This window comes from Eubalaena glacialis, chromosome 15, assembly GCF_028564815.1.
Source record: "Eubalaena glacialis isolate mEubGla1 chromosome 15, mEubGla1.1.hap2.+ XY, whole genome shotgun sequence".
NCBI lineage: Eukaryota > Metazoa > Chordata > Mammalia > Artiodactyla > Balaenidae > Eubalaena > Eubalaena glacialis.
Genome location: NC_083730.1, coordinates 50,899,093 through 51,187,450, shown reverse-complemented (window position 1 = coordinate 51,187,450; position 288,358 = coordinate 50,899,093). Strand labels below are relative to the sequence as shown.

At 36.8% G+C, this 288,358-nt stretch overlaps 3 protein-coding genes and 3 non-coding genes across 9 annotated transcripts; 4 read left to right on the top strand and 2 right to left on the bottom strand.

The window, feature by feature from the left end:
- Window positions 1-23,653: 23,653 nt before the first annotated feature.
- On the bottom strand, window positions 23,654-98,455 carry SS18 (SS18 subunit of BAF chromatin remodeling complex). 3 transcript variants are annotated; one of them, XM_061169352.1, is made up of 11 exons: window positions 98,234-98,455; window positions 95,029-95,105; window positions 86,673-86,757; window positions 61,687-61,840; window positions 57,705-57,926; window positions 45,303-45,470; window positions 44,534-44,638; window positions 41,579-41,671; window positions 40,745-40,867; window positions 38,311-38,444; window positions 23,654-25,402 (listed from the first exon to the last, which is right to left on the bottom strand). In XM_061169352.1, the coding sequence occupies exons 1-11, from the start codon at window positions 98,300-98,302 to the stop codon at window positions 25,376-25,378; spliced, it is 1,257 nt and encodes a 418-aa protein (XP_061025335.1). In that variant the 5' UTR covers window positions 98,303-98,455; the 3' UTR covers window positions 23,654-25,375. The 3 variants fall into 3 exon arrangements, with proteins under 3 accessions (XP_061025335.1, XP_061025336.1, XP_061025334.1); XM_061169353.1 differs by lacking the exon at window positions 41,579-41,671 and having other exon boundaries at window positions 98,234-98,451; XM_061169351.1 differs by lacking the exons at window positions 41,579-41,671; window positions 44,534-44,638 and having other exon boundaries at window positions 98,234-98,365.
- Window positions 98,456-109,591: 11,136 nt separating this feature from the next.
- Window positions 109,592-140,094, top strand: PSMA8 (proteasome 20S subunit alpha 8). The gene is made up of 7 exons (XM_061169354.1): window positions 109,592-109,693; window positions 124,276-124,402; window positions 128,838-128,962; window positions 132,330-132,452; window positions 137,693-137,812; window positions 137,924-137,986; window positions 140,002-140,094. Exons 1-7 carry the CDS (start codon window positions 109,592-109,594, stop codon window positions 140,092-140,094), a joined length of 753 nt encoding a protein of 250 aa, XP_061025337.1.
- LOC133076051 (U6 spliceosomal RNA) lies at window positions 115,830-115,934 on the top strand. The gene has a single exon (XR_009697469.1). It is a non-coding gene; the product is annotated as a U6 spliceosomal RNA (small nuclear RNA).
- On the bottom strand, window positions 119,696-119,768 carry TRNAW-CCA (transfer RNA tryptophan (anticodon CCA)). Its single transcript has one exon. It is a non-coding gene; the product is annotated as a tRNA-Trp (tRNA).
- A 12,855-nt stretch (window positions 140,095-152,949) lies between the features above and the next one.
- Window positions 152,950-153,021, top strand: TRNAT-AGU (transfer RNA threonine (anticodon AGU)). The gene has a single exon. It is a non-coding gene; the product is annotated as a tRNA-Thr (tRNA).
- Window positions 153,022-161,847: 8,826 nt separating this feature from the next.
- TAF4B (TATA-box binding protein associated factor 4b) lies at window positions 161,848-275,761 on the top strand. 2 transcript variants are annotated; one of them, XM_061169318.1, is made up of 15 exons: window positions 161,848-162,654; window positions 173,799-173,944; window positions 175,449-175,556; window positions 180,992-181,153; window positions 181,261-181,383; window positions 183,238-183,327; window positions 185,932-186,546; window positions 194,853-194,988; window positions 195,664-195,766; window positions 215,879-215,969; window positions 219,750-219,815; window positions 225,044-225,169; window positions 230,684-230,740; window positions 255,414-255,524; window positions 274,602-275,761. In XM_061169318.1, the coding sequence occupies exons 1-15, from the start codon at window positions 162,312-162,314 to the stop codon at window positions 274,767-274,769; spliced, it is 2,445 nt and encodes an 814-aa protein (XP_061025301.1). In that variant the 5' UTR covers window positions 161,848-162,311; the 3' UTR covers window positions 274,770-275,761. The 2 variants fall into 2 exon arrangements, with proteins under 2 accessions (XP_061025301.1, XP_061025300.1); XM_061169317.1 differs by having other exon boundaries at window positions 215,879-216,048; window positions 219,685-219,815.
- The last annotated feature ends 12,597 nt before the right edge of the window (window positions 275,762-288,358 follow it).

Below are 288,358 nucleotides of genomic sequence, written 5' to 3'. Positions count from 1 at the left end.
ATGAGAAAAGGCAAACAGAATTATAAAGTTGAGACAAATGCTGCCTGATTCTAAAACTAAAAACAAGATTCAGCCATCACTATCTAGAAAAACAGACCCTATTAATAATAATATGATGCTTCTGATACATCCCCTACTTTATACTTTGTAAATTAGTCTGCCATTCTCATCAGTCTCCCCTCAGGGTTGGCGAGAAGAGCACTGGCGCCCCAGGTAATATTTTTTTGGCAACCCCTCCCCAAAACAACAAAGCCAGTCCCCCACTGCTCTCTCCTCTCCAGTCCTCAGGTCGCCCCATCTCTCTAATTGGTATTCATCCAACGCAGAACAGTAGCTATCAGTACTTGATGATTAACAGCCTTGTGAGACCTTGTGGTAGCAGCAAGAGTTGGCTCTTGTATCCACCATTTAAAAGGGATGCTTGAATGTGAGATTCTTGTTTCAAAGAGTTACAGATGGATGGCATTGTGTTTCCACCACCTGAATGGGTCATGGGAACGAGGGATGTGTGGTGGAGGACGTACACCAAAATCCCTCTGTGCAGGGTCCCTCCCAACATCGCTATATTCTGGGGAACTTTGAAAGCTTGATCTGATTCTACAACGCTCAGACATTAATAAATCACTTGACTGTTTAGTCTTGAGACACCTGTTTGTATTTCAAAGGGCCTTCTGATCTTTATTCACTTTTCTCCTCCATATTTTTTTTAATATAAATTTATTTTATTTTATTTATTTATTTTTGGCTGCGTTGGGTCTTTGTTGCTGCGTGCGGGCTTCTCATTTCAGTGCCTTCTTTTGTTGTGGAGCACGGGCTCTAGGCACGCGGACTTCAGTAGTTGTGGCTAATGGGCTTAGTTGCTCCGCGGCATGTGGGATCTTCCCGGACCAGGTATCGAACCTGTGTCCCCTGCATTGGCAGGTGGATTCTTAACCACTGTGCCACCAGGGAAGTCCCCTCCATGTTGATTTTTGTGCAATCCAGACCTCTTGACGCCCGCCTCCCCCACCAACCCCAGATTTAGGATTCCTGACTCTCTGCATTTTGCACCAACTTCACTGAGTCATAGAAGATTGGATATTCATCTACATTTATGCTAGAGAGTAACCCAGAGTCACATATAGAATTAAACTTCTTTTCTGAATGATCCTAAAGGTCTCTAGTTACAAAGAATTTTGCATGTCAAAATGATGATCCCACCATGTGGGGCTCTTGGCTTTGCACTGGACTTGGGCACTGGATTTCAGAAACATGTTTTGGGTCTCATGGAACTACCAAGTATGTTTAGATGGCACCAGACTTTATAAGCCACAGAGCAAATTGTAAATACTTTTGGATACTGGTGCACATTTTATAAATAATTCTGGCAGAGTTTTAATTCTTTAGGACTTTGGGGGTTTGTTGTATTCCATTTTTCATTATTTGTTCATTTCCACGTGGCCTTATTTCTGCAAACACGATTTCTTGAGAAATGGAATTAGGTCCAGATTTAGCAAATACAAAAGGATGATTTGTAACATTTCTCTCATAAACTGGTTCTGAGCAAAATGAACTCATTTATACTTAGTGGAACATAATTGTAAATTTACACATAAAAGTTGAAGGGAAAATTGATATTTTGAATTTCACCGGTCTCTACAGTTGCTCTCCTAACCGCTTTAGGGTGATGAGGCCCCCCTCTTTCGGTCAGTCTTATGCCCAGAACCCCACAGGGCCTGTCTGCTGACCAGAGGAAGCAGTGACTAAGTGGCCCCAGAGACAAGTTCCTCTCAGTAGAACTATTTCTTTTTCGAATGCTTCAGACTCACCACTGTGCATTGGTTCTATAGAGTGACTCAAGGAGAAAGGAAATGGCTAATGTAAAAATAATTTTTTGAGCTATTCATATAATTATGTTCCCTCTGCCTAAAATACTCTTCAAGCAGATTACACGACACAATGGCTCACTCCCTCACCTCTTTCAGGTCACTCAATTGCCACCTTCTCAGGTAGGACCTCCCTGACCGCCTATTTTACATTGCAGCCCCTCCACCCCCAAACCCTTATCCCTCTCTGCTTTTTCTCCAGAGCCACTGTGCACGCACACAGACCATCAGACACACACACACACACACACACACACACACACACCCCCCACTAGGATGCAGGCGCCATGAGGAAAGGGATTTTTGGTTTTTTGGTCACTCCTCTATCCCCAGTTCCTAGAATAGTGCCTAGCGCAGGAGAAACGCTCTGTAAATATTTGTTGAATAAAAAAGGAATACAAATCCATAAACAACATACATATAAACACAATCTCAGCCACATTATCTGTGTAAAGTTCACACTATAATATTCACTTTTCCCCTAGACTTTTCCTCATTAGTACTGAGCCTGTACTTGATATGCCTTTTAACCTGTTTTCCTCTCTATAGAAAGGTTTGAAGTGAGAGAAAATGCATTTCCTAAACTCTACACTTTACTGGAAGTAATTAGTTGAGCTCCTTAAATGACTAGGCTATGCCTTTATTTCTTCAGCAGACTCCCTCTTCAACTCCTGAGTGCTGAATTCAGTCCCCACCACGCCACATAACAACCCTGAAATTCTTCTCACTCAATCACTAAATCCAAGTGGATGAGTTTTCACTTTTGTGTGTGTCTCTCTCTCATGGAGACTAAGTGGCCTCCCTCATGGAGGTTACATGCTGGTGGGTCTTACCTCACTTTAATTCATTCTCCACAATGATATCAGAAGGATGTTCCCAGCTCTTTACTCATCCTTCAGGTCTGAGCTGAAATGCCACGTGCTCAGGAGAGATTTTCCTCATCCTACAGACTGGGTTGGATGCCCAGGTCAGATGTCTTCCTGGTGTCCTGCCTTTCTTCATTATGGTCCTTACCACTCTTAAAACTGCTTAAGGATGAAGTTAAACCAAAGTATAATATGTGGCTTTTACTGCTCACTTCTGCCACTTTGCCATGTGCTCACAATTCATCCCTATCATGGCAACTTATCAAACCCCCCTCTCCCACCCAATGCACTGCATGCTCTCAGCTCTCTGGGCCTTTGCTCACAACAGGAACTGGCATTTCTTGAGGCCTGTTATGAATCAAACATGGTACCAGGTGCTTTTAATATATTATCTCATTCAGGACTTAAAACAATCTAAGAACTTTTGTTTTAATGGCAGTGGACAGAGACCCTCACAGAAATTGACTTATGCATAGGGAGATTTGATTCATAATAGAGTGCAGGAGCAAAACGGGGGTCAGGCCGGACCTCACTGGGGTGACAGTGAGGACCTTGGCACTCAGTTTCCCTTTTCTCACTTCTGAGATCTGCTTTCCTTATATTGGCATTTCTGTGGGATTCAGATGGCTGTAGAAGGTCTAGCCCAGTATAATTCTAGGTTCAAGCCTCCCCAGAAAAAGTAGCGAATCAAAAAAAGACTCAAAACTGAGTCTTGCTGGCCCTCAAGTGCCCATTCCTGGACCAACTATTGCCATCGGGAGAACACAAGGCATTGAGTGGCCCAGGCTGAAGACACATGCCTCCACTTGAAGCTGGGAGTGAACCCTGCCTCATGAGTCTCACCCAAAGATGAGAGATGGGTGGTTTCTCCAAAGCAAAATTAGCATACAGTTATAACAAGAAAAGGAGGTAAATAATAAATAACAAAAATAACTAACACCCTGTATACAACCCCATCATCATAAATAATGCTTCCCTCTTTTTTTTTTTTTTTTTTTTTTTTACAGTTTTGGCAATAAAGCTCACAAAGGTCAAGCCACTTGGCCAGGATCACAAAGGCCAGGTCTCTCTAGTATGACCAATGCTTCCTAACACCTCTCTTCTCCCTTTGCCTAGAAGGTTCTTACCCTATTTCTTCACCTGCCTAACTCCAAGATGTGCTTTGAAACTCAGCTCAAGTGTGACTCTCTTTTGGAAGCCTTTAGAGATGCACCTTCTCTCCTACCCAGGCTGATAAACTGAAACTCCACTGAGCAATCCCCCTCCTCCCATAATTTCCTCTCTATTCTCCTTAAGCCTTGACTTCTTATTTGTCTTCACCAGAAATCTGTAATTTATTCATCTGTAGAACCCAGTGCCTGGAGAAGTGCTAAGTTTGTTGAATAAAATTGAGCTATCAGGGTACTTTAAATGTCACAAAACCAAATGAGATAGGTTATCAGCTCCATTCTATAGGAAGAAACTTGAGGCTCTGACAAGTTTTGTGTAACTCGCATCCTCACAGGGTCTTGGGTGAGCCAGAGTGGGAACTAAGTCACCAAGGGTTGGTGCTAGGGCTAGATAACTTAGTTCAAAAAGGCTAAGATTAAAGTGAGTTTGAATCTACGTTCTAAAGAATGCTGGGAGTTAAGAGGGGAAAAAGAAAATTAGGATACTTGGAAGCACATGGACATAAACCTAGCAAGGAGGGGTCTGGATAATTGCCACAAAACAACAGAGCTGTTCACATTATCTCCAAGATTTATATTTACTGGCTGTTGGGTGGGATTGGTATGAAAATGTTGATGCAAGGACTCAAGTGGAGGTCCTCTTCCTCAAAGTCAAATGCCGTTAACATTGTTTTTTTATGTTATAAAGCTCTTGGTTTCCCTAATCCATTTTATGGATTGTAGATGTCATTCTCATCTAACAGCTTAATTAATAACTTCCTTGTGTAGCTCAATCTGGAAAGATGATTAGGAATTAGGAATATTTACTGAAGTAATTCATCTCCATGTTCATGCTAGTAGCAAAAGAGCAGGGGAGGAAGAAGAGAATTAGGAGGTATATGGCTTCAAATACCATGGCTAATGGGGGCACCCTGTGTTTTCTGGAATTCAACAGGGCCATCCCTTGCTGTCTAGTCTATTTCTGGAAGAGCAGCTGAAGAGCTAGCTGATAACGTCAGGTGCATTATTCTTACCAAGCTTTCCAAGAAGGCACTGATGCAGTGGGCAAGAAGACTGCCTTCCAGGAATGGTGAGTTACAGAGAGAGATGACCCTATGTTTCCTGGGAGAAGGTAAAAATGAGGGGAGACATGAGTAAATATGAAACAACAACAATATTTGGGCCCACTAATAATGTGACTTGGAGGACTTTTATATGATTCCTGTTTTGGGGAAACTGTTTTAAAATCTTTCACTGGCCAAGGCAGACCTGGTACTGTTAGCTAGACCGGTTAATTTTACATCTGTTCTAACACAAATAGCCAACAGGCATATTATTTCCAGATTCCTAAAAGCTGGTGAATAGCAGTGGAATTAATTCTTCAGTACACATGAGAACATGCTCTCCCCCTACTTAAATCCCATCGTGTTTTTCTCTTATAGATGGCACACAGCAGAGCTTCTTTCACAGTCCTTGATTTCTTACTAAGAAAACCGATCCTTTTGAAAACTTGAACTAAAAAGTTTTAGAGTTTCTATGATTGCTATAAAAATTGTGGAATTCACCAAAACTGTGATCCTGGATTTGATTTAGATAAGCTCCCAATAACAGAGCTAAAGTTATTAGCTCTGTTAAAGTTTGGTTTTCCTTATGGAGTTTACTCTGAGACTAGATTCTCTATCCAAGTCTAACCCAACTAGGGGAAGGGTATATATATATATATATATTTTTTTTTTTTAAGCATTTAATTTTGTTAGTTTAGCATTGAATTGAACACTGTTCAGATTGTAAGAATAGCAGAATATCACTGGAATTTAGGCCTTCAGAGTATATGAAGATGAATTAATTATAGTCCCTGCCCCCAAGATGTTTATAATCCAACAGGAGGATAAGACAGCAGGCTTACATAAGAGAGCTTCAAACAAAATATAATGTAGATTCAAAAGAAAAATATGGGTCGAGAGCTAGAGGTTGTTGCATTTGAGAAGGTTCTTGAAGGATTTTATCAGGAATATATTGAGGGGAGGGAGAGGAATGCAAAGTTGTGGAGGATATCTCAGGGAGCAGGAAAGCATGGATACTCCCGTCCCATTGCCCATGGTCCTGAACACTGATCTATAAGAACTGCATGACTTATTCCTCTCTGAAAAACCAAACTGAGTGTTAAAACTGCTCCACAGACTTTTAAAATTTTACCTGTTTTAATCATCACTGCTGTTGATCACCAATCAGTAAGCAAATTCTTAATGTGCTCTGGGCATAACAATCAAAAGAACCAGAATAAATCAAGCTAATTTAATGACTAATGTAAATATACTGGATCTTCTATTCATGATTCACTTTGTTATTTGCCAGTTGACTCCAAAATTGTGGTCCAGGAATAGACAACAGGTAAGGAAATCTCAAAGTCAGAACTTGGCTCTCAGGCCATGCAAAGGTACTGTTACATAAGGCCGCTGCCTCAACTTGACCAACAGATGATGCAGCAACCACTCCCTTAAGAAATATTTGGAGTGACCTTTTGTGAAGTTTTGTCACCTGATGTTCATCTTTCCTTTCCCACCGATATATCTTTCCGTCAGTAATGTGCAGAGTAAAAGCAAGCATAACATAATATACAAGATCGTAACCCAGCAGAACTAACTATAACCAAGGAGAGGGGCTTCATCTAGTACGAGAGATGCAAGGGATTTACACTTGAACTCTGAGATCCTCAAGTGACCGCCTCCTATATCTCTCTGTGTTGCCCTGCCTATAAAATGGGGCTAACTCAGCTCACCTAGATAACTCACAGACATGAAAGGAAGATTAATTATTCAGGGTTCATTGAGTGCTTTCAATATGAAAAGCACGATGTATGTCACAAACAGAGGGCTGTAACTTCAGGGGAGACAGTCAGCAGCAGGCACAGATGAACATTTAAAACACAAAGGCCTTATTCTCATGTAAATACTCAATAATAAAGGCTATGGAAAGAAAGCTGCAGGAAATATAAAATATAAACAATATTTTCCATGAGGAGTCAGCAGATTTTATCAAGTTAATAAATTATTACAATAGAGTATATAAAATCAAACTCATGCAGAATCAGACCAGAGAATACCATGTGTGGCTGCTGGGATTATCTGGTGGGAAAGATCTCATTGATTTTTGTAGAGCATTGGATCTGAGAGATTTTTAAATTAGGTAAGGATGATGACCCAGTTTGGGTGGGAAAAGCTTAGAGGTTCCCAAGGAAGAATACAGCCCAAGAAGAAGTCTCTGGAGGTACAGTTATTTTTAACCTTTCAGACCTGCATGACATGAAGAGAATTCTGAAAACTAAATGCAAAAAGGAAACATTTTAAGAATTTCTGTATCCATTTCTCACTGTCATGATCTGAGCAAAGATTTTAAAAGGACAAAGTTTATTTACAATTAAATAGGGATTTAAGGAAAATAAAATTCAGGTTGCTTTTTTTATATTTACCAGTATATGAGGGAACAAAGTTGGGTGAATTTTCTCTTGGCCTGTGATTTGACTAAGAAAGCCCTGTAGGAAATAAAGACTATAAGCATCGAATACAAAACGTATTAGAGGTAAGCATGCCAAATTAAAAAATCAGTGGAGACGTTACAGGAACACTAAAAACTTTAAAAAGACATTATGTATCAGTTAGCTGTTGCCAAAATAGTGCTGCATGACAGACAACCACAAAAACTAGTAGCATATAACAAGCACTTGCTCTCATGGTTCTTGGGCTGGTTCTATTTCACATATGAGGCTGGACTGTTCCACATGTGTCTCATTCTCCTTAAACCAGTGAGCTAGCCAGGGCATGTTCTCCTCATGGTTCCAGACTTCAGAACTGAAACTTCCACTCTATTCTGCCAGCCAAAGCGAGGAATATTGCCAAGCCCAAAGTCAAGGAGCAGGGAAGCACACTCTTTCTGTGTTATGAGGATCCAGGATGTGAATGCAAGGAAGGATGAAGAACTGAGCCCAAGAATTCAAGTAGAATTGTGTTCCAAAGTTATATATCAAAAAGCTCTGGAAAAAAAAAAGTCATCCAGAAACAGAGATCAAGGTGGACCTGAGATACAGAAATACAACTTTTAACAAAATATTTATGAAATGATGATGTGTTCAATTTCTTTTCCATCTATGTGTATATGTTCACTTGGGCATATAATTCTAATGGCTGACATTAATCAATTCTCTTCTTACTGATAAAAAGAAGTCTAAGGCATTTTTCTTTTTAAACTTACAGAACTTCATAATGGCTCTGTAATATGGAGAGCTTAGCTTCTTTGAGAAGCATTCGCCACGTACTGAAAGGTTTTGATAGTGTCATTTCTGTATATCACAAGTAAACTCTCAAAAAGTGTTCTACCAAGATACTGTCTTCAACCGTAGAGGTGAATTCCATCTCCACGAATTTTGGGAGAGTTTCAAACAAATGAGGAGTGGAGGTAGCAGCCCCAGAATTTCTAAACCATCTACATCAACTCAATAAAATGTACAACAGGCTCTCAGAAAAGTTAACTACTAAACACACTTTTAAACTCAACTACTGAGAGAATATTTTCCACCTGCAATATCAACTGTCATAATGTCAGTTTTCATCTTTTATCACCAGAATTAGTTTTTTAATCTTAAAATATAACTTTAACCCATCAGATAGAAATAGTGATAATGTTCTGCGTGGGTAAAGAAACAAGCACTCTTCTACACAGTTGACTGGGAAATAAATTTGTGCAGATTTTTGGAAGGCAGTCTGGCAGTGTGTATTAGTTAATTAACTGGTATGTAAAATTATCAGACCCTTTGACACAATAATTCTAGGAACTTATAGATAACTTTGATAACTTCTAGGAACTTATCTGAAGTAATTAACTAAGTAGAAAAAGGAGTATATATTGGATGTTCCTTATCGTATTGTTTATAGTAATAAAGAATCTACTTAAGTTCTTATCAATGGGGAATTTGTTCAATATCATGGAATATTAGGTAGCTATTAGGGCAAAACTAATCATGTTAAAATATCCAAGATATAGTATTGACTGAAAAGTAGTAGGTTAAAGACCAAAATATTATATATAATATTTTGCACATATTCATATATACATGTAAATTCCATATGTGCTTACATAGGCATGAAAACCTATATACCAAACATTTACCGGTGACTGTCTCTAGGAGGAAAGAGTTGCTTTGGTGCAATAGGAAAATGGTTACCTTTTGTTTTTCTTCACACACTCCTACGCTATTTGAATTAGTATAAAGAATATGTATTACTTTCATAGCCTTATTCAACAACAGAAAAACCTTTTCAACTATTTTCACTATCTCTGGCCTCAAAAATGCCTTTTCTAGTGGTTTTCACTTTTTCTGGCCTCCATACCACCTATATACAGTCCACCAAAATCCCCCATTTGCAGAAACCAAAATATTCACTTGAGCAAAATGTGTTACCATAAAGTTAATGAAAGGTCAGCGGAGCCCGCACAACTAACTAGCCACCAGTAGTTCTGGGTCAGGTGCTGGATCCATATGTGCTTTGGTTGAGGTCTGGTTTGTCTACTAGTCTAGGCAGTGTCTACTTTTGGTTTAAATATCAATAGCTACAATTCTGGATTCATGTCTGGCTAGGATTTCAAAGGCAGTGCCAATAACCCCAGTTATCTCCTACTTAATTGGTATCCATTTCACAGCCACAGAAATAAGTCTAAGACACTACTGGGATGTGGCAACACACTCTTTTTACCTCCCTGCTTCCAAAGATGAGGTTACCTGCCACTCCCCTGGCCAGGTCTCCATCCCAAACCATTGCCACCCTCTTGCCCCAGTACAAGAGACTTAGCCCTGCCCCTCTTTGAAAATGGGGCTGAGTGAGGACAAAAGCCAATGCCAACCACTCTACCTGGTTTTACTTATTGTGGGTACCTTGTTGCAGGCTTTACCATACTTCTAAATCACAGGTCTCTAACCAGATTGTGTTCATGCATTTTTTTCTCCATGCTTTTCCTACACTATCCCCTTTCATTTTCCTTCAGGGAGATTTTTCTCCCCACTGGCCCTTCAAGAGGCAGTTCAAATGCAGTCTCGTTCACGTGAAGTCTTTACGTGAAGTTGTAAAAATTTACATCCTTAACTCTAAGAAAATGCTTCACTCTCTTCTCTGATCTTGCCCATACTTTCTACTTCCGTCATTTCGTGAGAACACACTGTCTCGTCCTGTAATGTATTGTGTACATTTGTGCCTTCACAAAAGGTAGTAAGAGCCTTCAATAACTCTCACCATCATCCTCATGCCTCACCCTCTTCTGCTTGCATTACACTTACGCAGCAAAATCTCAACACTGGGTCAAGCCAACCACCTGCCTTTGTACTCCTACACTGAGACCGCTGAGGAATGGTTAAATAGCAATGCAAAGTGCTGTCAGGGTCCAGTGCTAGTCTCCAACAGTAACTGGACCCTGACACTGCCCAGGGCAGCCTCTCTCATACTGCCTACATGTAGTAGCTGCTCCAAAGCTTCCCACCCTAGTCAAGTTCTCTGCCCCCACCAGGATCCTGCCTACCCTCAGCAGTTAACTTGGATTGCTCTAAGAGAGAGAGCCCACTCACCAGGACCTGTCTCAATCTCTTCTCCCCTCCCATCTCTCCCCACCTTACACCTATGCATGGATCCACACTACAGTGGAGGCTGCGGTGCCCAGATCCCCTTACTGGCAGGTGCTTTTGTCCCTCAGCTGCTCTGAGAGCTGATTGTTTAAAATTCACAGCTACTGCCTTCCCTGGAGAACTGCCCTCGGACCAACAAGACACACCTAGTCTGGAAGGCTATGACCCACTCCCCTGGTGGGCAGACCTTAACCGATGAGTAACTGGCACAGGGAGAAAGGCCAGTCCCCTGCCTCAAGGTGGGTAACCTTGTGATGCAGCCCCTCCTTCCATGATCAGACTGACATTAGTTTCCAGTCAAGATCACACTCTTGCTTAGCTTTCTTCCCTACCCCATAGAGAAGATGCAGAGTAGTATCAGAAGAGGAAAAGATTTTAGGAGAAAAATGAGTTCTGTTTTTGACATGTTAAGTCTGAAATGCCTATGATATTAAACTTCAGATGTTTAGTAGGCAATTGATATTGAAGGTTTCAAGAAGTGATGTGCTGGTAAACATATAACTGGCTCTTGGTGGGGAAGGGGGAATACATGCACACATACGTACATAAGTTTTTATACATTTTCCTGATATGAAAGATGTGTGGTGCCTAATTTACAAATAATAATAAAGTATGTAACACTCTACCGTAAATTCCATACCACCAATCAATACTCACAAAATGTTTTTGTTGACTTTTACCAAGCGCTTGTATCATAGACAACCTATAAGTGCAATTGACAAATGACTGCAGTTATGGTCTATATTTATGTTTATTTTAAGAGAAAGTGGAACAATGAAGATATGGGTCAGAATTTCTCTTGTTCATCAATGAGAGGAGTAATTTCTTTGCTGAACTGGATAATAATTTTTGAATATTTCCTCAATTTTTTGGTGTTACAATGTTACAGCTATAGACATGACACACTATTAAGCTTAATCTGCATTATTAACATTTTCTCAATCACCTTCTTAAGTCTAGACAATCAACAAAACAATAAATTAAGCCCTGATTTGAAGTATTCCCCAATTTCCATGGCATAAATATTCTCACTGTGGCAGTTTTCAAGCTACCGAGATGACATCACTGAATGCGAGTTGGAAGAGATGTGCAGTGATACACCACTATCGAGTCCTTTCAATATACAAATACAACAGACATCCCAAATCTCAAGAGCATTAATAGTTTTAAAATGTAGAAAAATTGTTAGGAAGTAATGAGTTTTAAGTATTTACGACCTCTGTTTTTACTATAATTTATTTTATCGTAAATTTATAATAAAGGCTGGGTTTAGCAGCTGGCTCATAAGATTCCTGAAAATTGGTAGTTCCCTGGCAGTCCAGTGGTTAGGATTTGGCACTTTCACTGCCATGGCCCAGGTTCAGTCCCTGGGCGGGGAACTGAGATCCCGCAAGCCACACAGCTTGGAAAAAAAATAAAATAAAATAAAATCCTGAAAATTTAACAATCGGTTCTCCTGAGGTAGCACAAGCTGGCTGCCGCACACCACTGGTTTAAAGTAAAGTTGAGAGGTCCAGGCTGAGACATTAAGTGTATAGATAGTCGTCAAACCAGGGATATGGATGAAATTCCGCCAAGATGAATATATTTAATAAGAAGGTAAGACAAAGTAGTGAGGATGAAACCCTGGAGGAAACCAGCATTTAAAAGCAGGTAGTAAAAAGTGAGCATGGGGAGGAGATGAGAAACTATGGAGTAAAAAGGGTAGGAAGCAGAGGGCGGTAGGGGCAGGGCAAGGGCGAAGAGTGACAAAAGAAACGGGGTGGTCAACGGTATGAGATGATGCCAGCAGGTGATCACAAGGAATGAAAAGTATCCATTCATTCACGGGATCATTTGTTCACTCACGCAACACTGAGAATTCATTTTTGCTGAGCACTCTGGAGTGCTTGGAAATCTAATACATTAAAGTGGGACCTGTTAGCCTTACTTGAGGCTGAGGACCAAAACACACTCCAAATAAGGTGCTAGCCCCCTTAGACACAGTTGGGGGATGTAGCAGCCTGGCGGCTGACTCGCACCAGGAAAAAGAGCACACGTGAGAGGCGGGCTGAAGTGGTCTCCAGCCAGAGCAGGAGGCTAGGTTTGAGAAGTAGAACCTCAGAACCATTGAATGCATCCTAAGAAGGTTCTGCCAGAGGGCTAGGCGGTCTCCGCAGAAAGGCTGGAGGTGTATGTTTGGATGCAGAGATTACAGCTACCCATTTACTGTATAAAATTTTCTTTCCTTAGTTTCTGTGACATTTCTCACATTGTCTCACTAATGCTCCTTATCCACCCACTGCCCCCATCTGCTTACCTCTTTAGGAGTTCAGTCCTCCTTATATTACTGAGACTCCTCCATAAAATTATCTTCAGAAAGAAATACTACTTCCTAGTTTGAGCTGAATATACTATATTTCATCTAATCTAAGACTCATCTTAGATCTGAGTGTCCAAACTGAAGTGATATAATACGGCTTACCCTTTTCAGCCTGAATTTTCATACATCTTCCTTTCTCCACTGTGGCAAACTTATTGATGCGTCAGCCCAAATATGAGTGTACAGATCCCACACATGCTAACCGAGGTGCTCCAAGGAGCTCTTGCTATCTATTTTTCACAGAAGACAAATTATTAATAATAATAAAGCCACGTCAGAAGCCCATCACCCCTCATGTAAGGGAACTGTCTACTAGAGGAACTTGGAAATGCTTAGAAGCCAGAAAATGTTAATAAAGGAAACAGGTTTAACAGGCACCTGGACTGAACATGGTTGAGTGACTATTATGCAGTAAGGAAAGCCATTTGGAATGTAACAGTATGTTTGTGGAGGGTGATGTAGAGCGGGGGAGAAGCACTAGGAAATAGAAGGAGCATTGTTAAGGCAGAATGGCCATGCAGCCAAGGCTATAAGAGAGATGTGAAGTGGAGAGGCCGAAGGAACACATGATGGTAAGATCATTATATGTATCATATAGTCGGCTATATGGGTGAAGGAGCAAAATAGCACATATTTTCCTAGCAAGTTGTAGAATCCTAATGGTTTAGCTCTGGGCACAGAATAGAGGATAACAGAGACCAATGAGGAATGTTGTCATCAGTGTCATCATTCTTCCCACAAAAATAGACTCCCCTAAGGAGACTTTTTTTTCTTAACAAGGGGAAATAAGACAAAGTTAGCTTTGCTTACCATTTTATAACTACAAAATTATTGCAATACTATAATTCATTAATAAATCACCAGCATAACCAGGCAACGACCCCTAGCCTACTTAAAAATGAAATGTATCCTTCTGCTACACATCTTAAGTATAGACATTGAAACAGGTTCACAATCCCTTATCTGAAACTCCTAGGACAACATGTGGGCATATACAGTATCTTACATTGGCACCTCAAGCAGAATCTGAGTCGGATAAAGACAGACTATAAATAACCTCACCACAGGTCAGGCCAGGTTTTGCAGTCAGATGACCTCAGGATAGGTCAGGATGGGGGAATTGTGGAGAAGGCACTGTGGATCTGTTAAAAACCTGACTTTTATTTTAACCCATCTGTTTTATCACTTCATTTATAATATATGATTCCTTAATTTTTGCATACATCCTAATTCATAACCAAAATTCCTGATACTCTCTTTCAACTAATATTTATGGAACTCCCATTACATAATAAGTATTATTCCACGCACCGTGTGACCAGCAGTAGATAAAAGCAAAGTCTCTCACTTTGGGGAGCTGACAATTACTCCCTTTAGGCAATAGGAGAATTCATAGATGAGCTATAAGTGATGAAAGAATTCAGTTTGATTGTTACATCTTGTCATGGCTCCTAAAGGGGCCAGAGACCACATCCCACATCACGCCCATCATATTTTGTGATATTAATGCCAAATGTAAGAATTTTATGATTAGGCTTGCTATACAGCTTTTTTATAGTATAGTTTTAGCAAACTATTTGGAATATGCAGCACATTTGTAATCATACTCTCTAAAACTGCTTCTTGTGCCTTAGTATTTTTTCTTTGTCAGATTATAGCTTTATGTTGTTTATTTTCAAAAATGCAGATTTGGTTCTTTTTGATGATCCTCTATTTTTTGTCTTATGAATTTATGATCTTATCTTTATTATTCCCTTCAAAATCCTTCCTTATAGTTATATTGTTTTATCTGCATTTAGTTTTGGCTTCCCCATCCATATTCCTGAGTTGAATTTATTTTCCATTTTTTTTTTTGTTTTTACATGAAGGCACTTAAGGCTATCAATTTACTTCTAAGAACTGTTGTATCAACACCTCACGAGTTTTTGATATTGACAACTTTTATTATAGCTCAGTTCTAAATGTTTTAAATTTCCACTGCAATATTCTCTTTAACCACAGATGTTTATTAATAAAATTTGAAGGCTCCTGGCACATGTACTGTTGTCAGATAGTGACTTCTATAATATTGATTCTTTAAAATTTGATCAGACTTCTTTTGTAAATTAGCATAAGGTCAATTTTTGTAAATATTACATGTACTTGAAAAAAATGTATACTCTGTCAGGTATAGGATTTTATATTTACCTATTAGATTTTCTGCATCAAGACTATCCAGCATGGTAGCCACTAACCAGATGGGGCTACTGATCACTTGAAATGTGGCAGATGATGTACTGTAAGTATGAAATACAAACTAGATTTCTAAGACTCACTATGAAAAGAATGTAAAACATCTCATGAATTTTATATCTCTTGAAATAGCATTTGGGGCAGTTTGGGTTACATAAAATATATTATTAAGTTTTCCTGTTTCCATAATTTTAAATGTAGCTACTAGAAAAAATTTTAATTACATATGGAGCTGACATTACATTTCTATTAGACACAATCGTTCTCTATCCTTATTGTTGTCTGTTTGAGCCGAGTTTCTGCTAGAAATAGATTAAAATCGTTTCACTATGGTTTTGGAGTTTTACATTTTTGCTTGTAATTCTCGGTTTTTGCTTTATATATTCCAAAGTTATTAAATCTTAAGTGGTTTTCCTATTTAACTTAAGATCCTTTTTTATTCCTATTATTGCTTTTGCTTATAAAAATTCTACTTTGATATCAATATATCTGTTTATTTTCTACCTTTTTGTTATATTTTATTTTAGTAATATCTCAATAAGAAGAGTTTAGCTGGGTTTCCCAATGTCTTTTTTTTTAATGTCTTTATTGAATTTGTTACAACATTGCTTCTGTTTTATGTTTTGGTTTTTTGGCCACGAGGCATGTGGGATCTTAGCTCCCTGACCAGGGATCAAACCCGCACCCGCTGCATTGGAAGGCGAAGTCTTAACCATTGGACCACGAGGGAAGTCCCTAAAGTCTTTTAATAAATAAGCTTAATCTGTTTATACTTATCGTGATTGATGTATTTAGATCGAATTCTATGATATTCTTTTGTGACTTTTTGCCACTCCCCCCCCCCCGCCCTTTTTTCTTCCTTCATTCCTTCCTTCCACTGAATTAATACATTTTCTCTATTTCTCCTTCTCACTTTTTCCTCTTCCTCCTTCTTTCCTGGCTCTTAAATTTATAAATTATATTTGTCTTTTTAACATGATGACTCATATTTTTTATACTAACACTTTTAACATTACTCTTACAATTTCCCCTTAAAATTTTCCAACAAAGTCTAAAGTTTTTCAGTCTTTCTATTCCCCTGAACATGAAAACCCACTTGCTTCCTATCTTGTATCTTGTTATTGTATTAGCTACCTATTGTTACAACAATGCTGCAAAACAAAGAAACACACACACACAGTCAGTGGCATACAACAAAAAACATTTACATAGCTTAAGAGCCTGTGGGGTCTAGCTGGTCTGGACTAGACTTGCATCTGTGGTCAGCTGGCTGTTTGGCTGGGGGTTGGGGGTTGTTGGCTGGTGTTGTCTATGTTGATTTGGCTTTGCCTCTTATGTCTCTTACATTCCTGGGCAGGTTATCCTGGGCAGATTTCCATGGCAAAGGTAGAGGTATAGAGTGGAAGCAGAACTGCACCAATGCTTTTACAGGACTCTGTGTAAGTTACATCTGCTAACATCCCACTGACAAAATCAAGTAACATAGCCAAACTCAGAATCAAGGAGGAAGAAAATTAACTCTGCCTCTTTAGTGAGGAAGTGCAAAATCACATGGCAAAGGTGCATGAACTCAGAGAGGGGTAAAGAATTGAGATCATGACTGCAATCAACCTATCATATTGAACGTTACCTTTCCTTTCCATCCCAAAAAGAAGTGATCTGTTTCCTATGAATAAATACATTGGACAAATTTTATGTAATCTTTTCTTTTTTTCATGCCACACCTTCTTCTGAATTATTATTATTTTTTTGCTGAAGTACATCTTCCATGGATGATAAACTCTCTTGGTCTTCGTAAGTCTGAAAATGTTTCTATTTTGCCTTCAGTAAAGAATGCTAGTTTTAGCTGGGAGTAACATTTAGGCTGACTTATTTTCCCTCAGTATCTGACTCCTCTGTATCTTTTGATTGTTGCAGATAATTCTCTTGTCTAAATTTTATTTCCTTATAGGTAATGTGTCTTTTCTCTCAGGGAGTTTTTACATGTTTTTCTTTTTGAACACGATGATAATGTATCTAAATATGGATTCATTTTCCTTTGCCCTGATTGGACTTAGGGAAAATTAACAATCTGAGTATTAACAGACTGAATTGTGGAAAACTGTCAGCTTTTATTTATGTATAGCTTTTCCAGCAGTCCCTCCATTGTCTTCTTTTGGAGCTACCTTATTAAAACTCTGCATTCACTTCCATATCTTGCCAATGTTCCTTCATTCATATATATTTTAATGTCTTTGTTTCTTTGTGTTTTGGGTATGAGGCAGTTTCTCACACTATCATCTAATTCACAAACTTCCTCTTCAATTGTGTCCAGCCTACAGTTTACGCCAGTTGAGCTTGTTTCAATGATTATATTTTTTACTTGTAAGATTCCTCAATAGATTTTACATGTTTCATTTCTCCATGTTTTTGTTTTGTAATTTCATATCCATTTCATGATGTGACTGGATATATTTCCTTTAGCATCTTAAACATTCATATTTTAAAATGTCAGACTGGTCTACAAAATTTAATTTTATATGCTGGGAATACATGTTCTGCCAAGAGATTCTGACATATTTTGAAATTTTAGTTCATGGGCATAAAGTAGGTTTTACTTGTATTTTTTTCTCTCTTCCCCACCCTTCTTCCTTCTTTCTGTACTTACTCCTGGACCCTACAGGGAGTCCAGAACCAAATCTTTGAGAACTTCTTTCCCTTCAGCGATTATTTTAGGACTATTTTAGACCTAATTACCAAGCTTTGGAATACCTTGGTTCTGCTCCGTATTACGATGCTAAATATGTATTTTCTAGCATCATTATACTTAGCTTCCTCAAAAGGAGGCCCTAGGTAGTGGTCAGCAGCAGCAAGCTTTTACGTGTGCACAGTTGGGAAGAGTCACATTCTAGCTGCCTCTGATGTCAAGCAGTAAAACTTGGCTCCAGTATCCGATCCTGGGTAATATTTCTAGTTTCTACTACTTCATAGGAACCAATTTCTTAAGTACCACTATCTGCTTCTAGACTTAGAACCCAGGTGGTCCATGGTTTCAGCCTCACTCACCGATTTACATTTTTATTCTATTTTTGGTTCCACGAGATGCTTAGTTTGTTTGAGCCTGGCTATCTCTGCTTTGGTTCACTTTTTTGTTTTATCTAATAGTAGTACTAGTACTAGTATGTGTTAGGAGACAGTACATCAAAGCATGAACTATGCCTTCTTGATCAGAAGTCCACATGGAATGTTCAAACACAAACCCACATATACTCACACACCCCAGAACAAACCATAAAAAACCCCATACACATTCTTTCTGGCCTTGAGTGACTGATCTTCTTGTTCATTTTCTATTTCCGAAGAAACTTTTAAGTCAAATGACATATTTAGTGATACTAATGACTAAACATAAACTGTTACCTTCCAAAGACTACTGTAAATTATGGTTCAAAGCCATTTAATCATGGGAACGTTTAGGTAGACTTTATTTCAAAGAACCAAAGATTTAAGTGCCACTGATTTGCAGCTTGGAATTCAATTTCTTCTTACGAAAATCCAGTTATAACTTACTAAAACTCAAAATGCTTTTGGGGGGGCAAGGAGGATGAATGACTTTCAGAATAGCCTGAGAGTCGTGAATAAAGAAAAACATTGCTGTGTTTATTTAGAGAGTATTACCCCTTGGAGCCAGCGTTTGCACTAATGCATTTTACATTAGCGTGCTGCATCAGGAAATCCTGACTTTTTTTGGTGCCAAGGGGGTAATTAATATCAGTTCATGTTTTCAAAATAGTTGTGTTTATGTGGGAATGAGGACTGAGCACGAACATGTTGAGCTTGAAGTATGAAAGCTTGCTGTGAAGCAAAATCTTGGAAAAGAATGGAATACTGAAATTAATGAACAGGAAATAGGATTTCTATGGATAGAATAATAATAGGACCGAAAAGAAAGCCACAGCCACACTTCCTTGTTCTTAATTTACTAAGCATTAAGAGAAATAATTCCCTAGTATAGTCATATCAATAGAAGATAAAATCCTTGATAGCCATGAACAGTATTTTGATCCATGATATCAGGAGTCTTAAAAGTGAAAAAATTTGATGTGTTTGAAAAAGTATATGAAAAACGATCACTATTCCAAAATATCCTTCCATAGCTAATATAGTTACGCCTCCTGTAGATAGTAAATTCTTTATATTTGACCTAAAGCTGAATAATAAGAGCTACTATAGGTGTAAAATCAGAATGCTTTTACTATTATACATCTTTTTTTTTTTTCCCAAAAGAAAAGTTGGCAGGGAAATTAGAATCGATGTACACACTTCATATAGTGAAAATCAGAAAACTAAGGAAATATCAAGAAAACATTAGAGAAAAAAGTCCAAAGAACAAGTTAAAGCAGAAGCCAAAATAAAGTTAAAAACCCAAGAGATTTTATAAAGTCCTACCTAACATAATTCTCAAAATAAGTACTTAGAAAACATGCTATTTATAAAATTTATAACTATAAAGATGCCAAAAAAATAATAGTATATATTTTTTCCCAGTATTTTAAAATTAACTAAATCTATTGTTACTAAATATAGCATTCAGTTAATTCACATGATGGAAAGCAGAGGATGATCTTAAAGGAAATATAATGGATTCTGTCCTATTTCATTAGTCAAGAGTATGAACTGAATGACCATGAAGTACACTCCACACACAATACACTAATCTGTCATTCCTAAAAACTGTGACCCCAGACAGACTATGTCATAGGGTAGTATGAACTGGCCCTCTGCTACGTGACCCTACGTTAGAGTACAGGGTTTGCGGCTGTAACAAAGAGCCTAATGTGACAGAAGTGTTAACTTCTCTCATGTCAACATCCAAGCAGATAGGCAGTAGGGAGATTCATGAGGCAGGCCATTCAGGAGACTTTTCATTCTATCTAGCTGCACTGCCATTCTCTAGAGTATTTTTCTAATCTAGAAGGCCAAACCTCCCCACTAATATGTCATATGCCAGCCCTTGGGAAATGAAAAAAAGAATATGGAGCACACTTTTAAAAATGTAATCTAGAAGCTACACGTATCACTCCAGCTCACGTCCCACTGGCTGAACTTAAAGTCATATGACCACACCTAGCTGCAAAGGAGGCTGTAAAATGTAGTCACTGGGTAGGCAGCCATGTGCCCACCTAAAACTTGGGGATTATTTTTAAAAGGAGAGGAGAATTACTGGGGAATAATCAGTATTCCCTAATAGAGACCAAGTATATTTGATATCTCTCAGAATATTTCAGGGTTTTTCATTCAGCTATTTTAACATTAAATAATTATTAATAACGTACCGTCTCATGAAAAACCTCTCAGTAGGTTATCACAGTTAAAGATTATAGTCTAAACATAAATGCACTGATCACATATCTACGTTCTGAAACTAAACATCTCTATCAGGAAAAAGATAAAGATATATACACATTTATCTACATATATACAAGTATATAACACACACACATATATACATATGAATGTATATGTATGTGTGTGTATATGTATAATATCCCCCTTTCATTCTCAGAAGTTTCCCAGATTGAGCAATAAATTAAATGATCACCCTATTTATAGGTCTACTGAGTTAATGAAAACTATATTGCATTGTCTACTTCCAAGACATGAAGTTTTAAACAACAAGAAAGAGTTTACATTGATTAAAAAATTTTTTTTGTAATAGTAATCAAATTGAGATGCTTTGGGGTGGCCGTGGAGAAAATTAATTAGTAGGGTACCAAAAATTACGGAGCTTGAAAACATCAGCAAGCAAAAATCTTCAAGAGGTTCCAGTTCTCTGTAAATACACATTTCAGTAATTCTCTTACACATTCAGTAATTCTATTAAGAAGCCACTCATTGTTGATACCCTTGCAGTTAACTCTTAGTCAATAAAAAACCCCTTGTGAGGGGGAAAAAACTCATAACTTTATGCCAATTAAGTGATGTATACTTAAATAAATCTAACTAGTCTTTGAAATGACATAAATCAAACATGCCTTAACTATAATGAATGTTTTAAATAAACAAAATAAGGTGACAGATCAGTCGGTTTATTCAATAAATGATGTTGAAACAACTGGTTATCCATACAGGAAAAAAGTTAATGCTCTAAATCCTACCATGTAAAATAAATTTTAGAAAAATTAAAAAAGTATGGGGAATATTTTTATGGATGATTGTAAGAAGCTATGAAATTGAATGTGTAAAGTCTTAAAACTTTAATACAGCGAAAGGTAGTATAACTAAAGTTAAAAAATAGAGACTGAAGAGATGTGCAACATATAGAGGCAGAGAATTAACATTTGCATTTAGAGAGAACCATATATAATTTCATATATTTGCACATACGTCCTTACATTATTTCCTGTCTCTTACATCCCAAAAGAAAAACGGACAAAGAACATTAAAAGGCATTTCACAGCAAAAAATAATAAAGTGTCTTTAAGTATTTGAAAAGATGCTCAAACTTACAAATAAATCAAATGTAATTCAAATTAAATTCTGAGGTCGCATTTTTTTAAAGCATACTAGAATTGCAAAAATTAGCAAGGCTAATAATCTGGTGTTAGCAAGGATATGTCTTTTAGGAAGACAAAAATGTACATAGCCTTACACCTAACATATTAGAAATTTACTGTATAGGAATACCCCAACAATCATACAAAAACAAAACCAAAAACCTAGCCAGATAGTTTATGACAGCTTTGTTTTTGCAGTTGTAAAAAAAAAAAAAAATCTGGAACAATACAGGAATAAGGAGCATCCAAGATATTTTTAACCTTAAAAAAAAGTTACAGAAGTGTGGCTAGTATAATTCCATTTTTGTTTAAAAAGACAAAAGAATAATATGTTGGCTTATGTGTGTAAAATCAAGCTGGAAGAAATGTATCAAACCTTTTTAATAAGTGTTACCTTTAAGAGATGAAATTATGGAAAATGTTCACTTACTATATACTTTTGCTAACATCTTAATTATTTAACATAAATGACTTTTTAAAATGAAACAAAAGGCAGTGATTTAGTCGTACAAATTCTGGGATGGTTTCTCATTCATTGTTAACACTGAAAATACAAAATTTCAGGAGCAGGAAGCACCCTGGTATCAAGGTGTTACTTTAAAAAGTACTTATCCTTTAGAGATACTTACTGAAGCAATTAAAGGACATAGCGTTTCCTTCAATTTGTGGGTGAATGTACAGGCAACACAAGATTGGCCATGAGTTGCTAAGTGCATAAATTAGGTTTCTGGTACATGTGGATCTTTTTTTTTTTAAATTATTTATTTATTTATTTATTTATTTATGGCTGTGTTGGTTCTTCGTTTCTGTGCGAGGGCTTTCTCTAGTTGCGGCAAGTGGGGGCCACTCTTCATCGCGGTGCGCGGGCCTCTCATTATCGCGGCCTCTCTTGTTGTGGAGCACAGGCTCCAGACGTGCAGGCTCAGTAATTGTGGCTCACGGGCCTAGTTGCTCCGCGGCATGTGGGATCTTCCCAGACCAGGGCTCGAACCCGTGTCCCCTGCATTAGCAGGCAGATTCTCAACCACTGCGCCACCAGGGAAGCCCCCATGTGGATCTTTATACCATTCTCTCCACTTTGATGTATGTCTGAAAATTCCATTAAAAAATTAAAAACAACACCGAAAACAATTTGCCACCACAACTCTACAGAATAATGCTAACATCTTCTCAAACAACTAAACTAGCACAGTTAAATATTTTTAAATGTTGATCAATAATCACCCTGCTCTCTTCTTAGTAATATTTTGCTTCTGGAATTTCATGGGATGGTATGATATTTCTTCGTAATAATACATTTTGCTAAAATGAAACTTCCAGCTTTGGAATATAGATAGTCTATATGGCAATGTCAAACTTGGTAGAAAGCTATTGGTAAAGTTATTCTTCTTACGAGGTATCAAAGGAGTAAGGTAATTTTTGTCACCACCAATTAAAAACTTTTACGAAACAGGACTGTTATAAAACAATTAAACCTTGCAAATGCACTAGTCTCCAGGAAGAAAGTCCTGGAGGAAATTCTGCTTATTAAAATTGCAATTTTAGTTTCCATTAAAAGAGAATAAGACAACAGAAGATGGGCTGGCAAGACAAATTATTTCTTAATGTCAGTTGAGCTTATTTCAAATGAGATAGCATATCTACACCAGGTTGGGTTCAGTACAATTTTGTCTCCTCAACTCATTTATCTAATTCAGTCATCTTGATTATGGCCTCATGGACTTCATTTTCAGAGAAAGAATTCTGTAACAAACAGCCCACACACATGCTGATTACTGAACAGTTAATTCTAATTAACTTGGGCATGACAGGAGAATTTTGATAAAGTCCTAGAATACAAATAAAGTCTGCTTATACTAGGCTAACTTATATAAAAACCCACAGCATAGTCTCCAGACAAAACAAGAGAGTCAAAGAGATCTAATTTAAAAAAACAAATGAGAAAATTAAAATCACAAATAATTTATTCTTCCGTTAGAGTTGATACAGTTTTAAATAGCAACAAAGTACACAGTGGTGGAAAATTGGCACAGAACCTAAAAGCGTTTCCATCACAATAAGGCTGTCCATGCTTTATGTGTTCAAACTTGATGTCCATTTTCTACTGACCATGTTGGAAAAAACCCTATTCTGACCTTAAAACACACACACTCTCTTTCATACACACACAGAGACACATTAAAATTTCTCCTTTTGATTACAGTATGTTGAGAACAGTACATTTTGCTTATTCAGATTTATCGCACCCCTTCTGTTTTGTTTCCAGTTAGAAGTGGGGAAAAAACAATTCAATTATAAAGAATATACCTTATTCCCTGGGCACAGGCAACTGTGATGAAAATAGCAACTTACCTTTGGGCTAGATCTTTTCAGATTACGCTTAAGTAACTGTGGTTATAAACTTCTCAATGCATGATTTCCTGCCCAATGCAATATCCCTGAAATTAGCTAAAACAATCAGGCACAGGACAGTCTCAAATATGATTTAAGTATACCGTGCTAATAAACAAAGTGATCTGAAATGCAACCTCTATGCTTTTAATACAGATCAGAATAAACATCATCAATAAGTGTTTTCCTAAACATCTCTATGTTATATTGACCAACATAAAAAAGGGAAAAACTTAGAAGTGTTCCTTCCTTTATAAATGGCGTTATTTCCAGTCAATAAAGGTTTGTAAAGTCTCCTGAACTATTCTTATTATATAAACCAATTATCCTTCTAATGTTAAAAAATAAAATTACCGAATCAACGTTGACTCTTCTTTGACATCATTTATAAAATGTTTTGATGTTACTTACTAAGTTCCCTGATTACTCAAACAAGGTAAAATTAACACTTTCATTTTCAGTTATTGCTCTTTTAGGAGAGGATTACCACTTCATTTACATGAAACTGTTAGCAAGATTCTTCAGATCCAACATGAAGTAATTCTTATTGCCTCACATTTTAAAACTGTATTATAAATGATCTTTTATAAAAAGGTTTTAACCCACAAAACTGGAAAGCTTTTAAAAAATGTCTTTTTACTTAAAACTGTATCACAGTGCCCTTGATTATCTAACACATAAAAGGGATCTGAATTTTCTCTAAAGAACATAACAGTGGACATATGGTGTGCTTTGTCTTCTCCCTCACCTTCAGCTTCACAGAACACCACTTTGAGACCAACACAATCAAGCATCCACCATGCTCCAATCCCCATTAACAGAGGACTTCTGATTCTGTCCAGTGCGTAGTGTACCTCCTTGCATATTCACCACATGAAATAAACGTAATATACAAAATATTGCTGCTGTAAAAAGTGTACATTTCCCTCTTCCCCTTACAAAAGAATCTGTGGAAAAGTATTAAATTCCCTTAACCTTCATAAACATACAAAGCTGTTCACACCTTTCAGTCTGTAACAGTCCATTTGAAATACTGTTCCGAAATCATTGCAAATTGGTTATGTCATTCTATTTTCTGTCCAATGTTGCCATCTAGAGTAGACATGTGAAATCAAGAGTATTTTTGCGCTACTGAAGCCTTTTGTAACTAAGCCACAAAGGCTGTTTACTGATGAAACAGCCACTTATCCACAAGGTTTTTCCAAAAACTAGATGGAATGGAAGGGTCTCTTCACAGGGAGGTGTCCACAGTGCTGAGGCGACAATATGGCTGCTAACAGATTCTGGCTATTGGAATGTAAGTACTTTTCACTGCTGGTAATTCCCATACTGTCCCTAAAAGATAAATTTAAAAATATAATTAGATCATAGGTTGACCATAATAGTTTGGCACAGAAAATTACAGATCAATCTTAACACTGTCATACTACAAAAGCAACTACAATTACAACAAACAAAAATTGTTACATGTAATATTTAGGTACAGAGTATCTCTGTAATTTCTTCTGATATTACAGTCAACTGCAAATGGATTTCAAAGTCTATGAGCCTAGAACAGCACCTATCAGAGTGAGAACTCAGATGTTTGGTGAATTTTATTGAACTGAATCAAGAATGAGTGAGAAGTTCTGGTTCTAAATGCTGGCATAGCATATACTAGTGTGTCAATTATATTCTAGTACAACAAGTTTGTGACTGTTTAGATTATTATAGTGACTTATGAATTAACACCAAGGGTATTTGGGATAAGTAGCAAGGATGGAAAGATATTTGGGAGATAAAGGAAAAAGAACCTTCTAGCCACACTATGGAATTTGGGCCTCTGCCCGAGGCCAATGAGGTATTTGCAGAGGTATTCAGACAGGCAGCTGGTACATAAAATCAGAGAAAGATTGTTTTTGATTTTGTTGCTTTTAGTAAGGTAGACCTGAAGGGCCTGTAGGCTGACAGGAAAGAAAATGAAACACAGGTATAAAAGAGGTAATGAATGAAGTAACAAAATTCTACAAGGGAGGTAAACAGTGTCCAGTATACAACCGTTAAGGCTAGCTTTTGGAGAAAAGAAGGAACATCTTTTCCTTCAAAAGAGAAGGAAGGTAGAAGAAAAGAGGAATGTACTAGAAAAAATTTATTTTAATAACAAAAATATCTTAAATGTGTTTAAAATAGATGCTCATAAAAGCACTTGGGCACATAATCAGTTAACTGTTTCCTTTGGCTAAATATCCCCCTCCAAGTCAAATTAACTATTTTATATCAAGAAAGTATTCTTATAGTTGAAATGCTTCTGTACAATAAGAAATAGTACCCTAAAAGTTTACACTTCCACAGAAGTAAGATATACTTGAAAATCTGTTGAATACCACTGTATCTAATGGAATAATGCACTATAAATAGAATTAAGGTATTTTAAAAATATTGATTATACATAATTATATTCAGAAAAATTTAAAGTCAATGCTCATCCTGAAATATCTGTAGGTAAGATTTGCTTTAAAATACTCAATAAAATAGGGTGTGGGTATATAAAACAACATTGGTAAAATGCCAATAATTGTTGGATTTGGTTGGTGGGTACACAGGGATTCATGATGCTCCTCTTTTTGCTGTCTTTGTTGAAAAATTCCTATAATACCAAGTTTAAAATAAGAAATGGTTAGCATACAGGAACTTACTATTCAATTGTTACATTATCTAAATACTGAGTTTAAGTCCCAACTCTACTGTTGCCTTTTCATTTGAGCCTAAGGAAAGCTCTTTGAGATTCAGTTTCTTCACCTATAAGGTGGGACTGTAACATACCCATCCCTGGCTCTCAATTTTCTTTCTGTTTAAGGTTACACTAGTTCTACCTCATTTATTTGTTAGGACACTTAAATAAGAGAGGACATGAGAAAGAGCTTTCAAAAATTATAAAAAAGTATAAATAAGCAAGTTTCAATGCTGGAAGGAAACGCTCCCACAGTGAGTATGTGTGATGAGATATTAATGATGAAAGCGAGTTGCACATATTATGAATGATGTGAAAGCAGGAGAGGTTAAGAACTGGTGTGCTATATAAATAAAAGCTATAATGTATCTACTATAGCATGAATTACTTGATGATAGGGACTAGGTCTTATCCATTCTTAGGCCCCAAGTATTGAAGAGTGCCTGACACATAAGACTTCTTCAATAATGTACAGCAAATATGATATTCAAGCAATTGCAAACATTTATTGAGCAAATACTATATGCTCATCACCATAATAAATTTGAAAAACAGGAAAGGTAAGACTTACAAATAAAGGATAATTGCAGAACAAGGTCTACAAGAGTTCAGAAAGGAAAAGGCTATCTGGCTAAAATAATTTGAAAAATATTTCAGAGACTGTGAGAGCCTTAAGAAAATAGTAAAATTTGAATGGCAGAGAAAAGAAAAAGGGGCACTTCAAATAGAAGAAACAGCTAAAGCAAAAGAATGGAGAAAAAATAGGTAAAGAATGTTTAGGGGATTGGAGAGTAAAAAAGAATATACAAAAATCAGAACTAGAAGCTACTGATTATTTGTTAACACAGAGCTTGAAGTAATGGATACGAGAAGTCTGGCTAATATCAACAACAGCCGACTCTTAATATATCTCAATAACTTAATATATCAATAATATATCTCAATAACAATATATCTCAATAACTCGTACCATGTGTCAAACACTGTAATAAGTGCTTTGTGTCCATCTGTTACCTGTGCAGTAAATGTGATTTCCATTTTATGAAGAAATTGAAGCACTGATAATTTAAGTAACTTGACCCACACCGGATCACTTTGCTAGGACAAAATCAAATCACAAGCAAGCCTAAAAAAATACTGTATATCTGTGACCATTAGCAAATTCCAGGGTTAAAAGTATGGGTTTGGGAAGCAGAAATCAATGTCTAGTTTTAACTCTCCCACTTACCAGTTTCTTGTCCTTGAGGCAAGCTATCTACCTTCCCTTTCTTGACTGTCTCATCCAACAAGTGAGGATAATCATGATTTCTGCTTCAAACAGTTGCTCAAGAAGAAAAGCACGACAGCACTCTGCAAAGTGCTGGTGTGGCTGGAGGCAGGGGCGCCGTGAAGGGCCCAGTCCCTGGGTCTTAGCCACTCAGCACTGGCTGTCCAGCTTGGCCCTGCTTACCCGTCATCTTGGGTGGATCACTCCAACTCTCTAAGCCTCGGCTTCTCTCTCTCTCTGCTCCTTCAGTTTCTTTCTTTGTAAATTACAAAGTTCCTCTGACTGGAGTAAAGAATAAATGGGAAAGGAGGCAAGAAGACAGCATGGGAGGATCCTTCATCCCATCATGAACTTAGGAGATGTTAATGGTCTAAACAAAGATAAGGCAGTGGTCAGAGAGAAGTGGATGGATTCAAGAATATTGAAGGAAGTCAGGCTAACAAGATTTTGTCATTTATTAGATGGGGAGAGGGAGGAAGACTTAAGCATCAAGTGTGGCACATGGCATTCTAGCTTGGCTATAGTGCCCCTCTCTCTAAGAGAGAGCATAGAAAGGAGGAGTGTGTGGGTACAAAAACTATGAATTCGTTTTGGTTATGTGAAATTGACATGATATTTCCAAGTGCAGATGACTACTAGGCACCTGACTTTCAGAAGAGAAAGTCAGACTAGAAATAGAGATTTGAGAGTCAACAGCATGGTAAATTAAAACCATGTGCATAAATGAGATTTTCTAGGGAGTGTATGGAGTGAAGAGTCCCTAGACTGAGCAATAAATTTCTTTCTTTCTTAAAAGTATTCTGTCCCAGTACTTTGTAGGGGTTTCTTTCTCTATTCTTACAATCACCATTCAAATTTAGTAAGTGAAGGCCCTACATATTCACTCACCAATATTTATTGACTACTCAATGTGTTCTACTAGGTGATGGAGACTCAACAGTGATAAAAAACAGATGTGGTGATGTCTTTAAAGAACTGACATCTTCGGGGAAGAGGGTATGATAATAATAACTACATAATCTGTCACATGGAGATAAATGCTATGCTGAAAAATAAAAGCATCTAACACCATATTTCATGAAATTTTCCTGCTAAGATCAGGAACAAAAAGCAGGGATGTCCCCTCTCACCACTCTTTTTCTACACTGTACTGAAATTCCTAGTTTATGCAATAAGAAAAAGAAACAAAGGTAAACAGACTGGAAAAGAAGAAATAAAACTGTCTTTGTTCACAGATGACATGATTGTTTAGGTAGAAAATCCCAAAGAATCAACCAAAGAAACTCCTGAAACTAATGAGCAAGGTTGCAGCGTACAAGGTTAACACAGAAAATTCCCCTATACACTAGCAATGAAAAAGTGCAATTTGAAATTAAAAACAATACCATCTACATAAGCACCCCCCAAAATTAAATACTTAGGTATAAATCTAACAAAATATATAGAGAGAACTGTATGAAAAAAACTAAAAAATTAATGAAAGAAATCAAAGAACTAAATAAATGCAGAGATGTTCCATGTTCATGGATAGGAAAATCAATATTGTTGCGACATCAGGTCTTCCCAACTTGATCTAAAGATTCAACACAATCCCAATCAAAATCCCAGCAAGCAAGTTATTTCTGGATATTGAAAAAATAATTCTAAAATTTATATGGAGAGGCAGAAGACCCAGAATACCCATACAATATTGGAGGAGAAGAACAAAGTCAGAGGAGTGACAATATTCAACTGCAAGACTTAATATAAAGCTACAGCAATCAAGACAATGTGATATTGGTGAAAGAACAGAAAAATAGATCAATGGAACTGAACAGAGAGCCCAGAAATAGACCCACATAAGTATAGTCAACTGATCTTTGGCAAAGGAGCAAAGGTAATACAATAGTGCAGAGATAGCTTTGTCAACAAATGGTGCTAGAACTGGACATCCGTGTACAAAAAAATGAAATTTAGACACAAATCTTAACAATTAAGATTTTCTTCATTCAGAACATAAACTCAAATAGGACCTTTACCTAAATGTAAAACAGAAAACTATAAAACTCCTAGAAGATAACATGAAAAAAAATGTAGATGACCTTTAGTTTTGGAGTGACTTTATAGATACAACACCAAAGGCGTGATCCATGAAAGAAATAACTGATAAACTGGACTTCATTAAAATTAAAATCTTCTACTCTGAGAAAGACAATGTCAAAAAAATGAGAAGACGAGCCACGAAGACAAGGCAGTATTTGCAAAAGACACGACTGATAAGGACTGTTATCTAAACTATGCAAAGAACTCTTACAACTCAACAATAAGAAAATGAACAACCCTATCAAAAAATGGGCCAAAGACCTGAACAGACGCCTCACCAAAGAAGATATAAAGATGGCCAGTGAGCATACTGAAAAGATGTCTACATCACATGTCACTGGGGAAATGCAAAATAAAACAACAATGAGATACCCCATACACTTACTGGAATGGCCAAAATTCTGAACACTGATAACAGCAAATGAGGATGTGGAGTTAACAGGAACTCTCATTCATTGCTGGTGAGAATACAATATGGTATAGCCACTACGCAAGATAGTTTGGCAGTTTCTTACAAAACTAAATATACTATTACCATATAATCCAAAAATCATGCTGACTCCTTGGCATTTATCCAAATGAGTTGAAATTTTATGTTCACAAAAACCTGCTCATGGGAAGTTTATAGCAGTTTCATTCATAATTGCCAAAACTTGAAAGCAACCAAGATGTCTTTCAATAAATGAATGGTGTATCCAGACAATGGGCTACTATCCAGTGCTAAAAAGAAACACTTTATCAAGTCATGAGAAGACTTTAAATGCATATTATTAAGTGAAAAGCCAATCTGAAAAGGCTACATACTACATGATTCCAAGTGCATGACATTCTGGAAAAGGCAAACTATGTAGATCAGTAGGAAGGATAGAGGGATGAATAAGGGGAGCACAGAGGATTTTTAAGGAAATGAAACTCTTCTGTATGATATTATAATGGTGGATACAGGTGATTATATATTTGTCAAAATGCACAGACTGTACAACACCAAGAGTGAATCTAATGTAAGTTATGGACCTGGGGTGGTAGGTTTATTGATTATAACAGATGTACCACTAGGGTGTGGGATGTTGATAATGGAGTAGGCTATGTATGTGTAGGGGTAGGGAGTAAATGGAAACTCTCTGTACTTTCTTCTCAATTTTGCTGTGAATGTAAAACTGCTGAAAAAAAGGTCTATTTTTTAAAAATTAAGTAGGTTTCTGGTCAAGACAGATTTATACTCCAGCCTGAAAAAAACCCCAGGGCTTCCCTGGTGGCACAGTGGTTAAGAATCCGCCTGCCAATGCAGCGGACACGGGTTCGAGCCCTGGTCCGGGAAGATCCCACATGCCACCTTGCGCCTGTGCGCCACAACTCCTGAGCCTGTGCTCTAGAGCCCACGAGCTACAACTACTGAACCCGCGTGCTACAACTATGGAAGCCCATGCACCTAGAGCTCATGCTCTGCAACAAGAGAAGCCACCACAATGAGAAGCCTGCGCACCGCAACGAAGAGTAGCCCCCGCTCGCCACAACTAAAAGAAAGCCCACGTGCAGTAATGAAGACCCAACACGGCCAAAAAAACCCCCAAAACTACAAAAAATATACGAAATACTTCTATTCAGGACATAGGACAGAAGGTAACAAAGAACAGCAATCTGTGAGAAATGGGAAACAAATGAGGCAAGCACTCTGATTACTGCATCTTACTGCACTGAGAGTTTCCACACTGCAGCATATGGAGAGGAAGTGAGGCTGGGTCTGAGGTAAGGAGATAAAGCTTAGAGTCTGAAGAGAAAAAAAGGAGCTAGAGTTCACAGGCCATAGTACCAAAGAGGAAAGAAATGCACAGAGAAAAGAAATGCACTGTGGAGATCTGCGGAGGAAACCTCCTGAGTATCCAGCACAGCACTGATATGCAAATGCATGCAACGAAAATACCCAAGTCCCAGAAAAGAAACACCCCAACGCATTAGAGGAAACAATTCCTGCACTCACAGAGGAACGGAAATAGTGTTTATTCCCACCAGCCAGAGTGGGAAACCTCATAATTCCAGGGCATTGGGTTGAGTACCCAAAAGGGTCTTAACTTACTAGTGGGGATATTTAGCCCAGGACTAAACACTGTCTGGTCCTGCCTAACAAATCTTAAAAGCAATCCCCAAAAGATCAAGCTGTTTTCAAATTACTAAACTGCATCCCAAAACAAAACTCAAAAATGTTTGTAGGAATACAAATATATCCATCACTCAACAACGTAAAAGTAATATTTGCAATTTCTGGCATTTAATCAAAGATCACTGCACATGGAAAGGATGAGGAAAATATGACCCAAAGCACGGAGGGAAAAAAAACAGTAGATCAAAACTGGCCCAGATGTTAGAATTACCAGAAAAGGATATTAAAGCAGTTAACGTACTTATATTCCTCATGTTCAAAACTTTAGGCAGACATGGAAGATATGAAAAAGACCCGTATCAAACTCCTGGAGATGAGAAATACAATGTCTGCAATGAGACACATCTGGGAGTGGATTAAAAGCTGGTAAGACAATGAACAAGAAAAGATTAGTGGACTTCAAAACACAGCTACAGAAACTACCCAAAATGAAACAGAGAGGAAAAAAAAGAATTAAAAAATTAAATAAACAGAGGATCACTGAATTATGGCACAACTCTAAGCGGTCAAATACACATGTAACTGGAGTCTGGGGAAGAGAGAGAGGGGTACAGGTGTAGAGAAAGGAAAAATATTTGGTCAGAATTTTTCCAAATTTGATGAAAACCATAAAGTCACAAATTCAAGAAGCTATACAAACCCCAAGCATAAGAAAATACTCAAATAATTTGATAAGGGGAAAAATCTTAAGAACAGTCAGAAAAAAAAATACACTAACAGTTTATCACCAGAAGACCTGCATTACAAGAAATCTTAAAAGGAAATCCTTCTGGCAAAAGAAAATGATACCAGATGGAAATATGGATTTATCATAGGAATGAAAAGTACAAGAAACAGTAAATACATTAGTAAATATGTGACTCTTTTCTAATCATTTAAGTATCTTTAAAGGATAGTTGATATTTTAAACAAAACTAATTCCACATACTATGGGGTTTGTAACATACGTACAAGTGGAAATTATAACAACACAAAGGTTGAGAAGAAATGAAAGTAAACTATTATACTTTATATGAAGTGGTATAATATCACTTAAAGGTACTGATACATGATACAATATGGATGAACCCTGAAAACATTATACTAAGTGAAAGCAGCCAATCACAAACACCACATATGCATGACTCCACTTAGCCTAAATGCTCAGAATAGGAAAATCCATACAGACAAAAAGTAAATCAGCTATTTCCTAGGGCTGGGTGTTTGGAGGGAAATAAACATACTTAAAAAAAACAAACAAACAATGGTACATCTTAAAATGATGAATGGTATGTGAATTATGTCTTAATAAAAACGATTTTTTTAAAACAGAAAAAAATTCAAAATAAGATAGAAAATGAGGAAAAAGGACAAAGAACAGAAGGGACAAATAGGAAAAAATATCAAGATGACAGACTTAACCATTATCCATATTCACATTAAACATAATGTTCAAACCCCCTCCATTAAAAGGCAGAGATAGATTGGGTAAAAAAACAAAAAAACCCAAGTCCTAAGTATACACTGCCTTCATGAAACAATTTAAACATAAAAATACAAATATGTTAAAAATAAAGATTAAAAATATATTATCATTCTAGTACTAATCCAAAGAAAACGATATTACTATTAGACAAACAGATTTCAGAGCAAACAATATTACCAGGGATAAAGAAAGTTATTACATAATGATACAGGAGAAAATTAATCAAGACATAAAAATCCCCCAAACATATGCACCTTAAAAATGTAGCACTGGGACTTGCCCGGTGGTGCAGTGGTTAAGAATCCGCCTGCCAATGCAGGAGACAAGGGTTGGAGCCCTGGTCCGGGAAGATCCCACATGCCGCGGAGCAACTAAGCTTGTGCGCCACAACTACTGAGCCTGTGCTCTAAAGCCCGCGAGCCATAGCTACTGAGCCCATGTGCCACAACTGCTGAAGCCCTCACGCCTAGAGCCCGTGCTCTGCAACAAGAGAGGTCACCGCAATGAGAAGCCCGTGTACCGCAGCGAGGAGTGGCCCCCGCTCGCCGCAACTGGAGAGAGCCTGTGCGCAGCAACGAAGACCCAACGCAGCCAAATAAATAAATAAATAAATTTTTTTAAAAAAGTCACATTAAAATACATGAAGCAAAAATGAATAGAACTGCAAGAAAATATAGACAAACACACAGATATAGCCAGAGATTTAATATTTAATATCCCTTTCTCAATAACTAATAGAACAGAAAATCAGCTAAGTCACAGGAGACTTGAACACCACTATCAAGCAGCTTGATCTAACTGACATTTACAGAACATCCCCACAGACCATATTCTGAGCCATAAAAGAAGTCTCAATAAATGCAGAAGAATTCAAGTCATATCAAGTATGTTCTATCAAGATGATGAAATTAAATGGGAAACCAGTAACTGAAAACTATCTGGAAAATCCCCAAATATTCAAAAACTATACACTTCTAAATAACTCTTGGGTCAAAGATGAAATCAAAAGCGAAATCAGAAAGTATTTTGAACTGACTGCAAATAAAGACACAACAGAAGAGGGAGCGGTAAATACAAAGGTTCTGAGGGAGAAACATGCTGGAAACAGGCCAGTGTGACTGAAGCAGAATGAATGAGGGCGGCTATAAATGCAGAGGTGAGGTGGTAGGGTAGGTGCTGGGGACATGAGCGGAGCAGGGCCTTCTAGGCCATTATATTACTCTGGGTGGGAATGAAGTCGCCACACGGTTATGCGCAGAGGGGTGGCCTAATCTGACTGACATTTTTAAAAGATCACTCTAGGTCCTGTGAGGAGCACATCCTGTAGAGGAGCCAGGAGGAAAGCAGGAAGACCAGGAAGGAGGACAGTGCAACCGTCCAGATGAGTGAGAGTTATGACTGTGACTTGGGTAAGGGCAGGAAGTTGTGAAAAATGACTATAGATACGGCATGTATTTTGAAGGAAGAGGTGATGAGATTTGCTGGCTGACCAGACGTTTGATTTGCAAAAAGAAGGGAGTCAAGGATGACTCCGGGTTTTCCACCTGAGGAAGTGGAAAACTGAGCTGCTGTTCACGGAGATGGAAAGACTGACCCGGGGCGGGGGTGGGGGGGGAGAGGGGGGCCCGCAGCCCCTAACAGAGTTCTCTCCCAATGCCCCTCTTTTAATTCATCCTGCATACTGCTACAAGAGTCACCTGCCTAAACACCACTATAATTAGATTTCTTTTCCATTGCCTTAACCCTCTTGAAGAGTTGAACTACTTTCCCTAAAACGAAGAAACCAACAGGTGTTTGGGTTGGGGGGATCCATGAGATAGATGTGGGGAGGCTACTAACACTAGAGTAGCTAGAATGGTCCCCTCCTCATAGCCTTTTCCAATGGGGAAGAAGATGTGTCTGGCAACTACCCCAACATCATGGGTCTTTTTCTACTGTATAGTCCCAAAATTCCTGAGAACTTTAAAGGGTGGAATAATTATCATGATAAAAGAAGAAACATATTATATATCTATCATATATGCCAGCCACTGTTATATACTTTAGATACATCATTTAAAACACTTTAAAGGCTCCACATTGTTATCAGGATAAAGCCCAAGTTCCCCAACATGGTTTATAAGAGCCCTCCTAATCTGGCCCCAATTCATCTCTCCATCTTGCCTCTTCTTCCCCACACTCCTGCTTAACTGAGCCACACATCTTAACACGAGTCCTTTGTGAGTGCACTTCTTTCTGACCAGAATATCCTTCTCTCCTCCACAACCAGCTGGCTAATACCTACTCATCCTTGGGCTCTCGCACTTATATAATACTTCCCAAGGAACACATGTCTGGGTTAGGCGCTCCCTTCCACAAAAATCTTGCCTCTCCTCATCCAAGTACTTCTCACACTATATCGTATCATCTGCTTACTTGTCTGTTCCCACCTAGACTCAAGTTCACAAAGGCAGAGTCCATGTCGATCTTATTTCCCAATATAGCCCCATCTTAGGTACTTGGCATATAAATGTTGCTCAAGAAACATTTGCTTAAGGAATGATGTTAAGTTTGGGAGACTTAGAAATATGTTGATTTAGAGAGAAAGTGATGAAGCGGAGGAAAATGACAAGACATCCAAAGAGAGATGTTCTGCTCACAGTTGGAAAAATGGAGCTGAAGTTGGGTTGAGAAGAGTAGGCTAAGGATACTGAAAATGTAAGACAGGGTGAATATAGAGACTGGGAAAAACACTAAGCCAAGGATTGATATCTGGGGAAAAGAAAGATGAGAAACAAGTAAAAAATAAAGGAGGAATCACTGAAAATGTAAGAGGAACAAAATAGTACAGTAATATAGAAGCTAAAGAAGACCACTTAAGAATGAAGACAGGAACAGGTGTCAAATGCTAAAGTGAAGTCAAGGAAGATCCAGATAGTTGCTCCATGAGCCATAAGGACCAGGTCTGTTTTACTCATCTAGGACATAATATAGTATCCAGCACACACAGAAAATTAATAAATATTTGTTGAATTAGGGAGTAAAGGACCACTTTTCAACAGTTAACCTGTGGATGTGAAGGAGCCTACGTTTTATCTGCTCAGGGATCTTGTCCTTAGATACTCACTAGTCAACACTTATTTTACTTTTAAAATTTAGATAAAACTTCTGCCTAATCCTTTGATTTAGTTCTAGTGTATTTTTTTTAGTATTATCTGTCCATACGTTTTTTTTTTATTAAATTAATTAATTTATGTTTGGCTGCATTGGGTCTCCGTTGCTGTGCACGGGCCTTCTCTAGTTGCGGCGAGCGGGGGCTACTCTTCGTTATGGTGGGCAGGCTTCTCATTGCGGTGGCTTCTCTTGTTGCGGAGCACAGGCTCTAGGCGTGCAGGCTTCAGTAGTTGCAGTACAAGGGCTCAGCAACTGTGGTGCACGGGCTTAGCTGCTCCGCGGCATGTGTGATCTTCCCGGACCAGGGCTCAAACCCGTGTCCCCTGCACTGGCAGGCAGATTCTTAACCACTGCACCACCAGGGAAGTCCTGCCCATAATTTTAAGCCTCTTATATCTCTTTTATTTTTTCCACTTAACTAGAACGTGTCAGTACAGGGGGTTGTAGACTTAAGAGAGCGTCGATGAGTGAGCTGCTTATGCCTTAGAGTCTAATCAGCACTGCATACACGTTGTTTCTCAAACCAGATCATCCCCACTGGTCCTGGAACCCTAACATTAAAAAGTAACCTATTTTAGGTAGCTTAAGCGGTGAAGAGATCAGATTCTCCTCACTAGAAAGTCATCAGACAAACCTGAAATCAATTTAAAAAAACCTGCCAACATAATAAATCATTTTAATAATAATTTAGAGTATGTATGAGAAGATTCACAGAACAATGACTGTGGCACAGATTATTAAGTCTGAGAAATTTACTGATAAAAAGAAGGTAACACTAGGTTCAAGAGAATACAGTCATCTTAGGATGAGATACACTTATAGATATCTGAAGGTAGTAGAAGGGAAGATAACAGGGGAGAAAGAAAGATGATTAATATCTGAGATAATGGATATGTGTATGGAAGGAGGCAACAGAGACAGGTGGTGAGTATGAGCTTAAAGAGAAGGGATATCGTGCATGTGAGGGGAGTGGGGTGAACATGCTGGAGTGCAGACGAGAGCCAGGAAGAGCACTGCCTCAGATGGACTCCACATTTCAACAGGTCAAAGCAGAGTCTTGAACAGTAAACGTGAGGGATATCAGAGAAATTAAGGGCTTCAGAACACGGAATAATGTTTGGGATAGCGAAGGGGAAGTATGCCTGGGGGGTAAAGCCCAGGGAGAGACTACGAATGAACGAACATGAACGAATGCTGGCGCTCAGAGATACGCCATGTTTCGTAGGCCACAGCAACAATGATTAACTGTGTCAGCGTTCTATGAAGAAGACTCAAGAGTAAGTAACCACTTTTTTTCGGTTAACACTATAAACAAGAGGCGGGAAAAATGAATCTTCAGCTGAGAAACGTGCAACCTAATCGAGAATAAGCAAACAACAGGGCAGTCCCGGCTGCCCGGGTAACTCACCTGGTCATACCCGTAAGGCCTCTGCTGCGGGGGCTGGGGTGGCCCAGGCTGGGCTGGTCTGTAACCTCCGTACTGCTGCCCTTGCCCCTGCGGGTAGTTAGGGTACTGTGGACCTGGACCACCCTGCGAAGGACCTGTAAAATAATCAGCACACACAAGAGCCCAGAAGAAAAACAGTAAGTCCCTAGAATTCCAGAAGCAGTTTAAGATTAGGTGTTACCATATTCCCTTGCAGTCTGGTATCTCGATTTTTCTTGAATGTGTTTTGAAATACATTCCAAAAGTTATAAGAAGTAAAAATACTGTTAAGGACACTACCATGTACCAAGATGCTCTGATTCAGTATAACTTGTGCTATGTGTTAGCCATTAAGATTTTATATGTCAAAATGAGTAAAAGAGACTCAGGAGTTGTAAAGCAGGTTAACTCCATGATGTTAAGGAAATTCATCAATACCTCTACTAGGAAGTTAACCAGTATAATAAGCAAGCAGTGAAAAGAAAAGGCAAGGAGCAGACTCAAATTGAAATACTGAAGTAATTTCTGAATAAAGTTTGGAAATCAGTGATAGTTACAGCTGTATAACTCTAAGATTTATACTTGCAATAACTAAAAGAATCACAAAGAATGATTTTACATGTAAATTCTAGATTTGCATTTGCAATCACCAAAAGAAAGCTTTATGTTCTGCACTGACAAACTCATTATCACAATATTTTCAAACAGAAACTAAAGAAGACTTGAAAAGCCACAGGCTGTATGTGGAAAAAACATGATTCAAAAGTTACACTCTGTGTACCCATCACCTTTAATACTTAACCCATATAAATGAATGATTTCAACTTCCAGAGATGACAAGGGACTAATTTGGCTTGCCAAACAAATACGTCTATTTCATAAACTCTACGCCTGTCTATTGTAAAGAATGCTTTATAAAGCATAAGCTGAAAAGCTTTGATACTTAAATGTTTTCTATCACAGCCATTCAAATCCTGTCATAAAAAACACTGCAGAGAAAGATGTCAAAGAGAACAAGAAATTTTCAAGCTTAAATTCCACCAGTCTATTATTTTGTTTATTTAGTTATTATGCATCCAATTATTAAAACTCTGTATTTTTTATTAAAAGCAAGTCTGACAGCTGAAACCTATAGATAAGCAAAATGGGAATGTCTCCTTTAGGGTGCCCAACGATGTCTGACAAAACAGCATTTAACTACTTAAGCCAAAATCACTAAATTTCTTTTACTCTCTCTTTCCACTGAAAATAATATTTCTCTTAAATCAATAAACTTACCTGACTGATCCACATAATATTTGTTTTCATGCAAACACAATAAAACCAGAATACTCTATTTATTCAATGTATAAATATTTAATGGTCATGAAATGGAAATGCCATTTGAGAGGAGCAAGAAAGTCCCTTTGTAAAGACAAGAAATACATGGAATATTTCTAAAGTCATAGTTGGAATTTGGGAACCAGAACTGATCATTTTGGGGAAAATTTCTGACACCCAATACCTGGCTGAATTCCAGTGCTTCTGTCGAAGGTGCAAGAGAATTTCAGCCTGATCCTGGTTCTTAGATTTGCTATCACAGGTGGAAAGAGGTGCCCATAATAACAGCAGAGTTTAAACCAATGAATAAAAATAATAAGACATTACTAATGTTAAAAAAAGAGGCCATGTTAGCAAGAGATGATGTCAGATTAAGCAGCTACTTCTCCTATCGTAGGAATCATATTTTCCTATATCTAAAGTAGTTATTATAGAAGCCGAAAATTTAAGACTGAGATATCAGGTCTGTATTATTCCCCCCCTCCCTATCTAATAGATAGCCAACTAGTAGACATTATAGTGAGTATATAATAAGAAAAGATGGCTATACTTCTCCCAAAGTATAAGATACATACCTGCAATAAATATACTCCTATGAATGTGTATACTGCTATTTTAACAGAGAATGACAAAGACATTTTCTTTACGCATTCCAAATAGATCTCACTTGTAAACTAAAAGATCAATGTTACTTTTCATGGTAACAGTCATTAGTTTTAGAAACAAATTTGCCAAGCAGATTATGTAGATGTTGTTAATAATCACCCAACTCATCAGTTTTCCAAGCACATAGAAAGCTATTGGCTGGTTGTGGATGCCAAATAGGTTTAAGAATTCATTAAGGATTTCACTTTGAGTGACTATATACCGTACCTTTGGTCAATGAACCATCTCTAGTTTATGTTTCCTTTTAAATGGATTACTAGTTTAAGAACAACACTTTGAATATAAACACTCCAGTAACAGGCTAAGCTAAAACTGTGAATTTTCAAAAATAATTCTTAGAAAAATAAACATTAAATATCCATTTCCATATTATGAAAGAGTAATCATCACATTTTTTTGGTGACAAGAATAAATTGCAGTAAGCCATTACCGTAGCCCTGCTGCTGTCCTGGATAGCCCTGCTGCCCTGGGTACTGCTGCTGCTGGGGTGGATATCCCTGTTGGGGAGGTGGTCCTTGGTAAGCATCTTGCTGTTGGCCATACTGTGAATTCCCTACAGGATAATTGGAGAAGAGGAAAAAAAAAAAAACTGAGAAGTTTGCTTAATTAACTTTTTTCCTCTAAGATGCATAGCCAACAACACAAGAACAAAATAAAATGCCATATTGATTTTTAAAAGTTAACAAAACAAAGAAAAAACTCAAACCAAACAGAAGGATTTCGGCCAAACAAACTGCAGTTAAAGCCAATTGTGCAAGGTTGAACTGCAGCATTTTCAGCGTCTCTGCCATACGAGCATTACATTTACTGGAACATCACAGTCATAAGATCATGACTATGCTAAATAAAATAAAAAAGACAAAATTAAAGACAGCTACAAGAGCACACACTAGCTACACAAGATCAGCAAGCTGTTTCCTAAAGGCACTAAACTTATATGTAAAATTATACATATGTAAACACACACAAGAAAAAAAATTGGATTGATGGATTTATGTTCAAATAGAAAATTTCCACTGAGGAAAAAATTATTTTAAAATGTTTTAGTCTTTTTATTGTTGTTAGAAATGGCAAGTCATGGTTATACATTTTAAATATTTGTAAGGAAATTATTTTGATTGTTCTAGGCTCCCTGCAACTTTCAAGACAGCCAGCAACTAGTATTCTACAAGAGCTTTGCGTGGGTAGAAGTTGTCTTATGCAAGAATTTTTGTTCCTGTAGAAGGGGATATATATGTGTATGTGTGTGAAGGTATATAGATACCTCCTTCGTAGTAATGTTGTGAGGAATCCTCATAAGGCCTATCGTAGCCTTGTTCAGGATACGACGGTTGCTGATAACCGTAATCATTATGACCTACATCAATTCGACAAGAGACAGGAAGAAACGTTAATGGCCACTGAGTGAAAACCCTAAATATATTTAAACTTTCAGATAAAATTGAAAAAAAGAAAAAGAAATGGAAATACATAAAAAATAGTTTCAATTGCATTAGCCAAATATTTACCAAATGTTGATTGTTTTCATATTGAGATAACGTGCAAATTTTTTTAAAGCAAAAAACAGTTTTAGAAACATTACACTTAGTCTTAACTCTGATAATCCTCATCAAGGAGGGAAAAAAAAACTTTATCTTCAAATTAAAAAAAAAAAAGAAAATGAAAGTATTTAGGACTTTCACATGTAAATAACTTGAATTAAATTAGAACGAACAAAGGAAGCAATTATATTTTGTCAAACACCTGTTCTGCTGGTCGCCAATTCCACGGCATATGCTAAAACAATGCAAAATATAAAAGAGCTCCATAAGTTTTTTTCCCCTAAAAGAAACTGAAACAAATTTTTCACATTTTCTTTTAACTTCCTTAAAGTATATGTATCTCAAAGTATTTTCAGATGCAAAAATATATTGCTTAATCCTGCCATTCTAGGAGCCTTTAGAAAATATTTCTAGAGTATCATAAACATACACCTTCATAAAATTAATACTGTGTTAAGTGCTAGAGTACACCTTTAATTTTAAGGCACGATAAATTTACACCTGCAAGATGACTAGACTTTTAATGAAATCAATACTCTAGTCCTTTTAACTAAGCTGCTCAAAGAAATCGCAGGAAATAACTTTTCAGTTAGCTAAAATCTGAACTAAATTTTAGAAAAATACCTAATTAAGTAAGGAGGAATATAGTTATGAATAAATGTAATACTCATTGCTCTAGTATTCCAATGTTCCCAAACCACCTCATAAATATCTATATTATGGATTGGCAAACTATGGTCTGCAGTCTAAACACAGCCAGTGGCCTGTTTTTGTAAAGAAAGTTTCACTGGAACACAGTCATATCCATTCATATTTTCTATAGCTGTTTTCATGCTACCACAAGAGTTCAGTAGTTTAGACTACGACCACATGATTTGCAAAAACGAAAATATTTATTTCCTGGCCCTTTACAGAAAATAGTTTGCCAACCCCTAATCTACATATTTATTGACATAGTATCTGAACATAATAACAAAATATCCAATGCTGTTTAAGAAAATTAATTGTTGTTATAAATGGAATAAATACTCTATGTAAATGTCGGACAAATATATTAATACACAGCTATTCAGAAATGATACCACTGAAATTTTAAAATTCCATTATGTAATAAAATGAATTATTTATAGCAACCTTAAAGTTCTGCTATTTACAAAAATAACATCTCTATTTTGAATAGAAAGTTCATATTTATAACAATACAAATTTCACATTTCAGGAAATACTCAGGACCAAAATAACAGTGTTAAGTGCAACTCAATTACTTAAAATGTATTTTTAAAATTAAACAAAACAATCATTTATTTTCAGCAGACTTCCTAATGTATAATATTTAACAACCTAGAGTTCATTTCTTTAAAATATCTATAGTCTATAAATGTAACTAAAGTTTTTCATTAAAAAAAAAACTTAATATAATGTCTACATGTGAAAGGAAAAAGAAAAAAAACCCCAACATTCTAAATAGTTCAGGGCAAGTAAAACATTAAAAAAAAATGTTGTTTTCTAACCAGAATTATCCATACATATCACTGCCACTAACAAACATATATTTTGTGTGCAGAATTCTACAGGTGAGTGTTTGCTCTGCCTGTGTAAGCAGAATCTTTACAGGAAAAAACCAGCGTCCTTATACCACTTATGCTTTATACATTGATAAAAAGTGGTGGACAAAATTATTTTTTAAATACACCAAATTATATCTTCTTGCTAGCTTACATTAGCTTCTACTCAAATGGTCCCAACACTTTAGCTTGAAGTTCTTAGTTTGCCCAAGTTTTCTGTTAAGTAGTTTACCTTAAATACATCAAGGGAGCTTAATATAAATGAAGATTTTGGCAAGTCCTTCCAAACAAGAAAAATCTAACCACCTCTATTTGATCAATTTTATATGTTTGTATTATTTTTTCTTCACCATTGTATCATAAAGTTTTCAAACATACAGGAAAACAAAGAACTGTATGATGAAAGCCTGCTTGTATGCTTGTATTACTACTAAGCACAGTACATCTTTTACTGACCACTTTTTCACAAGCCACCTTCCCACTAAAAAATAAACATACCATTAAACTAAATAACTAAAGTTAAAATCTGGTTTCCAAATGCCTTTCTATTCTACTAACTCTATTATAAACAGCTATATTATGGATATGATTCAGTCTCTAAAATCTTTCTCAAGTACAAATGCTAATGTATATAAACATAGTTCTGTTCTTTGAGACACATGCAACATTAACTAACATGATGAAATTTGGAAGAATACTCAAAACTATATTCTCTTCGTATTTATACAATGCATAAAAGTAAACCAGTGGGTGAACTTTATGGTATATGAATTACCTCAATAAAGCTTTTATTTAAAAAAGTAAATCAGTAACACTTGCTTTGGTTCAAATGAACAATTCCAAATATAAAAGGATCCTCTTTCATATAAGAAAGGATTCCAATGACAGAACATGATTCCTGATGGTACTAATACGGAATAAACAAACAAAATATACTTTAAAATAGATTATAAACTAATGCTACCATTGATGCTTTAGATTACTGAAGTGTTTCTAAATTTGGAAGAAACACATTGTTAGTTTCTTCATTCTGATTAGAATGTTTTGAGTAGCTACCCACATTAATACTGGGCAGGGATAGAAAATGGGAAAGTTAACATTAGGAGAGATTACCATCAGGGTAATATTGCTGGTTCATGCCTTCTGGAGGACCTTGTCCACCATGACTGTACTGGTCCCCATAATAGTCTTCCTGGCCTGAGTACTGCTGTGGTGGGCCTGAAAAACCACAACCAGTCAAGATGTAAATAATTTGTTCTCCAGGTCATTCAAAGGCTTTCCGTCTAATCTGGTGTTATGAGAGATGATTTCTCAGCTGTAGGTTCCCCTCCCATGCTTTGGCATTTCAGATACTTTTGACTATTCGTATACACACACATACATAAACACACAGCAACACCATACACCACATTTCACAAAAATTAATGTTAAGACCATACATGCAGTATCAAACAATACCAACTCAAAAAAACAAACATTAACTTCCTAAAAAGAGATTCAAACTGGAAGAAAATTAATTTCCTTTTTATTTTGATATTAGAGCAGTTTGAAATAAATTAGGGTTTGTTTCTGACCATATATTTAGTAACTTCTCAAAAATAAAACAGTATTTTCTGCTGTAAATTAGTAAGCTTTTGATATAAAATTTTGACATAAACTTTTCCCAGAAAAGAGTAAGTAAAAGAAGGCTATAAACCAGGAAGTTCATGTCCACTTTCTGTGACCCTTTGTACCTGCTATACCCACTGCCTTTTAAGAAAAATAATAAAATATGATTTTTAAAAATCAAGAAACAAAAAGCTCTGACTTTGCCTGTATGAAAAGTTCATTAAAATTTAAAGCCTTTCGACTACTGTTAAAAACTTTCCAAATGGAATCGTACCCTGTTGCGGTGGCCTATAGGGAGGAATCTGTCTCTGTGCCATCATATGGTTGCCCTGGTTAACTTGACCCATCATTCCCATAGGCGGCTGCTGGCCTTGGTAATGCTGCCCACCTCCCTGAGGCATGTTGTACTGTTGAGAAGGAGGCTGCTGGTGCATCATTGGACCTGAAAACAGACAAAACATTATGCACGTAATTTTTTGCATATAATTTTAACATCTTAAGAGAAATACAAAAATCTTTTATCATATAATCCCTAAACTATATAATTTATTGCAAGATAAACTGACTTCAAGTAATAAAAACAAATCTTTGAACTACAGTTCACATGCCTAAAATAATCTGCAAACAAGGGAAAACAAGTAATCCATGGTAGCTGATTCGAATTCCACTGGAGGAATACTGTAACAATTTCTAAAAAAACAGAGTGGATACGATATATGAACATCCTGAATGTATATATTTTTTTATTATGTACTATATAGTATTTATCTATGCAGTTTTTCTAGGAAAGATAGAATCCTTATGCTACATAAGAAAATATGCCAAAACAAAGTAAACCACAAAATCACACAGCAAATCAGTAGTCGAACTAACGGAAAGAAATCTAATTTCAGCGTATCCATTTTTTTTTTCCTTTTGCAATGCCCAGTCATTATATAATGGTAGACAGGGAAACTACAAACACATTTATAAATATACTCCTTATATTGGTGGAATTTCATAAACAATTTTAAAACAAAAATTTAAGGGTCTTCTTTCCTTTTTCCAACTTTAAGATTTATAAACTAAAAAGGTCTTCCTGAAATCAAAAGGCTATACAATGCTTCTTAATAAGCTCTAACACACACATACACAATCAAAAACACCTAGGCAGAGAACTACAATAAGCCATAGACTTAGAAATCAGAACTATGCGGTTTCCAAAGTGAGTAATATCGAAGCAGCCCAACTACCACTGCTATAGTATCACATTGGCAACAGTAAAAATATATCACATGATATAATGAACAATGGCCATCAAGTTCTGTGTTGTCATGTAAACATGTAAGCAGCTCCTCAGAGGTTCACCAGGCTAAGTTATGGTATGGGGAGCTCATCATTCTACCATTATAACCATTACTGTCTGAGAAGTATATATGAGTCATCCCCCAGTTTACTGCCTAAATAGCTACATACTCCCCCCCTTTACTGACTTGTGGAAAATTTAAGAAGTACAAAAGGCAAAGAACTAGAAAACTTTTACAGGCAAAACTGCCCAGATGAGCCAAAAGCTCATTATTTATATAAAAATTCAAAACAAAACATGCCCACCTCTATAAATATGTTGCTGACCTACAACAGCAGCAACAATGTAAGCAGAAAGAACTCACTCTTTTCCAGTTTGAAGAACTGGTTATCTAAAGAAGCATTTTATCAGAGCTAACTTTTTCTCCTACTTGCCTTCTTCTGTTCTTCTACTTCTTTTCAAATTCCTTTTTCCTTCTAATTTTGTCATAAATATAAACCTTTCAAAGGTTACTCTGTGACTTTTTTTTTCAACAATAAACTCTTAATAGTAGGGATAAGGTGGCTCAGTGGACAGTGGAGGGGAAGAGAACCTGACACAGAATGCACTTAACACTACCAGACACGCTTTCACACTTATTTAATGTAAATCACTAACAACTACCAAAGGTAAGGATCCTAATTTTCAAGTTTTTAGCCAAAGAATCCAAAGATCAAGATCATATAAGCTAATAGATATCAACTGGGAATCAGGCAAAACTCAAGTTTGATTTCAAAAGCACATTTATTCTACTGTTCTTCACTGCCTCTACTGAAGCTATAGCAAATGTAGTAGTTCAGAAACAAATTATGCAATTTAAAAAGTTCCATAACACTAACTACTTTAACTGAGGTTACAATTTTTAAAATGTATTTTGTATATAATAAAATACTGAATACTAGCATTCATAATATAGTAGGCAGCATGATTGGCCATTTATAGAATTCATTTTTAGTAAATGAAGGTTTTGCCTTGTCTTTCTTCTCCATCACTGATTAAAGACCTCTTGTCTTAACAGAAGATAACTATAAAATTAAAGCATATAACATGCACTGGAAGCAAAATTAAAAATAAAGGAGAAAGAAAGCAAAAACACAATAGCTGGGGGAAAATCCAAAAGGATACAATAACAACAAAATTCCAAGCTCTGCTGTAAAGGAGAAAAGTAATTCTAGTTTAAGCCCTAGATAGAAAAGACCATGCCACTTGTGCTTTATCTTTGGGGACTGTCAGCACTTCCAATCCCAAAGAGCTCAATTACCACCCTTCTTTTATTCTCTGTCACTTCTCTCCCTCTAAGGATCCCTGACATCATTCAAGATCAAGCCTAAAACGGCAGAGAATGGAGGAGGAGAGCACTGCTAAAACATGGTACTTTTCATCTTTTCCCTTGAAGGCTTATCCATTAAAAAAAAATTACGACTTCAACTCTGATTGTTTAGGAAGCATATTATTTTTCTTATGATAATGAAATATGCTACACTGGCAAATAAATGTATGTTATCTCTTGAGATACTAATGGAAATAAGAGAGCTAAATCTCAAAAGGTTACCCCCAAAATAAGTTCTAAAAATTTGTGCTACAGAGTGAAGATTATAAAATAAGTCTATTAAAATCATTTTCTACAAACCGTGACCTCACACATTACTGTATGCTTAAAGGTTACTCTTTATCTTTTACATAAATCATTCTGATGCTAAGATGAACTAAAAAGTGTGATACAAAGATCCTACTAATGTCTTAATTATCTATAATATGCTTTTGTAAAAGTGTTTTAAAAGGACATGTAACAAATGTACATCACCACATTATTTCTTTCCATTTTGAGCTTCACACCCTAACAGATATTCTATGGAAACAATGTCCTATATCTTAAACACATGTAAAATAGTCCCAAATCACCATATTTTACATTACTGGAATTCTTTGCTCCAATGAGACAGTTAATACGTAGTTTTGTCTCAAGTTACTTGTTCAAAAAGAAGAATTTTTTTAAGACTCAACTATAAAGATAACAATAAGCTTTGCACAGCAACGGAGACCCAACGCAGCCAAAAATAAAATAAAATAAATTAATTAAAAAAAATAAGCTTTAAATAATCTGTGAAGAATTTAGAACTACATAATTCTTAAAATTCTATATACATATAAATATATACATACATGCATATATATTCATATATTGAGATGCAAACCAATACACTAAAACTCTGTAAATCATGCCATTAATCTATGAATTATTTTAAGTGAAGGTTAAAAATGACAGCTAACAGTTAATGAGCACTTATTACGGGCCAGGCATTAAGCTAAGAGCTTTTTTTTTTTCTTGTTGCGGAGCATGGGCTCTAGGTGCGCAGGCTTCAGTAGTTGTGGCACATGGGTTCAGTAGTTGTGGCTCACGGGCTCTAGAGCGCAGGCTCAGTAGTTGTGGCGCACGGGCTTAGTTGCTCCGCAGCATGTGGGATCTTCCCGGACCAGGGCTCGAACCCGTGTCCCCTGCACTGGCAGGCAGATTCTTAACCACTGTGCCACCAGGGAAGCCCAAGTTAAGAGTTTTATGTCTATTATTTATCCTCCTCAAACCCTATGAAACATGTAGTATTGTTATCAACTTCACTTTACAAGTAAGAAAACTTAAGGCATACAAGCATTAAGAACCTTACCTAAAGTTGCATAGCTAGGAAACGGTGGTGAGAACTCTAAAGCCATGCTCTTAACCATTATGTGTACCTCTTCTTCGAAGTCAAATCATACTTCTCCCATGTAATATCTCCCAGGAAAACAGTTCTATGTAACATCATCACTCTAATAATAAAATCCTAGAATACAAGAAGTTTCTTCACTTCATCTATTATCTCTGTTATAGTGACCACGAAACCACGTAGATAATACCTACTCCAAGCCTATTTTCTTGTTCATATTTCATCATCTACTGCTCACATTTTACTACTTGTTCCTTAACCATTCAGTCTCAAACTAAACCACTTACAGCTCTCATTTGAATGTATTACTAATGGTTTATTTGCAAGAAAAAAAATCCCTGTATTCCAGTAAATTCAATTAGCTCACCCACCTATTAAATAGCCACTTAAAGTGAATAGGATTCTTTACTTACCAAAAACGTACATCTGTCCTCATCAAGAGTTTTAAGCAGTTCATAATAAGACATTTAGATATAACACCAAGGATAAAAGAACATGAGCCAAGTAACTAAGAAAATCCCAGCAGCTTAGTAAAGTCACTGTTAACTAGTACAACACTTAGCTGAATTTCCTAGAAACCAACGAAGAATTAGAACCATGATAGATTTTATCTAGTAAAAAGAACAGTTCATTAAGAGAGACAAACTTTTCATAACATGAAGTTTTTAGAGAAATCTCATGAAAGTATTAAAAAGTACTGAAACATAATAGTATCAATCAATAACTTTTGTTATTGTTAGTTTCTTCAGTAGCACAGACCATCCTTACATGTACTTCCTTACAGTAATTATTTCTTAAGGCTGTGATTTTCAACTGTGGGTGATTTTGTCCCCAGGGGACATTCAGTAAAGTTTGGAGCCATTTTTGGTTGTCGCAAGTGGTGTAGGGGGTTGCTACTGTCACCTAGTGGGTACAGGACAGAAATACTGCTAAATATCTCACGAGGCACAGGACAGGCCCCGACAACAAAGAATTATGCGGCTCAAAATGTCAATAGTGCTGAGTTAAGAAGTCCTGGATTCTCAAGGGCATAATCCTAAATCACAGGCATCTCTACAAACTAGTCTGAGAATTAGATTATGTATTCAGTTTTCTGGTGATTGAAAATTGGGAAAGGGATGTGTTGTGGCTTAATAAATCCAGCAAAGTAAAAAGCTAGGCAATTTCTTAGCCAACTTCTCTTAATAGTTTCAACTATACTATACAATAATATTAATTCGAAAACAAAGTCACTGTTAAACATCTATTGTAGACTGAAAGGCATTCCAAAAGCTCTAGATTTATGGGACACAAGTGACAATCTGTTGTGAAAGTAAGGTCCTATCTTGTCCAAGTAGAAAGCCATGGAGATGGGCTATATTAGAACATATAGCTTTGTGTCACTTAGCATGAAAGCTGAAAAGTTATGACCATCAGGTACAGAAGAAATGATCCTGCCTAGAAAAAACTTCTGAGGGAATGGACTGTAAATAAGTATGAACTTGGAATGTTTGTAAAACGTAATTTCTAAAATTTACCCCTAGAGATTCTGATTTGGCAGGTATGGGGTGGAGCAGACAAATCTTGTTTTAACAACTACCCCAGATGATTCCGATCCCGGTAGTCTTAGGATCACACGTTGAGCCAGAGGTGTAATGCAAAAAAAGTAACCAATTGTCCCCTTTTACCATAAAAGCAGCCAGATTATAGTTCATGCAAAATGGTTAAACTGGATTAGAACTGCATCCCATAAGGACACCTAGGATGTTAGCTATAAAATGAATCCCAAGGAGTAAATGTTACAAATACGTCAAAACCCAGTGAATGATACACTTAAGATTGGTGCACTTCATTGCGTGTAAATATTACCTAAAGAAAAAACTATTAAAAGAAAAAAGAAAAATTTTTAAACGTTGAGCTCTAATGATACGCAGACTAAAGTATTCATGGGTAAAGTGTACTAATATCTTCAAGTTACTCTGAAATGCATTTTGAAAAAGAAGATGCTATTAATGGATGAGTAGATGGATGGGCAGATAGACAGTTAAAAAATAATTCAACTAGAAAACGGGCAAAAGACACGAAGAGACATTTCACTGAAGAGGATATAGAGATGGCAAATAAGCACATGAAAAGATGTTCAGTATCAGTAGCCATTGGGGAGATGCAAATTAGGACCACAAGGAGATGCAGTCTACTACACATGTTTAGAACAGCTAAGATAAAAAAGAAAAAAACTGACAATACCAAATGCTGGCAAGGACTTGGAGAAAGCAGATCTCTCACACATTGCTGGTGGGATGGTAAAATGGTAGTTACTTTGGTGATCACTTCGGCAGTTTCTAAAAAAACTGAATATATAACTTATCATATGACCCAGCAATAGCACTCCTGGTTATTTATCCCAGAGAAATGAAAACTAATGTCCAAACAAAAACATTAGCATGTACACGACTGTTCAGAGCATCTTTATTTGTAAAAGCCAAAAACTGGAAACTGAAATGTCCCTCAATAGATGAATGGTTAAACAAACTGTGGTACAGCCATAACATGGAATACTACTCAGCAACAAAAAGGAAGGAACAACAGATACATGCAACAAGTTGAATAAATATTAATCATGCTGAGTAAAAAAAGCCAATCTCAAAAGGCTGCACACTGCATGATACCATTTATGTAGCATTCTGAAAATGACAAAATAATAGAAATGGAGAGAAGAGCAACAGTGGTTGCCAGGGCTTAAAGATGACTGCAAGGAGGATACACAGGATCTCTCTGTATTACCTCTGCAACTTCCTGTAAACCTATAATTATTTCAAAATAAAAAATATTTAAGAATGAGTCATAATGAAACTAAGTTTATAATCTGTTGAATAGAAATTCATCTGGATTCTGTCTCCCAAACCTGAAAGGTTTTGGTATAACTGACAATCATCTGTTTTCTCTGACAGTACCTGACAGGTTCCTTTTTTGGTTCATTCGTGGAATGACAGCCAGTGGATGACAATACAACAGACAAGGATGCTAGTTTTCTAATTTGTTACAGCAGCAGGAAATCTAGCTCATCTATCAGTTAACAAATAGGATAAAACCATGAACAAAACATGACACAGTTCCTGAATTCATAGAACTTGAAGAGTCTAGGGAAAAATAATTAAACAGATATTTACAAATAATTATGTAATTACAGGTACTCAAACTGTTGCTACAAAGAGCCCAAGTACAGGTTACTTACTATCCGTAAGTGGACTGTACCCTGTCTGTGGAGTAATGTAAAACTTAGAGTGCAAGATTATACAGGTGATTTTATTTTATGCTCTATGCTTTTCCTTCTCTTCCAAATTTTTCATATTAAATATTTTATAACCAAAAAAATGTCATCAGTGGGGGAAAGATTACAATCTTGAAAAACCCATCCAATATAGGAATAATGATCAAATGTTTAAACAAAGCATCTAACCTGAACTACAATGTAGTGGTTGTGTATACCTAAACTGTAACAAAAAGAAACTTGCAATATTACCAATGTTGATTTACCAATTTTAACAGTGAAGAAAGATGAGTGTATGCACAATTCTTACTCATTCAAATCCACTATGGAGGTACACATGATATTTCTATGGAATAAAATATTTGAAATAATTCTTTTATTTGTAGATATTCTATGTTGTACTTGAAATTCAGTATAATATCACAGTGCTTTTTTATATTGAAGATTTACTAAATTTATTAAACTGAGGATTCCTAAAGCTCCTGAACCTGGTTGGCGGGAGCTTTGGATCATGCCCAGAGGGACCAGAGACTGGAGACTGAGATAGACACTGTGAGCAATCAATCAATCAATCAATCAATCAATCAATCAATCAAATCTACATAATGGAGCCCCAATATAAACTCTGAACATTGATGGAGGCTCGGGTGAATTCCCCTGGTTAGCAATACTCTGTGTGTACTGTCACACACTGGACCAGGAGAGCAAAGCATCCTGACTGCATGAGGAAAGAAACTCTGCATTCATACGTCTTTTGGATTTTTCCCTTGGCTGATGTTAATCTGTATCCTTTCACTGTAATAAATCATAACTCTAAGTATAACAACTTTTAGTGAGTTCTGTGAGTCTTTCCAGCAAATCACTGAACTTGAGAGTAGTTTTGGGAACCCTAGACTTGTAACTGGTGTCAGATATGAAGCCAGTCTTGGGGACTGTTCCCTGTAACTCTGCAGTTGGCTAGACTCAGAGGTGACGGAAGTCTTGGGGACTTTGACCTCAAACTCCTCCCAGCAGCTCAAATACATTGCTCCTGCAATTGTCCCTTTCCTCACTCTCTTGCAGCATCAATTCCCCTCTCTCCAATGGATCATTCCTATCAGTATACAAACATGATTTAGTATCTTCCCATCTTTAGTTCGAAAAGATGCTAGCTCCAGATTGCCATGATGTAACTGATGATTCGGAACTAGCGTCTTTTCTATAGCTTGGCAAATTGGCATATTCCTTTTTAAGTATAGACCAACTTCCAGGGCTTCCCTGGTGGCGCAGTGGTTAAGAATCCACCTGCCAATGCAGGGGACAAGGGTTCGATCCCTGGTCCAGGAAGATCCCACATGCTGCAGAACATCTAAGCCCGTACACCACAGCTACTGAGCCTGAGTTCTAGAGCCCGTGAGCCACAACTACTGAGCCCACGTGCTGCAACTACTGAAGGCCACGCGCCTAGAGCCTGTGCTCCGTAACCAGAGAAGCCACCGCAATGAGAAGCCTGTGCACCACAACGAAGAGTAGCCCCTGCCCACTGCAACTAGAGAAAGCCCACGTGCAGCAACGAAGACCCAACGCAGCCAAAAATAAATAAATTTTAAAAAAAGAGTACAGATCAACTTCCAACGTTTTATCCTTTGCGCTTTCAATGTTATGAAATGTCTCCAAGACTTTCCTTAATACAAAATATTTTGCTAGTCTTGCTTTCTCTGGGACATCTTTGTTCTTTCATCACAGCCAGTTTCCTCATTTACATCAGCAAGTTCACCTTCACTGAGGACCTGCAATGCAGATCTACAGTCTCTCAAATGGCAGCAGTGTCAACATTCCCAAGGTCAGCAGTTCCTTCTGTAATTCTACTTACAAAGGACTTGGATTTATTTCCCGCAGTATTACTTTTCATTTCTTTGTTAGCCTTTTATCTTTGTTGGCCAAGGCCCTCTTTGAATTATCTATTTTTATAAAATAATATGTATCTCTGGGAACCAAGGAAGCAACACAACTCCATGCCGTGCTGTTATGTGCATAACTGATGGATGCACAGTGATCAATCACCGACAGAATCTGAAAGTGACGTGAATGGTCATCGATCATGACACTCATAAATACAGTGATCTGTGGACTGAGGAGACAGCAGCCAAGTCTGTGCTTTATGCAACTACTCACGGTTAATACACCATGGTAAGTGAACTCTGAAGCATGTTGTTCGGCAACAGGTGTTATTTAACTAAATTGTGGTAACAGAAGTTCATGCATAGCAGAACTTCGCAACAGCAGGCCTGCCTGTATTTCCAAAGGATGTGTTTCCTCATGCACGGAATGAGGATAATAACAGTAGCTACTAACCCAAAGATGTGTACAGCTCTGATCAGATAATAAACCACTGTATAATAAGAGTAAATATAACAGTCCTGGCTATGGTAATACATACTTTTTGCCCTTCATATTTACAATAATAAAGGTACTGAAAGAAAAATTTCCCACTACTCTAATGCCAAGCCTCTATATCAGATCATTATCATTTGCAACTTATTAGCTAAATGAATCAAAACTCTCTTAATACTATTCAAACAAAATTAAAGCCAGAAATAAATTAGATCTTATGGTTAAAAAAGACAATAGCCAATAAACTGATCTCGAGTTTTTATTACAAAAAAAAAAAAAACACCTTGTTTATTCTAACTGATTTTATGTAAACTATACAATTACCGAATTAGGATTTTTAAATGCCATCATCTCACTTAATCTTACTTAAAGAAATTGAGTAAGTTAGTCAAAGATCCCACACACGGTAATCTATGGGGCCAAGACTTGGATCCAAGTCTGAAGAATTATATACCATACCCGGAACTTGTGAAATACATGCTTTAACACAAATATAACAATTTGTGAAAATCCTTATATTTGAATATGGAATAAGTAAGTAAAATGGTGTTAAATGTGGAAAGCTATAATCACTAATGCCTGGGAATGAAAACTATGCTGATTCTATCAAACATTAACTGTTGGTCCAGAAAGCCTTACTATTCCAATCTGACTTTTAAAGAAACATCTTTAAGGCACTAACTCTGTCTTTCCGGGTTATCATATAACATCTGGTTTCAATTCCTATTCACTTAAGAGACAGATTTGTATGCCTACCCTCAGGTTTTGTTCTAGGCACCAGAACAAAACAGTGTGAACAAAAGAGGCAAACTTCTCTCTTTTTGGAGCTTTTTGAATTCCAGTGGAGCTGACGCTCTCTCTACACGAGTGAGTAGATCCAGTACGTAAGAAGACAGTGATTCACTCTGAACACAGGTCTTACTCCTGAAGTTCAAAATGATCATCACTGAACTTTATCTGGATAACAGTGAAAATAACATGGAAAGTCTGTTGGATTGACTATTAACAACATTTTCCTAGAAATTTAAGAAAGAGATTAACATTAAAAACTTGCTAAACCTTTCACCTAAAAGCAGGAGTCCTCATAAGAGAACTTAGAGGGAAATATTCTGCTAAAATAATAAACCTAAATGCTGAATTAAAAAATATTTCAGTTTTCTCAATTCTTAGATATGTATAAAACCACAACTAAAAAAAAAAAAAAACTACAACTAAAAGTAGGCACCAATTACAATGCCACTGTCATATAAACTCATTTTTCTTTTAAAGCTAAAAAAATAGTAACTGTTGAAATTTTTATAATGACCATGAACATAGTAATATATAATCAGTAAATTTAATAGGGCCAACTTTTTGTGCAGCTTTTTGAAATGACATGTTTTGTGTGGTAGGTCTACATGTTTTTATTATATTAGCCTTTGCATTAATATGGTTTTTTAAAAAAATTTTCACATAGGGAATACAGTCAATAATATTTAACAATTTTGTTCAATGACAGTTGGTAACTGGACTTATCGTGGTGATCATTTCTTAATGTGTGAAAATATCGAATCATGATGTTGTACACCTGAAACTAATATTGTATGTTAATTATAACTCAATAAAAGAAAAATAATTTTAGTTAAAAAAAATAGAAAGAATAGTTGGTCCCTATGTTTTGAACAAAAAATTCCTATAAACACTTCAAGTCCTTTCTCCAAAAACAGTTAACTATTTTCTACATACACACTGCTGCATGCATTATTTTTTCTTCTTCAGATCTTATGATGTCTTATCAAACCACGCTGCAGCAACATCCATTTTTGCGAACATCCTACCTTTCCTTAACTATAGTTTCTAAGAAGTGTACCATAACTATGGTGGTTGCTGTAAAGAATCACTATCAATTTTTCTGCTTTTTCCTGGTAACCAAACTGTACAGAGAAACATCTGAACCCCCTTCTGATCTAGCACTGACTGGATCTTGCTGTTGTTTTGAAACTTTAATTGACAGAATAAAAAAAAAAAAAGAAAATACTCCACCATGGGCACTGAACAACTTTTGCGGGGAAAAATGGAGCAAGTGCCAGTTTTGTGAAGCTGCATTCATTGACAATTTGTTCTATTATCTCCCTTTGTTTCCGGTGTATTTTATCTAAATTACAGAAAATATCTGTATTAATATTTTAAAATTACAATATATTATTTCATCAAAAATCATGATCAACAGATTAACATTAACTTCCTTTTTCTGGGTGTACGTTGGTGATGTGGTTTTCATAAGCAAAATCTAGAAAATTTTATTGCAAATACATTTAATTCTTAGACTCTTAACCTCACCACATTTCATAATTGAAATAGCTTTAGGCTGGCAACAGGCCAAATGTTTTCCCAGGCAATTAGCAGAACAGAGCGCCACTTACTGGTTTTTAGTTATTATTCACAAGAATACTTAAAAGAGAAACATGATAACAATTTCATTCTCTGAGACTGGTAATAAACTTTAATAGACTTCACACCGCTCTAAGAATACAAGAATACAGCAGCACCTCCACTGAACATTGTAATAACAAATTATGTTAAAATTACCTTTAATGCTGAAACACAGCATCAGAAAACATTAAATCAAGGGAAGTTCATAGAAATTAATATATTCTTCACAAGTAAAATGAACCACAGAACAGATGTTTTTTAAGGAGTGTACTTATAAAGATAAAATTATATTTTCTCAGTTTTCTAGCTCTAACCAAATGTTTGGTTATTCATTGATTAGCTTAAAAATCCAAAAATATAAAATCTCAAATAAACTGTCCAAAAGACATAAAAATAAATAAGCTTAAAAAGCTAAATTGAGCATTTTAATTTCTAAATGTAAAAGGAAAAAATTATTTTAAGCTGGTTTCGAACTTGATGTTCCTTTTCTATGGGTATGATCGTTCCTCACTTCAAACCTGTAATTTTGCAAATCAGCTAACATTCTGAAAAACTTGTTTGATTTTCGAAGGCTAATGGAGCATCCTAGTCAAGAATTTTATAAAGCTTACTTACCTTGGTTTGGTTGAATATTCATATTTGGTCTGGGGCCATAGTTTCCCATCGGCTGCCCTTGACTCATGGTCATCTGGTTCTGTACCGGCATGCTCTGGGACGATGGCACGGAATGGCTGTAACCTCCCATGGACCCGTGGCTACTTGAAGGCATATTCATGGAACTGTTTGTCATATTCAGTTGATTGGGTCCAGGTCCCTGCATAGGCATATGGTTAGGCCCTTTGAAGAAAAGTGATCAGAACCAAAATATGAAAGTTAAACAGATGATCTATACAAAAGTACCTTAAAAAGCTTATTTATTTTTTTTGCATTAATGTAACAATAGCACAAACAATAACTTGAGTATTTAATCAGTAGCAAACAAAGTGAATGCTTTACATGAATGACAGCAAATACTGTGAGGTGGACATTATTATCATTTTACAGATTAAGAAATTGTTGCTTTTGAAAAGCCAGGAACATTCTGGAAAAAAAAAAGAGTAATGAAGGAGGACTTGCTTTATAAGAGACCAAAACATATAAAGCTGAATTAAAAGTATGTAGTATTAACACATAAATGAACTGATTAACCGATCAATAAACCTAGAGCACAGTCTGAAAGTGACCAAAATGCATAATTTGGTAAATGACAATGGTGCTGACATTAAGTATCAGTGAGCAAAAGAAAAAATAATTAAATAAATGATGTTTAACAACTGAGTAGATATCTGGAAAAATACAGGTTAGGTCCCTAACACATTCCTTCTACCAAAACTAAGTCCAGATGAATAAAAAAATTAAACATTAAAAAAGAAGAAAAAGCAAAGAAATCATAACAGAGTATTTCAAAATGGAGAATTTTAAAAATAATCTTGGACTGTAAGGGCCTTTTTAAGTATGCCAAAAAACCCAGAACCATAAAAGAGTTATAAAGTAGAGTACCTAAAAATAAAACATTTGCACATGACCAACAAAACAAAATTAAGTAATAAAAAGATAAACTGGGAAAAAATTATTTACAAGAACTATCACAGACCAAACTACTTACTTAACATATAAAGCAAGTAAAAGACCACCAGCAGCAAAAGGGCCAAGTATATGAATGATCACGTCACACGAAAACTACAAAAGGGGTCATAAAACATGAGAAAATTGCTTGCTTTATTTAATATAATAAAAAGCAAATTAAAACTATGAGATCCATTTTTCACCTTTTAGATTTGCAAAGATCAAAAGTTTTGTTCCAATTATATTATGAAGAAGCACTTTCATACTTCGTTGAGAGAATATAAATGTATAAATAAGTACTATTTTTATGTAGACCAATATGGCAATAACTACCATATTTTAAAATGCATATACCTTTAGGGCTTCCCTGGTGGCGCAGTGCAGGGGAAGTGGTGCTAATGCAGGGGACACGGGTTCGAGCCCTGGTCCAGGAAGATCCCACATGCCGCGGAGGAACTAAGCCCATGCACCACAACTACTGAGCCCGCGCACCTAAAGCCCATGCTCCGCAACAAGAGAAGCCACCACAATAACAAGCCCGCACACCAAAACAAAGAGTAGCCCCCCGAAACTAAAGAAAGCCCGCATGCAGCAACAAGGACCCAACGCAGCCATAAATGAATGAATGAATGAATGAATGAATGAATGAATGAGTGAATAAAAATAAAATGCATATACCTTTAACCTAGCAATTTCAGTTCTGGGAACTTATCCTATAAACATACAAGTTTTTGTGTGTGTACGTATATGGATGCAAAATTGTAAGTTTATCTGTTTACTTATTTATTTATATTTTACAGAGTCACAAGAGCATAATTTTTAACACCAAAAGACTAGAAATAACCTATATTTCTATCAGAAGGGAACTGTCCAAATAAATTAGAGGCATCCACAAAAAAGAATGTACTGTAGTCACCAAAAGGAATGAGGCAGCTCTTTATATAACGAGTGGTCTCCAAAATATATGTTTATATACTCATGGTCTCCAAGAGAAACCTTTAAGAGGTAAAAAAATGATATATAGTAATATCTACTGTATGCTACCATTTGTGTTTTTAAAAAAAAAATAAGAAAGAAAATAGATGTATACATGCATATGTTTTTCAAGGATAACTGGATACCAATGCCTGTCTGGAACAAAGAGTCTGGGTAGGTAGGGGCTGTATGCCTTTTTGTACCTTTTTTATTTTGGTGCCATAGATACATATTATCTAATTTTTTTTAATCAGTTAAATTTTTTTTAAAAGGAACCTAAGACTAAGAGGATATACGACCAAGATCAAACAGCATATAAGAAGCACTACAACTTACATTATAAAATAAAATATTAAAAACAAAACTAAAATCGGAAATTAAAAGCCTAGTTACAAATTTGTGTGCATAAAAAGGTTGGCTAAATACTAAACAAAACTTATTAAATAAAAACAATATAAGTAACTGGACTTCCAATTTCTCCTACACCTAACTGTAAACTCTCTAACTATAAATTGTTTTAGAAGCTCTACGGTATTCTGGACAATCTAGGTCATAAGTGGTTGAAAATCTCTGGCTCATAAAAAGTATATCTCACTCCAGACAGCCTTACACAAAAACGAAAATGTCACGTTAACAATAATTATATTGCTGCTCGCTTGCTTCCTCAGCCTTAGGCTTGAATTTTATCTGGAGAAGTTGAGTCAAAATCCTAATTAAAGGTACCACCATAAAAAGTCACAAAACTCCTCTAACTTGCTAACCTGCATTAGTACTACCCCACCAGTTTTAAAAGCAATGTGTCCTAATGAGCTAGATGTGGATTAAGCAAGAAGTTTGCTTCTGACCACAACCAGACAAGTAGTTACCTCTTTATTCCTACCTCCACATGGTGGAGGGCCACTGGGCCATGACCATGGAAGCCTTGGCAGGAAAGAGAAGGTTGCCACCAAGACACCACAGCCCTCCTACATGACCCATCACACATCAATCTCCTATAAGCCAGGCTATCTGGCCTCTTTTGCTCTGTGCTCTCTTTTGCTTCATTTTTTACACCCATAGTCCCTGGACACCAATGCTACCAATCAACATAATCAGTTAAGACAACACTATCCTAAGGATGCTAATATTACTAATTTTAAAAATAAATTGCTCTGTTATTTTAATTTACTCTCTTTATTGCTATTTGTTTAATACTTTCTTTTTGTTAATGAAAACAACCTTTGTCTTTAGAAAGTAAAAATATGCCCCACCAAGAATTATAGGTATGGGTGTGACTGATGATACAAAAACAAAATAGTTTAAAGACACTGATACTTTTCAGATTAAAAATTCAAACCAGCAAAAGGTAACTAAATAAGCATCCAGTGGTCTGAAAGATATTTTAAGTGGCTCTAAACTTAAAATGGATAAATAGTAAATGGTTCATTATATAAGAAAGCTGACACTTCTCAGCTTTTAATTTTGCTTCAGTATCAATTTCCATATTTCTATTATACTATAAACATATGTATTCATAAAAATGCATACTCAGTTTCAAAAGACCAATGAGGAAATACTAAATACATGTGCACTTTAGAGCCTGTTTTGTTTTTTCTCCCCATGTGTCTTTTCCAGCAATACTGTTGCTGAGACCAATAAATTTTTAAGTAAATACAAAACTCAGAGAAATGGTACACATTTTTATAAACAGATCTTAATTCTTAAGCCATGGCGCAATGCCTTTTTTCCCCCAAAAGCTTCTAAAGCCAGCTGTATTGCACAGTTTCAGACAGACTAAATTTAGCCAGTTCTGTTCATCAGAGGAATGCTGTGTGTCAGCTACATCAAAGCCCAAGGGCAGCCTGATAAACACTGAATACAGGTCACGTAGCTCTGTAGCTAACAAACTCTAAGAGAGCTTGGACTCGGGGGCATTCAAAGCAGTTTTGTCATCAACAATCTAGTATCCCTTGAGCGCCCACGTCGTTTCAGTTGCTAAGCAACTCTGGTGTTAATGTCTTAGAGGAGAAAAACTTACCAGGCATCTGGCCGTTCATCTGGTTCTGCATGTGTGGTGCAGGAGGACCCCCAGCTACCATTCCATCTGAAGGCATGTTGTGTGAGCGTGGAGGTGGGGGAGGGCCGCTCTGATTCATCCCTCCAGGACCCATAGGCATATTCTGTGTGGGTGGCTGAAAGAAGACAGTTTAGTAAAACAAGAAAAACAGTCAGACTAATATACTAAAGATGCATATGGTATAACAGTTGCCTATACTATTCAGCTGAATAGGGACAAAAACACAAATGCATTTCAACTTATTCTAATGCATTTTAATCATGGACTTATCAACATCATATTTAATATGCTCCAAAGACTTCACAAGATATTAGCATGAATATGTCATCCGACCACCTTAGACCATAAGAACACCACGATTCAAGTATATTCTACTTTACAGTGAAAATTAAAAATTATAACATTCTATACAAAAAGAATTCTTATTTATTTATATATAAGGATTTCTAATGTGCCCACTATTGTTATTTAAATTATGTTTTAAAAATTAAGTCTCCTTTCATTATTAATATATTTGGATATATTTACTGTTAATGATGAATTTTACCTGAAAAGATATAGTAACAAAAGACTAAGGACCAGAAGCTTCAAAATGTGATATATTTTATACTGTTTGAGGAGGGGGAGTGGTTTTGGAGGGGGAATGTTTTAAATTGCAAAGACTCAGCTCAGCCCAACATTTTTGTGCCGACTACTCCTATGGATTGGAAACATTACTGATGGCCTCCAAGGGTACAGAGACAGCTGCCTCAAAAGGATGCCTTTGGCAAATTTCCTAATGCAAGTGTGAAAAAAATCACTGACTAACCTTGAGAGTTCACAAAAGGGCGAAAGGAAAAACACAGATACAAGGTGCTCTATAACACCTGGCTCCCTTCTTGGGAATATTTGGGTAGAGAAAGCACACAGTTAGTTTCTTTCCAAACCCCAGTTTTTTAATCCTGCAAGAGGATAGGGAAGTACTGTTCTTTACAAATCTATTTCTGCCTTCTTTCTCTACTTGTCTACGTTTTAAACATAACGTCCATTCCTAGAACTTCAGTCATTCTCTTCCTCCAGTATGTTTACTGTGTCTGTACCACCCAGATTTTGCGAACACAATCCTCCCTGGCATACTTACCAGATATACATTGTTCTTTAGACATCACAGTAAACACTCAAATCTCCAACCACCTAATAACCACTAACATTTACAAAATGAACCAAGTACTACTCTAATAGCACTCGTGCCAAGCTCATAATTTCTTCACTACTAAATCCAATCCAATAATTGCTCATTAAATATTTTCTCTTCAATTCTTATCTTAAATTCTTCATCCAATTTGTATTCTTTAAACACTTTGTTCCGTTTTCAAAAAACTTACTAAATATCAACTTAGTGTCACGTATCTCACTTTAAATCATCCTTTATCATCCTTCAATATGGCTGACTTGGCCCTCTTGCTTGAAAATAAAATTCCTTTCTTCTACATCCTTGTCCAGATTTTCTCTTGAAAATTCATGCTCTCACTCTCAATAGGTATCAGTTTTTCATTTTCTTGTGATTCAATTCATGAAACATCAGTATGCGTGGTTCCCATCATAATAGAATAGCTTGTACCAAACCAACCCTCTTGGCTAATAAAAGTTATAAAATCTAGACAAATGTAGAAACCATTTGAAGGCACTGAAGAGTAATGTACACAGAGAGGAACAAGAGGGGATACAACTCTTGAAAGAAGGGAAAAACAGAAAATCAGCCCCATAATCAACTCGGCTTTTCCTTTACTTTGCTGTATAACAGGAAAATAGAGTCCAAGTAGAAAGTGGCAGTCCTACTAGACTGAGAGAAGGCAGAGTTTTTGGCTAACAGAGAGCTGGAAACTAAAGAACCAAGTTCCAGAGAGGAAGAAACACAAAGAGGGGTAAATTCAAGAAAACTAGCAGAAAACAGCAGTTAGGAGGCAAAAGAGCTGAGAAGAGATTTCAGCTTCTGCCCAGTTCGAGGGAGACAAAGATTGGAGTGTAGGCCCCACCAAATCAGAAGGGCCTTTATAAACAATTCAGTCTCTCGGTTGAGACTTCAAAAAAGCCTCTCTGGGGCTTCCCTGGTGGCGCAGTGGTTGAGAATCTGCCTGCCAATGCAGGGGACACGGGTTCGAGCCCTGGTCTGGGAAGATCCCACATGCTGCGGAGCAACTGGGCCCGTGAGCCACAATTACTGAGCCTGCGCGTCTGGAGCCTGTGCTCCGCAACAAGAGAGGCCACGATAGTGAGAGGCCCGCGCACCGCGATGAAGAGTGGCCCCCGCTCGCCGCAACTGGAGAAAGCCCTAGCACAGAAATGAAGACCCAACACAGCCAAAAATAAATAAATAAGTAAATAAAATTAAAAAAAAAAAAAAAAAGCCTCTCCTTGGACTAAGGTCAAAATTGAAATAGATCAGCCCTAACAAGTCTATTAAGTCCTCAATTAAAAGTTACAAGGCATTCTAAAAAAATAAGAATAAATGGCCAACACCCATTAGGATGGCTATAATAATTAAAAAAAAAAAAAAAAAACTACAGAAAGTAACGTGTTGGCAAGAATGCAGAGAAAAAACTCTCGTACATGCTGATGGGATTGTAAAAGGGTGCAACCATTGTGGAGAACGCTTTAGCAGTTTCTCAAAGAGTTAAACATAGAGTTATCATATGACCTAGCAATTCCACTCCTGGTACAGACCCAAGAGAACTGAAGACATACATTCACACAAAACTTACACGTGACTGTTCACAGCAGCACTATTCATAATAGCCAAACAGTAGAAAAAAACCTAAATGTCCTTCAGCTGATGAATTGATAAACAAAATGTCGTAAATATCCACACAATGCAATATTATTCAGCCACAAAATGGAATGAAGTACTGATACACACTACAACATGGATAAATCTTGAAAACACTATGCTAAGTGAAGAAGTCAGACTCAAAAGGCCATACATTGTATGATTCCATTTATATGAACTGTCCAGAATAGGCAAAGCCGGAGAGACAGAAAGTAGACTGATCAGTCTTTGCCAGGGGACGGGCAGAGGGGAGAATTGGGGCTGACTGTCAATGGTCATGAGTTTTCTTTTTTGGGGTGATGGTGTCCTAGAATTAGATAATGGTGATGGCTGCATAGGACTGTGAATATACTAACACCCACTGAATTGTACACAGGGATTCCTCATATTACTGTGCTTCACAGATACCATGTTTTTCTACAAATCAGAGGCCTGTGGCAACCCTGTACGGAACAAGTGCATCGGCACCATTTTTCCAACCGCATCTGCTCATTTCGTGTCTTTGTGCCACATTTTGGTAATTTTCACAATACTTCAAACTTTTTCATGATTATTATATATGTTATGGTGGTCTGTGAGCAGCGCTCGTTAATGTTACTATTGCAAAAAGATTATAACTCACTGAAGGTTCAGATTATGGTTAGCATTTTTTAGCAATAAAATATTTTTTAATTAAGGTATGCACATTGATTTTTAGACACAGTGCTACTGCATACTTCATAGACTACAGTACAGTCTAAACATAACTTTTATGTGCTCTGGGAAACTGAAAAATTTCTGTGACTAGCTTTATTGCCATATTCACTGTACTGTGGTGGTCTGGAACTGAATCCACAATATCTCTGAGGGGTGCCTGTACTCTAAAAGGTTAAAATGATGAACCTCATGTTATGCGAATTTCATCTCCATTAAAAAAAAAAAAAAAAAGAGTAGATGGACAACAAATAGAAATAATAGAAAACAGGAGAAGACACATAGGTCATTCACATTTTAGAGTTATCTGACAGACTTTAAAAATGACTGATTGATATATTCAAGGCAAAAAACAAACAGGACAAATGGAGAATTTCAGCAAAGCCTAGAATTCTTAAGTCAAAGGGAGCAACAAACGTACAGAAAAGACGACACATCAGAAAGATACAAAGGAGAGAAAATATGAACAGAAAGTGAAAAGACATGTACATCATGGTGAAAAGGCCTAAAACACATCTAACTGGAGTTACAAAAGTAGAAGAGAGGGAATTCCCTGGAGGTCCAGAGGTTAGGACTCCACGCTCTCACTGCCACGGGCATGGGTTTGATACCTGGTTGGGGAACTAAAATCCCACAAGCCATGCAGTGCGGCCAAAAAAAGAAAAAAAATGTAGAGAAGAGAAAATAACACATAAGCAATAAGAATACTGCTCAAGAATTTTCCAAAGCTAACAAAAGACATGAGTCTCTAGCAAACGTATGAAGCGCTACAAACCTCAGCAGGATATGAAGAAAACCATGGCTAGATACTTCAGAGTCAAAGTCCTAAAAACCAAAGTCAAAGTGAAAATCTTAAAAGTAGCCAGGGAAAATAAGACACATTACCTTCAGGTGAATGGCAATTAGACTAAAAACCTTTTTTTATCAGAAATAATGGAAATAGAATATTTTTAAAATGACATCTTTAAAGTGCTAAGACAGAAAAAGAAAATAATCAACAACCAACCTAGAATTCTATACTAAGAGAAAATAATCTCCAAACACAAAAATGAAACAATAATAGTATCAGATGAACAAAAGCTAAGATAACCTGTAACAAGTGAAGACAATTCATCCAGCTAAATGAAAATGGCACAGAACTAGAGGGATTAATAAGAATGGAAAGGTAATATGTAGATAAATAAAAACATTAACATTTAAAATAATAGTGGGACTTTCCTGGTGGCACAGTGGTTAAGAATCTGCCTGCCAGTGCAGGGGACATGGGTTCGAGCCCTGGTCTGGGAAGATCCCACATGCCGCAGAGCAACTAAGCCCGTGCGCCACAACTACTGAGCCTGCGCTCTAGAGCCCGTAAGCCACAACTACTGAGCCCATGTGCCACAACTACTGAAGCCCGTGTGCCGAGAGCCTGTGCTCTGCAACAAGAGAAGCCACCGCAGTGAGAAGCACGCGCATGTCAACAAAGAGTAGCCCCTGCTCGACACAACTAGAGAAAGCCCGCGTGCAGCAACAAAGACCCAACACAGCCAAAAATTAATTAATTAATTAATTAATTACATAATAGTAACAATGAATAGTATAGTTTAAACATATGTAGAAGTATAAAATATGACAAGACTAACATAAAGGACAGCAGAATACATGAAGTTATATTGTTGCAAATTTCCTGTATTTTTCAGCAACTGTTAAAAGTACAAATTTAGAGCGGAATCTAATAAACCAAGGATGCATATTGTAATCTGTTAGGCAACTACTTAAAAATGCATATGCACATATAAAAAAGGTGTAACTAAAAAACTAGTAGAGAGGAACAAATAATGCTTGATTAATTCAAAGAAGGACCAGAAAGAGACAAATAGGAAACTAGTATCAGGTTGATAGACGGAAAGCCTACTATATCATGTTCAACGTTAAATGTATATAGACCCCTCATTTCAATAAAATAACAAAATTATTAAATTTTTAAAATGCTCAACTATATTCTGTTCACAAGAGATCCACTTTAAACTTAAGGACACATATGTGTTAAAAGAAAAAGAATACTATGTAAACACTAATCAAAAGTATGGTGATGTCACTATATATTAGATAGTTGACTTAAATCAAGAAATATTACTGGGGGAATTCCCTGGCAGTCCAGTTAGGACTCTGTGCTTCCACTGCAGGGGGCACAGGTTCAATCCCTGGTCCCTGGTTGGGGAACTAAGATCCCACAAGCCATGTGGTGTGACCAGATAAACAAATAAATAAAATAAAAAGAAATACTACTAGAAATACTAAAGGGATAGTTTATTATAATAAAAGGATCAATTCAACAGAAATGTAACAATCATAAATTTGCATACAACTCATAATTGCAGTTTCAAAATCTATAACGTAAAAGGAAAAATGGAATAATCCATAATAATGGTTGGAGATTTTAATATACTCCTTCTAGTAACTGACAGAACAAGGAGACCAAAAAAACAACAAACAAATGGGAAAAAAACCCCTGAGAATATGAAAGATTTGACATCATTATTAACAACTCAATGTAATTAACATGCATAGACTACTATATGCAACAATTGCATAATACACATTCTTCTCAAGTACTCAAGGAATATAGACCAAACTAGGTCATATACAGGGCCACAGAGCAAGTCAACAAATAACAAATGATTGAAATCTTATGCTGTATGTTTTGAGTACAGTGAAATTAAACTAGAAATCAATAACAGGAAACCAATAACCTGTTATTTAATGAAGAAATAACAATGGAAATTAGAAAATACGTTTAACTGAATGGTAATGAAAATGCAACATCAAAATTTGTGAGACGCAGCTACAGCTATGCTAAAAGGAAAATTTATAGCTTTAAAAATGCATATTTAAAATTCATTTTTAAGAAAAGTTGAAAAATTAATGATATAAGCTTCTACCTGCAGTAGCTAGGAAAAGACATCAGTCAAACCCAAAGTAGTATAATGAAGGAAATAAAATAGACAAGTACTCAATGAACCATATGTAATCTTCCAGAGAACACAAAAATGCAGAACAATTCCCAATCCTTAATGAGGTCACCAAAACTCTGACACCAAAACCTCACAACGACATTACAAGAAAGAAATTTACAGGCCGATATTTCTCATGAACAGACGCAAAAATCCTAAACAAAATTTTGCAAATCAAATACAGGCTGTATTAAAAGACGATGCATTATATAACCAATGGAATTTATTCCAGGAGTGCAGGCTGATTTAACTTTTGGAAATTAATCATTGTAACTCACCAAATTACCAAAATAAAATTCATATAATCATCTCAATAAAGGAAAATTATCTGATAAAATTCAACACCCACTAAAGACTTTAAAAAATTAATAGGAGCATCCTTAATCTAACAAGTCTAGTTTACAAAAAAAATGTATACTCAATATCATCTTACTGATGAAATACTGGACTTTCAGGAAAGAAAACAAGAATTCAGGAACAAGACAAGAATATCCATTAACACCAAGTCTAGTCAACAAAATAAATAAACCAATAAACAAATCAGTAGTATAAAAAAAATATAAAGTAGGAAAAAAATAAGAAGGAATAAAAGATTGGAAAAGACATATAATTATTATTCAAAGATGACATGATTGAATGCATAGAAAACCCCAAGAAAATCTGTAACAAACTATGAGAATCACTAAGGTAACTAGAGACAAGGTCAATATATAAAAATCAACTGTATTTCTATATATTGCCAATAAACTAGAAAATTAAAATTTAAAAAATGATACCATGTATAACAGCATCCAAAAAAATTGAATAGCTAGGAACAAATCTAGCAAGAGATGTGCAATACTTCTACACTGCGACATTGCTGAGAGAAATTAAGGAGTTTACTAAACAGAGGGATATGCCATCTTCATTGACTGGAAGACTAAATATTGTGGAGGTATCAGTTTCTCCAATGTTGACTTAGAGATTCCATGTAATCTCAATCAAAATCCCAACAGGCATTCTGTAGAAATTAACAAGCTGACTGTAAAATTTATATGGAAATACAAAAGACAAAATAGCCAGGACACTCGAAGGACAACACTACCTGCTGTTATAATTAAGATATTGGTTGGTGCAAGGACAGATAAACAGACCAATAGAATAAAAAGACCAACAGAATAGAGTTGAGGAACAGTGTAACACATACAGTCACCTTACAACAAAATGACTTATATTCAATGGGTAAAAACTGATCTTTCCAATAAATGGTACTGGATAAGTTGAATATCATATGAACAAAAATGAACCCTGACTCCTAGCTCAGATCATAAACAAATTTAATTTGCAATGAATCATGGATAGACAAACTTTTAGAAGAATGCATAGGCATATCTTCATGACCCTGATACAAGAAAATATTTCTTAAACAAGATACAGAAAAGAAATAAAAAAGATTGATAAATTGGATTTCATTTAAATTAGAAACTCTGTTCATCCAAAGACATCATAAAGAGAATAAAAAAGCAACTTTTGAACTGGAGGAAGGTATCTGCAATATATATAGCCAATAAAAGATTTGTATCTAGAATAAAGAACCCCTACAAATCAATTTAAAAAAAGAAAACCCCATGGAAAATGGGCAAAAAACAGGCATCAGGAAACTTTTCTGGAATGGCAGCATTGTTCTATATCCTGATTGTAGTGGTGGTTACATGGATTTGTCAAAATTCATCCATCTATACAATTTAAATCAATGAATTTTATTCTCTGTAAATTATACCTCAAATGTCATTTCCTCAAGGAAGACCACCAGAATCATCAGCCCCCATTATCTGCTCCCTTAGTCCTAGATGCCCTTCCTTCATAGCATTTACAATTGGCACTTAAAATGTTTGTGTAATTAATTAATGTCTGCCGACCACACTATATGTTAACTCTGTTAGGACTGAGTCCATAATTATATTTGCCTATCACTGTAGCCCCCAATCATCTAGTGTCAAATATGGTACTCAATAAAGATTTGTTAAATGAAAACATGATTTTAAAATACAGCATTTCAAAATTAAATCAGGGGCCAGTATCTTTGTGGTAATTTTCATGTTTTTTAATTGTCCAAATTGCCTATTCTACCTCCACATCTCCATCTGGAAGTCTATCAGACATCTCAACTTAAAATCTACAACACTGACTCCCTGATATCTCTGCCTCAGCCTCAAATCCCTTTACCCAACAGTATCAGCTGATGGCAATTTCATCCTTCCAGTTGCTCTGAAAACCATGGGGTCATCTTTGACACTTCTCTTCTTCTTACACTCTGCCCCCTACGTCCAATTTTCAACATATCCTTTGAGCTCTACCTTTAACATATACTCACAGTTTGACCACTTCTACCACTACCTCTTCTGCTACCACCCTGCTACCAGCCACCATCACCACTCTCATGTTGATTACTGCAAGGGCCTCCTTACTCGATTTCCTGCTCCGACCCACACTTCTCCATAGAAAATTCTCCACACAGTAAGCAGAATGAGCTTATTAAAATATAACAATTCACTCTTCCGCTCAGAATCCTCCAAGGGCTTCCGATTTCAGAGTGAAAAAGTCCTTACAATAGCCTACACAATAGGTTCTGTTCATACAAACTCCTTATTCTGTCCCAGCCACAACAGCCTTCATGTTGTTACTTCAACAAGCCAGGCACAGTTTCACTTCAGGAGCTTTCCACTGCTTCTTTCCTCTGCCTAAAACACTCTTCCTCAAGTCCTAGCTCAGATGTCACCTTCTCAAAGAGGTCTACCCTGACCACTCTATTTCATATTGCAAATTCCATCCCCGGCCTCCAGTATTCCCAATACACCTCTCCCTCTATTTGTTTTCCTTTTCCTTAGCTCTTTCCATTGTCCAACAGACTACGTGATTTAATTATTTGTTATGCCTGCCTCATTTGCTAGAATATAAAACCCAAGAGAGCAGGAATATTTGTGTTTTGCTCACTGATGTTTCAAAAACTAACTATTGCCTGACACACAGTAGGCACTTAATACTTAGTAAATAAATGAAGAAACCATCAAATTTAAATGATTTACTATAAAACTAAAACTAATTCTGACTATAAAATTATCTTCAATATTTCTTTAAAATATAAAAAAACTGAAAAATACAAATTTTAGTTTAACAATTCTTCATCTGTTTAACTATCATTAGTATAGCTGTCATTAAAATAGTTCCCTGGGGCTTCCCTGGTGGCGCAGTGGTTGAGAGTCTGTCTGCTAATGCAGGGGACACGGGTTCGAGCCCTGGTCTGGGAAGATCCCACATGCCGCAGAGCAACTAGGCCCGTGAGCCACAACTACTGAGCCTGCGCGTCTGGAGCCTGTGCTCCGCAACAAGAGAGGCCGCGATAGTGAGAGGCCCGCGCACCGCGATGAAGAGTGGCCCCCGCTTGCCGCAACTAGAGAAAGCCCTCGCACAGAAACGAAGACCCAACACAGCCAAAAATTAATTAATTAATTAATTGATTAATTTTAAAAAGTTCCCCAAAGGAGGCACTAAAGTGACATGTAGAAACAGGAGATTTAAAAATAAATTATTCAAAACAGGCTATACATATTTTACATATATAGATACATATACACAGATAAAATACTTCCAAAAGTTGATAAAGAGATGATCCCTATACACACAAAAGATTCTTGATTAGTCAACCAAGACTGGATCCAAAAGCCCCATCTGTATCATATTTGCCTTACTTCCTAGTCCTAAAATCAGCCTCCCCAAAATGAATTTTACACATATCTGAAACAGTTTAGGAAGGTCTCCTCGATTCCTCATTCGTGCCTACAAGAAATTTCAGGATGCCACCATGGGTAGCCTTGAATTTATGCTGCCTTTCGACCTCACCAATTGATTTCTTCAATTTAACAATCTCATAAATTGTCATATGGCACCTTGTTCCAAAAAAGATAGCTAATATTCAGTCCTATTGTAAAATGTGATCAGTTTAACTTTCGTAACTAATAATATCTCCCAGTTATTTTCACAGCATGCTGATTCTCCAAATGTCCTAAAGGCTTAGGCCCCAGAATGACTGACCTACTAACAATATTCTCCCCAGTTTTAGTACTAGGTTCCCCACTAAATTCAACTTTATGAAACAGCAAACATTCCTACCATAACAAATCCAACATTACACTTTGTCTCAGCTCTGAAAAACCAAGTCTTCTGGACCCTGATGATGTTAACCACCAAACAATCACTCCAGAACCATATAATCTAAAGAACAAAAAGTAAATGTCTTTTTCTTCACAGACCAGAAGATTTCGCTAGAGTATTCTTTCAAAAGAAAAGAAAAAAATAAATAAACTAATCTACTCCTGAAACATTGGGAGACAGGACTCTAAGCCTTTCTTAAAGTTGTAATAATACCACCCATTAAGAAATATATATATGGCTTGGGACTTCCCTGGTGGCACAGTGCCAATGCAGGGGACACGGGTTCAAGCCCTGGACCGGGAAGATCCCACATGCTGCGGAGCAACTAAGCCCGTGTGCCACAACTACTGAGCCTGCGCTCTAGAGCCCGTGAGCCACAACTACTGAAGCCTGCGCACCTAGAGCCCATGCTCCGCAACAAGAGAAGCCACCGCAATGAGAAGCCCGCACACCGCAACGGAGAGTAACCCCCGCTCACCGCAACTAGAGAAGAAAGCCTGTGCGCAGCAATGAAGACCCAGCACAACCAAAACTAATAAATAAATAAATACATTTTAAAAAAAAAAAAAAAGAAGAAATATATATTTGCTTGATCTTGGATTTTTTAAATATTATTTTTGTATCTGTACCAGTCTGGCTAAATTACAAAAATAATGTGTAATCATTATAAAAATAGAAACAATACACACAGGAACCATTGCTAAAAGCTTGGTATGCACATCTCCAGAATCTTTTTCAAAATTCATATATATAAACATATATTTAGTTTTTAAAAGTAGGGTCACACTATCCTGTTATTAATTCTACTGTAGGTATTATTCTATATAATTCAATCTCATGCAAAAGTACAGAACTCAACTGAATAAGATATAACAGTTTTTAACCCATCCTCACTACTGACAGTTTTTCCTTGTATTGTTTTATTATTTTGCCAATAAAAATAAGGCTTAAACAACCTTGTACAAATACTTTTATGTACTTATTCTGTGCAAATAAGAGTAAATTACTTAATTTCCAACATTTAGGTTCTTTACTTTCTTAGCTATATGGCAAACAAATTCTGCTCTTTATAGAGGTGAGCTAGATACATCATTTTCAATTAATAACAAAGGGACAACCTTTAGGTTCTCTAGTACATTTATAAGCTTCATTCACTAATATAGTTCTGCAAGAAAATTACACACACATTTGCATTTCTCGCAGTAAGATATATCCAATTTCTTTACATATTTGGACTCAGTTAGACAGTCTTCTGAATTTTATATATGCTTTCCAGCAAATAGTTAACATGATTTTTCCTAGGATTCTAAAAAGACAAGATAGGCAACAATGTTGGCAAAATGCTCCCTATAATACATTAATGTAGAGAAATGTGCCCCCATAAATCAATTCTCTATGAAATACAGGGTTACCTCCTTTACGAAACCTTCCCTAATCCTCAACAGCAGAACTAATTACTTCTATGTTTCAAATGTACTTTAAATATACATAATTCTAAAATAGCATATAAGTATACTATAGAATTACTATGTTGTCTTTAATATCATTTATAGAACTTTTTGGCATATAAAATACACATACACATTTCAAAAGACCATTTCACCTGTAGTCTTGCTTCTGTTTTTAATACCAAAATGTCTTAATTAGACACCTTTTATTTTGCAGCACTTTATTAGGTAGAAGAGAAAGAAGACAGCTGTGGCTGGTGAAAGAAAGGGGAGTAGTCTGAGATGATCACTATGTTTCTGACTAAAAGAACTCAGTGTTTATACTACTCACTTGAGATAGGAAATAGCAAAATGGCTGTGCACTTTTTTTTCCTTTAACAGCAGGGAACAGAGGGGGAACTGAGACGGATGACTTTTGCCTACATTGTGTGGAGAGGCCTGTAAAATATCCAAACTGGTTATGTCAAGTGGAAGCTAGATTCATGGGGCACACTTGGGCAAGAAGATACATATTTGGGAGCCAAGAATATGGAGGGGAACATCAAGTCAAGAATATAAAAAACCAGGAGTGTGGGTGAAATCTCCCAGGAAGGGTGTGTATAGTAAAAAGTTGTTCAAGTACAGATCATCAACATTTGATAGGTAGGTAAAAGGCAGCTGAGCAGCTAGAAAGGTAAAAAAGAAAACTATCGCAGAAGTTAAAGAATACAAGTTTCAACATTATCACACTGACCAAATAAATATGATCATGTTCATCAAACACTTAAAACATTCTGAAAATGATCACAATATTGAAGAAAAGTTCTTTCCATACTTCTAAATAAGAACGTAAACGCTTTCATTAAAAAAACTGTAATAAAAAAACAAGGTACAGAACAGTGTGTATGGCAAGGTTCTACCTGCCTAGAAAAGAAGGGGAAAGTATGTATTTACACTGGCTTTTATTTGCATAAAAAGCAGGTATAAGACCGAGGTAGGAGTAGGCTTCTGTATGACTTTTTGTAGTTTTTAATGTTCTAACCACATCAAAGTATTACCTGTGCTAAAAATTAAGTTAAAATTTATAAATGAAATAAACTCTGCTAATCTTTAAAATGTTCCACAACTCTAACCACGTGTTCCCACGTGTTCCTTCACTTCACTTGGATCACACCTGTAAACAGTAAATCCTATAATATCAAATTTTAGTCAGTGAGATACCTTAACAGATGGATGCTCTGCCAGCACAGTCACTGAACGTGAAGACAAATATATTATCGTTTTTACTGACACTTGCGTAAGGAAAGGCTGATCAAGTGCCCAATGCTAACTCAAAACATCAAGTGTGGTATCACCAAAAAATGAAATTTAGGAAATAAAAAACAATATATAAAATGTAAGGCTACTTCCTCTAACCAATTTTCATTAATAATTAAGACTTTTATTTTTTGTACGGAACACCTATTAAACAAAAATGATCTTTAATACTTCTAAAATTCAAGTGTATCTGATTAAATTAGAGATTTCTTTAAACAATGCTCATAATGAATTAAGTGAAAAGCAAGACAAGTAATTCCAATTAACTTTCAGCCTTCTTTTAAAATTAAATGCATACCATAAAAAGAAACGAAATTGAGTTATTTGTAGTGAGGTGGATGGACCTAGAGACTGTCATACAGAGTGAAGTAAGTCAGAAAGAGAAAAACAAATACCGTATGCTAACACATATATATGGAACCTTAAAAAAAAAAAATGGTTCTGAAGAACCTTCGGGCAGGACAGGAATAAAGACACAGACATAGAGAATGGACTTGAGGACACGGGGAGGGGGAAGGGTAAGCTGGGACGAAGTGAGAGAGTGGCATGGACATACATACACTACCAAATGTAAAATAGATAGCTAGTGGGAAACAGCCGCATAGCACAGGGAGATCAGCTCGGTGCTTTGTGTCCACCTAGACAGGTGGGATAGGGAGGGTGGGAGGGAGACGCAAGAGGGAGGGGATATGAGGATATATGTATAAATATAGCTGATTCACTTTGTTATACAGCAGAAACTAACACACCATTGTAAAGCAATTATACTCCAATAACGATGTTAAAAAAAAAAACAACTTGATTCTACAAATATATGCTTTGCCTTCTTCCATACTGACAGAAGAAAATTAAATGCATATACACTCAATCTTAGGGAATGGCATTAATGTCAGTTGAGTCTCCAAACTCCTTCCCTTATCCTGCATATGTATTCAGTAACTGAATCCTGCTAATCTTCTTTCAAATTCTCCTTAATCTGACTTCTCTTTCCATTTACACGTTCCAATTGCGTACTACCTTCATCTTCATCACCATCAATATTTACTGAGTACCTCCTATATACTGGACACCATGAATTGTCTGAATTAATCCTTCATTTAATAGCATTAGAGAATAAGTATTATCTTTCTCATATTGTAAAAATGGCCATGGTACACATCAAATGAAGGTGATACTACAGAAATAGGAATCATATTTTTCCAAAGTTTTGCATATCCTCAAACATCACTGGATATTCCATTTAAAATGCATAGCAATATAAAATCCTCGATTCCTAGTTACACAATAGAATCACCTGAAAAGCTTTTAAAATGTGCAGCCAAGGTAAAGAAACACTAGACCATGTGATTATCGACGCTCCTTCCAGTTCTAAAACTTTTAATTCTGTAGAAATATTTCTAGACTGTATGCCTTCAAAATGAACTACCACAATAAAAAGACTATTTTCTCCCCAAGTTTTTCCCAAAGAAAAATTAAATCAATGGATAAAAGCTTTTTCTTAAATTTAAATTGTTCTCTCATAATTCTTTCTTAAATCAATGGTGCTTACTACTTCATAATACTAGCAGATGACAAAAATAAACTAACAATAACTAATACTAGCCTAAAACTTAGAAATGCAATTTCTTCAAAGTACATTTGTAGGAAGGACTTACATACACATAATATAGTCATATTTTCTACTGGTAAAATTGTTCCTAGTTCATATAACGAAAATAATTATGTCAATAGTTTATGTTGTTTCAGAAAGTAAATACCAACTCTGAAAATCAACATTCTAATGATGCCTCTAACAGTTACCAAGGTAGATAGGACCCTATATACCTCTACTAAATGGAGTCAGAATAGTGTAAATTTTGAATTATGTCAGTTTTGTACAAATATTTGGACTCTTTCAATGCCACCTCAGCTGTCAGGTACACCGCTTGTAAGTATGCCTGCCTATGGAATACACTCTCCAAGTTCTGATTTGTGATTTGCTGCTTTTTGGCTATGGGCTTAAAATTGAAAAAGCAAACTTGTTCAAATATGTGTAAGGCTAAGAATAGTTTCTGTTACAAACTTACAATGCCTTTGAAATAAGAAAAGAATACCCAGGGCCCAAACTAAGAAGCAAAATGCCTAAGTGTTAGTACACTGGCTTTATAAGTTGTTTTTCTCCTTTTAGGTCTTTTTCCATTTATTCCTGGTTTTTTAATTCTTGACTTTCTTTCAAAGAGGAGAAGTTTGCTAGATCTAGTCTTGTTCCAGGTACATGAAATATTACTATAAATACATAATTCCTCTTTTGGGAGGACATTAAAAAACTTAAAAGCTGAGCATACGTATAATTATGAGCACATTTCTAACCAGTTAAATAAAGTGAAAAACTCCGTTCTGGAAAACTTGAGTAAAATCACCCTAAAACATACAGTCCTTTTTCAGGGTCAAAATTTCTCAAACTACAGTTAGTAAGTAGTATATTCTATCCCTTTTGGCAGATTGGTTGTATGTATTCTACTATTCTAGTTTTCTCAAATTCACCTTTCTTCCTATTTCATCTCTAATCCAACTGCTTTCCTTCTTGCTGATTTTCCCCCTCTTTAGCCCCGCTTTTATTATTGGTCCAACTCTCTGTTGTTCCCCCTACTATGAGGATCTATTTATTTCTAGGCTTTCTAAAACCCCTCTTCCTTTGTTAATTTAGCTTCCCAAGCAACCTAACCTTCAAAATACCCTTTTTTTAAAATGAAAATTTGATCACATATTTTAAATAAAACTTTGACCAATATTAAGAGGGAAAAATTTTATTTCAAAATACACAAATGGCAATAACTATATTCTTTAGTAAAATATGATGTAAAATAGTGACTGTGTTAAATGAATCTGAAACAATGGTAGGTTTGTAATGAAATGTGTGTCTTTCCTTTGTGATGGTTCTTAACCAGGTGACAGTAAAATAACATAATACTTCCGCTGAATATAAATAGTAATAATTTTTACTGTCCTATGTGATTTGTAGGGAAAAATGTAAACTCTATAAAAAACAAATAAAAAAAATTCAATAACAGTGTATAACTTAGCAACAGATGAGAATGGAATAGTAAATTCTGAGTTAGAGATTTTGCAGTACCTTAATGAATATCTATGGGAATATTTATGTGGTAAATTTTACCACATTGGCTTCTCAATAATTACTACCTCCTTGAGGAAGGGCAAGAGAAATGAGTAACTAAATCTCAAGATGTGTGGTATGACCCAACATTTTTGTGTTCTGCATAAAAGCTAGAGAGAATATGGAACATATCTGAGAAACTGTAATGTTTAAGACTTTAAGACATTTCCATATTTTATGAAGACAATATTTCAAATCAAGACAAACTGACAAAATCCAGAATTGCACAGTATCATAAGTCACATAGAGACTCTCAACTGGTTGGGTAGAAGGGATATGGAAGGGTTAACAGAATCACCTGAGAACACTTTGCAAACTACCCTCATTCCCCAACCACCCACGAGACTCTAATAAGACTATCTGGGGGAGAATGACCCCTCTCCACACTCAATGCCCTGACTTGAGAACCTGTGCGCAATGCGTTACTGTTTTGATGAGAACATGTTCAGAACGTGTCACATCTTTCAGATGTACTAGAACAGGAGAAAAAAAAAGAAAAAAGAATCACTGAGTTATAGGCCACCACGGTGATGATAAGCTAAATTCTTCTTTTTTTTTTAACATCTTTATTGGAGTATAATTGTTTTACAATGGTGTGTTAGTTTCTGCTGTACAACAAAGTGAATCAGCTATACATATACATATATCCCCATATCTCCTCCTTCTTGTGTCTCCCTCCCGCCCTCCCCATCCCACCCCTCTAGGTGCACAAAAAGCACCGAGCTGATCTCCCTGTGCTATGCAGCTGCTTCCCACTAATAAGCTAAATTCTTAACCTGCCTCTTAAATCTATGGTATAGTCCCCAAACTATAAGCAGACTCATTCATTTAACTTTTTTTTTAAACTTAACACCTGAGTACAGGAATAATGCTAGACAAGAAAGAAACAAAAATGATCAAGGCATTCATTTCCATAACAACACAGTAGAACAATCAAGACACTGCAGGTTGTAAAATTTAGATTCAAGCTCTAGAAAAATCTAGCCACATCCTACCCTGATACACAAACTTAAGAGCAAATGGGTCAGACTTTAATTTCCATTCCATCCTAATAGCAACATGACTTGGTATCATAATGCATGAACTGCTTTCAGTAAGGCCTGGGTTCAAATGCCATGCTACCACTTACCAACTACAAGTCCCTAGACACATTAATCACCCTGAGACTCAGTTTCCTCAACCACAGAATGGGACTAATATCTTAAAAGACTCTGAGGATGAAATAAAGTACTGAAAGGATCCAATACTTAGTAGTCCTTCTGCAAGTGTTTGTTCTCTCTCCAGTGAAACAGTCATATCTAAGAAGCCTCAAAAATAACTAATATTCTATGGATAGCAAAACAGAATTCTATTCCAATACTTAGGAATCACATAGGTTATCAGCAAATTAGGTCATTCAAACCCTCCACTGCAGACAACAAAAAAAGCTGGAGAAAATACTTTTAAAATATGTTTAAAGATATGGAAGAGCACACAAAGTAGTTAAAAATGAACAGGCCAAGATCCAAAAGAAAAAAAATCCAGAGACATGGGCCCAAACTTGGGGGCTACATTTGCTGTGGGCATGTTAGCCAATATAGAAAGCCAGTTGAGAATTTTCCAAAACTGATAAAAGATATCAATCCACAGATTTCAGAAATCTCAACAAACACCAAGCAGGATAAATAAAAAGAAACACACACCTAGAGAGATCATAGTAAAACTGCAAAAAACTCTAGACAAAGCAAAAAATCTTCAACACAGTCAAAGAAAATAGTCAAACTGCCTTCAAAATAGTAACGTTTGCAACGACACTCAACTGTCAATAGATAAAAGCCAGAAAACAGTAGAATGATTAATTTAATGTGCTCACATGCCAACCTAAAATCTGTCCCTGCCAAAAACATCTTTTAAGAATGATAGTGAAAAGGCATTTTCAGATCACCAAAAAAACAAAAACAAACAAACAAAAAAAGACCTGAAGGTATTTGTCACCACCAAACCAATGCTAAAAGGAAATACTGAAATATGTTCTCTAGGGAGGAAAAAAGAAATGATCTGAGAGAAAAGGTTGTAAATGAAGGGAGGAATGAAAAGCATCAAAAACGGTAACAATGATAATCGTCTTCTAATGAAGACTAACTTTAAAAAAAAGTAAAAATCACTTGTGAGTAAACATCCACAGATTTAAAATGTGTAACACAATGGATAAGTCATTGAGGGAATGAATTGAAATAAAGTATCTGAGGGTCCTTGAATTGTTAACTATATAGTAACCTCTAAAATAATAGTAAGTATGTAAGTATATAATTTCCAAACTAGCAGAAAAAAAAAAAATTATCAAGACAAAAAGAACAGAAGAAAAGGAATATAAACAGATGAGACAAAAATAAAGTGCATTCTACGATGGTAGGTTTAAATTAAGATATATGAGCAATTACGTTCACTGTAAATGGATTTGATGTTTCAAGTAAATAACAAAGATTGCTGGATTGCATTTTTTTTAAAAAAACAACATGCTGTTCATAAGACACATATCTCTAACACAAAGAAATGGAAAGGTAGATACACCATGCAAATGATAAAGAAAGCTGACTCAGCCACACAAAAACCAGACAAGTAGACATTAACACCAAAAGCATAATTAGAGATAAGGAGGGATACTTCATAATGACACGTTACAAAGAACCAGAAAGCTGTAACATTTCTAAACATACATGCATCCACTACAGTGCCTCAAAATGTAATAAACTCGAAAGAGTTACAAGGAAAAACAGTCAATCCACAACTATACTTGGACATTTTAAACATACACCTCTCAGTAACTGATAGAACAAACACACAAATGAAACATCACGAAGATTAAAAAAAAAAAATCAGTAAGGCTATGCAGAAGATTCAAACAAGATTAACACACTTGAACTAGTGAACATACACAGGACTCTGCACTCAGGGGCTAAAGAATACACGGAACATTTGTAAAAACTGACCATATGCTGGACCATAAAACAAATCTCAAAGATTTCCCAAGAACTGAAATCATACAAAGTGTTACCTACCCACAATGCAATGAAGTCAGAAATCATTAAGAAAAAGAAAACAATAAAATCTCCCTATGTTTGCAAACTAAGAAATATATTTATCAACCCGTGTAAAAAGAAAAAAATAACAATGGAAATTATAAAATATTTGGAACTGAATAAATATGAATATACTACATAACAGAACTAATTAGACAGAAATTTACAGCCTTAAATGCATGTATTAGTATGGAAGGATTAAAACTGATGAAGCAGGCATTCATCTTAAAACTCAGAAAAAGGACAGCAAAATACACTGAAGGAAAATAAAATGAAATAATAAAGATAATATCAGAAATTAATCATATCCAAAAACATACAAAAGAGTAATGGTCACAAAGTCTGCTTCTCAAGATTCTTTTAGGGAATCCAAAAGGTCAAAACTATTTCCATAATAATACTAAGATGATGTTTGCCTTTTAGGCTATGTTGATATTTACAACATCATGGTACAAAAGCAAAAGTGGATGTAACTGATGGAGCCTTGGCATATATCAATGTATCAAACCCTACTGTAAATCATCGTACTACTGACTGCCCCAGACTAGCAGTTAAAGAGAAAAAAAGTCATTTTCACTTAAGACTGTCCTTGATGAAGCAGTAAAAATTATTCATTTATTAAATTCTCCATGTCAGTTAAATATTCTGTGTGACAAAATGTGAAAATAATAAACATATCTGCTGCAAATCAAAGTAAAATGAAAACACTTTGTGATTGTGCTGCTTGTTGATTTAGGCACTGTTTTCATGGAACACCAATTTTACTTAAAAGAACAATATCTAGACAAATTATACTTATCCAGGCTTGGGTATCTGGCAGACATTTCCTGAAAACTGAACACCGTGAGCCTGGAAAACAACTGATGGCATTTTCTGCGAATGATCAAATTTGACTTTTCAAGGAAGAATTGGGAATTTGGCAAACTTATATTTACTGTCTTCAGCTTGACAGCATCCCAGTACTTAAGAGACCTTTCTGATTAGATTGGTGGTGATTTCAACAAATCACCAATTTTTTGGTATCATATAATGAAATATATCAGTATTTGGAAAAGATGCATAACTAAGTGAACTTATTATTTTCCAAATGACCAAAGCATGATGTTATGAAATCACGCATGAGTAAAAGATCCATCCAGAATGCAAGACAGACCAATGAACTTTAATGTACCAGAATAAGAAAAATGTACTGATATAATTTCAGATTCCATACTGCAACTAACCTTTAAAAAACACTTGCTGAGATCTGCTATACCATCACAGATTATCCACAACCTAAAAAGGCTAAAAATATTCTTCCCTTTTCAAATTTCACATCTGTGGGGGACTGGATTTTCTTCTACTTCAACCAAAACATACGCTAGATTGAATTCAGAAGTAGATATGAGAATACAGATGTTTTCTATTAAGCCAGACATTTAAAAGAAATTTGCAAAATTATTAAACAGTGTCATTTACCTCACTAAATTTGTTTTCAAAGATACAGTTATTTTTCCTTTAAAGAATGTTATTTATATTAACATGCAATGGGTTTATTGTTGTTCATTTTAAATGAATATTAGCATAATAAGTAAAATACAATCAATAATATCAGTGTATAAAACTGACATGAAACTCCTCAGAGTGCTCAGTAATGTTTACGTATAATATAATGGGGTTCTGAGAACAAAAAGTTTGAGAAATGCTGCAACAGAGAAAGATCAAAGTCAAAAACTGATGCTTTAAAAAGACTAAAAGAAGAAAATACAATAATACTTGGCAACAGTGATCAAAAAAAATTTTTAACGAGGAGACACAAATAAACCACGTTAAGAATAAAATAAACTATCACTACAGATCCCACAGACATTAGAAAAAAGATTATTTCACAAACTTTATGTCAATAAATTTGAAAATTTGGATAAAATGCTAAAAAGCACAATTTACCAAAATAGCTATCTCATAAAATATAGAAATGTATAAAGTATCCTATAACCATAAAGAAATTGAGTCAGTAAATAAAAGCCTCACAAAGAAAACTTCAGATCCAGATGGCTTTTCTGAAGAATTAGACCAATCATTTAGGAAATGGCTATACTCTGCAAATTCTTCCAGATAAGAAAAAGTGGGAAAATTCTGCAGGTCATTTTATGAAGCCAGCATAACCTCAAAATAAAAACCAGACAAAGGCATTATAAGAAAAGAAAATTAAAAGTCAATGACACTCACGAACAGCCATAAAAATCTTGATCAAAATTTAACAAACTGAATACAGCAATTTTTTAAAAAAGACCATGACCAAGTGGGTCATGAAAAAGTAGGTTAATTACAAAAAATCCAAGACTGATTGAGCATTGAGAAGTAAATCAATGTAATTCACCACATTAACAGATTAAAGAAAAAACTATGATCACCTCATTAGATGTAATAAAAGTATTTAATAAAATTTAACATCCATTCAATATATAAACTATTAGCACAACAGAAACGAAAGGGAACTTCCTTAATCTGATAAAAGGTATCTACAAAAAAAACTACAGCAAGCATCATCCATAATGGTCAAACAGTGAAAGCTTTCCCTTTGTGATCAGGAACAAGATTAAGATGTCCTCTATCACCACTTCTATTCAGGAATGTACTGGAGGTCCTAGCCAGAGAAGTAAGGCAAGAGAAAGAAATAAAAGGTGTAAGGATTGGCAAGAAAAAACAAAACTCATTATTCACAAATATGTTCGTGAATATAGAAAACTGGAAGTATCTACAGAAAAATTGTTAGAAGTAAGAGTTGAACAAGGCTGTGAGATTCAAAATCAATTGCGTTTCTATGTAAACTGCAATCACAGTTACAAAATAAAACTTAAAAAACAACGATTCCATTTCAAATTGCCTCAAAAAATACGAGGTACTTAGCAATAAATCCAATGAGAGATGTGTAAATCTCTCTGCAGGAGAGAGATGTGTAAATTTCCTCTGCAGGAAAATCACAAAACTTTATTGACAGATAGTAAAGGACTAAATAAATCAAAATACATGCAATGATCATGATTTGAAAGACTCAGTATTGTAGAGACATCAATTCTCCCCAAATTGATTTATAGTCAAGTTCACCTCAATGAAAATCACAAGCGGATTATGTTGGACATGCTGATGTTTAAGTGTATATGGAAATGCAAAGGACCAGTACCCAAGATATTCTTGAAAAAAATAAGGAATATAAGGAATAAGTAAAGAACTTCTCTAATATACATCAAGACTTATTGGACTATGACAACTGTGACAAGATAGTGGAATTTATAAAAACTGGCCAATGGAACAGAATAGAGAGATTAGACACAGACCCGCACATATATGGACACTTGATATATAATATAGGTGGCATGACAAAATAGAGAAAAGATATTTTGTTTCATTTTTCCAACAGATAATGCTGGGAGAGAATTATCTACCTGGAAACAAATGAAATCAAATCTATTCCTCATCCTAGCTGGTAATGAAGTCCATGGCAAAAATCACATTAACATTCTTTCAGATTCAAAACTAAATTTATTCATTATATATCCCTAGTGAGGTATATCTAAGGACAAGCATATTATTGTTAGTGGCAATCTTGGTATTGTTATATTGAAATTATGTTACATATATAGTAGTATAAAGCAAACAAGTGACTATAATAATGTCATTGAGGTATCAAGATTTTTGGAGTAAGACAGAAGAGATACTAATACATAAAATCAAATCTGGGTAAAAAAACTTATCCTGAAGTGGCAATATCACTAATTTAATATTTTCTTTCTTTTTAAAAAGCGTGTTTCCTACCTCTGTCCGCTGAAAATGCCAAGAAAAAATGGAAACTCAGTAATAACGAATGCCCCAAACATCCAAATTGTGGTTTCTAAATACCAATTCCCATAGGAAAAAGGCTGGTTGGAAAAATAGTTGGGGCAGAAAATATAATTAGTCTGATCTCTCTCACAAATTCTGAAGCAAAGAAGCTATACAATACCGAAATCATGTCAGAAGGACACAGGAGCCAAATGAAGGGGTTCCCACTGACCAAAGGTGAGCAAACTTGAGTATCACAAAGAATGACTCAATGGACTTAAACACATTAAAAATATAAAAATGTATAAGTTCAGATAATAAAAACAAAGACAAAATCCTTGGTCATCTTTCGCCGGTTACTAGAGACCAACTTGTTATTCCAAAAATTGATAAAGGAATAGAATCAAGCCTTTATCATGACTTTCCTATAGGAACTCTCTATTTCAGGATAACCAAATATTTGATGAAAGGAAATTTTCCTTTTTGAAAGAAGTACAATCCAGGAGGAACTGTAAAATTAGAAACTCATTGTTCTTAGATCCCAAAATGAAACAACGAACCTGGTCAACAAGCACCAATGACTGCTAAAACCACTAACTGAAAGGTAGATGGGGAACTTTATAATGGACTGATCAGACCGATACCAACTGTGTGCACTGATCAATCAATCAATCACTAAAAACGGGGCAACAAAATATGTCCCTGCTAATAACATACAACAGGCAACACACACGGTGCCACCAATGAAATAACATAAAACTAAACCTAATTCTAATAGAGCCTCTCAATCTATAAATTATCAGTTTAGAGGAAACAGAGATGAGATGGAGGAACACATTAAAGAACCAAGAGGATACAATCAGCCAAATCCAAAATGTGAGAAATTCTGCAAAATATATGACCCCGTTTCTTCAACAAATGAATGGAGAATAAAAAAGATAAAGTGATACAGATTAAAAAAAACTTAAGACACAGATCAACCAATGCAACAGGTGGACCTTGTTTGGATTCTGCGGCAAACAATCATTAAAACATTCAAGTTTTTTTAGATAATTGGTGAAAATTGAAAACATCCTGGGTATCATAAGACATTAAGAGATTCTGGTTAATTTTGTGGCGTGGGATAATAGTCCTTATCTGCCAGAGATGCATATTAAATTACGTATATGATGGCTGGGGATCTGCTTTAAAATATTACAGATTTGTTCCTAAATAATCTGTGCAATTACACATTTAAATAAATAAATAAATAAATAGGTGGGCTAGTGAATAGATGGATGGATATAACTTCCTCAGTCAGGGGATCAATTCCAGGTGAATTAATTCAAATTAAATATGAAGGCAAAATAATAAAGCTTGTAGATCATATAGGAGAATATCTTCATGTTCTCAAAAGAGGGCAGGATTTGCTAAACAAAACTCAGAATCACCAAACAAAAATGTGTTATTCTGTAAAGAACTCTATAAAAATTATCTACTTCACACTATTTTAAAGGTACTTACTGCTGGTAAAAGAGACTGCATGTTTTGATTAGAATCTGCTATTGTAGCAAGGTAGACCAAGTTTGTATGCAGCATCTGTTGATACCTATTAAAACAAAACAAATATCAATATTAAAAAATAATTTTCTTCCTATCTGCTTACATATTATACAAACAGCATTTTATTTCTCAAGTTTAATGAGCGATTTCTGTTACCTGAACATCAACGGCACTGCAATTTTTCCTAGTTCCTCTGCAAAATAATTCCAAATAAGTATATTCAAAGACAATAATAAACACGGAGCTCTTACCATGTGCTAGATATTGCTATAGTTGTTTTACATACTTAAACATCTGATTTAATCCTCAAACCAACACTATGAGGTGAAGATTCTTATTTTCTCCATTTCACAGATGAAGAAATTGAGGTTCAGAAAGGTTAATAACTTGTACAAGATTGTACAGCGTAGTAAATGGAATAACTGAGACAGGTACTGGCTCCACACATATAACATACACAAAGAGACCTAGAATGAAGTAATCAACAAAACTGATACACTTATTCCCTTCCCTCTGCCATTTTCGTGTTGCCAAAAACCTCAAAGCCAAGTACAGTCAACACGCTCTGCTAAAATGTCAGAAAGGAGGTGGAAACCACACATTTTTTCCCTTCTCATTCCTGCAGCAGTGACCAACAATTTATACCTGCTGTGGTTATGCTGCCCATAGAGAGGACGATAAAGAGGCATCTCCAAATACAAAAAAAAGAAAAAAGTTATATGCTAAAGCACCGGGATGGAGGAAATAATAGGACACCAACACCAGCACCACTGCAAATTAACTTTAAAAAATAAAGCAAATTCTCATTATCGGAGTCAAGTGGTTAAACATGTTTATTGTAATCTTACTTACCTATTAGTTTTGCTAAGCCTCTCTTCATAATTTAAAAAATTAACTCAGATGAAACCAGATTGAAATTAGTAGTGATCCAGTTACTAGTGCTGGTAAACCCACAAAATAATACAAACGTAAAACGTGCATCAAATTAAGCTTTTAGAATTTCATTTACTAATAAATACTGTACAAATTAAAATAATGAAAATAAGTCAAAAGAACTTTATTCAGCTAAATAAAGTCTTCTAATACAGATCCCAAATGAAGTAATTTTCTAAAACAGACACTGTTAAGAGGAATCCTAGTAAATTCTTTGCTGCATTATTTTTTTTCCTGCTGGAAAAACTGGTTTCACTACTGTTTTCTTATTAGGGAGGAAAAAACTTATTTCTCACTGAACTTAAAGTTTCTTCACTAACAAGATCATACTTTTATAGTTTGCTTGTTTGTTTTTTTATAAATTTACTGAGATATAACTAATATATATAAAGAACTTCACGTATTTAATGTGTACAATTTGATGAGTTTGGACATACACGAACACCAATGAAAACATCACCACCATGGAGGTAACAGATATATCCAACACTTCCCAAGGTTTCCTTGTTTCTCTTTGTTCTTGTTTTTTTGTTGTTATTTAAAAACAAGTCTAAGTTCTTAATGCTCCTCCTCACATATACACTATGTTGCTCAATCAGACATGATATATTGTCATAGGGATCCTTAAACAAACAAGGACCAAAAATTATTATTTTGCACTGAATTATTCATAATGGTTAATTATGTCATTGAAATTCTTCAAACAGCACTAACAGGCACCACTAGCTGGAACTACTTCATTATTCCATAGACATCTTGAATGGAATTTAAGATACAGGATTCTACAATCTTGCCATTTTTAAAAAACCAACCAGCCATTTTTAATTAGAACATGTAACCCATTTCAAAGGCTGCTCTTTCAAGTTTTTCTTTTCTTCTGAATATTAGTATGGCTGTATCACATGTACTCAGATATGAGATTTGCTGACTGCCCTATCAAAAATAAAAATACCAACTTTACTCAGAGACTATGGCCTACTCATGACCCTTTAAGAAAAATTCTAGTCATGCTTATTGGTCCTCAGTAAGCCAGTGTTAAAATACTGTTTAATCTGCCACACGCTTGAGGCCTCATTTATAAAATAATGGCAGGGACTTCCCTGGTGGCACAGTGGTTAAGAATCCGCCTCCCAATTCAGGGAACACGGGTTCGAGCCCTGGCCCAGGAAGATCCCACATGCCATGGAGCAACTAAGCCCCTGCGCCACAACTACTGAGCCTGCACTCTAGAGCCCGCGAGCCACAACTACTGAGTCCGCGTGCTGCAACTACTGAAGCCTGCGCACCTAGAGCCCGTGCTCCACGACAAGAGAAGCCACCACAATGAGAAGCACGTGCACTGCAACAAAGAGTAGCCGCCGCTCACCGCAACTAGAGAAAGCCCACACACAGCAACGAAGACCCAACGCAGACAGAAACAAATAAATTTATTTAAAAAAATAACAAAATAAGATAAAATAATGGCAGTGAGGGTAGATCTCTAAAGTCCCTGTGGTTCTAAATATCTATAAATACAGCAACTTATATGAAATACTTTAAAGACATTTCCCCAACTATCAAATCTTAATTTTTAATCTTGAAATAATCTCAAACTTACAGTTTCAAGAATAGTATGAAGAACTCCCAAATATTTTTCTCCCACGCTCCCCAACTGTCAGCATCTTACATCTGTCTTATACTATCTCTAAACACCTACACCAACATACACATGCATGCAACGACACACTTTTTTCCAAAACCATCGAGAGTCAGTTACCAGCATAATACCCCATTACTCCTAACACTTCAGTGTCAGTTTCCCAAAAACAAGGACATTTCCCTATATAACTACAATACAACCATCATAACAAGGAAATGAATACTGATACAATATTACCATCGAATCCACAGAACCCAGTCAAATTTCTACAGTTGTCCCAATAGCCCCAAATCTTTTCACCTAATGTAAGGAGGTAAGTAAAAATGATCATTTTTAATGGGTCTTCTGTAACTTCAGTAGGTTTTCTTTTTGTAAAAACTGCATTCTTTTTACAGCACTCATCAAATAAGCTTATTCTAAGATTCTTCTACAAATATTAAAGAAACATTTTCCTGAGAAACTTTTTTTAAATTCTATAAATACTATTAATTTGTCACTGAAGCAGTTTTTAATGTATATGCTTATTATTTCTAAAATAGTATACGTTAATAAAAGAAAACAGAGTATGTAAGCAAAGGGAAGATATAAAATATATTCAACATTTTGTATTTGATGATGGTAACTTCCTCATAAATACTGGCAGATACTTCCAGATACCCTTAATTATTAACCTATTAAATGAGAGGCAGTTCACTTCCCAAAGATTCCACTAAGAGCCACTACATGAATTACCTTGAATAAAGTAAAATAACCACCATTAAATTTATTGATATAATTACAAAATGAATCCAAAAAAGTCAGATTTCATTTTGAAAAAGAAACTTTTACCTAGACGCTATGAACAGTGTATTTTTAGGTCAAAAGAAATACAATTTATAGAATAAAAGTTATCTTCCTAACTAGAGATTTAAAACCAAATTCATTTACACTATGATGAACAAAAATTTTTCACTTGACAACTGTTTATAACACACTCTGAAATAGGTGCACTCACCCTGAAATACAAAAAATAAGGGCTGATTTAAGCAAATACATGGGATGATTTAGAAAATGCTCAAACCAAACACCACAAGAGAGCAATAATATATTCTTACATATAAGTTGTCAGAATTTAAAGGGAAGAGGATCTGGGCATAGGAGCTCTACAAGTGATTCACTGACTTATATGAGTGTGTGTGTGTGTGTGTGTGTGTGCGCGTGTGTGTGTAGATAAGGGTAGAGTAATATATCCAAAGATGTTACCAGTGAAAAATCTTTGGGTGGTGAGAATATGGTGTTCGTTCTCTAAATTTTAAATATCTGTGTTTTCTAATTTTCTACAATGCCTATACTGCTTTCATAAAAACAAAGTTATTTTCGATTTTAAAAAACACTGCTTCAGGCAGTTATCACATCTTAAGGAACTGTTTAATTAAAATTGAACTATCAATTCCCAGATGGCTGTCACTGATGTTTCTCTTTATTTTCCTTTCACTTCTCCTATGAGAAACGAGAACATTTATTAATGTTGAGAGGAGAAATTTTTTTTTCTTCACTCACAAACCAATTCTGACAACTTGAGAAAGAAAGAGTATACAAAGAACTCTAAGAATGAAATTAAATACAACAGAAAGGACAGAATTTAAGATTCTACCTAAATCAATTTAAGCCCCATTTATACCAAATACATATATGTGAGCAAATGAGGTCTATGCCAATAGGCAGAGAAGGGGAAAATGATCACATACACAAAAAAGCTAAGACTATAAAGAATAAGACAGTATAAACTTTTGCCGACAAGTTGGAAAAGTGGCTTCTACACCTGAACATGTGTTATCCCTGTCACGTACTGCTAGGGCCTATAGGAAATTGAACCAGTCCTATGCCCGTGGCTTTACCTGGCATTTTAAAACACCAGAGGTGTAGTGATCATTTTGTAACATATAGAAATGTCAAATCACTATGTTGTGCACCAGGAACTAGCATAGTGATGTAGGTCAGTTATACTTCAAAAACAAACGGACAGGGACTTCCCTGGCTGTCCTGCAGTTAAGACTCAGCGCTTCCACCGCAGGGGCGTGGGTTCGATCCCTGGTCAGGAAACTAAGATCCCACATGCTGCACAGCGCAGCCCCAAAAAAAAGAATACCAAAAACAGACAGACAAACTCAAAAAGAGATCAGATTTGTGGTTACCAGAGGTGGGGGGGTGGGGGAGAGGAGGAGCTGGATGAAGGTAGTAAAAAGAAGAAAAAATAAACCGTAAGTGAAAATAATTATTCTAATCAGTGCCTCTCAGTTGTTATCATTCCATGGCTGACTTGAGGTAGTGATCTTCTAACCACTGATGATTATCCACAGTTGTAATTTCTTAAAAGAAATTTTCACATATAAACAGACAAGATTCATCAAAGAAAATATACATAAAAGAAGTGGCAATGGTCACATAAAATGCAAAATGCACAAGTGATTAGAAATTAAGATATCCTAGCATCCAGATCTTAATTTCTAAATATTATTCTCAAAAAAAAGAACTAGGGCTTGGAGAAATGATTCCAGACTGGGGCAGAAAAAAGTACAAGAGGAGCCTGGAACATTTTGTCATACAAGAAATTTTTTAAATGCTCAAAAAATAATAGAGACAAGTCAAGAAGCCAGCATGAGGGGCTCCCAGTGGCCAACATCTAGGACAATTTGAAAATGAAAATAAATAAATAATAGACTAACAAATTAAAACCCAGAGAATACAGTAAGAATCCATAAGTCCATTCAGATATAAATCAATGAATGAATGAATGGGACAGGGGCTGGGAAATTTGTTCCTTACAGTAGGATTCCAAATAACTGTAGAAGGAAAAATGGGTTCAGTCACCTTTTGGCAACTGCCACAGTAATAACTGTTTTAGTCAAGAATCACTGGTGGATGTTAAAACGAATGTGTGGAAATAGGCTAAGAAACAGGGTTATGTGTGTCTCAAGGTATCTCCCCAACACATACACAGAAATAACAAAGGAAGAAATAGTAACTTTACAGTAGAGATCCCGGCAGGCACCACCTTAACAAAGCAGCCAAAGTTACCATGAATATTGGGACAAACTGCTATCACACGGCTACTGAGGATGCACTGAGAAGGACGCAACATCATGTCTGTGGTACTCCTGCCAAAAGTGTATAACATGAGTCTAATCAAGGAGAAACACCAGTCAACCCAAAATGAGGGACATATCACACAACAACTGGTCTGTACTCTTCACCAATGTCAACATCATGAAAGATAACAGAAAAACTGAAGAACAGTTCCAGATTAAAGTATTCTGAAGACACAGACCTAAATATAACATCTGATCCTGCACTGGATCATGGAACTGAAAAAATACACTAACGGGACAATTGGCAAAATTTTTGAAAGGTCTGAAAATCTGATAACAGTATTTAATCACTGGAGCACCAGGGAAGTCCCTGAATTCTTGATTTTAACAATTAGACTCTAAGAATTTGTGCTTGTGTTTATGAAATACACATGGATGTTATAAAGGTAAGAGAGAACCATGCCTGCAACTTTTTTCTCAAATATTTCAGTAAAACAACATGGGGAAGAAGTGAATGACATAGTGGACTAATATGTTAACATTTGAGGCATTTCAGTGAAGGGCATACAGGAATTTCTCCTACTATCTTTGCAACTTTTTTATAAGAGTGAAATTATTTAAAAATAAAAAGTTTTAGAAAGAGATACCACTTTTCACCAACCAGATGTGTAAAAAAATTTTAAAAGATGGCCAGTATCCGTTGCTGGCAGATGTGGTTGAAAACCAGGACTCTGAAACCTAGTGGGAGGAAAGCAAACCAATACAATCTCTTTCCAGGGTAATTTGGAGATTTAGAACGGTCTGTGACCCAGCCATTCCATTTAGAAAACCCTAATCTATGAAAACTAAAATATCTGTCTAAATGTGTTTATATAAATGTGAGCAAATATTTGTAAATGCACAGAAAAATGTTTTGAAAGATAGGTACTAAACCATTGTAAGTAATTACCTCTGTGGAGAGAAGAGAGATGTAAGAGTGAGAAGTAAAAAAGCGACTTTTATCCCTACAAACTTTTATGGTTTATAATTTTCTTAATTCAAAAACAATTTTAAACAAAGGGGAAAGGGACAAAATCATGGAGAGGGACTCAAAACTAGGTAAAGAGTTAATCGGATGATAGCAGGCGACCAGCACAGCATGAAAGCCACGCAGAGAAAGAGCCAGGGTTGCTGAAAAAATCTTCCTGAGAGCAGACCAATGAGATGTCTAGGAAAGATAGATGTGTCCCAAAACAATGGTGAGAGTAAAATATTTAGAGCTGAATTGTCCAATACGGTAGCCACTAGACACACTGAACTTGTGGCTAGTACAAAATGACCTGTTAGTAGGGTAAGATGCACAATGGATTTCGAAGACTTATTATGAAACAAAAGAACGAAAATAACTCATTAGTATTTTTATACTGATTACATATTGAAGAGATATTATTTTAGAAATAGTAAGTTAAATAAAATATATTATAAAAATTAATTTCATATGTTTCTTTTTACTGGTTTAATGTGCCTACTAGCAAATGTAGAATTACTTATGTGGCTCCCAATATATTCCTACTGACAGTGTTGTTCTAGAGACTTTTGATAAAATATTCAATTTGTTCCACTATACCAGATTCTATTAGGGGATACTGTTTACTTCAGACACATCATCACTTCAAAGTAAGAAGTTCGGTTCTTATGAGTGGTAATCAATTCTCTACTAGACATAAACTTTGCATTCTCAATCACATACAGGTGACCTTTGAACACAGTGGTAGGAGGGACTGTGCCCGGCGCAGTTGAAAATCTGAGTATAACTCTACAGTCTGCCCCCAGTATCCATGGTTCCGCATCCACATATTCAACCAACCGCAGATCATGTAGCACTGCAGTACATCTTTACTGGAAAAAATCCACATGGAAGTGCACCTGTGTAGTTTAAACCCATGTTGTTCAAGAGTCAACTGTACATGGATGTAACTAAATACCTTATAAATGTGAAGATCTAACTTTTCCACAAATCAGACTATGCAAATTTGAAGTCATTATTTTATAATGCAGGATAAGAAGTATTAGAAAAACACTGATATCCACTCCATCCCAAAGAACAAATTTTTTTTATAAAAAATCAAGAAAAGTCACACAAAAAATTGTACACAAATGTTCACAGCAGCATTATTCATCATAGTCAAGAATTGGAACCAACCCAAACAACATCACTGATGAATAAATAAAATGTGGTATACCCATGGAAGATTATTTAGCAATAAAAAGGAAGGAAATACTGATACAAGCTTCAACATGGATGAATCTTGAAAACACTATGCTAAGGGAAAGAAGTCGGTCAAAAAAAACCCATGTATTAAATGAATCCATTAATATGAAGTGTCCACAATAAGCAAATCTACACAAACAGAAAACAAATTAGTGGTTAACAGGGGGTGTGGGACTGGGAGGTGAGAATGGGGAGTGACTGCTAATGGGATATGGTTTCTTTTGGGAATGATGAAAATGTTCTAAAATTGATTAAAGTAATAGTACAACTCTATGAATATACTAAAAACCACTGAATTGTACACTTTAAAACAGGTGAATTATATGGTATGTGAATTATATCTCAATAAAGCTGTTCTTAAAAAGAAAAGTAAAAAACTAACCAACACAGAAAAAGAAATACAAAAAAAATTCATATCAATCTTACTGAGAACACTCTGAGGTCTTTCCTTTATTCTGATAGTCCATTATACACTGAATAAGATGGTTATTTTCATCCAACATCTGAAATGAAATGAGAAAAAGTTTATTGTAAATCTAGTGCAACAAGTAAAATTAATAAAAAATTCAGATTTCTAGAAACATTTATCTCTACAGGAACCGAATCCACACAGGTCTTTTTTTATACATACTATATAGCTCAGCACAAAAGATCTTATTTTATACCTTTGGAATGTTAATCATGTTTAATCAACATTTTTTAATTTTTTTTTTTTTGGCAGTGCCGCCCGGCTTGCACGATCTTATTCCCTGACCAGGGATCGAACCCGCGCCCCCTGCAGTGGAAGCATGGAGTCTTAACCATTGGACCACCAGGGAATTCCCTAACATTTCTATTTCAATTATTCTCCCTCTGAATTATTACCTGAAGCTCAGCACAGAAAATTTGGAGTTTCTTTTCTGTTCAAACATTTAATTACCTCTACTATTTGAAATAGAAGTTTTAGCCTACTAAGACTAAAAGTTAAGAGGGAATTTCCTGATGTTCCAGTGGTTAGGACTCTGAGCTTCCACTGCAGAGAGCATGGGTTCAATCCCTGGCAGGGGAACTAAGAGCTCCCAAGCCGCGGGGTACAGCCAAAAAAAACAAACAAAAAAGACTAAAAGTTAAGAGTCCAAGTTGGCTTTGCATCATTGTAATGCTTTGTCTTAGTGAAAAAAAAATCTGTCTTTATCCAGAATAAGCTCATGAAAACTTCAGCTCAGGAGGCTTAAGGGGATAGCTGGCTAGTTTCCAAGTTTTATACAGCATGGTTTTGTGATTCTCCAAATATGCAATAATCAATTACAGTAATTTCTAGGTAAGTACTGTAATATTTATCGCAGACTCTATGAGCCTACCTTACAATTTAACTGTCCCAAAAGTTTAAAAATAAGAAGCATATCAATTTATCATACTATCATAACAATTCAAAGCAAAACTGGCTTTAAGGGTTAAATAATTCATCTAAGCAAAGTGGCACTGAGGAAAAAGCACTGATGTAGCAACTAAAAGGCCAGCTAGTTTTAGTGCCAGCTTTGCTATCCTGTGCAAACCACTTAAGATTTCAGGGTCTCAGATTTATCAAGTGACAGAAATAGATGTTCCTCCTAAAACTGCCCCACCCTTCCAGTATTCAATGAAAGCATGAAGTATAATACCATAACCACTCTTTCTCACTAATTTAGTTAATGTAATTCTTTTAATTAAACAGTGTGTTTCATGTTTGGTAATTGCAATCATTGTTGCTTTTGTTGTGGTCATCCATGTACAATGCTTGGTGTCAGTCTATTTATCTCTTGTAAAAATAAAATACAGTGTGTGTGAAAAAAAAGGTCAATCATAGAAATTTTGTAGGAAAATCATAATATCTTTTGCTTAAACAGAGAAACCTAGGAACAATGCCATAATAAATACAATAAAACAAGCAAAAAAAAAAAAATTAAACATGAAAACTCATTGATAACAGTATGACTTTTTTTCTGTATATGAATCATATGCAGAAAAAAATATTGTGCATATGATTCATATCGCTGGAAAAAAATATTAACATGCCCTTCTAAAAAAATGTAGTTTTCTTCTTAATCATCAGATGCCAAAAAATTTGTCTTTAAAATGTGTTAATACAATCTCCAATCTAACGATTTCACAACCTATCTTCTCGGATTCTTCAACCTAATAAACTTCACCATTAGAATATTTGTCTCATACCTAACATCAGTCCCTCACACTATAGAATGAGGCACTTAATTTGGAATTCTTTTTCTCTCCTCAGCTGAGGATGAAATCTTTAACTGATCAGCATCTCCTGAATTAATCACCCATGATAAATATCTTAAGATGTATGTAAGAAAAACTCTTTACAGAAAAAAAGAAAGAAAAACTCAACTTTTCTACAGCCCAAAAATAAAAAGCGAAGCCTTCCAGAAACACGTTTTGCCTATGTGTACTTGGAGCTGTTTGCCAGACCGCAGACTTAGCCCAGTACACTACACGAAAAGCACTGCATTTTCAGGCACTGCCAAGCCGGTTTGTTCATAAAAATAAAGCAACAGTTGGGCAAATGTCAAATGCCACACTACAAAGAACCTGAGAGTCAACAGAAGCCAATTAACATAATCTACCGGGCGTACAATGGTATCCTGAGTGGTACTAGAAGTTGACTTCTCTTCAATTTTCACCTTTGTTCCGGTGCATATAACAAAACCGAAATATTTAAGGTAAACTGCAAAAGTTTGCAAGTAACTTTTCAAAGTCTGGTTAACTAAAACTCAGAACGCTGCCTTGTTCATAGGCAACAAGGGGTACAGAATAAAGAACCTTTGTGTCCCCAACTGGCAAGTAACAGCAACGACAGCACAGCTCCCTGTGTATTTATCACTACTTCTGCAATTGGTCACGAGAATCAGACTGTCTCCACTACTCGACTGTAAGCTCCGTGAAGGCACAGACCATGCTCACCACTGCAGCCTCGGCGCCTGCAGTAGGCGCTCAATGAGTATTCGCTGCAGCTGTAAAGGGGTAAGGGGTGGATCCGGAAGGGAGGAGGGACTCCGAGAGAACCCCGAAATCCAGAGAGTTCTCCCTCGTCCGCCCCTGAGCCTCGACTAAGGTTCCCTGCCGCGTCCCCCAAGTTCTGGTGAGAGCTCCCCAACTCGGCCGGAGTTTGCAGCTCTGAGCGGGGAGAGAGTAACGCTCCGGCTTCCCCTCGGCCCGCCGGCGACCCTAGGTGGGGTCTGCACTGAGCCACCGCGGCGCGCGGGGCGGGGCGACGCCAAAGTAACTCCGGGGCAACGCGCGGGGCCGCGGGGGGCGCAAGCCGCGGAAAACAGCCCTTCCCCGCGCGGCCGCCACCACCGGGCGCACGCGCCCCGCCGCGCGAACGCCGCCCCATCCCTAGAGAAATCGGGCGCCAGTTGCTCGGGCTTTTGTGCCTGTAGGAAGGAGCCCAAACGCGCGCAGAACTCCGCGAGAGAACCGGTTCGCCCCCTTCCGCCACCCACTCGGGCGCAGCCCGCGGCTCGGGTTCCCACACCCACCCACCTCCCAGCAGGCCCGCCTCCGCCCCCAGCCCGGCCGACTCCCGGCCCGGCCCCCGGGTCCCTCCCAAACGCTGGCCGGGCCTGGCATCTCCGACCCCGCGCGGTTTCACCTTCTGAATCGCAGCGGGAGTGATCTCCCCCTTGCCGCGCTGCCTCGGGGCCGCGAACGCCACGGACATGTTGCCGCCGTCACCACTATCGGCAAGTCCCGAGCGCTCCGGGTGAACGGCAAACTGGGGGAAAGACGCCGGCCTCTCGGGCCGAACCACGTCGAGAACGCAGGGAGGGGGGATGCTCCAGCGCCCGACGGGCAGCCGGCCGGCCCAGCCTGGACGGGGAACTCTGGCCCGTATTAGTCCAGTTTCTGCGCGGTACTTTGGAACCACAGCCCCGGCAGAACTTCCCTGCTCTTGATCGCCCTCCCGTTCCTCCACCTTTCCTTCCCCGCCACCCCCCAGCCCTCTGCGCTTGTGGTAGGGCCGCGCCCCAGCCCTCCCTCCGTTTCAGCGATTCAGGAAATGGTCCCGCCGCCGCGGGAGAGGGAGCGGCTAGGGCAGCCCCTGTCACAGGAAATGCGAGCGCCCGAGCCGGCCCGCCCCTTTCGCGCGGGGCCGCTTTCCTCCCTCTCCGTGCACTGGAGCGTCCCTCCGGGTGCGTTTCGGCGCTCTGCTGTAGACCGCGTTCAGTTTTTCCAACTTCATCCTTACCCCCTCCGGGGAAGAAGTGGCCTCCCCGAGCTGTCCGGGTACCCCGGAGATGGGAGGAGGGAGGTCAGGACCCGGGAGTTCGTGCAAACCCGTGGGGCATCTGCCAAGATGAGACAGAGTTGGGAGGATGAGGGGAACGCGGATTCGCTGGTTTGAACGGCTCGGCTACGCCCCGAGTGCGCACCTCCGAGTCCACGGTCTCTCGCGCACACACAGTCGTTCTTTAACAATTGGAAAGTAAGCGCGACCCAAAATCGGGAAACGAAGGCTGTGTCCTGCACTTGGGGGCAGTCGGCCAAGTTGGCTGGAAAGGCCAGAGTTGAAGAGTTCACCTCTTAGGATAAACCCTTGGCAGAAATGTGGGTCGATTTCATTTGACTTGCATCTTCGGAATTAACTTTTGAAATAGGGCACCCTGGCTCTTTTCTTTTGCAATATTTAGTGGCTTGTAAGTTAGGCCCAAGCTACCAGGCTTCCAATCAGTGTGAGGCAAAAAGCCATAGCTTTCAAATTTTGTAAGGGACATGGGCAAATGTGTGTAATGTGTTGGTGTGGGGTTTACTATTATGGTGTAAATTTAGACTTCCATGTAACACAAAGGAAAAGTTTATATAAAGTGTCACCCAACATTAATGAGGCTCAAAAATCAATCCCTCAGTTTATGTATAAACTAAATCGGAAAAAGTAAACGAAAATTTAATATTTTAAAATTTATGTTTCAAATAAATGCTCTTCACAAAAAGGTTATGAGTTTCGTTCATTCAGCAAATTCGGGTGCATTTTATGTGCTAGGCTTTATGCTAGGCACCTAGGATACAGCTGTGATAGGGTTGAGAGACCAGAAACAAATAAATATGTACGTATGTAAAGTACTAAGAGGGACTTCCCTGGTGGTCCAGTAGTGAGGATTCTGCCCTTCCACTGCAAGGAGCACGGGTTCTATTCCTGGTTGGGGAAATAAGATCCCACATGCCACATGGCACAGCTAAAAAAAAAATTAAAGTACTAAGAAAGACTAGCAAACAGGGGACTGAGAGAGAGCGACAGAGGCACTCGTGTGGATTAGGGTGGGAAGTCCCCTCGGTTATATTTAAACTGAGGCCTAAAGGATGAAAAGGCTCAAGCCATCCTAAGAATAAAAGGAAGATGATTCATACTCCTACAAATAGTAGTTACTGTTAGGAATTTAATTGTCTTTCACTACCCTAAGCCTTGACAAAAATACTCTGGTATATTTGGACATAATGTAACATCAATTTAGAAAACCTATTGAATTCAGAACAGAAACAAAATCCATCACTAAGTCTTTCAAGATGAAAGCCTGGCTGCCATCATCTTGTCTTGATGTTTACACAAACGTGCCTTAGTAGTTAAGAACAATATTTCAGTAGGAGAAATAAATACTCTTACTGCTCCAGTTCTGTCTGTTAGGCAGATAGCACGGAAATTTTAGAAGAACAACATGAACCAGTAGGAACACTGTCTGAATTACTATATCCCAGAAAAAAAAAAAATGTGCCAAGGGGACTCCTATTCCAAGGAGGTACCCAGAGATGGGTACGTTTTTGGTCTAAATTACAGTTTCCCAACAGCAGGAAAGGAAATCAACTGCGAATAGGTAAGAGATCTGCTTAAGGTGTTTATTCCTTCCGAGTAGCACGGTAGAGCCTAGGGCACCCCGAGCCTCTAGGCATGGACCACAGTTTTCTCTGATACCATGTGTGCCATAAAAATACCAGTATTTTCTATGTGTCCATCACATGAAATCAGAGGGGTAGCACTGGTGTAAAGATCCATCCAAAAATACAAATGATCTCCCCAAGAGAAGACACTTTTTAAAAGGGACTTTATCTTACTCTTAAGCGTCCATTGTAAACCAATCAATCAGCTTGACCTGGAAAAGTGGAAAATTCAGAAAGTGACAAGGAACGTTGTAGCCTGGAGGAACTTTCTTAGAATTTTGGAGTCTTTGTACCTGTAAAAGCCCTGAGTTAGAAAAAAGATAGAAGCATCTAGTAAATCCTGTCTCACTTCGCCATTAAGAGAGAGGAATCCCAGGGTACAGATTGAGTGGTAGCAGAGCTGGAAAGAAAAGAATAGAGTCCCCAGCATTTAGTTAAGGAGAAAACAGAGAATGAATATGGGCAGTTGGCCCAAGTTTGAGAAATGACCCTGGGAACTTAAAAATGAGCTACCCAGGCAACCATCTCCCCAACCAGAAAAATCAGTCCCATTATTTAAATTGTTCTTGGATTGAGACATCTGAAAAAGGAATTGAGATCACATAATGAAGATATGAAAGGTTTTTTAGAATATACAATAGCTCAGAGTAAATAAAATAATCTGGATGAACAATTAAATGTTGATTATTCACACTAATGAATGTAGGTACACTTAAGCAAAAAAAGGTAATAAGGAAATTATCCATGCTTGATTTTCAAATATGCTTCAATTTTTTATTTGTTTTACATGAATCTGTATTCCTTAAATGTATTTCACTGAAGTGATAGCTTGAAGTGCTGTAGGAATACGCTCAATATTTAGTGAAACTATATAATCATGGCATTAAAATTACCTTAATCCACAAAAAAATCATGAATTTGCAGATAATTGAGATTACTTTCATACAAACATTTCTTTAATACTTACTGTTTTATAATTAGTAGAATCTCTGTACTATCAAATTAGCTGATATTTTAAGCCCCAGTGCTGCCATAAATTCTTATAATACATTGGGAAGGCACAGACCAAGCCTGTCTGCTTGTAATTGGGCTCAGAGCAAAACCCCTCAGGTAATATCTTTCAAAATATTTCTCTGCTCACTGTCACCATGGCATTTGATGAGTCATTTTGAGTTGTGGCTTCCACAGATTTCAAGACTATAAGGCGAAGAGCATACATCTATATATATAATCATTATTCCGGGCAAGAACAAATCATCTTTCCCAATTCTTCATAAAAGACTTTATTTTCAATACTCCAGAAGATTTCATTCAAAGTAGACTATAACTTAGCATCTCTGGCGCATTTCCATTTCTTCTTATAGTATCAAATATTTAATGAATTAAGAAGGAGCTGAATCAATTATATTTGGGGATTTAATGTTATAAGAAAGTATTGCTTCAAAAAAATTAGTTTCTATGGGAAGCTCTATGCAATCGTAACTCACTGTGATGGATGCCCAAGTTTGGAGTTCCCAGTTCGTCCACCTGTGGCATGATACTGGACAGGGCATTTCTGTATCTCATTCACCTTTCTGAAAAACAGCCGCCCTATTTAAAAGGCTATTAGAAATAATAAGTTGTTAATCATTTAGTTAGCATTTATTATGCACAGCCACTGTGCTAAGTGATAGTCTTACCTTAGATTCTTTAAGATTGTGTCAATTTTAACAGGTAAATTATGCAAAAACACGTGATATTGTAAATTACTAAACAAGGATAAAATTTGTACTTAATAACCTAATAAGAAGAAAAATACATACTTCAAGACTAGAAATGGTCCAAAATACTTGGTAGTGCAGTCTACCCTTGAGATAGTTTCTGGCAATAATTTAGAGATCATATGATTTTTTTTTCCTGTTTAACATGTTTCCTGACCTTGTGCATGATGTGCAGTTACTTTACCTTTAGTAAAAGAATATAATAACTGTTGAACTACTTCACAATTTATAGGATTTATAATTTCCCTATGAATTCATAGCTACTTTCCCTATGAATGGGTATGATAGGCACAATAATTTCATCCTCACAAAGATGACTACTTCCCAATCTTCAGAACCTGTGAATATGATAGGTTACATGGCAACATGGAATTAAGTTTCCAGATGGAATTAAAGTGGTTTACCAGCTGACCTTAAAATACAAAGATTAACCTGAATTATTTGAGTGAGCCCAGTGTAATCACAGATATCCCTAAAAGGAGAACAGTGAGGCTGAAGAGTCGTAATCAGACAGATGGCATCTTGAGAAAGAACTGACTGGACATTGCTGGCTTTGAAGATAGAAGGGGGTCATAAGCCAAGGAATGTGGGTGACCTCGAGATGTTGGAAAAGGCAAGGAAGCAGATTCTCCCCTAGAGGCTCCAGAAGTAACAAAACCCTGCTGACACCTTAATTATAGCCCAGTGAGACCCTTTTGGACATCTGACCTCTAAAACTGTAAAGTAATAAATTTGTGTTGTTTTAAGCTTTAAGTTTGTGATAATTTGTAGCAATAGGAAACTAATACAATGTTTATTCCCCATCTAACATTTATGGTTGAATTATGCAATGTGCACTAAAATATTGATGTTATTCAATATGTTACAAACTACTATCCTAATTATATACTAAGCTAACTTATCAATCACATTTATTGTATATTTTCTATAAAAGAAAAATAATAGCATAATATTATAGTGCAGTCCTATAGACACCATGATTTCAGCCTTCTGGCCTCCAGAATTGTGACAGAATAAATTTCTGTTTTAAGCCACCAGGTTTGTGGGAATTTATTATGGCAGCTATAGGAAACTAATACAGATGCCAAGGTAATTCAATAGAGAAAAGATTGTTTTGGAACAACAATCCATGTTTCATCCATGTTTTAAAAAATGAACTTTGACCTTTTCCTCACATAGACACAAAAGTTAACTTGAAAGAGATTGTGGACCTAAACGTAAAAAATAAAACTATAAAATTTCTGAAACAAAAAATTGGAGAAAATCTTCATGACCTTAGGTTAAATATTTCTTAGACATAACCAAAAGCAAGAAGCATAAAAGAAAGATTGATAAATTGGATTTCAATAAAATTAAAAAATCTGCTCTTCAAAGGATTATAAGAAAATGCAAAGGCAAGCTATACTCCATGAGAAAAATGTATGAAAACAAAGAACCTGTATCTAGAATATTTAAAGAACCCTTACAACTCAGTAAGAAGACAAACAACCCTATTAACAAAAATGGACAAAAGATTTAAAGACTTCACAGTAATGAAGTGGCCAATACATACATGCAGGTTTATTATGGGTTTTCTAAGCTGAATTTCTTTCATTTATCCTGCTTGTTGTTCATAGTTTTTCCTGAATCTGTTGCTTGATTCTTTTGTCAGTTTTGAAAATTTCTAAACAAACTATCTTTACATGTTTCTGCCCTATTTTTCTATCTGCTATTGTTCTGGTATTGAAACTATACAAACATTAGGTTTTTCAGCATATCCAAAATGTTTTAAATTCTTTTTCAGTGTTCTCTATCCTTTTACCTCTCTCTGCTTTGATATGGAGGGGTTTTTTTGTATTTTTTTTTTTTCGGTGCATCCATTAGTTTTTATTTTTAATCATTCTTACTAGTAATTCACAGAGAAAACTCTGAATTTCCAATATATGGAGATTTTATATACATATAAAACTATCTTCTAGTTCTCCACTTCTCTCTTCAACTATATCTACTCTGATTTTAAATCCATTTACTGAACTCTTAATCTCAATTAATGTAGTTAATTTAGTTTTCATTTCTACAATTTCCAATATGTGCTTTATTGATAGTTCTAGTCCCTGCTGAAAATCTTGATCCTGTCTTTAACCCCTTGAATATAATTATCTTATTTGTTTTAAAAATCTGCATCTGATAACTCCATTATCGAGATCCTATATTGTCTGCTGTTTCTCTTGTTCTTTGGTCACACCATTTTTTGTGTGTGCCCAGTTATTTTTGATTGAGTACATGATATTGCAAATGAGAAAGTGCAGTGATTATTTGAGCTTCTGCATGATCTTATCCTCCTCTACAAAGGATTTACTTTTGCTTCTGGCAGGTAGCTAATCATCTAGGGGCACTAGCAATGCTTTATCCCAGTGCTTCCCAACTTTTTGGCCTTGGGAACACTTTACCCTCTTAAAAATTATTGACGATCTCAAAGAGCTTTTGTTTATGTGGGTTATATCTACCAATATTGATCCTATAAGAAATTAAAACATTCTTATTAATTCATTTGAAATATTAAACTCATTACATATTGATATGTTTTATATACTTCTATTAAAAAAACTATATTTTCCCAAATTTGAAAAATTAGTGAGAAGAATGAGATTGTAAATCTCATTCATGTCTGCTTAATAAAATATAGTTGGATTCTTATATCTCTTTCTACATGCAAACTGTTGCAATATGTTATTTTGGTTGAAATATAGAGAAAAAACTCACAAAGATATGTATTAGAAAATAGAGGAGTATTTTTTATAGCCTTTTTAGATCACTGCACATCAATCATTCAGTGAATTTCAATCATTGGGTCTCCTTTGATACTAGACCAGTGCTCAAAAGGTGATAGTTTCTTAAAGTTGGTTGAAACACAATTTAGAATCCTATGAGTGAACTTTGATTATTACGTTAAAATCCATTGGTCTACAGCAATTTGAATGTCTTTTTTTTAAATAACTTTTATTTATTTATTTATTTATTTATGGCTGCATTGGGTCTTCGTTGCTGCGCGCAGGCTTTCTCTAGTTGTGGCAAGCGGGGACTACTCCTCATTGCGGTGCGTGGGCTTCTCCTTGCAGTGGTTTCTCTTGTTGTGGAGCGTGGGCTCTAGGCATGTGGGCTTCGGTAGTTGTGGTGCATGGGCTCAGTAGTTGTGGCTCGCAGGCTCTAGAGCACAGGCTCAGTAGCTGTGGTGCTGGGGCTTAGTTGCTCTGCGGCATGTGGGATCTTCCTGGACCAGGGTTCAAACCTGTATCCTCTGCATTGGCAGGCAGATTCTTAACCGCTGCGCCACCAGGGAAGTCCCGGTAACGTTTTTTTGTTTTTAATTTTTTAAAAATTTATTTTACTTACTTATTTTTGGCTCTGTTGGGTCTTCGCTGCTGCGCACGGGCTTTGTCTAGTTGTGGCGAGCAGGGGCTACTCTTTCATTGAGGTGCGCAGGCTTCTCATTGCGGTGGCTTCTCTTGTTGCAGAGCACGGGATCTAGGCACGCAGGCTTCAGTAGTTGTGGCACGCGGGCTCAGTAGTTGTGGCTCGTGGGCTCTAGAGCACAGGCTCAGTAGTTGTGGCGCACAGGCTTAGTTGCTCTGCGCCATGTGGGAATCCTCCCAGACCAGGGATCGAACCCGTGTCCCCTGAATTGGCAGGCGGATTCTTAACCACTGCGCCACCAGGGAAGTCCCGGTAAAGTTTTTAAGTATGGGAAAGTTGTCAAGTTCATGGTGATGTATACAAGTCTTCCAAAATTCTAATTTTTGCTTAAAAGCTGAATTTTATCTTTTGAAACACATACTGTTGTTTTTTTGAAATGACAGGCTAATTTTGTTCATTTTCAAGAAATGCCTGCCCAAATTATAACTCTGAATAACCACAGTGTGTCAGTCATTCTTTCAAGTATAAATGGTGTTCCACAAGAAAGGGGGCTGGTTCGGTTAGCAACTCAAATATTTTAAAAAGTGCTTTTTCTCAAGCTAACTATCTTACTTTGAAGGCAGCAGAGGTGCTTTATGAGTACTGCCCATTATGTCATTCTGAATATTAAAAAGACAGGTACTCAACAGACAAGATTTAATAAAATTAATAATTTACTGCTTATTCAATGATATTCTAAAATGAAATTGGCATTTTTTTCCATAGGTGCTTAGTGGTAAAATATACAATGTTTACTAGCACAGTTTGGTACTACTGCCTTGATTTATTCTAAGGCTCTAGCAGTTTTACCTATTTCTTTTGCACTGTGCATGTAAATATCCACACGGTGAAAGGGCAAATACTGTTTTAGTGTTATCACTATAGGCTTGACATTGTGAATCCCTCGAAAGGTTTCTGGGTACCTCCAAGATCTCTGAACCACAGTCTGAGAAACACTGCTTTATTCTAATCATGGATTGAGATGATTCAAAGCTCAGTGTTAGTCCCTGTGAGAACAGGTCTATTTTTGTTTCACTCTTACTCCGGGGCTGCGGCCCACTGAGTCCCAAACAAAAGCCTAGGTGTTTTTCATGACCTCTATACCCTGACAGACTTTGAACTCCAGTTTTTGTTTATCAAAGGTCTCCTTTACTTCTCATCTAGTGAGTGCTTTGGAAATAGGCAAATACCTCCAAGGGAAGATGCTAGGCTTACTCTCTACGAGTTTTCCTTCTCTGAATCTTGGCACCACAAACCCTAGTTGCAGTCAGCATACATATTTTTTAAAAAATATTTTGTTCAATATTTCTAATTGTTCTCAATAGGATATTTGGCTCAAACCATCAAGGCTGTCATTGCTGGAAGCCTCGAAGCATTAAACTTTCTCAATGTTGTTTTTATTGTTTAAGTATAAACTATACTTGCTGTAAAAATTTTTAAATAATACAGACATACATATAAAGTTTAGAACAGTAACTTCTCTTTCCTTACCATGTCTCCCCATTCTCTTTCCAATCCCTGGCCTCCTGCAAAGAAAACCACTTTTGTCAAATTGGTGTATGTTCTTTCACTCTTTTTTTTTTTTCTGTATATTTACAAATGTATATTTATACATATATACATGTTAAAAATATATAAATGGGTTCATGCTACATTTTTACTTTCCTAATTTCTCTCTTACAGAATAATCTTAACTTTTTAGTTAACTCAATGATTAATAACAATAGTTAACATTTGTCAAGTGCTTATCTGTGTCAGGCACTGCCCTATGTGCACTAACACATTATGTCATTTGCTCTTCACAACAAGCTTATGAAGTAAGTATTATTACCCTTGTTTTACAGATCAGGAAACTAGTTTTTTGTGAAGTGAAATATACCTGCCCAAAGACACACTGTTAAGCTGCAGTGTCAATGTGAATCCCAAATGTGTCAATTAATCCTTGTCAACATTTTAATGCTATCATATTTGTGAAATAAATGCTAAAATACATCATAACACTTTCAAAATGTCTTTCAATCAAAGCTATATACATATTTTCTACCAACGTCAATTTCCTGGTTCTGATATTGTACTATAGTCAATAAAATGTAACATATTGGGTAAACTAAGTGAAGGGTACAAGAGACCATTCTGTATTATCACTGTAACTTCCTGTGAATCTACAATTATCTTAAAACAAAAAGTCACAAAAAGTTACATACTGTATGATTTTATTTATAAAAATTTTTTGAAACGACAAAATTATAGAGATGAAGAACAGATTTGTGGTTTCCAGGGTTGGGGGAGGGGAGTAGGATGGGTATGACGGTAAGTGAACAGCACAAGGGACCTTTATGGTCACAGAACAGTTCTGTATTTGATTGTGGTAGTGCGTATACCCATCTACACATGATAAATTGCACAGAACTATGCACACATACACAAATGAGTACATGTAAAACTGGTAAAAGCTGAATAAGTTTGCATCAATGTCATTTTCCTGGTTTTGATATTGTACTATAGTTATGTTAAAATATTACCATTGGGGGAAGCTGGGTGAAAGGTACAGGGGACCTCTCTGCACTACTTTTGAAATTTCTTGTGATTTATAATCATGTAAAAAGAAAAAGAAAAAATCATATTATTCAACAAGGACACCAAGACACTTCTTAAATAACAGCTTCTTGCAAATGTTGGTTTACCATAACATTGTAAATTTCAGAAACTCTTGAAACCTTAGAGTGAATTGGTTTGGTTAGGAATTTTTTTCTTTTTTAGTAAAACCAGACTTTTCAAGAGTTTCTAATATTAAAGAAAAAGATGGGGGAGCATGAGGGGCTAAATACAAATTGCTTTTAGTAGTCAACTAAAACTCTGAATTAAGTATTTGGAATTGAGGGTATGGAGTTCTCCTCTTTTGTGGGTACCCTTTTTTCTTTTTTTAGTTAAGGTTGGTTTCACCAAGCTTAAGATCCTCCTCGATGGAAAACAACAAACATGGAAAGTAATAACAATACTTAAACTTACCTGGCTATTACTATCCACTAGACACCACTTTAAGTTATTTATACCTATAAATACATTAAACCTCAGACGAACACTTTTCTACCAATTTTTAAATATTCCCATTTTATTGATGAGGACAAAGAGACAAGAGTTGTTTCACAGGTAGTAATGTTGTACCAGATTATACAGACTTTCTAGAACAGTTAAATTTGCAGGTATCTTTCAAGTTAGCATAATTTGGGCTTTTAGAAAATTTCTTTGGTTAAAATAGTATTATCTTAATTCCTATCATTAGCATTAGTTTGATGGACTATTCGCTCATTTGCTGTATTTTGATCACAAGGCAGAAATGGACAAAAGAAATAAAAAGAGAGAAAGAGCGCGAGCAAGTGCAAGGACAAATGAAAATTCGAAAATTATAACTTATTTCTTTGGGTTAAAATAATGCAAGATAACGAAGTATGGAGGGGAAGAGTAAGAGAGAGAAGGACATTTTAGAATTTGAATCCAAAAATAAGAGGTTGAAAATTAACTTACCACTGGTTCTCTAATAGGTTTGCGAAAACAAAAATACCTGATCTTTGAAGTTCTCACTATTAAGCCCTAATCTTTGAGGGTCATTTTAATAGCCCCACTCCTGGAGCAACACCAAAGTAGGAAAATTGGGACACACGCGCCAGGCACTAAGGATAGCAGAGGAACACAGTCGACTCGCAGGCACAGCCTCGAACCAGCGGAAGGCCACGAGGACCCCTGAGCTGTCCCCGTGATCACTTCCGACGGCGTCTTGAGCATGCGCAAGCACTTCCGGGTAGCATGTGGCCACAGGTGTGACGCCTCTGCCCCCTCGACTGAGGCAGCGTGGAACTCACAGCGGATATTGCGGTAGCCCTGCGCCGATGGCGTCTCAGTATGACCGGGCAATCACTGTCTTCTCCCCGGACGGACACCTATTCCAAGTGGAATATGCCCAGGAAGCGGTAAAGAAAGGATCCACCGTGGTGAGCGAGCAACTCTTCTTGACCACCGGTCCCTGCCCTGTGTCAGGCCTTCCTTATCCCGCTGCCCCAGCGCATCACTCAGTGTAGGGGGACAAGAAAAGAGTCTCCCACGTGTGAAAATTGCCTCCTTCCTTTATTCAAGGAGATGCTGTTCTGACATGTGGGATGGAAGCGGTGGAGTTAAAAGTTGGTAGATTTCATAGGTTTCCGTTGTGCAACTGCCTTTAACAGTCGCTGTAAACGTTTAACTAGGGTGTGTGTACGTGTGTGTGTGTGTGTGTGTTGTAGCCTTGACTGTAGAAGAGATATTAATGCTGTGTCTGACAGTAAGGAAAGAAAAGACTTCTTTCAGCCTGTAACAGCCTGCCTGAATGCACACTGCCCACTTCCTCAGGATTTGGCAGACACATGGAAAAGTAATAATTACAGTAAAAATCAAAAATCAAACATGGCTGTCCCTGAAATGTGGCTTAAATCGATGTAAAATTAAATCTTTGTTGAGGGAACGGTTGAAAATGCTAATCTACTCCAACACTTTCACCTTTTAAAAATAATTGTCCAAAAATTTACTCCTGAATATTTAGCAGCCTTCTAGAGGCTTTAAGCCCAAGAATCTCTGCTCTTTTGCCATTTCCACTTCTTTTGGTTTGGTTTTTAAATAATACTGGAATTCCTTGAGAGATTATACCCTCCTTTAAATTGATATACCCACATTTCTGAAAAACTTTAAAATATTCAGGGCAGCAGTAATGCTCCTGCCAAGTTTTAATTATATTTAATAATCTTGGTGATTTATAAAAATTTTCTACCAAAGGACGAAAGTGCCCTGGTGACCAAAGATATATTACCCCAAATCGTTGAGATCCTAGCCTTTGAATTCAGGAGGATCCAATTTTTTAAAAATCTTTCAAATTTCATGAGCATGTTTGTTGTGTATCTTGGAAATTGAGACACTAGCTGTGACAATACGCAGTGCATTTCTAAGTCTAGTAGTATCTGTATTTTCTCTCACTTTCCATACCAACTTAGTTATGAAAGGAAGTAATTCACTTTTATCATAAATCTATCAAATGTAAAGTGGTAAAAAAAATAACACTAGAAAGAATCTAACCATTTTTAAAAGTATTTTTCTATTTGATTGGGCCCTCTAGTTTTACTTCTGTTTTGTAAGTAATTCTTTTGGAATTGTAAATTTAAGAAAAGCCTGATGTAGCTTAAACCAAAAGGGTACCATTTTGATAAAAACAAAAATTATATAATCCCCAGCATGCCATGAAGCATATGGTTAGAAAATAATGCCCGAGTTTTAGAACCTAAAATAAAGGGAGTAATGGGAGAAGACTGAGGCGTAATAAGAAACCGCATTGGCTATTTAAAATGTTTTAAGAATGCTATAGAACTGATTGATGGTTCCTTTGTAATGAACTGTAAAAGGGTAAGGATATAAAAATACCTATAGTGGGCATTTTTAAAGACACATTGGAAGGATGAGACAGTTTTGTCTCAGGATTCTGAAATTATAATTTGCATCTTTGTATGGAGTTATTCATTGTTTTTCTTTGAGGGCACTATGACCTTTTACGTGGGGTAAAGTTTATAATGGCATTGTTTATTAAAATATGTCACAAAATATTCCGTCTATAAATGACAGTTGATATGATGAGTTATAAATAAGCTGAGGTTGGCCAGTTGTGACCAGTATGTAGATACGATATTATTTGGTAGTACGAAAAGTTATATGGGCCACAATTAGAGTCCTTGGGTTCTGCTTCTTTCTTGATGATTATCTTACAGCATGAAGTGAGGCAAGAGGCCTGTTTTCTTTTTGCTTTAGTTCCCTATTATATAAATGAAAAATATGTTTGAATAACATTTCAAAGAGGTAATACTTTCTTTTTAGGGAAGAAAAAAATGAATCCTTCACAATATTCCCATGAAAAAGTTAAGATTTATTATCCTTCCTCATTCTGTCCTTTCCCTGACCCCGAACTGTTATTAGCTCCATATTTCCTACTTTATCAAATCTCACCTCCACAGTCTGGCCATGAAAGTCTTCCACGATCCACATCCACGCTCTTCAATTAAGGGAGCAGTTTCATGGTTTTACCAATATATGCTTCTGCCTTGTAGGTGGGGAGAGTGGAAAACACCTCTCTGTCACTCTCCATCTTACTTATCCTCTAAGAGTCTCTGCACATTTCTTTCCTTTGTGGCCCTGTCTCTGATCCAGTCCAGTCATCATGGATCTCTTTCTTCTTCTGAATTTATCCTCTGTACCACAGAGCAGTGTAGAGTATTTACTATTTAGCCTCATATTCTCTTTAACTTCAGGTATTCTTAATAGTCTTCTCATACCAACTGGTTAGTAAGATCTTTGAGAATCTAGATGGTGTAATTCCTTTTGTGCTTCTACTGCAAGATATATAGTGGATGAACTGGCAAGGAAGTAAACTACCATTTAAGTAATACCTATTTTATACCATGTATTTCATGTACATTGTCTAACGTCAGGAACAGTATTTAATCCCCTTTTTAATGTATGTGGAAATCATGATTAGGATGCTTTCATAGCTTGGTGAAGGTACCCAACTAGAAAGTGATAGAGCCCGTATTCTCACTTGTTTTTCTAGTTCCAAAGCCTCTGCTCTTTGCATTGCACCATACAATTTATTTCATAAATTTTGTATATTACTTATCTGTCAACATCATGAGTGTGGAAGCTAGATATGTATCATGTAAAGCAATTAACTTCTGTAAGCTTCAGGGTTTTTTTTAACAGTAAAATAGGCCTCGAAATAGTGCCTGCTTCATAGTGTTGATGTGATAAATGAATGAGGCAATAATACATGTTCAGCATCTTGCACAGTGTCTGGTTCACAGCAAGTACTTAATAAATGGTAGGTATTATTCTTTACTATCCCTTTGTTTTCTCCTTTTCCTTCAATTTGATCTGTAGTTCTTCTAGCACTTTCATTTATTATTTCAAGACATTTTTGTTGAACGCTTACATCTGCCAAATGTGGTGCTAGGTCCTAGGATTTCACAGTGGACAAAATAGACTCAGTCAATGGCCTCAGAGAGCTTACTCTCTAGCAGGAACGTTAGATGACTATGAGTAGATAGTCCTAACAAGGCCTATCTGAGTATTATAATGGGAGAATATGAGGCATTGTGGGAACTCTAAGTGTTAGGTCCCCATGAAGAAGTATGTAATATTTAAGTAGGCACCTGAAAGATGAAAGTTAGCCAGGTGAAAAAGTGGAAGGGGAAAGAGAAGAGTATTTTAGACAAAAGAAATAGCATATGGGAAGACCAAGCAGGAAAATATGACTATGGTTCACAAACTGGAAGGCATTCAGGATTGCTGAAGCAGTGGAAAAATGGGAAGAGATGAAGCTAGATACAGGAGCCAGATCACGGAATACTTTTAAAGGAATAAGAAGCCTTGAAGGGTTTTGATGTGGCTATTGCCGTTCTGTCTTTCTAATAACAGACTGCATTTGTCCCACCAAAGAGGTACTCACATGACCCGAGCAGAATCATTCATAGTTTCTGTCCCCCTGCGATGAGCAAGTGACAGAAATCTGGCCAATATAAGTCCATCCTCGGGACTTTTCTAGCTAGAGATAGTGGTAGCTTTTTTCCTCTGGGAAAACTGTTGGGATATGAGTCCAAGGTTGCTGGTGGCCATCTTTTTTTCTGTACAGATAAAGCCTCTCTGCATCAAGAGAGCAGGAAGGCTGATATGCAGAAGTAAATATTATAGTCCCTAGATCCTTTTGTCCCTAATCCATCTCTGTGTTGTCTTGGTTTGCCTAGTGAGAAATGTTCCCTACTAATACAGGTTTTAAGTAGAGGAATGCCACATTCAGATTTTCTTTTCTTTTTTCTTCATATTTTTATTTTTCAAAGACTTCTCAGACTGCATCGTGGTCAGTGGATTAGATGAAATTAAGACTGGAAGCAGGGAGACCACATAGGAGTCTATGGAAGTAGTCTAGATGAAAGATGATAATAGTTCTCACTAGGGTTGGGGCAAAAATGGAAATAAGGCAGATTCTGGAGAAACTTAAGCAGCATAGTTGATACATTTGATGATTATTTGGCTGGTACTGGGGGTGGGGGAAGGAGAAGAGGAGGTACTGAAGAGGGAGGAGTTAGAGAGGGTGCCTCCATTTCTGGATTTAGCCTCTTAGTATATGGCACTGCCATTTTTTTAGGGAATATGAAGCACTAAGTATGAGGAGAAGATAACTGAGGTTTGGACTTTTTGAGATTGAGATGCTTATAGAATCTGTAGTAGGCAGCCTCTAAAATGGCCTCTAATGATCCCCACCTTCTGGTGTTCATGCCCTTAAGTAACCCTCTCCCCTGGATGTAGGCTGAACCTAGTGACTTGCTTCTAAGGAATGGGATAGGCAAAAGTGATGGAACATCACTTCAGATATTAGGTTACAGATGGTGACTTGCGTCTTGTTCATCCTCACTCACTCTCTCATTTGTTTACTCTGGTGGAACACAGTTGGCATGTTGTGATTTGTCATTTGGAGGGTCCTATGCAGCAAGGAACTGAGGGAAGCTTCTGTTAAAAACCCAGTATGGAGCAAAGCCCAGTATGGAACTGAGGTCCTTAGTCCAACAATCCACAAGGAACTGAATCTTGTTAACAACCATGCGAGTGAACTTGTAAATGGATTCTCCCCCATGAACCTTGAGATGAGTGCAGTCCTGGGGGACAACTTGGTTGCAGCTTTGTGAGAGACCCTGAGCCAGAGAACTTTGCTAAACTGTGTCCAGATTCCTGATCCACAGAGACGGTGAGGCAGCTGAATATACACATTTGGAACTCAGGATATTGATCTGGGCTGGAGATAGTTATTGGTATGTTGAAGTGTATCCTTTCTCTCCCTTGCTTAAAACCTATGTTGAAGGTCAAGTAAATGAGTATTCTTGAGTACTCTTCTTCACTAGAGAAGACAAAATTTAGACTATAGACTATGTAGAATAGGGTAGACTGCAACCTTAAGGGACCTTAATGACCCTATGTGTAGTCTACCTTGGCTAAACACTGGGAGGAGTGGGGTAGAAAGCAGGTTACTATAAGCTAAGAGTTGATGACAGCATTTGGCCTTGAAGTTGACAGAGAGAGGCAGAATTGAAATGAAGTGGTCTTTAAGATTTTGTTTAAGATAAGAGAGACTTCAGCATACGTTTAAATGTTGGTGAGAAAAAGCCTGGAGAGAAAGTTGAGGTTGATTTGTTTTAACTTCAAAAGGTTATTTAAATGGCATCATACAATATGAAACCTTTTGGAATTTGGTTACTTCCCTTGAGATTCATCCAAGTTGTTGCATATTATTGCAAGTAGTGTTCCATGGTATGGATGTACCACAGTGTTTAACTATTCATGTATTGGAGAACATTTGAGTTGTTTCCAGTTTGGAGCTGTTATGAATAAAGCTGCATTCATAGCAGGCTTTTGTATGAACGTAAGTTTTTATTTCTCTGATATAAATCTCCCACGTGTACAATTACTAGATTGTATGGTAATTGCATGTTTTATAAGAAGCTGCCAAATTGTTTCCCAGAGTGGCTGTACCATTTTACATTCCTACCAGCAATATGTTAGTGATCCAGTTTCTACACATCCTTGCCAGCATTTGGTGTTACTGTCTTTCATTTTAGCCATTCTGATAAGTGCGTAGTGATACCTAAATGTGGTTTTAATTAAATTAGCCATTAATGGCTAATAATGTTGAACATATTTTCATGTGCTTATTTGCCATCTGTATATCTTCTTCAGTGAAATGTCTTTCACGTCTTTTGTCCATTTTCTAACTAGACTGTTTAGTTTTTTTACTGTTGAGTTTTGACAGTTCTTTATATATTCTAGATTCTGGTACTTTGTCAGTTAAGTGGTTTGCAAATATTTTCTCTCACTCTGTACCTTTCTTCACATGGACATCCACAGAGCAAGTCTGTAATTTTAATGAGGCCAAATTTATAATTTTTTTCCTTTTTATGGTTCATGCTTTTGGTGTCAAGTTGAAGAACTCTTTGCCTAGATCCCCAAAATTTTCTCCTTTTTTTTTTTAAGAGTTTATAGTTTTACATTTGAGTCTATGATCCATATTAAGTGCTCACTTTGGCAGCACATATACTAAAATTGGAACGATACAAAGAAGATTAGTGTGGCCCCTGCTCAAGGATGACATGCAAATTCATAGCATTCCATATTTTTCTAACAAAAATTAAATACAAAGAAAAATATTAAAAGCAACAAGGGAAAAGCAACAAATAATATACAAGGGAATCCCCATAAGGTTATCAGCTGATTTTTCAGCAAAAACTCTGCAGGCCAGAAGGGAGTGGCATGATATATTTAAAGTGATGAACGGGAAAAAACTGCAATGAAGAATATTCTACCCAGCAAGACTGTCATTCAGATTCGACGGAGAAATCAAAAGCTTTACAGACAAGCAAAAGCTAAGAGAATTCAGCACCACCACACCAGCTTTACAACAAATGCTAAAGGAACTTCTCTAGGAGGGAAACGCAAGAGAAGAGAACAAAAGAGGAAGGGAAGAAAAAAGACCTACAAAAACAAGCCCAAAACAATTAAGAAAATGGCAATAGGAACATACATATTGATGATTACCTTAAATGTAAATGGATTAAATGCTCCAACCAAAAGACATAGACTGGCTGAATGGATACAAAAACAAGACCCGTATATATGCTGTCTACAAGAGACCCACTTCAGACCTAGGGACACATACAGACTGAAAGTGAGGGGATGGAAAAATGATTTGCATTTCCATGCAAATGCAAATCAAAACAAAGCTGGAGTAGCAATACTCATATCAGACAAAATAAACTTTAAAATAAAGACTGATACAAGAGACAAGGAAGGACACTACATAATGATCAAGGGATCAATCCAAGAAGAAGATATAACAATTGTAAATGTATATATGCACTCAACACAGGAGCACCTCAATATATAAGGCAAATGCTAACAGCCATAAAAGGGGAAACACAATAACAGTGGGAGACTTTAACACCCCACTTATGCCAATGTGTAGATCATCCAGACAGAAAACTAATAAGGAAACACAAGCATTAAATGGCACATTAGACCAGATAGACTTAATTGATATTTATAGGAAATTCCATCCAAAAGCAGCAGAATACACTTTCTTCTCAAGTGCACACGGAACATTCTCCAGGATAGATCACATCTTGGGTCACAAATCAAGCTTCAATAAATTTAAGAAAATTGAAATCACGTCAAGCATCTTTTCCAACCACAATGCTCTGAGATTAGAAATCAATTACAGAAAAAAAACTGTAAAAACCACACACACGTGGAGGCTAAACAATGTTACTAGAGAACCAGTGCATCACTGAAGAAATCAAAGAGGAAATAAAAAAATCCCTAGAGATAAATGACAATGAAAACCTATGGGATGCAGCAAAAGCAGTTCTAAGAGGGAAGTTTATAGCAATACAATCCTACCTCAAGAAACAAGAAAAATCTCAAATAACCTAACCTTACACCTAAAGCAACTAGAGAAAGAAGAACAAACAAAACCCAAATTAGTAGAAGGAAAGAAATCATAAAGATCAGAGCAGAAATAAATGAAATAGAAACAAAGAAAACAATAGCAAAATCAATGAAACTAAAAGCTGGTTCTTTGAGAAGATAAACAAAATTGATAAACCTTTAGCCAGACTCAACAAGAAAAAAAGGGAGAGGACTCAAATTAATAAAATTAGAAATGAAAAAGAAGTTACAATGGATACCACAGAAATATAAAGGCTCATAAGAGACTGCTACAAGCAACTATATACCATTAAAATGGACAATCTAGAAGAAATGGACAAATTCTTAGAAGGTACAACCTTCCAAGAATGAACCAGGAAGAAATAGAAAATATGAACAGACCAATTACAAGTACTGAAATTGAAACTATGATTAAAAATCTTCCAACAAACGAAAGTTCAGGACGTGATGGCTTCACAGGCGAATTCTTTTTTTTTTTTTTAATAAATTTATTTAAACAAATGGGACCTAATGAAACTTAAAAGCTTTTGCACAGCAAAGGAAACCATAAACAAGACCAAAAGACAACCCTCAGAATGGGAGAAAATATTTGCAAATGAAGCAACTGACAAAGGATTAATCTCCAAGATTTACAAGCAGCTCGTGCAGCTCAATAACAAAAAACAAACAACCCAATCCAAAAATGGGCAGAAGACCTAAATAGACATTTCTCCAAAGAAGATATACAGATTGCCAACAGACACATGAAAGAATGCTCAACATCATTAATCATTAGAGAAATGCAGATCAAAACTACCATGAGATATCATCTCACACCGGTCAGAACGGCCATCATCAAAAAATCTATAAACAATAAATGCTGGAGAGGGTGTGGAGAAAAGGGAACACTCTTGCACTGTTGGTGGGAATGTAAATTGATACAGCCACTATGGAGAACAGTATGGAGGTTCCTTAAAAAACTAAAAATAGAACTACCATACGACCCAGCAATCCCACTACTGGGCATATACCCTGAGAAAACCATAATTCAAAAGAGTCATGTACCAAAATGTTCATTGCAGCTCTATTTACAATAGCCAGGACATGGAAGCAACCTAAGTGTCCATCATCGGATGAATGGATAAAGAAGATGTGGCACATATATACAATGGAATATTACTCAGCCATAAAAGGAAATGAAATGGAGGTATTTGTAGTGAGGTGGATGGAGTTAGAGTCTGTCATACAGAGTGAAGTAAGTCAGAAAGAAACAAATACAGTATGCTAACACATATATATGGAATCTAAGGGAAAAAAAAAGGTCATGAAGAACCTAGTGGCAAGACGGGAATAAAGACACAGACCTACTAGAGAATGGACTTGAGGATATGGGGAGGGGGAGGGGTGAGATGTGACAGGGTGAGAGAGTGGCATGGACATATATACACTACCAAATGTAAAATAGATTGCTAGTGGGAAGCAGCCGCATAGCACAGGGAGATCAGCTCGGTGCTTTGTGACCACCTAGAGGGGTGGGATAGGGAGGGTGGGAGGGAGGGAGATGCAAGAGGGAAGAGATATGGGAACATATGTATATGTGTAACTGATTCACTTTGTTATAAAGCAGAAACTAACACACCATTGTAAAGCAATTATACTCCAATAAAGATGTTTAAAAAGTTAAAAAAATTTTTAAAAATTTAAAAATAAATAAATAAATAAATTTATTTATTTATTTATTTATTTATTTATGGCTGTGTTGGGTCTTCGTTGCTGCGTGCGGGCTTTTCTCTAGTTGTGGTGAGCAGGGGCTACTCTTTGTTGCAGTGCGTGGACTTCTCATTGCAGTGGCTTCTCTTGTTGCGGAGCATGGGCTTTAGGTGTGAGGGCTTCAGTTTTTGTGACACATGGGCTCCGTAGTTGTGGGTTCTTGGGCTCTAGAGCGCAGGCTTAGTAGTTGTGGTGCACGGGCTTAGTTGTTCCACAGCATGTGGGATCTTCCCGGACCAGAGCTCGAACTCGTGTCCCCTGCATTGGCAGGCAGATTCTTAACCACTGCACCACCAGGGAAGTCCCCAGGCAAATTCTATGATCCATATTGAGTTAATTTTGTATATGGTGTGAGGCTGAAGTAGAAATTCATTTTTCAATGGAGTATTTTAAAATAAATCCCAGATATTATGATATTTCCCCTGTAAATATTTCAGTATTTACCTCGATTAAAAAGGATGTTTTTATTTTTATTTATTTATTTTAATATTTATTTATTATTTATTTATTTACTTTGGCTGTGCCGGATCTTAGTTGCAGCACAGGGGATCTTTGTTGCAGCATGCAGGATCTTTAGTTGCGGCATGTGGACTCCTTAGTAGCGGCATGCGGACTTCTTAGTTGTGGCATGCGAACTCTTCGTTGTGGCATGCGAACTCTTCATTGTGGCACGCATGAAGGTCTAGTTCCCCAGCCAGGGATCGAACCTGGGCCCCCTGCATTGGGAGCATGGAGTCCTACCCACTGGACCACCAGGGAAGTCCCAAAAAGGATATTTTTTTTAAACCATGATCACTCCCAACGAAATTAACAAAAACTCCTTAATATTTTGTAATAGTCTACATTCTAATTTTTCTTATTGCTTACAAAATATCTTTTTATAGTTCTTTTGTTTGAGTCTGAATCTAAAGTCCATGCATTGCAGTAAGCTGTTAGATATCTCTTTTATTCTTGAACAGCATCCCCCCCTTATTTTCATGCCTTGGACTTTTTGACGAGACTGGATTAATTGTTCAGTAGTATCCCCCATCTAGATTTGCCTGATTGTTTTTTTGGCCCTCATAGATTTAACGATTTGGAGAGATAAGTATAATGAATAAATAATTATAAATGTGTTGATTGCACGAACAGGTAGGTTGTTTAGAGAATAATACAGAAGGACTCCTTGAGGTGAGATTTAAATTGAGACCTGAAATAAGAGGAGAAGCATTCCAGACAGTGGGAATACCAGATGTGAAGGCTCAGAGGAGGGAAACAGAATTGTGTTTGAGAAGTCTTGAAAGAAGGTAGTGTAGCTGGTGCTTGGTTAACCACAGTGACGTACTATTGGAGAAGTAGGCAGGGGCCAGATCATGCCCAGCTCTATTGGCAAGACTAAGGAGTTTGAAAAATGTTCCTAAGGGCAGCGGAAGGATATTCAACTGGAGAGTAATCTGACCTTGTTGATGTTTTTAAATGCTTGTGCTGGCTGCTCTGTGGAGACTAGATGGGGGTACAGTGAAGGGGGAGGATGGAAGGAGGAAGGTGGGGAGCAAGAGAAGAAACTGGAAAACCTATTAGGATATGCAGTAGTATGTAGTCCAGGCAAGAAATGATGGTTGCTTTTACTAGAGTGGTGATAGGAAGAAGTGGATAGCTTTTGCAGGTAAAATGGACAGAAACTTGGTGATTGATTGGAAATGGATAGTGTGGAAGAAGGAATGATAAAGGATGTCAACCAGATTTTTGGCTTGAACAGTTGAATGGACGGTGATTCATATTCTGAGACGAACCTGGCTGCTGGTTTGTGATACTTTTAACAAGCTGTGAAATATTTTTCACAAATAATCTTCTTCCTGCTTTTCTAGTGTTATTTTTTTTTAATTTTTATTTATTTATTTTTATTTATTTATGGCTGTGTTGGGTCTTCGTTTCTGTGCGAGGGCTTTCTCTAGTTGCGGCAAGCGGGGGCCACTCTTCATTGCGGTGCGCGGGCCTCTCACTATCGCGGCCTCTCTTGTTGCGGAGCACAGGCTCCAGACGCGCAGGCTCAGTAATTGTGACTCACGGGCCTAGTTGCTCCGCGGCATGTGGGATCTTCCCAGACCAGGGCTCAAACCCATGTCCCCTGCATTGGCAGGCAGATTCTCAACCACTGCACCACCGGAAGCCCTCTAGTGTTATTTTTAATTTAGGTATGGATGTTGAATTTTATCACGTCTTTGTAGTTTTATCATTTACTTTTTATTTTTACTATTTGATTGTTTTAGTTTGTACTATTTCAGTTGCCGGTATCAGAAATTCAAATCAAACTAATTTAAGCAAAGAAAGTAAATCTATTGAGTCAAGTATCCAGAGGGAGCAGCGGTAAACCTTGCTTTCAGGTTCAACTATATGGCTGCTAGGGTATTAAACGATGTCAGCAGAACTGGTGTGTCTCTTCCTCCCTTTCTCTCCTTCTCTCTCCCCTTCTGTCTCTTGCTTCCTCTCCCTATTACTTTCACCCTCAGACATAACATCTCTACGTGGTGGCTCCCAGAGAGCCCTAGGCTTCAGGCTCCCAGCTCTAGGTACAGCAGAAGGAATTATCTTGTCTTCCAAACACTTCCAGTAAAACTTTAAGGATTTATCATTTGGCTAGGCTGGGTTACATTATAGCCCCACCTAAAGACTCAGTATTTTTTCAAGAAGAATTGAAGTTCTGTTCTTATCAGAAGGCCAAAAATAACAGATCTCCACTTACCCAGTGTAACAGTTATATTAAAAGATTTACTTTTATTGATGTTCCTAAAACTCCTGGAATGAACCATACTATTTATGGTATATTGTTATTTTTCTGTACCTCTAGATTCTATTTATGAATATCGTTTTGAATGGGCATCAGGTTTCCTAAGTGAAAATCATTAGTACTTTTTGCCAGATTTTAACATTGTTACGTAGCTTTCCCTAAAAGCATTAGGGGGACTTCCCTGGTGGAGCAGTGGTTAAGAATCCGCCTGACAATGCAGGGGACACGGGTTCGATCCCTGGTCCGGGAAGATCCCACATGCTGCGGAGCAACTAAGCCCGTGCGCCACAAATAATGAGCCCACGTGCTCCAACTGCTGAAGCCCGGGCGCCTAGAGCCCGTGCTCCGCAACAAAAGAAGCCACAGAAATAAGAAGCCCACGCACCACAATGAAGTGTAGCCCCTGCTCACCGCAACTAGAGAAAGCCCGCGCACAGCAACGAAGACCCAACGCAGCCAAAAATCAATCAATCAATAAAAATAATTTTTAAAAAGCATTAGGAATATTTCAATTTTGATCTGCACCGTAGAATAATTTAAATAGCATAGGAAGTACCTATAACAGAAGATTAGAAAGAATTTATCCATGAACGTTCTAGGTCTGACACTTGCTTTTGAGGAATAGTTCTTTCCTGACATTATCCCATGTTGGTTAGTGAGAGTGAGACTTCTATCTTCTTGAGTAAGTATTAGCAATTTTTAATTTTTCTAATCTGTCATCTTTTTTCAGTCAGGTTTTCAAATTTATTAACTTAGAATTTTTAAATTCCTACTTTTCACACTTGCATATATTTATTTTATCCTTTCCTCCTCTTGGCTGTATTAACTGAAATACTGCTTTTAATTATTTCTTTTAAAAAACGTATCTTGGGGAGTCCGCTGGTGGCCTATTGGTTAGGATTCTGGGCCTTCACTGCCGTGGTCCAGGTTCAATCCCTGGTCAGGGAACTGAGATCCTGCAAGCTGCTCAGCGCTGCCAAAAATTTAAAAAAAATTTTTTTTTAAATCTTAGCATTATTTATCAATTGTATTGTTTTCTCCCTAACCATTAATTTCTGCTTTTGCCTTACTTCGCCTCTTAAGTTTAGCTTAAGTATTTTTATTCCTTTTTGATCTTCTTGAATGAATTCTTAATTTTTATTTGATTTTATAAAGTGAGATTATGAATTTTCTTCTGAGCCTAATTTCATCCACAGAAGACTTTAATATTAGGATTTTCATTATAAACATTTTCTAAAGAGTCTGTTTTGACAGTTTTAATCACTTTATCAAGTCAAAAATTATTTAGGTGAGAGCTACATAAATTATTGTGTTCTCTTGTGATCAATGAATTGAATTTGATTTATTTCAATTTTGGGAAAATATTGAGATTTTTTTTGAGTCCTAATATATGTTAAAGTGTTATAATGTCCCATGGCTTGGTAGAAAGGCATATTCCCTGTAGGGTATAAAGTTCGACATGTGTGTATTAGGTGAGGGTGGGATGTGGGGGGAGGGTAGCTGATGTTGGATAGAATGGTAAGAGAAGGACTGTTGGATAAACTGACAGACTTAAGTAAGGGAACAATAAGAGCAAAAGCCTTGATAAATTGTCTGTGTTTTACTTAACTGGAAGATGTAGTCTCAGATCTAGTTCTATATATTTAACTTGTTCTATATTTTTACTTCAATAATACTAATTCAAGCACACCTTTTTGCATAATTATGTTGTATAAAACAGTACTAATACCACGTTTGGTCACAAGGCAATCATAAAACACAAATGCCTCTCAAAATATTTACATTACCATTGTAATACAGAATTAAAATTCTCATAGATTACTCTTGAACCCCTGAGAAAAGGGTCATGTTTCCCAGAAGTCCCTATCTGAGAGCTACTACCCTTATACATTATTCTTTAAACTTTTTCCCACTTCCTTCCCAAGTGAAGGAGTGGAGAGTGGAGCAATAGTGATTCTTCTTGTTATATTCATGTTTGCATTGAGGTTTTCCTTATCACTGATGTAGCGTGAGGGCATTTGGTCTTTCTCTTGGCTGCTTATGGCCTCTATTCCTTATCCCTCCAAATTGTGAGATTCATGGGAGAGCTTTCAGGATTTTTTCTGCTTGACTTTCTATACTACTTCTCCTACCACCAGCACTGGTACTACCCATTCTCTAATACATTCACATGTATTTCCAGCATCTTCTTTCATTTGGGTTAAAATTTTTCTTTATTGGGATAGTACTTCTTTAGGTGTACTGTAGGAGATTAGGACACTCATGTAGTTTCAGCATTGGTGGTATATTCTTCTAGTTTATACCTATTTGTCTTTGCTTTGAGTTTGGGAAATGAACTTCCAGTAAGCCTATACCTATGCATCTATTTTCTTAGAAGTCTCCTTTTCTCATTTTTATTGAAGGTTAAGGAAAAGCCTTTCTCCATAAGTCATATGTTAGAATAATTTGATTTTAGTGTTAAAACTGACAACTCGTTATGTTTCTTTAATGACTCAACAGGTTGGAATTCGAGGTACTGATATAGTTGTGCTTGGGGTCGAAAAAAAATCTGTTGCCAAGCTTCAAGATGAAAGAACTGTGAGGAAAATTTGTGCCCTTGATGACCATGTCTGCATGGCTTTTGCAGGTACTTAGGGACCTACAGTAATGATAGAGTATCTTGGTGTAGTAGGGTAACAGTTGGCCCCTCTGTAGCTGTTATGCAATATTTATACAACATATAGAGCTAAACTCCATTTCTTATTAAACATAAACAGTACACCTTATATTTTTTGGGAGATCACAACTCTAAACCAGCATTTCTGATAATGAACTTTAATAAAACATAAATGTTAAAAGAAATATATTACCTTAATTATAACTTTAGGTAGCTGTTTTCTTTTTAAACTTTTTACTTTGAAATAATTATACTTAGGAAGTTACAAAAAAACACAGGGAAGTCCCCTTTACCCAGTTTCCTCCAAAGGTAACATCTTTAAAAACCAGTAAATTGACATTGGTACAAGCCAAAGAGCTTATCGAGATTTCACCAGTTCTACGTGCATTCATTTGTGTGCATTTGTATGTGTATGTGTGTGTGTGTGTGTGTGTGTGTGTGTAGGTTTAATAGATTTAACATGTGTACATTCATGTAGCCATCACCAAAATCAAGATATACAACTCTTTGGTCATCACAGGGCTACATCATGCTATTCCTCCTTCTTGTCTCTGGCATCTGGCAACTACTAATCTATTCTCTATCTGTGTAATTTTGCATGAGAATGTTGTATGAATAAAATCATGTGGTATATAACCTTTTCATATTGGCTTTTCTTGTTCAGCATAATTCCCTTGCAGTTCATCCAAGTTATTGCATACGTCATTACTCCATTGCTTTTTATTGCCGAATAGTATTCCATGGTACGGGATATACCACACTTTGCTAACAACTCACCAATTAAAGGACATTTGGATTATTTCCAATTTTTGCCTATTACAAATAGAGCTGGTGTGAACATTCGTGTACAGGTTTTTGCGTGAACGTAGGTTTTCATTTTTCTGGGATAAATGCTTGAGCACAGTTTCTGGGTCATATAATAATGCATGTTTAGTTTAATAAAAGACCACCAAATTGTTTTCCAGAGAGGCTGTACTATTTTGCCGTCTTGCTAACAATGTATGAATGATTCATTTTCTCTGCCTCCTCATTAGCATTTGGTGTTGTTACTATTTTTTATTTTAGACATTTGTATAGGTGTGTCGTGAAATCTCTTGTTGGATTTAATTTGCATTTGCCTCATAGCTAATGATGTTGAACATATTTTCATGTGTTTATTTGCCACTGTATAGCAAACAAGACATATTTCTTGTCTTTTTTTTCTTTTTGCTCATTTTCTAATTGTGTTTTTTCAAAACCAAAATTTTGTATTTAAGTTTAAAAACTTTATTGAGCAAAAAATAGCCTTTACCTTACTGTCTTATAAAAGGAATCATCTTGCCACAGAACAAGTCTTAATAAATTTTAAAAGGTTGAAATCATACAAAGTATTTTTTCTGACCAAAATTGAATAAAACTAGAAATCAAGAGCAGAAGAAAAATTGAAAAATCCACAATATGTGGAAATTAAAGAGTACGCCTAAAAAAACCCCATGAATCAAAGAAGAAATCACAAGAGAAGTTAGAGAATATCTTGAGACAAATGAAGATGAAAACACAACATACAAAACTTACGGGATGCAGCAAAAGGATTGCTAAGAGGAAATTTTATAGCTATAAATGCTTACATTAAAAAAAAGAAAGATTTCAATTTAGCAATCTAACTTTACATTAAGAACTAGTAAAAGAACAAACTATAAACCCAAAGCCAGCAGAAGGAAGGAAATAATAAAGATTAGAGCAGAGATATGTAAAATAGAGAACAGAAAAACAATAGAGAAGAAGCAATGGACCCGAGATTTGGTTCTTTGAAAAGATCAACATTATGATAGTATTTTCAAGTTAAAGTTGTATAAATTTAAAAGCAACAGACTGAGGACTCATTTCTTCTATAAGTTGCCTATTTATAAATAAAGTGAAATTGCAATTTTCAATGTATCTTTAAATAGAAGTGGTTCTCTTTTTCCTAGCCATTTAGTATTGATTTGTATAATTGCTAGTTCTTATGTTAAAAACAGACACATATACACAACTGTGTTACTCATATGGTTTGACAAATTTATCACTTATTTTTTTCCTTGAAGTAGTTACATTACTACTTTCTAAGTATGATACTTTTATTTTTCTGTAGTTTTGGACCATATTTACATGTAAAGGGGAAAACTGTACTTCAAAATCTCCTTTCTGATCATATTCTTTTTAAGTTGAGTGAAGCTTTTAGTCTATAGGGTAGGCTAAGTCAATCTGTTCCCATTTCTTTCTCTCAGATAACCTTTGCAAAGAGAAGAGAATCAGTTTCTCTTCTTTAACTGAGTATCTGATTATAATTCACACCCTACTCATGAACGTTAGAGTGTTCTTAACAGCGGCATATTCTGACAACATCTTCATTGTTGGCTACTGTTAACTATCTTCAGGAGCTGACAGTTCTTCCAGGTTTGTAGAAACACGTTTTGAAATGGTGTGGAAGGGAAACAACAGTCTGTGACTGCAAAAGACTGATGGTTATGTGGGAAACGGCTGTTTCAGAGATTTTGTGAAAGAATTTTTTGGGCAATATGATATTAAGAGAGTGGAGAAAGAAAGAAAATGGTGATGGAAAGGTCAAATGCCAAAAAAGTCTTTAGTAGAAATGTTTGTAATTATTAGAATCCATTTAAGTTTTTGGTCAGTTTGTTTTTCTTTTGATAGAAACACCTTCTATCTCCTTATTAGAAGTGTTGAGAATTCATCCCATGATGTTTTGGTATGACAAAAGCAAGATGAAGTTTTTTCTTTCTTTCTTTCTCTTTCTCTCTTTCTCTTTTTTGGCCGCATGGCTTGTGGGATCTTAGTTCCCCGACCAGGGATTGAACCCGGGCCATCGGCAGTGGAAGCACAGAGTCCTAACCACTGGACCACCAGGGAATTCCCTTCTTTTTCTGTTTTAACATTCCTGATTTTCAAACCCCTAATCTTAGACAAAAAGCTGAGAAGTGACATGTCACAGTTATACTGAATGCAGATTGAATTCTGTTTGATAATGAAGTAATTCTCATTGTTTTCATAAGAAGAAATCCAGCTTACTTCATGGTAAGGTAATAAGGTTTAATAAGGTACGGTTTAGGTAATAAGTATCTTGGTTCTGGAATTAGGATAGACCATCAACCTTTGAACAATCTGCCACTGATATCTTCTCAAAAAAGTTTTTAAAAATATGACTACAGAGATTTTTTTTTTAATTTAATAAAACCTAATAATCAAACCAGCTACAGTAAGTCCCCTACATACAAACCTTCGAGTTGAGACCTTTCAAAGATGCAAACGGGTCTTCACATGTCCAATCGCATAAGTTAGTTCACGTGTCTGGCATACATTGTCATGTGCGTGCATCCTCTACAAGTGGTTGTGCTTTTATGTGCTTTACAGTACTGTATAGAGTACAGTAGTACAGTGTCTTTATTTCAAGCCCAGGATATCCGGAAGCAAGGATAAAAGCAGCAGTGATGTAGCTGGTACTGCTGAAGAACTGAAGAGATTCTCAACGCAGGAAATGACAAGGGGATTTTCTTTATTTGACGAGGCGCTGTTAGTTTTTGAGGACAGGACCTGAACATAGAATGGTACAAGAAGGTTGCAGCAGCCATTCAGAATGCAGTCCAGTGCTACCGTGTCATCTATGACGAGAAAAAAAGAGATACTGCCCAGACATCACTGGATCATTTTTTCAAGCATGTAGATAGAATTGAATCCAGCAAGGAGCCAGAACCTGTGCCATCAACATCAGGCGTGAGTGAAATTGCAGCTTGCTCTCCGTCTCCTATTGCTGAGGATCCTTCAGCTCTACCATCTCCCACCTCCTTTCCCTCCTCCAGTTGGTAACTCTTCTTGCCTGTTCACTTGATGCCAGCCCCTGGATGCCTGCTGTTGTACTGTACTACTGTACTTTTCAAGGTACTGTACTGTAAGATTAGAAATGTTTTATTTTTAGTATTTGTTTTTTATGTATTATTTGTGTGAAAAGTATTATAAACCTATTACAGTACAGTACTATATAGCCAATTGTGTTTGTTGGGTACCTAGGCTAACTTTGTTGGACTTAGGAACAAATTGGACTTATGAATGCACTTTCAGAACAGAACTCGTTCGTACATAGGGGACTTACTGTCCTGTGAATTAAACCGTTTTGATCTTTGGGAAATAGGTGACTTAACATTAGTGTTTAAACATTATTCTTTAAAACAATTTTCTTTAAAAAGTAAATAAGAATGGATCAAATGAAGGAAACTAATTTAGGATGAGTTACAGTCTATTTTATAAATCCTTTATTAAGAACATATATTGGAAAAAACAAAGGATGTTACAAGAAAAATATCATGGTGGCCAAAACCCTTTTGACAAGAAAAAATGTCATCCTTTTTTTGTAATGTATTGACTACTTTTATAGGACTGACTGCTGATGCAAGAGTAGTAATAAGCAGAGCTCGTGTGGAGTGCCAGAGTCATAAGCTTACAGTTGAGGACCCAGTCACTGTAGAATATATAACTCGCTTCATAGCAACCTTAAAGCAGGTAAGCCAGTATTCCAACAGATTTCTTCAAGTTTTCTTCTTTTCCATCATTATGGGTCCTGTCATGGGAATACTACAGTCACTCCAACCATTTAGTCTATTAAAATGTCCTAAATTCCTTATTATTTCTCACACTTAACTTCAAACTCACATTCTTATTCCAGTGGAGTGGATTGATTTGATCATCAGAAATCTCAATCAATGTCAACTCTGAGAATTATATTAAATTTTAAAAAACGAGTAACCTTTTAAGGAGATTTCTACAGTTTTACGGATTTCTACATCAGAGATGTAGCAGTAAAACACATGTTTTAAAGTTTTCCAAAGAAATACCCATGAGTCTTTCACCTACAAAGCTAAACACAACTGATCAGGTTTAGATATGACTTCTTCTGAGTCCATGTGTAGATACCTGATTTGACATTTAGTGTAATCATGATGCATACAAGTATTGTTTCATTTATTATCATTTTCTTTGTTCTTTAAATATGGCAACATCTCCTTATACTTACCATCCTTACAAACTATATAGTACTGTTTCTAGTTGCTATCTGGTAATTATTTAGGTTGTTTCCAGTTTCTTTCCTTTTCTCCTTCTCTCTCTCTCTCTCTCTGCCTTTCTCTCTGTCTCTCTCTCAATCTGCTGCTTTAATAACATTACTCTATCTTTGTCACAGCTTTTCTTTTTCTTTTTTGAATTATATTGTTAAATTAATTTTCAGTATGGAATTACTAGATTAGAGATTGTAATTAGTTTTAAGACTCTTCTTATATGTAGCTAAATTGCTTTCTAAAAAGATTGAACAAATCTTTATTGTACAACTAGCAATGCATAAATACATCCCTGAAGAATAATCAGCATTGGGTTTTTCATTTTTCTTTTATTTTGCAAATAAGTATAACACAGTACTGTAATAGTTGTTTTAATTTGTATTTTATAATTAATAGTAAGGTCAATTTTTTTCCACATGTTGGCTTGCCAGTGTAAACTATCTTTCCTTTTGACAGGCACTCTAGTAGTTAAGAATGTGCTCCCAGGAGCCAGAATTTTGGGATTTAAATCCTGGCTTTGCTACTTCCTAGTTAATGCCTTGGGCAAACTATTTAGCCTGTTTTGCCTCAATTTTCTTATTTATAAAATGAATGTTACAACAATGTTTGTTGAATTGCAGTATGGATTAAGTGATTTAGTATATTTTAAAGCATTTAGAATACTTCCTGGCATGGATTTTACCATTTGTCTACATAGAGATGTTTTAATAGGTTCTATATATTCTAGATATTAAAGTTTTAGATTACATACATGTTTTTTTAAAATTTAATTCATGTTTCAAGAAAGTTCAACATTTTTATATTGTTCTGTTTTTCTTTTTTCTTTGCTTTGATTTTCCCAGTAGTTAAAAGGTACTCACCAAAAAACAAGGTGTGGAACATTGTGTATACAAGGTTCCCAATTGTGGTTTTTAGGTTTTCTTTTGGAAATACAAAAGCTAATTATGCGTGGAACATTTATAGAAATATACATTGTGAATCTGTAACAGTGGGGTTGCTCCTGAGGAGGAGCCTGAGGCTCTGGGACAAAAGAGTTATCCCCATGTACACCTTTTGTCCTTTTAAATTATTTTAAGCTGTGCATGTGTTACTTTTTCATTAAAAAGTGGTTGATTAGGACTTCCCTTGAGGTCCAGTGGTTACGACTCCACGCTTCCAGTGCAGCGGGCGCGGGTTTGATCCTTGGTGGGGGAACTAAGATCCCACATGCAGCGCGCGCAGCCAAAACAAAACAAAAAAAGTGGTTAATTAAGCAAATAAAGTTTCTCTCCTCTAAAGTATATTTACAAAACATCTACTTCATACCTAGGTGTGAACTAGGAACATTAGGAAATACAGAGAAAAAAGACAAACCCTATTCTTTAAGAGTTTATATTGTGGACTTCCCTGGTGGTGCAGTGGTTAAGAATCCGCCTGCCAACGCAGGGGACATGGGTTCGATCCCTCATCCGGGAAGATCCCACATACTGCGGAGCAACTAAGCCCATGCGCCACAACTACTGAGCCTGTGCTCTAGAGTCCGTGAGCCACAACTACTAAGCCTGCGTACCACAACTACTAAAGCCCATGTGCCTACAGCCTGTGCTCTGCAACAAGAAAAGCCACTGTAATGAGAAGCCCACGCACCACAACAAAGAGTAGCCACTGCTCACCACAGCTAGAGAAAGACCGCGCAGCAACGAAGACCCAACGCAGCCAAAAATAAAAATAAATAAATTTATAAAAAATAAAAGTATGTTATTAAAAAAAAAGAGTTTGTTTTAACTCACTATTTGCATTCAAAATTTAAAGTGGTTTGGGATTCCCTGGCGGTCCAGTGGTTAGGGCTCAATGCTTCCACTGCAGCGGGCCTGGGTTCAATCCCTGGTCTGGGAACTAAGATCCCACAAGCCATGAAGCCAAAAAAAAAAAACCCAAACAAACAAAAAAACACAAAACTTAAAGTGGCCTATAAATATAGATATAATACAATTAAAATTTAAAAATAGATATGTAGACGAGTCCAAGAAGAAAGCTGGTATAAAGCTATCTCAAGCCATAGACTTATATACAGTTCCTACAGCTGCCTACAAATGTAGTCCTGAGTTTTCTGCCAGGGCTGCCTCTCTGCACAACTTCTGTGGACGCCAGTCTCAGAATTAGTGTGAATTCCACTCCCTAGAGCACAAATTCAGAAAGTTCCTGGCACTAAAGTAAAAAGAAATACCATTGGTTTCCAGTGCCCCATTGTCAGTCCGGAAAAAACATATTTTTTCTTCAAGAGAAACAGAAGTTCCTTGTCTTGGTACTGAAAGAAATGTCTTAGTTGGGTTTTTATGTAGAGATAACTTGGTATAGTGAACAGAATATACTTGATAGTAATAGTATCAAGTAAGAATACTTGATAATAACAATCAAAGTGTCCCTCAAAGTAAACCAAGGACATGCTTCCAAAGCACAGCTCATTGAAATCAGCTTTATTGGGAACCAAAATGGTATGACATGCACAGCTCTCTGAAGTAAGAAAAAGATTACAGTGTAGTTATGTTACCAAACTTACATAAGGCAACGAGAAAACAAATTTAAGACCATACATAAGAAACTTACGATTTTATTTTACATACTGTGTACATTTATTTCTTAAAATTTTCATCATGGATTGTGGTTAGTATAGAAAAAGGAAGAGGATCTTGAAGTTATACACAATAGGAATTAATAAAGATCATTTTATCAGGAATACTTTACTATTGGAATTTGTTATTTGATAAGTAATAGTGTTGTCCTTTCTTTAAAAGGCCTCATATAGAAAGTAGTCATGAAAACATTTTATTTTTCAGAAATATACTCAAAGCAATGGACGAAGACCTTTTGGTATTTCTGCCTTAATTGTAGGTTTTGATGATGATGGTATCCCAAGATTATATCAGACTGATCCCTCTGGTACTTACCATGCTTGGAAGGTGAGTCATGAATTTGTTAATGTATTTTAGAATTTGAGTAGGTGCTTTATCACTTTCAGGGACATGACAACAAATTGTGTTGTACTAAAATATTGATGGTAGTATAAACTTTATGTAACAATTTAGCTAGTCAGAAACTATGATGGTTTTTGATGGATAAAGAAACACTTCGGTTTATTAATCACAGGATCTTTACTTTTGAAAAATGTGACAAACCAAAATGTATATAAATGGTAAAGTAAGATAAATACCCAATTTCTTTTCATCATTCATTCCTCCATATTAGTAGGATGCTTGCTTTGAGTAGAAACAGTCTTTTTGTTTTCAGTAAAGAATTAAATGAGCTTTTAAATCTCATGGTGAAATCTTTAATATATCCTCTATTCCAGGAGAGTCAAAGCACCCCAAACTATGAATCTATACTTATGTGTCAGTACATGGCAGTTGTATCCACATAATTCCTGGAACATAGTTTGTTTTCCAGATAAAAGTTGTTACACTTGTTTTAGTACCCAACTGCTAACTTTGTTTAATGGTAAACTCAAATCTAGTACAAAAGTCTAGGGCTTAGGGAAACTAGTGACAGCCTGCAGAAGTGAATTTTTTTATATTCTCATATGTAAGAATAAGACTATATACTATAGAATCTAAGTGATTTTGACTTTATTAAAAGTTTAAACACTCAGGCTTTAAATAATTTTATAAAGAGCTTATTTTACTATTATTAAGGGCCAAATAAATTCATGGGAAATACTGCCTTGGTCTTTAAACCTGTATTAACTAAAGGATTTGATTTTAGCTGACCATACTCATAAGACAGTTATGAGTTAACCAGGCCAGTAAAACAGTGGATTATATTCTTACCACAAAGATCTGAATACTTGTGTTATTAACTGCACATCTTAAAAAGCTATCTGGACAATCTAATTGGTAACCAGAAACTACAAATTTACCTGATGCAAATGCCAGACTTTTTTTCTGCCGGTTAGAAATCTTTTACAGGTACTAGATTTCATATGCCTCCCAAATCTATGCCCTAAACAAAACAAATTATTACACTCAATCTTTCTCTAAATATTTTGAAGTCTGCCATCTTCTGTTTACATTTATCATTACATCCTGACCTTTAATTTCAATACCATAACAATTTCCAAGTTTACATAATTTTCTGTTTTAATTTGGTTGCTCCCTGGGGGTTATACAGAGAAGCATTTTTATTTCATTTCAAGGTCAGTCAGGAAAATTATGGAAATTTTTTTAATTGTTGGGAATTTCATTTATCACTCAGGTCTGAAACTGCTGCTGTGGTGCTGCAAGTCTATGTGGTGGAGGTGGGGAGGGTGTGAACAGCGTGAGCATGTGCACACACACACGTACACCCCGTTATCATCATTTTACTGATTTTACATGTACTTTCTTATAAGATTTTGGTTGAAGGAAGCATTATGCAGCTTAAAAAAATCATCTATAACAAAAAAGTCTTGGAAACTTTAATTTTACATATTTGGTAAGTAAGACTCAGGAGTTAAGCGATTTTTTTTTTTTTAAGTTCACTAGTTAGTAGCAAAACTGGAATTAGAAATCAGAGTCTTCTGCTTGTTAGTTCAGTATTCTGTCCACTACTTCATGCTACTTCCCTAGGCCAAAGGATTCTCTATACATTTTATATAAATTCTGATATTCAGTCTTTAAAGGTGGAGTAAAATCTTCCGGTTTTACTTTTATTTGGGGGGGGGCGCTATGGCACTTTAAACATAAGATCAAGTTTTTCTTCCTTTTTTTTTTTTTTTTTGTTTCTATGTTTTGTTTTTTTACACTGACCTACTATACCACGTAGCCTGACAGGATGGTATAGAGGACTTGAGAACACAGCTCTGGTACCGTGAGATGACAACACTTTGCAGTACTAGGTTGTAGTCTTACAGGGTACACATAGAGGACGTGTGAAATAGATAGTAGAGATTTTTGCTTATTAGAGTAATATGATCTGATTTATATTTTAAAAGTATCTCTCTTATTGAGAACAGATTGTAGGGTAGAAGCAGGCAAACAAGTTAGGGGACTCTTAATAATAATTCAGGCAAGACCAGATTTAGATCAGGGGCAGTGGCCAGTGAAAGGTGGGGATAGATCCAGCCTAGTCTATAAAGGAGGAGAACCCAGAAAGCAATATCCTGGATCCTAAGTGAAAACAGTATTCTAAGAAGAGTTGATCAGCTGAGTCAGTGCCACTGATGGATCAAGTAAGAAGAGGACTGTGAAATGACTGAATCTGGTAACAGGCAAGTCAGTGGTGACTTCCGCAAGGACAGCTTGGATGGAGCAATGGTGAAGAGCTTAGAAGGCCAAGTGTTTTGCTGTTGTAGGTAACACTTTAAAACAGGAACAAAGTTAATATGTTGTATATTTCAGAGCAGTGTTTCTCAAAGTGTATTTCTTTTGATGTTAATAGGTGTAATGTAAACAAGCTCTTTAAAGCTAATTAACTTTGAGAGATATTTTTCTAAAGAAATTTAATAAATGTTCTTACGTTCTGCATCTTCTAAAAGGCATTATAAACATTCTAGAAGCAGTTAAAGTAGTAGTCTCCAAGATTACTTGAATTTGGAACCCTTTTATCATAGATCCTCTCTCCACTCTGTTCTTTGGAAAATATTTTAAAGGCCATTTAACCATCATTTTTAGGAAGTATATTAGGAGGTGCTTTGGGGATCAGCATTTGTTGAAGGGAAGGGAACCAGATTAGGCTGAGGGAAACGTTGGACTGCAGTGCGATCTCAATGAAGGCCTCATCAATCCTGTGGGAAGCCCTGGATCTGGGGTAGCTCTTCAAAGTTGTTCCAAGTTGGGGTGAGGGGACTGGACATTAATAGTTCTTCATCAATCAGTCATTGGACTTGGGCCAACCTAGATAGTACAAGACCGCAGGTGAGGCAGCTCTTGTTAACAAAGGCACCTCTCAAAGAAAGTTAAGAGCTGAGGGCTGTGTGCCATTGGCACTTCCAGCAACTGTAGGAAGTAGGCTGTAGGCTTTCATTTCTGAAGGGGGGTGGGGCAGCATGTCACGGGATCTACTCAAAGGCGTATTCGTGAGTTATTGTTCTTGGCTCCTAACAACAGAGATGCGATGATTCTTCACACAGAAGGATTTATTTTTCCCACATAATGAGAAGGTTGAAGTAGGCAGTTGCTGGTGTTTGTCTCTTTTATTATCTTAGTCTTTTCTCATGCTCTCAAGGCAGTTACTAGACCTCCAGCCAACATGTCTGCATTACAGGCAGCAAGGATTCCTAGAAGTTTCACCCAGTTACTTCCACTTGTATATGCCTTTTGGTAACAGAGGGTAGGACATGACATTTTTCAGCAGGCACATTGCCTAGAGTTCTGTTACAAAGGAAGAATGGATATTGCGGTTGGCAGCTAATATTGTTTGCCACAGAAAATCGTCATTAATCTGGATAGGCAGGCAGGAAAAACACTGCAAACCCATCAGAGTCTGTTGAAGTGAGCTGGAGTGGGTGATCGGGTTGCAGGGAGGGTGGGGGCATGAGTGTGGCAAGAAGCAGCTAGATTTTAGGAAACCAGTCAAATAGGTTAAGAGTTAAAGAATTTTGACGTCAGCAATTGGAAGAGGTGGACAGGAACATCACCAGGAATTTACAAGGTGACTTTTAAAGGCTCAGTGAGATTTTTGGATAAACCACTACCTTGTGTACTTCCTCTCTGGGCAGCAACCCATTAGTTAACCAAAACAAACTAGAAGCTGATAAGCTCCAAAGTCATACCAGGCTGAAGGCTTTACCTTTGATCTTAATGAAATTTCAAGGCCACAAAATCTGATTTAAAATTTCACAGCTATTTATTTTAATCTTCTGAAATATAAAGGTATCAAAAAAGTTCTGTCAAGTAGCAGAACTATATACTCATGTAGTACAAAAGGTGTGTTTTCATACTTACTTCCTAAAAGACTCCTTTGAGAGCTCTTTCCAGTAATCATAATACCTACCAGTTGGAACTGAGACATCCCCCATTTCGTGCCAGAATCCTTCAGTGAAAGGATGGGCCTTTCTGCTGGTTCTTTTCTCTCTCTAGAGACATCACAGCAAGGGGCATGTGGCAGCATGGCATATAGAGTTCAAAGCTTGGATTGGTGATTCCGTCTACTTGGTTTCAAAGCTCAGATCTTCTACTTACCCCCTATATGATCTTGGGCAAGATTACTTAAGCCAGTGGTTCACAATGGGGGTGATTTTGTCCCACCTAAGGGACATTTGGCAATATCTAGAGACACATTTGGTTGTCACAGCTGAGGTCGGGGTGCTGCTGGCATCTAGTGGATAAAGGCTGCTAAACATCCTACAGTACACAGGACAGCCCTCACAAGGGCAGAGCTATCCAGCCCAGGATGCCAACAGTGCTGAGGTTGAGAAGGCTCTTTTAACCCTGTCAACCCTTCATTTCTTCCTCAATGAATTACAGTTAGTAACGTACCTATTTAATTGTTTTTGTGATGGTTAAGATGAGATAGTCCATGTAAAATGCTTAACATAGTGCCTGGCACATTAAGTGCTCTGTTAATATAAATTACTGTTATCATCATCATTATCATTACTAGTACTGGATTTTGAGACCAAATGGAAAGAACATGCCATATACTACCTGTAGTCATGCAGCCAGGAAAATGCATTTACCTCTTCCCTTCATCTAATGAAAATTTCTAAAGAACAAAGAAAAATGGGGAATGGAACAGAAGCAGCCCTTCTTGCTTATAGTCAAAGGATATAATGAATCAGTAATTAGTATACTTATATTCTAAGTTCTAAGAAAATGATGCACAGTCCTATTCACAGAAACAACTTTCTTCTTCACAGTTATGTCCTTGTTTTTTCTTTTCTTCTTTTTGCATCATATTGCAAAGTTATATCTCCTTTCCTCTTCACATCTTTTCGAGTTTCAACTCTTTTAATCTTTTCTGACTACTAAGGACCTGGGAGCCATTAAGGAAATAGAAAGCATTGGCCAGGAAAGCATTGGTATATTTGAAAGTCAGGCATGCCATCACCACAGATTATTCATATAGTAATCAAATGAGCTGTTGAAATGTTTGCTAAATCTTCGAACCTACAATTTTCATTTAGTAATTATGCTAAGAAATATTGGAGTAAACTCTAAACCTCACTTAGTAACCATAAGTTCATTCATATTGCAGTGATATTAATAATTATCTTCTATCTTTCAAGGCAAATGCAATAGGTCGAAGTGCTAAAACTGTCCAAGAATTTCTAGAAAAGAATTACACAGAAGATGCTATAGCAAACGACAGTGAAGCTATCAAATTAGCAATAAGAGCTTTGCTGGAAGTAAGTGATCTAATAAAGCATATACAGAAAAGCATGTTTTTTCCCCTCATTCATTCATTAAAACAGAGACTTTCCTGAAGTAATTCTAAAATTGCACTTGTTTTACATTAGGTTGTCCAATCTGGTGGAAAAAACATTGAACTTGCTATAATAAGGAGAAACCAACCTTTGAAGGTAAGTCATTAACCAAAGAGGAAAAAATATCTGTAGTATAAAGTATTTTGACAAAATTTAATATGTTGTTGACACCTGTGAATCTTCTATTATAAGCCTGAAACATCCATTAGCATCCATTGACACTAAGATGACTTCTGTTTTGTTTCTGTAGCCTAATAGTCACTAATTTGTACATGCTTATTACACAAGCAGTTATCTATTCCTAGCCCTCTGGGAAGACCTAGATGTGCTGAGATCTACATATAGGCCTACCCCATTTAGTATATGTTCTTATAAGTAGGAACCCCTACTGAGTCAGTCCTATATAGGGTCAGTGTAGCATATTCCTTACAGAGATTCATTCCTGGCACCATATAGAGAACAGTTACTCTTCCTGTCTTTACATCTTCTGAAATCAAGATTAGCTTCTAGCCAGTGTCATTCAGCTGCCATTTATATAATTGTTGGCCCTCTAGGCTTCTAACATAATGTTATCCTTCATTATGTCAAAAAACCACCCTTTCTTGATTGCCTACTGGTTTTTATCTATTTTCTCTACTTTTCACTTATGAGTGCCTTGAGCTTATGTAAGACTTGCATTTTAATATCTACTGTGATAATCTTTCCATATTTCTTTATGGCAAGTCTAGCATTATTATTTGTACACCTTTTGTCAGCCATTATGTGTTAAAACTGCTAGACTGCAAAATAAAGTATTCAGAACGCTGTGATAAATTGTTCCAAATATTGTGATAGAGGACTCATTGGCTAAAAAGCATTTGAAATGTGGTTCACTATTGTTCATTAGGTAGAGCTTCACACTGTTTGCTAACTAGCTGTACTTTAGCTGAGAGTGTACAAAAGCACTTGCATGGGAAACTATATGAAAAGTGCGCTAAAAAGGATTATTTTACATATAACTTTTCTTTTGCTTTAAAGAAAATATTTCAAGGGGAAATAATGTTAAAATCAGTGCTGTGTGGAGCAGTGGTTTTTGCTTTTGTTTTTGTTTTCTTGACAGTTTTTTTTGGTTGTTATTGTTGTTTTGACACCAATGGATGGGGATGCAAGGAGAGTGCAGGAGCAAGTTTCAATGAATAAGAGAAATGGAGACAGCGTAGTTGGGTCTGCCTCTGCAAGGCTCCACGTAAATAACCAGGATGCTGAGCACAGAGTATGGAGATAGGAACCGGGTCAGGTTGTCACCCCTGCTGCCAAGGACTCAGGGACAGATGTGCCAACACCACAGGGACACAGAACCACTGAGTCCAGAGTCACCTCTCCAGCCCCATCACATACATAGGTACACACCTGGACAGACACACACACAGATATACATATAGTTTTATTTATGAGTGGTAGAATGGTATGTGTACTGGCAGCAAAGTTACACTATCCTTCCACATGATATTTCACAATAGGCTGTGTAGTGAATAGAGCCTGTGCTTTGGAATTGGATAGATCTGGGTTTAATTTCCAGCAGATACATTTGTTTAACCATATGATCTTGAGCAAGTTGCTCCCAACTTTGATTTTAAATAAAATAAAATTATAACTGTTTTGCTCTCTACTCAGTAGCTGTAAACAAAGCACAGTGTAAATCATCATTTTCCTGCCTTTGGCTAGTCCATGAGCTGATAAAATAGACAAACCTTTTCAAGAATCACACAGTGGGGTAGGGATAGGAGTTCAGTAATGAGTTATTTGCTCATGAATAGAATAAGCCTCGCATAAAAATGTTTTCAGAGTTATCATATATAGGATACGTAATGCAATGTTGCATTTGCCCAGCTTTCTATATTAGCACACGAGAGTGGAAATGTCATAGAGTTCTGGTTTTGCCCATAACTGTTACAAGTATGTTGCTTTTGAACCTTGTGAAATATTTCATTATATATTTGAAGTTATAAAATATAATGTTATAAATAGAACATAAAAATTTATAAAATATAATTGGGTTCCTTCACTTTATAAATATTTAGAAATTATTGCTATAATTGAAATTTGCTTTTTAAATTTTTTTCTCTTTTCAGATGTTTAGTGCCAAAGAAATTGAATTACAAGTAAATGAAACAGGAAAGGAAAAGGAAGAAGCAGAGAAGAAAAAATCAAAGAAGACTGCCTAATTCTTAGGATAAACACTGGGAGCTTTTAATATTTTGTTGTGCTCCTTAGAATTATTTAGTGAAATTTTAAGGAAATAAGTTAATTTGCAACATTACATTCAGTAGTTACATGTTGTTTTGAGAATGCCATATTTGTGGCTGTCTTCAGTCTATTACATGGACAAACATATATTAGTATGAAGATTTTCTTTGAAAAGAGAGTTCAGTAATTGTTGAAAGCAGTCAAGATTTTACATAAGCCTGAGACTATACTTTATAACTTGCCTAGTATGTTACTTTTTTCATACATGCAAATTTAATTAATAAAAATGTTTAATTAAAAATTAATAATTTCGTGCTATTTGAGCATAGACTGTCAGGTAAAGATAGCTATTCCAAAATAAACTGAATATACTATTGACTTGCATTTCTAGATGAATGATAAAAACATCCTTGTGTTGGTGAATTGCTAAAATTTTGTCAGAGCCTTTTTAAAAAATATTTAAATATTTTGTTATATTTATTTTACCTTTGTTATTTTATAAGTTGCAGTACAGTCATCCCTTGGTATCCAAGGGGGATTGGTTCCATGACCCCTTGTGGATACCGAAATATGCAGATGCTCAAGTCCCTTATACAAAATGGCACAGTATTTGCATTAACCTACACACATCCTCTTGTATATTTTTTCTTCCACTTTTATTGAGATATAATTGACATACAGCACTGTATAAGTTTAAGGAGTACAGCATAATGATTTGATTTAGAAACATCATGAAGTGATTATCACAATAAGTTTAGTGAACATCACCTCATGTATATGCAAAATGAAATAAACAGAAAAAAATTCTTTTTCTTGTGGAGAACTCTTAGGATTTGCTCTCTTAACAACTTTCATATATAACATACAGCAGCATGAATGATATTTACCATGTTGTACATTACATCCCTAGTACTTATTTATCTTATGCCTGGAAGTTTGTGCCTTTTGACTGCCTTCATCCAATTGCCCCTTCCTCCAACCTCTGCCTCTGGGAACCACAAATCTGATCTCTTTTTTTTTTAAGAGGAAAGTCATCTTTTTTTTTTTTTAATTTAATTAATTTATTTATTTATGGCTGTGTTGGGTCTTCGTTTCTGTGCGAGGGCTTTCTCTAGTTGTGGCAAGCGGGGGCCACTCTTCATCGCGGTGCGCGGGCCTCTCACTATCGTGGCCTCTCTTGTTGCAGAGCACAGGCTCCAGACGCGCAGCCTCAGTAGTTGTGGCTCACGGGCCCAGTTGCTCCGTGGCATGTGGGATCTTCCCAGACCAGGGTTCGAACCCGTGTCCCCTGCATTGGCAGGCAGATTCTCAACCACTGCGCCACCAGGGAAGCCCTGATCTCTTTTTATATGAGTGAGTTTGTTTTTCTTTCTTTTTTTTTTTAAATTTATTTATTTTATTTTTGGCTGCGTTGGGTCTTTGTTGCTGTGCACAGGCTTTCTCTAGTTGCAGCGAGCGGGGGCTACGCTTCGTCGTGGTGCACGGGCTTCTCATTGCGGTGGCTTCTCTTGTTGTGGAGCATGGGCTCTAGGCGCATGGGCTCAGTAGTTGTGGCTCGTAGGCTCTAGAGCGCAGGCTCAGTAGTTGTGGCACACGGGCTTAGTTGCTCCGCGGCATGTGGGATCTTCCCCGACCAGGGATCGAACCCGTGTCCCCTGCATTGGCAGGCAGATTCTCAACCACTGTGCCAGCAGGGAAGCCCCTGGAAGTTTGTACTTCTTAATCTCTCTCATCTATTTCTTTCCTCCTTGTACCCGCCCTCCCCTCTGACAATCACCTGTTTGTTCTCTGTATTTATAACTCTTTCTGTTTCCTTATTTTTTGTTCATTTGTTTTGTTTTGTAGATTACATATATAAGTAAAATGCAGTATTTGTCTCTTCTGTTTTATTTCACTTAGCATAATACCCTCTGTGTCCATCCATGTTGTTACAAACGGCAGGATTTAATTCTTTTTTATGGCTGAGTAATATTCCATTACACACACACACACACGTGTGTGTATATATTTTCCTTATCCATTCATCTACTGATGGACACTTTGGTTGCTTCCATATCTTAGCTACTGTAAATAATGCTGAAGTGAGCACAGGGGTGCATATATCTTTTCTAATTAGCGTTTTTGTTTTCTTAGGATAAATACCCAGGAGTGGGGAATTCCCTGGCAGTCCAGTGGTTAGGGCTTTCACTCCAGGGGGTCCGGGTTCAATCCCTGGTCAGGGAACTAAGATCCCACAGGCCGTGCAGTGTGGCCAAAAAAGAAACAAAAATACCCAGGAGTGGAATTGCTGAATCATATGGTACTTCAATTTTTAATTTTGTTGAGGAATTTCCATAGTGGCTGAACCAGTTTACATTCCCACCATCAGTACACAGGGTTCTCTTTTCTCCACATTCTCGCCAACACTTGTTATTTGTTGTCTTTTGGATAATAGCCATTTTAACAGGTGTGAGGTGGTATCTCATTGTGGTTTTGATTTGCATTTCCCTGGTGATTGATTAGTGATGTTGAGCATCTTGTCATGTGCCTGTTTTCAATCTGTATGTCTTCCCTAATGTCTTTGGCCCTTGTTGAACATTATAGTGATGGGAAGGCGCCACATAATTGTTGAATATATACTGCATGCAGGATCCCTGAAAGTGGATTCAGACCCTGGTTAAGTCAAAATGGGGGGACCTCCAGGAAGAGAGGGATGTGCTGCTATACCACACATGGCCCTGGGAAGCCTTCTCATGAAGGTGCATTCACCTACTCCTCATCCTCGCTGAACGTTCTTTTCGTGCTAAGTACCAGAAATGAACGATATGGTCCTTGTCTTGAAGACATGTTTCCTATATGGGGGGAAATAGGGACACACCATCCAAATGATATGGTTGTAATTCCACCCCTTATTTTTATTAAACAACCACTCACATGGTGCTTACTACATGCCAGATACTGTTTTGAGTTCTTTACACACATTAACTCACTTAATTCTTACGAGACACAGTGTATAGTTTATGCCCAAAGTGCTGACGCTTATAGTGCTTTACACCACTGCTCTCCATCGAAACGGACACATTTCTCCCAAATCTTCCTCACAAGGCTGTATCATAGGAGGCAGAAGCTTTTATATCTCATTGGTTTTATTCTTCCTGTAACTGGCATGAGAGTCAGATTATTTTTGACTCAATTGCTTTGTTTTTCTTTGGAAATCTAAGGATTGTTTTGGTCATGTTTCGCTGATCTATACAAAGTGATTTTTTATTTAATGTGAAGTTTTAGCCAAAATATATTCAAACATTATTGCTATTTAAAATGTCAGTTTTACCTCTTTTACTGGAAAAATGCAATATGCAAGCACTTTGTGCTTTTCCTCCCTTGTATCCTCAAGGTGAGATGATCACAAACATTTGTTTTTGGGAATCAGCTAAACAACTTCTCTTTCCATCATTAGGTTATCATTAACTATATAGTCTGAAAAAAATCTCTCACTACAGGCAAAGAAATGCTGGATAAGATCTAATATACATAACATATGCCCTTTAAATGCATAACTGAACTCACAAGAAGTAAGGGAAATCCCCAGAGGCCAAAAACAGAAAGGGGTTGAGAATCAGAGAAGGCATTTGAGCAGATGCCGGTGCTGCCCAGGAGAAAGTTGTACTGGCACGATAACCAAACTAAGAATGAGATGATAAAAAGCCCAGAAACACAGCCACCCTCATTGGGATACTTGGGTTATGGCAGCTAGCATTGCATATCAGTGGGTAAAGAATAAGTGCTTCAATAAATGGTGATAGGACAACTGGTTATCCATTTGGAAAGAAAGAAAACGGAACCTCTACTTCACACCATTTTTTAAAAAGTCAGTGTCAGATGAATTAAAGACCCAAACATAAAAGGTAAAACGTTTAGAAGACAATACAGGAAAATATCTTTAAGACTTTGTATCTAAACAAGCTACAAAAAGTGCTAACACATAAGGAAGAGATTGATAATTCAACTCTGAAAATGTAAGCTTCTCTTCATCAAAAGATACCATAATGAAAGTGAAAAGACGGGCCACAAATGGGAGAAGACATCTGTAACATATAACTGATAAAAGGTGCGTGTCTGGAGTTTATATAGGACTGTTGGTTCAAAGGAATAAAAAACACAATGCAACAGAAAAATGGATGGACCATTTAAACAGGCAGTTCACAGAAGAGAACACCTGAATGATTTTCTCTTTATGAGGAGCTTATTAAATAATGCTCTACCACACTAATCCAGGAAACACATATTATAACTATAATGAGACACTACTTCACAGCCATCAAGTTGGCAAAAATTAAAAATGACTGTATAAAATTTTTTTTTAGACTATATAAAATGTTGGTGAGCATTTGGTGCCCAAGAAACTCCTATCTACTGCTATTGGACTTTAGGACACCTGTTGTGGGCAACAAGGTAGAGAGGGGACTTCCCTGGTGGCACAGTGGTTAAGAATCTGCCTGCCAATGCAAGGGACACAGGTTCAAGCCCTGGTCCGGGAAGATCCCACGTGCCGCAGAGCAACTAAGCCCGTGTGTCATAACTAGTGAGCCTGTGCTCTAGAGGCCGCGAGCCACAACTACTGAGCCCACATGCCACAACTACTGAAGCCCGCAAGCCCTAGAGCCCGTGTCCACAGCACGAGAAGCCACCGCAGTGAGAAGCCCGCGCACCGCAACTAGAGAGTAGCCCTCACTTGCCGCGCCTAGAGAAAGCCCGCGCATAGAAATGAAGACCCAACACAGCCAAAAATGAATGAATAAATAAATAAATTAAAAAAAAAAAAAAAACAAGGTAGAGAGATCTAGAAAGTCAAAGAGGCAAGTGTCCTTCAGCCAGTAATTCCACTCTGAGGTATACAGCCTACAGAAACTCTAGTATATGTGCATAAAAACAATCACCTATAAAGGCATTGCTTGTGATAGCAAAAAAAAAAAAAAAATTAGAAGTAACCTAATATTCATCAACAGGAAAATCACTGAATAAATTGTGATTTATTCATACAGTAGCATACCATATAGCAGGGGAAAAGAAGGCACTACAGTTACATGTACACAACAGGTATATGTCTCCAAAACATTGAGCAAAAACTAAAGCCAATTGTGAGAGAGCATACACAAAGGAATGTTTATAGAAAGCTTAAAGACCTACAAAGCTAAATATAGTGTTTAACAGATACAGTGAGGTAAAACTGAAGAAAAGCAAGGGAATAGTTGTTGCAAAAGTCAGGACAGTGAGTACTTCTGTTGGGAGCCGGGGAGAGGAATGCACAAGAAAGGTAAGGCTTTTATAAAGCTGGGTGGTGAGCATGTGCATATTCACTTCATTATTCTCTAAACTGTATATGTCAATTATCTATACTTTATTATGTATCTTACAATTATAAATCCAAAAAACATTCAATGCAGAAAAAGTTTAAGAAAGTTTAAACATGCATACCTTGCCCTCAAGAAGCACACTGCTTAAGAAAACTTAAAAGCATGCATAACTATAATATATTGTGTTGTCTATGTATGTATCCATATGTAGTAAAAATAAAAAGCAAAATCAGGATGGTTGGAAGAGAAGGGAACACACGGGGCTTCAACTGCACTTGACACATTGTATTTCTTTATTTCTTGAATAGTGGATGGTATAAGCGTGGTCATTACAATATTCCCTTGTCTAACAGAGCCAGAGACAGCTTTGCTTCATTACTAAGGTCAGCACTTAATCCTTTCTAAAAGTTTTTTTTCCCTCATTCCTGGTCATCTTGAGGATGATGACCAAGTGAGTGAAGTAATGAAAGACATGACAATCTCACCATCATCTGAAGTGAAGTCATGACTAATTCTCCTAGGAAGCAGATCTGCAGTTTGCACAGTAAGTTTTAAAAGACACTTGGAAGCAAGTAAATTTCTACTTGATCTCTGGAAAAGTATGTGATTGAAATAAATACTCTCCAAGTTTTCAAAAAAACCCACTTAATCTCATATTTCATATTTCCTTAGGGCTCTTCATTCCAAGTATTCCCATGCTTTGTCTTGTTTAATTGAATACATATATAAATATATCTATATGTGTATATATATATTTCATACATTGACATTACTTTAGAAAGAAATTAAGCAGTTACTTTATCATAACTCCATATAAATTTTCATTGGTTATTGAGGGGTCATAAAAATGCCTCATCTAATTAAAAATTATAAGAAGGTTTTTCACTGTATTTTTAATAGAGAGTTATAAAGGTCTACTGTGCTTTACCTATCATAGAGAAAACAGGTCACAAGAATGTTTTCTGTAAGATCTTGATTTCAAGAAGCATACATCAGAAATAAACAACAGAAGAAATGCATGTAACAGTCTCATTTAAAGGAGACTCTTATTTTTAATAACTGATACATTCACGTGGTACACAACTTTTTAAAAAGTTGTATAAATACTCCATCTCATTTTGGTCCCCCAGTAACTAAGTTTTTCTTCTTGAAGGTAACGGATGTTACTAGTATGTTTCTACTGATATTTTCAGTATACTTCTATTGATATTCCATACATATACAAACATGAATGTATCTTTTAATGCAAGTGGTAGCATACTGTACACTGTTCTGCATCTTGATTTTTTCACTTAACATATCTTTGAGGATCTTCCCACGAGAGGATCATTCTTTCCGACGTACAGATGTAAGGTTAAATTCTTAACCAGTCTTCTATTGATGATCATTACTGTTCACGGTGTTCCTACTGCAAATAATGTTGCAATGAATAAACTTTTGTCTGTCATTTCCCATATTTAGAAGTATATTTACAGGATAAATCACTAGAATTAGAATTTCAGGGTGAAAAGTATGTTATACAATTATACAAATTTATGTTTCTCCTAACAGTGAGTGAGTGTCCCTCTTCTATACCTTTCCCATTGTAGTTGCATTGGCTTTGTATGGTATCAACTCAGCTAACCTTGGAACTATTTCCCAGAATTTTCTTTCCTATATGGCTGCAAGTTTCAGTTGGCCACAAGAGAAATTTGTACAGTATTTGAAAGGCAGAAGAGAAGTAGCTCCATGTAGGGCACCAGCAGTGTAGCAGCTCGCAAAGGATGTTGGTTTGCTGGCTCACTTTATCCAGGCCCATAGCTACTCTAGTTCCTCCAGATCCTACCAGATCTCCTCCTTCATATTCTTTGCTAACAGATTCTTTGCATGCAGCTTCATGGCAAAGGACACCAGCTTTTCCTGCAGGTCACCAGCATTGCCAAGGTTGCAGATGGTGAAAGATACATGAGGGCACTGTTTGTCCTCATGGGTTACAGTTTATTCTCACCCTCCCCACTTCACATCCAACTTCCCTTCCTGACTACCAGAATGAGCTGACACCAGAGGCAACAACCTTGCACAGACTTCTCCATCAACTCCCACAATTGTGTGAGGTTTAGTTCCTAGAGGAAGAAAATTGCTTATTTGATACCACAGTGGTTTTGCTTCTCTAATTGAACTCAAACTAATACAACAGTGCTTCAAACTTTTTTGCCAATACATAGGTGAAATCTCAATATATAATTTCATAGCTATTTACTTTGTATTTTTAAAAATTTACCCAAATAATTTTGATTTGCATTTCTCTTATGAATGATGTAGAACATCTTTATGTTTGTTTAAAAGCCTTTTGAATTTTCCTCCCATTGATTGTTCATATCCTTTGCCTAATTCTTCCAATAGGCTTTGGTTATTTCCCACATCAATTTGTAAGAGCATTTACTATATTTGGGAAATTACTTTTTGCTAAAATGTTAAAGCAATGCTAGCTACTATAGTAGATGAGCCCACACAGTTTGCTTCTCTTTTTAAATTTAATTTAATTTAATTTATTTATTTATTTGGCTGTGCTGGGTCTTAGTTGCAGCAAGTGGGATCTTTGTTGCCACGTGGGGGATCTTTAGTTGAGGCATGTGGGATCTAGTTCCCTGGCCAGGGATCGAACCCAAGCCCCCAGCATTAGAAGTGCAGAGCCTTAGCCACTGGACCACCAGGGAATTCCCCAGTTTGTTTCCCAATAACAAATCCCATTGTTGACTGCAATCCTCCAAGCGAAAATCTAGGAACTAAAACAAAAACAAAAACCTAGGAGCCAAGACTCCTCCCATTTTGTGGCTCTGCCATCTTCAACATGCCATTTTCAAACACTCCCAAGACTTGTGTCCATTTAAGCTACCAAATGGGAAAGAATCTGAAGTATCAATTGTGATTAAAAAAAAATACTCAGTATACTAGAAACAGGAGGGAACTTCCTCAACATGATAAGAACCCAAAGCTAACATCATATTCAATGGTGAAAGACAGAAAGCTTTTTCTCTAAAATCAGGAACAAGACAAGGACACCTACTCTCACCACTTCTATTTACCAGTGTATTGGACATTCTAGCCAGAACAATTGAGCAAGAAAAAGAAATAAAAGGCATCCAATATGGAAAGGAAGAAGTAAAATCATCTTTGTTCACTGATGTTTATTAGTTCTAACATTTTTTAAATGGAATCTTTGGAGTAGAAAACAAAGTTGCAGGATAAAAAAAATCAACAAACAAAAATTAGATGCATTTTATACACTAACAATGAACAATCCAAAAAGAAAATTAAGAAATTCCATTTACAACAGCATCAAAAAGAATAAAATTCTTAGGAATAAACTTAACCAAGGAGGCAAAAGACTTGTGCACTGAAAACTGCAAAACATTGCTGGAAGAAATAAAAGAAGACATAAATAAATGGAGAGACACCCTGTTTTCATAGATTGGAAGACTTAATATTGTTAAGATGTCAATACTACCCAAAGCCGTCTACAGATGCAATGCAATCCCTATCCAAATCCCAGTGATGTTTTTTGCAGAAGTAGAAAAATCCATCCTAAACTGAAAATTAAAGAAAAAGTGCTGATTGTGGTTTCCTATGTCTTTGCTGACTAACATAAGCTAAACTAGTGTTTCTCATACTTTAATGTATATATGAATCTCTGAGGATCTTTTTAAAATGCAGGTTCTGATTCAGTCAGTCTGAGGTAGAGCCCATGAGTCTTTTCTGTCAAGCTCCCAGATGACAGATGCTTAGGATGCACTGGCATCACCTAAGTACTTGTTAGATCTCATTAGCTAAGTATTTAGGAGACATCTACATGTAGCCCCTACTATGGTCTATGTGATCTCCCTTCCCCCACCTTCCCCATACCTCTTTGCTTCATCTCTTGCCATTCCTGCCATTTCTGCCATCCTTCATTGACCTCAAGCCACACTGGCCTCCCTGCTGTTCCTCATAAACACTAAGCAGGCTCCTGTCTCAGAGCTTTGAAACTAATTTTCCTCTGCCTGCAGCACTCTACCCATACTCTATGTGGGCATGGCTTGCTCTTCTACTTCCTTCCATTTGCTGCACAAATGTCACCCTATCAGAGAGGTCTTCTCTGACCATCATTTATAAAATAGGACTCCCACGCCCCAAACACCTAACACCTGAAATATGTGTTTGTATGTGTTTACTGACTGACCCCCCCCCCATTAGAATTGTAAGTTCCATGTCTATTTTATTCGTTGGTGTATGGCCAGTGCCTAGAACAGTCTGAGCTTATAGTAGGTAGTTAATAAATACTTACTGAATGAATATTAGAGAGCCATTCATTTATATTACAACTTAAAAATCCAAAATCAGATACCAGTTGTTTCCATGTTTCTTACTTAAAATTACTGGCTAAGATGAGATTGTTCTTTGCTTATCTTATTCTAGCATAATATCATATTTGCTGATAATGGATAAAGTAATAGGAAAGAGGTTTTGAAAAGTTCTCCAAATGATGTGTTTGGTGAATTATAATTCTGTCTTTGAAATACATATAACATGTGAGTGGATCATGTATATAAGGCTGGCCCACCTGCACTAGGAATTCAGGGACAATTCAAGGCCACCTTTTTTCAGACATGATATTTGCATTTTGCTGATTGTGTCATGTTTTCTCTATGCCCACTTCAGTTGAGATCTTTTGGTTAAAAGAAACAAAGGTTCACTCCAGTAAGGATTCAAAGAAACAAGGGCCCTCATGGGGTATTACAAAGCTGGGAACAATAACATCATTTTGCCTCCTAGGAATGGCCGCGTTAGAAATGTCAGCATCAGGAGCTTTTGGATCTTAACTCTAATGTTGAAGCAGTAACAGGATCAGTTCCTTTCAGCACATCTGTTCTTCTCTCTTTACTGTCTGACTTTCTCAGTCTCATTTTCTTTCTTTAACTCACGGCTTATGCTAACGCATGGTTTCTTTTCCCTTATAACCTTCTAGCTCATACATGTGCATTATGGCCTCTCTAGCCTCTCTTTCCATTACAATCATGTAGCTTCAGCTTCCACAGTTAACTTCCCTTCTCTTTCCAAGGTTCCCAACTGCAATGCTAGACGAGTAAATGTGTTTGGACCAGCTGATATTTTTGCATCAGGCCTGGGTAGGGTCATTGTGGCCAAAGGAGTGGCTGCCCTTGAGCCAGCTTCCTGTTGCTTGTCCAGTCTGTGGTGGCCAGCGGCTTGGGGTCAAGTGGTTCCACCCCATGATGCCCTTTTTGTCAGTAAAGCAGCTCTCTTGCAAGGGGCTGCATATGTGACTGACCTGGGGAACACACACATGCTTCCTCTCACAGAAAAGACTTTTCTCCTCCTTTTCATCGATTGAGCTGACTCTGGAAACTTCTTATGACTCACCACAGGTAGCCCTCTCCAAGAAGCCTTTCCTCAGGCTTGATTAGAGGCCCAACCTCTGTGTCTCCAAAGCTCTTTGTTGAGACCTGTCTCATACTGTCTATAATTGTTTCACACTTGCATCTCCTACTAGAATGTGGGCATCTCTGGCTGAGAAGACTTTTTTCCTCCTCCTTTTCATCGATTGAGCTGACTCTGGAAACTTCTTATGACTCACCACAGGTAGCCCTCTCCAAGAAGCCTTTCCTCGGGCTTGATTAGAGGCCCAACTTCTGTGTCTCCAAAGCTCTTTGTTGTGACCTGTCTCATACTGTCTATAATTGTTTCACACTTGCATCTCCTACTAGAATGTGGGCATCTCTGGCTGAGAAAACTACAGTTATTTTTCATTTAAAATATTTATGAAATATTATAAAATATTTATGGTATTATGTGTGCTAATTATCAATTTCTTGACTCTCAGCTACAAATCTGCCTTTCTTTGCCCTCTTGTGATAGCAGAGCTGGACCCTGGTAACATTTCTCCTTTGCCAGCTAATGAAATGCTAAACTTCGCCAATAGAGGGCACTGAAGTCACACTGCAGAGCCACAGCAACAGGTAACTATTTGGCTTATGGATTCTGGTACTCCGCTGTTATGAAGTACAGATAACTCCAGTTACACCCGCAGGCCATGCTTTCCCCACCTTCAGTGGCTTTATAGACCAGCAATGGCCCATTTCATATGGCAAGTTTCTTCATCACTGCCAGGCTGTGTGCTCCATGCCCCCTTGGAGAAGGTCTGAATCTCAGCCATGGGGACTGTTCCTCTCCTAATCCCTGGTTCTTTTAATGCCCACTCTCCCTCTAGCTGGAGGGTATAGATGCTATTTTGCATCTGCTACTCTAAGGATGCCTTAGAGTCAGTCCTCTTCTACTCCTTTCAGTATCTAACCACCTTCTAGTAGCTAACAATTTTTTATATTAAATTTTCCCTCTTCAAAAAATTGATGTGATATCTGTCCCCTGAATGGACCCTGGCTAATATAACATGTAGTGAGGCTTTTATTGGTATTTTTAAATGGACCCATAAATAAATAATTTATACTTTTTTCAGTTTTAATTTCTAACATGGTAAATATTAATAGATACAATCCACACAGACAAAAGATTTTCAGGGTCCTCAGTAAGTTTTAATAGTATTAAAGTTTCATGAGATGAAAAAGTTTGAAAACAGTTGCTTTACTGCAAGTCTTCTCAGAGTTTTGATATACAAATGCACACTGCAAATCTGAATTTAAACCCAGATCTAACGTACATAAAGCTTTAGGAGATGGTGAGGTCGACAACTTTTAAGTCCTGAAAACTTGAAACTTTTTTCTCATTCAGAAGTTTCTTTAAAAATAAAAAAAGAAAAGAATCACACCTTATCAGTTAACAATGTAATTAAAATGAAATACATTAGCTGGGATTACTTGACAGTATAGGAAAGATGTAATAAAGAATTTGTTGAAACTTAGAAGACAGAGTCTGTGGGAAGAATACCTGGAAACAGAGAGGTGATGGTGGGCGAAAGGTTTTAGCTGTTTTGCCTGGGACCTTGACTTCCTTCCTTCCTACCACAAAACCTCACGATACTGTGTCAGAAACTGCAGGTTAAACAGTAAAATAACAGACCTTTCTGAAAGAAACTTAGAGTCTCAAGAGAAACAGGGAAGTAAGGAATATACTAGGAGAATCTACTAGGAGGATCAACCAAGAGGAAAACAAACATAATGGGGGGTTTTGCTGGGGAGGGGGTCAAAGAAGACTTCCTTGGGAAAGTTCTTCCCCCACCTCTTTGCCTGGCAAGAGGAACATGGCACCACAAGAAGATGTGGGAAAAGGGAGGTGGTAGCCAGAAGTGATGCCAACCAGCAGTCACATCACGATGGGACTTCTATTCTACATTTGGGTTTTACTCCGGAGACACTGGGGGAGAGAAGGGGCATATGGTGACGGGGTGGGGGGCATGGAAAGTTATTAGTGATGCAAGAAACCACAAATTTTTGTTTTGGAGAGGCAAACATCAAACAATTAAACCACTTGAGGAAATATTACATCAAGAACAAGACTAGGAACTCAAGGGGAGGTGTAGCTCAGTGGTAGAATGCGTGCTTAGTATGCACAAGGCCCTGGGTTCAACCCCCAGCACCTCCATGTTTGATGGCAGCAAAAAACAAAACATGGCCCTGAGCTGACGTGATGTCAAAGCCTTCATCTTGGGACTTTCCTGGCAGTCCAGTGGATAGGACTCCATGCTTCCACTGCAGGGGGCACGGGTTTGATCCCTGACTGGGAAACTAGGATCCTACAGATATGGCATGCTGTATGGCCAAAAAAAAAGAACAAGACTAGGAAGCATATCATTGTTATTATTCAACATTTTCCTGGACATTATATCTAATCAATGTGATAACACTACAGAAACACATGATCTACAAATTCATTCATTCAGTCAAAAATATTTATGAAACACCTACTATGGGCCAGGCATTGGCCCATATATATGGGTATAGCAGTGAACAACAACAAAAGATCCCTGTCTTCATCAAGCATCATTCTAGAAGAGGCAAATTGAAATGTGACCTCTCAGCATTTCACCTAGTTCAACACTTTTATCTTGGCTTCCTGACTTCACCTGTTTTGATTTTTTTTGCCTTGGCTTCCTGACTTCACCCTTTTTGGTTTTTCCCCCTATCTCTCCAGCCTCTCCTCCTTCTCTAGGTGCTTTTATTGGCTTCTTTTTCTATGCTACCATGAAATGCTGAGGTTTGATATGGGTTCTTCTCTCTTTACTGCACCTGCTCTCCTTCCATGATAACATTTACTCCCATTACTTCAAGTATAATCTATACTGTCAAGAAGTGCAGGTAGAAAGGTAATATAAAGCCTAGTTTTGGTTTCACTTTCAAGTTCCATTTGACCTTTCTTGAGCTCTTGATCTTTTCCATCAGAGCTGCTCCATCTCCAATCTTCCCCATGACTGTGAATGCAATCACCATCCACCCAATTTCTCAAGCTAGAAATGTGAGTCATTCTTAACACCTTCTACTCCCTAAGCTACTTTACTCAATTTACCACTAACACCCACAGATTTTTACCTCCAAGATATACTTCAAATCTGTCCACTGCTACCAACTTATTTCAAGCCGCCATCATCTCTCACCTGCAAGAGCCATCCAACTAGTTTCTTTGTTGCTTCTTTTGCCTTCCCCAAGTCCATTCCCATATAATAACTAGAATGGTCTTTTAAGAATGTACATTATGCAGAAAATGATGGGGGTACATCAAAAGGATACAGGAAACAACTTAAAAAGGAGTTCTTACTGTCCAAATCTCGGACAATTTGAGAATCAAAATAAGTCATGGCAATTACTGATCATAGCCCATTGACTAAAAAAGAATGCATGAATCCATGCTGATACATACATAAGAGAAATGGGAAAACTATTTCTTTCAGTAGAATGTCAAACAATAATGTAGAAGAAATGAGTTTTAAAAAATCACTATTTTGCAGCCATGATAGTAATAATTGATTCAGCCAAGTCATTAATGGATGCTAAAATTAATAAGGCAAAGCTTGATGAAGAACAAGATATTTATATAGTCTCAAAATATGTCCCACCACACTGCCTATTAAATACAAAGAGGAAAAATAGTTAACTTTATGGTGAGAAACTTGGCGTATACCAACATAAACAAGTGATCAAATTTAAGGTAAACAGTAATAACACAAACTTACATAATGTATCTCTTAATGTGACACAGAGGACATAACATCACTCATGCAGTATTCCTGTCAAAATGCATAACCTGAATCTGATCATGAGGAAACAACAACCAAACCCAATTGAGGACATTCTACAAAATAAAGGGCCTGTTTTTTTCAAAAATGGCAATATCATGAAAAAGAAAGGCAGAGAACTGTTCTGCACTGAAGGAGACTGAAGAGATATAAAACTGTATGCAATGAATGATTCTGGATTGGATCCTGGATTAGAAAAAAATTTGCTATAAAAAACATTATTGGGACAAAATTGAAAAAGATCTGTTGATTAAAGATCTGCTGACTAAATAGTTGTATCAGTGTTAAATTTCCTACTTTTGTTAATTGTACTGTGGTTATGTAAGTCCTTGTTTTTAGGAAATACAAACTGAAGTTTGGAGGGTAATGGGGTAAGTCTGCAACTTACTTTCAAGTAGTTTAGGGGAAAAGTGTATATAGAATTGATTCTCATTATTTGTGGTGATTGTGTTCTATGAAGTCACAGAACACTGAATTAGCAAATACTAAAAAACCGTGACTAGGGGAAATACAGAGTTAGGTTCCTGTAAGCCTCTGGTCATAACATGGTTTTTTTTTCCCACCCTTCAATGTATCAACATGTCTTATGTGTTTCTGTTTAAAGATACCTTATTTAATATATACTGTTGATTCATTAACATTGAACTCACAACCCACAGCACTATAACTCACGCCTGAAAGAAGGGTATCTAACACAAATATTCTCTGTGAGGCACGTCACCTAGGAACACTAGACGGCACTTCAGCACTGTCCGTGAGCACCATTTTAAACAGTGACATCATCAACAAAAAGTACAAAAATATGAAAAACATGGCACTAAATAGGCTGCAAAAAGGATACTTGTTTACAGTATGAGAGCTAAAACAAGAAGGCAGAGCCTTGTTTGAGCTCACCTGGGAATGTGCACATTTGGCAACTAAAATTTTCCCTGCTCTGCAAATGTCTGCAAAAGACCTGGCAAGTACCACAGGGCAGGAGGGGAGGAACAAATAAATTTTGGCGGGTAGGGGGTTTGAATTTGAATTTGCAAATACAGAATGTGTGAGTAATGAGGATCGAGTGAGTATGTTTACTATATATGCATACACACACACTCACACACAAAGAGAGAGAGCAAGTGATGAACAAATCAAAATGTTAAAATTGGTGAATCTGGATGGAGAGGATATGGGAATTTTAAGTACTATTTCTTGCAGCTCTTCTCTAAATTTGAAATTATTTCCAAATAAAAAGTTTTCAAACGTAAATTAATTCATTTTTACTCCTCTGCTTAAAATATTTCAATTGCTTTCATTTGCACATCACATGACCTTTAAGCCCTGAAGGTGGTCAAGCCCCTTTTGGCCTCTCCAAAGGTCATTTAGGCCACCCTTCCCCTAGTTGTCTCACAGGCATTCTTTTAATTCCCGGACCACTCCCCTATCTCCATAGCGAAATTAGATCCTATCCACTACCCTCTTTTGAAGCACCTTGTTCTTTTCTTTCATAGCATTTATCATAATTTGTAATTATACATGCAAACAATTATGTGTTTGTATTTCATAAATGTGTAAAATGATCGTTGTGAAGACATTTTAGAAGTATGGAACTATGCAAGTGACTTGCTTTAAATGTTTAGGCATGGAAAATTATTTCAGCAAAGGTAAGTTCTATAAGTTATATACAAAATCATACTTCACAAGCAAACAATGGACAAGGATTAGAAACTAATATGCAAAAAATTAGAATTCAGCCAGAATGACAGAATTACAAACGGTTAAATATAGAAATTGTTTTCTTTTTAGGTTCCTTTCAGTAAGAAAGAAAAATAATCCTAAATCAAAGAATGATGATAATAACTACCATGTTAGTGCTTAAAGGAACATTTTGGAAAAAAAAAAAGTCTCTCTAATTGCAGACTGCAGAATAGAATGGAGGGGCAAGGCTGGAAGCATGGACACAGCACAGTTAGTATAATTTAAGCGCGTGCACTTGGGTTTCAACTAGAAGAGTGATGGTGGGAATGAGAGAAGTCGATGGATTACAGAGATATTACAGATATGATGCTGGGTTGACAGGATCTAAGACTGATTGAAACAGGGGTGAAAAAGAGGGAAAACTCAAGGTCAGTTCTTAATTTTACATCTTAGGCAACTGGAAAGGGGTTCATTGGTTCACTGAAATAGGAGCATAGAAGAAAAAGCAGGTTTGAAGATGGCAGAATAAGTTTAGTTTGAACCTGTGGGACATCCAGGTGAAGACAGTAGGCAGCTGTCTACATAAGTCTGGAAACCAGGAGAGAAACTGGGCCAAAGATAGATAGATCTGGAAGTCATAAACATATAGATAGAAATTAAGCCATGGAAGTGAATGCTATCACCCAAGGAAAGTATAGACTGAGAACAGAAAGCTGAAATATTACCCTCCTACTGGACACCAGGAATACACAGACAAGACAGAATTCCTGCCCCTGGTAGCCAGTTTAGAGGTTGGGATTGGAATAGGAGTCGGAGAAGTACTCTTTGTCTTTCTACTATGTATTAGATTCTCTCTTCTGGTTCTGAGATGAACATGACACAGTCTCAGCTATCAGGAAGTTCACAATTTAGTGAGAGAGGATAGACAAGAAAAACAACTCAGATACTACAATGTGCTATGGGAGACGAAAGAGGCACTGAATTCATCCAGTGTAGGCTGTAGCCTGTTGAAGGCCAAACAGGAATTGGCCAGGTAGTTTCAGATGGGGAAGGTCTTTGAAGGGATGTGAACCAATGTATGAAAAGGCATAAAGTTGAGAGAAAGTTTGGGGTATTTGGGAAATTCCCATAGTTACCTATGGGCCAGTGGAAGGTTCCCAGCTTGGTGAAGTTCAGTGAAGTTCCTTGGATGCTATGCGAAGGAGACTAGGGAGTACTTAGCTGTGTTTACAGATTTCAATTGTTACTAAGAATACATATTTTAAGAAAAAGCTTGTGTTAATTTTTGACTATGTAAATACTATTCATTCATTGTTAAAAGAATTAGGAAATACACAGAATTTTTTTTAAAAAGGATCACTTAGTTAACTAATGAGAACCTACTGCATAGCACAGGGAACTCTACTCAGTGCTCCATGGTGACCTAAATGGGAAGGAAATCCAAAAACGAGGGGATGTATGTATACGTATAGCTGATTCAATTTGCTGTACAGCAGAAACTAACACAATATTGTAAAGCAACTATACTTCAATAAAAATTAAAAAAAAAAAAAAAAAGGATCACTTAGAGTATCTCCAAATAGAGATGTCCTCTGTTAAGGGTTTGGTGTATAATCTAGATTTTCTTCTGAGTATATATCTAATCTGCTTATTGGTTAAAATTTTGTTTTAATTTACAAAAAAATGGAGTCATACTTTGCATACTATTTTATAACTTCCTTTTTTAAATTTAACAATATACCATGATCATTTTTCCATAAATGTACCTCTAAATGTGTAAATCTTTTCTTTTTTTAATAAATTTTATTTATTTATTTATTTTTGGTTGAGTTGGATCTTTGTTGCTGCGCGCAGGCCTTCTCTAGTTGTGGTGAGCGGGGGCAATGCTTCGTTGCGGTGCGTGGGCTTCTCATTGCAGCGGCCTCTCTTGTTGCAGACCACGGGCTCTAGGCATCTGTAGTTGTGGCACACGGGCTCAATAGTTGTGGCTCGCGGGCTCTAGAGCGCAGGCTCAGTAGTTGTGGCACATGGGCCTAGTTGCTCTGCAGCATGTGGGATCTTCCTGGACCAGGGCTTGAACCAGTGTCCCCTGCATTGGCAGGCGGTTTCTTAACCACTGAGCCACTAGGGAAGTCCCTAAATGTGTAAATCTTAACGCTAATTAATATTCCATAGTGTGAATGGATCTCTTATGTAAGGATCATTCAGCTGTATTCACTTTTTCTAACAGCAAGATTTCAAACACTAAAAATTTTATAAAGTGTCTCAAACTTCACTGAATCTTTAATGAAGCCACCAAAAATGGAAATCATTCATGAAGTCAAAACTCTTTAAGAGTCTGGACCACAGGAATTCCCTGGTGGTCTAGTGGTTAGGACTCTGTGGCTGGAGCCCAGGTTCGATCCCTGACTGGGGAACTAAGATCCTGCAAGCCACATGGTGCGGCCAAAAAAAAGTTTGAGTCACATTCCTTTAAGAGGAAAGGAATGACAGAGTGGTGTTCTGTTGCAGAAAGTATTTAAATGCTCTGATGCAAAACATAGATACTGGACTAGGTTCAAGGTATAGAACTTGAAGGCACACAGTTTTGTTCCTGGCTCGCTTTGAAGCTGAGGCCATAGCCATCTTAGTCAAACAGTTCTGTTTTCTCCGGCAGATTTTTCAGCTGGTCTCATTTCACTGATAAAGAAGGCTTCCTACTTAAATTCTAGAGTAGTAAACTTTTATTCATTTTGTGAAGAGACTGTATGTACTTGGAAGATCAAATGGACAATAAGAGTAACTTACATTGTCCACTCGATAACTGTACCCTAGTTAAATTATGTTTGTGTGTGTTTATATGTAAAATAGTAAAATATTCAGAACATAAATTTTGTGTTTGTTCAATTTTGTTTTATTACCTGAGTTGATAAGCAGAATATTTGGACAAGTAATGACTTAGTCCCTCATTTAGAAGGCGCTGTAATCTGAATGTTTGTGTCTCCCCAAAATTCGAATTTTGAAATCCTAATTCCCAAAGGTGATGGCATTAGTAGGTGGGGCTTTTGGGAGGTGTTAAATCATGACAGTGGAACCCTCATGAATGGGATTAGTACTCTGGACTAAGACAGAAGGTAAATGAATAAGTATTTTTCAACATCTTTAATTTTACAAATATTTTAACAGCTAAATCTAATAAAATCAAGATATAATCTTCCCCCTACATTTTTTCTTTTCTTACATAGAGACAGAACGCATTTTGCCTTCCTATGTATCCTATTTTATTATTATAAGTTTCTATAGGAAGGAAATGTAATAAACATAATTATTGCTAAACTCCAAATATCAGGACAAGTGCTGGGTAAGGAGGAGTATATTTTTTTCAGCTAGAAAATTAAAGTTCCCATTAGCAAGGCAAATTATAAAGCAAACATAAGAGAAAAATGTTCAAGGTCACCTTAAAGAGAAAGTATACTTCCTCAAGTCAAGCCTCTTAGTAACTTGATAGAGGTTATTTACATACCTAAATAAAGTATGTGAGTTGGAGGTGGGGTTTAATGGAAGTTTAGAAAAGGGTAGTTCTCAGAGCAAACTTCTGAGCCTTCCTTCCTCTAGCATTCACTGAACTATACTACACGGAGAGAGAAAAACCGAGGCTCAACAATTTGCCCATCCAGTAAAGAGCAGGTCTAAGATTCAAATCCACTAGATGGTTTTGCTTCGCTGAAAATGTTGCGTGGCTCCATTTAATTCATTCACTTAGCAAATATTTATTAAATACCTTTTCTGTGCAAGGCATTTTGCCAGTGGCAATGGAGGATATAAGATGAATCAGACATTTGTGGAGTAGTGGAAAGAGATGTACTTTGGCTTCACACAGACTGGTTAGATTCCCAGCTTCATGGATAAATTACTTTTACAGTTTTTAAGTCAGTAAAATGAGGTGGTAAAGAAAGAAAGAGAGGGAGGGAGAGAAAGAGAGAAAGAGAGAGAAAGAAAGAAAGAAAAAAAGAAAGAAAGGAAGAAGAAGAAAGAAAGGTAGCTCCTAAGACCAGCACGCAAAAGGTGCTCAATAAATTTAGTTTTCCTCTCTTCAACTTCACTTGGAGGGGTTTTCTGTCAGGTAAGTGATCAAGTAAGTCTTCATAAAATGGGGAATGTTGCGATTGATTTGGGTCATGAGATGGGTTCTTGATTTGGACTGGCTGAGATGTGGGAGATGGCAAACGCAGTGACGTGTGAGGACTGTGAGGAGATCCTGTCCGCTGGAACAGACAGGCAGGGAGAGACCTAGAAGCTGTAAACGTCACGTTGCCTGCCTACCTGCATCATCTATCTCATTCAGTATAGTGTCGGTTCCTACAAATATATAATATTAGGACAACAGCCTGAAATCAAGGCATCCTCTCTGATTAGATCTCTAAGGGGCAAGTTTTCCCATATTTGACTTGTATCATTGATTCATTTGCCATACTCTTTTCACTTATTCAAAGAATATCTAGCATTGCACTTAAAATCTAAGCGCTAGAATCTGAGGATGTAGGAATCAAAAGACACTGTCCCCGGGCTTCCCTGGTGGCGCAGTGGTTGAGAATCCGCCTGCCAATGCAGGGGACACGGGTTCCAGCCCTGGTCTGGGAAGATCCCACATGCCGCGGAGCAACTAAGCCCGTGCGCCACAACTACTGAGCTTGCGCGTCTGGAGCCTGTGCTCCGCAACAAGAGAGGCCACGATAGTGAGAGGCCCGCGCACTGCGATGAAGAGTGGCCCCCACTCGCCGCAACTAGAGAAAGCCCTCGCACAGAAACGAAGACCCAACACAGCCAATAAAAAAAAAAAAAAAAGACACTGTCCCAGTTTTCAAGCAGACAGACACGTACACAACTTAAATAAGCTCAGAGGTGACAGAGACATCTACAGCAACGCCGAGGAAGAAAGAGATTTGCCCCTGGGGCAGCTCAACCCTAAATTAATTATACGAAAATAGGCACATTTTACAGACTGTAAAATTATACGCCATGCTTAAACATTTAAAAGAAAGAAATGGAAGGTTTTTTTTCACAGTGTCAAATGCAATGCTCATTCTAACGACGCTATACAGCCAAGCCCGCAGAAAAACAGTGAGGAAGCGTGATTGAGCTCTTACTTTGTTACCGTTCTCTGAGATCGGTCCTCCACACTGTTTCCTTAAAAAGTAGAAGCCTGTGGAAAGTATAGTCCGGGCTCTTCAAGAAACACGCAACTGGGGATACCAAGGAGAGAGCAGAACGCGGATGCCGCAGTTTTCCAAGTACTGTCTGGCCTCCCCACGTGGTAGATTTTTGGCAACTCGCCCCTCCTTCCTCCGGATTCAGAGGCGGATTCTAAGGCCCTCTGGAGCCGTCCCTACTGACGTCACGAGCGCGATTCCAGTCTGTGGCCAATCACGCGGCCGGAGTCTGGGGGAAGCCCGGTGCAGCGGCGGCGGCTGGTGCGCGTGCGCGAGGTCTCCGCGTGGCTATATAAACATGGCTGGCGTGGCTGCGCGGAGGGGCTGTGCGGAGCGCGCGTAGGGGGGCTTTGGGCCGCTCTGGGTTTGTAGTTTTGAAATTTCTGGCGGGGGAATCCGCCGCGCAGAGTTTTGGTGAAAGGTGGGAGCCGAAGTGACGCCCTTCCGGGAGCCGCGCAGCCGGGCTCCGCTGCATCTGGTCCCGAGGCTGAGGGGCCGGGTTGATCCGGCGCACGTGTGAGCGCCGCTGAGGAAGCGGCGAGCGGCCGAGCAGGTGTGGCTGCCGGCGGGGCCGCGCGGACTGGAGGAAGGTCCGGGACGCCGGGGTCCCGCTGTCCAGCCGGCGCCGGTCACTGACTCGTGTGGCGGCCCCGGCGCCTCTCCCTAGCGATGCTGTGGAGCCGGAACTGCACTGGAGTCGGCTGCCGCTTGTCAAGCGTCCCCTCGCCTGTGCTCCCGGAACGGCGGCGCCTCAGCTGCCGCTGATCCACCTGGGGATGCCCGCGGGCCTCACAGAACCGGCCGGCGCCGCTCCCCCCGCCGGTGTGGGCGCCTCCGGGACCGTGACCATGGCCCCCGCCGCGGCTCTGCCCGTCCGGGTGGAGAGCACTCCGGTGGCCTTGGGCGCCGTGACTAAGGCTCCTGTCAGTGTCTGCGTGGAGTCCACGGCGTCCCAGCCGCTGCGGTCCCCCGTGGGGACCCTGGTGACTAAAGTGGCTCCTGTCAGTGCTCTTCCTAAACTCAGCAGCGGCCCTCGTCTGCCAGCTCCTCAGATTGTCGCTGTGAAAGCCCCCAACACCACAACAATCCAGTTGCCTGCTAATTTGCAGCTTCCTCCAGGTATGTCGCTCACCTTTTCCGGCTTATCCCTCGGGCCAGCCAGCGGTGACACGGGAAACGTCGCAGCCCGGGATTGCGCCTTCTCGCTGGGAGTTCTAAAAAACTCAGCTAGGAGAACCTTTCATAATCTTGACTTTGCGGGGCAGTGATTTGGCGTTGCAATCGAGATTGCCTCTTTGAGTCCTTACTGCATAGTTTTTCTTTTCCTATTTAAAGAGAGCATCATTTCCCTTAAGTGACACAGGAGAAGCTGGAACAGCATATTCAGGAGGGCCTTTGAGGCACTGGCTCTTAGGTGCGGGAAGATAAAGAGTATCGCTAAAGTTTATTTTCATATGGAGAAAAGATCAATTTTTATATCCACACGCTTAGATTACTATGTTTAAAAAAAAAGTGTTTTTAAAAGGCTCTTGTGTGTTAAGACCGAAAGTGAATTTTAAATTTAAACAAGCCTAAGTAAGTTTACTGCTTAGAAATGAATAATGTTGCTTCTCGCACAATTTTCAGATGTGTGATGATTGTTAAGTAACTTTGAGTTAGAAGGATCCCTCTCACAGGGAGCAAATGCCAGAGTTGACAGGTCAGAGCCATGAGGTGGTTATTTGTGAAGCATTGTGTGAATGTTACCGTTAATGAGCCTGTGACTACTTTATATACTAGAGTGTACTCTGTGGGGCTGTTTTTCACGACTGAGACAAAGGTTTTGCTTTGTGATCATTTGCATATTGTAAATATGCAGAATGGTGTTTGAGTGTTCTACCTTGTTTTCTTTCCTCAAATGAAAGTCACTTGGAATTTCAGTGGGGAAAAAAAGCACATGTTATCTTCTTTGGAAAAAAACTCTACTCATAATTTGATTGTTTTCTATGTATTTTGCTGAGCAGCAATGGGAACTCTGACCCCCAAAGGTGGTAAAGAAGTGGAAGCATTTGGTTCACGTGATGTCAGTTTCCCCTAGCAAAATGAGGGTGCCTCTTTTGTAGCTAATGTTCTGTTGTAGCTGTGTTTTAGTTTTGTATGGTACATGACGTACATACACTTAAGGCTGTGTGCACCACTGGATACATTTTATGCTGGTTCTAAATTGTCATCCTACATGCACTCTTATAAAGTAGCTATGAATGTGTTTGAATGAAATTACTCCTAATTTGTTAAAAACAAAATTCCTATCTAGTCAGTGAAGTTTGTTTAGAAACAATCAAAAAAGTATTAAGAGAGAAGAACTTTCAGGAGTGGAAACTTGCTGGTAAGTGGGAGCGGATCACTTATTGAGGGCGTACTGTGCTAAGGACTTTTTAAAAAAATTGACCTACAGTTGACATACAACATTATATTGCTGGGCACTTTTTATCCATTATTATTTTTATACATTATTTATATTCTTTTGTTTGCTGGTCATAATAGATAGATAGCAAATAAGGAAAAAGGTCTCTGAGGGTAAAGAATTTGCCCAATGCCAGACAAGTCACAGATGTCAGAGGGAATTTGAATTCAGGTCTGTTTAACTCTACTCTTTCCGAAACACTGTGCTTACCACTTGGTGTGTGTACAATATGCCTCCTTGCGTAGCAATGTTAAAAGGCGATTTATAGAATTTTAGAGCTTGATCTTTTTATTACACAGAGAAACCAAAACTGAAACTTGCTAGAGCAAAACAGCAGCAAACCAGGACCACAGCCTAAGTATGCACTACACTAAAACTTGTTATGCTGTCGACCATGGATAAACTCCCACAAAAGAGAGGAGATAAGTTGCCTTTAGGAGTTGTTATTTAGAGAGGAGGTGAGAAGGTACCTTGAAGAGCAGCTTTTGGAATTTCTGCTGAGGGGTGGCAGAAGAACATACTCATATTTGTGCTCTCACAGATGCACAATAAGATAACCGATACTTGAGGAATGACATAGAAACACTGATTAAAATAACGTTTTAAAAAGGTCTTGTTCTACTTCTTCTATATACTGAGGATTAGCAGAGGATTACTCAAGGATGCTTAAATTACATAGGAGTCAGCTCTCATTTTCCCAAGGTAATGAATACTTTAAGTATTTGATTTCTCTTTACTTCAGAATTTCCTCTCTGAACAGAACTAGTTTTTTAAAAATATGCATATGCACCACAGGTTTTTCTAGGGAGCAGGAGCTGGAAACAAAAAGGGGGGCATTGTGAGGAAATGAAAGAAACTGTAGCAAAGCCCTGAAGATTATTCTGTCGAATATTTTTGGTAATCTCTTCAGTCTTCTTTTTTATGAATTTGTGGGATTTAGACCAGACTGTGGCTCTTTCCGGTTTTGGTATTCTGTGTCTCTTCTATCATGTATTTCAGAGTGATGAGTAAGGACTTGATTGCTTCTTTTATGTCGTAGACTGTGCTTCATAAATTCTGCTTCTCAGTCTTACTGTAGAGAAGTTTGTGAAAGTTGCTTGTGAAATGGTTCGGGTCCTTTTTCATCAACTCCTTCATGCTGAGACGTGGTATAGGTTTTGCATTTCTCAAATTCCTGAATTAGTTCCTGGATAATCTTCGTGGTTCTTGTTTCCACCCTAGCTTTATCAAAGGAATATTACATGATCATCTGCTCCCACAGTTGTAACAGTGTTCCTGGACATCATGAAATGAGAGGCAATTGTCTTCAGTGCTCACCATATGCGCCATCCACTGTTTGGATTTCAAAGGCTGTGAAGTCACTTTAACTCATATTTGAGTTAGAAAGACTCAAAGGTTGTGGACCTTAAGGCATTAATAACAACTACCACCAATAACTTTAAAATTCATAAATTTGCTCATATTGTCTCATTTGATCCCTTTAACAGTCCTGCAAAGTAAGTATAAGTCTCTCAGTCCACAAACATGGGATGTCTTTCCATTTATTTAGATGTTTAATTTCTTTCAGCAAGTTTGTAGTTTCCAGAGTATTGCTTTTGCACTTATTTTGTTAAATTTATTCCTAAAGTATATTATTTTTGATGCTATTGTAAATGGAATTTTTTGTCCTTAATTCCATTTATAGTTAGTCATTGGAAATGTATAGAAATACAGTTGTTTTTTTTTTTAATTGATCTTGTATCCTTCTTCCTAGCTGAACTCGTTTATTAATTTTAATGGCTTTTTTTCGTGGATTTGTTTGGATTTTTATATAGAAGATCATAATATATGTGAATAGATAGTTTTACTTTCTATTCTGGATGCCTTTTATTTTATTTTCTTGCTTAATTGCCCTGGTTAGAACTCTCAGTATAATGTTAAATAAAAGTGGTAGTGATTGTAGGCATCTTTGTCTCATTCCTCATCTCAAATGTTCCTGATCTTAGGGGAAAAGCATTTAGTCTTTCACCACTAAGTATGGTGTTCGCTGTGGGTCTTAAACCAACCTTGCATACTGAGATAAATATCACTTGGTTATGGGGTATAACACTTTTTAAATGTTGCTGGATTCAGTTGGTAGTACTTTGTTGAGAATTTTTGCATTGGTATACATAAGACATTTTGGTCTCTAGTTTTCTTGTGATGTCTCTGTTTGGTTTTAATATCAGGGTAATACCGACCTTACAGAATGAATTGACACATGTTTCCTCTTCTGTTTTTTAGAAGAATCTGTGAAGGATTTATTTTTCCTTAGATGTTTGGTAGAATTCATCAGTGAAGCCATCTGGAACTGAGCTTATCTTGTGGATACTATTTTTGATTATTAATTCAATCTGTGTTTGTTAGAGATCTATTCAGGTTGCCCTTTTTCTTTTTTTTAAATATTTATTTACTTATTTATTTATTTTATTTATGGCTGTGTTGGGTCTTCGTTTCTGTGCGAGGGCTTCCTCTAGTTGCGGCAAGCGGGGGCCACTCTTCATCGCGGTGCGCGGGCCTCTCACTATCGCGGCCTCTCTTGTTGCGGAGCACAGGCTCCAGACGCGCAGGCTCAGCAATTGTGCCTCACGGGCCTAGTCGCTCCGCAGCATGTGGGATCTTCCCAGACCAGGGCTTGAACCCGTGTCCCCTGCATTGGCAGGCAGATTCTCAACCACTGCGCCACCAGGGAAGCCCAGGTTGCCTATTTTCTTAAGTTAGTTTTAGTAGTTTATGTGTTTCTAGGAATTTGTCCATTTCATATTATTTTTTAAATAAATTTATTTTATTTTTAGCTGTGTTGGGTCTTCGTTTCTGTGCGAGGGCTTTCTCTAGTTGTGGCGAGCGGGGGCCACTCTTCATTGCGGTGAGCGGGCCTCTCACTATCGCGGCCTCTCTTGTTGTGGAGCACAGCCTCCAGACGCGCAGGCTCAGTAGTTGTGGCTCTCGGGCCCAATTGCTCCGCGGCATGTGGGATCTTCCCAGACCAGGGCTCGAACCCGTGTCCCCTGCACTGGCAGGCAGATTCTCAACCACTGCGCCACCAGGGAAGCCCCATTTCATATTACTTATCCAATTTATTGGTTTATAATAGGCCATAGTATTCTATTATAATCCTTCTTTCTGTAAGATTAGTGGTCATATCCTCTCTTTCATTACTAATTTTAGCAGATTGAGCCTTCTCTCCTTTTCTCTTAGTTAATCTAGGTAAAGATTTGTCAATTTTTTTGGTCTGTTCAGAGAACCAACTTTTGATTTTCTCAGTTGTTCTTCTATTCTCTATTCTATTGACCTCTGCTCTAATCTTTATTAATTTTCTTTCATCTGCTTGCTATAGTTTTTATTTTGCTTTTTTCCCCAATGTCTTAAGATAGAAGGTTAAGTTATTAATTCAAATAATCCTTCTTTTATTTATTTTATTTATTTTTTTTTGAAATGCAAATATAATAATGTCTCTCCTACTTGAAATCTTTCAGGGCTTCCCACATCTCCTCAGATCTTTTTTTTTTTAAATATATATATATTTATTTATTTATTTATTTATTTTTGGCTGTGTTGGGTCTTCATTGCTGCGCGCGGGCTTTCTCTAGTTGCGGCGAGCAGGGGCTATTCTTCGTTGTGGTGCGCGGGCTTCTCATTGTGGTGGCTTCTTTTGTTGCGGAGCACGAGCTCTAGGCGCGCGGGCTTCAGTTGTTGTGGCTCGCAGGCTCTAGAGCACAGGCTTAGTAGTTGTGGCGCACGGGCTTATTTGCTCCGTGGCATGTGGGATCTTCCCGGACCAGGGCTTGAACCCGTGTTCCCTGCATTGGCAGGCGGATTCTTAACCACTGTGCCACCAGGTAAGCCCTAATCCTACTTTTAAAATAGAGGGATTTACAACAACAGTCGACCTGTGAACAACACAGGTTTGAACTGCACAGGTCCACTTATACTCAGATTTTTTTCAATAAGTCCATACTGTGGTACTACATGAGCTGCAATCAGTGGAATCTGTGGATGCGGAACTTCAGATATGGAGGGCCAACTGTAAAGATACATGCAGATTTTCAACGGAACAGGGGTGTGGGGCGTCAGTACCTCCAACCCCCACGTTGTTCAGGGTCAGCTGTATAAATTTCCCTTAAACACTACTTCAGCTGCATCACATAAATTTGGGTATGTTGTGTCTTCATTTTCATTCATCTCAAAGTATAGTCCAGTTTCCCTTGTGATTTCTTAATTGACCAACTGGCTACTTAGGAGTAATTAATTTCTACATATTTATGAGTTCCCCTAATTTCTTTTTGTTACAGATTTCTAATTTCATTCCATTGTAGTTGGAGACCACACATTGTATGATTTCAGTCCTTTTAAATTTATTTAAACTTGTTTTATATCCTAGCATGTAGTCTATCCTGAGACTGTTCCACGTACAGTTAAGAAGAATGCTGTTGTTGGGTGGAGTATACTATTGATGTGTTTTAGGTATGGTTGGTTTATAGTGTTGTTCAAGTATTTGATTTCCTAGTTGATCTTCTACCTAGACATCTATCTTTCATTGAAAGTAGAGTGTTGAGGTCTCCCAAGTATTATTGTTGAATTCTCTATTTTGTTCCTTCGTTTATGTCAGCTTTTCTTCATATATTTTGGGCTTGGTTGTTTGGTGCATATATGTTTGTAATTGTTAAACCTTCCTGATCCATTGGCTGTTTTATCGATTATAAAGTACCCCTCTTTATCTCCAGTAACACATTTTGTTTTACTCTATTGTCTGATATTAGTATGGCCACTCGAGTTTTCTTATGGTTGCTGTTGGATGATATGTCTTTTCTGTCCTTTTACTTTGACCTTTTTAGTGTCTTTGAGTCTAAAGTGTGTCTTCTGTAGGCAGCATATAGTTGAATCCTATTTTATAATTGGGTCTGACACTTTTTGCCTTTTGATTGGATTATTTAATCCATTCACATTTAATGTTACTGATATAGTTGGGTTTAGGCCTGCCATTTACTTTTTTTTTTTTTTTTAGTTATTTAGTTATTTATTTTTGGCTGTGTTGGGTCTTCGTTTCTGTGCGAGGGCTTCCTCTAGTTGCGGCAAGCGGGGGCCACTCTTCATCGCGGTGCGCGGGCCTCTCACTATCGTGGCCTCTCTTGTTGCGGAGCACAGGCTCCAGATGCGCAGGCTCAGTAGTTGTGGCTCACGGGCCTAGTTGCTCCACAGCATGTGGGATCTTCCCAGACCAGGGCTTGAACCCGTGTCCCCTGCATTAGCAGGCAGATTCTCAACCACTGCGCCACCAGGGAAGCCCCTGCCATTTACTTTTGTTTCTATATATTTTCTCTTTTTTGTTCTTCCTCTGTTCCCTCTTTCCTTTGCATTAAGTGAATATTTTCTAGTGTAACATTTTAATTCCTTTATAATATTTTTTAAGAATATATATGTATTTTTAGTGATTGCTCTTGGGCTTACAATATACATCTTAGAATTTACTTCACATTTATATTAACTTGTTTCAGTGAGATGTAGAAACATTTTTCCTATTTAGCTCATTTCCCTCTTTTTTATTTTTGTGCTATTATTGCTCTACATATTGCATCTAGATATGTTACAAACCCAACAATACCTTGTTATAATTATTACCTTATGTAATTATATGTCTTTTAAAGATGCTGACAGAAGAAAGGAGCACAAGGATATATTTGTAGCATTTGTTTTATTACCTTCTTATTTACCATTCCTGGTTTTCTTCATTTGTTCCTATAGATTCCAGTTACCATCTGGTCATTTCCTTAGTGCAGTACAACTTTGCTCCTGACCACTTTCTTTGTGTTATTGTTCACAAATATGTTACATTTCTAATATGTTATAGGTTCAAGAATACAATTATATATATTGTTCTGTATAGTTGTTTTTTAAACCCATTAAGATAAAGCAGTAATATGCATATAAATTATATAATTAACTTTACCAATGCCCTTTTCATGTGAATTTGAGTTACTTTCTGGAGTCTCTTGTTTTCAGCCTGAAGAACTTCATTTAGTATTTCCTGTCTGGTTTGTCTGCTAGCACTCAGTCCTCTAAGGAGGATGTCTTTTTTATCTGAGGATGTCTTTTTTTTTTTTTTTTTAAGTTTTTATTGGGGTATATTTGATTTACAATGTTGTGTTAGTTTCAGGTGTACAGCAAAGTGAATCTGTTTTACATATACATATATCCACTCTTTTTTTAGATTCTTTTCCCATATAGGCCATTACAGAGTATCGAGTAGAGTTCCCTGTGCTATACAGTAGGTTCTTATTAGTTATCTATTTTATATATAGTAGTGTGTATATGTCAATCCCAGTCTAGGATGTCTTTATTTTGTCTCCTTTTTTGACAGATATTTTCAGGGAATATCTGATTGTTGGTTGATAGTTGGTTTTTTTTGTTTTTTGTTTTTTCCCCAGCAAGTGGAATGTGTCATACCCCTGCTGTCTGGCCTCCATTGTTTCTAATGAGAAGTTAGCTGTTAATCCTATTAATGCAGTACTCTTGTACATTTTTCTCCTGGTGTTCTCAAGATTTTCTCTTTGTACATTTTTATCATGTTGTGTCTTGGTGTGGATCTCTTTGCATTTATCTTACTTAGAGTTTGTTGAGCTACTTGGATGTTTAGATTATTTTTCATCAAATTTGGGAAATTGTCAGCCATTATTTCTTTGAATATTTTTTCTGTTCCTATCTCTCTCTCTCTCTCTTTCTCTCCCCCCGCTCCCTCCCCACCTCCCTCCTTCCCCTCCCTCCCCCCTCTCTTTCTGGTACTTACATTATGCCTATGTTGGTGTGCCTATCATTGTCCCGCGTTTCTATGAAGCTCTGTTCATTTTTCTTCATTCTTTTTTCTCTCAGTTCTTTGGATTGCATAATCTCTATTGAACTATTTTCAAGTTCACTGACTTATCTTCTGATCATTCAAGTCTGCTGTTAAGCCTCTCTAGTGAAATTTTTATTTCAGTTATTGTACTTTTTAACTACAGAATTCCTTTTTTTATAATATCTATTTCTCTAATGGTATTCTCTATTTGTTGAGATAATCATCATCATATCTTCCTTCTTTAAGCATGATTTCCTTTAGTTTCTTGACATATTTATAACAGTTACTTTGATGTCTTTGTTAAATCTAACATCTAGTCCCTCATAGGTGGTTTCTGTTGCCTGCCTTTTTCTGTGTCACACTTTTCTTTTTCTTTTTATGTCTTGTACTTTGTTCAGCAAAACTAGTATATTATAGCAAGTCTAGATACTGGTCTTTACTCCCCTGAGTGGGTTATTGTTGTTTGTTTGTTTGTTTGTTTGTTTAAATGGCTGTGTTATTTTAGTGAAGTCTATTTTCCTCACAGGGTACAGCTTTGGGCATAAGCACAGCCACCCTGGGATGACAGTGGTTTTAGCAGGGCTCTTTTTGACTGTTTCTTTCTCTGATCTCTCTGTTAAGCTTTCTGCTTCAGCTGGTGTCACGCCTAGCTGTTAGGCTCCACTCACTGCCAGCCAGTTACCCTCTTGTTTTCAACAGTGCCCTAGGGCCTAACTTCCTCCATAGTCTGATTCAATTAAATGTGGACTCCTTTACAAGGGGTAGTTTTTGAGGTCATTGCTTGAGGTTCTGACCCCAGAAGGGCCCTTCTTAGTTGTTTCTTTATCTTGTTCTCTCTGGTAAACTGGAGATATGCCTGTGACTTAGCTTGTATCTGTCATGAAGATACCAGAAACCTTTTAATTGTTCTGTTGTACTTGAGAGTGACCTTAGCCTTGACCTTTCCCACACTCTGTTGGAAATAAAGTCAGTTTCTCTTGGGAGATGTTTGGAGCAAGTAGCCAGGGCTGTGGCATGTTTCTTTCTGAGTGATATCCATGTTTTAGAAGTGGGGTACTGGGCATGGGTGGTAGCCTCTGGTCTTCTGTGCTTCTCTTCCAGTGTGGAACCTCAACCCTATGAAAGAACTGGGGTGAGGGTGATTGGGCCCCAAGTATTCTCTGAGCCATCCCTGGGGTAGAGCCTTCCCTTTCTGAGTAGGGATGGGTGAAACAAGAAGCCTGGAAACTCTTGGATGCACTTATTTCAAATTTGTTCTCTTCTGTATGCAAGTTGGGGTGGCAGAGATGGGAAATGCTGGTGGCCTTCTTCTCCCAGGAAGATACCATAGCCCTCAACTGGGAGTTTGGGAAAGAGGGAGGCCTTGTGTTGTCCACAATGCCTGAACTGAGAAGGGAGAGGGAGTGGGTCATGGTTCAGATGCCACAGATTCTTGCTGTTCTGAGTTTTAGTAGATTCTCTTTAATAATTGTCTAGTCATTTTCTGTATGCCTTAGGGCATTTCCAAAAACTTTAAATGGTTGTTTTTAAAAATAATTTTCACCAGTTATGCTTGTTTTGCTGGGGAGTGGCTTTATTGAGCTCTTCATGCTGCCATTCCAGAAATGGAACTCCAGCTATGAATATTCTTGTTTGTATCTCCTACTTACATGGACAACTATCTCTTTACGTTAGAAATACTGGGTTAGAGGGTATGCAAATGGGAACCAGTTTGGCACAACGATGTAGAGTTGAACAAAGCAGTTGTACCAAATTACACTACCAGCCTAAAGATGTTGAGAGTTTTTGTTACTGCACATCTCTCTAACACTTAATATTGTCATTGGACTTCTTAATTTTTTTCTGTCTAGGTAGATATTAAGTGATATCTCACTGTGGTCTTAATTTACCTTTCCCTGTCATTGGTATCTGTGTTTCTTTTTTGCATTTTGGATATTTGTTCTTTGAATATACGTGAACTAAAATTTTCTCCAATTTTTTTTTTTAGTTTTATTTATTTTTTAAAATTTATTTATTTTTGCTTGCGTTGGGTGTTTGTTGCTGCGCAGGAGCTTTCTCTAGTCGCTGCGAGCAGGGGCTACTCTTCGTCGCGGTGCATGGGCTTCTCATTGTGGTGGCTTCTCTTGTTGCAGAGCACGGGCTCTAGGCACGTGGGCTCAGTAGTTGTGGCGCACGGACTTAGTTGCTCCACGGCATGTGGGATCTTCCCGGACTAGGGATCGAACCTGTGTCCCCTGCCTTGGCAGGTGGATTTCCCCTGCGCCACCAGGGAAGTCCCCAAATTTTCTCCAATTTTGTGGTTTGTCTTTTTACCTGATGATATATTTTGCTGAACAAAAGTTTTTAAAATATAGTTGTATGTATCAAACTTCACTTATTTAAGAAATTTTTCCCTATCCCAAGTTCAGAATGACGGTTTTCTACATTGTCTAAAAGTTTAAAAGTTTTTCCTTTTTATCCTTGTATCCTTAATGCCCTTGGGTTTTTGTGTATGGTGTGAAACTTTTCATCTTTTCCATTAGTTAATTGAACAAGCCCTATTTATTGAATAGTAGCTCTTTTTCTCACTGATCTGCAGTGCTTTTAGAAAAATTTGATATGATGTATCTGCGGGCTATTTGGGGTCTATTTGGGGGTTTTCTATTCTACTCCATTGGTCAGTTTGTGTAGTCTTGTGCTGTTACCATACCGTCTTACTGTAGCATTATAAATAGTTTGATGTCATGAGGAAAAGTGTTTTGCCTTCTTCAGGAGTATCTTGTTCATACGTTTAGACTTTTAATATTTTAAATAGCTTTGAGTGACAACATTTTTTCCATATTATATATCTTAATTAGTAGACATGGAATTCAGTATGTACTAACTAATCACTTATTCAGAACATTTTACAGCACTGAAAGAAGTGGGAGAACAATATGTGATGATTATACTTCATTTATTAGCTCACATTTTGTTTTCTTTTAACTATAGGAACAGTTTTGATCAAAAGTAACAGTGGTCAGTTGATGTTGGTATCTCCTCAGCAAGCTGTAACAAGAACTGAGACCACAAGTAACATAACTTCAAGGCCAGCTGTGCCAACGAATACTCAAACAGTCAAAATCTGTACAATGCAGGTAATATACATTAAAGTTTTTTTCATCCTCCTTAGTTTTCCAGCAGTTATCTTCATATAAATGTGTATGTATTTGCCAGTAAAAATAATAGAAGAGATGATTCTGCTCGACTTTTTGAATTAAGCTACTTTCTTTGAATATGTTAATTTAATCTAGGTGTTTGGTTTTGTTGTTTGGCAAAATTAATAAGTTAATCTTCGTACTCAAAGATTTTGTTGTCCTCAAGGGGATGTTCAAAGGGCTATGTGCATCTCTAAACGGGAAGAAAATAGCCATTCTGCTTCAATTTTAATTTGTGGTAAAACATTAACACTACAATTTATAGTATTTTTTATCCATATCATATAGGAATTACCTTTAAAAAAATTAAAAATCTGCTGTAATATTTCATTAACTTGGCGTTGTTAGAAGATGATTTATTTTACATATGTGATCATCTTTCTAGGTAACTAAAGCTTATCCTGTGTGTGCCAGAGTTAAAAAAATATATTTTTATGGGCATCTTTCTTTGGTTAAACAGAAAATGTGGAATGTAGTATAGTATTTTCTTGATGAAGCAGGCTCATCCTAATAAAAAGTTTCCTTGTATTCTGTGGTAATATCATTCTTTGCCAGTTTCCCCCAACCCACTCTCTCATGATTTGATTCTAGGTTCTCAGCCAGTCATTTTCTCTATTTCTGTATCTGTCAATGATAGCTGCTCCTTCCCTTTCTTGTTTGCTATGTGTTGAGGAGATAGGTTAGCAGACTTTTGTTTAAAATCATATATTAAATAAGAATCTAAGGGGGAGGGGCAAGATAGAGGTAGAAGATTAAGAGATACAAACTACTATATATAAAATAAATCAGCTACAAGGATATATTGTACAACACAGGGAATATAGACAATCATTTATAATAACTATAAATGGAGTATAACCTTTAAGAATTGTGAATTGACATGTTGTAAACCTGAAACTTATATAATACTGTACATCAACTATACTTCAATAAAGAAAAATGATAATTATGTGATATGATATAGATGTTAGCTAATGTTATGGTGAGAATCACACTGCAATATATAAATATATCAAATCACATTGTACCCCTTAAATTTATGCAATGTTATATGTCAATTATATCACAAAAAATGAAGTTTAATTAAAGTTATTTTTTAAAAAAAGACTAAAAGGATACCAGCAATAGAAATGACCAAAAAAAAAAAAAGTATCTGTATGTTTTCTGTGTGAGCCAAAGAGTAAAATTCAATATTTTAATGCAGAAATACTGTGATATTTATCTGTTTAATCAGTTGCCTCTTTAGGAATAAGAAATGAGTGTCAACTGGCCAATTGACCAGTTAGGTTAATAGTAGAAAATATGCATAAAATTCATGAGGTTATAAAACCAGTTATAACAAAGAAGTTTGCTGTGGTAAAGTGTTTTGATGTTTGCCATAGTACCGATTAATTTTAAATTACTAATGCTGATGACTCTGTACTATCTCCCCCTCCCCCCCAAGAATTCTAGTTCACAGTTAATCAAGAAGGTGGCAGTGGCACCTGTTAAACAACTGACACAAATAGGAACTACTGTGGTAACCACTGTTCCGAAGCCTTCCCCAGTGCAAGTAAGTTGTGACTTGTGGCCATGTGCACACTGGTTATTTTCTCATCTTTCGTTATTATTTATTGTTAGCTATTTCCTGAAGAGAGCAATTCAGTGATATATGAGGACACTTATTAAACTGGGAACTGTTGGAAGTATGGGAAACACAAGATGAACATGGTGTATATTCTTGGAATATCAGATTTATTCGAATGTATTAAATTAATACAAATGCATCTAATGTTCATGTGTCACAGTGTCTAGAAGCAGGTGCTGTGACAGAATTTTGGTGTATGGGATATTTATTAGGGATTGATACCTGTGGAAGGGAAGGAGAGTAAGAGTTTGAACTAGATGCAGGTCCAATAAAGCCTCAGCCAACCTGATGGAGAGCTTTGGAGCAACTGTGGCCCGTCAGAGTTGTCCCACTGTGTGCCAACATGGTTGGATGAGCCATAATTTCCCCTCTGTGATCAGTCATTGGATGTGGACTCTCCAGGGAGAGTTGTGCTCATGGGCAGGTAATTCTCTGTAGCTGAAGCAGACTCTGAAGGAGCTGACAATTGTCGTCTGTCTAAATAGCATTCCCAACAGCTAGGATAGCACAAATCTCTCTTTGTGATGGTGTATCACAGTCTACTCCTTGAATTGCTGGGATCTACTTCCTCATATGTGTTGGAAACCAGCTCTCCTTGGATTTCAATAAGTTTCTTCCTTGGAGAAGCAAAGAAGAGGAGGTTAGTAGGATGAACTACAGTCCCCACTGCTGCAGCTGATACCATCATTTCCTCCTCCACCATCCATTCTAGATTCCTCCCACACTCAACTACCAACTCTTCTGGGTCTTAACTGGTAGTGTGATCAGACTTCTATCCCTGATGGATCCAAGGTCCAAATTGCCAGTCTTTTGAGGCAAGAGTTGTGTCACTTGTCCATTTATCATCACAATTGGGCAAGGAAATACCAAGAGGCACTTAAGTGGATCACCTGGATTCACTGCATAAACTCCTCTTGGCCTTCATTGTGTAAAAGCTACCCTACCTATTCCAGTTGTCAGGTTAGTTACCCCTGTCATGATAATGACTCTTCTCTATCCTGTTGGTCCCTGGACACAGGGACCCTGAAGTGTCCAAGAGCCAGCCATGGTGTCTAGTTTGACTCTTGCTATGTTCTTTGGTGAAAGTGTACCCACTGTGGGCAGGAATGGGAAGCACAGGATCCCCCAGTGGGTCTTTGGGAGTAATGATAAGTGGATCCGTTCATCCTTCTACTCTTTGATTCCTTGGTTCTTCATATATTTGTCCTGTTGGGGACATAGTACCATATAGAATTTTTTGATCCAGTGAGTATGCACTAAGTCTTAGAAGATGGAGGATGGAATTCCATCTTCATAGAGTATTGTCTCTGAGTTTGCACTTCACCTGTGTCTTCTGCACGCTGTTCTAATACTTTACTAGGCAGGCAGCTTCTGGATCATGCCATATATGATATAATCAGTGGATCCCATGGTCATGGGACCACTGTTGTACTTCCTTTGCTGTATAGAAGATACATCTTCTTGAAGCATGTTATGTGAAATCCCATGCTGTGGATCAAACATGGTGTTTGGTGTTTCAGAATTACTTAACCATATTACTTCCTCTAACAGAGATGGTGATCAGTGAACCTGATTTTAAACATAGTTTTTTTTGTTGTTGTTTTGTTTTTGTTGTTTTCTTTGCTAATAATGACTACCATTTATTGAGTACTTAATGTGTTGGACACTTTTTAAGTGCTTTACATCCCTCATCTCATTTCATTTCATCCTGTGACTATTCTGTAAGGAAGTATTATCTCTATTTTATGTATGTGAAAATCGGTTTAGAGAAGTTAAGAAGTTTGCATGATTTCTGCTAATATGTAGCAAAGGGGGCATTTGAACCAAGGTCTGTATCTGACTCTGGAAACTCTATTCTTATTGACCTCTGTGCTGATTGTTTCAAACTCTAGGTTCCACCTCCCCCCCGCCCCCCGCCCTTAGGTTATTCTAGGGAGATCACTGGGCCAAAGGGTATGAATTTAGGCCTACTGATAGCCGCTATGTGTTGTAAGAAATAATTATGTTTCTTGAAATGGGATTTTGTTTTTTGATCAGTCAAATGTGGACACCAAATAACACCACAGGAAGGTGTATGAAAGTGAAAGAGACTTCCTATACTGACAGGTCCTAGAAGAGGGGGGCATGGCACGACATGCAGGGGGCCATATGGGAGGAGCATCCAGGGCAGGCGCAACCAAACAAGTGGGGATCTGAGAGAGAATGAGGACATGGGGGCAAGTGCCTTTGTTGAGGGTTGGTATGGAGTACACAAGCAGAAGACGTGAGGGGATTTCATTGGTGTGTTTGAATGTCATTATGTCACAGTTGGGAGAGCAGAAAGAGAACTTCTGGCAGGGACCAGCCTTATCACACTGGTGCACCTGGTCACCTGGGCAAGGCGTTCACAGCCTGTTTGTGGGGATGTTGAGGCACCAGAAAAATATGAAGTTTGAAGAATTTACAATACAGTTATTTTATGAAAGGGGTTTCAACTTCCACAGTATTTTGAGTAAATCAATTTTTTTTATTGTATCTATTTATTAAAGATTTAGTACATATAGTTGTACTAAAATGGTATATATGTGTTGTTTAATTCTTTTCCTTGGGTTATTTTTCCATATATATGTCTACAATAGCTATTTCCATGCAGGGTGTGTATAACTTTTCTTAATTTAGATTGATGCATATGTTAAGCTGAGTTGCTCCTTAGTGGTAGGCTAAGGCAGTAGAAATTTATCAGTGAAGTTAGTGAATAATTTCTTTTTTTTTTTTTTGATTAATTAATTAATTTATTTATTTTTGGCTGTGTTGGGTCTTCGTTTCTGTGCGAGGGCTTTCTCTAGTTGTGGCAAGTGGGGGCCACTCTTCATCGCGGTGCGCGGGCCTCTCACTATCGCGGCCTTTCTTGTTGCGGAGCACAGGCTCCAGACGCGCAGGCTCAGTAGTTGTGGCTCACGGGCCTAGTTGCTCCGCGGCATGTGGGATCTTCCCAGACCAGGGCTCGAACCCGTGTCCCCTGCATTAGCAGGCAGATTCTCAACCACTGCGCCACCAGGGAAGCCCAGTGAATAATTTCTGTGTCCACTTTGAGAGGTAAAGCATCTCAGTTTTAGACATTTCTTGGAAATAAGGAGCTAGAACTTGGATGACTCTCCTTAAAAGGCAATTTAGTCTGTTAAATTTGTATACAATTAATTTCACTGACTCTTGTGTATTAATATAACTGATTTTCACAATTTACTTCACATATACCCCAGGTCTTTTCTCTCCTGTCCCCTATACATGCCTAATCAGTGCCAGTGCAGTCTTGCAAAGCATGGAAATAGCGTTGCCTGGTCTAGAATATTGAGATTTATGATTGAGTTTAAAACAGTCCATCCATTACTGCAGTGTGATTATATACATAGAGTAAGACCAGGATTGTGTATTTCTCCATGCCTCTTAAGAGTTGCAGGTATCTGGTAAGGTACAGGTAGTAGCTATATTAGAAAGAGTTATGAAGGACAAATTTTGTGCTGGAGACAATAAAATATTGACAAGGAAAGTAGGAGTGCCACAAATGCTTCTTCTACTCACAAAAAATAGGACTTTTTCCCTGAGCTCACATTTCGTTGGGCCTTATTTTGCTTCATAAGGAAGAGGGACAGTACTCCCCTGAGGAACCCCTCCCATCAGTCCTGCGAGGTAATCATAGTCAACAGCTAAAGTTTGACATTACTTTCTTAAATATAGTAGTACAGAGAATTAATGGTAGAGTATAAAACATACTCACTGAAAAAAGAGTATGTGTTTACTGTACATAAACCTAAAAATGTTTATTAGAAGATCTCCAAAAGGATTCAGAGGGAACTGTACAGTACTTGTCCTTGAAGAGCAGGACTAGGGATAGACTAAGAAAGAGACTTCATTTTCATTGTTATCTTTGAGATCTGTTAATATTTAATAAAACTACTAATTTAGGTATGATTTTTAATTTTACCTTTTTTGCTTAACATTTTATAAGTTTTCATCTTCATCATTAATCAGTGTTTTAAATTTCTTTCCCATTTTTTTACCCCCAAAACATTCTTGTCTGATATATGCTTCAGTCTTTCTAAAGTGGAAATTTTTGATGTATATTTGAATTCACTTATATTGATTGTTGCAGAAAGAAATTTTCTTGAAGGTAATAGCAACCTGACCTTTTTGTGTTTTATGCCTGTAGAACACAAGTATTTAAATTAAAATGATGGTGCAGTGTTCAGTTTTCTGTGTGAATTGTAAATACTGTTCTCTCCCCCACCCTCAAACTTTACTCATGTTCTGTAACTTTTAGTGTTTGTCTTTAAAGTAAGATTGTTGCTTTATCTCAATCTGGTTGTCTAAATTATTAACCAATTTGCGATTTCTTATATTAAACTTTTTATCCTGCAGGTGGTGCTATAATCACACCTCATTTAATAGAGGATAGAAGAAACAACCGAAATTCTTTTCAGTGTGAAAATAAGATAATCACATTTTGTAATATTTGTTATTACAAATTACAAAGCTATTACTGCTTTTCTAATAGTCTACATAAAAGCAGCTTATCTGAATATGAGACGATCAGTAGATCTCTCAGATTTATACTTAATAAAAAGCAGGGGCTTCCCTGGTGGTGCAGTGGTTGAGAGTCCGCCTGCTAATGCAGGGGACACGGGTTCGAGCCCTGGTCTGGGAGGATCCCGCATGCCGCGGAGCAGTTGGGCCCGTGAGCCACAGCTGCTGAGCTTGTGCATCTGGAGCCTGTGCTCGGCAGCGAGAGAGGCCGCGATGGTGAGAGGCCCGTGCACCGCGATGAAGAGTGGCCCCCGCTCGCCGCAGCTGGAGAAGGCCCTCGCACAGAAACGAAGATCCGGCACAGCCAAAAATAAATAAATAAATAAATAAATTTAAAATTACAAAAAAATAATAATAATAAATAAAAAGCAGAATATTATAAAATAAGAAATTCTATATTTTCATACAAAAACTTACTATTTCAAATTTTTTTGGAGAAGTATTAATAATATTTGAGGACTACGTGCTTGGCACTGTTTTTTAAAAACAATCCCAGGATAGTAGGTACCATTGCTGTCCTTGTTTTTTACAAACAGGAAGCAGAGGGTTAGCAGGATAAAGTAACTTGCCTGAGGTCAACACTTGGGTGTCAATGATAAATAGGTAGGTAGGTGAGAATGAAACCCAGAGCTGCCAGAGTCCAGAGCTGGTAAATGGTGTTACATTGCCTTAGACTAGTAGAGCATAATATAAAACCAAGGATGTCAAGGTCCATTTGTAGTCTAAGTGTGAAATGAGGCACTCACCATGATGCATATGATAGTAATACATATCTCGATATCTACCGCTTTTACTTTCAGTCTGTGGCTGTGCCAACCAGTGTTGTCACAGTGACCCCTGCAAAGCCGTTGAATACTGTGGCTACCCTGAAGCCTTCAAGTTTGGGAGCGCCACCCACCCCCTCAAGTGAGCCCAGTCTCACAGCAGAGAACTCAGCCACTGCTCAGACTAATCTTTCTCCGGTAAAGCTCTCCCTTGTATCTTACATAAATAGAACTCTTTACAAATTTTCTTCAAGTATATTTTCTAGCTAACATTTGTGAGTGTTTGTTTATACTTCTGTATTTAGACGATGCTAGAAAATGTGAAGAAATGTAAGAACTTCCTCGCAATGTTAATAAAACTAGCGTGTAGTGGATCACAGTCCCCGGAGATGGGGCAGAATGTGAAGAAGTTGGTGGAACAACTTTTGGTAAGTTGGGACTATAAAAGCTCTGTAAGCAGCCATAGAACATGTTTTAAATGAGAAATAAATATTTTTAAATGAGGTTTGTCTTAAATGCATTTTGGGATAACCTTTGCTTTTGCTTATTGAAAGCTTTGTAATGATTATAAATCTTAGACTAGTAAATCTAGTCTATACAGTCGTCCCTCAGTATCCATGGGGGTTGGTTCCAGGACCTGCCGAGGATACCAAAATCCACGGATGGTCAAGTCCCATAGTTGGTCCTCCCTATCTGTGGGTTCCACATCTGTGGATTCAACCAACTGCGAATTGTAAATATAGTACTACACCAGTCCTTAGTTGGTTGAATCTGCTCATGCAAAATGTGGGGATGCGAAGGGCCGACTGTATTACTTTATGTTTGCTAGTCTTGCTTCACTTAGCCTAAAAAGCGCTTTGGAGAGAAGGTTGACTACTTGGTCAAATAAAAACTTATTAGTATTTGGAGAATATTTGGCCTCATGAAAAGAGGTGGTTGGAAAAGTATTTTAAGAGCTTTTCTCCAGATCGTTATGGATATTCTTTAGAGTCCACTGGTTTATCTTGTACCCTGAATGGATCTTTCACCCAAATGTAACAGCTCACATTTGGTCGTCTGGAAAATAATTGGTTCACTGAGCTGTATAGATCTTCCAAATGTTGACAGATTTGTTATTTAAGATATCAAAAAATCATACTTGTAATCTAACAATCGCATCAGAAAATTTTTTCAGTACAGGGAAACTATCAAGCTCAGGATTGTGGTTACAAATTTTCCAAAATTCTAATTTTGGCTTGAGAGCTCTGATTTTTATCATTAGCAACAAAAACCATCAGTTGTTTTCCTTACAGTGACAGGCTTGGTTCGTTTGTTTGTTTTTTGAGAGAGTGTCTCTCAAAATACCCCAATGTGAATAACCACAGCTGGTTTGATATTCTTTCCAGTAAATGCAAGAAAAGCAGCTAGCCCAGCTAGCAACTCAATCACAAGGTGCTTTTCCTTGAGTATCTTACTTTGGTCTACTGTATGTTTGGTTCCCATTAGGTTGCACAAAGTATTTTAAAAAGATGTCTACTGAAGGGTTAAGATTTAGTAAAATTAACTTTTACTGTTTTGTGAAGGACATTTTAAAGTGGAACTGGCTCTGTTTTTTTTACCACACATGCATAGCAATGAAGAGTATGACGACAACTATTTAAATTTGTTATCATTGCCTTTCTTGCCAGCAGTTGCTTTTGTACCATGAGTGCAAATCTCAGCACAGTGAAAAAGGCCAAAAAACGATTAGTATTAATGTGAAAATAATTTAGACCTCATAGACCCCTGCAGTGTTTAGAGTCCAAGCCAGTATGGAAGGGTTCCTAAGTCCTTTGGAACAACAGCATATCTATTATTGTGGCCTTGTAATAAAATACAGTCTAACCTCAGTTAAAGTAATTTAAAAATTGAGAAAGGAAAACAAAAAAAATCTAAGGCCCCCACACCAAATAACTTCCAATTTCCTACCCTAAGAAGTGTAGGACTCCTGTGTCTTTACTTCTTAATTGTTCTTGACAGACTGTGGTACTATCACCTTATCCAGTCAGCCAGCTCTTCTCTCACTTTGCTTACTGGGATCTTAAAAAATAATAATAATAATCTCTTCATTGTATTCTGTATGAAAAAACATCTCTATGTTTATTCATTTTGTAGGGGATGTAAAAAAACCACCCCCATTTAATGATAGACTTTGACTTTATCACTGTTCCAAGTTTGCTATGTCTACAATAATGAATCACAGACTTTTCCTCTTGTAAAATATTTGTAGACCTAAAAGTGTTTTTCTTTCTTCCATTCCTCAGGATGCAAAAATTGAAGCAGAAGAATTTACTAGACAACTGTATGTTGAACTCAAGTCTTCACCTCAGCCTCACCTAGTTCCTTTCCTTAAGGTAGAGTTATGTGTTACTTTGAAGAAATAGTTTGGATTGGATTACTTTAAAGTAATTTAAAATCTGAATATTTCAATATGACAGCAATTTAATGTGAAGATAGTAACAGTAGAAGAAATCTCTCAGGGCTGTTGTAATCTGTAAAGCACATTCATAATTCATATTCTTTGCATTGGAACACATTGAGAAAACAGAAGTAACATTCATGAACATAACTTAATGATTATATTATTTGATGCTTGTATTCTCAAAGATTCCTAACTTAAAAAAAAAATAGTGTCTCTGCTTTGTCCTGATGACTCTTATTCTCTTAGAAATAGTAAACCACATGGTAACAAATTTAGTGTAAAAGCTATTATTTTTTTTTTTGGAGGGGGGAAGCTATTATTTTTAACAACTAATTTATATTGTTAGTAGGCACACTCTTCTCTAAGATTTATTGAATTAAGTAGATTTTGATGGAGAACAATAACTTTGATAACAAGAGCTTTGTTTGGCAGGCTGAAAAAATATATTCCTTTTGGATATTTTGAAGCTGAAAAGGAATTGAATTGAAATTTATAAAGTTATTAAAGACCTGAGATTTTAGTGAACCAAACACTCATCCCATATATTTTGAAATAATTGAACAAAGAGTTGCCTTTAGAAAAATTTGGCTTAATTGTCTAGGGGAGATGAAAGAGACTTCATAGAGGAAGACTCCTTTTGATGCCTCATGAAAGAAGAGCGGGAAAGGAGATGGGGCACCACATTTTCAGAAGGCTATTAAAATAACTGGAAATTGTCCCTAGGAGGCTGACCATGTTGATTAGGAAGTTGCCAATCATGTGATATAAAATGTGGCTAAAAAACTGAGAATGTTTTAGCCAGGGAAGACTTAGTCTGGGGAAGGGAAGATTGAAGGGTCAGCGCAGTACTGAACATCAAATGACTAGAGCCCTGTTTTCAGGTGACCCTCTTGATTGAGAACTTAGCTGCAGTTCTTCTTGGGTCCCTTTCAATGGAAAAGTTCTGTGAGCTGTAGGTACTCTACGTGACACTGACAACTCTGTTTAGTGTATCTATGTTTCATACTCACTGGAGACACCGGGGGGGAGAAGGAGGGAAATAAGAAAGTACCTACTATGTGTTCTGTGCTTTGCTGGCTACTTCACTTATAATTTGCATTGTTTGGACTTAATTTTCATATCAGTCTTTTCACAATAGGTGGTAGATGGTATAGTATTTTCCATTTTGGAGATGAGAAAATTGTTTAAATTGACTTAACTTTTGATCAAACACACAGGTCTAGAATTTAGCCTGACTCTACTGGCTATGTAACACTCCCTTGAAGTTACTAAATATTACCATTAAGTATTTGCATTTTGTATCAGTTTTCTAAGGACTATTATTAAGCCTTATGTTTTTTTCTTGAGAATATTTTTTTCACATCCTTGAGAGCTCTGGAGGTTGAACGTTGCATAGGGATAAGGGATTCGGCATTTGGACTTAACTCTGGCCAGGTGATCAAGAGATAATTTAACATACGTGTTTTTATTGTTGTCTCTTTAAGTCTTATTACTTTAACATTTCTTTCCAGTTGTGTTTTTCTCAGGTCTCCCCCATCTTAGATTTCTTGCTTAAATTTAATTAATCAGATCACTTCATTTGTTCATGTATTTCCAAAGCAGCTTGTTTTCTACCATTTTTAAAGTTTGGGAAAAGAGCGTGAAAGACTTTTTGTTTCTTTCCTTTGATACTATTTATAGATATATATAATTGAAAACCTTCAGATTAAAATTTTCTCAATCTTTTTAAATAAAAAAAGTAAAAGAAGTAACTAGAAGGAAAAGGAAGAGAAGCAATAGTTCTCATTTGCTTCTTAAGTAGAGGCAATCTGACTGAATTTAAGTATCAAAACAAGGAAATCTTCCAAAACAGCTCATGAATTCGCTGAAAGATAACCTACTAGCCACCTCCTTTTTCATCTTTTTTTCTTACTCAAAAACAAAAGTAGATAAAAACCCCAGGGATGAAAAGGCAGAACCTTCTCCTTTTTAGGTTAAGCTGTTTTTATTTTTTTAGCAAGATACAAAGGTAGACTCTAACTTAAAATCCAGTCAGAAAATATTCTAGCTCAATTAAGGAAATTGACCTTAATTGACCTGTTTCTATTAATTTTATTTTGATGTAAAGACTGTTTCTACTCAAAGTTTGGAATTTATTTAACAAAAACTTTTTTTTTTAGATTCTGCTGTACTGTAAACAAACTTGTAGATACTGAAGTTATGGGTGATCTATTATGGGGTTTAGATAAATACAAATAAGTAGGATACAGTGTTTTATTTTACCAAATTAATATTTGATACCAAATTGATACTGAGGTATATAAAATAAGTTTAATACTTAGACATAATAATTATGAATTGAAAAATGAAGCACTTCGGGGCTTTAAATTGTATCCTGGATATTGACAGAATGTAAATGATTGATAACAGATTTCCTCAACTGAAACGTTGGTATACTTTTAATTTTATGTTGTAAAGATATGACATTCAAAGTAGTTCTATTTTACTAGAGCTCATTTATTTAGTTATCAGTGTTTTTTTTGTCCTCTGTTTCTAGAAGAGTGTGATTGCCTTACGACAACTGATGCCTAACTCCCAGAGCTTTATTCAGCAGTGTGTGCAGCAGACTTCTAGCGAGGTGTTCATTGCTACCTGCACCACAGCAGTAATGCCTTCTCCTGTGGTGACAACAGCAGTTTCCTCAATCCAGCCCGAAAAGCCCATCATTGGTTCTGAAGCAGCAACATCTGGAACTGTGTCAGTGCAGACTCTGAATCCACTTGCTCCAGGGGGAGCAAAAACTGGAGTTGTGACACTTCGTTCTGTGGGTCCAGCTGCTGTGCCAGGAGGAACAACAGCTGGAACTGTCGTGCTTCAGACTCCAAAACCGCTAGTGACATCTCTGCAGAACACAGTGACGGCAGTCTCACTTCAGCCTGAGAAGCCAGTTGTCTCTGGGACAGCAGTGACACTGGCCCTCCCCTCGGTAACTTTTGGAGAAACCTCAGCAGCAGCTGTATGTCTTCCGTCTGTGAAACCTGTTGTTACTTCTGCTGGGACCACATCTGACAAGCCTGTCATTGGCACTCCAGTCCAAATCAAACTTGCACAGTCGGGCCCTGTGCTTACACAACCAGCCAGCATTCCACAGGCAGTTAAAGTCAAACAACTAGTGAGTAACATTTCATTTCTTCCTCCATTTCTTCTTTTGAAAATTTCAGACATTCAGAAAACTGGCAAGACTAGTAAAATGAACCCCTGTGTACCCTTGACCAAGGTTGACCAGTTGTTAACATTGTACCATGTTTGCTTTGTCTCTCCCCCCTCTATTCACATACACAAACACACACGTAATTTTTTCCTGAACCATTTAAGAGTTAGTTGCAGAAATTGACTTTGTGCCATTAAGTACTGTGTATCTCTTAAGGAAAAGGATTTTTTTTTAGCATAACTGCAAACGTACTTATTATCGCACATGGGTAGTTAATATTGGCACAATATTTCCAGTTGTCCCAACAATGTCCTTAATAGCTAATTTTTTTCTGACGTTGTTTCTAGTGAAGAATTGCATATTACACTTACTTGTCATTTTTTTTTTTTTTTCAGGCTCCGTTAATGTAGAACAGTTCTCAGCCTTTTGTAGTTGTTCAGTTTGTTGTAATATTTTAAGTGCCTGGGCTAGTTGTTTTGCAGAGTGTCCTTTATTTTGTTTTGTCTAATCATTTCCTCAAGACTAGATTCAGATTAAATATTTTTGGTAAGGTTATTACATAGGTGATATTATGGTAACATTTCTTTTAAAAATGTGCTGAGGGAAGAGAGAAGTGAGGGGAGTAGATGAGTAAGAAGTTGTGTTTCTTCCTAAACCCTATAGATTGGGAAGTTCTTGGGTGGAAGAAACCTGAAATTTTAGCTGTTTATCTGTTAGTGTTTAGATCTACTTCACTCAAGACACGTTTTATCGGAAGACTGAAAATATTGTTAACCTGTGGAAGATAGTACATGGTGAATTAATTAAAAACCGTGTTTTTTAAGTAAAGTTCTCCCCTACCTTACACTGTAACAGAACTGTTCTTTTGATTTTTGGTGATTGCCCTTGTTCTTCTTTGAAAACCTTCATGTTAAAGGCTGTGTTTTGAATCTCTTTGTTTTAGTTTTTTCTGCTTTTTGGAACAGTAAAATCTAAGTAAACTTCCCAGCCTTGTATACATGATCAGGAGAAGACATTAGTATCTGTGAATGATTGTCTTTGAGGCAGAGGGCAAGCTTTAGGTGTAGAATGAAAGAGGAAAGATCAGTTTGGACAATAGTCAAACTCTTGGGTAGGTGGGAAGTAATAATCATTTCCTGGGCTTTGATCTTTTTTCATCCCTTCCTACTCTGCGTCTGATTTTCAAGTGGAGAAATGTACCTGCCTTGCGGCGTTTCTCTTGGGTGTCTGCATTTAATCTCAGAGATGAACCTTCTTTAGAAGCAGTGATTCTTAAACATCGATCTGAGTAGCCAGGTTTGGGAACCATTGCAACTGTAATTGCCCTGGTGAAAGGTCTCTTTTGGTAGCACTTAAGAGTATTGAAATCCTCTTTATGGGTCATAGCTGATTCTTGAATAAATGCTAATCTTTATTGAAAATCTATAGCATATCCACCCCTAAGTGTAATAATACTTTATAGCTACATAGAGTCTTAAAACACGTCTTGTATGCAGTATGGATTTTGAAATAATTTTGATGAAGACAAGGCAGGGAGAAAACTAAGAATCCCAGAAATTGTAAGGGACCTATCCACTGGCACTCAACAAGTAATAGATCTCAGCCTAGAACCCAGCGTCTTTCCCATTAGATTCTGGCACTTATGGCAAGAACTTCTAGGTTTCTAGAGGGTCCTGAAATGGAAAACTGTCAGGTAATAACATCTTGACAGCATTTACATTTTATAGGCTTACCTTGTTATACATTAGAAACAGTTTCAATCAAGAAAAACATGTAACAAAATCCACTGGTAAATTTTAGGGATTTTTAAACTTCCTGCTTTCATTCTTAAAAGAATGGGGAATATATTTTCCTTGTGAATTCTGTTTTCTTGTTTGGCCTTTGTTTCAATTTTAGTCAACAAATTTGATGTCAGTATTCATACCTTCCTGTTTAAAATGGCAGAAACAGAGCAGCTAGACACTGAAGATGCATTGTAATCTGTTTTATAACAGATTTTTACCTGGGGCACAAAACAACATAAGCTGTTCTTTCTGTATGGTAATGCCACAGAGAGGCTTGAACTAGGACGTTCTTTCAGATAAGCTAATTTAGAAAATTAATGTTACTTAAGTTTGAATTAGTATTACTCAAGTAATTTAAGAATATCATCAGTGAGTTCATTATAAACCATAGTCCAGTTTAATCCTAGGTCTAAGTGAGGAGGAAAACACTCCGGGTGCTAGAAACATAAGAAAGTATTCAATGCAGCTTGTAAGAAATATGGTAAATAATTATTTAAAATACGAGAATTGCCACGCTAGATCAAATCTGTGGTCCATGTAACTCAGGATGCAATCTCCAAAAGTGGTCTGAAGAGTAGAAGTATGGCTGTGTTTTTCTTTTTTTTTTTTATATAAATTTATTTATTTATTTATTTTTGGGTGTGTTGGGTCTTCGTTTCTGTGCGAGGGCTTTCTCTAGTTCCGGCGAGCGGGGGCCACTCTTCATCGCGGTGCACGGGCCTCTCACTGTCGCGGCCTCTCTTGTTGCGGAGCACAAGCTCCAGACGCGCAGGCTCAGTAGTTGTGGCTCACAGGCCTAGCCGCCCTGTGGCATGTGGGATCTTCCCAGACCAGGGCTCGAACCCGTGTCCCCTGCATTGGCAGACAGATTCTCAACCACTGCGCCACCAGGGAAACCCTTTGGTTTTCAATGTTAGGTATAAAATTTGTGTGATTTATTTCCTTTAATAATCATGAATTTAAAAATCCCTGTTAATACTTTATCTTTTTCTAGCTTGTACTAGTTTTCCTGAAGAGTTGTATAGGTTTCCTGCCTTCTTGATAAGATGTTTTAAATATCACACTTTCAAGGTATGAGAATCCTCTTAATCTACCCTTGCAGAGTTTAGATTTTGTACAGTTATTATTTTATGAAGTATATGTTTTCATTCCACATTAAAGAGACCCTCCTCCCAATTTTTTTAAAAAAATTTAGATTTATGACCACATGTTATCTTTTCTATCTCATGGATTTTTGTATGTTACCCTCTGGGGATCTGCTAAAGTTCTCATCAAGTAAATTAGCTAAGGTTGTTCACACTTTCTTTAGGTGTAAATTTTTCATTTTGTACCAGTAGTTCAACATAGTGCTTTGTATATCTTGGCCCTCAAATGCTTCAATTGTTGAAATATGGACTAACCAGTAGTTCCCGGATTTCATCTAAGAATCTAATTCTTTTAAATGATTAATCTTATTGGTTGTCTACCAATTCTGGCATAGCAGCTGTTATAGGATGTTATATACTACAACTAAGCGGAGCTTGGCATTTTTACCTTTTTTAAAAAGTTAATGAAAGAGAGTGGATGAATTGGATTAGAGTCTACCAATGGTGGATAGATAATAAGTAGAGGCTTTCAGGAGTTTTGATGCTTAAAAGTTTTCCTTAGGATATTTGTGAAAAAATTATTTTACACATAATTGAGCAAAAGCTAAATTTAATTTAAATTAAACATTGTCATAGTAATTCAGTTTAAATGTAATTAGAAAAGTTAATTTAATTTAAAAGAGCTAAATTTTAATGTCTCGTCATTTTTTAAATTAAATTTTGATAAATTTTAATAACTGATTTTAACACAAAAAATTAATAAGCTTCTCAAATCCGCATGTGTGAACAAAAATCATGAATGAGAAAGGAAATTCAAAATTCTGGGTTTCTGGTTTTAGAAAAAAGGTGTATAGTTTTAGAGAGTCAACTGAATACTGTTACTCTTAGTAATCGTGTGTGTGTGTGTGTGTGTGTGTGTGTGTGTGTGTAAAATCTTTAAAAAAAATTTTTATTTGGAGATAAGGCAGGATGTTGTAGTATTATCATACATATTTTCCTTATTTCATATATGTATTTCCCCAGGTGACTATTACTTGCATTTCTTTCTTAACAGAATTGTAGACATTTGATAAGTAAGTGGCCAAGTACGTTCAACAATCATTCTCCAACTATTACTGTTTTGCGGATATAAGAGAAAAACAACTAATTATCAGTATATTATTAATGTGGTAATTTTCAGTTTCATTGAAGTAAAACTGATCTCCTAAAATAAATTGACCCAGAATATTAGAAAAAATTTGTTGTTGTTGCATCATATTTTTGTCTCGTACCTAATTATTTTGAAGTAGGGAATCATTAAAGAATTTCAAAATACACATTTTTATATGAAATGCTTTGTGAGGCTTAACTCTGCTGATTGTCTCTGACTTCACTTCTCACTGAAGAAGGAGAAATATTTTCAAGGTATAAATTTCAGTCTCTGAGTGTGCTGGTGGCCAGTATTTTTGTTAAAGAAGTTGAAATTAAAATTGAGTAGGAAACAAAACAAAGATTATTGTTTTATTGGGTCAAGTAGTTCACTGTCAGTTTCATATTGGACTGATCTACTAAGATCCAGACTTAAGTAATCAGTTTGTCTTTTTTTTCTTTCTTCTTAGCATGCTGTTAAGAGTGACAGGAGAGGTAGAATTCAGTTGTTGATTGTCAAATAGGACTAATGAAACATTTGGTAAAGAGGCTGAATCCAAGAAAGGCCTACTACCCTTTATTTTCCATATATAATCAGGAGTTGCGTCGAAAAATCTTCATGGACTATAATTTAGTCAGCATTTATATAGTATTAATATATAGGTTGATTAATGCCAGTTCATTTAAATTTAATTGAAGAATATATTTTTTTTAGGTTTTAGTTTGGTGAGGATACATTAGAATTTATGGAAAATAAACTATTTAGAGACAATATTTACAGTGTGTATGTTGTCTTATTTTTGCCTTATTCAAGAAAATGTTTTATTATGAAAATTTCCAAACATAGCAAAGTTGAAGTTTATAGTGAACACTCATATACCAACCACCTAGATTCTACTATTTACAGTTACTATACTTGATTTATCTACCCATCAATCTTAATTTTTGATACATTTCAAAAGTTTCTTCCTAAAAAATTAAACATTAATTTTAATGCATGCATATCATTAACTACCAATCAATATTTGTTTACTCTTTTCTTCTTTTTAGCTAAAATTTATATTCAGTGATGTGCACAAATTTTAAGTGTAACATTGGATAAGTTTTGACAATGCTTACCTCTGTGTAACTCAAACCCTTTCAAGATATGGAGTGTTACCATCACCTTGCAGTTCCCTTTTGTCCCTTCCCAGTCAGTCCCCACCTGTGTACCTCCAGAAGCAATGACTCCCACAGATTAGTTTTGCTTGTTGTTAAAGTTCATATAAATCATCATACAAATAAGCACGTTTAAATTTTTTAACAGAAATTTATAGGTTCTCGATTTGAAGCAGCATTTACTGATTTCTATAAAAGCTGGTAATAAAGAATTCATTTGGGCAAATTTTAAAAAGTGGTTAGAAGGCCCTTTGAAAAAACAGCATATTCTGAGGTTGCCAAGGTTGAATTTTAATCTAGATTGGGCATGGCAAATACATTTCAACTCTCATTATAGGATTTTACTGGACCTCTGTGTTAAGAAAGATTCTAAGGCTGCATGTGGGTATATAGAAGTGGTGGTATTTAGTGGTGTATGCTTGTCCCAGAGTATGAGTAGTGGCACAAGAACCACACATTGGCTGTTCCTAAGAAATAGTGGCAACTAACATGTATTTCCTGACTTTTTTTTGGGGGGGGGGGGCCATGCTGCGCAGCTTGCGAGGCCTTAGTTCCCCAACCAGGGATTGAACCCAGGCCCTCGGCAGTGAAAGCACAGAGTCCTAACCACTGGACCACCAGGGATTCCCTATTTCTTGACTTTTTATACTACAGTTTTTGTTCATTTGGGGCCCTATGTTTTCTAGAACTCAACCTCAGTGAGTGTGTGCCAGTAATCACATATTGAATATTATATACAAATTAGAGGAGGTATTACCCTTTAGTAACTTTGTGTGCATTTACTACTTGAGTTATTTAGAGCTAAGTATTTGATTGCTGTGTATTTATGAACAGAGGAGTTGGTGGGGTCGAAATATAGAGAAAGCAGAGTGTGACGGGTGTTCTCATCTACTAGTTTAATCTGTACTTGTGTTTGTTTGCTTCCTTTCCTTATGGAATTTAAGAACAGTTCCATGTCAGATATTCCAGATCATAGTTAATGTAAAAATCATAATTAATGTAAAAAAAAAAAAAGCTGTCACCTGAAGAATATTGTGTAGCTCTAGACCTGCAGTTTCTATAAACTATAGAACATTTAATTATGTTAACATCCTAGTAAAACATCAGAACTTGACTTGTCAAGAGAAAAAGCTAAGGTATGTACTATTTACTCTTCTTCTTTTCTAGTGTCTTTTTTGGAGGGAAAATAAATAAAGGACATGTTTTAAAAAATATAATAGCTCTTTGTTTTGCTTGCCAAGTAGGAGCAGATATATCATCTTTGGGCCAATTTCCATCTCTCTAATTTCTGTCTCCATAAGATGCCTAATATTGTGGTCTAAAAATGGTACTTTCTTTGAAAGAAGACTACTGAACTGTTTTATACTTTCTCACTCATGGTATTTTATTTTGTTCAGCAAGTGTGCAGGAATATACTGCACATATGATACCAAGTGTAGTAGGTACACTTGGTAGCATACATCCTCACTGGTACATCCTCATTAGGATGAGGAATAATGGGGATCCAGGATTGTTAAATCAGTTGGCACATTTGCCTCCTGCTCCCTGCATGAACTTGCCCTGGAGTGGGCTGTAGGCTGAGCCACACACATCCCTGGCCTGGGAGCCCTCCTGCAGGCACCAGGGCTTGCCTTCCCCAGCTTGTTCTGTGCTAGGGCCACACGCTGATGCTGGGGTCTCTTGGCCTCCATGCCCCCACCCCTCCTCGCAGGACCCCAGGAGGCATAGAGCCTTCTTCCACCTCAGGGGCTGGTCTCTAGGCTGTTACTTTTTTTTAATATTTTTGAGTACCCATCAAAAATGGTATGAAGACTAACTCATAAACAAATTTCTAATAACATTTTATTAGTATCTTTTGTAATTAAAATACTGAAAAGAATACCAAATAAAAGATATCAAGGAAGAAAATATGAACAATAGGGAGGTATGCCAGAATTGTTAGGAGTGTTTCTGTTTTCTTTTGAGTTTCAATCTGAATGCATAAATGGGACTCTGAATGTGTATTACTTTGTAGAATTTAAATCTGTTTCCTAGGACTTTACAATACATAAGTATGATCTCAACTGAAATACATCATTGTTTTCAAGAGTTGTTTATCTCTTTCAAGAGTCTCTTCTCATAGAATCATGGCAATTGAATTATTCCAACTTGTATTTTTTCTCTAGGAACATTGGTTCCTATAAGATTATTTATTGGGACATTTTGGATTTCTTGTAAGTTACTTTTGTTTAGTAATATGCACTAGACAATTTTATTTATAAAAAATTAGAGTATAGAATAAATTATACCTCCAGAATTCCATTATGAAGTCTACCTCCTAGATCATTTATATTAGCCATATATGAGTTTGAGGACTTATAAATAGTTCGCTCTCAATAGCTGTCTCAAATACATGGTGACTGTTTTTTTTCTTTGAAGTGAAAAAATGAAACTCTGCTATTCTGTTTTTTCTTCTTTGAAGCTAAAAACAAGGCCCTGCTATTACTTTAATTTCTCTTCCTTTATCCCCAACCCTCACCCTCTGGATTTCTTGAACTGTTACCTTGGAGAATGCCTTTAGCATTGTTATCTTTCAGATACTTTTAAAAAAACAACCGATTGCAAGTCGTCATCTTCTAGAGGTATATTTTGAAATATTTATGGATAAAAAGATATATCTGGGATTTGCTTTAAAATAATTGAGAGTGGGGAGAAGTGGGTAAGGATATAGATGAAATAAAATTGGTCAAGAATTAATCATTGTTGAAGCTGGGTAATAATGGTATAGGTGGTTTCATTTTATTGTTCCCTCTGCTTTTGTATGTGTTTGAAATTTTCTGTGTTAAGTTAAAAGATGAAAATAGGGTCTATTTGGAGATTTAAATTGAGCAGAATATAAATTTGAATTACACTCTGAAAATTACAGTGTGAGATAGTCATGTTTTTCACTTTTGAGTGAGATAATTTTGCTACATACAAATTTAAATTTTAAGTAGGCTTTCTTGTGATGCTACGATAAAGGTATACTTAGTTAGGTGAGCCTAATTATTTGTTCTGTTGTTACAATTGAAAGCTTGTTCTTTCCTAAAGCAGGTCTAGTTGAATGACTGTATTAATAATCTCATTGTTTCAGGTAGTCCAGCAGCCTTCAGGAGGCCTTGCAAAACAAGTGACCACGCTTTCCCATTCCTCAGCATTGACCATCCAGAAATCTGGACAGAAGAAGGTGACAGTGAGCACTGCAGTACCTACCAGTCAGTTTCCTCAAGGTAGACCCTGGCTCATCCCTGCCCCATCACCTTGGGTTTGGAACATGATGGGTTTCCATACTTTTCTTTTGCACTGTTAAGAGAAGAGAGATTTCTTTTAAGTTGAGACCTGTGAGAGAAGACTGAAAGATAACTTTATTATATTCTTTGTACATAGCCACTTTTTAAGGGTGTATGTTGTTTTAGATTAAAGAAGCACCACTCATGGTGTTTTGTAACTAGAGAAAACAATCTACTAGTAAATAAAGTACTTTTTTTAACTTCTAAAATTTGCCATTGTCTTATTTCTTTTTAAAGTGTGCTTCTTTCCCTACGTTTGTAAGTCAGTCTTACAAATAAAAGAGGTTTTATGTATTTTTTAAATCTACCAATATAAAGGATATATTATTAACATGTTTCTGTCACCTTTTCTGCATAATATTTTTATAATGCTGGTAATTCTCTAGCCAATTTGAGGACCATATAAAACGAAATGGGAGAGGTCTTAATTTTACGATTTCTTGTGCAGGGAATAAATGCATTGTCATGTTTGAATTTAAACATAGTTCTAGGGCAGCTTGAAATTTTCTTTGATTATTCTATATGCATTAAAAATGACTTGTCCTGAATTTTTCCTAATGTAGTGTGATTGCTTTTTTAAAATTTTACCTTTTCTTTCTTCTTTTGTTTTTATAGCTTCCATTCTAAAGCAAATTACCCTGCCAGGAAATAAAGTTCTGTCACTTCAATCATCTATTCAGAAAAACAAAATAAAAGAGAATGGAACAACATCCTTCAGGTAAAGAAATTAAATAGTTAAAACTTGGTCTGGTTTAAGAAATTAATATTTTTTAAAAAACAGAAAAGGGATGACAGAATAATACTTATATAAAATAAATTTAATGATGCCTTTTTAAAAAGCTAACAGTGCTTTATTGAGTATAATTTATAAGCAGTAAAGTACACAAATCTTAAATGTAGAGCTCAGTGAATTTTGACAAACATATGCCTGTGTAATCATAATTCAGACCAAGATGCTGAACATATCCATCATCTTTATGCTCCTTTCAAATCAATGACTTCCAACCCTTGCCTTTGGCAGCCACTGTTCTTATGTCCATCACCATAGATCATTTTTGTCCATTCTTGAACTTTACATAAATGGAAAATTACATTATCTACTCTTCTGCATTTGACTTTTTTCACTCAGCATTTTTTTGAGATTTATCTACATCATTTTGATTATTAGAAGATTGTTCTTTTGTACTGGTGAGCAGTATTCATTGTCTGAATGTAAATTTGTTTATCCGTTTTCCTGTTGATGGACATTGGGTTGTTCCCAGTTTTTTAATGATTCTATATAAAGTTGCTGTAAACATTTACATACAGATTTTTATGTGAACATAGGTTTCATTTCTCTGTAGTAAATATCTAAGAGTATTATTGCTGGGTCATTAGGTAAGTATGTGTTTTACTATTTAAGAAACTACCAAAGTTGTTTACCAAAGGGACTGTACCATTTTGCATTCCCACCAGCAGTGATGAGAGTTCCAGTTGCACTCCAACTCTGTCAGTAGTTGTTATTGCCAGTTCTTTTGATTTTTACCATTCCAGTAAGTGTATAGTGGTTGTTATTATTGTCATTTTAATTTGCACTTTCCTAATGACTTAAGATGTTGAGCATCTGTTCTTATGCTTATCTGCTATCCTTATACTATCTTCTTTGGTGAAGTGTGTATTCAGATCTTTTGCCCATTTTTCCTTTGGGTTGTTTTTTTTCTTATGATTGAGTTTTTAGAGTTCATTATATATTCAAGATCCAAGTCCTTTGTTACATAGTGATTAGGAAGTATTTTCTTTGTGGTGTGTTTTATCATTCTTTTACCAGTGTCTTTCACAGAGCAAAAGTTTTTAATTTTGCTTAAGTCTAGTTCATTAATTTTTTCTCTTATAGGTTATGCTTTTCATGTTTTGTCTAAGAAATGTTTGTGTAACCCAAGGTTTCAAAGATTTTCTTCTATGCTTTGTTCTAGAAGTTTTACAGTCTTATGTTTGTCCTTCTTGGATTGATATTCTTTAATTTCTACCAGCTGATTACTTAAAAAATCAGTGTGTGGATATTCTATTTTCTTTTTTCTCTATCTTCTCCCATTTTTAGTTGCATTATTTGTCACAATTTATAAATATTTGTACATTAGTCCTCCTTCCTCATCCCCACCTGTATTTTAGTTGTAGTTCTACTTTTATATTAAAATGCTCACCTTCAGTCTGTTCTCTGAAGTTTTCCCTGTCATCTCTTGTTTGGATGAAATTAATTGAATGTAGTCCATGCTTTGATCTACCAGGACAACCATTATTTCATCCTTGTGCCTGCCACTAGTTCTCTGGTCTCTCTTCTGCAGTTTTTATTCAGTCTCCTTTTACCGAAAGCCTTTGAGGTGGGGGTGAGTGGGTTGGGAAATTGGTCGCAATAGGACAAGAAAGTATGCACTGGGAACTGTTTTCCTTTTTCACTTATTCTTGTTTTGAAGTTTGGGTATTCTTTGTCTTCAAGTTATGCCGAGGCTGTGTTTTTTGTTGTTCTGTATTGTTTTGGGGAGTAAATGTTGGTAGATGGTGACCTAGGAAGTCATCATTGTCTTCCAGTACAGTGAGTTTTGACAAAAGGCTAAATTCACGTACCCAGTACCTCAGTCAAGATACATAGAATACTTTCAATACCTCAGAAGCCTCCTTTGTGAGACTTCCCAGCCAGTCCCCCCATTATACCTTAGGCAGCCACTGATTGGCTTCTTATCATTGTAGATTTGTCTTTCCTGGGGTTTCAAATCAATAGAATCATATAATTTGTATTCTTATGTTTGGTTTCCTTTGCTCAGCATAATGTGTTTGATATACATCCAGTGTTGTTGCATGTATTAGTAATTTGTTGCTTTTCATTGCTGAGTAGTATTCCACTGTATGGGTATACTGCATTTGTTTGTACTGAATTGTTTGTCTCTTTATCCATTGGTGGACATGCGGGTTGTTTCCAGTTTTTGGCTATTATGAATAAAGCTGCTAGGAACACCTGTTTCCAAGTCTTTGTATGGACATAAGTTTTCCCTTTACTTACATAAAGATATGAATGAAAATGCTGAATCATTTAGTAGGTATATGTTTAACTTTATAAGAAGCTGCCAAACTGTTTTCCTTTGTGGTTGTACCATTTACAGTCCTACCCGCAAAGTATGAGAATTTGTTCCATATCCTTGCTAACAATTGATAAACTGCAGTTTTTAAAGTTTTAACCATTGTAGTTGGTATATGGCTGTACCCGCATTCTTCAGTATCTGCGGTGGGATTGGTTTTAGGACCCATTGCAGATGCTCAAGTTCTATAGTCTGCCCGGCATATCTGTGGTTCTGCATCCTCGGATTCAGCCAGCTCCAGATCATCTACTACTGTATGTATTTATTGACAAAAATCTGTGTATGAGTGGACCTGTGCAGTTCAAACCCATGTTGATCAAGATGCTGAGTGTATTTTCATGTCCTTATTGGCCATTTGTGTAGCTCCTTTTGTGAAATGTCTGTTCAAATATTTTGCCCATTTTTAAATTGAGTGATTTTGTCATGCACTTTTTCTTCATCTATTTAAGATGGTCATTCATTTTTTAAATTATACAATGTATTGTGAATTACACTGATTTTTAAAAAAAATAGTTTGAATGTTAGTATTCCTGAAGTATTATTATCCTTTTTATATATTGCTGCATTTGATTTGATTAATATTTTAAGGATTTTATATGTATGTTCATTAGGGATACTGGTATATAGTTTTCTGTTCTTATGGTGTCTTTGCCAGATTTTGGTATGTGGTTATGCTGGTCTCAAAAATGAGTTGTACGATGTTTTTCCCTCTCCTTTATTTTAAACCTTTGAGTAGAAATTATATTATTTCTTCCTTAAATATACGAATGAATTTACCCTTGAAACTAAATAGGTCTTTTGTTTTCTTTGGGGGGAAGGTTTTGGGTTTTTTTGGTTTTTTATTATTTGTTTGCTCTGGGTCTTAGTTGCGGCAGGTGGGCTCCTTAGTTGCGGCAGGTGGGCTCCTTAGTTGTGGCATGCAAACTCTTAGTTGCGGCATGCATGTGGGATCTAGTTCCCTGACCAGGGATCAAACCCAGGCCCTGTGCATTGGGAGCACGGAGTGTTATCCACTGCACCACCAGGGAAGTCCCCTGGGGGAAGGTTTTCATAAGAAAGTCAGTTTCATCTATAAATGATTTTCTATGTCATCTTAATGTCAATTACAGAAAGTTGCATTTTTTAAGGTTTTTATACATTTCATCTTACTTTTAAATTTGTTGAAATGAAAGTGTGCTACTACTTTCTTTTCCTTTTAATATTTGTAGATTCTTTAGGGTAACGTAGTATCATGCTTCTTTTTTTTTTTAAAGGATTTTGTGTATTTTATCTTAGTTGTTGACTTTTTTGGGCATATAGCTGTTCATTTTATTCCCTTATCCTTTTAATATCGTAAGATTTGTAGTGATACTCTGTTTTCATTGATATGTTTTTTTCAGTTTTGTTTAGTGTTTTTAGAGAGTTAACTTTTGATTTTACTTTTTTTTTAAATTAATTAATTTATTTATTTTTGGCTGCACTGGGTCTTTGTTGCTGCACACAGGCTTTCTCTAGTTGCGGTGTGCGGGGGCTACTCTTTGTTGGGGTGCACGGGCTTCTCATTGCGGTGGCTTCTCTTGTTGTGGAGCACGGGCTCTAGGCACATGGGCTTCAGTAGTTGTGGCACCCAGGCTCTAGAGCGCAGGCTCAGTAGTTGTGGTGCACAGGCTTAGTTGCTCCCCGGCATGTGGGATCTTCCCGGACCAGGGCTTGAACTCGTGTCCCCTGCATTGCCAGGTGGATTCTTAACCACTGTGCCACCAGGGAAGCCCAATTTTACTGTTTTTATCTGTTCATCTTTTGTCTATTTTATTGACTTATAAAAAATATTCCTTTCTTTTCCTTATGTTGGGTTTTAGTTGCTTCTCGTTTAAAACTATAAACCCCCTAAGTACTGAGTTAGCATCCAGCCATAGTGTTTCGTTTTCATTTTTATTCATGTCAAAATGTTTTCTCCTCTTCCTTTTATTTAATAGTACAAATATTTGGGGCTTCTCTAGAGATTTTATTCATTTTTTTTCTAACGTAATTTTGTTCTGATCAGAGAATATACACTGTAAAATATCAATCTTACTAAATTTGAGACTCTTTATTGTGGTCAGACTTGATGAATATCTCATATGCCCTTGGAAAAAATGTATTACTCAGTTTGGGGGAGTAGTTTTTTGTAAGTGCCATTCTGGTGAAGGTAGGTAGTAGTGTTTATATCTATTTCCTGGCTTTCTTTTTTTGGACTAGTTCCATCAGTTACTGAGAGTGGGTATTAAATCTCCAACTATGCTTATAGATTTATTTTTTCCTTTAGTTCTGCCAGTTTTTACATTAATTATTTGAAGCTCTGTTATTAGGTATACACATATTTATAATTGTTATGTTTTTCTAATAAATTGGCCCTTTTATCATAATTACATGTCCTTTTTTATTATTTTTTTTTAATTTTATTTATTTATTTTATTATTATTTTAAAAAATTTTTTGGCCATGCTGCATGGCATGTGGGATCTTAGCTTCTGGACCAGGGATGGAACCCGGGCCCCCTGCGGTGGAAGCACAGAGTCTTAACCACTGGACCACCAGGGAAGTCCACACATGTCCTCCTTTATTTGAAAATATTTCTTTTATTGCTGTGTATTTTATCTGCTGAATATAAACACTTCAGCTTTGTTATTGTTTGCATAGTCTATCTTTTTCCTTCCTTTTTTTCAACCTACATGTGTCTTTGTATTTAATAGAGTGTCCTTTATACATTGCATATAGCTAGGTTGAGCTTTTCTTATGAAATCCAACAGTTGTTTCTTTAGGTTAATATTTTGCTATTTTATTCATTTGGTTTTTGTCTTTTAGGGTAAGTGATTATTATATTTCATTATATTTCATTTTAATATATTTCATTATATTTCATTTTAATTCCTCTGTTGGCTTCTTATCTATATCTCTGCATTTTTTTGTTTGTTTGATCTACAGGGATTACAATATGCTATAACATGTATTTTTAGTATACACTCTATTTGGAGTTAATATACTACTACACATAAAATATGTGAACTTTGCAACAATGTAAGTCCATTTACCTCACTCTCTTCTTCTGTGCTGTATGTTTTTATTTTCATATGTATTACATCAGCATACATTATAAATGTATGCATGTATCTACAGTGTTATGATTTTAGGTTTAAAGTCTTTTTTTTTTCCTTAAAATATTCTTTCTTTTCTTTAAAACATTCCCAGTGCTCTTCTTTTTTTTCTGTAGAGTTCAGTTTTCAGTGGTATTTTTTCCCTTCAGCTAAAGAGCTTCCTATAGCATTTCTTGGTCTGTAATTCTGGTGACAACTCTTCTGATTTCCTTTTCTTGAGAACTATTTTTGTTTACCTTCCCTTTAGAAGGGTAGGTTTTTTTGGTTTTTTTTTTTCCAATTAGAAATTGTAGGCTGACCCAATCTTCTTTACTGTGAAGACTTAAAGATGTTATTCCATTGTTTTCTGGTCTCCATTGTTTCTGATGAAATGTCAGTTTTCATTCATATCATTATTCCCATGTGCACACTGTTTTTTGTTTGTTTTCCTCTCACTACTTTAAGATTTTCTCTTTGTTTGGATTTCAGCACTTTGACTTTGATTCAGTCTGACTCTAGTTATGATTTCCTTTATATTTCTTCTGCTTGGGTTTTACTGAGCTTCTTGGATCTGTAACTTTATTTTTCTTTTTTTATTTGGGTTTATTATTTTCTTATTTTATTTTGGGTTTATTTTTCTTTTTCCTAACTATGGAAAATGTTTCTTCAGATTTTTTTTCTTGGCCCCATTATCTCTCCCATCCTTTTATGAATCCAATTACATATGCATTAGACTTTGATATTTTCCTGCATATACCAAGGCTCTGTTATTTTCTTTGATCTTTATTCTCCTTTAAATCTGTCAGCATATTTGTATGCTTCCTTAAAAATCTTTGTCTGCTAATTGCAACATTTGGCTCATTTCTGCCAACTTTCTTTTTAAAACTCTAGGTCCCATTTTCCAGTTTTTCGTGTCTTATAAATTTTCATTGTGTTCAGAACATTCAGTGACTTTCTGTTTTTTCACATATCTAGTAATTATTGACTCTGGATTCAGTTATGTTCCTGAAGACTGATTTTTAGTTTAGTAGACTTTATTTTAGTTTAACTTCACTGTTCTTAAATTCCAAACTTAGTCTTTCTTAGGTTGAGTAGCAGCTGAAATATTCACTCGGTTCTTTCCCCTTCCTATTGCTGTTTTTGTTAGGCTGCCTGGAGTGTCCCCTGGGGCATATGTAGTTCTTCCATCAGTCAATGATTAGGTCAGATTTACATGCAGATTTGAGGGATTACTCCTCTGTGGAGCCTTACATTCTGGTGTATCTTCCCTAATTGTCCAAGTGCTCTTTCAACACTAAAATCTGTCCTCTGACACCAAAAATACGGCTGCACAGGCTGGAGAGTGCTTTCAGGCCAAAAGACATAAACTCACAAATTTTACCCATCGTTGTTACCATATTTCAAGGGTTGACTTCTCTCTAGTTTCTGGTTGCCTTTTTCCCATTTTTTAAAATGGTTACCTTTTTAAAAAGTTGTATGTTGATTTTGTAATGATTAATTAAGCTACTCTGTCATTACCAGAAACCATACCTCCATTTCTTTTTTAATAGATTTTTGTTCTCTATTGGAATTATCTTCTGCATTCTTGAACAATTAGTCATAGTTATATTAAAGTTCATACCTAATATTCCCAACATCCAGGTTGTCTGTTAAGTCTGTTTCTGTTATTTGGCTTTTTAGTCCTGTTTCTTGGTATGAACTTAGTAATTTTTGAGTCAGTGTCAAATATGTGTAAAAAATAATTATAGGAGTTTTGGATTAATTACCTCCTGAAAGAGAATTTATCCAGTTTCCTGGTTGGCAGGAGAGGAGCAGATTGCCTTCATCTAGTCAGTAACTGAATTCAAATCTAGGCTGTAATCTTTCCAAGACTCCATGTCCCTTTGGTTCTCCCTGACTCCAGGATGTAGTACCTCAGGTATTTCAACTAAGACTTAGGGTACTTTTCTTTGCTGGATTCTGAACCCTAATTTTAGGATTTTCAGAATGGTAAATGAGCATTGGCTTCAACTTAAAATCATAAGCTGCATTAATCCCTAACAAGAGAGTCAGCCTGACCTTGGAAGCTTTGAAGCCAGGGGTTGACTTCTCCTCTCTACCTATGAAAGTCCTGATGGTATCTTCTTCCAGTATAAGCTGTTTTGTCTACATTGGAAGTATGTTGTTTAGTGTAGCCACTTCTATTAATTATCTTAGGTAGATCTTCTGGATAACTTGCAGTAGTTTCTACATCAGCACTTGCTGCTTCACCTTGTACTTTTATGTTACGGAGAGAGCTTTTTTCCTTAAACCTCATGAACCAACCTCTGCTAGCTTCAAACTTTTCTTCTGCAGCTTCCTCACCTCTCTTAGCTTTTGAATCAATAGAATTGAAGAAAGGTAGGACCTGACTCTGAATTGGGCTTTGGCTGAAGGAAATGTTGTGGCTGGTTTGATCTTCCGTCCAGAACCACTAAAACTTTCTTCATATCAGCAGTAAGACTGTTTCACTTTCTTATCATTTGTGTGTTCACTGGAGTAGCACTTTTAATTTCCTTCAAGAACTTTTCCTTTGTATTCACAACTTGACTAACTGTTTGGCACAAGAGGCCTAGCTTTTGGCCTATCTTGGCTTTCTGCAGGCCTTCCTCATTAATCTTCATCATTTCTAGCTTTTGACTGAAAGTGAGAGATGAGTAATTCTTCCTTTCACTTGAACACTTAGGAGGCATTGTAGGGTTATTACTTGGCCTAATTTCAATATTGTCATGTCTCAGGGAATAGGGAGACCTGAGGAGAGGGAGAGAGACTGTGGAATGGCTGGTTGGTAGAGCAGTCAGAACACACACAACATTTACCTATTAAGTCGGCAATCTTGTATGGGCATGGTTTGTGGTGACCCAAAACAATTACAGTAGTAACATCAAAGATCACTGATCACAGATCACCATAACAAATAAAAAAATAATGAAAAAGTTTGAAATATTGCAGGAACTGACAAAATGTGACGAAGAGTCACGAAATGAGCAAATGCTATTGGAAAAATGGCGCCGGTAGACTTGCTCGACCACCGGGTTGCCACAGACCTTCAATTTGTAAAAAAACACATTATCTGTGAAGCACAATAAAGTGAAGTGCAATAAAAGGAGGTGTACACTACCAAACGTAAAATAGATAGCTAGTGGGAAGCAACCACATAGCACAGGGAGATCAGCTCGGTGCTTTGTGACCACCTAGAGGGGTGGGATAGGGAGGGTGGGAGGGAGGGAGATGCAAGAGGGAAGAGATATGGGAACATATGTATATGTATAACTGATTCACTTCGTTATAAAGCAGAAACTAACACACCATTGTAAAGCAATTATACTCCAATAAAGATGTTTAAAAAAAAAAAAAAAAAAAAGGAGGTGTGCCTGTATAGGCATGGTCTTTTCTGGGCTTATCTATTCTGTTAATCTTTTTTTTAAATCTCTATTTTATCTTACTGTTTAATTTATTTCCAATAGCATACTGCTCAATTTACTATAGCTTCAAAATAAATTTTACCTCTGTTAAGGCATGTCTCCTACCTATCCCTCTTTCTTTTTTTATTTCCTCTCCTTCCTCTACTTTTATACCCTCCTTCCTCCACTTTCATACCCCCTTCCCCTGCTCTTCTTGATTTTTTTCGCCATTCTTGGGATTTTGCTGTTCATATAAATTTAAGCATCAGTTTAAATTCCACCAAAAACCTCTGCTAGAATTTGACCAACATGGCCTTGAGCCCATAGGTCCATTGTCCTTCAGCTGATTTCTTTATAATTTTGAACCTTCTATCTATGAACATGATTTATGTCTCCACTTATGCCTGCTTTCTTTAACATTTTTCAGTAAAGTGATACAATTTTATCTATACAGGTTGTACACCATTTGTTCATGAGCAGTGATGGGGGGCCTCTTTGTGGTTTATTTATTTTTTTAATTTATTTATTTTTATTTATTTATGGCTGTGTTGGGTCTTCGTTTCTGTGCGAGGGCTTTCTCTAGTTGTGGCAAGCGGGGGCCGCTCTTCATCGCGGTGCGCAGGCCTCTCACTATCGCGGCCTCTCTTGTTGCGGAGCACAGGCTCCAGACGCGCAGGCTCAGCAGTTGTGGCTCATGGGCCCAGTTGCTCCGCGGCATGTGGGATCTTCCCAGACCAGGGCTCGAACCCGTGTCCCCTGCATTGGCAGGCAGATTCTCAACCACTGCGCCACCAGGGAAGCCCCACCATTTGTTTTGTTTATCTGTTAGGTTTATTCCTAGGCACCTTTTTGTTGCTATTATAGGTAAAATTTTGGGTAATTGCCTTTTCTGTTCCTAGTATATAGAAATGTAGGTTGCTCTTTATTTATTTATTTATTTATTTATTTATTTATTTATATTTATTTTTGGCCACGCCGCGCAGCTTGTTGGATCTTAGTTCCCCAACCAGGGATTGAACCTGGGCCCACAGCAGTGAAAGCCCGCGTCTTAACCACTGGACCACCAGGGAATTCCCTAGGTTGCTTTTTAAAAAAAAATTATATGCCAACCCGCTTGTTAAGTTCTTATTTCTGATAATTTTTAAATTAGGTTATTTATGTAGACAGTGATGTCAGGAGTGAGATTAGAATTATAGTTTGGCTTTTCTTTTTTTGCTTCCAGCACTTTAATAATGTCATTTCATTCTTTTCTGGTGTGTATGCATGTGTTCACTTTCAAAGATAAAGCCTACAAGGAAAGGTCACCCCAAGCAAAGGAAACAGCAACACAATTGGAATGCCATTGACTTCAAACATTGGGTGATCAAATATTCAATATTAAAAACTCATAAAATGGTCAAAAATAAAATGTGGAATCACAAAAAATGAGCAAGTAACAATTATCTATTAAAAAATGAATACAAAGATTTGATAAAGAACCAAATAGGACATATAGAAGTGAAAAATATAATTGTTGAATTTAAAACCTCAGTGGATGGGTAAATCAGATTAAACCTGGCGACCCAAATGGAGTTTGCTTTACTCCAAAGAAGATTTGTGACTGTGTCTCATAGGAACCAGGGATGACTATTGACTTGGGACCACATTAGTACCTGTTCTAGAGAACCTGACTTAAGAGTTTCTCCACTTTAACAGAGGCCCGAAAACTAGTGCTAGCCACAGGCATTTGCCCCTGAGGCAGTTCTACTTTTAGAGTGTGCTCAGTGCTTATTTTTACTGACACCTTTTTGACAACTTCTGTGCATCCAACACTGGAATGAAAATAAGCTGGTCTAAATTAGAAGAATGTCATGTAATTTCTCATGGGTAAATCTAGTCCAGTTAATGCCTGAAGCAAAAGTGTCACCATTAGTATTTTCTTTAGGTAGTTTCTAGCTTATTACTTTTGCTCATTTAGCTATTGAGTGCTTATTGCTTTCTAGACTTATATATTGGAAAATAGTTTTTTTTTTTTTTTCCTGGCTGTGCTGTGTGGCTTGTGGGATCTTATTTCCCCAACCAGGGATTGAACCCGGGCCCTCAGAAGTAAAAACACGAAGTCCTAACCACTGGACCGCCAGGGAATTCCTGAGAGTAGATCTTTGTTGTGTATGTTATAAATATGTATATGTTATAAATATTTTTCTCCCAATCTTTTGTTTAACTTGTAATTTTGTTTTTAGTGTCTTTTGTTATTTGAAGATTTTAAATCACAATATTAACTTCATTAGTCTCTTCCTTTATAGCTTTTGACTTTTGCATTATTTTAAAAAATCTTTCCCTATCCTTAGCTCATAATGATGTGCTCCTATATTTTCTTCCGAGATATCTATACACACCTCATATATGCAATAGACCTTTACAAAATCTTCAGTAATTCTTGATTCTATCTTTGTAAATAGCTGAAACAGAAATTACCTTTTCCCCGTTGGGTTGCTCATCTCAACAACAGTTACTGAAGATTTGATCATCCTTACTTTTCTGATTTGAAATGCTACTTTACCTTTTAGTAAATTCTCAGTTATACAAGGGTACATTTCTAGATTTTCATTTTAGTGCTGTTTTTGTTTTATTTCTGTGTTAATATTTTTGCATTTTCAATTATCTTTCATTATTTGTTTTTATATCTGTTTAGATAAATCCTCTCTCTTTATTCCTTTTTCAGTCACATCTGCTGTCTTGAGGCACTATCTAAAGTTACCCTATTCATTTATTTACCCTTCTTTATGCACCCCACTCCTTTTTAAATCTCTGAGAGTTTACAATAACTTTACCATTATATATCTAACATTTAGAACAATGCCTTGTTCATAATAAGCATTCAGAAATTTGTTGAAATAATGAATTTTGAAAAAGAGAACAGGAATATCTATAATCTTAGATATAATCTATTTTTAAGATATATTTTATTTTTGCACGAAGATATACTTTTCATTTTTGTATAATATATTTGAGTTATTTGGGTTATATGTGGTATTATGCATATCTTTTTATAGTAATGTCTTTTCTTTCAGTTTGCTTTCTTGGATACTTAATATCACTTCAGTTACTGTTAAAATGAAGCTTAAAATAGACCCTTAATATTGACTCTTGTTAAATAAGAGGAGGTAATAGTGTATGGCATTAGATCCTGTCTTAACTGGATGAGGTTTAATAACAGAGTGATATCTGCCTGTGTTTTCAAAACTACCTGTTTAACTGAAAAGAACATTTTTGTGACTTTTTCCCAGTGTAAGTCATATTTTCTGTTGTGCTTGTCAGTACATCTGGGACGAATAAGGGAAGCTATATAGTGTTTAAACACCAGAGGGTGCCAGAGATTTGTGTTTTATTCTTTGTACTTCAGAATCAGAAGTGATAAATATTACAGTACCTGTGCATGTTTGTATAGTTAACTCTATTTAAACAGACTGGCTATTTGATGATAATAAGGAATTATTGTTGATTTTTTGAAGAGGTGATAATGCCTTATGGTTAAGGTCTTCGTTATAGTCCTTATATTTTAGAGAGAAATAATAAAATATTTATGGATGAATAATACATATATGTGTATATTAATATATACTTATATAACTTAGAAGGTATTTTAACAGCTAGGAATTAAGAGGTTTTTTTAAAAATTTGCTTTAAAAGACACTTAGAAAATAATATAGGACAAGGTTACATGCTGTTTGCACAGATAATATTATTCCACCAACTTTAATGTCCCATTTTTTCATATTGCAAGAATCAGATTCTCTAGTATAGATTAAACTTGTGCTCTACCTTGCTTCATATGTAATTAATTGTTTCATTATGTATTTATTAAGAGTCTGTCCTTACATATACAAGTGTATCAATGATATACACTTGTTATATAGAGTATGACATAATATAGATGATTAATCATTCAAGCAAGGACTTAAAGAGAAAGAAAACAGTCTCTGGTGACAAAATCTTGGAAAGTCAGGAGACAGGGAAGAAACATCCTTCTGAGCTGTGCCCAGATAAACTCTAAATCTAGGGTTAAAATTCAACAACAAAAAAATCTTCTTGAAGGAGTTGCCTTATGCTAAATCTTGTTAGAAATTAGGTTCTTAAACATTCCTCACAGGGAAATTACATGAATGAAGACTTAGAGATGAGGTTGTGAAGTCTTTCATAGTTTTTAGCCAGATTTTTTCATAGTAAAATGCGATTTAGGATAAATTATCTTTGTGCTTACATGCTGAATGAACTGCGAAGGAATATACTCGTAAGTAGTTCCTAAAATCACTGAAGTTTGAGAAATACTGCAATATCCTATGCTGTGTTTGAGTTAAAAAGAGGAAAGGGAATTTCCCATGAGGAAAGATACCTTTAAAAAAGTCATAGAAGGAAGAAAGCAGGGTTTGTAAGCTGGCTGTGGTAACGTAGCGAGGTTATGCCCAAGGGTGGTGAAAAAAGAATATTGAAGGTAACCTTATTTTATCAGGGATTAGTAACCTAAAGGAAGAACTTGATCTTCTTAAAATAAAAATTTTTTGTTTATACCTTTTAAGCAAATTATATATTTATTTGACTAGGTAATACATACATTTTGTATAGCATTCGAAAGGAACAAAAGGATATACGGTGGGAAAAAAATAAGGTTCTCTCTTGCATCATTTTCCCTCTGCTACCCAGGTTCTCAGCCTAGAGCCAACCACTGTTAGCAATTTCTTGCATATCTCTCTAGATAGAATCTTTTCAACATAGATGGCAGTATACAATACATGATGTTTTATTGGGTTGGCCAGAAAGTTCGTTCGGGTTTTTCCATAAGATGTAATGGAAAAACCCAAATGAACTTTTTGGCCAACCCATTTTGATATTTACAACTTAGTAGTAATAAATCTTGCAGATTATTCAGTATCAGTATATAATCATTGTGATTTGATGTTTTTAACAAAGTTACATAATGATAGATATTTAGGTTGTTTCCAGTGTTTTGTACTCGGAAAACAGAGTTGCAATGACTATCGTTTCACATAATTTCTAGAAAGAGCAGTTTATTCATTTTAAATTAGATAATGTCAAATAACTCTCAGTGGAGTTGGATTAACAAATTATACTCTGAGCAACAAAGCTTAAGGTATCATATTTCCACATGTTCTTGTGAACTTTACCAATCTAACAGGTGAAAAATTGTATCTTACATTTTTCTTATGAGTAGGGTAAAACATCTTATATTTGAGTCATTTAAAATTTTTCATTAACTGAAGGTTTCTATGTTTCGTCCATTTTTCCATTGGATTTTAGGTCTTTTCCTTAGTTATTTGTAGGAGCTCTTTATATATTAAAGGAACTCCTTTTTTCGTGATATGATTGCTTCCTTCAATCCTCAGTCTCAGATGTAGGGAATGTTATTGTCTCCATTTTACTAGAGAGGCCTAGAGAGGTTAATTAATTTGCTTTATTTCATATACACAGTAAGTGGCAGAGTCAGGATTTCACGGTAGGCAGTTTGACTCATCTTTTTTACCTACCATTCTTCTACTTCCCAGTACATTGTCACAGATAAACAGCACGCTGTTCTGAGCACATACAAATTCCTCAAATATTTAAGTACCATTTATGACTACTCTGCTAGAAGCGATAGGTGATGAAAGTGATTAATATGATCAATAAAATTAGTCTGGTTGAAGTATAAGGCAAATAGTTGATTATTGGAAGACAGAGTAAGACCTACCATAATAGAGACAAAATGTACCCTTGGAAGTTCAAAAGATGTAGCAATTGGACAGATGCTTTAAAAGTATAAAGATAAGTTAAACCAATATTTCCAAAGTAGGCATTTGAAGTAGGTCTGGAATATAGATAAGGCACTGACAGCTGAAAGATAATAAAGCAAGAGGAGCTAAAGACTAGAACAGGAAAGCCAGAATCAGTAGGAGCTATTTTATGGTGAGGAATGGGAGGTAAGAGTGCTAAGTTAAGGTCATTACTTGGAAGGCCTTGAATATCAGGTTGAGCTCATAGGATCATGAAATGTTTTTGAATAGGAAAGTAATGTGATTTTCTCTACTATATAAAAATTAGTCTGGTGCTATTATAGATCTTAAGAGGGTAGAAGAGATTTAAGAAGGTAGGCACAAGCAATGGTTAACTTTATAAAAAGCTAAAGAATTAGATCAGTTTCAGAAACCAAAATGCATGGTATTAATGATAATTGGGTAATGCTACTTTAATTTTTGCATATTAACCTATTACTCCCCACAGAATCTTGAGTTGGAAGCCTTTTTCTACTGAGGCACTATTAAATTTCCTTTTTGTATGTCTTTTAAAATGAAACAGGTTATCTTTCACAGCACCTTCGTTAAAAGACATACTGCATTAGACCAGAAGACTTGAAGATGCGATTTGGAGGTTCTCACTTTCTTTTCCTTTAAAATTGAGCCAACCCAGAATCACAAATACGCCTCAGCATCAAAGCCTTTATTACTGGCTTGGCTTATCTTACAATATTTAGCCTTATCAATAATGCTGCTACAACACTGTGTTGTCTTTGCTTTCCTTTAGTCTGCCTCCTTTCTTAGAGGAAGTTTTAAGTGGTTCGGGTACTGTTTATTGTGGTACCTTTTCCTCTTCCCTCAGTAGGGGTCTTCCTCCATTCCTGCTGCCCTCTGTAACCATAGCAACCTGCAGCTGAACTAGAGGGAGCTGTGTTCAGCTTGGGGCCAAATTGGGGGGGGTGGGTAGGCAAGAACAAATCTTATTGGGTGGTTAGCTCCCTTCTTAGTTCAGAGAAGGGCTGCAAGAAGATTCTAAAAGACATGGGGCAGTCTCCTCATTGATGAGTTCTGTTCAGTTCTAGTACTGTGCATGGTACTGGTAGTAAGGAGGCCTGGTACTGGTCTCTCCAGTCTGTATGTGAGATTTCAGCAGGGGCTATGTGGGAACTCGCCTGTGGAAGCAGGGTGCAGTTTACAGGGCCTGTGTACCTGGCAGACAGCTGAGATTGTGAACAATCAGTGTTGTGTGCATGTGTGTAAAGGCCATGTCCTGTGTACCTTAAACAATTCTGATTTTTTTTAAAGGAAGGATGAGGCCATATGTCTAAACTTCATAATATTTTTCTGTCTCCAGTTTTCTTTCTCTGTTTATTTATATATTATTTTTTAAAATATCACTAACCATTTGATTGGGTAATCTGTGTATACACTACAACATTCAAAGGGTAGAAGGGAGTATGATGTGGTATAAATGAAATCTTTTTCCTATCCATGCTTCCCTGTTTCCCTCTCCAGAGGAGAATTTCTCGTGCATCCAGAGATATGTTATGCTTGTGTGTGTGTGTGTGTGTGTGTGTGTGTGTGTGTGTATTTTTTTCAAGGTGCAGTCTGTTCTATACCTTGTTATGTTTTGTTTAGTTTTTTCCCACTTCACAATACACCTTGGCATTTGTTCTGTGTCTGGCCAAAGAGAGCTGCCTCATTCTTTTAAGTGGCTGAGAGTGACCTTAGAAAGTACCTAATCTAAGTTATTTATTTTTTAGAGGAAGAAAAATTTGAGTCCTAAAGGTGTTAAGTAACTGGTTGGTATTCTCTTTTGGAGTGAACTGACTTTTCATCGATTTGTACTTGGCCTTTTTTTTTTTAAATAGACTATTTCTTAGAGTAGTTTTAGGTTCATAGCAAAAAATTGATTTGGACGTTGTAGAAAATGGCAGCACATGCACAGCCTCTCCCATTATCCACATCCCCCACCAGAGTGGTCTGTTTGTTACGATTGATGAACCTGCATCGAGACATCATTATCACCCAAAGTTCATAGTTTACCTTACAGTTCACTAGGTGTGTGGTACATTCTGTGGGTTTTGACAAATGTGTAATGACGTGTATCGACCATTATAGTATCATACAGATACTATATATTTCACTGTCCTATAAGTCCTCTGTTTTCTGCATATTCATCCCTCTCTGCTAACCCCTGGCAACCACTGGTCATTTTATTGTCTCCATAATTTGCGTTTTCCAGAAAATCATATAGTTGGACTCATCAGTATGTAGCCTTTTCAGATTGGCTTACTTCACTTAATAATGTGCATTTAAGTTTCTTCTAGTCTTCTCATGGTATGATACCGTTTCTTTTTAGGACTCAATAATATTCCATTGTTTGGATTTACCACAGTTTATTTATCCAGTCACCTGCTGAATGACATCTTGGTTGTTTCCAAGTTTTGACAATTAAGAGTAAATCTGCTATAAACATCCATGTACAGGTTTTAGTGTGGACATAAATTTTCAGCTCCTTTGGGTTAGTACTAAGAAGTGTAACTGCTGGATCATTAGTTTTGTAATAAACTGCCAAACTGTCTTTCATAGTAGCTGTACCATTTTGCATTCCTACCAGCAATGAATGAGAGTTCCTGTTGCTCCACACCCTCATCAGCATTTGGTGCTGTCAGTGTTCAGGATTTTGGCCATTCTGATAGGCGTGTAATGGTATCTCATTGTTTTAATTTGCATTTCCCTGATGACATAGGATGTGGAGCATCTTTTCTTATGCTTGTTTGCCATCTGCACATCTTTTTGGTGAGGTGTCTATTAGGTCTTTGGCCCATTTTTTAATCTGTTTGTTTTCATATTGTTGAGTTTTAAGAGTTCTTTATATGTTTTGAATAACAGTCCTTTATCAGATACGTCTTTTACAAATATTTTCTCCCATTGTGTGGCTTGTCTTTTCATTTTCTTGATACTTGGGGTTTTTAAAATATTTTTTACTCAGACCTTTTAAAATACTTTTTTACTCAGATCTTGGTCCACCTTTAGGTTTATGGTTTCTACTGTTCTTACGCTTTAGATTTTATTTTATTTTTTTAACATCTTTATTGGAGTATAATTGCTTTACAATGGTGTGTTAGTTTCTGCTGTATAACAAAGTGAATCAGCTATACATATACATATATCCCCATATCTCCTCCGTCTTGCATCTCCCTCCCACCCTCCCTATCCCACCCCTCTAGGTGGTCACAAAGCACTGAGCTGATCTCCCTGTGCTATGCAGCTGCTTCCCACTAGCTATCTATTTTACATTTGGTAGTGTATATATGTCCATGCCACTCTCTCACTTCGTCCCAGCTTACCCTTCCCCCCCCCGTGTCCTCATGTCCATTTTCTACGTCTTACACTTTAGACTTTAAATGTTTAGATGTTTCTGGAATACGTCTTTGTTTACATAGTTGGTAAATTGATTCTTAGAACCATTCTCAGCATACCATCCCTCTGACAGTACCTCTGTGACATTTGATGAGGTGGAGTCCAACCATTTTCATATAGATTCTTTTTTTTTTTTTTAAGTATTTATGAATTTGACTGTGCCAGGTCTTAGTTGCAACACATGGGATCTTCGTTGCGGCATGCAGGATCTTTAGTTGTGGCGTGTGGGCTCTTTTAGTTGTGGCATGCGGGCTCTAGTTCCCTGACCAGGGATCAAACCTGGGCCCCCTGCATTGGGAGCATGGAGTCTTATCCATTGGACCACCAGGGAAGTCCCCATACAGTTTATTTATATTGCGTGTTTCATTTGGTTGATTTGAGATACTAATTAAATTTTTTTTCTTCATTACAGAGACACACCTTTTAATGTTAGGTTCTTAAATATAGTGTTCAGATTGTGAGACCATTGTTCTTTCTCTTCACTTGCAACTGCTATGTCCAGCACTTAACTTTCTTTCATTTAGTTTGAACCTCTCATACCTGTGTGAGTAGGGGCTCTTTCCCTCTCACTCCTAACATGCTGCTTTTTAAAGCTGAGCCTTTGTATCTTGAGCGCTTGACAGTTATACTTTATTTCCCTTTTTTGTGCATAAATGCATTACCGCAAGGAGGTTCATAATTTAAATCTGTTGACATGAAACCACGTGATCTATCTTTTGGCCCATGCAATAAATAGAAACAATATGTTTTTTATATAATCATGTTTGTGTAAATTATGTTATGCATTGGTACATGAGTTATGATCAGTAACATGCTTGTTATTACAGGGTGTTAAGAATGCCGTAAGGGAAATTGAGTTTTTTTATCTCTCACTTCTCTATCCTTAAACATATATACTCATCTTAGTACTGTAGCCATGTAGCAATTCTATTAGATAAAAGCAACTATTTAATTTTGCTGGCACAATGCAAGGAGCTCAAACATATTTTGTGTTTTTATATGTATGTCTTTTACATATGTGTGTATAATTTTATATTTTAAATATAAGCCTTTTGCAGCCACTTGCTTGAGGAGGTGGTTTAATGAATTCAGTTGGTACAGATGGAGCACACCAAAAGTCTGAAGCGTAAAAACAAAACTAGTTTTAACCATATGGTTTCAGAATAGCTAGTCTAGAAAGCTTCTTCTCAAGGGCTTTTACATGGGTATGGACCTTTAGGGATTGGGGGATTTCTCCTGCTCCTCAGTGGAACAGTGGACTGCACTGGGGATATCTGAGGGGTTTTTAAATCATCTTGGATGAAAACAAAGAAGTCTGTTTTTATTTCATTCTTTCATTACCCGCAATTTGTGGATAACTTAGTATAACTTCCAAATCCCTCTTAGAGTATCTTATTTACTAAACTGAGAGCGGGAGAGATGGGCACTAGGAGACTAAAGTTGCTTCTGATTCATCTTTCTGATATTAAATGTACACTAGTGGTTAGAAACACCAATGAATTTTAAAGGCTGACGGAAAGATAGCCGTGCTTTACTTCTCTTGCTTAGATAAATTGAGTAAAATAATGTCTTTAGTTATAAGGAGAGATCTATAATTCTTTGCTCTCTTTTATTTATTTATTTATTTATTTATTTATTTAATTTATTTATGGCTGTGTTGGGTCTTCGTTTCTGTGCGAGGGCTTTCTCTAGTTGTGGCAAGCAGGGGCCACTCTTCATCGTGGTGCGCGGGCCTTTCACTATCGCGGCCTCTCTTGTTGCGGAGCACGGGCTCCAGACGCGCAGGCTCAGTAAGTGTGGCTCACGGGCGCGCAGGCTCAGTAAGTGTGGCTCACGGGCCTAGTTGCTCCGCGGCATGTGGGATCTTCCCAGACCAGGGCTCGAACCCGTGTCCCCTGCATTGGCAGGCAGAGTCTCAACCACTGCGCCACCAGGGAAGCCATCTTTGCTCTCTTAAATCACTCATTCACATACCACCACCACTGAAAGCTTTCTTTTTTTTTCTATTAGAGATGAAGATGACATCAATGATGTGACTTCCATGGCAGGGGTCAACCTTAGTGAAGAAAATGCCTGCATCTTAGCAACAAACTCTGAATTGGTGGGCACACTTGTTCAGTCATGTAAAGATGAACCGTTTCTTTTCATTGGAGCTCTACAAAAGAGAATTTTAGACATTGGTAAGTATGATTATTGACCTGATAGGACTGTCTCTTCCAAGGAAAATGTTATCGAAAGAGATAGCCTGGGTTGGTTTTTCTGGAAATTCTGAGGCTTAAAAAAGCCTCTGGAAGTAATCAAGATTTCATGGGTGTTATAGAAAAAAGTATTTTATTTTAAAAATTATTAATGTAACTTAAATCATGTAACCTATGGTTTCTGGTGTAGATAATAGAAGTTAATATTTTATTCATCTTAATGGGAGAATAGATGTGTAAAAAATGAATATATGCTTATGATATACTATTTTTTTCTGTGCTCTTCTTCCTTGGTTGGGCTTTAGGCATGTAACTTGTTACAAGTTTGTGTTTATGAAATAAAGAAATAGCCAATGAGAGTAAGTCCCTTTTTCCTCATCTCAACCCTGAAATTCAAACGCATCCATACCGTAAAAGAACTAAACTAGAATATCAGAGTTCTCTCTGGCCAGGAGTAGTTGCTGGGTGGCCTGAAGTATGTGAAAGGAAATGGAAGAGAACATACCAGTTTTATTCTGGAGCCAAACAGCTTTTTTGTTGTTGTTTAATACCAAACTTGCAGTGATAACTGAAAAAAGAGACAGATTGGAGAGAGATTGTTGCCATGTGAGTTATCTCACTTCTTGTGTCCTGACACAGGGACTTATTGGAGTCTCCTCTAGCTCTCTTCCTTCACCCATGTCCAATTTGAGGGGCCAGTGCCAGTGACCTTTTAGTATGCTTGACTAAGAACCTTTACATTCTGTGTTGAAGGCCTAACACAAAAATGTGAAGGTTTCAGATTTTTGATACATCCATGGTATATTTAAGGACTTCAAAATGCATTACTATTACATATTCTAAGTCTACTTCACAATTACTCAATAAAGAAATATGTGAGCTCCTACTGTATGTTATTCAGATTATTACTTTTTTCACCTCTAATTTAAGTTGGTTATATGTTATCCTTCTTTTATCTTGAAAAACTAGAATTTACAGTAGTTCAAAGGGATAGAAATTCAAAAGAGCTAATTGTAAAATGTTTGTTTGCTGTTTGCTTGTGTTTTGTTTGATTTCTCTCCTCTCCAGCCCTCCCTCCTCCTCCTCCTCCCCTCCCTCCCTCTCTTTCTTTCTCTTTCGTTTTCTTCTTTGCATTGTATTTTGTATTGTATAGGAGACGGTTCCTTAATTTTGGAATAAGCCTAAGCAAATATCTTTCTGTGATGGCTTGGGAAATTTACTGGTGTTTTAACTCCTTTTAGCCATATAATTATTTAGAACTCTGGTGGAGTAGAAGTAGATTCATACTTAGTTTTAGCAATTCCCTGCCCCTCTCCTTAATTTTATTTCTAGCTTGATTTAAACCTTGATTATATGATAGGAAAATTTTTAGTTTGACAGAGCATTTTCCATCATTTAGGACAGGGATTGACAATATTTTTTCCCGCAAAGGACCAGATCATAAATATTCGCCACTTTGTGGGCCATATAGTCTGTGTCGCAACTGCTTACCTCTGCTGTTATGTTACAGAAGCAACTGTAGACAGCATATGAACAAATAGAAAAGACTGTATTGCCATCAAACTTTATCTATAGAGACCAGATTTAGTTTGCTAACCTCTGCTTTCAAGGAGAATTCTGGGGAGAGCTCTTTGTATTTTCAGTTCTTGATGGTAAAACACCAACTTGTCATTTAATATGATGGAAAATTGCAAAACTTCTTCCCTCTAAATTACCTAAGCTTTTAAAACAAAAACAAAAACCATAGAGTGAATGGAGTTATATATTTTTAGGAATTTTTTCATTTATAATAAAATTCCATGTTTACAGAACAGATCAGAACCAAGACCATTTCTTAATAACAGGAATTATAAAGTAACCCAAAGAATTTGGGGAGGAAGATTTTCTTACTTGAATATGTTAGAGGAGTAAACATGCCAGTGTTCTTCCTTTTTTGCTAATTACCTAAATTAAATTACACAGACATTCTGTAAAAATCACATAGTAAGCTTGCAAACACCTACTAGATTGCCTTAAACAGTTAATGGTGACTTTACTAAAGGGAGTGTTTTATTTTAAAGTGAGACTTTAACTTGTAACTCTGTTATGTTTTATCATCAGTTTAGTGAAGATATTAGAATGTTTGATTGTTCACTAAGCCCTGGAATTGATTGCAACTCCCAGCACTTGTTTATTTTTAGTATTTTAAAAATACGGATATTTCTTTAGCATAGGTTTCTGTTTTATAAATACATATGAAATTATTTTCAAAGTTTCTCCCCAAACCCTATATATTCTTAAATGTTCACTTTCTTTAAGAATTAACTGGCATGTCATCCTCTATATACTCTATGTTTAATTATAATCATTGGATTGTTTTGAAATTGCATTATTCCTTCTATAGAAGGCTCCCACTATTTGTTTATGCTGATGTTTTAGTAAAGCAGATTTGACTTTTCAGTGTTTTCCCCCTCCTTGAATCATAACTTGGTGATTAATTCATTTTTGCTACAAAGTAATGAACTGCTTTGTTTTGAAGGTTTGTTATAGGAGAAGCTGAATCATTTTATATCGTTTTCCTGTGTGATTTACTATAGCCCACATTTTGAATGAAGTTTAACATTTGTTATAGAATAATGTCAAAGAATGTGTTTAAGAATTGTTAGCTTTTAATTAAAGCTTGTTTTTTGCAATACTCATTCACACTTTGAGTATATGAGTATGTTTCAGATAGAGTGCAAAATCAAACAATAATATATTTTAAATTTCTATAAATACATATGTTAAAAACAAACACAATAGCACTATTTAAAAGCTCATTTAAATGAGATTACCTAATTACCTGTATCTTTAGAGTTAGGTCTCTGATGATACAGGTTGTTTCACTGAGCTGGAGAATTACTATTTAAAAACTGATAAGGTTGACTTATAAATGAGCTTCTGCTTTGGGGTATGTGGTCCAAATTGTTTTCCTGAAACTTTAGTTAGCAGAAGGAAGAATAGAAGTTTGGTTTATTTATGGAAGGAGATATAGTGAAAGAGAAATTTTTCAAATTGATGGGTAAAATGATGAGGCTTTGAAACCATTTCAACTTGTAAATTAATTACCAGGTCAACTTATGGAACATGAGTTAGTGCAAAATAAGCATGATTGGTAGTGGACAAAAGGAGTATAGGTGTGTCATGCAGACAAGTTATTAACAGAGGCTCACAATCTGAATTAACTGAAATAAATGTCATAAAATGTTAACAGTGTCAAACGGCAAAATGTAATTTTCTATTTTTTTAATGACTAAAATTAACAGAATACAGCACTGATTTCTGCAGTTACCATTTTCCTCCCTTAACACTAGACTTGATTTGTGTTCTTATTAACTTTGTCCTATAAATGACCTTGCAAGGAGAATGAGTCTAGAGGCTAAGTGAAACAATGTCTATATTTTCTGAGGCTTCAGGCTAGGTTTTATTAATGTAATGTCTAAGATCTTTGAAGTTGTGACTTTACCAGGAAAATCATAATCTCCAAACCTTTATTCATAATGGGTATGACTTCCAGGGGGAACAGAATACCTGCTGTGCTAATTATTTCAATTATCAGCCACTACTAAAACACGTAATGGATTTTCTCTGCTTCCACAGGTAAAAAGCATGACATTACAGAACTTAACTCTGATGCTGTGAACTTGATCTCCCATGCAACACAGGAGCGATTACGAGGCCTTCTAGAAAAACTGACTACAATCGCTCAGCATCGAATGACAACTTACAAGGTAAAGGAAATCCTTAAAGAAGAACAAACTCTTCTGTCTCTTCTTTGTTGTGTTAAAGGTAGTTTTTTGATATGGATTCATATTCTAAGTATATTTTTTCAAGGAAATGGTCGAGACATATTTCATATTGGTAGAAAATAAAAGTCTCATTCCTAATTTGCCTTATTTAGATACGCTTACATGACAAATAAAATAGGGTTTCAAATGGTATCCAAAGCTTCTGTGTCACTGTACATTGAAATTTGCATCTGTTCTGACTGAGGCTTCTCCTCCTAAAGCTCTTGAGTGGGAGGGAGGATATGTTAGAAGGGATAACATATTGGATAGCTGTGTTCTCTTCAGTGATCCGTTCTCTGCTAGCACTCCTGTTCCTTTTAATAAGTTAAATGATTGCATTGAGTGCTAATATTGGTGCCACTCATTATTGATATTGACCACTTTTATAAGAAATTAAATGCAAGAATAGCCTATCTTATCCCTAGTAGTGTGAACCAAATCACTTGCCATCATCAAGATGAAAGCATTAGATTTATTTGCATTATGGTTTTGATGGAGAACAAATTTATTGGGTAATGAGGGTTGAAAAAGATAACCTTTTCCCCCTATATCAAGAAATGTTCATAGGTAGATTTTGTACAATGTGGTATATGGGTAACCTTATAAGGTTTTGAGTTTGCAAGAATGGTCATTGTCATGATGTCCTACACATGGGTTAAAAGCAATCTAGGGAAGATCAGCCACTCTACCACCGGTAAATTTCCTAGAGGAAATCATTCTGTTTTCTCTCCTTTCTGCTTCATTTAGAACTTTGGAAGAACTATTTATGGTTGCTGAGGTCCTCACTTGTATAAATCTTTGTGAGAATTTGCTGGACTGACTTAAAAATATATGATCATCAGAAAAAGCTGTGAAAAAACCCCTAATATCAGTATTTATTTTTGTGTGCTTCTGGAATTTGTCCATTTCTTCTAGGTTATTTAATTTGTTGGCATACAGTTGTTCATAGTATTCTCTAATAATCCTTTTTATTTCTGTAAGGTCAGTGGTAATGATCCTACTTTCATTTCTCATTTTGTTTCCTGAAGATGTAAGGTTAGTTACTGATTTAAGATCTACCGTTTTAATGTAGGCATTTATTTATTGCTATAAAATTCTCTCTGAGCACTGCTTTTGCTGCATTCTATAAGTTTTGGTACATTGTGTTTTTGTTTTCATTCATCTTCTTAGGTATTTTCTAATTTCCCTTGAGATCTCTTTATTTCATTGGTTATTTGAGAGTATGTTGTTTAATTTCCACATATTCATGAAATTTCCAGTTTTCCTTCTGTTGTTGATTTCTAGCTTCATTCCATTGTTGTCAGAGAATATTCTTAGCACAATTCAGTCATTTTAAATTTATTGAGGCTTGTTTTGTGGCCTAACATATGGTCTGTCTTGGAGAATGTTCCATGTGCACTTGAGAAGAATGTGTATTCTGCTGTTGTTGGGGAGGAATGTTCATATATGTCTGTTAGATCTAGTTGGTTTATAGTGTTAGGTCCTCTATTTCCATATTGATATTCTGTATAGGTATTCAATCCAGTATTGAAAGTAGGGTATTGAAGACTTCAACTACTATTGTAAAACTATTTCTCTTTAGTTCTGTCAGTGTTTGCTTCATATATTTGGGGGCTCTGTTGTCTAGTGTGTATATCTTCTTGTTAGATCTTCTTGGTGAATTCACTCTTTTGTCAGTATATAATGTCCTGTCTCTTTTAACAGTTTTTGACACAAAGTCTGTCTTGCCTGATATTAGTATAACCACCCCTGCTTTCTTTTGGTTATTATTTGCATGGAATATTTTTTTCCCATCCTTTGACTTGCAACCGATTTGTGCTTTTATCTAAAGCCAATATCTTGTAGACAGCATATAGTTGGATTTTGCTTTTTATCCATTCTGTCAGTCTCTACCTTTTGATTGAGGAGTTTAATCCATTCACATTTAAAGTAATTACTGATTAAGGAGGAACTTACTTCTGCTATTTCTGTTTTTGTGTGTGTCTTACAGCTTTTTTTGGCATTCCTTTACTACTGCCTTCTTTTTTGTTTGATTTTTTTTGTTGTTGTATACTGTTTTGATTCCCTTCGTGCACACGCGCGCGCGCGCGTGTGTGTGTGTGTGTATTTTTTAGATATTTTCTTAGTGGTTACCTTGGGTATTACAATTAGCATCCTAAATTTGCAGTAACCTAATTTACATTGATAACAATTTACCTTCACTTTTGGGATGTGGGGGGATTAGTCTTCCTTTTTGTCTTTTTACTGTAACTTTTTAAAGAGCCTTATAATTTTTCACATCTGGATTCTCCCCTTTTCCTGCCTCAAACACCCTGTTGTTTCAGATATACATGAGTGCACTTTCATTTGCAGTAAGCAGTTTCCATACAAAATGTAGCATGTACCTTTAGTATGGAATAGAATTTTTCCAAGTAATGTTTACTATCCAGAATGCCATCCAAAGCTCTATTATGTATAGCCTTCAGATGGAGTAGTTCTTCTAGTGTATATCAATAACACATATTTCAAGGATTTAGTTGCCCCAGGCAAAATGGATAGTATCTACCCCACTTAGAAACTCAATAACTTAGCTTAAAGCTAACACCTTCTTAACCTTCTGTCTTGACACTGCCTGTCCTGATTGATTTTCCCCTGTCCACCTTTCCCCACACTTATTCCTTAATACAGCTAATGCCACTGTGTGAATTTGCACATATAGAAAAGCAGCTACACGATCATCCTTCTTTAAACAAAAATAATAATCATTTAATTATAGTTGGATCTAGTTCAAAATTATATAGTTATTTTGTAGACTTTGATTGTAATAATCTTTGTGTCACAGATTGAGCCCTGTCCTTATATTTCAGTTCATCCCTGATAGGATTTATTTTTATCTGTACAGTATGGGAAATTTTACTCCATGAATTTCACAAAAGTGAGCTACTTTTATTTTTTTAATTTTTTTTAAAATTATTTATTTATTTATGGCTGTGTTGGGTCTTCGTTTCTGTGCAAGGGTTTTTTTTTTTTTCTCTAGTTGCGGCAAGTGGGGGCCACTCTTCATCGTGGTGCGCAGGCCTCTCACTATCGCAGCCTCTCTTGTTGTGGAGCACAGGCTCCAGACGTGCAGGCTCAGTAATTGTGGCTCACGGGCCTAGTTGCTCCGCGGCATGTGGGATCCTTCCAGACCAGGGCCCGAACCTGCGTCCCCCGCACCGGCAGGCAGACCCTCAACCACTGCGCCACCAGGGAAACCCCGAGCTACTTTTATTAAAAGCAAAATCCCACCATCTCTTTCCATTTGAAATCCATCTACTTTTGATAATCTTTCACCTGGTTAGACATAATTCTCTAATTAATCATAGTCCATAAACTGAGATTTAAGTAAAGAAGTAGAAAGTGACACACGTGATACAAAGCTTTTGATCTTGCTGCCAGGTTTTTTCCCACTGAAGATATGTTAGAGTCTTCTACGTGCCAGTGGCTGTGGAGAAACTTCATGTTTTCCAGTTGAAAGGGGCTGTAGTACTTTCTTCAGATGGGATTCACTTGATGATGTTATTGTTTGGTCTGAGTCCTTATATTTTCACTGCTAAACCACCTGACTCTGTGGTGCAAGAAGACTTCAGTTAGACCAGCTGGGTAGACAGGAAGCATCATGATAAGATTGGGGTTACTGTTGTTTAAATGAAGTTGGAGACTCAGTAGAAGTAGGGAAGACACTCAGTTGTTTAGGATATGTAAGAGTAAAGGAAGGATGCATTAAGCAAGAGGCAGTTGTACTGAGTTGGAAGAGAGAGAAGGAATCTTAGCATGGAAATGAGATTGGGTTCAAATTTAGAAAGTCTGTGCCCCTTTTTAATTTAGCATTTGCTGTCCTTTTAAATTAAATCCTGTCAGTAAATGATCTCCAGGGTATATGAACACAAAAATGGTAAAAATGAAGTATTTAAGAAACCACTGGTTATTATGTTTATGCCTGTATGGTTGGCTTATAATGTATTCCATATTCTATCTTGTATTATTTAACTTTAAAAACATTTGAGAATTCTTTTTGTATTAAACACAAAGTAAAATAAGTAGCACTAATACATCCTTGTTCATTATTCTATGTAATACTCTTTTGATCTAGTTAAATACCAACAATAAAAATTTAATTTAAAAAGAATCTTGGGCATATGAAATCTCTCAGTCCCAGTTAATTGAATCAACCATAAGCATGGGATAAAACAAAGATGGGAATGGTGCTGTACCCAGATTTCCAAGCCACGCACTGACCGTTGGACTAAATGTTTAAAAACATTCAGTTTTCCTATTTTATAGTCTCCCTCCTACAGCTTGGACATCTGAATTACTGAAATGAGTAGATGGCAGGAAGTCACCCCACCCCCAACAAGCATACATGTATTAAAGGAGGAGAGATAGGTGGTCATATCAGATAAAATTATGAAATATTTAGACTGTAAAGCACTGTTTTACACTGTAGAATATCAGAATAAATGAAACAGTATAAATTTTATCATTTTATGGAACATTGAAGATGAATAATTATACTTCTCTGTTATGGCTCTCATTTATACATTGTATACTTAATTTCTTTGACTATAGTTTCTGCCCAAGTCCATAGCTTAAGGAAATCCTTACAACAGGGTTTAGGATTTTAATGTTTGCCATTTTGTCTTATGTTGTATTTTGATAGAAGTTGCCTTCACTTGGCATGGTTAGACCAATTCAACAATAGAAACAAGGGTGATAACTTTCATCTTAGGTATATTTTTCAGTGAGATGATTGTTTCTTATTTTTGTCTTTCACAGGCCTACGATTTAATTAATCATTAAGGTCTGCTGATCTGGACGATAGTTTAAATAAAAAGATTTAGATTATAGGTAAACTGTGCACTCTCTTGCTTTCTACTTCCAGTTATTAGGATCTGCTTGGCTTAATTCCTTTTTCCTCCCCTTGGATGAAGCTTACTAGGAAAGCTCTTTGAAATTTCAATGCTTAATCACCTCTCAAATTTTAAGGATGATTAAAGTTCTTATTTTGTTGTTGTTTGCTTAACAGAAATAAACATATTACCTCCTGTAAATTTAGTTCCCTATGTTTGTGTTACTGTCTTTAGCTGATTTATAACAAGACCTAATGTAGAATGTGTTGCCTAGGATCATCATAAGACCTTTTTTTCCCCCAGGCAAGTGAAAATTACATCCTGTCTAATGACACCAGATCACAGCTCAAATTTCTTGAAAAGCTAGATCAACTGGAGAAGCAGAGAAAGGATGTAGAAGAAAGAGAAATGTTACTTAAAGCAGCCAAGGTAAGGTCCTGTGTGATTTATGAGTGAACATGGCCTGGCAAGGAGGTCAGAATTGGCTTTATCATTTGTTGGCTATCTTGGTTTTGTTAGGCCTTTAGATTTCTCTGAAGGATTTCTTACAATGAAATTACTAATAAATTCTCTCACAGCCACAGGATGATGTGGTACAGTGGCTTTCAGTTAATTTAGTTTAATGAGACATAATCTTTTGTCTCCTCATTCTCAATTCCTGTGTGCCTAGCATCATACCATTCCCCCCTCCCCAAGTAAAAATGTTTTAAAATTTTTCAAGGTCTTTTTAGGGATATGATTTAATATGTGCCAAGTTGAAGTTGAGAGAGGAAAATTTGCAAAGTGGACATGAATGTTATAGGTAAAAATTAGGAGTAATTAGGATTATATGAAACAAAATAGAAGATGAGCAGGAATGGGTTAGAGAGATACTAAAAGAGAGAACAGGTAAGGCTATTATTGATTTTCTTTCTTCCTCCTTTAAGCATTTTCCTGGACCATTAGTGCCAGATGGAGTGAGAGCTAGTTCCATCATAGTTTGCATTTTGTTGCTGCACATTTCTTTGTAGGCCTTGGGGAGCAGTCTTAAGGGTTGGATACTAGTGTTATTTTTTGTTTTAAACGCTTTAGTTTTGATTTCCAATGTTATTGGAATCCTCCCCTTTTAGAATATTTGTTCCTAGTCACATACTAATCACTTTTTTAAAAATTCATTTATTTTGAAATGATTTCATACTTACAGAAAAGTTGCCAGAACTATACATCTCCTTTTCAGTTGGGGTTCCCCATTTTTAACATTTTACTGCATTTCCTCCATCTCCATCATTTCTGTACACAGGTGCACACTCCCGTTATCATTATTCTCTTTCTTTTGTTCTTTTTTTCTTTGAATTCAGAGGTTTCTCGTACATTCACAAAGTTGTGGAACTGTTGTCTCTAATTAGTCTTTCTCTGAGCCTTTTGAAAGCAAGCTTCAGACATGATGTCTCATCACTCCTAAACATTCTAGCATGTATTTGCAAAAGCAAGGCCATTCTCCTGTATAACCTTCCAAGTCAGGACGTGAATAACATGACACTACCATCTAATCCACAGACCCCATTCAGATTTAACCAGCTGTCTCAACCCTCTTTTTCCTTCATGGTCCATTTTCCCATTCAGGAATATGTGTCTATTCAGTTGTCATCAGATTCCTTCAGTCAGATTTTCTCACTCTTTTTCTTTCATGTCTTTGACAGGTTTCAAGAGTACAAGAGTACAAGCCTTACCTTCTGTAGGGTGACTCTCAACCTGGGTTCATCTTATGTTTCCTTACAACTTGACTTGGGTCATGTGTTCTTGGTGGGAATGCATAGAAATGATGCTTCATTCTTCTCAGCTGATTCTATCAAAAGGCAACCTTGATCAGTTCTCTCCATTTTAAAGTTGCCCTTTCCCCCTTTGTAATCAATTAGTTTTTTGTAGGAAGGTATTATAGCATTATACTAATATCCCGTACCTCATCAAACTCCACAGAGCAACTTTAGCATCCATAGATGATACCTGTGAATCAGATACCTCTGTGATGGCTGCCAAATGGTGATTCTTTATTCTCGTCATCTCTTCTACGTTTATTAGTACTCTACTTTGTGGAAGAGCTTTCCTCTCTCTCATTCATTCATTCATACATTCATAGATTCATGCATTCATTTATATCAACATGCGCTTGTGGATTTCTGTTTGATGCAACAGGTTGTAACCCATTACTATCATTATTTATTTTGTTGCTCAAATTGCTCCTGAGTGGGAGACCCTTCCAGCTGGCACTTCTGTCCTTTAATCATGTTTCCATCATTCACTGAGCATGTCCTTACTTTCAGGCACAAGATATTCCAGGCCCAGCTTTTACTCATCCTTTCCCAGCCCTGGAATCAGTCAGTTCTCCAAGGAACCGTATACTTTTTAGTTGAGGATGATATCCAGAAATCAAGATTAGAGCCTACAGTGTGCTCATTGCTAAGAGGGTATCATTACATAGACACCCTGTAGACCCTGTCAAATGGACAGATCTAGGAAACATGTATGGTATGTGATATGTACGCATATCTATATAAACACACAAACATAGATCTATAACTATTTTCCTGTGTGTGTACGTTATAAAACTATAAATTTATATGAATATCTCCGACTCTTGATACCTTAGGGTTCTTCCTAGCCTTAACCTTTCCATGTTTATAAGTACTTACTCTGAAGTCAGAAACTTGGCTCTCATTATCCTCGATATATTTACTTATGTTCTCAATTTACTTATTTGATCAATGTAACTAATCTCCCAAGCAGCCATGCTGACTGACTCTTCTGTCTGCTACCACTGTTACCCCTGCCCTCATTTCATTGCCCATGTAATTGGCCGCCATGCCCACTGGCCCATGCCTTGGTGGGTCTTCCCCAGCCCTTCCTCACCCTGCATTCTTGACCTCTGGCCTATACCTTCATGTGCCAAGGTGCACCACAACCTTGTCACTGTGCAGCTTCTCACTGTCCCACAGTCTCAGCCCCCATTCTGACCCCTCTTGCACTGGGAAAGGCTGCTGGGACAGGAGGATGCTCTTTCTCGAGCCCTTGAGTATTATAAGCAAGCACACAGCCAATGTAACGAGGTGGTTTATTGATATTTTATTCCCAATTACTATGCTGTAAACAAGGTTATAACCCTTTAAATACTTGTTTAGTTATTATCAGGTGTAGTATATTATACTTGCTCTCACTTTCTCGTAGTTTTACCTTCTACTCTTACAGATTTTCTAACTCAGTAAATGACATCATTATTCACCCAGATGTTCAAGCCAAAAAAACCTAGTAGTCATCTTTAACTCCTTTTCCTCTTTTCTCTCCCTACGTCCAGTTCACTTTCCTATTCAGTTCCCAAAATGTATCCACCGCCTTCTCTTCATCACTGTTGTCATCACTCTGGTCTGAGTCATCTTTCCCTTGGACCTTTATAATGTCTTCTAACTAATGTCCTTTTCCTTCTACAATCCATTTTTCATACTGTTGTCAGGATAATGTTTTCATAACAAATCATGTATGTCTCTGTTGCTTAAAATCCTTCAGTGACTTCCTCTTGCCTTAAAATAAAATCCAAACTTACTACCAAATTTTAAAAGGCACCCACCTCTCTCTCTGAACTTGCCTCATGTCCTTCCCTTCTTCACTCATTCTGCTCCAATCACAGTGACCTTTCTTTGTGCTCCAAGTTTGTATCCTAGACTACTAATGAAGCATCTAAAACTGAACACTGAGTTCCCTTTCCCCAAATCTGCTCTGGTCTTTACCTTCTCGGGAAGTTGGAATTTTCTATCCTTCCAGTTACTTAGGCCATAATCCTAGGCATCATTCTTGATTCCTCTCTTTACTTCACACCCTATATCCAATCCATCAATAAATCTGGTTGACTCTACCCCCAACATGTATTTCGATCTAGTTATTTATCATCCTATTCTGTGGTGCTGGTTCAGGTTGCCCTCATCTTTTTCTCAGTCTTGCATTTACAGCAGTTGTTTTAGAGCAGCTTCCTAATGGCTCTGTGTGCCTGTGCCTCCAGTCTTGCACCCACACAGTGCATCCTCTGTACGGCAGCCAGAGTGACCTTCCGAAAGTGTCCTGCCAGTGCCCTCTCACACCTGTGCTCCAAACCCTCCACTGGCTTTTTCTTACAGCTAGAATCAAACCCCAACTCCTTATCATGACCTACAAGGCGGCACATTGTCTCCAGCCTTATCTCTCAACTTTTCTTTATGCTCCAACCACACCAGCCTTCTTTCTTTCCTCAAGTATGCCAACCGTATTCCCATTTCTTGGCTTCTGCAGTGACTGTACCTTCTGCTTAAGAGTGTTCTTCCCCCAGATCTTTACGTGGCTGCCTCCTTCTTGTCATTCAGATCTCTACTCAGTTGTCACTCCTCAGAGATGTCTTCCATCCCGTTCTAGCTATAGAAGTACGCCCCCCTTTCTATCACATTATCCTATTTTATTTTCTTTATAGTACTTATCACTATCAGTCATTGTTTTTTATTTTTCTCCATCATAAATGTTTTACATTTCACAATTGTGTTTAATTTCTATAAAATTGTTTTATTTTTCTCTTAAAATGTAAGTTACTCGAAGGCAGAGACTTTGTCTTGTTACCTCATTTCTATATCTCCAAGGCCTAGAACCATGGCACACAGAGTAGAATATATACTATGGATAGTCAATAAATATTGGTTGACTGACAAAGACTTGATACCCAAATGTGCCCATTTTATACTGTGGCAAAAATTATGTACACACACATATACATACACACATATTTTTATGTGAATACACATATACTCATACTCATTCTCTCCTAACATAAGTAGAATAACAAGGGAGTTTTCTTAGTTTGGGCTAGAGTGACGTTGTTTTATTAGATTGGAGACAAAATTAAGAAAAAATGTATTAGCTTTGGGTAGAATCTTATGTAGGTATGTAATTAAGGTGTTTAAAATTAGAAGGCACTCAAATCTAAACAGTTTCTTCCTTGTGTTTTCCTTTAACAGAAGTACTGATAAATCAGTAAAAACATTATCAGTTAAACTAAGTAAATAGGAAAATACTTTTTGCTTTTATTTTGTTAGCTATCTTTAGTTAGCTGCTATTGAATGTTATGGAATATTCAGATTTATAAGGAGTTAGGTAACTTTCTTAGAATAAGAAGAAGAATACACCTATCCGCAGCATATTTTTCAGTGGACAAATGTCTGTAGTGTCAGAAATATAGTTCTTTCCTTACCTTTGGTTCCATCATAGCATTACATGTAGAAGGTAGCTCTTTTCTTATAGCAGTCCTGTAAGATTATTCATTTTTTGAATGTTAAACTGAATCAGTATGGAAAGTGACATTCAATAAACATTTATTGAACATTTTCTTGGGCACAGCATTCTGTTAAGTGCTATAGAGGACCCAAAGATGATAAGATACTCTAATGAAAACATTGGGATGTATTTCTTAATTTTTAAAAATTACACTTTTGAAGAGAGAGAAATTTGGTTCAAAGTTCGTCACGTTCTTGTTTTTAATAGTCCTTGAAATACCATGTTTTTTACCAAAATGGCTTCACCTAAGGATTAGCCCATGTTGATTGTTTTCATTCATTTGAGCCAACAGTTATCCTTTTCTTTTCCTTCATCTCTACCATCCATTTTTCAGTTTTTAGTGTTCCAGCAAGAACAACGTCATGCCTCAACTGGACCTGACTGACATTGTTAGCATCATTTTCTCTATAAGCTTCCTCCGGGCTAGAACTGCAGCAGCCAGCCCAGATGATGAGAGGGAGGGGGAGGTGGGAGGGAGAGCACGAGACTGGATTGAGGCATTTTCCCCTGGAGCTAAGGTTTTCAATCACAAGAGAAAATTGTCATTTATTAAATATTTAACGGCAACTATGGTGTTTAGATGCTAGTAATTTCTATTAAAATTTTCTTTTCCTTTGATAGAGTCGTTCCAATAAAGAAGATCCAGAACAGCTGAGATTAAAGCAGAAAGCCAAAGAGGTAGGACTTTCAAGTTACCATGCTTGTCTTTGTGTTTGAGGGAAGGTTGGCAGCTCTCTCCTGGCAATTAGGTCAGGGTTTATTTTGCTGTTGCATACCATTTGCCGAAGCCTTGGGGAAGGACAGGAACTGCTGAAGGCAAGGGCAGTACTTCAAATGAGGTCAATGAGTTATGTGCTCTCCTTTTAAAATTTATTTTCAAGGCTTAGGCCTGTCTAGAAATGGCTCTTTGTAAACTACAGCAGCACACTTGGAGGAATATAATGTGGGATTAAAAAAAAAGAAAGAAAGAAAAGAAACTTCTGAGATTTAGCATCTGGGACCGTACAATAGGCTACATTTTTCCAGGGTAATTGTTCGTTTTGTAAATCTGATACTGCTTATAATTCTTTGGCTGGGAGGTGGTACTGGGATTTAGTTTTAAATGGAAAACGCCTCTGGCTTTTAATTTTCTGGGCCCAGCAGTTTTCTGTTCTGGAATGGAGCCCTTGTTTCACACAGTTCATGTTTAGCTGCGGGGGTTTTAGTTTATAGCTTAGACTGGTTAAGCTTTTACTCCCAGAGGCCTCTGCATAGCAACTGTAGAAATCAACAAATAAGTTCATTTATGTCTGCAGCCTCCTCTCAGTAGCTGACTTTTTACATTTCCCAATATCCATTTCCTGACTTTTCTAGCCCCAGAGAAAAAAGCTCCACTAATTGGAGCTTATTTTAATTGAGCCTTAATATTGGATCTCACTGGAGTTGCCCCCAGAGCTGCTGAGAACAGAAGGAAATGAAAGTACCTAAGGTTGAAGACGTGGTGTATGTATGGGTGTGTGTGTGAAATTTTTCACTTGACCTACAGATTCTTTTCCCTGCTGAATAAATCATCAAGCCTGTTCACATTTCTGATTAAGGATCTGACAGCAGACGATAATAAAGACAATTGAGGTGTGAGACGTGTGATATGGAGCTGAAGAAATTGGTTTCTATAGTTACTTGACTGATTTCATGCAATTTTTAAGGATCTTTGTGCTAAATAAGAGTGATTTCCTGAGCAACCTTTTTCCTTAACTGTGCCTCTTGAACTATGAAATTTGTTGTTGCTTAACATTGCTGCACTCGGCTCCTAGGTGCCAGCAGCAGCAGGTTATTTATGAATGTTTTAAAGGCCCTTATTGTTTGGATTAATGTAGGAGCTGAGGCAAAGCAAATGGAAATCTAGTAAGATTCTTACAATCAATGTGGTGTGTTTTCACTAAAATAGAAAAGAAAGAAGACATGAACTCTGTCTGGATGGAGGGGTTTCTGGATTGAGGTGAAGAGAATTGGAAAAGGAGAATATTAAAAAGGATTTGAAACCGAATGATTTTATTTCAACAACAGAAAATTTCTGTTACTCATTTCTTTCCAGAAAATTTATCTAAAAATATTATCTAAAAAAGTTAACATGAGAACTGTACCTATAATCTTACAGCAAGCCTGGCTTGATGATAGATTGATTGGTTGCTTTGAATCATGAGTGTCCGTCTTTGTTTTCATTTAGGACTGATAGATGCTTATCTTACTTCTAATCCCACCCACTTTTTGGAAAATAAATATCAGAAAACTTACCACTTTATCCTTAAAGGTCTTATCCTGTCTGTTCTTCTTTCATATACCTTCACAAACATCTGGATCATAGATTAATTTTTCCTTCAGGTTTGTATGGAATGCTTTTGTTTGTTTGTTTTTCTTTTAATTGTGTTTTTTATTCCCTGAAGGATGAATAGGTGGACAGGATATTTTGAAGAAAATTGTAAGAGCAAATGTGAAAAGAAGAAACAAAACCTCTCAATGAGAGCAGGTGTGCTGTAGCAAACCTGTTTTTTTTTTCCCCACTGTTTTTGCACCTCCATTTATTTATTTTTCCTAGCAAGATTAAAAAGACTGTATATTTTCCTTCCAAAATATTTCAAAAGTTTTCTGGTTGCTTCCTATTCTAAATCATCTTTTATTTAAAAAAGAATCAAATACATTGGCCCAGTTCCAAGAACAGAGCCACTCTGTATTAGTTGCAAATGTTGGATGAAAGTAAAATATTGTCATTTTTGTCATCCCCTTGCCCCCTAGAGTTCTTAATAACTTTAATATTCTAAGGGGCTCTAATTTAGAATCAAACACACCATATTTTGTTCAGTTGCAAAATCATTGACCCTATCTTTATATAGAGTTGAATTGTTGTCTTATATGGTAATTCGTAAGGTTATCATTTGGGATATACTAATTGTTATCACACTGCTATAAACTATAAAGCTTTGGTTTGTGATTTTTTGGTATTTGGCTGTTCAGGAAGTTTTCTTTGTCCAATTGTGAAAATTAGTACAGATTCCTTACAGTTGCTCAATATAAAACTGCTTTGCTTTCCTTTTTCCAGTAACTACCTACCTACCAAGCTGGGCATAGGAAACAGATTAATGACAGTATCTTACAAATATAGAACTCCAAAGAACTGTTTAGAGACGTTGTAGGCTTTATTGATCCTGAGGAATGTTTCAGCAGTGATGTTTGTCATATAAATATTAAATCACAACTTGAATCCCCTTCATACGTAGTCTTATAATCCATGGTTGCTTTCAACTGTTAAGGACTAGAGTTTTGATCTTGGTCATTTCTCCCATGGGTTTTCTTCTCTCTAATACAGTTTTAGAGTCTATGCATTTCTTCTTTGCATTCTGGTGTAAAGACAAACTGTTAAATTGGGGAGGTTTTTATAAAGATGTCTAATTTCTTTTCATCCTTCCTATTGACTTCTTCCAATTTTGTCATTCTCATTAGGCACTTAAAAAAGTAGGCTGCCTTTGGGTTTGCCTCCAGCCTAGTCTGAATCCATTGAAGCAGCTCCTGCTACATACTATTCTTATTGATCTGACAGGTTATCCATCTATTTGAAAACCTTGTTGTCTGGCTAAAATGTCTGTGGTTATCAAACATTTTAGTTCCAACTTTGGGGCCATCTTTTTCCTGTTTTCTATCTTTGCCTTTAGAAAAAGTCATAAGTGTTCTCGCTCTCTGTATTGTAAGTTTATATTTTAAATACGGACACTTTTAAATTGTGATGGCTTTTTTCCCCTAGATACTTTTACTGAAATGTAAGTACTGACATTCTTCCATTTCACCATCAATGTGTGAAAGGTTTTAAATAGATTACTAATTGCCAATTCTGACTTCAAACAAGCAGGCACGTTTTTGTTTAATGCATTTGCAGACTTGTCTGAAATGTGTGCTGTGTGTCCTAGATTACCATCTAGCCTTCAATGTTTTCCTTTCTTACCACATCATCCAGAGTTCTGCAGAGCAAACCATCTGACCTTGGAGTTCAAACATCCTGATTCCTTAAATATTTGTTATATATATTGTGACCCTTATTTCCTTTGACTCTCTTCTTTCTCCTTTGGGAAATGTGAGTTTAGTACATCTGTGCAGAGTGAGACAAAGAATTCATTTACTTTCTTTTTAACAATTCCTAGCATCCCCACTTTCATTTGTTATCAGACATTAGAAGAAAGAAAAAGGAATGCATGACATGTACCTGCTGGCACATTAGTTTCACAGTGCATCCTGTAGAAACTGGGCAAAAATAAGTATTAAATAATTAAAATGCATAACAGATTAGAAAACTTGTACCCTGAAGGACTTTGGATGTTTGTTTATAGAAAATATAGGATATAAAAACTATAAGTAATACAATTCTCCATGAAGCATTATTGTACAATAAATAAAATACTGACTCGTAAGGCTCATTACTGATTAGAAGATATATTATTTAGGTACAAGAAGGGCAAGGGCTTTTTTTAAATGAAATTTTAAAAGATATGGAGTCAGTGAAATATGATAGTTAAGGCTAACTATTAAATTTATAGCAACTTGTATTTAAACTTTATGCTAGTTCTGCATGAGCCAAAACTCATGGAACACTGAACAGGGAAAAATGAATTTGTCATTAAAAGTGCAATCAAATTAATATAGTATGGAGAAGATGTTCTTAAAATGACAAGTTATAAAGAGCTTGTATACATAGCAGAGAAACAGAAATGCAATGTTTTCAAAGCATTGATAGTTTAAGACAGTAGTTCTCAAACTTTGGTATGCATAAGAATTATCTGGAGGGCTTGTTAAAACACAGATTGCTGGATACCACCCCAGGAGTCTATGACACAGTAGGCCTGGGTGAAGCCTGAGAATTTGCATTTCCAACAAATTTTCGGTGATTTTTCTATTGCTGTCACTGTTCTGGAGATCACACTTAGAATCTAGGAGGGGAAAGAAGGGGGCCTTTAAAATCTGTCACTTTTGTTTTCCCATTTACTAAATGGTCATAGAAAGTTAAATAAAATACTGTGATTTGGGAATCTGAGAATTGGCATCTTGAACTGGCATAGTTCAGTTACCATCCAATTACCATTCACTAGGTTCTCTCTTTGGAAGCAGGAAAGCTACACTAGGTTTTTTAATGGATATTTTCTCAAGAGACCTTTATTGGTTGTATCTCTTGATTGGTGAACCTTACATAGAAAATATAACATTTTATTTAGAGCTTCTTCAGAAGGTTGTACTCATTCTTTAATTTTGATGTATAGGATCTGTGTGTCTTGAGATATGTATTATCCTTTTGATAGAAAAGGTGTGTATTATAGAGGAAATAGCATTGAAGTAGAAGTCAGGAGTTGTGGATGCTAGATTCAGCCTGCCATTATCTAGATTTCACTTTGGGAAAGTTACTTGACCTCTTTGAACTTACCCATTTCCTTGTATTTAAAATGAATGTAACAATACATGCTCTGCTTGTATTACAGAGCTGTCATAATTTAGGGAAAGGTGAGGTATTAGAGGGAAAACCAGTAGCTTAAAACCATTAGCTAAGATACATTTAAGAAAGATGCCATCAAGCTCTTAAATATAATAATCTTGAGATTGCCCATGGGTATGTCAGTTTCCAAAAACTAATATGTCAGTTTTTTGTTTTTGTTTTTTTTTTTTTTTTCCTTCCAGAGGAACAAAAAGAAGTTTGGGAATAAAAAAAAGGATATAAGAGTAAGAACTGGAAAAAAAATTATATAATCTAATATAAATACAGTACATTATATTTCTTTTTAACAATACATAAATCAAGTATTATGTTTGCATGTAAGGGGAAAAGTGTTCAATTGAGATTATGTGGAATATACTATTTTCCTGAAAGGTAGAGATGGATTAGAAGGGCTGACCAGCAGGTATACATTTCAAATTCCAAGTATCTCAGGTGGCAACAAAGATTTACTGTATAACACAGGGAACAATGTTCAATATCTTGTAATAACCTATGATGGAACATAATCTGAAAAAAAAAATATATATATATATGAACAACTTTGCTGTACACCTGAAACTAACACAATATTTTATTTATTTATTTTTTAAACATTTTTATTGGAGTATAGTTGCTTTACAATGGTGTGTTAGTTTCTGCTGTATAACAAAGTGAATCAGCTATATGTATACATATATCCCCGTATCTCCTCCCTCTTGCGTCTCCCTCCCACCCTCCCTATCCCACCCCTCTAGGTGGTCACAAAGCACGAGCTGATCTCCCTGTGCTATGCGGCTGCTTCCCACTAGCTATCTGTTTTACATTTGGTAGCGTATATATGTCCATTCCACTCTCTCACTTCGTCCCAGCTTACCCTTCCCCCTCCCTGTGTCCTCAAGTCCATTTTCTATGTCTGTGTCTTTATTCCTGTCCTTCCCCTAGGTTCGTCAGAACCTTTTCTTTTTTTTTTTTTTTTAGATTCCATATAAATGTGTTAGCATACGGTATTTGTTTTTCTCTTTCTGACTTACTTTACTCTGTATGACAGTCTCTAGGTCCATTCACCTCACTACAGATAACTCAGTTTCATTTCTTTTTACGGCTGAGTAATATTCCATTGTATATATGTGCCACATCTTCTTCGTCCATTCATCTGTCGATGGACACTTAGGTTGCTTCCATGTCCTGGCTATTATAAATAGAGCTGCAATGAACATTGTAACACAGTATTTTAAATCAACTATACTTCAATTTAAAAAAATTATCAATGGAGGAAAAAAACTTCAAGCCAAGTATCTCAGGTGTTCTGGACAGTGTCCTGATATTATTAGCCTTAATGGTTGGGAGAAAAATTAATCAGACCCTGTGACTGTTTGATTTGGTAGAATGCCTGCTTAATAATTATCTTTAAGGGGTTAAAAAGGATTCTGTGTTTGAATTGTGGTATCCTTGAATTTATGTGAGGTGGGGAGATGATTTTTTTTGGAACTTGTTCTAAAATTTTTTTCCTTTGGTTTAAGATTATGTTAACCGTAATTATGAAATCTAAGCAGGACATTCTTTTTTTTTTAAATTAATTTATTTATTTTTGGCTGTGTTGGGTCTTCATTGCTGCGCGCAGGCTTTCTCTAGTTGCAGCGAGCAGGGGCTACTCTTTGTTGTGGTGCACATGCTTCTCATTGTGGTGGCTTCTCTTGTTGTGGAGCACGGGCTCTAGGCACGCGGGCTTCGGTAGTTGTGGCACGAGGGCTCAGTAGTTGTGGCTTGTGGGCTCTAGAGCACAGGCTCATTAACTTACCTCTCAGTTCCTTCCTTTGCTTTATACCTTATTATCACTTTCCGAAAGTACGTAGCAAAATCGGACTGAAGGTGACACTACTTCATATTTTTGGATCATTTGTTATGAAGGAGAGCTCTGCTGCCATCTTTTGTACTCTCTGTGCCTACATTTTCCCCCAATATCTTGCCTTCCTTGAGCATGAAACAGAAACTCATTTTTGGATTTCCCATTATGTCAGTGTCATAGTTATCTAGATAATTTAGCCCTTTCTGTTAAATATGTCCCTATATTTGTTGAGGGAGTTGGCTGTAGGACACTAGCTTATTCATTCTTCATGTAACTCTTCTGATTCTGCCTAATAAGCTTTTGCTTTCTGTTTTCATTAATTTTCATTTTTTCTATATCTTTTGTTTTTTTAAAAAATTATGTCCTTAGCATCAAGAAGTACCTCTACCGAGTTTTACCTCTGAGAGCTTGTGTGATTTTTTAAGGTAACCTGTTAATGTGGTTTGGCTCTTGATTAAAGTCAGTACTACCATAGTTATACTTTTAAGGAACAGAGACAAGTACTAAACACCAGAGATAAAATAATTTTCAACCACAATTGCTCTGTTGCTCTCTAGGGCACTGACTTGAATTTTAGGGGACCTCTACTTGGTATCAGAGAGACTATGATAAGGGAGATGAAGACTTCTGCCTTTTTCATTAGCCATTAAGGAAGGAATGAGGGTGCCCTTAAAAGAAAACCTGCCAAGCCTGTTAGGTCTTTTTGGACCAAGTTGAGAGAGTTTGCTGGTATAGGTGAGCAAGCAGGCTTAAGTTTTATGAAGTAAAAGCTAGTAGGAATATAATATAACAGAAGCCTGCTGTCAGAATTCTGATAAAACTAGCTTTTAATGGTTTCAGTTAAGATGGAGTAAAAACATTCCGTACTGTTTCTGCCACTGAACACAGCTATAAAACCTGGACAGAATGCATGGAGCAGCTATTCGAAGGCTTTGAAAAGTAAATAGTAGGCAAATTGGGGAAGAAGATGAGAGTTCAAACTGACTTCTGAACCAGCAGTGAGGTTGCCATCTCACTTTTACTCCACTCCCCACCCCCATTTTTTCTTGCTGCTTGACCTTAGGCATGGACGCAGTCATAGAACTATGTGGCAAAGAGGAGTAACTAAAGCCCCAGCTTTCTGGCCAGAGGGCCAAAAAGAGGAGCCCCAGGAAACCAGAAATTACTGGGAAGATGGTTGAAAGGGAGGAGCTCAGGAAAGCAACCCCATATTACTATGTTTAATTCTTATTACCACTCTTGAGCTACAGATTTGTTATATGTGACTCTGATCTAATCAGCATACCAGCGAACACTACAGACCAATATGCTTCATGAACATAGATGTAAACATCTTCACCAAAATATTAGCAAATCAAATCCAGTGATATATAAAAATAATAATATATCTTGACCAAGTAGAGTTTACCCCAGGGATGCAAAGCTGGTTCAATATTCAAAAATTAGTCAGTAAAATCTAACATATTAATAGTCTAAGAAAGAAAAACCATGTGACTATATCAATTGATGTAGAAATACATTTGGCAGATTTCAACATCCATTAATAATAAAACTCTCAGCAATCTTGGAATAGAAAGGACTTTCTCAGTCTGATAAAGGACAGCTGTTAAAACCCTACCACTAAAAATCATTCTTAATGGTGAAAAGTCTGAATGCTTTCTTCCAAAGATTAGGAAAAAGGCAAGGATGTCTGCTTTCTTCACTACTATTCAACATTATATTGTTGGTACAGTAAGGCAAGAAAAAGAAAAGGCATATAGTTTGTAGAGAAAAATTAATTCTTTCATTCTCTTAACTGTGTCCTTTACAGAGCAAAAGTTTAATTTTTATGAAGTCAAATTTGTCAATTTAAAAAAAATAGACCTGCCTTTGGCTGTCATGTCTAAGAATTCTTTTCTGGGTCCCAAGTCACAAAGATTTTTCCTTAAGCTTTTTGCTAGAAGGTTATAGTTGACATTTTGAGTTAATTTTTTATAAGGTTTGAGGTTCAAGATTCATTTTTTTGCATGTGAATGTTCAATTGCCCCATTTGTTGAAATAACTGTGCTTTCTCAATTGAATTGTTTTCCACCCTGGTCAAAAATAAATTGGCCATATTTATGTGGATCTATTTCTCGATTCTCTATTCTGTTTCATTAACCTATGTGTCGATTCCTTTGTCAATAACACATAATTTTGATTACTGTAGCCTTATATAAGTAATTCTTAAAATTGCATGGTGTAATTCTTTCCATTTTGTTCCCTTTTTCTCCCCAAAATTGATTTAGCTTTTCTAGTTTCTTCGGTTTCCATATAAGTTTTACAATCAATTTATCCATATCCACAAAAAATTTTTATTGGAATCGTGTTAAATCTGTAGATCAATTTGGAGAGATTTGAAATCTTTACTATGTTGAATCTTACAATCCATGAATGCAGCATGTCTCTCCATTTATCTGTATTTTCCTTTATTTCTTTCATCTGCGTCTTGTGGTTTACAGCATACAAATACCTGTACATGTTAGATTGATACCTAAGTATTTCATTTTGGGGAAAGCTATTATAAGTGGGATTTTTAAGAATTTAAGCTTCAGACTTTACCTTAATGATATTTAGAAATACGATTATTCTGTGTATTGACCTTGAGTCTTGTTGCGTTACTAAACTCATTCATTAGTCCTAGGAGGTTTTTTGGTTTTGTTTTTTTGTATCTACCTTGAGGTTTTCTGTGTAGATAAGCAAGTCACTTGCAATCCCGTTTTCCACCAGCAAACCTCTAATTCAATGGCTGTTTTTACTGAACTGAGCTTGCATGTCATTTTCACCCGCTGTGTATGCCAAGTCCACGTTAATGCCCAGAACATCCTCCTGTTCCAGTTAAAAGTGTGTAGTTTTTCAGAGACCTTCAAGATGGCAGAAGAGTAAGACGTGGAGATCACCTTCCTCCCCACAAATACATCAGAAATACATCTACATGTGGAACAACTCCTACAGAACACCTACTGAACGCTGGCAGAAGACCTCAGACCTCCCAAACAGCAAGAAACGCCCCATGTACCTGCGTAGGGCAAAAGAAAAAAGAAAAAACAGACGAAAGAATAGGGACGGGACCTGCACCTCTGGGAGGGAGCTGTGAAGGAGGACAAGCTTCCACACACTAGGAAGCACCTTCACTGGTGGAGACGGAGGGTGGACGGGGGGGAAGCTTCGGAGCTATGGAGGAGAGCACAGCAACAGGGGTGCGGAGGGCAAAGCAGAGAGATTCCCGCACAGAGGATCGGTGCTGACCAGCACTCACCAGCCCGAGAGGCTTGTCTGCTCACCCGCTGGGGCGGGCGGGGGCTGGGAGCTGAGGCTCTGGCTTCGGAGGGTCGGATCCCAGGGAGAGGACTGGGGTTGGCTGCGTGAAGGCAGCCTGAAGGGGGCTAGTGAGCCAGAGCTAGCCGGGAGGGAGTCCGGGAAAAAGTCTGGAGCTGCCGAAAAGGCAAGAGACTTTTTCTTGCCTCTTTGTTTCCTGGTGCGTGAGGAGAGGAGATTCAGAGCACTGCCTAAACGAGCTCCAGAGACGGGTGCAAGCCACGGCTATCAGCGCAGACACTAGAGATGGGCATGAAAGGCTAAGGCTGCTACTGCAGCCACCAGGAAGCCTGTGTGCAAACACAGGTCACTCTCCACACCTCCCCTCCCGGGAGCCTGTGCAGCCTGCCACTGCCAGGGTCCCGTGATCCAGAGACAACTTCTCCGGGAGAACACACGGCGTGCCTCAGGCTGTTGCAACGTCCAGGCTCGCCCCGCATTCCGTACCCGTCTCTCCCCCCGGCCTGAGTGAGCCAGAGCCCCCTAATCAGCCACTCCTTTAACCCCGTCCTGTCTGAACGGAAACAGACGCCTTCAGGCAACCTGCACGCAGAGGCGGGGCCAAATCCAAAGCTGAACCCCAGGAGCTGTGCGAACAAAGAAGAGAAAGGGAAATCTCTCCCAGCAGCCTCAGGAGCAGCGGATTAAATCTCCACAATCAATTTGATGTACCCTGCATCTGTGGGATACCTGAATAGACAACGAATCATCCCAAAATTGAGGCGGTGGACTTTGGGAGCAACTAAATATATATTTTTTTCCTTTTTCTCTTTTTGTGAGTGTGTATGTGTATGCTTCTTTGTATGATTTTGTCTGTATAGCTTTGCTTTTACCATTTGTCCTAGGGTTCTGTCTGTCCATTTTTTCTTTTCTTTCCTTTTTTTAAATTACTTTTTAATAATGTTTTATTTTAACAACTTTATTTTATTTTATTTTTTCTTTCTTTCTTTCTCTTTTTCTCCCTTTTCTTCTGAGCCATGTGGCTGACAGGGTCTTCATGCTCCAGCTGGGTGTCAGGCCTGTGCCTCTGAGGTGGGAGAGCCAAGTTCAGGACATTGGTCCACCAGAGACCTCCCAGCTCCACATAATATCAAATGGCGAAAGCTCTCCAAGAGATCTCCATCTCAATGCTAAGACCCAGCTCCACTCAATGACCAGAAAGCTACAGTGCTGGACACCCTATGCCAAACAACTAGCAAGACAGGAACTCAACCCCACCCATTAGCAGAGAGGCTGCCTAAAATCATAATAAGGTCACAGACAGCCCAAAACACACCACCGGACGCAGACCTGCCCGCCAGAAAGACAAGATCCAGCCTCATCCTCCAGAACACAGGCACCAGTCCCCTCCACCAGGGAGCCTACACAACCCACTGAACCAACCTTACCACTGGGGACAGACACCAAAAACAACAGGAACTACGAACCTGCAGCCTGCGAAAAGGAGACCCCAACACAGTAAGTTAAGCAAAATGAGAAGACAGAGAAACACATAACAGATGAAGGAGCAAGGTAAAAACCCACCAGACCAAACAAATGAAGAGGAAATAGGTAGTCTACCTGAAAAAGAATTCAGAGTAATGATAGTAAAGATGATCCAAAATCTTGGAAATAGAATGGAGAAAATACAAGAAACGTTTAATAAGGACCTAAAAGAACTAAAGAGCAAACAAACAATGATGAACAACACAATAAATGAAATTAAAAATTCTCTAGAAGGAATCAATAGCAGAATAACTGAGGCAGAAGAACGGATAAGTGACCTGGAAGATAAAATAGTGGAAGAAATTACTGCAGAGCAGAATAAAGAAAAAAGAATGAAAAGAATTGAGGACAGTCTCAGAAACCTCTGGGACAACATTAAACGCACCAACATTCAAATTATTCGGGTCCCAGAAGAAGAAGAGAAAAAGAAAGGGACTAAGAAAATATTTGAAGAGATTATAGTTCAACACTTCGCTAATATGGGAAAGGAAATAGTCAATCAAGTCCAGAAAGCACAGAGAGTCCCATACAGGATAAATCCAAGGAGAAACATGCCAAGACACATATTAATGAAACTATCAAAAATTAAATACAAAGAAAAAATATTAAAAGCAGCAAGGGAAAAACAACAAACAATATACAAGGGAATTCCCATAAGGTTAACAGCTGATCTTTCAGCAGAAACTCTGCAAGCCAGAAGGGAGTGGCAGGGCATATTTAAAGTGATGAAAGGGAAAAACCTACAACCAAGATTACTCTACCCAGCAAGGATCTCATTCAGATTTGACGGAGAAATTAAAACCTTTACAGACAAGCAAAAGCTAAGAGAATTCAGCACCATCAAGCCAGCTTGACAACAAATGCTAAAGGAACTTCTCTAGGCAGGAAACACAAGAGAAGGAAAAGACCTACAATAACAAATGCAAAACAAGTAAGAAAATTGTAATAGGAACATACATGTCGATAATTACCTTAAATGTAAATGGATTAAATGCTCCAACCAAAAGACATAGACTGGCTGAATGGATACAAAAATAAGACCCGTATGTATATATGCTGTCTACAAGAGACCCACTTCAGACCTAGGGACACATACAGACTGAAAGTGGGGGGTTGAAAAAAAGACACTCCATGCAAATGGAAATCAAAACAAAGCTGAAGTAGCAATTCTCATATCAGACAAAATGGACTTTAAAATAAAGACTATTACAAGAGACAAAGAAGGACACTACATAATGATCAAGGGATCCATCCAAGAAGAAGATATAACAGTTGTAAATATTTATGCACCCAACAAAGGAGCACCTCAGTACATAAGGCAAATGCTAACAGCCATGAAAGGGGAAATCGACAGTAACACAGTCATAGTAGGGGACCTTAACACCCCACTTTCACCAATGAACAGATCATCTAAAATGAAAATAAATAAGGAAACACAAGATTTAAATGATACATTAAACAAGATGGACTTAATTGATATTTATAGGACATTCCATCCAAAAACAACAGAATACACTTTCTTCTCAAGTGCTCTTGGAACATTCTGCAGGATAGATCATATCTCCTGTTACAAATCAAGCCATGGTAAATTTAAGAAAATTGAAAGCATATCAAATATCTTTTCCAACCACAATGCTATGAGACTAGATATCAATTACAGGAAAAAATCTGTAACAAATACAAACACATGGAGGCTAAACAATACACTACTTAATAACTAAGAGATCACTGAAGAAATCAAAGAGAAAATCAAAAAATACCTAGAAACAAATGACAATGAAAACACGATGACCCAAAACCTATAGGATACAGCAAAAGTAGTTCTAAGAGGGAAGTTTATAGCAATACAATCCTACCTCAAGAAACAAGAAACATCTCAAATAAACAACCTAACCTTACATCTAAAGCAATTAGAGAAAATAAAACAAAAAACCCCAAAATTAGCAGAAGGAAAGAAATCGTAAAGATCAGAGCAGAAGTAAATGAAAAAGAAATGAAGGAAACAATAGCAAAGATCAGTAAAACTAAAAGCTGATTCTTTGAGAAGATAAACAAAATTGATAAACCGTTAGCCAGACTCATCAAGAAAAACGGAGAAGACCCAAATCAATAGAATTAGAAATGAAAAAGGAGAAGTAACAACTTACACTGCAGAAATACAAAGCATCCGGAGAGGCTACTACAAGCAACTATATGCCAATAAAATGGACAACCTGGAAGAAATGGACAAATTCTTAGAAAACCACAGCCTTCCAAGACTGAACCAGGAAGAAATAGAAAATGTAAACAGACCAATCACAAGCACTGAAATTGAGACTGTGATTAAAAATCTTCCAAGAAACAAAAGCCCAGGACCAAATGGCTTCACAGGCAAATTCTATCAAACATTTAGAGAAGAGCTAACACCTGTCCTTCTCAAACTCTTCCAAAATGTAGCAGAGGGAGGAACACTCCCAAACTCATTCTACAAGGCCACCATCACCCTGATACCAAAACCAGGCAAAGATGTCAGAAAGAAAGAAAACTTCAGGCCAATATCACTGATGAACATAGACGCAAAAAAATCCTCAACAAAATACTAGCAAACAGCATCCAACAGCACATTAAAAGGATCATACACCATGATCAAGTGTGGTTTATCCCAGGGATGCAAGGATTCTTCAATATACACAAATCAATCAATGTGATACACCATATTAACAAACTGAAGGATAAAAACCATATTATCATCTCAATAGATGCAGAAAAAGCTTTCGACAAAATTCACCACCCATTTATGATAAAAACCCTCCAGAAAGTAGGCATACAGGGAACTTACCTCAACATAATAAAGGCTATATATGACAGACCCACAGCCAACATCGTTCTCAATGGTGAAAAACTGAAACTGTTTCCACTAAGATCAGGAACAAGACAAGGTTGCCCACACTCACCACTATTATTCAACATAGTTTTGGAAGCTTTAGCCACAGCCCTCAGAGAAGGAAAAGAAAAAAAAGGAATCCAAATCAGAAAAGAAAAAGTAAAGCTGTCACTGTCTGCAGATAACATGATACTATACATAAAGAATTCTAAAGATGCTACCAGAAAACTACTAGACCTAATCAATGAATTTGGTAGAGTAGCAGGATACAAAATTAATGCACAGAAATCTCTTGCATTCCTATACACTAATGATGAAAAATCCGAAAGAGAAATTAAGGAAACACTCCCATTTACCATTGCAACAAAAAGAATAAAATACCTAGGAATAAACCTACCTAAGGAGACAAAAGACCTGTACTCAGGAAACTGTAAGACACGGATGAAATAAATTAAATATGATGCAAATAGATGGAGAGATATACCATGTTCTTGGATTGGAAGAATCAATATTGTGAAAATGACTATACTACCCAAAGCAATCTACAGATTCAATGCAATCCCTATCAAACTACCAATGGCATTTTTCACAGAACTAGAACAAAAAATTTCACAGTTTGTATGGAAACACAAAAGATCCCGAATAGCCAAAGCAATCTTGAGAAAGAAAAATGTAGCTGGAGGAATCAGGCTCCCTGACTTCAGACTCTACTACAAAGCTACAGTAATCAAGACAATATTGTACTGGCACAAACACAGAAATATAGGTCAATGGAACAGGATAGAAAGCCCAAAGATAAACCCATGCACATGTGGCCACCTTTTTTTTTTTTTTGAATTTTTGAATTTTATTTATCTTTTTATACAGCAGGTTCTTATTAGTTATACATATTATGCATAGTAGTGTATATATGTCAATCCCAATCTCCCAATTCATCACACCACAACCCCCACCCCCCGCCTCTTTCCCCACTTGGTGTCCATATGTTTTTTCTCTACTTCTCTGTCTCAATTTCTGCTCTAGAAACCGGTTCATCTGTACCATTTTCTAGGTTCCACATATATGCGTTAATATACGATATTTGTTTTTCTCTTTCTGACTTACTTCACTCTGTATGACAGTCTCTAGATGCATCCATATCTCTACAAATGACCCAATTTCGTTCCTTTTTATGGCTGAGTAATATTCCATTGTATATATGTATCACATCTTCTTTATCCATTCATCTGTCAATGGGCATTTAGGTTGCTTCCATGACCTGGCTACTGTAAATAGTGCTGCAGTGAACATTGGCGTGCATGTGTCTTTTTGAATTATGGTTTTCTCTGGGTATATGCCCAGTAGTGGGATTGCTGGATCATATGGTAATTCTATTTTTAGTTCTTTAAGGAACCTCCATACTGTTCTCCATAGTGGCTGTAGCAATTTACATTCCCACCAACAGTGCAAGAGGGTTCCCTTTTCTCCACACCCTCTCCAGCATTTATTGTTTGTAGATTTTCTGATGATGCCCATTCTAACTGGTGTGAGGTGATACCTCATTGTAGTTTTGATTTGCATTTCTCTAATAATTAGTGATGTTGAGCAGCTTTTCATGTGATTCTTGGCCATCTGTATGTCTTCTTCTGAGAAATATCTATTTAGGTCTTCTGCCCATTTTTGGATTGGGTGGTTTTTTTTTTTTAATATTGAGCTGCATGAGCTGTTTATATATTTTGGAGATTAATTCTTGGTCCGTTTATTCGTTTGCAAATATTTTCTCCCATTCTGAGGGTTGTCTTTTCGTCTTGTTTGTAGTTTCCTTTGCTTTGCAAAAGCTTTTAAGTTTCATTAGGTCCTATTTGTTTACTTTTGTTTTTATTTCCATTACCCTAGGAGGTGGATCAAAAAAGATCTTGCAGTGATTTATGTCAAAGAGTGTTCTTCCTCTGTTTTCCTCTAAGAGTTTATAGTGTCTGGTCTTACATTTAGGTCTCTAATCCATTTTGAGTTTATTTTTGTGTATGGTGTTAGGGAGTGTTCTAATTTCATTCTTTTACATGTAGCTGTCCAGTTTTCCCAGCACCAATTATTGAAGAGACTGTCTTTTCTCCATTGTATATCCTTGCCTCCTTTGTCATAGATTAGTTGACCGTAAGTGCATGGGTTTATCTCTGGGCTTTCTGTCCTGTACCATTGATCTATATTTCTGTTTTTGTGCCAGTACCATATTGTCTTGATTACTGTAGCTTTGTAGTAGAGTCTGAAGTCAGGGAGCCTGATTCCTCCAGCTCCGTTTTTTTCCCTCAAGATTGCTTTGGCTATTCGGGGTCTTTTGTGTCTCCATACAAATTTTAAGATTTTTTTTTCTATTTCTGTAAAAAATGCCACTGGTAATTTGATAGGGATTGCATTGCATCTGTAGATTGCTTTGGGTAGTATAGTCATTTTCACAATATTGATTCTTCCAATCCAAGAACATGGTATATCTCTCCATTTGTTTGTATCATCTTTAATTTCTTTCATCAGTGTCTTATAGTTTTCTGCATACAGGTCTTTTGTCTCCCTAGGTAGGTTTATTCCTAGGTATTTTATTCTTTTCGTTGCAGTGGTAAATGGAAGTGTTTCCTTAATTTCTCTGTCACATTTTTCATCATTAGTGTATAGGCATGCAAGAGATTTCTGTGCATTAATTTTGTATCCTGCAACTTTACCAAATTGATTGACTAGCTCTAGTAGTTTTCTGGTGGCATCTTTAGGATTCTCTATGTATAGTATCATGTCATCTGCAAACAGTGACAGTTTTACCTCTTTTCCAATTTGTATTCCTTTTCTTTCTTTTTCTTCTCTGATTGCCATGGCCAGGACTTCCAAAACTATGTTGAATAATAGTGGTGACAGTGGACATCCTTGTCTTGTTCCTGATCTTGAAGGAAATGCTTTCAGTTTTTCACCATTGAGAATGATGTTTGCTGTGGGTTTGTCGTATATGGCCTTTATTATGTTGAGGTATGTTCCCTCTGTGCCCACTTTCTGGAGAGTTTTATCATAAATGAGTGTTGAATTTTGTCAAAAGCTTTGTCTGCATCTATTGAGATGATCATATGGTTTTACTTCTTCAATTTGTTAATATGGTGTATCACATTGATTGATTTGTGTATATTGAAGAATCCTTGCATCCCTGGGATAAATCCCACTTGATCATGGGGTATGATCCTTGTAATGTGTTGTTGAATTCTGTTTGCTAGTATTTTGTTGAGGATTTTTGCATCTATATTCATCAGTGATATTGGTCTGTAATTTTCTTTCTTTGTGACATCTTTGTCTGATTTTGGTATCAGGGTGATGGTGGCCTCATAGAATGAGTTTGGGGTTTTCCTTCCTCTGCAGTTTTTTGGAAGAGCTTTAGAAGGATGGGTGTTAGCACTTCTCTAAATGTTTGATAGAATTCACCTGTGAAACCATCTGGTCCTGGACTTTTGTTTGTTGGAAGATTTTTAATCACAGTTTCAATTTCATTACTTGTGATTGGTCTGTTCATATATTCTATTTCTTCTTGGTTCAGTCTTGGAAGGTTATACCTTTCTAAGAATTTGTCTGTTTCTTCCAGGTTGTCCATTTTATTGGCATAGAGTTGCTTGTAGTAGCCTCTTAGGATGCTTTGTATTTCTGCGGTGTCTGTTGTAACTTCTCCTTTTTCATTTCTAATTATATTGATTTGAGTCCTCTCCCTCTTTTTCTTGATGAGTCTGGCTAATGGTTTATCAATTTTGTTTATCTTCTCAAAGAACCAGCTTTTAGTTTTATTGATCTTTGCTATTGTTTCCTTCATGTCTTTTTCATTTATTTCTGCCCTGATCTTTATGATTTCCTTCCTTCTGCTAACTTTGGGTTTTGTTTGTTTTTCTTTCTCTAGTTACTTTAGGTGTAAGTTTAGATCGTTCATTTGAGATGTTTCTTGTTTCTTGACGTAGGCTTGTATTGCTATAAACTTCCCTCTTAGAACTGCTTTTGTTGCATCCCATAGGTTTTGGATCGTTGTGTTTTCATTGTCATTTGTCTCTAGTTAGTTTTTGATTTCCTCTTTGATTTCTTCGGTGATCTCTTGGTTATTTAGTAGCGTATTGTTTAGCCTCCAGGTGTTTGTGGTTTTTACGTTTTTTTCCCTGTAATTGATTTGTTATCTCATAGCATTGTGGTCAGAAAAGATGCTTGATATGATTTCAGTTTGCTTAAATTTACTGAGGCTTGATTTGTGACCCAAGATGTGATCTATCCTGGAGAATGTTCCGTGCGCACTTGAGAAGAAAGTGTAATCTGCTGTTTTTGGGTGGAATGTCCTATAAATATCAACTAAATCGATCTGGTCTATTGTGTCATTTAAAGCTTGTGTTTCCTTACTAATTTTCTGTTTGGATGATGTGTCCATTGGTGTAACTGAGGTGTTAAAAAAGTCCCCCACTATTATTGTGTTACTGTCAATTTCCTTTTTTATAGCTGTTAGAAGTTGCCTTATGTATTGAGGTGCTCCTTTGTTGTGTGCCTGTATATTTATACTTGTTATATCTTCTTCTTGGATTGATCCCTTGTCTGTAGTGTCCTTCCTTGTCTCTTGTAACATTCTTTATTTTAAATTCTATTTTATCTGATACGAGTATTGCTACTCCAGCTGTCTTTTGATTTCCATTTGCATGGAATATCTTTTTCCATCCCCTCACTTTCATTCTTTATGTGTCCCTAGGTCTGAAGTGGGTCTCTTATAGACAGCATATATATGGGTCTTGTTTTTGTATCCATTCAGTGAACCTGTGTCTTTTGGTTGGAGCATTTGATCCATTCATGTTTAAGGTAGTTATCGATATGTATGTTCCTATTACCATTTTCTTAATTGTTTTGGGTTTGTTTTTGTAGGTCCTTTTCTTCTCTTGTGTTTCCCACTTAGAGAAGTTCTTTCAACATTTGCTCTAGAGCTGGTTTGGTGGTGCTGAATTCTCTTAGCCTTTGCTTGTCTGTAAAGCTTTTGATTTCTCCATCAAATCTGAATGCGATCCTTGCTGGGTAGAGTAATCTTGGGTTGTACGTTCTTCCCTTTCATCACTTTAAGTATATCTTGCCAATCCCTTCTGGCTTGTAGAGTTTCTGCTGAGAAATCAGCTGTTAACCTCATGGGAGTTCCCTTGTATGTTATTTTTCGTTTTTCCCTTGCTGCTTTCAGTAATTTTTCTTTGTCTTTAATTTTTGCCAATTTGATTACTATGTGTCTCGGCGTGTTTCTCCTTGGGTTTCTCCTGTATGGGACTCTGCGCTTTCTGGAGTTGGGTGGCTATTTCCTTTCCCATGTTAGGGAAGTTTTCGACTATAATCTCTTCAAATATTTTCTCCCGTCCTCTCTCTCTTTGTTCTCCTTCTGGGACCCCTGTAATGCAAATGTTGTTGCATTTAATGTTGTCCCAGAGGTCTCTTAGGCTGTCTTCATTTCTTTTCATTCTTTTTTCTTTATTCTTTTCCGCAGCAGTGATTTCTTCCATTGTGTCTTCCAGGTCACTTATCCGTTCTTCTGCCTCAGTTATTCTGCTATTGATTCCTTCTACTGTATTTTTCATTTCACTTATTGTACTGTTCATCTCTGTTTGTTTGTTTTTTAATTCTTCTAGGTCTTTGTTAAACATTTCTTGCATCTTCTCGATCTTTGCCTCCATTCTTTTTCCGAGGTCCTGGATCATCTTCAGTGTCATTATTCTGAATTGTTTTTCTGGAAGGTTTCCTATCTCCACTGAGTTGTTTTTCTGGGGTTTTATCTTGTTCCTTCATCTGGTACATAGCCCTCTGCCTTTTCATCTTGTCTATCTTTCTTTGAATGTGGTTTTTGTTCCACAGGCTGCAGGATTGTAGTTCTTCTTGCTTCTGCTGTCTGCCCTCTGGTGGATGAGGCTATCTAAGAGGCTTGTGCCAGTTTCCTGGTGGGAGGGACTGGTGGTGGGTAGAACTGGCTGTTGCTCTGGTGGGCAGATCTCAGTAAAACTTTAATCCGCTTGACTGCTGATGGGTGGGGCTGGGTTCCCTGCCTGTTGGTTGTTTGGCCTGCGGCGACCCAACACTGGAGCCTACCAGGGCTCTTTGGTGGGGCTAATGGTGGACTCTGGGAGGGCTCACACCAAGGAGTACTTCCCAGAACTTCTGCTGCCCATGTCCTTGTCCTCACGATGAGACACAGCCATCCCCCGGTTCTGAAGGAGACCCTCCAACACTAGTAGTTAGGTCTGGTTCAGTCTCCTATGGGGTCACTGCTCCTTCCCCTGTGTCCTGATTCCCACACTACTTTGTGTGTGCCCTCCTAGAGTCTAGTCTCTGTTTCCCCGAGTCCTGTCGAAGTCCTGCCGTCAAATCCCGCTAGGCTTCAAAGTCTGATTCTCTAGGAATTCCTCCTCCCATTGCCAGACCCCCAGGTTGGGAAGCCTGAGGTGGGGCTCAGAACCTTCACTCCAGTGGGTGGACTTCTGTGGTATAAGTGTTCTCCAGTTTGTGAGTCACCCACCCAGCAGTTATGGGATTTGATTTTATTGTGATTGCGCCCTTCCTACCATGTCATTGTGGCTTCTCCTTTGTCTTTGGCTGTGGGGTATCTTTTTTGATGAGTTCCAGTGTCTTCCTGTCGATGATTGTTCAGCAGTTAGTTGTGATTCCGGTGCTCTCGCAAGAGGAAGTGAGAGCACGTCCTTCTACTCCGCCATCTTGAACCAATCTCAAGGTCACCTTATTTTTGATAAAGGAGGCAAGAATATACAATGGAGAAAAGACAGCCCCTTCAATAGGTAGTGCTGGGAAAACTGGACAGCTACATGTAAAAGAATGAAATTAGAACACTCCCTAACACCATACACAAAAATAAACTCAAAATAGATTAAAGACCTAAATGTAAGGCCAGACACTATAAAACTCTTAGAGGAAAACATAGGCAGAACACTCTATGACATAAATCACAGCAAGATCCTTTTTGACCCACCTCCTAGGGAAATGGAAATAAAAACAAAAATAAACAAATGGGACCTAATGAAACTTAAAAGCTTTTGCACAGCAAAGGAAACCATAAACAAGACCAAAAGACAACCCTCAGAATGGGAGAAAATATTTGCAAACGAAGCAACTGACAAAGGATTAATCTCCAAAATTTACAAGCAGTTCATGCAGCTCAATATCAAAAAAACAAACAACCCAATCCAGAAATGGGCAGAAGACCTAAATAGACATTTCTCTAAAGAAGATATACACATTGCCAACGAACACGTGAAAGAGTGCTCTACATCACTAATCATTAGAGAAATGCAAATCAAAACTACAATGAGGTATCACCTCACACCAGTCAGAATGGCCATCATCAAAAAATCTACAAACAATTAATGCTGGAGAGGGTGTGGAGAAAAGGGGACCCTCTTGCACTGTTGGTGGGAATGTAAATTAATACAGCCACTATGGAGAACAGTATGGAGGTTCCTTAAAAAACTAAAAATAGAACTACCGTATGACCCAGCAATCCCACTACTGGGCATATACCCAGAGAAAACCATAATTCAAAAAGAGTCATGTACCGCAATGTTCATTGCATCTCTATTTACATTAGCCAGGACATGGAAGCAACCTAAGTGTCCATCGACAGATGAATGGATAAAGAAGAAGTGGCATATATATACAATGGAATATTACTCAGCCATAAAAAGAAACAAAATGGAGTTATTTGTAGTGAGGTGGATGGACCTAGAGTCTGTCATACACAGTGAAGTAAGTCAGAAAGAGAAAAACAAATACCGTATGCTAACACATTTATATGGAATCTAAAAAAAAAAGGTTCTGAAGAACATAAGGGCAGGACAGGAATAAAGATGCAGACATAGATCATGGACTGGAGCACATGGGGAGGGGGAAGGGTAAGCTGGGACGAAGTGAGAAAGTGGCATGGATTTATATATACTACCAAATATAAAATAGATAGCTAGTGGGAAGCAGCCGCATGGCACAGGGAGATCAGCTCCGTGCTTTGTGACCACCTAGAGGGGTGGGATAAGGAGGGTGGGAGGGAGACGCAAGAGGGAGGAGATATGGTGATATGTGTATATGTACAGCTGATTCAGTTTGTTGTAAAGCAGAAACTAACACACCATTGTAAAGCAATTATACTCCAATAAAGATGTTAAAAAAAAAAGAAGTCCATAGTTTTTCTGTATTGTGCTGGCCAAAATACATTGTTTTTAAGAAAGTTCATTGTAAATACAACCAAACTATTGTCAGTTTCCATTTTTGTTAAGAGTTTTGCAAAATTTTCTAAAGCATCTGTGAGATTTCTGAAAACCAAAGTGTAATTTGCAGAGTGGGAGAAAATATTTTACTATACAGGTAGGGGAATTTGATGACAGAGGTCAATTTTAAAACTATTTATTTGATGTGACTATTGTGCAGATGCCATTTCTCTACAGGGAAAGACTAAAATATGCTTGTTTGATTTGTGCTGCAGGGTAGATTAATTAAAATTATATTTTGTCACCTACAAGTTCTATGTTGTGACAGCATCAGACTCTAAAACTATATATTTTATTTAAAAGGCCAGCATTAACAAAAGATGGTTTATAACTCCTGAAAATAGTTTTCTAGCAATTTATATATAAATAAATACACAATTTAAATGAAGGATTTCTGCCCTGTAATTTGGGGAACAAATGGAAAATGTTCCTAGTTCATTTTCTTTAGTTAAGTGTTTTCTGCTTTGCTGGATTCAGTTACCTATGGCTTATTCTTTGTCTTTCCTCTGATATTATAAAATAATTTGAAGTGATCTTTACTTTGTGTCTCTCTGAGACTGCATATTTGATCATAAATTGTTTGCTACTTTCATCCAGGCTTTTTTTTTTTAATGTTAAAAATTTAGTTAGTGTTCTTTTAGAAAAATATTCTCAGGATACATTTATGGTTCCCCAATAGGTTACTTACAGTTGACTATCTTGGAGTCTGATCTTGTTTGAATATTTATCTAGCAACCAGTGCCAGGTTCTTTCTTCCTTCTTCTCCACAGTAATAAATTTCAGTGGGAATTAAACCTGCTTCCTTTTCCAGAAAAGCTTAAGGACCTGTGTAGTGATATTTTATTTTGACCTCTTCACCTTTTTTTTTTTAAAGAATACCATTTGACACTTACTTGCCTTGGTGAAATGATGCTATGCTTCATGCATTTATTTCCCAGTTTTAATATCTTAAATTTATCTACCTTAATGAGGCATCTTTGATGGGTACCCCTGAATAGTTTAGTGCCCAAATACTAAAAAATTATACCTTGTAGATTTGGTCATTGTGGGTTAGGCATAATGAAAACTATACAACAAAACAATACTAACTCACTTTCAATTGTTGACATGAAGATAGATACAGAGTAAATCCATAAGAAAGTGTGATATATTGAAAAGGTTTATAATAAGAACACTTGGCTCTGAGTTCTGTTTCTACTACTTATTACTTGTGTGACCTTTATGAAGTTTTCCCAATCTCTTAAAACCTCACTTTCTCCCTTAGTTATTTTAAAAAAACATATATGTATAACTTTCATGTTATTATAGCAATTAATATATACCTTTCAGTGTCGTCGTAAGAGTTAAATGAGTTAATTTTAAGGAAGTGCTTTGTAAATCATACAGCATAGAACTGTTTCCTATAATATACAGAAACTATTTTTAAGTACCGTTGACCTTTGAACAACACAGGTTTGAACTGCGTGGGTTCACTTATATGCATATTTTGTTCACTAAGTACCTACTACAGTGCTACACGATTTGCAGTTGGTTGAATTAATGGATGCAGATACGTGGATATGGAGGAACCTCGGATGTGGAGAGCCAACGATAAGTTACATGTGAACTTTCTACTGCATAGAGGGTCCGCGCCTCTACCCCCCACATTTGTTGTTCAAGGGCCAACTGTAATTCTCTGTTATTCCAAAAAGTTTGACTATATTTTGGCCACTTTCCCTCCAATTTACCGTTCAACTTGTTCTTCAGGCATTTCTTAACCTGTGCTTAAACTAAGGAGAGCTTAAGCTCTAGGGGTGTTTCTTTTCTTCTTTTTCTTCTTTTCCATACTTCTTCCTTACCTAAATTCTGCCTCTTCTATTTAGAGATTCAGGAATAAAGAGTTTGTTAGAGGAAAGGAATCAAGAAATGATGTACCGTTGGCTGTTAGGGAAATCTGATATTTATTTTACACTGTCACGTATTTGGTAAAGAACAGAGAAGTGGGCTTAGTGATCAGTTTCTTTCCCCCTTTGAGCATCACTGTGTGTAAACACTGATTTTTTTTTTTTTATTCCATCTTCTAGTTACAACAGTTGGAGCTCGCGCAGATACAGCATAGAGATGCTAATCTCACAGCTCTTGCAGCTATTGGACCAAGGAAGAAGAGACCACTAGAATCCGGGTCTGGAAGTGAGGTATTGAAATAATGTTTGTTTGTTATTTTATTTTTCATGTCAAAAAAGCAAGCCTAAAGGAAGCAAAGAATGCAAATAATTTACTCTGTCTTGCACACTATTGCTGTCAAATACTTGTTAAAACTCTCCTTTACCTCTTTTATAAAATCTTAATTTTTGCTTGTTTTTAAAAATATATATCACCTTGAACTTTACTCCTACTAATTACTTATTTTATACTTTTTCCTATCCCCCATCTCTAGTCATACTGAATCTCACTATCTCAGTTTCTTCTGTGCACTCTTTCAGGCAGTTTTATGTAGTTTTCTCCCCTCTGTGTATCTAAATCCAGCTCATCTGTTAAAATCAAGTCTGCCCTCTCATTTCTATCATGAACCTTGACTCTACATACCCACACTGACTTCTCCTTTTCTCAGCACATAATGTGTTTGCACGGCATTAATCATTCTCTGCTCCTCGCGTGCGTGTTTTCTCTTCTGTGAGATTATGAATTTCTTGAGCAAGACTATAATCCTTTTCCTTTGTATCTCCCACAGGACCAGGCACATACATATTCAATACATATCATTAATGTTTGATTAACACCAAGGAAGGATCTTACTTACATCTTTAGAGCAATTATTTGCTGTAGTGATAGATGTTCAGATCGGTCATCAGGGCTGAGATACAGGTTCGATAAGAGCCCTGAGCTAGGTCAGCAGCAAAGGAACCACGGCTCCTCTGTTCTGCTCTGTAAAACTTCAGCGTGCTTTGAGGCAAGCTCCTCCCAGTGCTGACCCTAAACATTGATAGTTCCTAAATGAATGACAGTCATCTCAGTAGAAGAAGGATTTAAAACGTCTAGTTCTTTTTATTAATAAAAGTGTAATGGATGCAATATGTTCACATGCAAAAAGAATTCATAGCATAAAAATGTTTGAAAAAAGTAAATGTTTCCTCCTCACAGATTTCTAGTCCCCCATCTCCTGCCCAGCCAGATGTAACCACCATTATTAAGATTCTCACATATCCTTCTAGAATTCGTTGTGAATATGGGCATGTATCTCATGTGCCTTCACAAATCCACATTTGATTTTGTTTTTACTAAATGCAGTCAAACTGTGTCTATTGTTCTGCTCTTGATTCTTTTCCCCTTTTCCGTAATCTCTCTCATATAATTTACCTCCATACTTTTTAAAGGTATATAACGTTACTGCGTTTAGATAAATAATGTATTCAACCAGTTCTCTAATGGAAATTTAGGTTGTTTCCAGGTTTTTGCTTTTATTGCCTCCGAGAACATCCTTGTACTTACCTTGTTGTGTGCTTGTCCACTGTAACTATAGACTAAATACCTAGAAATGGAATTCCTGGGTTAAAGGGTGTGCATTAATAGGATAAACCTTTTTGGAAAAATTCAAACATACTCAAAGCTAGAGTAGTATAATGAATCCCCTACACACCTACCATCCTGCTGCAAATACTATCAATTTATGCCTAATTTTGTTTTATTTATATCTACACCAACCTTCTCAGGTAAGTTTTTCACTCCTCAGGTTATTTTAAAGTCAATCCTAGACTCAATATCATTTTACCCATAAATATTATTTGTTGCTTTTCATTTTTGATAAATATTTTTAAATTACCCCCTGAATGAGTTGTATCAGGTTTTACGCCCATTAGTGCCTGTTTTCTCACACTCTCATTTAACACTGGGGATTCTCTTTGCCATCTGATGGTTGAAAATGCAATTTTTAATAGAGTGTTTAAATTATGAGTGCAATTGAGCAATTTTTTCATGTGTATATTGGCACTTTCAATTTACCTTTTCCCCACTGAGTTATATTTTTTAATAGATTAAGAAAATGGAACACTCCATACCTCCCTCCACTTTCCTTTCAGTTTGTCTGGGCTTTATTCATCTAAAAGTTTGTATTTTCTTAAATTAAAAAAAAAAAAATCAGTCTTCTGCTTTTGTCCTTCTGGGGTTCTATTGTGTTTGGAAAGCCCTTTCTTTTTTTTTTTTTTTTTTGGAAAGCCCTTTCTTAATAATTAGACTCATGTGTTAGTACTTTTATCATTTCAGCTTTTAAGTATAAATCTTTGGTTCATTCAGAATTTGTTTTGAATAAGAGTTGAGATCTGGATTTACCATTACTCCCTCACTCCCCCCTCATTCTCCCCCAGGCTAGCAGATTGTCCCAACACTATTTACTCAATGATTCTTTCCCCACTGATTTGAAATGCCACCTTTATCACAATTTTGTGTCAAATACAAATTCCCGTATGTATTTGAGTCTGTTTCTGTATACTCTGACCCAGTGCTAGCTAATAGAACTGTCTGTGATGAGAATGTGCTGTGTCTGTGCTGTCCTCAGCAACTACATATGGCTGTTGAGCAGTTGAGCTGTGGCTAGTGAGATTGAGGAAATAGTTGTAATTTTTTTTAATTAATGTAAATTTTAATAGTCACATGTGACTAGCAACTACCATATAAGTGCAGCAGGACCAGTCTACTGATGTATATCTGTTTATGGCTATTTATGTATTAGTACCAAATCTTTCTTTTTAACCATCTTAACCATTTTTAAGTGTACAGTTCAGTAGTGTTAAGCATATTCACATTGTTAGGCACCACATCTCCAGAACTTTTTCACCTTGCAAAATTGAAACTCTGTACCCATTAAACAACTCCCCATCTTCCCTTTTCCCAGCCCCTGGTAACCACCATTCTACTTTGATTCTATGAATTTGACTACTTAGATAGCTCATGTAAGTGGAATCATTTAGTATTTGTCTTTTTGTGACCTCAAGGTTCCAAATCTTAGTATATTTTAAAATATGGTAAAACTAGTCCAGTAGAGTTTTTTTGTTTTGTTTTTTTTAAAATGGGGAGAATAGTATCAGGTTTTTTTTTAATAAATTTATTTATTTATTTTTGGCTGTGTTGGGTCTTTGTTTCTGTGCGAGGGCTTTCTCTAGTTGCGGCGAGCGGGGGCCACTCTTCATCGCGGTGCGCGGGCCTCTCACTATCGCGGCCTCTCTTGTTGCGGAGCACAGGCTCCAGACGCGCAGGCTCAGTAGTTGTGGCTCACGGGCCCAGTTGCTCTGCGGCATGTGGGATCTTCCCGGACCAGGGCTCAAACCCGTGTCCCCTGCATTGGCAGGCGGACTCTCAACCGCTGCACCACCAGGGAAGCCCCCCCAGTAGAGTTTTTTATGTTCCTACTTCTCTAGCACAGGACAACCCACTGCCCTTTATTTTTGGTCTATTTACCTCGTATGTAGATGTGTGTAAATATTTTATTAGAAGTGGGGCATGCTATTTCATCATTAAGCATATTCCTATAAATATGGCCTAGTTAGCATACTTTTTTCTTTTTGGCAAGAACAGTTACTTGTAATTTTTTTTTCATCCACATAAAGTTATTCTTTATAATATTATAACTCCTTTGATAAAGAGCTACAGGGATGTCTAAGTTCCTGCCCTACTTTTTGATAATGGTAGCTTTATACAACAAATTCTGTTAAATGTTTGCTTCGTGGGGAAGCGTCATAGCACGTGGGTAAGTACCTAATAGTTTGGACTCAGTCAAATCTGGGTTTGGTTCTTGACCATTAAGTTTTGTAACCTTTGACAAGTTCTTTAAACCTCTTACCTCAATTATCTCCAACTGGAATATGGGTATAATACCCGCCTTATAATGCTTTAAGGATTGGATTATGTAAAGTGCTTAATTAGTTCCTGGCCTCAAGTACAGGCCTAATAAATTGTCGTCTTTGTCATCATAGTAATAGTACCATTATTTTAGCTTTTAATAGAATTTTATAAGTAGTATTAATGATCCATAGTGAATTTGAACTGTTAATCATTAATCTCTTCAAAGCTTCATTTTTATGTCTCATTTGAGTTTGTCACAAATCTCAGAAACATTAAATGTTCCCTGGTTTCTAATAATCAGAGATTTTAAAGAATTTTTCATCGATTGTATGTTTGAATCTGAGAAAGTCCATAGTTTACGGGGGGAGAATGAAATGTACTGTTGATGTTCAAAACAGTGATTTAAAAAAATCAGTTTATATGATTTATCTATTAGCATTAAAATATAAGCTTATTTAATTTTTAAATTTCAAAACAGATGTGTTCTAACTTGGCTATAAATATACTGAAGTGTGTGTTTGCTTGGTGCTTCTTCAGTTTTGAGAACTTAGGCCTGTATGTTTTCCCCTTTATTCCTGGACTTTAAACTTCGATCGTTGTCAGACTTTTACTGAATTATAACAGCGAGTACTTTTAAGTAATGCCAACGTGAATTGAAAATATCCATTTCTTTAATGAGTTGGTGACATTTTAGTACAATCCTTATTTTGAAATTAGCTGAAAACTATTTTTTTTGTTGATTTTTATTCATGGTGTTTTAACTTCAAAGGTAATTTTCTTTGAAAAATGGGAAACTGGAGAGAACCCTGCTGTATGCTCTTTCAGTGTTTACATATAGTGCTGATTGATTTGCCCCTCCAATCACTTAAATTGCGTGAATCAGGATTGTTAAAAACCCTTTAACGATTCGGTTTTTTTGTTCTCTCACAAATAACACAAAATTGATGTATGAAACCATTTAGATTTTTAATATTCTATACCTTGAAAACTGAGGGTCTACTTTTTGTCTGCCTCTTTCTTTATAGATGGGAACCTGAAATCTTACCTGTTTGATTTCAATTTACTAGAATAAGCATATAATCCCAGAGGGGAGTGAGGTAGAGTCTTGCTCTTTGAAGAGTAAAATCCTTAGTTCAAATGCAGGTTTTTAGTACTGAAAGGAAGAGGTTTCAGTTTGGAAGATTGCATAAAACGGTGATTTTAAAAAATGTAAAATTCAGAGAATTAAACTTAGAACATTCAGCATTCATAGATTATCATTTTTGTTGATAATAAATCAACAATAATAAATTTGGAGAAATTAGTTTTAGACCTTCTTCCTTTAGTATTTTTTTCTATTATGTAAAACAAAGCAAAACTGGCTCTTATCCTTTAAAAAAATCTCTCTAGTTGTACAATTTATATATTAAACTATCCTCTGTGTAGATTTACATTGATATTCTCAGAAGTCTTGGTAGAGTTGAATAGCATCAACTCCTGTCTCCTCGTGTTAACCTGGCAAAAAGCAACAAGTACCAATTATCATTTAGAACCAAATTATTTGTTTCATAAGCCTGTTGGCTTTAAGGGGGGGAAACTTAAAATTTACTACTTTGGAGTATTTAATTTGTCCTTAATTTACTGCTGTGTGTTGAAGTTACATATAAGAATATATGCTATATGAAATTAGTTCTTAAATTAACATAGGCTGTACAGATACCTATGCAGTAATCTAGAACCTACTTAAAGATTTAGAGTGTTTGCATGTGTGTGTCATGTATGTATACTGCTGAGGTGATGTGTTTGGGGTTCTTTGGAATGTTAAGTCATTAATAACTTTACTTCCTGCATTAATTTTAGGTCCTTGGATTAGAAAGGATCTATCTTTTCTCTGTTAGCAATACTTTCAAATAGTTCACCTAACTTAATGAGCCAACCATCATAACAATATTTCTTTATTTTATTGAAAATAAAGATAGGTTTTATTTTAACCTTATAACATATTGGCTTGAAAATGCTGATATTTCTTTTAAAATTAAGTGGTTACAGTGCCAGATCAACTACATGATGCTTATAGTATTGATATGCCTAGTATGTGTTACTTAAAATAGTGTTCATTTGCTAACCAAAACAAAGAAATTATTACTATATAGATAAGTGTATTTCCTTTCTATCTAGAAGCAGGTTAAAGTACTACCCTGTAAAACTGTAAGAATTTTAGAGGAAGATAATGAGGAGAAGGGGTTCTTTTGAAACGTTTCTTAGCAATAAATAGAAAATTTGATTGAATCAGAATTGCTTTCAGACAAACATATTTTTTTCCACAGTTGAATTCTAATTCAGAGATAAATGTCAGATATTGATAACAATTTTGCTATATCTCCCTACAATTAAAGGTGCATTCCTGAAATTCATTTCTTCTTTATTGTACTTTTTAAATTTGTATACCTTGAAAACAAGGCACTTCAGTTAGGCATACTTGTAAATATTTTTAAACCAAGCATTCTTTAAATATTATTAGCCAAGCAAATATTATTTGGATAGAACCTATAAAATGATTCTACTGCAGAACCCTAAATCTATATTCTTAACCATTTATGTTTAGTGGTCTCACTATAACATTAATAATAGAAATGATCACATTGCAGTATTTTATGAGTAGGCTTAAGAAGGTGAGAAAGGACCATTTTAGAATAATGTGTTGAATTCCACTGGCAAGAATATTTCATGCTATAGCTTACAGAAGAGTGATTTCTGAGAAAGTTTCATTAATTTTTACATGTATTTAGAGATGAACTTTTGAAAAAATCCTGTACCTCAAATAGTGTTCCACAGCAGTTTGCTATAGATATTATTAGAACTTCTCTATATAGAACTTGAGGGTCTTGTGATAGTATCTATTGTAGCAACTTACCTTTCCCTTTAGCTCCAATTTGATGTTTAAAGTATTAGAGTACTTTGATTTTGGGGGGACAGGGCAGGGAGAGGGAAGGCAGTTTTCAGAAGACTGTGGGCAAACTGCAATAAAAAAATCAGGATAAAGAAATAAATGATGTTGCTATAAAGGAAACAAAAGAGCTTTAAGAATCTTTCCATATGTTTTCTTTGTTATTTTAGCCTGTGTGTAGGTGCCCTAAAACACAGAATGTCTCTACTCTGCTAGACACCTAGTCCTCTGAAGGGCAAAGTACACCATTAGGGCCTAACCTGTTTTAGGTTAAAGATATCTTAGGGTTTGAAAATTCATTTATGTGAATTTTTTGGCACCTAGTATACAACTTTGAAAATCAGGTGGGAAATAAAGCTTTTTTTTTTAGAAACTAAACTGAAATTGTTTGAAGAAAAAATCACAAGTTACTATGAAGCAGTGCTGAAGCAGTGTAAAAAGTAATAAAACGCATTGTGTTTTGAAAAAAATTTTTTTCTTGAGCTGTTATAATTTTATTCTTAAGAAAAAGAAAAATAATTGTAGTTACTTCATAGAGAGCCAGAAATCACCTGAGCATTCTACTAATTTGAATATATCTGAGAAAAAATTTACCAGAGTCATGGTAGCACAAACATTTGCCTGTCCTCATCATTTAATACTATATCCTCAGTGTCTTAGGATGTCTTTGAGCATTCAGGAAAAGAATTGCTTACTGGAGTCCAAGAACTATCTTTGAGATGCTGAAGAAGTCTGTGTGGTGGGTAGCCATTTTTTTCCCTCCATGCTAATCCTAACAACAGTATTCTCTGTCCCTCTCCCATTATTTCTGTTCTTTGGTTGTGCACCCCTTCAAGGAAGTGGAAGTTAGCGAGTTAAGTGACAGGTAATGATGTACCTGTTTTTTAAAACAAGCACTCAGCATTAGCTTCCTGCTCATAGACAAAAATGAAGTCTGGGGAAGGTGGGATGTCCTGGAAAGGCAGTGATGGTACCAGAGAGTGTTCTGTCCAAGAACGGATGGAACTTTGCTGGTTTGCGTGTGTCTGTATCAGATAAGAGGAAATATCAGGAGGCAGGGTAAGATGGATTCCATTGCTTTGTCTTCTTCAGAGGAAGATGATTAGGGAATTTCTGGACTTAATTATTTCCCCCATTATTGCTTTTCCAAGAATCTTCAACATGGAGCAGGCTAGGGCTTCCAAAGCACTAGACGCGTGGTGGTCTCAAACACAGACTCCCCCACACGATTCTTTGTACCTGTCAGAAAATATTATTTTGTTCTTATTTCTTGACTTTTCTTCTCTCTTCCCACCCACCTTTATATAAGGATAGTTGTATAGAATTATTAAAATCAAAGCTCTTTGGAATATAATATTTAGAATAGATTTCAGTGATAACTTTCTTCCATTGTTTAAACTGGTATGAATTTACCTAGGTATGGTAAGATCCTTTCCAATGCTTGCAAGTTTCTTATGAAGTCTAAATTTCTCTGAAATGAAGAAGACTCAGTTTCTAGAAGAGTACTATCAGAAGGTAGATTATACATTCAACAAATGATTATTGATTTTGGGGGGAAGAAAAATGTCTGTTATACTTTTAAGATAGTACTGCTTAAAGCAAGGGGAATAGAGTAGATAGCTTTTTATTTGGGAGAGAAGAGTGTTTGTTAACTCTGATCATGTTGAAAATGTCAAAACAGTATAAAAGAGTATTACAAACAGCTCTTAAGTTTCTTGGGTTATCCTTTCCAGAAATATCCATGCATGTATTAGGTTAAACCATATGAACTTGCCGTTTTCATAGGTGGAAAACTATCAAGTATTGGCAATTTTATATAGTTCTACCTAATATAATCAAATATATATATATTTACAATTGCATATATAATAATAGTTTACTTTTAGCAAGCACTTAGAATGTATTATCTTGGTGAGTCCTTGTAACTCCTTTGTAAAATCATACTATTATTTTCCCTAAATGAAAAAGTTGAGGTATAGGGAAGATTACTTTTCCAGAGTTCCACAGTTAGTAAGTGGAGAAGCCCAGATACATGTCCAGAGAATTTGGTGTTTGTCTGTGCTCTTTTTTTTAATTCTTTTTAATCTTTTTTTTTTTTTTAATGGGAATTGTCTATTTATTTATTTATGGCTGTGTTGGGTCTTCGTTTCTGTGCGAGGGCTTTCTCTAGTTGCGGCAAGCGGGAGCCACTCTTCATCGGGGTGTGTCTGTGCTCATAATTACTATAATGAGATCATCCTAAAAGTAGTGTTTTACAATTTGTGAAGCACTGCATCTTGGACATTTTTCCATACTGGTACATACTTTTGTGCCGTAATTCTATGATCCACTGATAGACATTTAGAATATTTTCATTGGTTTATTATAAACAGTTAGCATCCTCTATCTTCATGTACCCATTTATTTTGCCGAATTGATTTCTAGAAATGGAACTTCTGGGTCAAAGGGTATGCACATCTTAAATTTTAATAGATATTTCCATAATACTTTGCAAAAACTTTGTGCCAGTTTCCACCACTGTGTGAATGCCTATTTTCCCATTCCCTTTTAGCAACAGATGTGATCAGTCATTTCAAAATATTCTAGTCGCTACAATTTTTCCTGTATTGTATCTCTACCATTTCTATGTGTCCTTTCAAAGGTTGAGGTTCTATTTCTGTATGGAAACATGGTGTAGAAGTGTGAAAAACCTCTAAAATACCTTATGAGGGAGATACTTGGGTTTTAAAATTTTTATTTAAGCATTAAAATTATTTATGGACATTTTTTTCCCCATAACTTAGAAATGTGTGTATTTTGAAATAGAGAACTGAGTTGAATTCTTATGGATATTTGAATGATCGATCTTACATAGATGTCATTTTGTTTACCGTATTTACTAGTTTTCATTATTTGAGGATCTGAGTAGATTATAATTGAAATATTAAGCCTGAAATGATTTGAGGAAACGCAGCAGCTTAAAATCTACTAGGGGACAAACAGAATTAGAGATTTCAACAGATTTGTTGTCATCTAACACTTTCTATAAATATCATATAGATTCATTAGAATTTAAAGCATTATTACTTTAAAGCAGCTTTTTTATGTTTTGAGATATATTTTTCACATTTTATTTTGCTCACACTTCCATAAACAAATATGCCTCTTTTTCGTAAATGACTTAAACATAAATCTGAATTTTAGATGGATCTTTAAAATTTTCCAGAGATTTAAAGTCTGACACCTTGTCAGCCATCTTCAGGGACCCCCTGTGAAATAAGTTGAATTGCACATTATGGGTTTATCTTCCCTCCTTCCCAAATCCCCCTTAAATGTTAGTAAAGGAGTGAAAATGACATAAATACACAAGAATAAAGAAGAGAGGAGAAATCAGCAATAAAATTATTCAGTAGTTTAAATGACAGTAAATTTCTCTCTGAAATATTCCGAAATAAAATGTTCAGATTTTCAACTAATGTTACCAGTGAAAATCCAGGTTTACATGGAAAACAATGTATCTGCCTTAAGCATTGCAACAGTACCTATTTAGAGTATGTTGTTGAATTCCTATTTATGCATTTTTCCCTAAGAATTGTGGAGAATATTGAAAAGAATAAATATAAGTTGTTTTTGAAATGTTTATTTGAACTTGTTTGTTTGACATACCAGACTGTGCCATTATTTGGATTTTTGTTGAGATAAAATTCACACACCATACCTCATCATTTTAAAGTGTACAATTCAGTACTGTTGGCCCTCCATATCTGCTGGATTCCACATCCATGGATTCAACCAACCATGGATTGAAAATATTTGGGGAAAAAAATTCCAGAAAGTTCCAAAAAGCAAAACTTGAATTTGCTAAGTGCTGGCAACTATTTACATAGCATTTACATTGTATTAGGTATTATAAGTAATCTAGTGATGATTTAAAGTATGCAGGAGGATGTGTGTAGGTTATATGCAAATGCTATGCCACTGTATGTAAGGGACTTAAGCATCCACAGGTTCTGGTATCCATGGGAGGTCCTGGAACCAATATACCTAGGGACAACTGTATATTCACATAGCTGTGCAACCATCTGTCTCTATGGATTTACCTATTCTAGGCATTCATATAAAAGGAATTATACAATATTTGGCCTTTTGTATCTAATTTCTTTGACTTAGCATAATGTTTTCAAGATCCATCCATATTGTAGCATGTATCAGTACTTCATTCCTATTTATGGTTGAATAATATTCCATAAGTTGTTTTCTTTTAACTATAATTGTGCATTTGTCTATATTTACCTGTCAATTTTTGCTTCTTTTTTTTTTTTTTTAAATGTTGCTGAAATTTTTTTTTTTAATTAATTTATTTATTTATGGCTGTGTTGGGTCTTCGTTTCCGTGCAAGGGCTTTCTCTAGTTGCGGCGAGCGGGGCCCACTCTTCATTGCGGTGCGCGGGCCTCTCACTGTCGCGGCCTCTCCTGTTGCAGAGCACAAGCTCCAGAGGCGCAGGCTCAGTAGTTGTGGCTCACGGGCCTAGTTGCTCCGCGGCATGTGGGATCTTCCCAGACCAGGGCTCAAACCCATGTCCCCTGCATTGGCAGGCAGATTCTCAACCGCTGCGCCACCAGGGAAGCCCAATTTTTGCTTCTTTTATTTGATGGTCTTACTAAGTGCAAACACATTATGTCTTTTTGATGAATTGCCCCCTTTTGTCATTGTGAAATTGTTCTCATTGCTTATATTCCTTGTCTTAAAGTTTACTTTGATATTATTATAGCTACACCAGCACTTCTTATGCTTAGTATTAGCATGATTTATCGTTTCTCCATTCTTTTACTTCCAGCCTATCTGTGTCTTTATTTAAAGCTGGTTTCTTATGAGTAGCATGTAATTGAGCTTTGGATTTGTATCCAGTCTGAAAATTTATTTGGACTGTTTAGTCCATTTACATTTAATGCAATTATTACTATGATTAGATTTGAGTCTACCATCTTGCTATTTTCTGTTTGTCCCTATGTTTTTTTGTTTCTCCTTTCTTGTCATCTTTTGAGTTAACCAAGTAGTGTTTTAGTATACCATTCTATATCCTCTTTTGGCTTTTTAACTGTACCTCTTTTTTTTTTTTTAATGGTTGCTTTACAGATCTGTTTAAAGGTACAATATGTATCCTTAACTGATTATACTCAATCTTGAATTAATGCCACTTCACATATCATGTAAAAACCTTTTAACTATATAATTCCATTATACAAATCCCTCCCATCCTTTGTGCTATTGTTGTCACCTATTTTACTTATACATATGTTTTAACCTCCATAGTACATTGTTATCACTTGGTCATCTATCTCTTAAAGGACTTATGAAAATAAAAACAGCTTTTTAATGTTTACCACTTCTAGTGCTCTTTCATTTTTCCTGTAAACTCATATTTCTTTCTAGTATCATTTTCCATCAGTCTATATGCAATTCATCAACTCCAGAATTACCAGAGTTTTAATTAAACAAACCTAAAGCTACTATTAATACATTTAAATATACTGGTAAATCTACCTTTAGTTGTGAGGCACAGCAATCCTTACTGATGTTGTAGCTTTTTTTAACATTTACAATCCTTCAAGGATAAAATTAAAGTTGGCTCTGAAAGAAAAATCTTTAACTGGCAGTCCTTTAAAGAAGTTATCATAAAATAATAGATAAAACTTAGTTCTGGACATAGGTTACTTGAGTTTTCGAAGGACTTTGTGTCTTAATTAAAGGTAAAAAAAATTACCAGAGTATAAAGAGGAAAGTCCTGCTGACACAGGCTTTTCAACTTGCAGTAAGTTACGGCTTTTCAGAATTGAGATTTATTTGGTTATTTGCTGTTCTTGTGTGTTATATTACTTGGTGGGTTGAAGCACTTACCCACTGTTTGGAGAAAGTGGCAGAAAATAGCCTTTTGAGCAAATCCCACCTGGTGGCAGCTTGGTGGGGATGAGTAATGCTGAGGAACAAGTCATCAAAGGACTTTACCTTTCAGCTTTTCTCCCAAATTTATTTGGCTTAAAGCTAAGAATGACAGCAGGATCTTGATTTAAAATGTCCAAAGCCCATAATATGGCTCATTTTCACTATTTGGTCATTCATATAACTGATGATGTTGGGTGACACTTGATGCATAATTGTACTACAAACGTTGATTGGATACCAGCTAAGTGCCATATATATAAAATATTCACAGGTACAAAATCCTTCCTTTCCAGTGAGTGGGAAAGTTAAAGAGGTTGTTGCATTGCACTGAATACATGTGACGGTAAAGTACAGAGTACAGCTAAAATACACAGGAGTTGCACCTAATCTAGACCTGGGGTGAGTCTGTGTTTGTAGCATTGGGGAAACAGGTTACCTGAGTTGAGTCTTAAAGAACTTAGTTGGGTGATGTGATATAACGATAGGACAGAGAGATTGGAGAAGGAGTTCCAGGAGGAGAGAATTAACTGTCTGGAACAAAGAGGAAAAAACATTCTATGACACGATCAATAGTTTGAGATAGGAAGAAAGGAATGAGAGATGAGAATGTGGGGAGAAGCTTTGGTATGCTCATGGTTGACTGTATATGTCATGCTTAAATGCTTGGACTTGGTCCTAGAGGAGATTTTTAGCCATTGGAGCATTTTAAACAGGAAAACGGTATTATTAGATTACTTATTTTAGAAAGATCATTCTCACAGCAGTGTGAAGAATATTAATACTGGAAATAGTTTCTTAGAAGGTTGATGAAGTCATCTTAGGCAGAAGATAATGGAAGTGAAAATGTAGAAGGATGTAGATGATTTGGAAACTATTAAAGAGGTAGAACTGATAAGAAGTGATAGATGGGATTAGAAGAAGAAAGGGTTGAGGATGACACCCAGTTTTCTGGCTTAGGCATTGGAGGTGAATGGTATTACCATTCCTTTAAATGAGAAAGAGAAGAGGAGAAAGGCAGGAGTAATGATTTGAAACATGTTGAATTTAGGCTACATACTTTATTAGGAAATTGAACAATGAGGTCTAGAATTTAAGAAAGTGTTCTTTTGGAGATAAAGATGCGAGTGGTCATTAGCATAGGACAACCAGTATTGTCTTCACAACTCTCATAATCACACAACTAGAATTAGAACTCAAAGCCCACGATTACACGTCACATCAGTCTATTTAGACGTATTACTTCTATAAAGGTTGTTGAAAAACAGATACTTAGAGGTGACAAAATTCTAGGGTGGAAGTTAATATGCAAGGTTGTCTGTATTCTGAAATAACTCAAAGGAATGCAATGAAGGTGATAGAGGTGAGGGATGTGTTACTTCATAAATTCTGCTTGTTGACCAGCAGAGGGCAGGCAGTCTCACAACTCAGTACTTTCTGCTCTGTGCTGCCCTTGAGGCCTGGAAGCTCAGGTCTTTCGAACATAGATTTTCAGTGATGTTATTACACTAAGGCCAGGCATCCAGGACACTTTTATTTATCTTTGCTTCCAAGACTTAGAAGATGTTTGATTTTTGTTCTGGAGCCAGATCTTCTTTCCACCCCCTGTGCCCTATGTCTAGTTCTTGTTTTTCCTTAAAGTTTGAGACTTGATTCGTCCCTTAAGAGCTGCCATGGTGACATGGGGTTAGAATAAATCAAGTAGAGAGTCTGAGAAATATAATGGATCTTTGCCTTTTAGAGGTTAAAATGCCCACTCTTGTTCCTGGTTAACTGTTAAGATTCAGGGACACGTTTGTGTTTTCTTGGTCTTATGATTCAGGGACTAGAATGGAAGGAATGGACATCAGCTCCTGGAGACAGTACTGGTAAGTGTGGTTGGGTCTGTAAAGCAGCAGTGCTGCTCCTCCACTGTTTGATTTGAGGAGCTTGTGAAAACCTTCCTGTCCCAGGATACATCCCTCATCCATTTGCCATATGTCTGTAATGCCCACTAGTTTACTTTTTAGCTCTAAGCATTCAAAGCTCAACTAAAATTTAAAAATTTCTCTAGGAGGGGCAAGGTTAGTGTGGCAGGGCAAATTATTTAAATTAGCCAGGACTTATCAGAATAGGTCATGGACCGGAACTTTTAATTAGATTTAAACTAGGGGATGGAAAAAAAGATCTGGAACTAGGATTATACTGTTTCCTGTTTATAAACCTTCAACGCCTCCCAACTGACAAATGACATTTATAGACTGTGTACTGTATGCCAGGCATTGTTCTCATTTAATCCTCAGGCCAACGCTGTGAGATAATTACGGTTACTGTCCCCATTTTGCAGATTAGGAAACTGAGGCACAGAGAAGTTAAGTAATTTGTCTGAGTTTCCTTATGGAGGAGACAACGTGTATTCACCACCATTCAGTCCCCCTGTATATCTTATGCTGCCAGAACAGTTACTTTGCCCATAGTAGGCGCCCAGTAACCCAGATAACTTTTGAATTGAATCAGTACATGGGCTAGCATAAACTAGTTAGTATAGCAGTAACATAATTTAAGGAAACATGGAAAAAGAAGTAGAGACGCTTTTAAAAGTTTTACCTCACAGCACCTGCTCTATTAAGTTGGGGGGAAATGTGAATAATTGGTTATTTTTAATTACTTAGTGTCATTCTTAAAATGGTGTCATTGCTCTGAAATTGGTAACTGACAGTGTTCAGGTTTTCCATATTAGAGCAAAAGGGTTTCTCAGAAGTTTCATTATAAAAATATGAAACTTTGTTTAGTGATATAATTGAACAAATTAATGAGGGCTAACTTAATTTGACCTGGCGGTGTTAAAGAATGTTTACATTTAGGTTCGGTTACGCTTCCGAAAACATCTGTTGTACACTTAGTAAGTGAATTATTTCTTTCATCTTCATTGAATTCCATCTTCTATTTTACCCTCTATTCATCTAAGTGAAGAATTCAGATTAAGGAATATCTTCATGCAGAAAGTCGATTGGGAAAATCCTCTGTTTCAGAAACAAATAGTACATTGTCCCAACAGGTTTTTTTTTTCTTCTTACAAATGGTCTCCTAACTACATTTGTGTTCTTTGGCACTGACAGTATAGTGTAACCAGAAATCAGCCCTAGGTAACTTTGGGCAAAGGACTTGGTGAGGAAGAAAATAAAAACTGATGGTGAAGGCAGGTTTGAATTTTTATGGCTCTGAGTTCCACCTGCTTTACCATGGATAATTGAGATGTAGCTGATTATTCTGGCCAGGTCAGTATGAAGCTGAAAAGTCAGATTGTGGATTTTTTCAAATCATAAGCATAGGAATACAAATGCTGTATATTTGTATCTAAGTTCAACAAAGATTAACTTTCCAAGCCAGTCACTATTTGGGGGAAGAGAATGCTGTCACATTCGTAAAGTTGTGAATTATAAAAGACATTTCTGTTGGGTTACTGAATGTCCCTTGGGGTTTGTTTCATTTATAACATTGCCTCAGGCCTTCTGCTGCATCCTGTTGGAATGACCTCCTTTTCAACCCTGTGCTGGCAGCTGTGATATGGCTCTTTCCCTGGGATCCTTCAGACTTGTCACATGACAGACATGAACTGTGACCCCTTTGTTCCTTACCCAGATGGTTTGTTCTCCATAATTTTTTTCTATTTAACTGTTTTGCCTTATCTTCTTTCCTCTTTTCCCTCTTCATTTCCCTTTGTATTTCCTACCTACACAAGACATTTTTGGTAGCAGTTTAATTTTTTTTATGGAAGTAGGACATCAATGCAGAAAAGTACACAAATCATGAGTAAGCTCATTGAATTTTCACAGCGCGAACACACCTATGCAGACAGTACTTAGGTCAAGAAAGAGAACATCACCAGAATCCCAGAAAACCTCTACTATCCCCTTCTGGTTACCACTCTTCTCCCTTAAGGGGAATCATTATCCTGACTTCTATAGCTTTGCCTGTTTTAAACGTTATCGAAACGGAATCAAACCATATGTATTCCTTTGCATCTGGATCCTTTCATTTAACATTTTGTGATATTTGTCCATGTTACTCAGTTTGTTACTGCTGTGTAGTATTCCATTTGTATGAATAGTCCACAGTTTATTCTGCTCTTAATGGGCGTTTGGATCGTTTCTAGCTTAGGGCCATTATGAATAGTAGTGCTAAACATTCTCATACATGTCTTTTTATCAAAAGACATGACATATTTCTGGATATTTATGTGGAAATGAAATTGCCAAGATATAGTATGTCCAACTAGCCATTTAATTTAAAAATTCATGTAAAACACTAAACGAGTGATTTTTGGCAAACTTGGTAGGAAAGATCTATAAACATATATAGATTCAGCTTTAGCATAATATATCTAATTTTTGGCTAAGAAAAATGCCTCTAGTTAAATATACTGTAGTTTTAAATAGATAACTCCTATATACAGCAAAATTGCTGCTCAGTGCCTGGGACGTGTTATATTAACTTTCTTCCTAATTTGTCCTTTTATCCAGTGTTCCAAAGCTGAGTTGGTGGGCCCATTCTGTAAAAATCTTATGAGAATATTTTGATGGTGATAATTTACAAGAGTTAAGATTATATCCGTGTTACACCACCTCTAAGTTAGTCTTTTTGTCCTTTTTTTTTTAAAAACGTGGACTTTCCAAAATTTGCTTCATGGATGCTTTTGAATAAGTCTGACCTAATGAGTATAGAAGTGGGATTGTGATATCATATCCCTTCAAAAGTGAGTAGTATCTTTGAAGGAAATTTTATTCGACTGTGAGGTAAAGTGCTCCCAGTCATTCTGTGAACATGTATGGAATTAAGTTCACTTGTTTTGACCATAGGGTTTTGGAGACCTTAAAGGGGATTTCCTTACCCTCCATCAAACTAAAACAAAGCAAAAAGAAGAAAAAACCAGAAATGTAGAGGGAGTAATTAAAATTTGAAGGTTATAAAAAGATAGTAATGGAACCAGAAGATTTGCTTCCTGTGTTAGGTAGCTATCTTTCCCTGTGTAAATCTTTTGGGTAGGGAAAGGAGGGTTGCCAATTCAATTGAGATGTTTTTGAAACAAAGTATGGTTAAAAAAAAAAAAAGAATGGGAGATTAAAGGATTCATTTTTGCCAAATTATTCTATATCTGAGTATTCTGTATTTTTATTTCTTCTTCCAAATCTTTTTTTTAAATAGTGGTGTATAGACATATTGATACTTAGGAAACTTAATATCTTAATACAGAAGTATTGGGTTTCATTCAATTTTGGATGACATTTAGAACTCGTATTAGTTGTTCTGTTTTAAACCGGTGTATTCAACTGAGAAAATATTGCTGATAATCTGTGTTGTTCTGTATACTTTGCTAAGCCATAGAAAGTATAGAAATGATAGTCCCTGTCCTCAGAAAGCTTACAGTCTAGTGGGTATGTGCTGGTGGTGGTAGCGTATACAAATTACTATAATACGATGTAAGATAATTACCACAGTGAGAATTCTTACGGGGAAGGGGAGGGTAAGTAGACCCATTTGAAGTGGGTCTTAAAGGATGAGTAGGTTGGCCTGGAATGGCCTTTTGCTGATCTCTGCAATGGGAAGTAAGGCTGAAGGGAAGCCAGGTAATGAGTTTGTACCTGATATGATGTATAATACAGAACAAGCTAAGAGCATTCACTTTATTATTTTTTTTAGCATCTTTATTGGAGTATAATTGCTTTACAATGGTGTGTTAGTTTCTGCTGTATAACAAAGTGAATCAGCTATACATATACATACATCCCCATATCTCCTCTGTCTTGCATCTCCCTCCCATCCTCCCTATCCCACCCCTCTATGTGGACACAAAGCACCGAGCTGATCTCCCTGTGCTATGCGGCGAGCATTCACTTTAGATCAAATTAAAAGTTGAGTCCCAGCTCAGTGTTGCTGTGTGACCTTAAACAGGTTGCTTTAACCTGTCTGAGCTCAGTTTCCTCACTGGATAAATGAGGACAGCACCCATGTAACTTGCTGCAGTGTTGTATGAAAGCAAAGAGATCATGTGTGGAAGGTGCTTAACGTAGCTCTCAAAGTATAATAAGTGCTCAAGTAGCTACTCTGGACAGAGAGGAACCATTGAAGGTTTTTGAACCATGGAGTGGTGGGATCTGAACCATGTGAGGCTTTCACTTTTACTTTTATAATTGACAAACAAAAGACCGCACACATTTAAAGTGTGTAATCTGACAGGTTCTTACATGTATACACACCTGTGAAATCATCGCCACAATCAGAATTATGACCACAGCCATCACTCCCGAAAGTTTTGTCTAAGACCTTTAAAGAGGACAGTCTGCCCTGTGATATGCAGCAAAGAACGGAGTGAAGTGGAGAAGTCAGTGGCCATGGTCCAGGTGAGAGAGAGTGACTGAGGCCATGAACTAGGTGTGCTGGTCATGGGCCTCCCCCTAGAGCCTGGGCTGCTGGAGGACAAGCTGCATCGTGCTATTACCTCCAGCACCTACCCCAGGGGCCAGAGGCTAGCAGGCTCTTGCTGAATTGACAGGTTCTCTCTTTATGAAAGATTGTTTATTTTAAACTTGCTTCTCCCTTTACTTTGTATAGGGTTTAAAAGACAACCTTTTTGCTTCTGGGACATCCAGCCTGACAGCCACCAAACAGTTGCTTCGTCCGAGAATCACAAGAATCTGCCTCAGGGACCTGATCTTCTGTATGGAGCAGGAGAGGGAGATGAAGTATTCCCGAGCTCTGTACCTGGCCCTTCTGAAGTGACCACGGCCCTCTCCGTCCAGATCCTTGCTACTTACTGCCAAAGAAGACATATAAAGAGTGGTGTCACATGGTCTTGAAATTTCAGTTTCTGGAAAATAATCACCGATAGGGAAGACCATTGTTTACAGTTATATACTTTTATTAAATCTTATGTATTCCATTAGGTTCTTAATGACTAGGATTCAGCTTCTAAAAATAGGTTGTGAAGTACGGTTTATTTACACAGAAGTAGGCATATGCCTACCTACGTGTTTAATTACAGCAAGGCTCTGTTTGTTACTCCCTGCTTCATTTGCCAAACTATTAATAGGTAAGGTGTCTTTCCCTACTACAGCCTGCATTGAGATACAGGGGGAAGAAAGGAAGGGTCACCACTTACCAGGAAACTATTTCATCCTACATGGAACCTGACTCAAAGCATTAGGTTTTCTGGGCTGGAATCAGAAGTTGCTTAGCAAATTATGACAGTTGCCTTCTGTGGTTGAAGGTGACAAGCCACAGGGTAAGGCCAGTGGTGGCTTTTGTCGGCTGAGTCCCATTGTTGTTAAAACATTGACAAATGGGGATAGTTTGTGCCTGAGGTTGCTGTTCCCTGGTTCACCTCACCACCAGGTGCTGCTTCTGATACCAAGTGAGGGGACATCCTTGTCAGGGAAGGATGATATACATTGAAGGTGCTGATATACCTCGTTGAAAAGATGGGGAGTATAGAAAGGAATGATGGAGCATCGCCTCCAAACCGATGGAGGAAAAATGAAAACAGAATCATGAAACAGGAAATATGCTGTATACACCTAAGAGGGGTCAGTGGTCGAATTGGAACTCTGAAGCACCCAGTACATGTTTTGTTGACAGGAAAAAAAATCACAGCCCAACCAAAAAGGAAAATGTATCAAACATTTTAAATTATAGTATTTCAAAAGGAAGAAGTTATTCTTTGTTTTGTGTATTGCTTTAAATCTCAAGAAGGATAGTTTTATAAACTCTTTTAGTTACCCTAAGTTTTAAGCATCTTGTTGCATTAAAAAAAATCCTAATTGATGATTAGAAATTTTTAACAATGGGATTCCATTTTGGATTCTGTACTCAAAAGGTAATGTCAGCATCTTACTCTTGGAGATCTTGGCTCTACATATATTATGAGAAGCATGTTATATATACTTGTTTGAGGAGGAAGCTGACATTTTGCAAAGCAAACCCTCTTTTTTTTTTTTTTTTAATTCCACTTTTGTGGTATGTAGCTGGTGAAAAATAATAGCTGTAGTTAGTCACATACAGAAAGAATGAGTAAATCCTCCAAAGAAGGCTAAAGAAAAAAAAAAGGGGGGGAAAGCTGTGCTTCTTAGAAAAAGAATTCAGGGGAATAAAACCTCAAGTATGTTATTCTTCATCCTGTTCTTCCCATCGGGACTGTTATGGCCATATTCTATACTGTAGTAAGTTTCAAATTGGCCACATTTTCTGTTTCAGCAAGTTATTATGTAAAAATGCTATAAATTATGTGTATGTTAAAAGAGTCCTTTAAGAAGAGATCTATACCTAAAGTTGTTTTTGTATATTTAAATGCTTAGCTTTATTTTTTGGTAAAGTGCAGCACACTCCCATATTTGTGTGTAATCTTATTGATCAGATGTTTAAAATTATTTCAAATACTTCATTAAAATAATTATTTTATTATAAGAATAACTTTGCTCAGTCACTGACTTTGGAAATATCTCTGGAAGTTAGCCCCTGAAGCTGGGGGCTGGGCAGTAGATCTTTCTTGGCTGGGATTGTTACTTTGGAGTGTGAGCATTTGGGTTCCAGAAGCTCACTTCAGATCCAAGTTCCTGTATCACTTTCTTTGAAATAGTTGTAAACTTGCATGGTATTTGACTCACAATGAAAGCTACACATATTCATTACAAAAGCTTCTCTTGCCCATCAAGGTTTTCTTACAAAGGTATTGTTTTTCAAAATTTATCCTTAATATACATTTTTAAACTTTGTGTCCTAAAGTATATCTTACACACAAAAGAACAAACAGTGGACCCAAGGTATTCTTCCACTCAGTTTGCAAAATGATGGCCTTGGGGCCGATTTGATCTCTAAATGCGTTCTCTGTGACTCACACGGTGCTGCCAATATTTTAATTCACAAAAATCTATATTTCCACTTCTTTTGAAAAATTAGAAGATCTGGAGTCACTAGGTGTACCGTTCGTGTGACAGTCTGCTGGAGCCAACCAGTGGCTGTCCACTTTAGATGTGGGAGCCTAAGTTCACCTTCCCTTGCCTGATCCCTTTAAGCATTGAAGTGTGAGACTCTGCCTTCAGTGTTGATCTCAAGTGATGAACGCTAAAAGGGGAAAGTGCCAGAAATTCTCCATCTATTTACTGTTTTTTAAGTAATTTTATTGAGGCATGTTTTACATATAAAATTCACCATTTTATCCATTTAATTTTAATATGACCAATGGACCTTTTAAATTGTTTCCTCCTGAATATCTGTAAGATTCTTCTCCTCTTAAAAGACGTGAAGTTTAACATTCTTGTAAAGCCTATGTTTCTTTTTCTTTTTTTTTATTGAATGAAAGATTCTTTAAATTCTCTAGCGCTTTAGTGCTTTACAATTTTCAAAAGTTTCACACACATGATTTCATATAATCCCATAATAACCCTTTTTTCCCTACTCCTGTAATGCCCCTTCCTCCTTCCCTCTCCCCACTGGTAACCACTAGTTTGTTCTCTATATCTGTGAGTCTGCTTCTTTTTTGTTTTATTCACTAGTTTGTTGTATTTTTTAGATTCCACATATAAGTAATATCATACAGTATTTGTCTGACTTATTTCACTTAGCACAATGCCCTCCAAGTCCATCCATGTTACTGCAAATGGCAAAATTTCATTCTTTTTCATGGCTGAGTGGTATTCTGGTGTGTGTGTGTGTGTGTATACCACATCTTCTTTATCCATTCATCTGTTGATGGAAATTTAGGTTGCTTCCATACTTGACAATTGTAAATAATGCTGCTGTGAACGTTGGGGTGCATGTGTCTTTTAAAATTTGTGTTTTTGGTTTTTTTGGATATATACCCAGGAGTGGAATTGCTGGGTCATATGGTAGTTCTAGTTACAGTTTTTTGAGAAGCCTCTATACTTTTTTCCACAGTGGCTGCACCAATTTATTGGGTTGACCAAAGAGTACCTTTGGTTTTTAAGTAAAAATAAAAGACACATTTTTCATTTTCACCAAGAACTTTATTGAACACCGTATTCACCCTTTTGTTCCACTACCTTCTGCCACTTTTCAGGCAACTTCAAAATTCCATCTTCCCCAAACCTTTTATCTTTTTGAGCAAAGAACTGTTCCAGGTGCTTTTTACAGTCTTCCAGGGAATTAAAATTTTTTCCATTAAGAGAATTTTGTAACGACCTAAATAAATGGAAATCTGAAGGTGCAATGTCTGGTGAATATGGCGGATGAATCAGAACTTCCCAGACAAGCTGTAACACTTTTTGCCTGGTCATCAAAGAAACGCGGTCTTGCGTTATCCTGATGGAAGATTATGCATTTTCTTTTGACTAATTCTGGATGCTTTTCATCAAGTGCTGCTTTCAGTTGGTCTAATTGGGAGCAGTACTTGTCGGAATTAATCGTTTGGTTTTCCGGAAGGAGCTCATAATAGAGGACTCCCTTCCAATTCCACCATATACACAACATCACCTTCTTTGGATGAAGACCGACCTTTGGTGTGTTTGGTGGTTCATTTCGCTTGCCCCTCGATCTCTTCCATTCCACATTATTGTACAGTATCCACTTTTCATCACCTGTCACAATTTGTTTTTAAAACGGAACGTCTTCATTACGTTTAAGTAGAGAATTGCCTGCAGAAATATGGTTAAGGTTTTTTTCGCTTAACTTACATAGAACCCAAACATCAAAGCGATTAACATAACCAAGCTGGTGCAAATGATTTTCAGTGCTTGATTTGGATATTTTGAGTCTGTTGACTATCTCCCGCATGGTGTAATGTTGATTGTTCTCAATTAATGTCTCGATTTGATCACTGTCAACTGGTCTACCCAACCGTGGAGCATCATCCAGCGAGAAATCTCCAGCACAAAACTTCGCAAACCACTTTTGACATGTTTGATCAGTCACAGCACCTTCTCCATATACTGCACAAATCATTTTTTTGCATTTCGGTTGCATTTTTACCTTTCTTGAAATAATACAGCATAATATGCCGAAAATGTTGCTTTTTTTCTTCCATCTTCAATATTAAAATGGCTACACAAAAATTCGCTAATTTTGATGTCACTTTTTAAATGCATGCTGATATGACAGCTGTCACATACAGTCTAACAAAATTGTTTTGAATGAAGTTAAAGACAACTAAGTGCTACTAGAGCCATCTTATGAAAAAACCAAATGAACCTTTTGGCCAACCCAATACATTCCCACCAACAGTGTACGAGGGGTCCCTTTTCTCCACATCCTCGCCAACATTTGTTACTTGTGGGTTTTTTTTTCTTTGTTTTGTTCTTTGGATGATGGCCATTCTGACAGGTGTAAAGTGATATCTCATTGTGGTTTTGATTTGCATTTCTGTGATGACTAGTGATGTTGAGCATCTTTTCATATGCCTGTTGGCCATCTGCATTTCCTCTTTGGAAAAATGTCTGTTCAGCTCTTCTGCACATTTTTAAATCAGGTTTTTTTTTGTTTTTTTTTTTCATGTTGAGTTGTATGAGTTGTTTACATATGTTGGATATTAACCCCTTACTGGCCATATCATTCGCAAGTATCTTCTCCCATTCAATAGGTTGTCTTTTCATTTTGTCAGTGGTTTCCTTTGCTGTGTAAAAGGTTTTAAGTTTAATTAGATCCTATTTGTTTATTTTTACTTTTGTTTCCTTTGCTTTAGGAAACAGATCCAAAAAATATTGCTGCGATTTATGTCAAAGGGTGTTCTGCCTCTGTTTTCATCTAGGAGTTTCCTCTGTAGTATTCAGCCTTACATTTAGGTCTTTAATCCATTTTGAGTTTATTTTTGTATATGGTGCTAGAGAATTTCTAATTTCATTCTTTTACAAGTAACTCTCCAGTTTTCCCAGCACCATTTATTGAAGAGACTATCTTTTCTCCATTGTATATTCTTGCTTCCTTTTTCATGAATTAATTGACCATAGCATGTGGGTTTATTTCTGGGATTTCTATGCTGTTCCATTGATCTATGTGTCCGTTTTTGTGCCAGTACCATACTGTTTTAATTACTACAGCTTTATAGTATAGTCTGAAGTCACGGAGCATGATTCCTCCAGCTCTGTTATTCTTTCTCAAGATTGTTTTGGCTTTTTGGGGTTTTTGTTGTTTCCGTACAAATTTTAAAATTACCTGCTCTAATTCTGTGAAAAATGCCATTGGTATTTTGATAGGGATTGCATTGAATCTGCAGATTCAATGCCTTGGGTAGTATGGTCATTTTAACAATATTAATTCTTCCAATCCAAGAACATGGTATATCTTTCCACCTGTTGGTGTTGTCTTCAGTTTCTTTCATTGGTGTCTTAAGGATTTCCAAGTACAGGTCTTTTACCTCCTCAGATAGGTTTATTCCTAGGTATTTTATTCTTTTTGATGCAGTGGTAAATGGGATTGTTTCCTTAATTTCTGTTTCTAATAGTTCATTGTTAGTGTATAGAAATGCAACAGATTTCTGTATATTAATTTCGTATCCTGCAACTTTATTGAATTCATTGATGAGCTCTAATTTTCTGGTAGCATCTTTAGGATTTTCATGTCATCTGAGAACAGTGATATTTTTACTTCTTCCTTTCCAGTTTGGATTCCTTTTATTTCTTTTTCTATTCTGATTCTGTGGCTTGGACTTCCAAAATTATGTTGAATAAAAGTTAAAGCCTATATTTCTTGAAATCTGCTTTGAGGTAAATTTTCTCTCATTAGAATTTTGGCAAAGGTTTATTTAGAATTAAAACCATTTATACTAGTTATGTTGTAGTTGCAGCAAAAAAACGCAAGCAATATTAGGACATACTCTTCAGAAAAATAAGAAACCAAGATCTCAGGGGGATTAAGTTGGACTTTATACCTAGTTGTACAATGAACCAACTAAATGTTTATGAAACTTTAACCTCAGCAAGACTCAGTGATTCTACAGGAAATAAAAGTATAATATATCCTATGTTTATATATGACCTAGTAGCCAGTTTTTACCTTGTTGTTTTTAGCGTTATTATCTTTTCAGATACTTTCATATGCCTTGCTGCCCTGAAACAACTTTTTTTTTTTTTTTTTTTAACATTTAGGCACAGTTTACATCTGATATCAATTTCTTTTTCTCTGACTTTTTAACAACCTCTTGGTATTTTCACATGCATTTCAGCTGTATGGCATTGGTGCAATTATGTTTTCACTGAAGTTATTCCATCAGTTAGAAATTGTTCCAAGTAGAATATATTTGCCATAATTTTCTTTGGGAAAGTTTGAGAGACTGCTGTGCATGCAAGAAACCTAAAGTGTTGGCCACTATGTACTTGGACACTGACTGGTTGGGTGAGAGGAACAGATAATGTTAACAGTTATATGTTTAGAATTTGTGTAGACTTTGCACATTGAATATTTGTGGGAAGAAAATACTTCCAAGGAACTCACTTGAAGACTTTTGACTTTGTTGGTAAAACATGATGAGAGCAATTTTAATGGCAGCTCTTCTCCTTTCAAATAATAAGGTCAGTTTGATATCTTTCTAAATTCTCTTATTATAGGGGTTACTGAGGCAATGTCGCCCTGGCTGACATTGTCACCATCTCAGTCTTGCCTCTTACCAGTTGTGTGACCTTGGGTAAACTATTTAATCTCTCTGCCTTTGTTTCCTCATCTGCAAATAATAGTACCTACCAGTGAGGTAGTTGTGAGAATTTAATGAATTCTTAGAACAGTGTGTCGCATGTAGTAAACACTATATTTGTTAGTAACAGTTGTTGTCATGGTTGTATCAATTCTGAAAGGCATAGTTCTACCTCCCACCCACCTCCAGTACTAGATTGTATTGATAAAAGTCACTAGTTGAATGCATGAACCTAGTATCTTATTTTAAATAGAATAAACTAAGCTCATGCAAAAGTCTAATGTATTGCATTGGGGATTGGAGGATGGGAGGCTAGAAGGAGAAAAGTATGATACTATAGTGGAGCCATTAAGCAGAGTAATTCTTATGTCCCTGGCTTTGCCTATTAAGTTTCTTGTAGGGCTGGAAGCAGTAATGAAGCCGTGCCGTTATTTTTAAATTTTTAATTGAAACTATTATAGATATTGTGAACAATCAAATCACGTAACAGGGCATACCAAAGTAATTCTACTCACAGACCTCCTGAGGTCCTGTGCTCCCCTCCCTAGATTCACCCACTTTTACCAGTTTCATATATCTCTTACCAGACATAGTTTGTATACATATAAGCACATAGTTGTAGGTTCCCCCTTTATTTGCATATGGGAGCATACTGATCTATCCCTTGCCATTCTCACGGTTTCATTATTCTTAATTCAATTTATACTGTGTCCCAGGCCAGGGGTCCTAGTAGAATCTTCCTGTAAATCTTTGGAAAACAACACTGAATTTTTCCTTGAAGGATTTAGTCTCAGATTTTCTTACTGTTTTGTAAATTTTCTTATTTCACTAGAAGAATTCAGTCATATCTGAGTGTGTGTCAACAACGTTCCTCTACCAAACAAGCATCATGAAAAGCAACAAGGGGAGTAGAGGTTTCCTCTGGGAGGAAGTGGGGAGAGGGAAAGAGGAAAAATCATTTAAAGGAAGAATTGAGTATTCTAGTTGTAATTGTAAAGTTTCACTGACAGAACCCTCCCACCGTGAACACTAGCATTGGAAGCCAACCTGAATTGAGGATCACTCCAACCTCTTTTTTGTAAGATTGATATTCTTCATTTAAATGTAATAAGTAGATCATAATAGGGATGATCTAAATTTGGGGTTCCTGAGAGTGATCCATGAAGGAATGCCTGATACCAAAATATTCATTTGGCAAATTTGTAAAAATTTTCTGCACTATGGGGAACAAAGATGCATAAGACACAGTCTGTGGCCTGGAGGGGTTTTCTAGTCAGAGAGAGGGACTCTAGACACATAAACACAAAGTAGCATATACTTCTCCTAAAGAGAGGTGTAAATAGCAGTTTCTTGTAGGTGCCTTTAGAAAAAAAGATGTCACTTCCAAATGGAATGATCGTATTCAATTTCTCACAGAAGAGATAGAATTTGACCTGTGCAATGAAAGGAATGGATAAGACTTTTTCAAGTCGTATGTTTTAAGGCCTTCTAAGGCAAAAGGTTGGGAAGCAAAAAAAAAAAACAAAAAAAAAAAGGATAGAGTACTTTTAGGGAAGTAAATATCTAGATCTAGTTTGGCTGATTATGAAAGTCATGTAAGGGAGAAATGGAAAATAATTTTGGAAATTAAGATAGCGGCAACTAATATTTACAGTGTCCAAAATTCATAGATACAAAAGAATATAAAAGTCCCCTACCTTTGTCTTCTAGATAAGTTATTTGTAACTTTTATTTCAAAGTGATTATAGAAAAAGAGAGTGGTAGGAGTTGCCTGAAACCAACCCCCTACCCACACAAAAGATTTTCCCTTGATTATAACAATGATATGTTCACACTGTAGAAAATTTGGAAAATAAAAGACTATAAGGAAAATAAAAAATATAATAATATTCGGTGCATTTCTTTCTATCCTTTTTTTTCTGTGCTAAATCTGTAGATAGATGTTTTAGATCATAAAGTTGATCCAGCTTTGTATCCTTACCTACACACCATTGGAGACACTAGGGAAAATGAGAAGAAACACAGCTAGGAGAATAAAACATCACTTTTTTGAGTTCTGTCTTTTCAAAGTGATGTTGAGGCCATGTTTCTGGTGCCCTCATATAGCATGTGGATTTGTTTAAAACAATTTCAATTTGCTGCCCTTTGGGGTGAAATGAGAGTACCTTTTATGTCTCATCATTACTTGCATTGGGCCTCTACATGAGAAGGTAATGTGAAGGAAGAATTGCCGTAATTCTCTGTAAACTATTGAGCAGATTCAAAGCTAGTGTAGGAATGTTATCCATGAGGTTTAGGCTATAGGACTGATAACTTTCCTGTTTGTAATCTTAATGGAGGCTCTGCCTGAAGATGAGGGGAAGGTAAGGATTTGCTGGTTGGCTTCTTGATGAAATCTCATGCCTTAGGTTTTCATGTCCCTAAATAGAAGTGTGAAGTTGTGCCAGCTGGTCTTCAAGGAACCTTTAAACTTTCAGATGGCAGTATGAGTATCTCACTGGGTGCTTCTTGGGAGTTTTAAGTGCTATCAAAGTAGACAGTGGTTGCCTCTACGGCTGAGGAGAGCAATGAATAAATGGTGCATCATGTCTTTTCCGTGTCTTCTGCCATTATCAAAAAATGTAAGTTGTGCATGGTGCTGGGCCAGACCCCAATCAAAGAACAATCCAAGCATCCTTCTTGAGGTATATCGAGCTAGATGAATTTCCCACGGCTTCCAAAACAAATTACCACAACTGGGCTGCTTAAAACACAGTTAAATTCTCTCACGGTTCTGGAGGCCAGAAGTCTGAAATCAAGGTGTCAGCAGGGCCAAGCTCCTTCCAAAGGCTCTGCGGAGAACCTTCTTTGCCTTTCCAGCTTTTGGTAGCTTTTAATGGCCTTGACTGTGACAGCAGAACTCCAGTGTCTGCTTCCATCTTCACATGGTCTTCTCTGCGTCTTCTGTGTCCTCTCCTCTTCTTATAAGAACACCAGGCATTGAATTCAGAGCCCACTCTAATCCAGTATGATCTCATCTTGACCCTCAACTAACATCTACAAAGACCCTATTTCCAAATAGGGTCCCATTCTGAGGTTCCTGGTGAACATGTATTAGGTGGGGGGACACTGTCTACCCCACTACAGGAGCATACTGTATATGATTATATATTCCTGATACTTTATTTTTGACCTCTTCAAAAGTAGTGAAAAACTTAATGGTTGTTAAAATGTAAAGGGGCTGATTTTGTGTCTCCCTAAATGGGTATCTTAGAATCTTGTGGTCTGTCAAGATACCTGTCCTCTGCTTCTCCCCACTTCTCTCCTCTTTCAGCTCAGAAGTTTCTAGTAGGTGGCTCTGTTCTGAGAAATGTGTCTTTGATGTGGTTTAGACTGTGCCATCCTGGTGTTTACAGAAGTATATTCAAGTGACTGTCTTCAGAAGCCTTTTGAGATTCTGAATGCTATGTACATGTTTACTGTTCTTAAGGAAATTCTCCACACTATGAGCAAATCATAAGTTTATTTCTAACAAGTGTCAAGTATTAGAATTTTTTTAATAGAAGTGAACCCAGGTCCTCTCTGCAAGAACATCAAGAGAGTACAGGCGTACCTCATTTAATTGTGCTTTGCTTTACAAATTGAAGGTTTGTGACAACCCTGCATTGAACAAGTCTATTGGCACCATTTTTCCAGCAGCATTTCCTCACTTCATGTCTGTGTGTCACAGTTTGTTCAATATCTCGCAATATTTCAAACCCTCCACCAGCAAAAAGATTATGACTCGCTGAAGGCTCAGATGATAGTTAGCATTTTTTAGCAATTAAGTATTTTTAAATAAAGGTATGTACATTGTTTTTTTAGATATAATGCTATTGAATAGACTACGGTATAGTGTAAACATAAGTTTTATATGGACTGGGAAACCAAACAATTTGTGTGACTCACTTTATTGTGATATTTGCTTTATTGCAGTGGTCCGGAACCAAACCCACATTATCTCCAAGGTATGCCTGTCTAGTCCTGAAATGGGAATGTGCCAATATATGGAAAATGTCAGTAACTGTTCCTTTCACAATCTGCTTCCCAAGTGCCAACTGTGGACCCAGTCCCATTAAATCAGTCAAGTCAGTTGATTTGACACTGGCAGTCTCACTTTTGAGGTGGGAATCTCTATTATTGGAGAAGGAAAGGAAGAAGCAAAGCCCAGAATTACTGGGGAGAGATGCATCACTGAGGAGACTTAGAAATTGGAGAAACATCAAGAATAGTTTTATTGACTTCATCACAGATGCCACCATCAGGCATTAGCCTCTGGACCTGGGAGTTGATAGCAAGTTCTAAATCTAGAGTCCCTAACAGGCAGTTCAGGTTTTTATCAGATTTCTTTTGCGATAGAATATTGAAAAGATCCTAACTAACTTTTTAAAGAATGTGTATTTTGCCTACTGCAGCTTTCAAAGGCCATCCTCTGTCTTCTTATGGATTTACTGAATAACTAGGCAAACAGTTGGCAGGGGTTTGGGGAAAAGGCCCTTAGACGACGTCTGCATATATTCTAAGCAGAATCCCACAGAAAAGTCTATCGAGTGCAGTCTGTAAAGGTCAAAAAACAGCAGGCTGTGCCTAAAATGCTAACATAGGCTCAGTCATCTACCAGATTCTCAAACTTGTTTTCATGACATAGTCTGTAGTTATTTCAAGGGAGGACTCAGATCTCAGGTTCCCCAGATTAAGTTTTAATCCATCTGTTTGATAGATGCAGAGGCAGATGCAGAGGCAGGCATGGGGATAAGGAGAGAAAGATATCAAATCAAGCAAAATGATAGGACGTTGCATCTTCTCTCTGGTTACATCTGTTTCAGTGTTACTGAGAGACGTCAATTGCTGAGATGCAGGCTAGGTCAAAAAGATGAGTGTCTGTAGAACAAGAGGTGATGTGGTCTAGTCTACCACATTTGACTACAAATCCACTTAGAATCAAGCCACTTACTTGCAGCCCAAGGTTCTCGATATTTCTGAGGATATCCAAAGGTTAGCTAGTCCAGCATTCCACTAATAAAGGAATTCCCTTCAGCATCCCTGAGGCCTAGGTCCTCTACTTGAATAGCTTCATTGATGGGGACCTTACAATCTTATCATGGAATTCATAATTGAATTATTATTTCTTTGTTCGGTCTTGGTTTGATTTGAAATCTGCCTTCCTATAATTTAACATTTGGGGCCTACATTTGTTCTCCGAAGTTACATAATAACACAGGTTTGTTGAGTACTGACTCTGTAACTCAGACTGGACGAAACTAAGCATTCTACCGGCGCTGTCTAAATCATCACTGTCACAGCGGCCTTGTGAGAGTGTCAGAAAGTGGCTGGCTGTTCACTAAACCCGTTTCCTCCTGGGCACGTGGCTAGACCATGTTTCTGAGTCTCCCTGTTGTTGAAAGTGGCCTTGTGCCTGCGGTCTGGCCAATGACATGTAGGCAGAAGTGATGTGTGACATGTCAGAGCTGGCTCATGACAGCCTGCCATGTATGACTTGTGTGCTCTTTCCCTTTCCACAGAGGCCCTGAAAGGCTCGTGAAGATGGCCGAGCCACCAAATGGAAGGAGCTGTGGTCACTGAATCGTGGCTTGGAGCAAAACTGCCTGCTAATCAAGGACACCCATTTTGGACTATGCACAAGTGAGAAATAAACATCTAATGTGTAAATCACTAATATGATGTAACTACCATAGTAGTTAATTGCTAATAACTATATATGTAATATAACTATGCTATATACATACATATTATGATGTATAATATAACTATAGCAACTAAATCAACTAACCCAGATAGCTACTGCTACTATTATTCTATCTTACAGATAAACACACTGGTGCCTTAAGAGATTAGACAATTAGACAATTGTCTAATTAGACAATTTAGATTAGACAATTTAGTGGAAGTCACAGAGAAAGTCGTGGAGTTGGAGGTCTAACCCCAGAGCCTACACTCTTGATCCTTACACTGAGCTGGGGGGTTGTTGTGTCCTGTTTTGTTTTTGTTTGTTTTTTAATGCTTCAGCGCTCATCTCTGTCCCACGTGACAGCACTTTAAATATCTAGGGATAGCTACCCGTGTCCTTTCCTATACTTGGTATTCCCTTCTGTCAGCTGAAGCGTCCTAGTTCTTTCCATTCTCCGCACACAGATTCCAGATGTCTCAGAATTTTCATTGTTCTCTTGGTCACATTCTACTCTGCTAAAGGCCACATTAAAACTTGGTTTCCTATGCTAAATGCAACACAGCAGAAGGGGCTGGTTGCATCGGAGGATAGCGGGCCCATTCGTATGCTTGAAGTCAGATGGTGGTCGTGCGAACTTGTGGCTGACTAATCACCCCAGGGCTTTTTCACCCTCGCTACTCAGAGAGTAGCCAGTGGACCAGCAACATCGTCTTCACCTAGGAACTTGTTAGAAAAGCAGGAGCTGAAGCCCGCCCTCCAGACCTACTGAGTCAGAACCTGCATTTTAGCAAGATCCCCAGGTGATTCCTGTGCTCTCTGCAGTTTGAGACGCACTTGTCTCTCAATTGCCTCTATCAACCTAAAGAGAAAACATTACTATGTTCTGCTTGCTTCATTTTGTTAGTTTTGGCCTGTTATGATCATTTAAATTTGCTTCTGTCACTCAGTGAGCACATATGAGTTCAAGTGACTCAGTCAACTCTGCAACCCATTATCCTGCTCAGCCTTGCATCACCCACACGTTTCATC

Excerpts from the sequence above, each read along its gene's own strand:
- SS18 (XM_061169352.1), bottom strand. The coding sequence starts at position 98,302 with ATGTCCGTGGCGTTCGCGGCCCCGAGGCAGCGCGGCAAGGGGGAGATC. Across the intron at positions 45,471-57,704 it reads GAATATTCAACCAAACCAAG|GTCCAATGATGCACCAGCAG; the intron begins GTAAGTAAGCTT and ends GTCTGTTTTCAG. Across the intron at positions 44,639-45,302 it reads CTATAGGCCACCGCAACAGG|GCCCACCACAGCAGTACTCA; the intron begins GTACGATTCCAT and ends GTGGTTTTTCAG.
- TAF4B (XM_061169317.1), top strand. The coding sequence starts at position 162,312 with ATGCCCGCGGGCCTCACAGAACCGGCCGGCGCCGCTCCCCCCGCCGGT. Across the intron at positions 181,384-183,237 it reads AGTTGGTGGAACAACTTTTG|GATGCAAAAATTGAAGCAGA; the intron begins GTAAGTTGGGAC and ends TCCATTCCTCAG. Across the intron at positions 255,525-274,601 it reads AATCCGGGTCTGGAAGTGAG|GGTTTAAAAGACAACCTTTT; the intron begins GTATTGAAATAA and ends TACTTTGTATAG.
- PSMA8 (XM_061169354.1), top strand. The coding sequence starts at position 109,592 with ATGGCGTCTCAGTATGACCGGGCAATCACTGTCTTCTCCCCGGACGGA. Across the intron at positions 132,453-137,692 it reads GTACTTACCATGCTTGGAAG|GCAAATGCAATAGGTCGAAG; the intron begins GTGAGTCATGAA and ends CTATCTTTCAAG. Across the intron at positions 137,813-137,923 it reads CAATAAGAGCTTTGCTGGAA|GTTGTCCAATCTGGTGGAAA; the intron begins GTAAGTGATCTA and ends GTTTTACATTAG.